General features: G+C 37.2%; 5 protein-coding genes across 7 annotated transcripts; 4 read left to right on the top strand and 1 right to left on the bottom strand.

The window, feature by feature from the left end:
- Positions 1 to 54,623: 54,623 nt before the first annotated feature.
- Positions 54,624 to 62,691, top strand: LOC127812139 (beta-glucuronosyltransferase GlcAT14A-like). Its single transcript, XM_052352470.1, has 4 exons — positions 54,624 to 56,027; positions 59,312 to 59,387; positions 59,461 to 59,576; positions 62,024 to 62,691. The coding sequence occupies exons 1-4, from the start codon at positions 55,430 to 55,432 to the stop codon at positions 62,539 to 62,541; spliced, it is 1,308 nt and encodes a 435-aa protein (XP_052208430.1). The 5' UTR covers positions 54,624 to 55,429; the 3' UTR covers positions 62,542 to 62,691.
- A 1,323-nt stretch (positions 62,692 to 64,014) lies between these two features.
- LOC127810857 (60S acidic ribosomal protein P2-like) lies at positions 64,015 to 66,216 on the top strand. 2 transcript variants are annotated; one of them, XM_052350428.1, is made up of 4 exons: positions 64,015 to 64,155; positions 64,289 to 64,386; positions 65,703 to 65,938; positions 66,045 to 66,216. In XM_052350428.1, the coding sequence occupies exons 1-4, from the start codon at positions 64,052 to 64,054 to the stop codon at positions 66,069 to 66,071; spliced, it is 465 nt and encodes a 154-aa protein (XP_052206388.1). In that variant the 5' UTR covers positions 64,015 to 64,051; the 3' UTR covers positions 66,072 to 66,216. The 2 variants fall into 2 exon arrangements, with proteins under 2 accessions (XP_052206388.1, XP_052206389.1); XM_052350429.1 differs by having other exon boundaries at positions 64,065 to 64,098.
- A 2,767-nt stretch (positions 66,217 to 68,983) lies between these two features.
- LOC127811997 (exocyst complex component SEC3A) lies at positions 68,984 to 159,785 on the bottom strand. Its single transcript, XM_052352233.1, has 25 exons — positions 159,494 to 159,785; positions 140,807 to 140,877; positions 140,491 to 140,571; positions 140,227 to 140,294; positions 140,016 to 140,118; positions 136,491 to 136,636; positions 134,364 to 134,481; positions 118,252 to 118,356; positions 117,081 to 117,182; positions 116,848 to 116,985; positions 115,421 to 115,549; positions 115,255 to 115,335; positions 115,074 to 115,148; positions 95,091 to 95,264; positions 94,843 to 94,984; positions 94,703 to 94,767; positions 94,004 to 94,174; positions 93,841 to 93,920; positions 76,052 to 76,133; positions 73,287 to 73,384; positions 72,931 to 73,039; positions 72,759 to 72,827; positions 71,271 to 71,336; positions 71,102 to 71,191; positions 68,984 to 69,276 (listed from the first exon to the last, which is right to left on the bottom strand). The coding sequence occupies exons 1-25, from the start codon at positions 159,669 to 159,671 to the stop codon at positions 69,166 to 69,168; spliced, it is 2,652 nt and encodes an 883-aa protein (XP_052208193.1). The 5' UTR covers positions 159,672 to 159,785; the 3' UTR covers positions 68,984 to 69,165.
- LOC127811998 (uncharacterized) lies at positions 120,022 to 121,958 on the top strand. Its single transcript, XM_052352234.1, has 2 exons — positions 120,022 to 120,990; positions 121,105 to 121,958. The coding sequence occupies exons 1-2, from the start codon at positions 120,033 to 120,035 to the stop codon at positions 121,956 to 121,958; spliced, it is 1,812 nt and encodes a 603-aa protein (XP_052208194.1). The 5' UTR covers positions 120,022 to 120,032.
- A 45,421-nt stretch (positions 159,786 to 205,206) lies between the features above and the next one.
- Positions 205,207 to 211,275, top strand: LOC127810979 (homeobox-leucine zipper protein HDG2-like). 2 transcript variants are annotated; one of them, XM_052350632.1, is made up of 12 exons: positions 205,207 to 205,962; positions 206,046 to 206,184; positions 206,584 to 206,813; positions 206,956 to 207,073; positions 207,321 to 207,509; positions 207,593 to 208,030; positions 208,121 to 208,222; positions 208,310 to 208,510; positions 208,820 to 209,000; positions 209,722 to 209,978; positions 210,092 to 210,190; positions 210,712 to 211,275. In XM_052350632.1, the coding sequence occupies exons 2-12, from the start codon at positions 206,074 to 206,076 to the stop codon at positions 211,102 to 211,104; spliced, it is 2,319 nt and encodes a 772-aa protein (XP_052206592.1). In that variant the 5' UTR covers positions 205,207 to 205,962; positions 206,046 to 206,073; the 3' UTR covers positions 211,105 to 211,275. The 2 variants fall into 2 exon arrangements, with proteins under 2 accessions (XP_052206592.1, XP_052206591.1); XM_052350631.1 differs by having other exon boundaries at positions 205,227 to 205,962; positions 209,719 to 209,978.
- The last annotated feature ends 37,127 nt before the right edge of the window (positions 211,276 to 248,402 follow it).

Below are 248,402 nucleotides of genomic sequence, written 5' to 3'. Positions count from 1 at the left end.
TTGGTTCATCACTTCTATTTATATTGCATCTAGCTAGTGGTTACTGTGTACTGTTAAATGCATTGCATTGAAAGCAATCAAAGGGTTCATGCATGGTTCATGAACTTACCCTATGCATATATACTCAAAAATTATTACATGCATTGTATTGAAAACAATCAAAGGGTTCATGCATGGTTCATGAACTTACCCTATGCATACTCAAAAATTACGAATCTTTTGATTGTATTTAATTAATTAATTAACTAATTTTGGGTGGAGTTACTACTGTGAACAATTTTTGCAATCTACATTATATCTATTTTCAAATTAGTTAAATCGATTCATTCTTAACTAATATGATTCTCAAGAGTGAGTGGTGGATTATATAATTATCATTTACCACTTCCCATCTATAGAAATACAACAACATATTTCTCGATCAGTTATTTCAAAAGAAAAAATGTTCAATATTGGGTCATTAAATAGCATGGCTTTTCAATGAATGCTCTAAACAAGAAAGTGGATGCACAAATATCAAGGGGATAATAATAGGTTAATTGAATTTGTTTAACAAGTTAACTTCACACCAAAATACACTAAAAAAAATTAGCGTTTTAGCGAGGGAAAATTCCGTCGCTAAATTTTTAGCAACGGATTTAGTGACGAGTACCTTTCCGTCGTTAAAAGGGGCGTCATTGAAATTTAGTGACGGAGTTAGCGACGGGTATTTTTTAGCGACGAAATCAGCGACGAGGGTTATATCCATGGCTAATCAGCGACAGAATTAGTGACAGGTTGACCCTGTGGCAAGATTTTAATTTTTTTTATTAAATTTTATTTTTTAGCGATAGGGTTGAGCCCGTCACTAAATTTTATTTTATTTTTTATTTTTAGCGATGAGTTTGTGCCAGTCGCTAAATTTTAATTTTTTTATTTTTTAACGACGGGGTTGAACCCCCACATGGCAACGTTGGGATATTATTCCCAACTATTATCTTTGTTCTTTATTAGATTCGAACCCCCAATCTCTCATGACCAAGTTCTGCGCGCGAGTTAGCCGATCTGAAAGTTTTCTTGTTTATTAATGTATATAAAATATATTTATAGTATTCTCTTCCAAATATTTCAGAATTATATTTATACACCAAAATTTCTCAAACTTATTTAATGATATTAATTTTAATATTAATGTTAGTAAAGGGAAATGAATATTAATTTTAATTTTAATTTTATTTTGTTATTAATTCAAATAAAACTTTATTAATTATTATATTAACAGTGAAAAATTATGATTTTATTTTGTAATATATTTAAAAATTATTAATTTAATTTTTACTAATATTAATGTTAGTAGTGAAAAATTATGTTTTTATTTATTTTTTTAATCTTTTATCTACGAGTTGACCCGTCGCTAAATTTGAATTATTTTATTTAATCTTTTTTATTTTTTAGAGATATTGGGTGTACCTGTCACTAAATTTTAATTTTTTTTATTTTTTAGCGACGGGATCCCCAGTTGCTAAATTTTAATTTATTTTTTTTTTTTAATTTTTTAGCGACGAGCGTACCCTATCGCTAAATTTTAATTTTTTTTTATTTTTTAGTGACGGGTGTACCGTCATTAAATTTAATTTTTATTTTATTTTTTAGTGACGGGGTTGACCTTGTTGCTAAATTTAAATTATTTTATTTAAATTTTTTCTTTTTCTAATGACGTGTTGTACCGTCGCAAAATTTTAATTCTTTATTTAATTATTTTTTATTTTTTAGCCACGGGCATACCCCGTCGCTAAATTTTAAATTTTTTATTTAATTTTTTAGCGATGGGTATACCCCGTCGCTAAATTTTAAATTTTTTTAATTGTTTTTTATTTAATTTTTTTAAAATTCTTTTTATCTAAATTTTAATTTTTTTTATTTTTTAGCTACGGGATTGGTTCAATTGCTAAATTTTTAATTTTTGTAATTCAATTTTGTTTTTATTTTTTTAGCGACGGTTGACCTATCGCTAAATTTTAATTTTTTTATTTAATATTTTTTATTTTTTAGTGACGGGATTGAGCCCGTCGCTAAATTTTAATTTTTTTATTTAATATTTTTATTTTTAGTGACGGGATTTTTGTCGCTAAATTTAGTGACGGAATTTTCATCGCTAATTCCATCGTTAAATTAAAAAAATATTTAAAAAAATTAGCGATGAAAATTTCGTTGCTATCCGTCTCTAATTAGCGACGGAATAATCCCGTCACTAAATTCCGTCGCTAAAATACATTTTTATAATTCCGTCACTAAATTACGTAGTTAAAATACATTTTTCTTGCAGTGATATGAGTGTGATTATATATACGCTAATATATATAACCAAAATATATATATTAGCATATATAAATTTATAAGCTAATAAGAATTTATGAATTTATGTTAACTTCACACCAAAATATGAATTTATGTTAATTGGGTCATTAAAAACTATGAGTTTGATTATATATATGCTAATATTAATGTATTGATAGTGTTGAGAAAACACTATTCTCAACACTAAATATAGAGGTCCTTGGTTTTTTTCAATTAACTTCACTAATACTCTTGGCTTTATTATGGTCCCTCTTGATGATAAAAGAGCTTTATCAAAACCAAAATATATTTATTGTATAATAGAACAATATTGTAATACTCAAAATCCATGAAACCAAAAAAGAAAAAAAAATCCATCCGAGATTTTTTTAGAAATTTTCTAAAAAACAAATGGGGGATTAGGTAAAAAAAACCTAGAACTTTGGGGCATAGGAAAATTTTTTGTAAAGTTTTAGGTCTTAATATCATTCCCATAAAGAATCTAAGGGTAATTGGAATTTTAGAAGTAAAAGGGGAATAAATGAAAATTTTGAAGAGATTGAGGACTAAAGAACAAGGGTCTCAGTGAAATGAAGTTTAGACTTTAAGGACAAAATTTAATTTGTTTAAAGTGTTAATTTTAAGGGTACAAAGAAGTTTTTTAGAGACAACAAAACCTTTTCAGAAGAATATTTTCGTAAGAGGTTTACCTAATCAATTTTTCTTGACATGGTTGACCATATCATTCTCATGGTCAATTATTTTCTATTCTTTGTGAATGGTATCTTTGATTTTTTATTCTTTTTGGTCTACCAATATTATTACATAGCTGATCAATTTTAGGCAGTATGTATCATATAGTGGGTGTTAGATTTATGCCTCACAAGTCAATTATATTTTATGTAATTGATCATATTTTACATTGGGATTCTTTATCTTCAATCAATTGTTATTGCAAGGCAATATGTTTTATTTGTCATTGATGGTTGTCGTCATTATTTATTGCAATCCATATTTAACAAAGTCCATAGATCAAATAGGCTTATGGAATATGGTTGTGTATAGAGATGACGATCATGAAACATATTCCTTATAAGTCTTGATCTTAAATGTTCCTAGTCATAGAGTTATTAGGAATGAACATTAATAACTCGGATAGACTAGCACATATGATGCATGCTTAATTAGGATAATGTCTTGTTTTATGGAAATTGGTGTGAGGACACTAGTGCGTATATGTGGGTGTTTATTATAAGAATAAGTACATTGAACTAACCAGCTACAGAATTCCTAATGGTTATTGCTTAATGTCGAATTGGAATTTTTGTGTTGTAATTGTGTAGATTGATCCTTAAACTTGAGAAATCATGGTAGTCTTATATTTGATTGGTTACGCCTTGGTGCTTTTTGGATTCTAATGGAGTCATTGACAAACTGTCATTGGGCTTGGCCTTATCACGTATGAAGGCTTGTGAATGTCAAAATATGATTCATCACTTATCGTCAAGATAAGAGGATGTCCTATGTATTCCGATGATTTCATGACTGAGGAAATCCTTGACAAAGGTGAGGTAAAAATCAAAAGGTGTTTTGATTTCACCTATCAAGTCATAAATCTGGAATGGATACATAATTATTGAATGCTAGGGTTTTGTCATAAAACCATACCCTAAATTCAGTCGGGATATAGATTGATGAAATGATTTTACTACACGATAATTGTAATTGAAAAGGTCCGCTTTTTTCTTTATTGGCTAGGTATTCATGGCATGTTGCTAGATGTTAACCATGATATGTAGGGTTTTAGAATTAATTTAATTAATTCTAAAATTATTAATTAAAGAGTTTAATTAAGAAACCCATGAGATGTGTTTAATTAATCCAATAAGTTGGGCCCTAATATAGCCCAATAGAGTTGGCCCTATATCTATGTCTAATGGTAGACTAAAGGGGTCACACACTTAGATCGAGTCCATTCCACAATTAAAAAAAAAAAAGAAGAGAGAGAGCCGGCCCAATGTGATTAAGGGTCGGGCCTAAAATGTTTAGGGTTTTCTTTGGCATGGTTAGGGTTCTTGAACTCTATTTATATGCTGCTTAAGAAAATTCATTTTTAGGGTTTTCTTTGGCATGGTTAGGGTTTTTGAACTCTATTTATAAGCTGAAAATGGGTGAAGAAAATTCGTTTTTCTCAAAAGGCATTTAGGGTTGCTAGCACGACCAACGATGTTATGGAAGGATCGATTGTGTGGACTTACTTGGAGGAGATCGTACTTGTGTCTCTGCGGATCGAAATCAGATAGAATCGAAGGCTGCACGGTTGTGGTTCCTAATAGTGGGTTGAGTCTATTTAGTTGACCATGTTTTTTAGATGGTTGACCAATTGTTGTAACAACTCGTTATTAGGTCTACGTCATTAATAATATTTTAATTTATTTTTAGTATATTATATACCTTAGCATTATTAAAAATTTGAGGGTGTAGATAATTTATGTGACCCATGAATCAAAAGTAATGAAAAAGAATATTATGTTTAAAAGTCTAAGTGATGGGAAATTAATTTAGGTGTAATTCTTAAAGTAAATTTATGAGATATTGTGGGTTAAGCATTTATTGTGTATATGTGTGTGTCAATTAGAAATGAAAGGCCCAATAAGTTGAGGTTAAAAATTAAGTAAAACAGGTTGAGGATCTAATAAAGTAGGTTTGGGCCAAGGTGGAAAAGCCCAAAGCAAAGGATAGTTAAAGTTTAAATAAACTAATTTTAAATGGACTGGACCTAAACCATGTTTGGATTGCATATTTAATTTTAAATAAAATAAGTTGGGCCAAGTTAAAAAATAAATCCTTTGAACCTTAAGTGAGTTGGTCCTAATTAAAATGAGTTAGATTAATGAGTTGGGTTTGAGCCTATTTGTAAAATGATATTGTAAATTTAAAAAAGAAATGAAATGAATTGTAAAATGACAATCAAGGGTTTAATGAATTTATTTGAGGAAGGAAAAAGTAAAGGGCAATTATGGAAAATGGAATGTGAAGAATAAAAAAAGGATAAATAAAAATTCAAATAATGGCAAAGACAAAAATAATGGGCGAGGGATTGAATATTAATGGATCTTGTTGAGGTTTTCATTTGTGGTTTGATTCACTCAAAAATCCTTCAAGAAATGGCATTTTATTGGTTAGATTATGTAACATTCCAAATTCTCCGGGTGTCAAATAGCTTAAGATTTCAGGAATATATTTTTTTCCACACACCACAACCATTGGTGTCAAAGTTCAGAATATAGTTCTGAATATATTTTTTTCAGAACTATTTCAAAGTGTCTCATGAACATGTCAACCTCTTCCAAAGAGAGTTTTCCCAATGGCACATTCTAGCACCTCCCGGGAGATCCTTGACCATGTCACCTTGACCCAACCTCGTAGAATTCATGCAAACACCGCATCCATTATTCCATAGGCTCACGTGGTCTCCACTATAAGAGTTTTCTCGATGACGCATGCATAGCACCTCTCAAGGGATATCCAAACTTTTGTCTTCGGGTAATAATAAATAGGTACAATAGTATGGCCACACGAATTTTATGAATGCAATAATTGAAAACCAACAAATATATTTCTAAGAAAACATTTCAAATATTTAACACGATTTCATGCAAGATAAATAGGAGTTTGAGTATTGAAGCTTTTCACAAAATAAGAGTATGAGTACCGGAGCCTTACCTTGAACTTAATTCGGTAATTTCTCGAAATTTGTGCCTAACCTTGATTCTCATGCTAGGCTTCTAGCAGTTCTCAAATCCGAGTCTCAACGTACCCTGGCCATTGTATAAATTCAATATTCAATCTTTTTTTTTTCTCCATTCCTTCTCCAAATGGTCTCTCTTATTTATAGGCCTTGAAACTTGGCCACCAAGTATGTTATATTATATTATAATATTTCTTAATTATTTCAAATCTTCAGAGATATTCTAATCATTTTAACATTTTCTCAAATCTTCCATAATCTTTTATAATCATTGTAAATCTTCTAAAATCTTCTCCAATCATTCTAATGGTTAGTTGGTTCAATTTGTTTCTCCAATGGTCTAGTTACGGTGATTTAAGAATTACACCTTGGCTCAAGCATTTCCAGTAGTTGCACTTAGACCCCATGTGATTTGGTCCCCGAGCCATCCTAAAATTTCTTTTACGCCCTTGGAGAAAGGGTTAATTATGCTAATACCCTAGGTTTTTTAGGTAAATTATACTTTTACCCAAACTTCAAAAACTGTGATTTTGCCCCTAGTTCAGAAACTGAACTTATCCCTCAAGACTTTCATAACCCTTTTAAATATCCTACTTCCTCAAATATTTGAATCTAAAATGTCGTGTATTACATCAAATTTAAAGATCTCGAGTATTACATCTTCCCTCCTTACAAAAATTTTGTCCTCAAAATTTGGCATGTACTCGTAATCATTGAAGGTTAAATAAATATTGTACTCTGAAATACAAGTTTTGGAAGAAAATATAATAATTTCCTATCCCATTTCCATTTTCTCGAACAGATAAGGATATTTTCTCTTAACTGTTTCCTCGAGTTCCCATGTTGCCTCATCATCTGAGTGCTTTCCCCACTGAACCTTCACTAATGAGATTTCTTTATTTCTCAAGACTTGAGTACGGTGATCCAAAATTCCTCCAGATGACTCTGGGTAAGTCAAATTGTCTTTCAACTCTATCGTCTTTACTCGAACTTTGAGACTTGGATCCAGTACATCTTTCTGGAGTTGAGATACATGGAAAATATTATGAATCCTGGACAAACTCGGTGAAAGCTCCAAATGATAAGTTGAATGTTTAATTGTCTTCACGATTGGATATTGTAATATCCCAAATTTTCTAAAGGGCTCAAGAGTAATTTTAACTTGGGCCATAAGTGAAATTATCAAAAGATTAGGGGCTTAAGTATAATTTCTTATAGTTAGCAATACCGAATTGACTGCAAGGGGTGCCCTGAAAATTAAATATCTAAGGAAATTGATATGGTACTGTCGATCATTCCGAAATAGGATTTATGATATTAAAAGAAATTGAAATTAAGACAGTTTTCAATATTGTTTCGATTCAAGCTGAAAAATCGAATCATCGTAGGAGACTTCAGGAAAGTCAACAAAACTCTGAGGGCCTTCGTTTTTTCATGAGGATCAACCCTGAATTGATTTTGAGATGAAACAAAGGTCCGGTGAGGGTGCATGGACGAAATTGTCCTTATCGAGTAAACTTTAAATTATTAATTTTAGATTTTCGGTATCGTAATGCAAATTAATTTAACATTTGAGGATGTAAATGCAACTAGAGAATTGGGTAAGTGAAATAAAGATGAATTTTGGGATTTAAATGTATATTTTTCTAATATTATCATGTAATATATAGTGTTATATATATATATATATGTGCGCATGGAAGCCATGCCCTACAAACTTGATGACCGAGTCTTCTGCAATTGGAGTATGAAGAGGGATGGCTGGCCATACCTTGCAAACGTTATGGTTGTAATGAAGTGCTTCATACACAATAGGTGATGGCCAAGGCAGGTTTAGGGTAGTGGGTTTTCTATAAATAGAGGGAGAGCTTGAGAGAAATAAAGAAGAGTGAAGCAAGTTTGGCGGTTGGTTGTAGCAGACAATGGCGGCCATGGAAGTAGCTGCGAGGATCAGCGATGCAACGGTGGTTGGACACGGTTGGAGGTGGCCTGGAATGGTCGAATTCGTCCATGGAAGAGGTAGCTTCAAGTTGCTATGCAAGCGACGGCCATGGCGGTAACGGCGGAGCTGAGAGGTCGGCGGAGGCCGCATAGGCGTGGGCTATTGTCGGCAGCAACCGAAGCGACGGCCGGCTACAGGCGAGCATGTGGTGGTGGGTGGCCATGGGAGTTTCTGGTCGTGCATTGGAGGAAGTAGGGGAGAAGAAGAAAAGAAGAAGAAGGGAGGAAGAAGAAGAGAAAAGAAGAAAAAAGAAAGAAGAAAAAGGGGAAAAAAAGGAAAAGAAAAGAAAAAAAAAGGAAAAATGTGTAGAAATTTCAAGAAATTTTTGAATATTCTAAAAATTAATTTGGGGTCAGAAGAGAATGCCTGAGGGCAAGAAATTGTCTGAGCCCGTGTTTCGAGATCAGGGCACGCATTTCGAGAAAGCCTGAGAGGCTAAGTTAAGGTGAGTAAAATTTCCTAGAAAATTTTAGAAAATTAGAAAAGTTATTTGATGAATTTTTATAGAGAAATATTTGAGAATATTTAGTTTGGATTTATTGAGAAAAAATAGGAGGAAAGTATGAGAAAATTAGGAAAAATAGAATATCGATATTCTTGAATAAAAATGATGGTCAGGGTACGTTGGGGGTTCCAAATTGAGTACATTAGAAGCCTGACATGAGAATCACGATATTCTGAGATACGTTTGAGGTAAATGGTACTACTCAACTAAATTTAGTTTTATGAAAAAGGCTTGATTTGTAAGTGGTTGAACCCAAAAACTCAATTTCATGCAAACATTTTGTTATTATGTTGTCATGTGTTGGTATGTTATGCATCACGTAGAGTGCATTTACATTTTCTGATGACGAAATATGCATATGTGCATAATGAGATTTTCGATCATACTTCACATGGGTTTGGGATTAGGGACTGACGTCGTTGGTTTGCTAAGAGTACACCCATACACATCGTCTGGCAGGTAGACTATAAAAATGACGAGCAACGATTAGGTGCGATCGACCCAAACATAAAGTAATGATGTTATGTGCATTAAATGATGTAACCTTACTTAGATGATTCAAATCTAACGTGAACTCTGTCCCTAGAATATTTAAAAGTTCCAGATGGAGATTGTAGCATAAATGAGGATGAAAATGGCATGTTTTATCACTTAGCGAAAGTGCATGATGTAATGTTTATGCGTTCATGTTGCTTAGGTATTTAAAGTTCTGCTACTTTGAATTTTAAATGTTTTGAAGAATGATGATGTATAACCTTTTTATTGGTTAATGTTAAAGTTAAGGTTTGATTCTAACATCCATATTTGATGTTTATGATGATTCTCTTTTGAGATAGATGAATGAAAATTTTGAGATAAATATGAAAAATGATATGGTTTAGCCGTAGTTTTGAATAGAAAAAAAAATTTATTATCCTATAATTGTCCTAAATTATAACACGCCAAGAAAGTGGGGTGTTACAAATATGACCCTATATATCTCGGCTTCAGTTTTCCTTTCCCATTTTCACGCGTCATCAAATGCTGGGGTGATACCTTGAGATACACTAGATTTCCTACTCCGAACTCTAAATTCCTTCTTCTTTGATCAAAATTTTAAAATTAATATTATAATAAAATTAAAAATAAATAAATATTATATATAATTAATATTATAATATAGTTAATAGTATATTAAATATTATATTATTTATATATTTATTATGAAGTGACATGAGTCATTGAACTAGGGTGGCTTTGCATATTCCTATATATAAGAATCAAAGTGGGATTTTGGAAGCGAATGATTTTGGGAGAAGGGGCTCGGCAGCACAAGGGAATTAATAAGGGGAGAAGGTAGCGACATAATAAACAGGAATTAAGGAGATTGAAGTGGAAGTCCACATCAATCAGCCATAGCAGCCCCTCGTGCACGCATAACAAGCCGCAAGGTTAGCCAACGAAAGCAGCAGCAAGAAACGGATGCAAGCGACAAATCTGTTGGATTCGCTCCGAATCAGATATAGTTTTAGATCTTGGCAGGAGGTTTCTTTCCTTCATTCTTCTCAATTTTTTTTTTTTGTTTTGTCTTTAATTTGTTTAGAATTTCTATCATGCAGCAACTCTTGGTTGATTTTGAGAATATTTTATTTATTATGAGTGGTTAAATTATTGTGTAGGGTTCCTAAAGGATTCTATGCATTGAGGCTTTATTAATTTACTCAATTTTTGATTGCGATTGTTATATTAACTATGTTTATTTTGCTCTAAAGTTAATGCTTATAATTGCTTGATTGCTAATTACATGATTTGAGATTTCCTATGAAGCTAGACATAGATAAATAAGGAATAGACTTTAGACAAAAAAATACGTGTTAATTAGGGAAGACATTCACTTAATTACAAGTGTAATTTTTTATTATATTTGTAATGAATATTTTCATATAATGAATACTTATGCTTAATATGTTCTCTAATTCTAATTCATATAGACCTATAATGAGTTAGGTTAGTTGAATAAACTTGCTAGACTTAGACATTGACTAAAAATAAATTAGAGTGCTCCATTGACATAGATCGTAATCTAATTAACCAAAAATTGAGGTAATTTGATAAATTAGATTTGCAAGGTGAATTTAGAAAACCCTAGGTCTTAACCAATTGATTTTTAATTCTTAGGTAATTGTTAGTTATATATTAATTATTTTTCTTAATTAATCAATTGTCCAAATATAGTTAATTGTGAATTATTTTAGTATTTAAAAGGTTAGTAACCAATCTCCATGGAACGATATTTTATTCATCACTTTACTTGTCTTAACCGCGTATACTTATGTGTTATCCATGGGTTATATAAAATCACCAACATGAACCCAACAAAGCCTACCATTGAATATGCATTGCTTTCAGTTCAATAACTCAACAATGTTAGTGAATCTCTATAGAAACATTTGAACTCTTAGCTTTAAGCCTAACTTTTCTCAAGCAGAAAGAAAAATTTGCTTCATGTTTGATTCATTTTCTTAATCTCATGGATGGTTTTGCTTTCAGTGAAAGCTAGCATTTTCAACATAGAAACAAGAAGGATTTGCTTCTTCAAGAACTTGAAAATTAACTCAAAGCACACCATCTTTTCCTTATATTTATGACAATGGAATCCGAAGTACAATTATATATGATAAAACTTCTTCCATAGCATATACCAAATCCATATAATTATATATGTTGCTAAAAGTACTGTCAATCCAAGCCTTTAATTTATGACCCGAAGATCTGCTATAAACTTCAGCCAACCCTAGAAATCATACAAACAAGGTATCATGTTAGATGCACTCTGCTTCATAAACATATAAATATATATACTGAGAAGATCTAGAGAGAGAGATTACTTGTTACAGTCATTTTCGGGGCTAAGGGTGAAGGGTGTGGTAAGCTGGCAGAGTTTAGGAAGTTGATTAGCTCTTTCAATGTTGATAGGTAATTCTTTGGCTACTTTTGTAAAATACTCACACAAAGCCTTCTTTTCTGATAGGGAAATAGGAGCGATGAACTTATCTAACTCTTTACCAGCGGAGCAACAGTCAGGGCTTGGGGTGGTGCCACCCCGGCCTTGCAAGAAATCCGAACACGGTACGAACATCAACACCATATCTTCAAAACTAATTGCACCAATTGGTGTTGGATTTGTTGTAATCACAACCAAGACCATCAGACTTGTCAGCATCCTTACCCAACAACCCATCTTGTACCTTATTCCTCGCTAATTCACGCACAAGCAAAGGAGAAAGCGAGGGAGACTGATAACACCTGGAAAAATTGGTGATGAACAATGGTTGGTTTATCACTCCTATTTATATTGCATCTAGCTAGTGGTAACTGTGTACTGTTACATGCATTGTATTGAAAGCAATCAAAGGGTTCATGCATGGTTCATGAACTTACCCAATGCATACTCAAAAACTATGAATCTTTTGATTGCATTTAATTAATTAATTAACTAATTTTGGTGGAGTTACTACTGCGAACAATTTTTGCAATCTACATTATATCTATTTTCAAATTAGTTAAATTGATTCATTTTTAACTAATTTGATTCTCAAGAGTGGTGGATTATATAATTATCACTTACCACTTCCCATCTATAGAAATACAGCAACATATTTCTTGCCTACTCGATTTGTTATTTCAAAAGAAAAAATGTTAATTGGGTCATTAAATAACATGGCTTTTCAATGAATGCTCTAAACAGGAAAGTGGATATGAAAAAAACACAAATATCAAAGGGATAATAATAGGTTAATTGAATTTGGTTAACAAGTTATGTACTGGTCAAGTTGACCCATTAAAAACTATGACTTTGATTATATATATGCCAATATTAATGTATTGATAGTGTCGAGAAAACACTAAATATAGAGGTCCTTGGTTTTTTTCAATTAACTTCACTAATACTCTTGGCCTAGATGATAAGAGGGCTTTATCAAAACCAAAATATATTTATTGTATAATAGAACAATATTGTAATACTCAAAATCCATGAAAAAAAAACCAAAATCCATCGGGGATTTTTTCAAAAATTTTCTAAAAAGAAATGGGGGATTAGGTAAAAAAACCTTGAACTTTGGGGCATAGGAGAAATTTTCGTAAAGGTTTAGGTCTTAATATCATTCCCAAAAAGAATCTAAGGGTAATTAGAATTTTAGAAGTAAAAGGGGAATAAATGAAATTTGAGGTTTTCATTTGGGGCTTGATTCACTCCAAAAATCTTTCAAGGAATGACATTTTATTGATTAGATTAGGTGATGTAAATTTTGTTGATTTGCATTACATTATGTTCATCTGTTTTCAAGGGTTGACCTTCCAGTCTTCAAGGGTTGACTTTCAGTGTTTTAAGGGTTGACTTTTTCATCTTCAAGGGTCAACTTTTCATCGCTTCAAAAGTCGACTTTCTTATTTTCAAGAGTCGACTTTCACCTCTTCAAGGGTCAACTTTCCAGCTTCAAAGAGTCAACTTTTAGTGTCTAGAACTAAATTTTTTGATCCAAATTTGTGAAAAAGTAATATATAAGTAAATCATAATGAGATAGATGTTGTAATTCGTATATTAATTACAACATTCTTTTGTTGATTGCATAATAAAAAATAAGGGTGAAACAAAGCAATGTGTCCATGGGTACAAAATGGGCAAGACTTGCGATTGTTGCGTGGTGTTATAAATTGTATCGAAATGCCTAAGTGTTGCATGATAGATATTTGAGCACATATTATTTTGCGTGGCGGTTATTTCTATGGGTGAGAAAATGATATCCCATGAGTGCCTGATGCGAGTTGAGGTGACCATAAGCTCGGTAGGTGTGCTTCAAATTTCAATTGCTTGTTGATTTATTTTCATGATGTATGTATACATGCATGGATGTGGTGACCTTGGGAGCCATGTGAAGCATGTTGAAAATTCATTACTATTAATGCATGTGTATGATCATGGAAATGAATACATGGCATGTATGATGATCCCAACATGGAAATGGTTGTGAATGGAAACTTATGAGCCATGTCCTACTTATACATTTTCATAGTCATTATTTACTCTATCTTGGTTATCTATGCCCTTGATCCTATATCTCCATATTTTTATATATACACACACACACACACACACACACTTGTTGAGCCTCATAGCTCACTTTGTTTACTCTTATGTCATTCTAGGTAAAGGTAAAGCAGTCATTGAGGGCCAGTTCAGTGGGGCTAGAGCCTGGGTTTAGAGTTGTATAGAGACATCCCAGACTAAAAGGTTTATGTTAGTAGTTTTAATGAGGGCTTAATGTAGGAGATTTTAGTTTGTTAATTGCATTAGTGCCTTTGTATACATTTTGTATAGGCCATGGTGCCAAGATGGTGAAAACTAATGATGATATAAAACTTTATTTTGGCTTTCGTTGATAATATCTAAAGATAGAAATTTGTTGTTGAATTATAGTGTTCTGTATCATCATTGTGATGAGCTCCTTTTGGATATCCTATACAAGCGAGAATATCCAGGAGTGGGCCCTTATAGTTTTAGTATCAGAGTAAAAGTTTGGGATGAGAGGAGTTTCTATACACATAGGAATGGGAAGTAGAGTTAGGAATGTGTTTAGTGGTCTAAATAAGGTTAAACTAAGATAGTGTTCTAAAAGTAATTTGATTGTTCAGGAAATGAGTAGACGTCAAGGAATACCGCCAACTCGTGCTCAAGGTAGAGGTCGGGCTATTCCTATTCCTACTCTTACACCACAACCTGCACTTGTTACTCCAGGGGAATCTATTACAAAATTACATCAGGAGGTTAGCAAGTTAAGGGGTACAGTGGGCACTATGCTAAGACATTTTGAGGCCTTCATGGAAAACCCGGGGAGACAGGGTCAAGCACCTTAGGGGGCAGGAAACGAACCAGGGTTGAATGAGAACAATAATAGGCATACTTCGAATCTAGTGATTTAGGAGATGGATCCTAGGGGAAAGACGGACATGCAGGAAGTCAGCTAGTGAGGAATTTTATGACTCTCAAGCCTCTAGAGTTTCATGGAGGGACAAATGTACTAGTAGTAGAGGATTGGATGATGTCCATAGAGAAGTACCTTCGAACTATAGGGTGCAACAATACTCAAAGGGTCCAACTGGCTACATTCCTATTATGAGGGGATACTGAGAGGTAGTGGGAAACCACAAGGAAGAGGTTCATGGATAGAGAGCCATCATTTGTAGAGTTCAAGGAAGTATTCAATGAAAACTACTTTCCCACCTTGATCCGTGACCAGAAGACCTATGAATTTATTGAGTTGATATAGGGGAACAAGTCTGTGGCATAGTATGAGGTAGAGTTTATTTCCCTGGCGAGGTTTGCTCCAGATTTAGTATATACAGAGGAGAAGAAGGCAGCAAAGTTTCAACAGGGATTATGTGTGGAGATCAAGTATCAGTTGGCCAATGCTCATCTCATAGATTATGCTACAATAGTGCAGAAGGCCTACATAATTGAAAATGAGAGGAATGAGTTGAGGGCAGCACAAGAAACTTCACGGGGAGCGAGTTCATCTCGTGGACAAGGCAGTGATAAGAAAAGGAAAGGGGCACCAAGTTCAGCAAGTAATACATCCGATATCCCACCAGGTAAGACTTGTGAGAGGAGGTACCGAGATTTGTGTTAAGCGCGTTATAACTGCGGGTAGATAGGGTACCTATGAGAAGGAGTGTCCATAGAATTCGAGCATGACAGGTAACAAGGAGGTGATTTATTATCGGTGTGGGTGGAAGGGCCACAAGGCCAATGTTTGTAATTAGCCACTATAGCAAGGAGGGCAGAGATCTGGGAGTTAGAGTTTTAGGCCTGACCAAAGGCTGACAGTACCTAGAGTTCAGGGGATGACTCCACCCTTGGCACAACCATAGAGACAACACACCACAGATGTTGACAGACCCCGCGTTCAGGGGTGAGTTTTTACTTTGATTGTAGTTGAGATTAAGAGGGGGAAGGACACAATACAAAGTATGATCTCCTTATATGATGTTGATGTACATGTTTTATTTAACATAGGATCCACACACTCTTTCGTTGCACCTCGAGTTGTATGTCATATTCTAATTTCGAGAACATTACTGCCATATTACTTGATTGTGTCTGTGCCGGGGAATGCAGAATTAGTAGGTAGTGAAGTTTATAGGGATTGCAAGATTAAAATGCATGATAAGGAGCTAAAGGGAAATTTGGTGGTATTAAACATAAAGAATTTTAATCTCATTTTGGGCATGGATTGGCTATTCCAACATTATGCCAAGGTAGATTGTCGACATAAGGAAATTCATTTTGAGTTGCCTTAGCAGCCGGTTATAATGTATCAAGGCATCAAGCCCATGAGCTCCACACCCATGATTTCTATAATGAAGGTGGAGAAGTTGGTGCGACATGGATGTGAGGCATATTTGGCCTTTGTGACGACCGGTCAGGAGAACAAGGCAAAATTGTCTGATATTCTAGTAGTTTGAGAATTTCTTGATATGTTTCCTGAAGAATTGCTAAGATTGCCACTGTCGAGGAAGATTTAATTTTCTATTAAGTTGGTGCCAGGTATGAAACCTATTTCCAAGGCCCCTTATATAATGGCTCCTAATGAATTAAAGGAACTGAAGGTGCAGTTACAAGAATTAATTGAGAAGGGATTCATTTGCTGAAGTGGCTCACCTTGGGGTGCTCTAGTATTGTTTGTGAGGAAGAATGATGGATCCATGAGGCTATGCATCGACTACTAGCAGTTAAATTAGGTGATGTTGAAAAACAAGTACCCTCTTCCACGTGTTGATGACTTTTTGGACCAACTCCGAGGAGCTTCAGTCTTTTCAAAGATTGACTTGAAATTGGGGTATCATAAAGTGAGGGTCAGAGAAGAAGATGTGCAAAAGACACCATTTTGCACCTGGTATGGCCATTATGAGTTTGTGGTCATGCCATTTGGGTTGACGAATACCCTAACAGTCTTCATGGATTTGATGAACAGAGTATTCAAGGAATACTTGGACTGTTTTGTTATAGTGTTCATTGATGATATTCTCATTTACTCACCGAGCTTGGAAGAACATGAGACCCATCTCAAGATAGCCTTGCAAAGGCTCAGGAAAAAACATTTGTATGTGAAATTCAATAAGTGTGATTTTTAGCAATGAAAGGTGGGTTTCTTGGGTATGTAGTGTCTGGCGGGGGTATTGCAATGGACCCTGAAAAGGTAAAGGCAATGGTTGATTTTCTAATACCAACTACAGTGACAGTTATTCAAAGTTTTTTGGGATTGACAAGCTATTATAGGAGGTTTATTGAGGGGTTCTCCCAATTATCTTCTCTTATAACCAAACTGACTTGAAAGGGAGTAAAGTTTGAATGGAATGAGGCATGTGAGAATTATTTTCAAGAGTTGAAGAACAGGCTGTTGACGACTCCGATGTTGGTTATTCCTAAGAGTGGGGAGAAATTCACTATCTTTAGTGATGCTTCACATTCTAGGTTAAGGTGTGTTCTGATGCAGAAGAGGCGAGTGAATGCCTATGCCTCAAGATAGTTGAAGAAACATGAGATGAACTACCCTACACATGACTTAGAATTGGTAGCAATAGTGTTTGCACTAAAGATTTGGAGGCATTACTTGTACAAGGAGAAGGTGAAGATATATGCATATCATAAGATTCTAAAGTATCTCTTCTCCCAAAAGGAGTTGAATATGAGGCAACACAAATGGATGGAGTTTTTCAAGAACTATGATTTAGAAATTTTATATCACCCAAGAAAGGTCAATGTGGTGGTCGATGCACTTAGTCATATGGGAGCTTCCATGGCAGCTATGATGGTCTAAGAGTGGATGCTATTGAGGCAGATGGGTGAGATATCTATCTCTGGTCCTGAGAAGAGTCCTATCGTATGGAATTTTGTCAAAAGCTCACAAGTCCTGTTACACTATCCATCCTGGCACGACAAAAATATATTAGAATCTATGATGAGAGTTTTGGTTGGATGGCTTGAAAAGAGATCTATTCAAGTATGTTTCGCAATGTGTGGTGTGTCAGCAAATTAAGGTAGAATATCAGAATCCAGTCGGTCTCCTATAGTTGTTACCTATCCCGAAATGAAAGTGGGATAATATATCCATGGACTTTGTGACAGGTTTGCCTAGGAGGGCGAAGGGGCACGACGCTATATGGGTGATAGTTGTCAGGTTGACTAAATCAGCCCACTTCTTGCTAATAAAGAAGACTTACCCTCTGAACCATCTGGCAAAGATGTACATTGAGGAGATCATGAGACTGCATGTCATTCCATCCAGTATTGTGTCAGATTGTGATCCTTGTTTCACTTCACATTTTTGGGAGGCTCTGCATGGTCATGGTAATTCAGACGATCACTTGTTATTGTTGGAATTCGCCTACAATGACAGTCATCATGCGAGTATTAGGATGCCACCTTATGAGGCATTGTATTACAGGATGTGTAGGTCACTTATTTGTTGGGAGAAGTTGGGAGATAGAGCATTGTTGGGACCCGAGGTCATTGAATAGATGATAGAAAAGATTCAAACCATTAAGGCCTGAATGAAGACAACCCAAGATAGGTAGAAGAGTTACTTTGACAGGAAGCGACGTGACTTGGAGTTTGATGTGGGCGTTCATGTATTCTAATGTCCCCAATTTCATAGTTAATATGTATATATTTTCCCAGGGGACGTGATGTTGACACGGCTACCAAAAACTCATGGCGACCTCTTCCTTGGAGACCCCGACTGAGAAATTAAAGGGGAAGCGTCAGAATAGTTGGCACCAGCCAGAGTCTTAATAAAGATACAACAGCTAACATATTTTTTTCTAATAACGAAACTCTTCTATTGCCTCATCAATCCATTTAATACATTATTAGACTACATCAAGATCAATTACATTAGGAAATATTGAACCAAACACAATATCCTATTACAATATTCACAACAAGAAGACACCACCAGGACCTTTTGGTTAGGACTGTTCTGTACACATCTAACCCTGCCTTGAGTATCACCTACCCCGTCCTTGCTTATACCCTGCTCTTACCTAGAATGACACAAACAAAACATGAGCCGTAAGGCTCGCAAGCATAATAATATGAAGGCGACAAGTTACGAATAGAACTTTCCCTATACCACATGCAATCCATGTCAACGCAACAACATACCATGCCATGATCCACGCGTGTCTTAGCTCTAAATGCATAAACATAAAGTAAACTGCACATAAAGGGTCCTTGGGGCCCACATAAGATACACACATGTGAAATGCTCCAAATGCATATGCTCACCTAGAGTACCCAAATTGGCTCTTAGACCAACAAGGTCATGCAAATGCTCATACATCCCATCACACACAAAGCATGTTCCACCAATGAATACAACCCAAACTCCATGCAGCACACACAAGATGATATGCACAAAGTCAAGGCGGGAACCTGGCAATACTAGCTCTTTTGGGCCGTCTCTCACTTATCGTGATAGCTGATAACTCGTGCCCATACATCCAGCCATCAACTACCGCGACCCACTATCGACAGTTAGTGGCTTTGTACCCCATACCCTTTAATACCCATGGCCAACACTTATATTCTTTAAACTTAGCATTTTATGAGCTTTCCCCAGACTCCTCATGCACCTCACCCATTAAGACTCTTAACATAACCATCCCTTTGTAAAGAGACATAATTCCTCGCGTATTCTAAACCTAGCAACAACGCATCATTCCTTAAGAATTTAAGGGAGGTTCAAAACCCTCATTTAGAGCACAAACGTAACTCTACCTAAATTTATGTTATGGACCAAAATAAATCAACTGGATCAGACTTATTTAATATCGAAAATGATAATGCAAGAAGAGCTTACAACCGAGATCAAATGAAGGAATAACTCAGGATCTGTAAGAGGGTTGGGAGCTTGCATAAAAGAATAAAGAAGTGGAAGCTTGCATAGGGAGTAGAAGCTTTCCTATTTAATGGCAAATTCAACTGTTTTTCTGTAGAAAATAGTTGTGACGTCCGACTCATAGTTTTGACAGGTTTGGGCATAAGCTCTGATGACGTTCGAAAATTCCAACAACGTTGTTCCTTGTTTTTGTCAAAAATTCCCTCTCTTTCTCTCTCTCTCCCTCTCCCCCGTTCTTTTTTCCAGTGTTTCCCTATCCAAAATCCCTACTTTCTTCTCTTATGAATGCCACAAATCCTTTTCCAAGAGCCTTATTTATAGAATTTCCCAACAAATCATAACATGCCATGTGTCATCATAATTATTTGGGACTCATCATGACTTCCATGTGTTCCCATCCAAATGGGGTCATGTGTCCTATATAATCATTTCTATCCATGTGTTCTTATCAAATGGTGCCAAGTGTCCCATATAATCATTTCTATCCATGTGTTCTTTGTAACGACCCGTTCCCACTTCCGGGCGCCACCGATGAATAATCACCCGGATTACTCACCCGACAAACCACAACTAAAGGGTTAGACTATGTTTCAACAGGAAATGCCCTAGGTGGGGAATAAGTTTCGTCATTTCCTTCACTCCACTCAAGGAATCGGTCTCAAACATAAACAAAAAACACAACGGACCGGGACCCGAAACCCGAGTGAGGTTCACCTTTCTTCAGCTCGTCTCATAGCAAGCCAAAGGTGACCCAGGCACAAAGCTAGCATAACACACTTCGCTGAGTATTAGGGATTTATGGGAACATACCTTGCTGATCTTTACCCGATCCGAACTTGGCTCCACCAACTAGGGTCATATACATCCAGCCTTCTCGTAATCACCTACCATACTATGATGAATTACAACAGCTAATAACATCTAGCGCTCAACAACACTTACATTCAATCACATGAGAATATACACATACCACCACAAGAATACATACAAAGATAATATAATTCACAGACTCAAGCAACAATGCTAGTCACCATATCAACCTCCTAATACCATCTTTGCTTCCATCTGGACATGCTTCATCTACAACATGGGTAACCCTCATGAGTCATAAAGACTCAGTAAAGGTGCAATGCATAAGTAAATGAATCACGAGAGAGCATGTAATGCAAAAAAACAATGCAAAATGGGTAGTCTTTCATACCCTCATAACTTACATAGGTTAAGACATTAACAAACCTTCTCATAACAATAGTCCTCCATATGGCCATAGGTACACTAGAACTCATATCATGCAATGTTAGCCACTAAATGCAACTCATAAAAAAATATTTACAAATGCAAGCAAGACCACCACACTTGGGGTCATCCCTTACCTAGTTCAAAGCCTTATCTCTGCCTCGACACGAACTCCAGCCTGAACCTCAAACTCTTCTAGGACCACTTCCTACTCGGTAGAACCTAGATGCCACACAAAAACCCCACTCCATCAAACATTACACTAGGGCCTACATTTTTTACCATTTACTGTAAAAATCACCAGTCATCTATTTCCAAACAACCCCCAACTGAGAGTCTAATCCAACCAACATTTCACATTACATCATCTCCACAACATCCCACCATATGCAAATAACTTAAAAATATGCAAATAGCTGCTGGTGGCCTCTGATTCTCTTACTGGCCTCTATTCTAGGGTGATTGAGTACACCGGTTAGCTGTGTGTCCTTTCTGTCCGCACCTGAAACAAGTCACCTCTGGTGCTGGAAGTGATGCTTGATTCCTCAGGTAATCTTTCTTTCTATGCCCTTCTTGTCCACACTTATAACATACGTTTTTCCTAGCTAGGCATGGTCCTCGTCCTTCCTCCCACACTGACCACATTGTGGATTATTCTCCGTCTTATTTCCTTGTTCAGCTACCCACTTCCTCTTCTTATTATTAGATGAGCCCTGGGTTGTATTGGCTCCCTTCTTAGCTTCTTGTGTTGCTCTCTATTCATTGCAGTCCTGCTCAATAGTATACGCCCGCTGGACCACCGTGGCATAGTTCACGCTTAGAGCTCCTCCAAAACCATGTCGGATGTCTGCACACAATCCTCTCTGGAACTTGGCGGCCTTCTTTGCTTCAGTGGACACCAACTCCCAAGCATATCGAGACAAGGCTATAAACTCCGCCTCATATTGGGCCACTGTATTAGTACCTTGCACCAACTCGATGAACTCGTAGACTTTCTGCTCCTTGATCCACGCTGGGCAATAAGCATCGTTGAACACTTGCTAAAACTTGACCCATGTGGGCTCTTGATCACCAAACCTCTGGCGGGCAGTCTCCCACCATCTCTCGGCGTTGCCTCTGAACATGAACGTGCTAAGTCGTACCCGTCGGTCGTCTGCACAACTAATAGATCGGAGATGCTTCTCTATCGATAGCATCCAATTCTCCGCTGCTGTTGCATTTGTACCTCCATGAAATGCTGGTGGTTGGAAGGTCATGAAATCCTTTAGTAATTGGCTCCCGGTATCTGTCTCTATAGTTGGAACTACTGGAGTAACTGGTGGATCGCCTCCACTGCCTCATATTTCTTTGGGTACTTGCAGTTGCCTCGCTTGATTTGAAACTAGGGTATCGACTACCCTCATCAATCCTGCCAACATGCCTTGCATCTCAGCCATACCCTATCGCAAGTCACTACTAGACTCCCTTGGTGAGCCTAGTGTGGGAACTGGAACCTCATCTGGCATAAAAGTAGCCTGACTACGAGTACGAGGTCGTCCTCTTTGATTACTCATCTTCTTGCATCACCACTTAGGGTTAGAATACTATAAATTAGGCTAATTTATCTAATTGACGGACACAAGTCCTAACTCTACCCAACATCCTATGTGTGTACTGGAGACTCATCAAAACACCGCTCTGATACCAATACTGTAACACCCCCTCTCCTAGAACTGCCCGAGAAGATGTGCTACGGGGAAAATAAAATAACTGATAAACTAAAATCTGATACCATAATGAATATCTCAATCAACTGTAATAAAACTCTGAGTCAACAAAAACTGGAAACCATAAACTACATCTAAGGGAAAATCCCTAAACTGGAAGATAAAATAAACCTAAACTAATAAAACACCAACTAATAAACTCCCAGACATCTTTGGTCTTGAGTGGCTCCACGTACACACACTATTGGACACTGCTGCTACGCCCCACATCTGGTACTCCCCCGCTAGGATCTGGAATGGTGAAGAGTACAAGGTGAGCTACAAAGCTCAGCAAGTAATAAGTTGGAAAGAATAACTGAAGCTGAATTGAAGAATATCGATACTGATAAAATACTTACTAAACTTGTACTGAGAGAGATAATAATCACTGGATAGCATTTATAAGATGTAATGCACATAAACTGTAAACTAAATGCAGGTATGCAAATTTGGCTAATAAGCCCACATAACTGTAACACATACCTGACTGATCTGAGTTCTGCAAACATAAAAACTATAAGCACATACTGTGTGCAATATGTCCTAGCTCCCTGGTCAACATCAAGCGAGCGACACACGAACTAAAAGTGAAACTGAAACTGGTAGGATCCTTGCGGATTAGCCTCCTAGCGTGCATAGTGCAATGCTCACATACATGCTAGCACACAATATGTAGTGCTCCATAGAAAGTCATGCTCAATGCTCATACCAAGATGTATGCACATAAACTCACAAAATAATGCTGATTGTGTCAAATTAAATACTAAACATGTAATCTGATCTAATATATTGGAATATAAAGATTTACTCGTGTTTTCCCTTGAATTGCAATATTTTCTTACATTTATTTAATTATTTAATGATTTATTTATTGCAACTTGAAGACTTCCCAGGGGGGTCACCCATCATGGAATTACCCCAACCCAAGCATGCTTAACTTTAGGGTTTTGAAGATAATGGAACCAAATAGGAGAAAAGATGGAATTTCGGTATGAGTGTTATACACCCTAGGCCCATTGGGATATGAATTTCACCCATCTGGATATGAGACACATGAATTGAATAGGATTGTAAGAGACATCCAGATGAGTAAGGACCCATCTGGATACACGACACATGAACTTGAATTGAGTTGTGAGAGACATCCGGATGAGCAAGGACCCATCTGAATACAAGACACATACATATTTGGACACATCCGAATACAACACAAAGTATCCAAATATCACTCACAGATAACCTAAGCACATCCGAATACGACTCAAAGCATCCAGATACTACTCACAATCACTTCTGGACACATCCGGATACAAAAATGAAGCATCTGGATATCATTAGACCATCCGGATATAAACAAAAACTATCCGGATGTCACTCACATAAAACTTTTTGACCCATCTGGATAGCCTCTAACCTATCCGAATGCTACTCACATGCTTTGAAAAATCTATCCAGATATGAGGGGAACTATCCGGATGTCTGTAACTTTTAAACCCAGAGACGAATGCTCACAGGGACTCTATTCTTGATTCAATCTTAACAAAACTACACCATTCCGAATAAAATCTTGGGAAAACAAATCCCAATTGACATGAAACAACTTTAGGAATGATTTAGTGATCATATTTAATGGAATCGTTGTAAGGAAAACATGCATGAACTGATATACACATATTGTATACGCATATATATATATATATAACGTATCTGAAATTGGAACGATACAACTTGATAAACAATCTGGAATAACTGAGGTAATGCTAATATACTCCTGTAAGAAAAGATTACAAAGAAAAGAAACTTGCCTTAATCTCTCTGATCGATTCAACCGATTGCAACAGAAGATCTAGACACTGCTGTAACTTGAGGACTCCACTGTTCTTGGCTTCTTTCTTCTTCACGGCGTGAAGAAACTAAGACTATGACTCTATATATATATACTCGCGAGAGAAACAGCCCTAAAGCCCACTTCTTCTGCTCCTAACGCAACTAGGAGCCTACAAATCCAAAGCGTTCTCACGCTTGGATGTCATAATCCCTTCATCATAATAACTCTAATTAATTAATTAAATTCTAAACACAAATTGCTAAATGACTCTCATGTCCTTGCATTTAATTTCCACAATAATAAATATAATTAAATGCTATTTAAATATTATTCTCACTATTAAAAATCTAAATTGCCACATTAAATAATTAAATAACAAATTCTCTTAATTAATTACTTCAATAATTAATTAACTAATTATAAATAAATATTAAGCCCTTTAACGAGTCGTTACAATTTCTCCCCTCCTTAAAAGAATTTGGTCATCTAAATTCGTAACTGGTTACTTAAACAATGAGGGGTAACGACGCCTCATCTCTTCTTCTAGCTCCCACGTCGCCTCTTCTAACGAGTGAAGCTACCATTGCACTTTCACAAGAGGAATTGATCGATTCCTCAAAGTCTTCTCTTTACGCTCTAAAATACTGGTAGGCATCTCTTCATAAGACACATCTTCTCTGACTTCAAGATTCTGAAAATCAATCACATGTTGAGGATTTGGCACATACTTTCTCAACATCGAAACGTGAAACACGTTATGAACATGGGACAGCTAAGGTGGCAAAGCTAACTCATATGCCAAAGTCCATATCCGTCTCAAAATCTCAAACGGACCAATGTAATGGGGACTAAGCTGTCCTGTTACGCCAAATCTTCGCACACCTTTAGTAGGCATGACTCTCAACCAAACATGGTCGCCTACCTCAAACTCGAGGTCTCGTCGTCGCTTGTCTACATAGCTTTTCTGTCTGTATTGGGCTGTCTTCATTCTTGCTTTGATCACTCGGATCTTTTCTGTTGTTTACTCAACAATTTCATGACCCAATAAAGCCCTATCTCCAATCTCTTCCCAACATATCAGTGATCGACATGGTTTCCCATACAAAGCCTCATACGGTGGCATTCCAATACTTGAATGAAAACTATTATTATAGGCAAATTCCACCAAAGGTAGATGCTTATCCTAACTACCTTGGAAATCTAAAACGCAAGCTCTCAACATGTCTTCAAGAGTCCTGATAGTCCTCTCTAACTGACCATCTATCTGCGGATGAAATGCCGTACTAAACTTCAACTGAGATCCCAATGCCTCATGCAAAGCTCCCTAAAAATGAGAAGTAAAACGAGGATCTCAATCTGATACAATGCTGGATGGAACACCGTGTAACTTCACGATTTCCTCAATATAAATTATAGAAAATCTATTCAGTGGATAGGTCTTCTTAATAGGCAGGAAATTGGCTGATTTAGTCAAACGATCAACAATCACCCATATAGCATTATAGCCTCTAGTAGTCCTGGGTAAACCCATCACAAAATCCATGACAATATTATCCCACTTCCACTCTGGAATAGGTAATGGAAGCAATAAACCTGTGGGTTTTTTATGTTCCGCTTTAACTTGTTGGGATATTGAACATTGTGAAATATATCTAGCTACATCTTTCTTCATACCACTCTACCAATACTGCTGCTTTAGGTCGTGCTACATCTTCGCTACACCTGGATGAATAGTATAACGACTCCTATGTGCTTCATTTAAAATCTGTTGCTTAAGATTTCCGTCATCGGCTATACAAATACATCCCTGAAATAAGAGTATACCATCACTCCGTAGAGTATATCCCAAGTGAGAAAATTTCTCGATATTTGCCAAAATTCGCGCCAACTTTTCATCTTTTGATTATTGGTCCTTGATTAAATCAAATAACTTGAGTTGCACCCTCATATAAGCCCAACTCATCACTGTACTATCCTCTGGGGCTGAAATAGATAGAGCACTTAATTGCTCTAATAACCTCCATTCCTGAACCATCATCGTAGCCATAGAAGCTCATTGTCGAATCAAAGCATCGGCTACAACATTAGCCTTTCCTGGATGGTATAGAATCTCACAGTTGAAGTCTTTAAATAACTCGACCCAATGTCTCTGCCTCATGTTCAATTCTTTCTGAGATAAGAGATAATGTAAGCTCTTATGATCTGTATAAATTTCAACTTTCTCACCATATAAATAGTGTCACCATATCTTCAATGCAAATACTACCGCTGCCAACTCCAAATCATGAGTAGGGTAATTCGCCTCGTGTTTCTTCAATTGTCTGGAAGCATAAGCATTAACTCGACCTTCTTGCATCAATACGCAACCCAAACCTGAATGGGATGCATCGTTGTAAATGGAGTACTTCTCTCCACTTTTTGGAATGGATAAAACTGGTGCAATAGTTAACTTTTGCTTCAATTCTTGGAAGGCACGTTCACACGCGTCATTCCATTCAAACTTTTCTCCTTTTTTTGTTAGCTTAGTCATAAGGGAAGATAAAAAAGCAAGTCCCTCAATGAATCACCTATAATAGCCTGCAAATCCTAGAAAACTACGTATCTCTGTCACTGTCATTGGCCTCGGCCAATCCATAACTGCTTTAGTCTTGTCTGGATCCACTAAAATACCGTCTCTAGAAACGACATGGCCTAGAAACCCAATCTGAGTAAGCCAAAACTCACACTTGCTGAACTTGGCGTATAGTTGCTCCTCTTTAAGCCTTTACAATACTAGAGTAAGATGCTCCGTATGCTCCTCCACATTAGGTGAGTAGACTAGAATATCATCGATGAAGACAATAATGAATCGATCTAGCACTACAAGAAAACAGTAAATTAGAGACGGATTTTTGAGACGGATTTTTCCGTCTCAAATAGAGACGGATTTTGAGACAGAAAATTTTTGAGACGGATTTAGAGACAGAAAAAATCCGTCTCTAATTTGAGAAGGATTTAGAGACGGAAAAAATTCTATCTCTATTTTGAGACGGATTTAGAGACAAAAATAAATCTGTCTCAAATTAAAGACGGATTTAGAGACGGAAAAAATCCGTCTCTGAAATGTGAGACAGATTTTGAGACGGATTTTTTTCCGTCTCTAATTAGAGATGAATTTTTTTGCATCTCTAAATCCGTCTTTAATTTGAGACGGAAAAAAATCCGTCTGAAAATCCGTCTCAAACTTCAGAGACGAATATTTTTCTGTCTCTAAATCCGTCTCTAATTAGCAATTAAATATAATTATTTAATTTAAAATCTATTGAAAGTTTATTTAAATATATAAATAATAAAAAAATATATTAAAAAATGTAAACTAAATATAAAATTTTATAAAACACACACTCCATTTTAATTAGTAATTAATATTAATAATATATACATTACATTTTAATTAGTAATACACTACATTTTAATATTATAAAACTCTATAAATAAAATATATACTAAACATACATTACATTTTAAATTTTGAGGACGTAAAATGGGAGAATCAAATATTAAAAAATAATTAAATTAAAATTTAATTAATCTAAAATTTAAGATGATTAATTAATTAAAAACACCTTTAAATCAATTAAAAAAATGTTAAATAAAAAAAATTATAGATATTCAATAATAAATATATAAATAATTTTCTAATATGAATCAACAAAAAAAATGATACTACCTATGTGACTCGTGTCACATTCAGTAGATGTTCAACTAACATTTATCCATATATCTATTATATTCATCTCATGAATATTGACATGTGACTTATTATTCTTTAATATAAATATTTCATACTAATTAAAAGTAGTAGTCCATGTGTCAGTTTATAATTAATTTATGATATTTTTCTTCTAAGAAATCTAAGAACTGTCTATTTATTTAAGGATGATAGGTTAAAGACATGTTCAATTGGACCCTATAGATTTCAACAATGCCAGTCACATTAAGATAGTGAATACATTTACTACAAGAATTTAGACTTATTCTGACAAACTAATTTGTCACAATAGGTATGAAAATTCTGACAACATACTTATTGTAACGAAATGACACTATAATAAAGCAACAGTTTAGAGACGGATTTTTGAGATGAAATTTTTTGAGACAAATTTAGAGACGGAAGATATGGGAGAAAATTGATCTCTAAATAATAATAATAATAATAATAATAATAATAATATCTATATTAAAAAAATAGATATATATATACACATATATCTATATTAAAAAAAAAAAAGAAGAGAAGTCAAGCGGACCGGGTCAGATCGCCTACCCTGCACCTGTACTGACGTAGAACTCGATTCATCAAATCTATGAAAACAGCTGGGGCCATTCGTCAACCCAAATGGCATCACCACAAACTCGTAGTGTCCATAGCTTGTCCTGAAAGCAATCTTTTGAATATCATCATCTCTAACTCGCACCTGATGGTATCCCGATCTCAAATCTATCTTTGAGAATACCTTAGCTCCTCGCAACTGATCTAACAAGTCATCCACTCGAGGTAAGGGATACTTATTCTTCATTGTCACCTGGTTCAATTGGTGATAGTCAATACATAATCTCAAAGATCCATCTTTCTTCCTCACGAACAATACTGGTGCGCCCCATGGGGATGAGCTGGGTCAGATAAAACCCTTCTCTATTAATTCTTCTAGCTGGGCCTTCAATTCCTTTAATTCATTAGGTGCCATTCGATATGGAGCCTTAGAAATAGGCTGCGTACCAGGCAATAACTCAATAGTAAACTCTGATCCTCTCCGAGAAGGTAATCCTGGTAACTCATCAGGGAATACATCTGGGAAATCACATACTACTGGTACCTCGGATAACTTCCTCTGGCTTCCCTCGTTAGTGGTTACAAAGGCTAGATAAGCCTCGCATCCATCACGCATCAGCTTCTCAACTTTCATAACTGAAATCATAGGAATCGTAGCCATAGGCTCGACTCCTTTGTATATAAGAACCGATTGTTGAGGTAATTCAAAGTCGATAATCTTTCACCGACAGTCGACTCTTGCATAATGTCGTGATAGCCAATCCATGCCAAGGATCAAATCAAAATCCTTAACATCGAGAATTACCAAATCTCCCAATAGCTTCTTATCATGGACCTCTATCTCACAATTCTCAAACATTTCTCTAGCTACCATAATCTTATCTCCTAGCGTAGACACAATCAAGTGATACGGTAAAGAAATCTGGGAATGGGGAACATAACATACTGTGCGCAGTGCAATAAAAGAATGTGTGGAATCAGTATCAAATAATGCACGCACATCATGACCATATAAGGATAAAATACCTTGGATAGTTCTGTCGCCCTACTCTACCTCAACTATGGTAAGGGCATAAACTCTACCCTGCACCTGTCTATTTGCAGGCTGTGGATGCTGAGCTACTGGTACTACGGGTATAGGCGCTCCTAGGCCTCTAGCTGCTGGTGGCCTCTGCTTCTCTTGTTGGCCTCTATTTTGAGCCGATTGAGTACACCGGTTAGTTGTGTGTCCTTTTTGTCCGCACATGAAACAAGTCACCTCTAGTGCTGGAAGTGCTGCTTGATTCCTCGGGCAATCTTTCTTTCTATGCCCTTCTTGTCCACACTTATAACATACGTTCTTCCCAGCTAGGCATGGTCCTCCGTCCTTCCTCCCACACTGACCACATTGTGGATTATTCTCCGTCTTATTTCCTTATCCAGCTACCCATTTCCTCTTCTTATTATTAGATGAGCCCTGAGTTGTATTGGCTCCCTTCTTAGCTTCTTGTGTTGCTCTCCATTCATTGCGGTCATGCTCAATAGCATACGCCCATTGGACCACCGTGGCATAGTTCACGCTCAGAGCTCCTCCAAAACCATGTCGGATGTCTGCACACAATCCTCTCTGGAACTTGGCGGCCTTTTTTGCTTCAGTGGACACCAACTCCTGAGCATATCGAGACAAGGCTATAAACTCTGCCTCATACTAGGCCACTGTATTAGTACCTTGCACCAACTCGATGAACTCGTAGACTTTCTGCTCCTTGATCCACGCTGGGCAATAAGCATCGTTGAACACTTGCTGAAACTCGACCCATGTGGGCTCTTGATCACCAAACCTCTGGCGGGCAGTCTCCCACCATCTCTCGGCGTTGCCTCTGAACATGAACGTGCTAAGTCGTACCCGTCGGTCGTCTGCACAACTAATAGATCGGAGATGCTTCTCTATCGATAGCATCCAATTCTCCGTTGCTGCTGCATCTGTACCTCCATGAAATGCTGGTGGTTGGAAGGCCATGAAATCCTTTAGTAATTGGCTCCCGGTATCTATCTCTATAGTTGGAACTGCTGGAGTAACTGGTGGATCGCCTCCACTGCCTCCTATTTCTTGGGGTACATGCAGTTGCCTCGCCTGATTTGAAACTAGGGTATCGACTACCCTCATCAATCCTGCCAACATGCCTCGCATCTCGGCCATACCCCATCGCAAGTCACTACTAGACTCCCCTGGTGAGTCTGGTGTGGGAACTGGAACCTCATATAGCGTAGAAGTAGCCTGACTGCGAGTATGAGGTCGTCCTATTTGATTACTCATCTTCTTGCATCACCACTTAAGGTTAGAATACTATAAATTAGGCTAATTTATCTAATTGACGGACACAAGTCCTAACTCTACCCAACATCCTATGTGTGTACTGGAGACTCCTCAAAACACTGCTCTGATACCAATATTGTAACACCCCCTCTCCTAGAACTGCCAGAGAAGAGGTGCTACGGGGAAAATAAAATAACTGATAAACTAAAATCTGATACCATAATGAATATCTCAATCAACTAGAATAAAACTCTGAGTCAACAAAAACTAGAAACCATAAACTACATTTAAGGGAAAATCCCTAAACTGAAAGATAAAATAAACCTAAACTAATAAAATACTAACTAATAAACTCCCAGACATCTTTGGTCTTGAGTGGCTCCACGTACACACACTATTGGACACTGCTGCTAGGTCCTACATCTGGTACTCCCCCGCTAGGATCTGGAATGGTGAAGAGTACAAGGTGAGCTACAAAGCTCAACAAGTAATAAGCTGGAAAGAATAACTGAAGCTGAATCGAGGAATATCGATATTGATAAAATACTTACTGAACTTGTACTGAGAGAGATAATAATCACTGGATAGCATTTACAAGATATAATGCACATAAACTGTAAACTAAATGCAAGTATGCAACTTTGGCTCATAAGCCCACATAAATGTAATACATACTTGACTGACCTGAGTCCTGCAAACATAAAAACTGTAAGCACATATTGTGGGCAATATGCCCCTAGCTCCCTAGTCGACATCAGGCGAGCGACACACAAACTAAAACTGAAATCAAAACTGGTGGGATCCCTGCGGACTAATCGCTTAGCACGCATAATGCAATGCTCACATACATGCTAGCACACAATATGTAGTGCTCCATAGAAAGTCATTCTCAATGCTCATACCAAGATGTATGCACATAAACTAACAAAATAATGCTGATCATGTCAAATTAAATACTAAACATGTAATTTGATCTAATATATTGGAATATAAAGATTTACTCATGTTTTCCCTTGAATTGTAATATTTTCTGACATTTATTTAATTATTTAATGATTTATTTATTGCAACTTGAAGACTTCCCAGGGGGTCACCCATCATGGAATTACCCCAGCCCAAGCATGCTTAACTTTGGGGTTTTAAAGATAATGGAACCAAATAGAGAAAATATGGAATTTCGGTGTGAGTGTTATACACCCTAGGCCCATTGGGATATGAATTTCACCCATATGTATGAGACACATGAAATGACTGGGATTGTGAGAGACATACGGATGAGTAAGGTGTTGGAATTTGAGCGAATACTTGTGTACGCACAAGTTAAACTTGATCAGATGGATCATGAGCTTAGCAGCAATGTGCTCATGAGATAGCTAGAGATAGCTCAACGTGAGTTTTGAATAGCTCACAGTAGTTTAAGCTAACTCACTCCAGCTCAACTCCAGCTCACCTAGCTCACTCTAGCTCAAGTCAACTCAAGGTAGTTGGACCCAGCTTGGGGCAATGACACTAGCTGAGTGATAGTGAGGTGGCAGTGACATGTCATCGGGTGATGATATGGCAGCTTACATGGACTACTAGCCAATTGACATGTGACTTAACCATGTGCTGACACATGGCAACACATAAATCTCTCTCTCTTCCTTATGGATGAAAGGTCACCATTATGGGTGGTTACACCAAGTTGGTTAAGGGTGGTTCCTTGGAAGGTTCCAAGCACCTTTTCTCCAAAGACAAGTCCTTTGGGAAGGGGTGACACTCAAATATAAATAGACCACCACCCATTTCATCCAAGACATGAATTTGAGAGCCTTTTATTTGTATATTACAAAGTAAAGGTAAGAGAAGAGGATTGCAAGATATTCTTCTAGAGAGAAGAATAAGAGACTAGCAAAGAAGACACATTGGGTTGTGAAAGTATTTTGGTTGCTGCTTCTTTAAGTTGGTAATCAAATTACCCTTGGTGTGGAGTTGTGTTTTACATCAAATCGATCCTAGCAAGAAAAGGTAGAGTTATCTATCTTGGAGTTTTCAAAGTAAGATTTCTATTCCGCTATTTGTTTTATAAGAAATCTTTCAGTGGTATCAAAGCCAAGGTTTTGTGCCTTTTGCTCTCTCTTCTATTTTTCTTTTATTTCATCTTATTTGGCCTTGACTAAAGCAATATTATGAATTCATATTCTTACTAAATTGTTTCAGTTTTATGATACATGTTATTTTTTTATGATGTATCATATATATTTGGTTCCTTTTAAGATGAAAATCCATGCTTAAAGAAAATGGACTCAAGAACGGGCTATGCTGATCTTTGTATCGGTAAGACCCGACTTGAGTGTATAGGCTGATTATCCTTGGTATTGATCTACAGTGATGACTGATTATCATACCTTGGATCTACAGCAAGGTATGATTGATCTTAGAGTCAATAGGCTGATTATCCTTGGTATTGATCTACAGTTACTACTGATTATCATACCTTGGATCTACAGCAAGTTATGATTGATCTTAGAGTCAATAGGCTGATTATCCTTGGTATTGATCTACAGTTACTACTGATTATCATATCTTGGATCTACGGCTTGAGTTAATAGGCTGATTATCCTCGGTATTGATCTACAGTTATAACTAATTATCATACCTTGGATCTACAGCAAATATAAAAAGAGAAGGCTGTATTGTCATTCACAGATTTTATTAAACGTGCTGATCATATGCATGCATACGAGATTTTGATTGTATGATAAAAACATACTTTTGGATTGAGTGTGTATGTTATTTGATTAGTTGTTTAGTATAATGCTTTGAATGAAAAGTTATGGACAAGTTGCTAATGGATGCATGTGCATGTGCATGTAGATGGCTAATGCTACTAAGGGCATAATCGCCGAGCTCAATAAAGATTTGAAGCTTGATGGTGACAATTATGCTATATGGCAACAAAAGGTTTAATTCATACTAATTGAGCAAGAAACCCTTGAAATGATCACCGAAACCATGATAGATCCCGGTGATAAGGCAACGCCCCAACAAAAGATGGATTATGTCAATTTCAAAAAGAAAGATACCATGGCGAAAATCACTTTGCTTAGTGCAATGATAGATGACATCATGGTGGATTTCGTTGTGCTCCAATCAGCCAAAGCCATATGGGACAAGGCTAAGGAAAAGTTTGGTAGCATCTCTCTGGAGAGGCAAAGAGCACTAATTCTCAAATTTGAGAATTATATGAAAAAGCCTAATCATACAATGGGAAGGCATCTACGAGAGATGTCCAAAATGATCACTGGATTAAAGGCTGTGGGACATACTCTAACTGATGAACAACAAGTGCAAGCTGTCATTCGTTCACTTCCCGATAGTGAGTGGCAATTGATAAAGATCAATTTACAACACAACACTAAAATTAAGACCTTTGAGGATATTGCCCGTCATTTGCTTTTGGAAGCAGAAGTGATGGATATTACTAACCTTAAAGCTTTTGTAGCTGAAGGTAATACTTCTAAAAAGAAGAAGTGGAGTAAAGGTTTCAAGAAAGGGAAAAGAATGAATGGAAAGTTGTCTGTAAAGAAGGGCAAAGACAAGAAGGGAAAAGATCCCAAGAAGGGAAAGGATCCCAAGAAAATCAAGTGTGCTTCTGTTAAGTTTCCAGATTTTCCAAGAAGATAGTTGACTATGTTGTTTAGTGCTGTCGATTATGTATAAGGATAGTCGACTATGCTTATTTAATCTGTCGACTATATATAGCCTCTGTCGACTATTGTGTAAGGATAGTCGACTATGCTATTTCATCTGTCGACTATGTTTGTACATGATATTCAAAATTTTCTTTGTAATTTTTGATCTGTCGACTATGTAAAAGGATCTGTCGACTATGAGAAGTTTTGGTTGAAAAATAGTCGACTATGCTTTCTCATCTGTCGACTATGCCTAGTTTTATTTGAAGAAATAGTCGACTAACCCATTTGATCTGTCGACTATGTGTTTCACAGAAACTTACAACGGCTAGTTTTTCAATCTCCAACGGCTAGTTTCTCATTCTCCAACGGTCACAAACAGCTACATTTCTCTTCAATCTCTTGGGAAGCTTATAAATACAAGTCATGGATGATCAAGAGAATGCTAATGGATGGAAAGGAAATGATTTAAACTTACATCGTATATACATTTGTATTTATATTGACTGTGCTTTAATTTTCTCTCTTCAAGGCTTTGATCTTCACTTGTAATTATTTACTTCAAGCCTTGTATCATTTTTGAGAGACATTGTAACTAAGAGATTCATCTCTTAGATCCTCTCTTTGTTATACTTCTTTTATTTCCTATCTTGTGTAGCTAGAGGGCCTACTTGGTTTAAGTAGGAGGTTGTATTTCCTAGCTTGTGTAGCTAGAGGGCCTACTTGTGAAAGTAGGAGGTTTTAGTGAATTGGTTTAAAATCCTTAGTGGGAGCTAAGGTAGTGGATTAGGCTTGGGTTAAGCCGAACCACTATAAATCCATGTGTTTCTTGTGCTTGTGCTTCTTGATTTATTTATCTTTCCAAGCATTTCATTTTTCCTCACTTGGTTCACATATTTTTCTTTGTAAACTTACATCTGTCATTTTATATGCTTCACGTTATTAAGTACAAAACCTCAATTTGTATCAAAAGGATTTTCATGTTCAAATAAAATTTTAAAATACCCAATTCACCCCCCTCTTGGTGTGTGCCATAGCACCTCCCGTTCTAACAATTGGTATCAGAGCTTAATTCCTTAATTCAAGGTCTAACAACCTGAGGAGAGATCCATGGCTCTTAAGGAAGGTTATCCTATTAATGTGGCACCTTATTTTGATGGCTCATTCTATGATTTTTGGAGAAAAAGAATTTGTGTATTCATGACATCTATTGATTGTTATCTGTGGTATATTGTGGAAAAGGGTTTTGTTTTAAAACCAAAGATGGAATGGGATGATTGTGATAAAATGAATTTTTCTTTAAATATCAGAGCTATGCATATTTTATAGCATGCCCTAAGTGATGATATTTATGTTAAAGTTTCTAAATGCTCCAATGCTAAAGATATTCTAAACACTCTTGATTCATTATATCTTTCTAACAAATGTTGTGATCAAGTTGATGAAAATTCACAAGTTGAAAATTCATTGAATCATCAACAAATAGAGGAGAAAGGAAGTTCTCGTGCCTTTAGTGAAGAAAGCTCAAACATGTGTTTCATGGTAAATGAAGAAGAGGAGGTAACCTCTACTTCTACTCTTGTTAATGATATTGATCATGAGTCTAGTTCTTCGTATGCTTTTAATGATAACAGTGAGAATGATTTTTCAAATGAAGAGTTATTGAATGCTTTGAATGATTTATATGAAAATTTTGAAAAGCTATGTTTGAAAAATAAAACTGTTCAAAAGAAATTAGATTTATTGTCAAAAGAATTGGAAGTTTTAAAATCTAAGAATGAATATTTGATTACTTCCAATAAAGAATTGTTAAAGGAAAATGTTTTGGAACAATTTGAATTGAAATCCTCGAACAGTGCATTAAATGAGAGATCCATTTTAAAAGAGGAGATTACAAATTCATGTGATCATGAACTAGGTGTTCAAAATTTCAATAGTCAAAGAGCTAATGTCAAAAGCTCACCTTCACAGACCTCTCATGATCTTAAATGTTTTTACTGTTGTAAGAAAGGCCACATTGCATTTTGTTGTCCTTTTAAAAGGAAATCATCCAGTGGTCCTAAAATGAAATGGATTCCTAAGGAAACCAAGCCTTTAAATGTTTCTCATGCAAATCCTCAAGAATCCAAGCATGTTTTGATACCTAAAAACTCTCATTTTAAGAGGAATGTGCATAAGGATAAGAAGCAAACAATTTTCATAAAGAGGAAACGTAAGTCCTTTGCTTCACATCCTAACTATTGGTATCATGTTTTTAACAAAGAATTTATAAGGAACTATCCCAAGGTTCTTAAACAAGTATGGGTTCCAAAGGGAACCTTTTATGCTAACAGTGGTGATCCCAAGGTGGTTTGGGCACCAAAGGCTTGTGGATAGTTATTTTTGCAGAGTTGTTTGACATTCAAATGAACTTTAAAGAGAAATTTTTATGGATAAGTCAAGCATGAAGGAAAAAGGGATGAAAAGAGATTCAACCCCAAAAGATGTATTGTCATCCAAGAGTAAGATTTTATTAAACAAAATCTTGGTGGTATGTTTCTATCCCTAACCTCCCTATGCTTATTAGTTTTTGGTGATAATGATTTATGAGTTTTCACTTTATGATATTGTTGAAAACTTGTATTTATTTCTAAAAATTAAGGGAGAAGTATAATGTGTTGATATATGCTTATGAGTAAATGAAAAATAAAGTTTATTGATATATGCTAGAAATGCTTTCTTGATAAATGTTCCTAACTAGCATAAGTAAATTATGTAATAAGAGATATAAGTATGCTTTAATGCTAATTCATGTGAAGTATCTCGTCACAAAGCAAATGAAATGAAGATCATAGAAAATAGGATAGAAATTGTGCATAGACTTATTCTCATCTAGTATAAGAGAAATGCCTAGTATCATTCATCTCCTATCTATTTATCTATGGTATAATGAACTAAGTCATGCAAATATGAATATGCTTCTATAATCTATCCAAACATGATCTTGTTGAGAAATTGCCTAAAGCTTAAATATGAAAAATATTTGAGGCATCCATGAAAGGCTAACAAATAAGTATATCATTTAAGCCTTCAAAACTTGGCTATGTCATAAAAGACTAGGTCATGTGAGCATGAATGTTGTTGTCTATCTATCCAATGTGATTTTCTTGAGAGATTGCCTAAGAACAAATATGAAAGAAACCACATTGTGGTGCATGAATGAAAGGCAAATAAATAAGTTTATGCTTAAAAATGAGGGTTCAACCCTTAGGCCTCTAAGTTTACTTCATTTAGATCTTTTTGGACCTATGAGTATCCATAGCCTAGATGGAAAACATTTTACTCTTGTCGGTTTAGATGACTACTCTTGATTCAATAGGTAATGTTTATTACTTAAAATAAGTCAAATGTTTAGTCAAATTTGAAATCTTCTAATAAATGAATATATATATATTTCAAAAATTTCATGTGATCATGGGGAGAATTTTGAAATGAACAATTCAAGCACTATTGTGAGGAAAATGGTAATGATCATAATTTTCTAAGTGCTAGAACAAAACAAGGTAGTTGAAAAGAAAAATAGATCTTTACAATAAATGGCTAAAATTGTGCTATGTGACAAAATTCCTTTTTAGTCTAAGCCATTAACACCTCATGCTATATGTTGAATAGGATTTCTATAAAGCCTATCTTAAAGAAAACCCTTATGAGTTATAAACCAAATATTCCATATTTTCATATTTTTGGTAGTACATGTTTTATCCTTAACAGTGGTAAAAACTCTTTAGGAAAGATTTGATGTTTAGAGTGATGAAAGAATTTTCTTAAGATATTCTACTCAAAGTAAAGCATATAGAGTATTTAATAATAAGACTCTAACAATAGAAGAATCTATTCTAGTTATAGTTAATTATGTGAGGGTTGAAGTTCCAAAACCCAAGGAAGGTGATGATAAAGAATTAGGATAAAAATCTGAAAAAATTCTCATTAGATCAAAAGAATCAAATCTATCAAATGATATTATGTTTAAATGCTTAAGGAAGAAAATGTAGCTCGTTAAAAGAGAAAATCATCATTTTCAAGAGAGAAAATATGTAGCTTGTCATTTCTCAAATAGAACTCAAAAATATTAAGGAAGCTCTAATGGATGAAAATTGGTTTATGGCTATGCAAGAAGGGCTAAATAAATTTGAAAGGAGTAGCGTATGCAATTGGTTCTAAGACCTAAAGATCACCCAACCATATGAACCAAATGATTAAAATCAAAATGGATAAAAGATGAATAGAGCTAGATTAGTAGCTTAAGGGTATAGTCAAGAAAAAGGAAAAGATCATGATGAAACCTAGGCTCCCGTAGCAAGTCTAGAATCCATAAGAATGTTGTTGGCATTAGCATGCCACAAATCCTTTAAGCTCATCAATAGAATGTCAAGAGTGTCTTTAAGTGGTTATAAATGAGGAAGTGTATGCAGAACAAACTTCCAATCTTAAGAATCCTCAATATGAGAATTATGTGCTCAAACTCTCCAAGGCACTATATTGTTGAAAACAAGCCCCTAAGTCATGACATGAAAGTCCTAGCAAGTTTATTCTAGTGGAAGAATCTAAAAGAGGTCAAATAGATATGTCATTACTCTAAGTCTCATAGCAAGGACATTTTATGAATCTACAAATAATCTATGTAGATACCATCTTATTCAAATCCTCAAATAAATCCCTATGGAATCAAAGTGTCAATATAATGCTAAGGGAAATTTGAAATGAGCATAATGGGAAAGTTAAAAACTCTTCTAAAGATTGCAACCTAAGCAAAAAGATAAAGGAATTTATATATCTCTTCAAAAATTCAACTTCTTAAGAAATCTAATTTTCTTCAAAAGCAAATTAGTAGCCACTCAAAAGAGTAGTACATCAAGCCTAGACAATTATGAGAAATGCCAAATGATGAAAATGAGCTATATAGAAATATGATTGGACCATTGCTATATTTTATAGCTAATAGGATGGACATTGTATTTAGTGGTTGCCTATATGCTAGATTTCAATCCAATCCTAAGAAATCCCATCTTGGAGGCAAAATAGCTAGAAATAACACTAGTGGCTCATGCAAATTTATAAGAAATTTCCTAGTGTCATTGTTTAAAAGGAAGTAAAATTCCATTCCATTCTCTTTTACTAAAGGTGAATATGTAGTTGCTCAAATCTTATGGGTGAAATATCAAGACTATGGCATAAAATCCCCAATATTCCAAATCAAATGTGCCAATGCTAGTGCTACAGTCCCTAACAAAAATTCTGGTTTTCATGCTCAATATATTGAAATCAAGCTTCATTTCATAAGGGATCATGCTCACAGAGAAAATATCATTTTGGAGTATGCAAAAGTTTGAACACTTTAGATTGTGTCTAAACTTGTTAGAAATCAAATTCTAGATAAATCCCTATCAATCTTTGAGTTCAAGTTTTTTTTAAGAAGTTTCGAAACATCATATCTTCTATTTCGAAACACAATTTCCAAAGAGTTTTATTTTGAAATATATTGTTCTAAGTTTTTGAAACATTTGATTTCAAAGATAGATCAACCTTTCATTTCTCTCAAATCCATCATTGGTTGAATCAAAGAACAACGCCGTCAGACTCTTAGATCTTTAAATGATATATTTTGATGGCATATGGTATTCATGTCTTGAATCATTTTCAATGATATTTTTTTGTATGAAATATCTTGCTTATTTTTATGACAAATGAATACTTGAGTAAGAATTTTTGCTTTATCTTTATTTTATTAAAGGATCATCTTGCTTCTTGAAGTAATCTATATGTAACGATCCTATGTGATTACAAGTATGGTTCTATTTATCAAAAGACAAATGTATGTTCTTAAAGGCTATCTTTAATGAAATCTTCCATAACTTGTTTAAAATCATACTTTTGGATGACCACTTATTTTTGAATATATGGAAAGTAAATTCATGTGGTTCATTCCTTAAATTTATGGCCATTTATATGTTTGTAAAAATCTTTTGAATTGAGACAATTACTATTTCTTTATATGAAAAATGTCTCTATGGCTAAAACCTCCCGTGTGAGTTTAAGGGGGAGTTTTTCAAAAAGAGTCTCTCTATTTGCTTGAAATGATATATTTTACTCTTATATTGATCATTTGATGTATATGCCTCTTTTATGATGAATGGCTATGCATTTGATCTAGCGCTTTGACTGTTTAAATGTGAGTGATTATATGGAAAGATATAGATCGGCTCTAATGTGATCATGAGTATGAATGATGTATGAAATTTGTTTTGGCATCTCATGAGAAAGGTTTATGTATATGGAATGTGCTCAAATGTTGATATTAATAATGTCATCTTAAGGGGGAGCTATCTCTATGAAATGTCAAATGTAAAGCAAGAAGAATAAATGACACAAAGGATTTATAATGGTTCGGCTTAACCCAAGCCTAATCCACTACCTTAGCTCCCACTAAGGATTTTAAACCAATTCACTAAAACCTCATACTTACACAAGTAGGCCCTCTAGCTACACAAGCTAGGAAATAAAACAAGTATAACAAATAGAGGATCTAAGAGATGAATCTCTTAGTTACAATGTCTCTCAAAAATGATATAAGGTTTGAAGTAAATAATTACAAGTGAAGATCAAAACCTTGAAGAGAGAAAATTAAAGCACAATCAATATAAATACAAATGTATATACGATGTAAGCTCAAATCATTTCCTTTCCATCCATTAGCATTCTCTTGATCATCCATGACTTGTATTTATAAGCTTCCCAAGAGATTGAAGAGAAATGTAGCCGTTTGTGACCGTTGGAGAATGAGAAACTAGCCGTTGGAGATTGAAAAACTAGCCGTTGTAAGTTTCTGTGAAACACATAGTCAACAGATCAAATGGGTTAGTTAACTATTTCTTCAAATAAAACTAGGCATAGTCGACAGATGAGAAAGCATAGTCGACTATTTTTCAATCAAAACTTCTCATAGTCGACAGATCCTTTTACATAGTCGACAGATCAAAAATTACAAAAAAAAAATTGAATATCATGTACAAACATAGTCGACAGATGAAATAGTATAGTCGACTATCCTTACACAATAGTCGATAGAGGCTATATATAGTCGACAGATTAAACAAGCATAGTCGACTATCCTTATGCATAGTCGACAGCACTAAACAACATAGTCGACTATCTTCTTGGAAAATCTGGAAACTTAACAGAAGCACACTTGATTAATACAAAACATCACCACATATTTACATTTATATTTTAATTTAAATGTAAATGTCCTCATTTTGTTTAATTTATATTTTACCTTCCATTTACTTTAATACATAAATGTAAATAAGAAAGTACCCCCCATTTGGATTCAATAAAAATATCTAAAAAATCAAAATCCGTAAGAATAAAAAAGTAGAATTTAGGTTTTAGTAGGAACTTAGGATTTTGCGATTTTACCACCTCTAAGATATACACTTTCTATTTCTTGAAAAATTCGTTAAAAATCATTTTATCACTAATAAATGTTAACTATACGCTGCTTGCCTCGTAGCGATCTTGCTTTACTTACACCCCGAGCGCAACCCTGAGGGATCGTTTTGTTGGAGCGTATACATCCAAAGTGAAGTTTGAAGTTGAGACTTAGAGAACTTAATGTGATGCATTGATTGATCTGATTGTAACTCCTGAGGTTACATGCTTACTGACAAATATTTAACAAGGGACACTCCACTATATGCTTAAATTCACATGTTCTCAATCATACACTTTTGCTTCACGTTTGAAATCTTAATTCTAATCATGAGTTTGTGAATAAAAATTGTCAAGCATTGAGTCTAATTGCTAAGGGATTAGCAATGCTTAAGTTGGGGAGTGTGATTGAAGGCTAAAAATGTTAAATTCTATCATTTTCTCACTAATTCAATGCACTAAAATTATCAATAATCTATGTCTTGTAGGGATACTCGGATTGCAAGTCCTTATGTTTGGATTTATAAAAGAAAATGATCGACATTCAGAAGTATGGCACTCAAAAGAATCATATTTGGATAACAAGGAACATACCATTCAAATGTCCAAGCACACATTCAGATGACCACCAAAGCCATTTGGATATGAAGCAAGTCATTTGGATATCAGAGATAAGATTCACGTGACACATCCGAATATCAAGCAACACATCTGGATATCTCAAGACCATTTCAGAGATTCTTGCACAAAAGAATGCGGTGGCACACGATGGTAATTTCTTCTCTTATGATGGCCATTTGAAGAAGAAGACCCTATATATATCTATCATCATCCACGACCTTGGGCGTTCAAATTAGGGCAAAAGAAAATTTCCTTTTTTGTATCTCATTTTTTGTTAGTTTTATTCTGCTTTATTCTTACATTCTATTCTTACAATCTATTAGTCTTCTGTTCTTCATTTTCTTCTCTTCATTCTGTTCTTATTTTCTTTCTAGTAGCTTAGAAGTAGTGTTTACAATACACTATTCCATTGTTCTCGTTGTATCTTTGTTCTCATTGCTTCATTGAATAGAGTTTGTGTTTATAGTTCACGATAATTTCTTTACTGTTTTAGCTACTGTATTGGTTTCAACTTCAACTAAAATTGTGCGTTCTCAATTATAGTATCTGTTCTTTCATTACTCTGTATTGATTTCATTTACGATCGGTGTTTAATTTTTGCTTCCTGTATTTACATGTTATGTTCAATTCTCTTTGTTGTTCTATTAATCTATTGAAGATGTATGGCTAATTCTAACTTGGGCAAAGCAAGGACAGTGTCTAATGCCACTGAATCCCAAGATAGCTGAACTTAATTTGAGTAATAGCAATTTGATTTCATTTGAGCAATGTGCCTATAGACATTGCTATTTCCAAGCAACGGTAAAAAATGTACACTTCTTAATCTTTAAAACAAATATTAAATTGCGTATATACACTTCTTAATCTTCCAAACAAGCTTAGGGTATTTACAGACATTGCTAAAATCACTGTAGCATGCTGTAGCAATGATCAAAAATCTAATTATTGGGCTAAGGGTTAACTTTTCAAAAGCCAAGGGTCGACCCTTGTTTAAACAAGGAAAGTTGACTTTCGTTAGCACTCATTTAACAATTTTTGTAACAGTAAAAAATATGATAGTTGGGGCATCAAGGGTCGACTTTTGGCATACTAAGAGTCGACTTTTGGTCCAGATATTGAAAAAAAAATTTATATAAATTTTTACTTTCTTGAAAAAATAATTTTAATCTAAACTACTAATTATGGTAATACATATACTATGCCAAAATATTTTATAAATTAGTTGAAAATAATTAGGTACAAAATATCATTTTTATTTGTAACGACCCGAATTTTTCAAACAAAGAGCAAGGCAGCTTCGATGGTTATTCTTGGGGGGGGGGGGGAAAGAAGACCTATGTGGGGTGGCTAGTTTGTAAGGCATGGTAGCTTATGTATGGTATGTCGAATATTAACAATAGTCGGATATGCGATGAATGGAAGAAAGCATATTCGGATTTGGGGATGGGATATTCGGATATGTGGCATGGTATTCGGATGCAAGGGTAGGTTATGGGGTGTATTCGGATATAGGAAGCCCTGTTCGGATATGGGGGGAAAGGAGATGACCATATATGGATATACTAGGGGGTAGTCAAATGTGTTCAAAGAGAAGTAGAGAAAGGCTTGTTTGGATAGCTTGAAGGACATCAGGATATGCTAAGATGCATATTTGGATATAAGGGCATGTATTTGGATATGTGAGACAAGAAAAAAGAGCCATATTTGGATATGGGGGATTCTATTCGGATGTGCCTAAGGGACATGGAAGATATTTCGATACCCCAAAGTCATATTCGGATATCACTCATAAAAGAAGGAATTTAGAGTTCGGATGGCCTAGAAGAAATCAGATACTAGCCACGTGTCCATTCTTCTGGTTTTCTTTCCTCTCACATCTTTAGCTTCATCTTTCTTTGGGACCAAGTAAAGCATTAATGAGGTGCTAGGAGATAAGGTAGATCCAGGTTATGTGGCTTAAAATGAGAATGGGTTAGTAAAACTAATGATGATGTATATTAATTAAAGGAGATGGTGAGGACATAGTCGTAAGGGGGTGGAAATTATAAATGGAAGTAGGAGGATTGGCCAGAGGTAGAGATCTGAAGAAAAAGCCTCGGTAGAGGCTGGAGCTAGAGAAGGGAAACCAGAGAAGATTTAAGGAAGAAGAAGATGCAGCCAACAACGAAAAATAAGGAGAAAAAAAGGAAGAGAATTGTTGCAAGCGAAGCTTAAGGCAAGCTCTTTACCCTTCTTCTCTATGTTTAAGAACTACAAGTTCCCTAAGTTTATTTTTCGTTTCTTGAATTTGTTGTAACTCCCTTTTGAGCATGAAAATAGGGTTTATTCCAAGATATTGTACCATCTTGCAAGGAAACAAGGTATGTCTTTTGAGGTTTGTTGGGTTGTGTTAAGAGTCCTAATGGGAAAAGTGCATGACGAGTCATGGGAAAGCTTATGAAATACTAAGTCTAAAGTATATAAGTTAATGTTAGCTGCGTGTGGTTAAGAGTGTGGGGTACAAAGTTACTGACTGTCGACCGTGGGTTGTGGTAGTCGATGGCTTGATGTATGGGAGCCAGTTATCAGGTGTTACAATAAGGTATAAACGGGCTAAGAAAGCTGGTACTTCCAGTCATCCACCTTTATTATTGTGCATATCATGGTATTGTTGTGACATATGAGGCTAGGTTACATTCATCAGGTGGACATATTTTGTGTACGATGGGGAGTGTACGCATTGGCATAACTCGGTTGGCCATTGAATGCTGACTTGGGTATGATAGGCGAACATATGCATTTAGAGCATTTTTCTTATGTGAGTTCCTATGTGGACGTAGCATGGCCTAATACTTGGTTTATGGGGGCCTTGTCATCATGATTATCCTGTATAAGCCATTGCATTTATTATGTGTTGCATTACATGGTGAGCAAGAGTGGCTTTGAGGGATATGAGAAAAATGCTTAAGACCGTGGGGATGAGGCCCACGGCTGCAACATGCTATGATGATATGTTATGATTATGGTAAGAAATGTTAAATGATATGATAAAGGGTATGTTTCAAGCTCAAGTGGGCTATATGCCTGACTCGTGGTGATGTTAAAGTAATGACTTGGTAGCCTATACTTGGCTACTAACAAGTTTGTATGTGAGACTTGGGCGCTAATGTGTGAATCTTATGTGGACCCCAAGGACCATATATGTGTAGTTTACTTTATGTTTATGCATATGAGGCTAATGTATGGTATGTGCTTACCTTCCTATGCTTGTTGAGTCTTGTGACTCACCCTTGTTGTTCACATCATTCTAGCTATGTGTGTGGCTGGGGCCAAGGGAGCTAGGAGGCCCAAGGGATCGGTGTCTAGGTGTATCTGTAAAGGGTCGTCCTGACCTTAAAGATACTGGATATGCTGGGATGGGGGCTCTAGTGACTTTACTCCTGGCTGAGGTCTTCTGTTTGAGTTAAGTCAATCCCTAAATTATGTAGGAGAAATTATGTTGTATTCGTTGTTAATGAAAATGAAAGAAAAGGAAAGCGGTCAATATCTTTATTTAAATTCTTTATTTTAGTCACAACCTTCTAAATCTTAGGGTGTGACATTATTAATCATCAAAACTTAATTAAAAATTAAATAGAGCAAGTTCACTCAACAAGAGTGTGGAGATATTGTTGTGGTTGCCTTAAAAATTTCCTAAGTCTTAAGTATCTACCACAATGAATCATAGTTCCTCAGACAGTTTCTAAGATGCTAGTGTCTTGGGCTCCTAATAGGTCCCTTGGGAACTGTCTGGCCTATTTATTTTACATAATCCCAGAGACACCCTTTAGGTCTATAGGATTAATGGTGACCTTGAAGCCCTCTTAGGGACAACCCTGAGATAGCCATTGGGCCTTTACCCTCAAGACTTCTCCAGGCCCTCAGGCCTCTTCGCATAAACTTCCTAGAAGAGTCTAAAGACTCAACTATGGGTCCTACCTATTTGTCTATAAATATTTGCTGCCTCCAAGGCAAATAAATCTTTTTTGGAACTTCTCGAAATCATTTAGACCTGACTGTTTCCCTCTCTAAAAACCCATATGAAACATCCTCTTCAGGACACCCGAAAGAGACCATATACATACATACATTGGACAGTCGTACATTTCTCATACCTCTCGGACTATTGTTTGACTTAAGCATCTGAGGGCTCTAGTGGGCAAGTCTCTAGCATGCCTTTCTGACGTCCTTTGTGCTCGTAGGCTAAGGAAAAGCTATGCTTCTAAAAGACTCCAATGGCTTACTTCCCTAAGACTCTTCGAGGCCCCCTATCTATCATCGCCTCAAAGACCCTAAACCCTTCTGGGCGCACAGTGCTAAAGGCCTAAAGACCCCCATCCAGGTCCTTAAAGATTCGGCCTCCCAGGACTCCGGCTTCAACTCGATCCAGATTCTGTTGACCTTGTCAATGACATCTCAGACCCTCAATTGTAGTGAATGACTTTGCTTCGACTGATCCCAAGACAAATAAATGTAATTGTTGTATTTTTTGCAACAACACTCTTCCATTACCCTTGAGTTCGATCTTTCATCAACCTTTAGAGTCCACCATTTCTTGGTTGTTCCAATAGATGGCTCAAATTAGGTTATCTTGTTAATGGAGTTAGTTAGGACTTAAGTTTTAATGTCTCATTTAGGTCAATAGTCGATGTCATACCTAGTTAGTTTCATGATTGACCTCAACATTCTATCTAAGAGTCTAAGCTTTCCTAAGATTTACCTCAAGGGATGGGTTGTGAGCACTATGATTGGGTGAGCTTAAAAGTAAGGCCTCAACTTTCAAGATAATGTGTAACGACCCACTCCCACTTGCGAGGTGCTACTTGTGAATAATTAACCAAATTATTCACCCGATACACCAACAACTGAAGGATCGGACTATGTTTTAACAGGAAACACCCTAGATGAGCACTAGGTTTCATCCTTCCCTTCGCTCCACTCAAGGAATCGGTCCCAAAACAAACGAGGAAACATAGCGGATCAGGACATGAAACTCGAATGAGCTTCACCTCTCTTCAGCTCGCCTTACAACAAACTAAAGGTGACCCAAGCACAAAGCTAGCACATCAACATCCACTGAGTACTGGGATTTATGGGAATATACATTTTCGATCCTTATCTGATCCGAGACTCGGTTCCACCACTAAAGCCATATGCACTAAGCAATCTCACAATCATCCATCACACTATGATAATTACAACAATTAGATACATCTAATGCTCAATAACACATACATTCACACACAAGAATATATATACATCTTAAATGCATAACATCCAACCCGGGCAACACCTTTAGTCACCACATTAGCCTCCTGACACCATCCCTGCTTGCATCTGGATTTGCATCATCTACAACATAAAGTAAAATCTCATAAGTTATAAAGATTCAGTAATGGTACAATGCATAAGTAAATGAAGCGTGAGAGAGCATGCAATGCAAATGGGTAGTCTTACATGCCCTCATAACCTCCATAGGTTAAGATATCGACAAACCCTTCCCACCATTAGTCCTCCATATGGCCATAGGTGCACTAGAACACATATCATGCAAATGTTTACCACTACATGCAACTCATAGAAGCATTTACAAATGCAAGCAAAACCCCCACCACTTGGGTTATCCCTTACCTAGCTCGAAGCATCTCCTACCATGAGCATGAACTCCACTTGAACTCTGAGCTCCTCTAGGATTACCTGCCTCACCGGTCAAATCTAGATGCAATCGTACAGATATCCACAATATTAAACATTACACCATGGCCTTCGTTTTTGCCATACACCGTAAAAATCCACCCACCACCAACTTCTAAACAACCCTGACCCAAGGTTTAATCCCACCAACTCTTCACATTTCATTATTCCAAAACATCTCACGTAATGCAATAGCTTAAAAAGAAATTTAATTAATTTACCTACCCCATATGGAGGAGAAATCCAGCCAATCGCCCACACTGGCGTTGCCTCATGGATCCTGCCTTGAGCTCAAAACCCTATTTTTGAGCTTCTGGCATAGTCCTCGAGCCCCAAATTAATTTTCAAAATTTTCTCCTATTTTTCTAAAATTTTCTAGCCATTTTTCCTCATTTTTTTTTCTCTTTTTCCATATTTTATTTTCTATTTTTTCTTTTATTTTTCTTCTTCTCCTTGCTTTGTCTTCTTCATCATGCCTGATCCCCTGTTCACACCCTGCACCAATGGCCGGCCACCGCCGCCTGGTTCTACCGGCAACCGCCACTCGCCCGAGGCCATCGCCGGCCGCACCCAACGGCCGCGCATGCATCCTCAGCTGCAACGCTGCAACAGCCATCGCCGACCGCTTCCCTCGTGCTACCGTGTGTTGCTTTTGCTCTGCTACCTCCAGCCGCCTCGCTGCTGTTGGGCTTCATCGTCGGCTATGGCAACTACTGCCATGGCCGATCGTCTTTCTCTCTCACATTGCTCTTTCTCTCGATCTCACTCTCAACCCAAGCTCTCTCCCGAGCCCTCATTTCTCCTCTCAGCCAAGCTCCTACGAGCTCTGTCTCTCTCTCTCTCTCTCAGATTAAAAAATAACCAAGGAAGGAAGCTTTATGGAAGCTTACAGCCATATATATATACATAATACACATTTAACCCTCAATTTTCTCATAATCTCATTTAGAAAATTTGGGTAATTTCATTTGAAGAATTATTAATTGCACTTGGACCCTCCAAGGCTTAAATTTAATTTCCCTTAAGCCACCAAAAATGTTAATTCTCCAAAATTAATAATTGACCTTTACTCAAAAATTTCGATTTTGTCCCTACAATTGCATGGGATCATTATTCCACCCGAAAACACCTTAGGGCTACCTTACTCACAAAACTGAACCACCCCTAGGGTCCTTTCAACTTCTCATAGGTCCCTACGACCATTCGATATTGGCATCTATTCGGGCTTATATAGAAATTATTCTGAAAATTATTTCTAGTCTAACTATTAGTAGCGTTATTAACCTCACCTCGAGACACTCACCAATCTCATGCCCTTTTCCCTGAAGATCCAAGTCTCGGGGCACTCCCTACCGTTGATTCGATAATTTTATTAATCAATTTCTCAAAATTGATTTTCGACCTTCCTGGACCATCGAGGTTCTTTCAGAATAACCGAAAATTATTTATTTTTCACACCCATGTAATACGGGATATTACATAATGTCACTAGGGCACACATCAACGTCTCTATCGAGGTGTACTATCTTGACCCATATGAGCTTCTTAATTACTTGCATAATAATTTGGCCTTTGTTTCTTCCTTCTAAATCAAGACTAAGCCAAATGCTTCCTCAATAATGGTATGATAGAGATAAAAAGACTTGTTGGGATTAGGCTTGGTTTAGACTAGGGGTGAGGCCAAGTACTATTTAAGCCTATTGAAGGCCTCTTAGCACTTCTTGGTCCATAAAACTCTTGAGTTTATGTGATAGGGCTTGAAAGAAAGGCAATCCATTTTCTACTGATTGGGAAAGGAATTGCTCAGAAGTTGCCATTTAACCCTTTAACTTTTGTATCTCTTTTAAGTTTCCTAGTGGGTTAATTTCAAGAATAGCCATAGCATTCTCCAAGTTTATCTCTATCCCTCAGTGGTGGATAATGAAGTCAAGGATTTTCCTAGTCATAACCCTAAAAGCACACTTTATCAAGTTCAGCTTTATGTTGAATTCTCTTAAGGTTTGGAATCATTCCTCTAGATTGTACAAGTGTTGCTTAACCTTTTGGCTCTTAACGAGCATGTCATCCATGTATGCTTGTATATTTCAGTCAAGTTACATCGTGGAGAGCTTGTTAACAAGTCTTTGTAAGTGGCCCTAACATTCTTAATCCCAAAGGGCATAACTCGATGATAGTAAATGGTCTTATCAATTATGAAGGTTGTCTTGTCCTAGTCATCGGGTTGAAGGGAATCTAATGGTAGTCTTGGAAAGGGTACAAGAAGCTCATTAGCTCATATGTAATCATGTTATTGGTAAGGTTATCGTTGCACGAGAAAGAGTAGTTGTCCTTCAAGTAAGCTTTGTTTAGGTTAGTGAAGTTGATACAAAGCCTTTACTTTTTTAACCATTTAGAGACTAGCATGACATTTGCCAACCAATTAAGGTAATTAGCCTCCCAAATATACCGAGACTCCAGGAGTTTGTTTACCTCTCTTTCATTATCCTTGACCTTGTTAGGTATGAATTTCCTATTTTATTGCTTTATTAGCTTATAGCCTAGGCTGATATGAGTTTGTGGGTCATCACTTCAGGATTTATGTTGTGCATCTTCTCAACAAACCAAGCAAAGATATCAACATAACTCTTGAGGAGTTAGATGACCTAACTTATGACTTGGTCGATTAGTTAAGAGTTAATCCATATAGTCCTACTTGACTAGTCTTCTTAGAGAGGGACTTTAACTAGCTCATCAATTGGTCTAGCTTTCTTCAGCTCATTAAGATTTTCTAGAAGATAGCTTATAGCACCTAGGGGTGTTGTTATGGTTGGCGCCTTAGGGCTACAAAGTGAACAAGGAAGCTCGCCTTTAGCTCCTCAATGTTATGGATGGAACAATCAAGCAATTTGGAATACTAATATTGAGCATTCCTGTCTAAAGTGGTTAAGAAGGTTTGGCATCACAATCCATCTAATGCCACTTGGATTAGCATATGAGAGGTGAAGAACCCTATATGGTCGGAAGGGTTTATGGTTCCATCATACAGCTTGATGGTTAGGATGTGAAATCTCTTGATGAGATTTAAGCTATAATAGCTCGACTAAGTGGCTGAGAAAAGCCCTTATCATGGGATTCCTTCCCTTTACTCTTCTCTATCCAAGCCATTTTCTTCTCAATATGTTAGAGATGCCTTTCTTGAGAAGTATCCTCTTCTCGTGTTTGGGAGGATGCTAAATCCTCATCCTCCAAGTGTCAATGATCAAGATCATCTCCAAGTATGTTAGTGTTCCTTCCTATGGAAAAGCTCATTCTTCAGGAGAGTTGTTGGTTATCCCTTTGGGAGTGACGAGGCTCTTCACTTTGTTATTCTCAAGAATGATAACAGTTGTCTCTCCATGAGTGACTAACTTAGCCTTTTAATTAGGCCACCAAATCCATTGGGGGAGGGTTGTTCTCTAAATTCAATGGGTTATTCAAGACAATGGGGATCTAAGCTTTAGCGTGACTTGGGTTTTCCTAATGTGCCTAGTTTGCATAAGAGGTATCCATCAAGGTGGCATGCTGTGTGAAGAAGCCAAACTGAGCAAGGGCTTATTAGATAAGCGGGCTTAAAAGATGAGCACATATGGATGAAGACTATAGAAGTTGGCCTCATGATGGGCACCAAATGGTGATGGTTGGAGTCAATCACTGCTAGGTTTGTCCTAAGCTAAGTGTGTTTGGTAGCTTTCCTTAACCCTAAGTTTGTCCAAAATCTACTAGCCTTATAGAAAGAGGGTAAGGCTAGGTCCCCTAGTACAACTTCTAACGATCAAGTTAATCTTAGTGTTAGAGGTAAAGTATACAAACGATATATAATAAATGACGTACCTGATTTTTGGAATTCACATCTTTATATAGTCATATTATAGAGTATTTAGAGGACCATGAACATGCTACATGGATGATTAAATTTGGATTAGGATCTTGTCATTTGGACTAGATCTTCCACCAGGGTCTGGTATACTCTTAGTTTAGATCTTAGTCTAGATTTGTAGTCTTAAGTACTCGTTTATCTTAGTTTAGATCCAAGTGCCTTGGGACATGTGTTGCTTTTAAAGAGCTTTAAGAAAACGGTATTTGTGTAACTTTGCCTAGAGTTAAGATATTCTACCATCAATAACTTTGCCTAGAGTTATGTTTTAAGGAGAAGTGTGATATTAGATGAAACAAGAAAGACAAAAGGATAAATGAAATAAGGTAAAACTTAATACGAAAGAATGAAAGGTGAATTGGTGTAATATACTTTTATTTTGTTTGAATAAAATAAAAGGGAACAAAATATAATAAAAACAAAAAAAATGTTTTCAAATATTTCACCTTCCCTTTGTACACCCACCCAAATTAGAGTATAAGAAAAAAGAGAAAAGACTACAAGGAGACCAAAGGGGATGTTCCATATAGAACTCTTCACATTTGGCCAAACACATATTTTTGCTTCTATGCTTTCATATTTTTTTTTTGCATGCTTATTTACATTTTTCGTTATTTTAATTACACTCATAGACTTGCATTTTTTACTCAATTTAACTCTTGTACTTTAACATTTTTTTTCATCTGATAACCTAAATTTTTCGTTGTTTCGATTACACGCACGTACTTGCATTTTTTAAATAATTTAATCTCTATACTTTAACGTGTAAAAAAAAAAAATTTGAAATGAGTCAATTTAATCTATTTTTTTATATGTCAAATGAAATGAGTCAATTTAACTCTATTTTTTATATAGACATAATCGAAATAATAAAAAATTTAAATTATCATATAAAAAATAAAAAATAAAAATTAAAAAAATAAAAATTAAATTAACTCAAAAATGAAGATACATGGATATAATTAAAAAAAATTAAATAATCACACAAAAAACATAAAGGTACACGGATAAAAATATTGACTTTGCCTTTCACATCCCGTCCACTCTTGTAGCCTTAGATGTGTTTAAGATTGACTCTCATTGAAAGGCCATTGAGGTACCAATGTTGCTCCCACTGTGATATTACTTTTTATCGTATAATCCTATAAAATAATTGTGAACGATTATTCTTCGTAGAAAAATTTTATTCAATCGATATGGAAATGGAAGACAAAATAAATATAGCTTTAATTTTCTTTTACTTAGAGGTTGTTTGGCTTACTTTTTTTTTACACACAATTTATAAGTCTTTCTATTTATAAGTTATATAAAGTTTAAAAATTATTTAACATTTAATTTGATAATATATTTGAATAATATACTTTAAGCTGTCATTTATATAATTATATGTTTAGTTTAAAAAAATTGATAAATTATTAGAACTTAATAAAAAGATTAAAATATACATGTTATTGAATAATATAAATAAAATTTATAAAAATACTAATTTTTAATAAAAAAATTATAAATTGATATCCAACTAATAAAATTGTTACAATTTAAATTATACACAATTATTAAAAAATATATTAATAGAATCTTTTAGGTTTAAATTTAGATTTAATTTATAAAAATATTAAATATATTAATACAATAGATATTAATATATATATATATTAAATATGTTATATATATAAAAATATATATATAGAGAAGGCGACGTCCAGAGATGGAAATTGTGATGATAAAGGTTGACAATAGAAGAAGCTGCGATGATGACAGATAAAAGGGAGGAGAGAATAATGTTTAAAGACAAAAACTTGGAAATAGTTGAATTTTTTAAGACAAAATTATAATTATATTGGTTATTGGAATAAGTTCAAAAACAACGTTTTGAGAAAAAGCTAGAAAGACAATTTATCCAAATGTTGTTAAAACAAGTTTAGTAATTTTTAAATTTTTAATAAATATGTAATTAAATAATAATAAATGATCTAAATGTTCAGACTGATTTTTAATAAACTAATTACTAAATAAAAAAGATTATTCTACTTTATCCCAATTAATTAACGTACGAAATGACTAAAAATATCAAGTGTCAAAAATATCTTCACTTTGATAATACCGCACATACATTTAAATAAAATTCGAATAGGTGAATTGGGCGGATCCGCCCAGCGATGAAATTCGCCACACAATGTGGGTAGACTTCATCTGTAAATTTTTTAGTAAAGTTTTTACAGGTGAAATTCGTCCGACAATTTTTCAGTAAATTCGTGCGCAAACCTTTTTGGAAAATTGTAGCAAGACTCAAATAAAAATAAAGGGTCAAGTGTTCAGACTGCTGAGCCAAACACTCAATTGAATGTTAATTTTCCAAATCGAGAAGGTTGAAGTTAATGTTCAAACAAACTCATCAAAATGGGTCCAAAGCATCGCCATCGGACCGTCCGTGCGGCTGAATCCACCGAAGATGGGAATTTCTTCATGTCCCCAAAGCGTATCAGCAAAGGCGTTTTCATGGGGAATCGTTTACTTCCATTTGTTTGTTCCTTCGTTGCTCCCAATTCAAGCAAATGCGAACGGTCGATTACCAACTCCAAACCCGCTCTATATATATGTGGTTTGCCCTAAAACCATAACGACATCGAAAGTTCCTCCTGTGAAGCTGCGAAAGGCTTCTTGAGTAAGCATTTCTATTCGTTGTTCAATTGAAGTTTCTGATTCACGCTTTCAATCACTGTCCAAGTTGCAGACTCGTGGCTATTTCCGCCCTTGAAATAAGTAACATTTTACTTGCTAAGGATTAGATCTGTGGCAATTTCAGAGAGGGAATTCCTGGAACCTGTTTGTTATAGGTGGGGAATCTTATTTTTTAGGTTAGAGTTTGGTCTAAGGTTACAGTCTTCACTGGCAGAAATCACAGTTTCTTGTACTTCTCCTTAATTAGGAGATTTCTTTGATTCTATTACTGTCCTGTGCATATATACGTGAAGTCTTTGATTTTGGTGTTGAAGCTTATTGCTTCTTTGAAAGTTTTGGTCCGGTTGTGTCCTCTTTCTAATCTGTGGTGTCTGTGATTCCGGAAGTTTTTGCTTGTGGGGTTCGTAGAAACTTTTCATATATCTGTTTGGTATATAAGAGACGAGGAGTATGAGAAAAATTGTGAATTCCCACTCAGGAAGGGGGTTTAGTGATAGAAGATGGGTGCTTCCTTTTTTCGCCAGTGTGCTTGTATCCATTACTCTACTTATGGCTGCTGTTTTTGGGTTATATTCATCTTCCTACCGTGGGAATCAACTGCAATTAGACATTGTTTCGTCTGTGGAGTGGGAGGAGTCTGGTGGGTATTTTGTAGAAACTGATTTCAAGAGATCATTTGACTCGAATTGGGAAAAGGAGGAGGCACCTCGATTAGCTTATCTTATTTCAGGCACAAAGGGTGACAGTCAAAGAATGTTGAGGACTTTGCAGGCTGTGTATCATCCAAGAAATCAATATATTCTACATATGGATCTTGAGGCTCCACCACGTGAAAGATTGGATTTGTCCATGGCGGTGAAGAATGATATGATTTTCCGCAAAGTGGAGAATGTGCGTGTAATGGCACAGTCGAATTTGGTGACGTATAAGGGCCCAACAATGATAGCTTGTACGCTACAGGCAATTGCTATTTTATTGAAGGAGAGCTTAAGCTGGGACTGGTTTATAAACCTCAGTGCTTCGGATTATCCTCTTATGACACAAGATGGTTAGTGCCGTGGTTTGCTTCTTATTTGCTTCCTAATCATGATTGTTATTTTTAAGGAACATTTGGCGATTGTGGTTTTATTTGTTAGTTTTCTCTAAATGGTCTTGAAAAAAAATCAACAGTGACAAGTTATCCCATTTGTTTTGCTATAACAAAACATGGCATGCTATTTTTCTGCTGAACACCTATTGTGTTAAAAAAATTATCAGGTTAATGATTCACAAGCTTTTATATTTTAGTACCTCCTCCCCCCCACACACACACAACTTTTGCTCATAGTTGCCACTGAGATGCACAGATGATATTGGAAATTGAAGAATTCAAACATCTTTGAGCCTATTGTTTTCTGTCTTTACTTGATCATGTTAGGAGATGAATATTTTTAAGTAGGTAAGGCTGCATAATATAGCATGTTTAATGATGTGGAGATACCAGTGTTATTAAAGGTGCACGCCTAGGCGCAAGCCTGGCGCCTAGAAACAAACCAGGCGTGCGAGATCTGCCCAGGCGCGCTTGGGCGCACCCAGGCCCTTAGGCGCAGCCTTGGGCTCATAGATGTTAAAGGTGCGCCTCATAGATGTCCACTGCCCACCGAAACCAGTTGCCATTCTTGGTTCCAGCCTCCCCTCTTCTCGGTTCCAACATGTATACATTATAACATATTTACATTTCTTTAGTCCATTTACTTTAATACATAAATATAAATAAGAAAGTACCCCCCATTTGGATTTAATAAAAATATCTAAAAAATCAAAATCTATAACAATAAGAAAATAGAATTTTGGTCTTAGTACAAACTTAGGATTTAGCGATTTTACCACCTCCAAAATACATATATACTATTTCTTGAAAAATTCATTAAAAATCATTTTAACAACAATGAATATTAGCTATCAAAATACCGGGAGATAGTTTTTCAAAATGAAAATATTTTCTTATATGTCTCCTTATAATGTGCTAATCTTCTAGACTTAGAAAAATAGTATTTTTCAAAATGAAAACATTTTCTTGATTGTGGACTTGTAGTGTTTATGTGTTTACTTAGAACTTTGCATGATGATTGGTACTTGTTTGAGTTCGAGTATTATCTCTTTATTTTTCTTTAGATGGTCTTTAGAGCGGTATTGTTGTTGACATGTTGTGAATCTTGTAGAAATCAAAAATTTAAAATGTCATCCAACACTATTGATCCTAATCTTGATAGTAGCTCTGCTGGTAGAAGAAAAGATCCAGATCCAGTATGGAAATATCATAGTTAGCATATGTTGAATTTTATATTTTTTTTTATAACATGCTTGTTAAAATATTATTAGAAGTTAGGACCTATTTTATACATTTTTCTTCAACTAGGACATATATATATATATATATTTTTATTAACTTGCGCCTAGTTCCACCAGACTCGCGCCTCACCTTGCGTTTTGCACCTCTGGCTCCAAGACCCTTGTGCGCCTTGAGCCTTTAATAACACTGGGAGATACAGTGTTAACTGTTTGGATGAGAAATCGGTCAAACTGAAATCTTAATCTCAAATAACCTACCTAGTTTTATTTATCAAGTAGAATAAAGTACTTAACAAAAAGGTAGAAATATGGGTCAGATGGCATGTGGCTTTATGGTTTTCAACAACTAGGATACGGTGTTGAACTGCTGGTGACAATTATAGTATGTGATTTGTAGTTTGATTATATTACCATATGATTGTGCAGAAAAGCATTTTATTGATGGTTATTACGAATGAATATTTTTTTATTGGCTAGCATCTTCTGAAATGGCACTGCTTGCATACTTCGTTGAACCTTCTTTAGTTTTCTTTTCCTTTTTGTTTTTGCCAGTAGCCCTGTCAATGGACCGGATCTGGTTCAGATCCAGAAGGTCCAGATCCATTTGATCAACTAGATCCGTATATAAATGGATCTGATTGATCTGGACTAGATCCAAATCCATTAGATAAGTATTTAGGACAAAATAAAATTTTATATTTTTAAATTTATTATTTAATTAAACATTTTTGAAATTATTTTATTCTCACATATATTTGTTAAAATATTTGTATGTACATATATACATATATTTATACATAAGCATACAATACATACATGGTTGGAATACATAATATAGTATTTGTGCATACGTGCATTATATGTATACATATATGAAATATATGTATGTATAATACGTGTACAAATGTAAATGTGTGTATATACATGTATGTATGTATTATATATATATACGTCCATATAGATATGCACATATATTTACATATGTACATAAATATAATGAGTGTACATATGTAAACATACACACACGAGGGCGGAACTACATGTATGTGAGGGTGCACAATTCCACCCCCCCCGGCCAATTTCTAAAATCGCCCTTGGCCCCTTAGCGTTGTGCATATAAATTATTATGACCTCTAATAATTGCCCCCCTTGAAATAAAAAAAATAAAAGGCAATTAAGTAATGCCAAAAAAATTTAGTATACAGACTTGAGATTTCTCCCGACCCAAGTTCCTGACTCCACCACTGTACACACACACATATATATACTATACATGTACATACATACATATGCATACACGTATATATGTAAATACACATAATGCATATATATGTATGCATGTATACATATAAGCATATGGGTATATGTATGTGTATGTATACATATTCGTATATATGTATATATGTATAAATATATACGAATATATATACAGTGATAATGCATTTTGGATATTATTAATAATATATGTGTATGTACATGTATATATACATGCAATTATGTATAGAAATATACGGATTATATTTGTGTACTTTTGTTTATATATGTATATATGTTTGTGTGCATATAAATATATGTATTTTCATATTCATGTATAAATAAATACATGTATGTACATGTGATTATATATAAAAATACAAAGGGAAGTTTAAAAAATGGATCTGGTCTAGGTCCACTAAGATCCAGATCCATGGGATCCAGTCCAATTATAAATGGATCTGGACTAGAACATTATTTGCTGGATCTGGTGTAATGGATCTGGAGCGGATCTAGTTCAAATCTAGTCCATTGACAGGCCTATTTGTTAGGTTGAACCTCTTTTAGTTATTTAGATGGAAAGTTAAAGACTTCCACAACAAAAAATGGGATTTCACTTAGCTTTTTCTATAGAATTAATTGATTTATACATTTCTCTAGACAATTCCTCAAGAAAGTTGTCATCTATCAGAGGATTTTGTTTTGTTGTTGCATGAAAAATATCTGACTTGTGTTCTTGCTGTGCAGATCTACTGCATGTTTTTTCTAATTTGTCCAGAAACCTGAACTTTATAGAACATACACAACTTCATGGTTGGAAACTGTAAGTAACATGTGTATACAAACATAGCATGGAGTTATTTTTCTCCATCTCATTTTAATTTTGGTTAATGCAGAAACCAGAGAGCAAAGTCAATCATAGTTGATCCAGCGCTTTACCTATCAAAAAAATCCAGTCTTGCATGGACAAGTCAGCGCCGGTCACTTCCTACATCCTTCAAGTTATTTACTGGTAAGTTAAACCAATCAGACAATAATGAGGTTGTGGAACACCATGTGGACTTCTTATTCAGTAATGAATTAAATAGATATGGTTGTTTCAGCTGTGTACTTTGAAATTTGAAACAAAATGAGACAGCTGATATGGGACAGAAAAGTAGATATTAGGAATTAGTATTGTTTACTTGGTGTTTAAAAAAATGTGCTTAAGCCTGCTTTATGCGCCAATGTGTGCAGCATGCTTAGGGGTTTTTTTGTGTGAAGTTCAGTGACTTTAGCTGAGCACGATTAAAGCGTGCTTTTACTTGAGCTTCGAAGCACTAAAAAGCGCACTTCAGAAAATACATATTTTTTTTTAATCAGACAATATTAATGGTTGGATTTGTTTAAATTTTTGCAATGGTGTGGTTGCTTGTATGGAATCTTTACCCTAAAAAAGCTGTTATCAGATCTTAAAAAGATATGAATAAAATTATATATACATTTTTTTTAAAAAAAGATTCAGCTGTATTTACCAGGCAACAAATATTGAAGGAACATGTAAATAGGTGTAAATTAGGGATTGAAGGATCAGAGATTGCTGTAAATTAGGGGTTGATTAATTGGGGATTGTTGGAAATTTAGGATGCTTTTTTTTTTGTTATGATTATATGAACTTTTAAACTGGTATAAAGTATAAAAGAACAATTCTACCTCACTTTTTGTTAAATTTGCAGCCCTCATTCTTATTTAGGTTTGTCTAATGATTTTTTTAGTAGTGTATATTTTTTATGTTGTATATTTTGTATGCTTTTAAGATTTTATACTTTTTATTTCATTTACGCACGCTTCACTCCGCTTAAGCTTTCGCTTTGTTTTGCAGTTTGTGCTTAAGCTCTGTAGTCCTTTTGCATTTAGCACTTTTGAAAACACTGATTTATTTTATTTCTTTCTTTTGTTTTGTTTATCTTTTAGATAATCCTTTAGTAGTAGGTTCCATTAGAATCCTAATTAAATTGGGATTAAGGAATCCTAATTAGGAAAGGTACACTCATCAGGAAAGAGAAAAGCAATTAACTAACTATGACCATACCCTTCGAGTACCACAGAAATGAAAAGAAAAACTTAAGCAACGATCAACCAGTTAAGCAGGAGCAATGAATAGGAAAACTAAAATATGGTAGGCAAAAGCAAAGAGGAAATTAAGTTACCAACTGCCCCTTAACTGTAGGTTATGGAGAGGTATACTACCACCAATTTCAGGAAAGAAGAACTAAAAAGAAAACTGCACTGTCATTGCTTCAGCATTACCGTAGTACTTGTAAAATAATGAAATGTTGGTCAGGTGTGAACCAAAAACCCTGATACAGAGCCACCAACAAGATCACTAAACTCAATCAATAACTTGAAAGCAATGTCAACAAGATGGATGTGCGGCCATATAAGAAAAGATAAAATTAGAAATGAAGTTATTCGTAATAAGATAGGAGTAGTGCCAATAGAGGAGAAGATGAGAGAAACTAGACTAAGATGGTTTGGTCATGTGAGAAGGAGACCAAGAGACGCTCTTGTGAGGAGAGTTGATGAAATGGAATAATTAATCAAAAAAAGAGGTAGAGGCAGACCTAAGAAGACTTTGAGGGAGACATTAAAGTTTGATATGAAGTGTATGGATCTCAATGAAGATATGACAAAAGATAGAAATACATGGAAGTCTAGAATTCATGTAGCCGACCCCACATAGTGGGATAAAGGCTGGATATGTTGTTGTTGTTGTTGTTGATTAGTTCTTATATTTAATTATACCCACACTTTGTACTCTTCTTGATATAATAGCTACTCAAATAGATTTCTTTTTGCTCGTTATTTTTCTTGCTTTTTCTTGACCCAAGTAAAGGTCACTTTTTCGGGTAATGGTTGGAACAACATAGAAACGTGAACTTGAAACTTATAGAAATTTAATGAATTTCACCCGGAGATTCATGCAGAACTTTGACAAAGTTAATGAATTTCACCTGGAGACCATAGTGGCACTATAAAATGGGAAATATTGCTTGGAAAAAGGATGCAATATAATTATGACACAATTTTTTAGAACTACAAAATTACGAGTATGTCTAGCTTGTTGACTGTAGCTTTGGAAGTCTGGATTTCAACTTAGGTTTTAAGGTATGAAAACTGAGTATCTTGACAGACTAGTCAAATTGGCTTGTTGATCCTCCACCTCCACTGCCCCTTCCCCAATCTGTCTCCCTCACTGTCTCTCGGGCAGGGAGGCATGAAGGGTACATGTGCCTGGTGTCAAATAGTACTAAATTTAACAAGTAGAAGTTGATTTCCATTCATGAACCATAATATGTTGCACAACTGCATTTAATTGATTGATCTTGTTTTATGTCATTTATGGATACCATCTAAAACTGGTATTCAACTAACTGAATTTGAACATTTCAATTCTGGCATGTCATGTTCCATATGCAGGTTCAGCATGGGTGATGCTAACTCGGACCTTTGTAGAGCACTGTATATGGGGATGGGATAATCTCCCACGAACAATCCTAATGTACTACTCAAATTTCATCTCCTCTCCTGAGGGTTATTTCCATACTGTCATATGCAACACAGACGAATTCCGCAGCACTGCAATCGGTCATGATCTCCACTACATTGCTTGGGATAGTCCTCCGAAGCAGCATCCTCGCTATTTGACCATCAAGGACTTCGATAAGATGGTCAACAGCAGCGCCCCATTTGCTCGAAAATTTGCAAAGGACGATCCCGTTTTAGACAGGATCGACAAAGAGCTTTTAGGCCGCACAAACCGATTCACGCATGGCGCGTGGTGTATCGGGAGCTCACACGACGGGGCCGACCCCTGCTCCTTGCTAGGCAATGATTCAGAATTTAGGCCCGGTCCTGGTGCAAAGAGGCTTCAACAACTAACTGATACGCTTTTATCCGAAGATTTCAGAAGCAGGCAGTGTTCAGATCAAAGGTGACACTACAATCAGTAGTTGCATTTGAATCTCTCTACTAAAAGCTGTACATTGATGTATCCATAGATCCCCTAACACCCTCTATATGTATGAATTTGCAACGTTCTTCTTTATAATTAGGTGAAGAAAAGCTTTCAGTGATTTGGCTGCTTTAAGGCTGGCTTTGGCCTACTTATTGTCCTTTATTGCCATCTGAGAATTGGACAATATAGCTAACTTTCTGGATTGGATGGACCTCTCTTCATTGATAATTAAAGGTCAAGAGTTGGGGAAACATCCGTTTTCTACACCCTGCCTGCCCTTGGGCTCCCAGTATTTCAACTTGGGGCTGCCCTATATATATGTGTAAATTAGGATTTAGGGTTTAGAATAAAATGGTCATTCAATTCTATTTCTATTCTCATTCTTATTCCCATTCTCATTACTTCCACACTATTAGTAATTCTAATTTAAAGAAAAATATAGTTGAATTTTCTTAATAAGATTACTATTATTTGTAGTCAGATTTAAAAAAAAATAAAAATACATATAGAGAAGTGTTATATAAAAATAATATCCAAAAAGTGAAAAAAATGGGTTAATTATTGATGATGGTTGGAGCCGATCATCATCAGTTTTATCTAAAGTCGAGTACATCCAAAATATGTCCTTACGTCTAAATTTGTCCAAAACTTGTTGGGTGAGGGATTCAATATCTTTTGGTAATTAAGTTAGTCTCAGTACAAATCATTATTTTAAAATCACTTTCATAAGTCTAAATTAAAGTAGTGTTTGAATCACATAAAGATTGTATCTTCAAAATTTTTTTTACTTAATATGATGTGAACAATGGTTCCAACCTTTATTTGTTATATTTATTATTTAAGTTCGATCTATACATTTTTTGTATTTAGCATTGTTATCTTAGAAATATTAGGTAAAGAAAAAAAAAACTAATTTTTCAAAATGGTGACATCCTAGGAAGTGCGTTTAAAGGGTCCCTATAAAATTATAATTTTTTTAACTAAATTAGTACAAAAAATTAATTTAAAACTCGTAATTAGATTAGTTTAAAATAATTACAAAATATATATCAATCTATATTTTAATATTTTTATAAGATTAAATAATAAATATATAGATGTATAAATCGATTAAAAAAAATTTGTGTAACACGCAGAGCTTGATTATTCGTCTTATATAAATTTGTTTTGCATAATCTTTATTTTTATGGTATTTTTAAAATTATTGATAATATTCAAATGATTTTTAAAAAAAGAGATATGAGATAATTTTCAAATACTATTTGCAAAGCATAATTTCGATTATTATATATAAATATATAATATATAACAAGAAATATATTCTGGACCCCCTCTTTTTAACTCTAATTGGGCCGACCCTTGAGTCCATGTCAAAGCCAGCTTTTGTTGAAATGGGCTATGGGATTGGGCCCTTCTTTGAAGAAGGGAGAAAGGTAATTTCGGAGCCCAAACCTAAAACCCTAAGGTATTGTATATAAATTCCACTCTCAATGTTGGCTCATCGCTTCGTCAAACCAGTGCCCATCGGAATCAATCGGTGCGCCTCTCTCTCTCTCTCTCGCTTCGTCACACCAGTGCCCATCGGAATCAATCGGTACGCTTCTGTGTGTGTGTGTGAATTGATTTAAATTACCTCTCTGTTTCTAAACGAATTCATAGAGTTTTTTGTTATTGTGGCTTTCAGATCTGAAGGAATTCATAGTGTGGTTTGTTTTTGTGGTTTTCAGCTTCAGAACGATGAAGATTATTGCTGCGTACTTGCTCGCCGTGTTGGGAGGCAACGCCAGCCCTTGCGCCGATGATTTGAGACACATTCTCGGTTCAGGTACCGTCTCGTCTAGTTACGTCCGTACCATAATCGTTTACCGTCTGTATACTGTTCTTAGCTTTAGTGTTAAAGATGATAATTAATCAGGAATGTTAGTATAATTTCGTGGTTTTGGTCTATATTTTCCGTTAAACATGTTTCGAGGGTGATTTGCGTCTCGTCTAGATTCGATCGCGGTGTGTTTGTTTCGTCTCTTGAAACTGTTTTAATATTGGTATTAAAAGGTGAAAGACACTCTCTCAGAACTTTTTACATATGTGTGTGTATTCTTGTTTTGATTATATTATTTTCTTGATATGATAAATTGTTTTCTGTCTTGTGGGGTGGGTTTATATTTTCTATTTGTTTTCGGTTATAATATTATATATATCTGTATATTCCTGGGCTTCGATCTATTTTATTGCATGAGCAGCTGTTGTTGAATTTCTAATTAGCAGAATTGCAGTAGTTAGGTTGTATTAATTGTGCGAGAAAAAACGAGCATATATTGTTTAGCCACAACACCGTCCCCCTACCTATGAACCAATTTGGATAACAGGTAATCCTTGGTGGTGGGGCAATGTTGCTTTTATAGATGGAGCAAAATGTCCTTAATTTTTTTTTATAAAAGGGGGGCAATTAATTTTTTTTTATAAAAGGGGGGCAATTAATTTTTTTTTATAAAAGGGGGGCAAACTTGTTCTGAAAACTGATTGTTATTATATGTTGGTATTAGAGTTGCGATTTGTCAATTGGGTGTCGGTGGATATTTTTTGGATTGGCTTTAGCATTGTGGTTGCTGACAATGTTGCACTCGATGTTGCTAGGTGTGTTGTAAGGTTTGCTAATAGAGTTAATGATTTGTGGTACTCATAGATTCTTGTAATGGAATTACAAACAGTTGAGTAATTTCTTGTGTTTCCCAGATCTTTAACTCAGGTACAGAAGCTTATTTAAATCTTGAATGTTTCTGTTTGTATCAAAGGGCTCAGGTAACTATGCAGATGGTTGGACATGGAGGTGTGATTATTATTAATACTACAGTTGTGTTCGTGTTCCTCTTTCACTCGTCTATTTTCCCCAACTATAGTTGCCTTTATCCATTTGAATCTAATGTAATGTTTCATTGACCATGGCTATCAATTTGGATAATGATTAAGAGTCTGATGCAGTTATCTGACCTCATCAGATCAGGGCGAGCCCTTTGGGGTTCTTTAACTGCGTGAATATTGATACCGATACAGGAATTTTTGGTTTTGTTTGGACAGTTGTAGATTAGCTAGCTGTCTGAATGAAAACATTTCATTTATTTTTGCTTTATTCTTTTGGGACAGTTGGCGCTGAGGCTGATGATGAGAAAATTGAATTCCTCTTGAAAGAAGTAGAGGGAAAAGACATCACTGAACTGATTGCTTGTGGAAGAGAAAAATTGGCCTCAGTTCCTGCTGGTGGTGGCGGTGGTGTTGCAGTGGCGGCTGTTGGTGGCGGCGGCGGCCGTGCTGCTGCTGCCGCTGCTGCTCCCGCAGAAGAGCCAAAGAAAGAGGAGAAAGTAGAAGAGGAATCAGATGGGGTAAGTTATTTGTTATCTTGACTTGTGGTAAACAAACACCCTTTCCCGTCAAAAGTAGACTTGGTTGGCTGACTTTGTGTGTTGGTTCTTCTCCTTTGTCTCGCAGGATATGGGCTTCAGTCTGTTCGATTAGAGAGGATTATTAGTGGTGCTGGCTGTGTGCTTTATGTTGCCAAGTTGTTGGCTCTTGGTTTTCTCTTGTCTTGAAATTTCTGTTGCTGACTGGCAATTTTTGTTTGGTGACATGGCAGTCATATTATGAGTAGACTTTTAAATTATCTCTAGCATTCAGAAATTTTTCGTAATTTTGTTATCCTTTTTTAATGTGTGATGCATTAAAGAGAGAAGAGATGACATTTTGGGTCTATTTATAGAGTTAATAGCTTCAAGAAGTTAATTGATATAATTTGGTTAACTCAAAGAGCAGCAGGAATGGTACTGTCCACGAAATCAAATTTATCTTTTACTTATACAAAATGATTATTTTTATGGAAAAATGTTAGAAAGCTCGACGGGTTTACTGACGGGTTTATCAAAAGAGGCAAAAAGACAATTTTGTCCCATGCCTTGCTCACTCCCTCCCCCTCCCATGAATTCCCTTACTGCTGTGCCCGTCTCTTCTACCATGGCTGTTGCCTCGCTTCTCTGTCATGTTTTGCTGTAGTTGCCTCGTTTTTGTTACCTCTCTACTATTGCTGTCTCGCGCTACTGTAGGGGAGGTGAGGTGAGGCGGTGATGGCTGAGAGGTGATCGAGGCGAGGCACGACAGAGAGGCGAGGCAGCGGCCATGGCAGGGGAGACGCGCAGAGAGGGGGGGTAGTGGCTCGTTTTACAAATTTGTAAAGTGGGTGGGGTAAAATTATTTTTTTGCCTATTTTTTGTGAGGCGCTCGATAGGCTTGACTAATTTTTATGACTCAAATGACATTACTAGTCTGACAATAGTAACTTGATGTTATTTACGAAGGCTCAACTTCAATAATAATTATATTTATTAAATCATCTCAAACGTAATTCCCAATGTCATACCCCTAACAAGGTGGATACCACACTTGATATGAATATTGATAGGTATAGAAATAAGGAAGATTATAGTGTAAGAGTTGATATAACGCGAGATGGCGAGATATAAAGTAAGGAATAAAGTTAGTGGGAGTGCACATCCTCCTGTCAACAATATCTAATCACTTTATTTATCTTTTTCTTGACCTTATTGTTTTTTTAATCTTCCAATTCACACTTCGCATTGAGAGTGAGGGTGAAATTAGAGGATTTGCTTTATGAGATTCTTTTTAACTTATGACAACCTGTACGTGGGAGATCTTGGGTAAATAATTTGTGACTATAGCTTTATAGGTAAGAGTAGGAATGTTCTCTTATGCACGGAAATGGAAATATTGAAATGGTACCATTTTAACATTTTCAAAACGTTTTTTTATCCTAAAGTATTAAAGAAAACACACACACACACAAAAAAAAAAAAGAAAAAAAAATTCCAAACCATTTATGTATTTTCAAAATGTTCCAAAATAGTTTCACAATATTAAAAAAATATTGAAAATAAGTTTTTAATTTAAAAATATATTTTTATCCCACAACCACTTTAAAGAGGGAAGTAATTCCATCTATATCATCCAATGACCATATTAAAAAGATAGAATTAACTTATGTTTATGTTACTATAAAATGTATGTTTTTGTTTGATTAAATAATTATTTTTTATATTAAAAATTATATATATAAAAAATCTTATTTTTTTATTTACACATTTTTTTATATTTTTATTTTTCTTTAAAAAATAATATTTTTTTATTTTTATTCTATACCGTATCTATTTTTCATTTGAATCATACTATTTGTACATCACTTTTATACATCTTAGACTACATAAAAAGGTATTATAATCAAAATACCCATCACCTCCATGCCTCACGCACCTCTATATTCCTCATCAGAGACTTTTTTATCATTGATACACTTTTGTGTAACTCAAGATGTATAAATAATATTTTTCTTTTCATTTATGTACAATTTAGGTAATATCTTCTTCATAAATAGTTTGTTCCTTTCAAATGGTACTTTTTAAAATAATATTATTTAAAACAAATTGTGCATTTTTTTTTACTGTCCTTTGATTGTAAAAATCAGAGAAAGGCAATGACTATGAAACCGAAGTAACAAGGCTATAATGGATGGTCGGCAATAATAATACCATTATTCATTCATTTAACAGGGGACTTGTCCCCAGCAAGGCTGGGATCCTGCGTTTCACTATCTCTAGACGTAATTCTGGGGTGAGCATGTAACCGAACTCACCAAAAATGTTAAAATCAAAATAACTGAACCTGTCTTAAAAATGAAAAAAATCAATTAAACAAACCGAAAAACTAGAAAACACCAAACAAATACAAAAAAAATTGAAATGATAAAAAAAATTAAAAATAAATGTTACTCAAATAAAAATAAATGTTAATCCAATACAAAAAATTACTCAATTAAAAATAAATTTTTATTCAATTAACCTTGTAAACAAATTTCAGTCTAAAAATATTACTCAGTTAAAAAGATCTATTAATTGAGTAAAAATAATATTAGGCAATTAAAAAAAAATTCTTAAATAAAAATGACATTTGGGTATTTTATTTTATTTTTTTTAATATAAAAACCGAACTTAACCGAAATTACTAAACTTAAAAATCGAACTAAATCAATCTTTAGCTAAAACTGAACTTAATCAGTAATTTCCATTGATTCAATTTGGTTATTTTAGTTAAATCAAAATTTTACTCATCCCTAGATGTACCAATGTCGTATCAACCCATAATCTAACCTAAACAAAAACGATAAATTATCATATTGGTTTTTGTCTAGCACTTGGCCGGTATGGTATGGTACGAAATTTATAACAATGCTCCTTAGGATGGTAGAAATGCTCAAACATTGCTGAAGAGAGCCAGCCACAAGGAACCAAGTTAAAAAAAAAAAAAAAAAAAAAAAAGCGCAAAGGTAAAGGTTGGAATGAGAAGAACCCGCATTATGCAGCAAATTTAAACTCAATAAAGGATGGACTACTTATGTATAAATTTATAGTCAACAAGCAACATGAAATGCCAGTCAACAAATAATCTTTTAACTGTAAATGCTAAACCTTGACATGCCCCAAACAATCAACAAAATATAAAGGGGCAAGGTGACTGAAAATTTATCTTACCCGCAAAGTAATTTTCTCTACATGGAGGCCAAAAGATCTCTCATTTCAGCTACAGATGGAATAGTTTCGGTGGGGTACACCTTGGCAACAAGTTGTCCAAAGCTATCATACTTGTCCAGAAATTCCTTCTGCCCACAATTACAATAGCCATTGTTAGATAGTTGCAAATAGGTAATCTTTATCTCTTCTTTTCAATTCTACTTTTGGTGTGCTACACAAGAACAATCACAAGGAAGCAGAAGCTCAAGCTACGTGATTATCATTTTCTTTGTCAAAACAACCAAAATGAAATGAAATAAATGACACTACATTTTAAATTTTGTGCCTTTGTTTCCCGGACCTTTTGCACCAATTGCAAAATGACCTACCACCATAAGTTGTTCACCTGATTGATGATGATGTTATTGTTGTGGTAAAATGTAAAAGTGGTTCTCCCCCCACCCCCTCTTCTCTTTTTCTTTCAATCCCAACTTAAAATAAATGAAAAATGTGTCCTTTTGAGAAGAAAATTCACCTCTCAGAAGAAAGGTCAAGGAGTAACTTCCATAATAGCTAAGGCAGAATCAAAGCTTTTTCTGTGCTACACCAAAGATAGAGATGACTGAGGACAGCTATAATTCATCTAGCCTGCCCCAACCAGTGACAAAAAGGCTTGTGACGGTGATCACCAACATTAGAGATGGCAATTTGATGGGAAAATCAGACCCTAACCTGCCCCAATCCTAAGAAAAAGGGTTATCATACATATACATTTGGTTTACAAATGGATTACTGGAGAGAAGTGAGTTACGGTTTTTAGGTCACTTCACCCCCAAAATAAAAAATATCATAAATATTCTCATCAACTGTGCCTTATCACAAAGTTATGGTCAGTGTCATGGTATTTATATGTCAACTGACTAATGAAAGTTACATTGACATTACAAATCTGTGCAAAAGAATAATGTGGCAAAATTTTACATTAGATGCCCTTCTTGACATAACCCTTTAGTGAGGGAATGATGACATAAAGTTCTAACACCATCTTCATATGGAAGAATTACATAGGATGGCAATGAATGAAAATAATTTGTATTATGATGCGATAACATAATATAAAAAGTTATGTTTCCCCAATTATCAAAATATACATACAAATATTGCTACTTGAATTATTTTAACATTGACTGTATAAATATATATTTAAGTTCTATGCCAATTCTAATTGTACCCGCATAGTTGAATAAAGGCTTGGTATGCTGTTGTATGCCAATTTTAATTGTCTTAACTCACTTCATGAGATTGGACAAGGTTACTTAACCAGTCATGAGAATTGGCTTTAGCAACTCAAAATTTCAGTATTCCTTTTCATTTCTCATCAAACTAATTGCATCTTGCTGCTAATGCTGTTTTGTTGATCTAAATAAGCTTTTCTGATAGCATGCCTTGCAGAATCTCTAGTACTTTCAAGTCTCTGATTCTTGATGCATATCAAGCAAAACACCCTTAATGCAATCATTTCTCATGTTACATGCAACTGGTGTATTTGACAGCTCCCCGTTCTGTGATATGCATATGGTAGGATGGAAATAGGAAGAGCTTTCAAAATTATGTCAGCATAAGATAATGCTTTAGCTAAACTCGTCCCAAACCCAATCTATTACCATCCCTAAGCAACATAAGATACATGACATTCCAAGTGAACCGTTAATCTGCTGATGGTTTCATATATGCATCATACTAAAACACTTCTGTTATTTCATAATTTAGGTTCAAGATATTGCTTTAGGCCAGGTTCAACATTTTCCCAAATTTCAGTCTCCTCCCACTTACTGCTGCTCTAAAATTAGGTTGATACAGAAAATGAACATCAGAATTTTTGCCACTTCCAGACCAATGTTTGTCACGATTAAGTTTTTTAAGTTAAAGCAAGCTACAAGAGTGTGAACAAGCAATCTAGAAGATGCTGTGTACCTTGCATTTATCCCACAAAGATGGCAACAGCTCTTCTGAGGTTAAGTTCTTCTGCAATTTCTTATACATTGCCGTGATAGACTTGTCAACCTGTACAATGCAAGATATGAAATATTGAACCATTTTTTGAAACAAAGGCAACAGATGGTGAAGCTTATAAACAACATACCCCAGATAAGCTGGACTTCACCACCTTCCGAAGATCCATTTTTGACAATCCAAGCTGGAATGGAATCTGAAATTTATTCAGATCTTATTATTATTTCTTTCGAGGAAAATATGGGTTCAGCAATAATTGAAACAAAAAGCAAGTGCATCTAACACCCAAGGCACGTATTGACAACCTTTCAGCCAGCACAATATTAGTCAGCATATCACTACTTTGCAGGCCCTAAATCCACTCAGCTTACCTATTTCTTTGGTCAATAGTCCATCAATATTCCCTGCTCATAACTGTTCATGCTCATCTTTAGCCTAAAGCCGAAGGAGCTATCAGCTTTGCTGAAGAAACCTCCAGCTTTTTCAACTTTTTTCTCCTTACACATATTGGCCATTCTAGCAACCACGTACATATGTACACCCTCTACAATATTCACTACCAGACTATCAACAGTTTGGCACAATTTTAACCTTCACATAACCTAGTTGAGTGGCCAATTTAGCCCATTTATTAATCCATCTTCAATTCCCCAAAATGGGTTCTAAGCATCATTTTATATTTTTCATATCACGGGCCGCATATTAAAATTGGGTCCAAAATTTCATTCACTTAGGCCACTAATTAAACTCTCAAAATTAGCTTCAGGCTAAATCCCAAATATGGGTCAACTGGCTCGAACAATTGACTTTCCAGTCGGTTGTCCACAGTCAGCTCAGCCGATGCCCATAGTCGGCTCTTCACTCAACAATTGACCTAACTTGCTCCTGTTTTCTAAAGTTGACTGCGCAGTTGACTCTAAGTCCGCTGTTAGCTCCTCTTCAGCCTAGTCAATGCCAAAGTTTGACTTTTTCACTCAACTGTTCACTGACTTCACCTTAATTCACCTCAATTATCTCCATACATGTGAAAACATTATACAACTTAACATTCACATACACCCACACACCACGATATGCTGAAAGCTGGACAAAATATACAGGTGGTTACAAACATTAAAAATGATGACAAGTACAGAGGGCATAAATGATTTCTGAAGGATCAATGTCCCTAAAACATGATATACTTGGTGCTCATGCCTCATTATAGGTGAAATGTTATTGGATAAACCCCTGAATGAGTATAGAAACATCAAATACATAATTTGTACTCTCCTCTCACAGATGTTAACCCAATCAAATAACTGAAAATCTCCAGGAAACTTTATTGTCCAGCATGTTACAACTGCTTCAAAGCATGCAGAAATGCACATATTATCACTTACAAATACATAAAAGAAAGAAAGAAAAGGAAGGGAGAGGGATTGGTATTCACTGTGGATATAGGAGGGGTGCAATTCCTACATACAACATTCACTCAAAACAAAATTGTATCAGAAGTCCAAGGATCTAAGGTGTGATGAAACACCATCTTTGCCAACAGTAATTCAGACTAGCTGTCAGCAATAAGAGGCATTCATGTTGAAAATTAAGGGATTATGCACGCACTCAAAACACTAACCTCTTCAGGGGTGAGTGTGTACATCAAATCCTCAATTCTTCGAGCAAACTGGAAAAGTCGTTCAAATTGCTGCAGACAAATTTAATTAAGATATTGGAACTTCAGAAGCATACTATTTTAAAGATATTATTCAAAAGCATATAAATGAAACAGCTGAAGGGAAATTACTTACGTAATATATGATCATGCTGATATGACGTGTGCAAGCCAGTTCATAATTTTCACTTGCCTGGTGATAAAATTTTGCCAAAGTGGGCACAACATTGGCTAGGTCATATAGACTGCATTTAGATGCTTCTCATCAGTTTGTTAAAGGTGATAATGCTCATCAAATACGGCCCACTCTAAAGAAACTGATAGAAAGATCAACTAAATTCTCATGTGCATATATGCAACATGATTTTTCATGGACAAACTTGGAAGACTCAGAAGAGAGTCCATTGGGCTAACACATGCAGCCTATTTGAATATGCTGCATAGTTATCTAAAAGAAAAATACAACACATACGCACACTCTTTCACAAATACCTATTCTGAAATGCAGCATAATTCTCTAAAAGCATAATATCGGAATATTTGGGGTCTTGTGCTGAAATTTTCTCCAAAGTCACAAACATTATGGTGACCTGTCAAACAAGCATTCAGATCAAGTAATCTGACAAAAGTGCAGAAAACTGTTAAAATAGGGTGGGGTGAAGGAAAGAAACACATTAGACACCTCATAATTTCGATTTACCAGAAGTTGTTAACTTGAATAGCATTTTCCATAGTTGTGAATACCATATCGGACAAGGTACCAGATTTGTTATTGCTATGGTACCAGTATCGGACAAAATCAGGTACTGTTTCGAATATATTGCTATATATAAATTAATACAATATGTTGTGTTTCCATATTGTACTTGTTGGTTTCACCATGTCAACTAAGTGATGGAATACAACTATATCAATTATCTTCATTCACCACCATCTCATGAAACTTCTCCATATGAAGATGGTGTTGAAACTTCATTTCATCATTACTCCGTCAGGGGATGTTATTCACTACCGGTCCCAAGCCCAGATAAAGGAGGAGGGTTGCGTTAGGTAACCGACAGCCAGCGTAAAACCTAGTTGGATCCAAATATAAATTTTAGACAAACTATCTGTTGGGGCGTAACCCACATAGAAGTCTATAATTCACGTAACCGACTCCACATAGTGGGATAAAGGTTGTATATGTTATTGTTGTTGTATATAAATTAATACAATGTATTTTAAAAAAATATGTATGAAAATAATAAAACTTTTCATACAAAATAGCATCATAGAAACATAAAATTATTTATTTTTATGAGAGATATCTTATTTTGCCACATAAACTTATTTGAGTCTAATCTTACAAAAAAAAAAAAAAAAAAAATTCGCAATACATTAGAATTCACAACAATTACTTATAAGATTAAGTTTATCATTAATGATATAATCAGGAATCACAATTAAAGGGAACAATCATTTATAGAAAACAAGGTTATCTCTCTCTCTCTCTCCATATATATATATATAAAAGGAACAAAAAATTAAAAGGAAAGAACAAAGTAATGAAATGGTCTTGGCCAATGTGCCAGGATTGGAGGACAACAGTCAACTCAGAATGGTATTCATAACTATGGTATTTGCTACTTGGAGAGTATGTAATTATTATGTTCCCGACCACCAGGTGGTGGGGGAGAACATAGGTAGATGAACAAAAACATTAAATATGGATCTGCTACCGAAAAGGTAAAAATAATATATAATGTCAATGTGACACAATGTTGGCTTCTTTAAATGAAATAATTGATAATTTTACTAGCATTACAGTGGTGAATAACATGGGCTTTTAATGCTTCCATTCAGGAAACTAACATCAACATGGAAGGATCTTGATCTGAAATAGATATGTATATCTTTTAAGTACATCTTCTTTTGATTTATAGTTTAGTTTTTATTATAATCTTAAGAGGTCAGAAGCTACTCAAAACAAGTTTCTAGCCACATATCTAGCAAGCCATCACCTTTGAAGTAAGTGAATTGAAGGTTTATGTAAACACAATTCAAAGGGTGTACTAAAAAGGCATATATCACTCGAGATCAAGGTCCACCCTTGTTGATGCAAAAATTCTTAAATGGCAGCATTAAAAGATGTATGTGGCCCATGATGTGTACCATCCTCAACCCGCTAAAAGTGAGCATCAATATTAGTGATTTCATTAAAAGTTAGCCCATATTTCTTCACACTCACACTATATATTATGTTTACCTGTGGGGATTTAATATATCATGGAAGCCTTTTCAAACAGCAAGTGAAGCTATGACTTGAATGGTTTTTGCCACATGGGTGCTTGCTAATACAATTCATGTATAAATTCTAAGCATCAGGTATAAACCAACTTATAGAATGAAATAATCGCATCTAGAACGTGCAGCAAAGGATAAGGCAGCATTTGGCTTTATAATCTGATGCATATCAAAATAGATTCCCTGGTTTTTCATAGAACTGGTGCACCGCCAACCTAAACTGCACGTGTAACAAATATAATTTCTAAATAACTGCTTCCAAATGCTATCAGAGATGAAAATCAACTTTTAAGTCCTGTACAGTCAAGGTCTGCGTTATTTCAATTGAAACGATCGTTCTGGTATGTGAACTGGAAGCAATACAGTATGCTGAATTGTTCTAAAATGCTGATAAGTTGAGGTAGACTTTGTACATATTGCTATTAGAATTGAATAGCCTTTTAAAACAATTTTCTTTTAAGAATTATATAAAATATAGAAAAATAAATAATCTATTTTTGTTCAAATTAATCATGTAAAGACATATTTCTTGAAACATGATGGAATTTTTTTACATATATAAACACATATATCAAAAAACCCTACTCTCCCTAAATTTATAAAAATTATTTTCCATTTTATCAGTATAAGAAAATAGTTAAGGATATTTAGATCACATTAGATTGCTAAATTCTCCATTTCAGAACAAAAGTGCAGCATGTTCCAAATGACTGCAACAATTTACAATTGTCTTAAGGTTCTGGCATTTTCTAGTTAAAATTGGGTATGAAGGATGGTGTGGCTCCACCATAGCAAAGTGAAACTAGATTGTTTGGCACTGTCTTACAAATTCCTACAAGATAAATGAAAGTTTTCACAATTTCACCACACTTCATGCACCACAGTGCCGTACTTCAACAATATAAAATCACATTGTAGGCTTTAGACCATTAAACATGAACCATAATATAACATTTGTGGATTAGAATACTCACAAATTTAGTGTATGCTTGATCAACCAAATCCCTTGATTGTCCTTGGATGTACTGTTCCATTCGAGTAGCAAGAGTTGCAAATCTGTATATAAGTGGGGGTATGTGATTCTTAACCAAGACTGGAACTACTGAACTTGGAAGAGCAAACACACATACAAAGAAGCAACATCAAAAGAAACTTAAAGTTTCTCCTACTTAAAACCCCTTATTTTCTCTTATTTTGTTGGTTCAAGAGGAGAGCAATAAAAGTTAACCAAGAAAGTGAGACGAAATTTTCTTTTACCCTTATTTTCTATTCTTCCATTTTTTTTTTTTTCTGGATAGAGTAGTGGTGACAGGTTTCATCATTCACGATCAAACAATTGCTTAATTCTCAGGGAACTGGCAGGGAACGAACTTTGCAAAAGCAGTTTATATGCAGAAAAAATAAATTAAATTTGCTCTTTCCCACAAAAGAGCTTGCTCAAATTATAAAAATACTAATCCGTTTGAGAAGCAAGAGTGAAAAAAGAAGATTTTATACAATAAGCTAAAGCTGTACCATGTATAAATAATCAAAGTAAACAAGCTAATCAAATACTAAAAGTACTAATAATGTTTAGAACCAAAAGAAGTTTTAGATAGTCGAAATCCAATGTAACAAGCACCTCTGTGAAACATTGCTAACAGGCAAGCCAAAAAAAAAAAAAATTGCCAATAAACAGAACAGCATCAGCTATCTATACGATACCTTTATTTATAGTTATGGAAAAAAAAGTTCCATAAAATAACTTTATTTATGGAAACTTTGTGCTTTCGACCATTATGAAGAGCTATCATAGAGATGTCTCTTCAGTATACAAGTTGTTACTAAATCAATCTCATTTTCCCAATTGATATTCACCGATCCTCCAAAATAACTATAAAATGCCCTAGTTAGACTGCCATTCTTCATTCGTTAGCATGTTCATGTATACAATTGCAAGTTGCAACACCAAGGACCAATTTTGCTTATGGATAATAGGAATATGTGAACTGAAAAATGGGAAAAAGGGAAAACAATGTCCTTAACCAAGAAAATGGATCACTGATAATTGTGAGAAAATGGATATCTTATTGGGAGAGCATCCTTACATCTATGCACTCTGATCCTATCCACGCTGTGCATGGTCTGGATTGAAATCAACTTATGTCTAATCTTTCAGGTACTTAAAAGAAATTTTGCAATAAGATTAGATATACTTGGAAGGTCAAGGGGATTGAAATAATGGAGGCTGATAAGATGATAGAAGAAAGAAATGTAAAAAAAAAAAAAAAAACCTAATTGTTCTAAGAGTTCAGAGTGTTTGACAGAGTAGATTTGGTTGCCAAGAGCTGCTTGAATAGGTTGAGAGACCCTGACAGAAAAATGTGAAACTGCACAGACCTTTTGAATGGGTTCCCAGGCATTCAAATGGACTCGTTAGATCCAGAGAATATTCATTCCAACATACAAAGGCTGTTTGACAGTCAAAAGGGAGATTGAACAGGTCAGACCAGGTAGCAAGCAATTTCAACGGCATACTACAAGGCATAAATACGAAATTCTAAAGATTTGTTTCTAAACTGATTTTTTCCACCATCAACTTACCCTCTTTTAGAGTTTCTATTTCTATAAATAGTACTATGCTCACTGTTATCACACCAAGCCTTAGACCCTATTTTATATCTAATATTTTTAATTGTTTTCAATTGAGACATGGTCCTTACTGTATCAGCACTTGGGTCAGATCTTGAGCCCATTCACCAAAAAATTTTGGCTAGATGACTATTCCCTCTATGGATGATGTCCTCAGCCCCTGCAGATGTCCTCATCCTTCAGTATCTTAGTTGAGTCTGCTTCCACTAATCATTCGGTATTAGCCTCTTAGACTAGCTGTCTAGGAGGCCGAGGAGGGGTTTGTGGGGGTAACCTCAGGGGTGGAGGACGTGGGTCCTGTCCACAGTGTACCTATTGTAATAGTCTTGGCCATACAGGAGACCGTTGCTACTCTACCCATGGAAAACCTCCTCACATTGCTAACATTGCTTGGGCTGGGTGAGGTTTTGGTTTCAGTGGATATGATTACAACTTATCAAGTGGGAAGTCCTCTCAATCGGTTTCCTTATCTGATGCTGATTATAAAGAGTTTTCAGTTTCAAGCAAGCAAACAGCCTCCATTTTGGGTCGCCCCTATTGCTCACACTGGTAGTAGTTCTGTTGCTTGTGTTTCTCAATCTACCTCTCTTGCATCATGAATTCTTGATTCTGGTGATTCTAATTTTATCTTTGGTAATAGCCCTCTTTTTACTAATATTGAATGTAATACCCAGTACTTATTATCAAAGGCATTTTTGGAAATGAAGGGTCAAAATTGAAATTTAGCAAAGTTTCAGGCCTACGTATAATATCCAAAACATGAACGAAAGGCAAGAGTCCACGTCAAAGCAAGCCAATGAAGGTAAAATTGCCCAAATAAGTGATATTTGAAAAAACCAAGAGAATCGCGAAGGTTTGAGGTCAAAAACACGCAATTAGGGGCATCTGGGCAAAAGTGCAGATTACGTAAACTGCCCAAGGGAGGTCGAATCGAAGAGTTTTTCAGAAATTCTTGAGGGAAATGAATAAGTTGGAACTTGAGGGTAGTAGAGGAATTAACGAAAAGTCTAGGGGCATCAAGGATATGGAGAAATGAGGTTGGAAAATAATCAATGGGCTATAGTGAAAAAATGGAAACTTCATGGTGTGAAACCGACTGCCGCACATGACCGCCGGCCAGCCGCCCTGGGACATCGGGAAGCTCGCCTAGAGACTCAAGGATAGCCTCCAGGTGGTGATGAGGCAAGTGATGGTCGCCATTGGCTGAGAATGGCTGCGAAATGACTAGTTTTAATGGTAGAGGTGACCGCCGATTTGGCCGAGATTTTCGAAGCTATTTTCTCATGATTTAAGGCTATTTGATAGGATTAAAGGCTAGATCTAGGGCTAAGGGGATAAGATCAATCGAGATTTGGTGGGTCTTGGCGTCGAAATCGGGTATAAATACGGGTTGAAGGCCGAGGGTTTTGAAATCAAATCGGGTGAAATTTCTCTCATTTTGGCAAGAATTGAGCAAAGAGGTTATAGGGCTTTTGTTCATTGAGTTGTGGGGACCATTTCTGGAGAATTTCGAGGGGTTTCGTGTGCGTTTGATAGGGTTTTAGAGCCTTGGCCAGAAAGTCGGGCTCGTCGGAGTCACGACCTGCAACTGCCATTTAAGGCGTGTTCCGACGACTACTTCGGCCGTTTGAAGGTTTCATCAAGGTCGCATCGACAAGTGCTTCAAGCTCCTGCAATTAGATCAGGCATTGGAGACCATCGTCGGCCGCCATTGTCGGAGAAGAAGGCAGGAGAAGACGAGCCGTGCGTGTGCACGCGCAAACACCACTCTCTTCCACACGCCAACGCGTGAGGCCCAAGAGGCGATTGGACTGTTAAGGAGAAGGATCGCACGATTTTCGAGGTACAACACGCTTTTCGAGGCGAAAATCGGCCTTTTCTGAATTAAGATGAGTGGTTCGATTCCAATCTTACCCTTGTTTGAAAAGTGTGTTGGTGTGTGTGTAGTGGGTTCAGGTGAGCAGTTTTACTCTTCCGAGCTTAGGTTATACGTGAATGAACCAGTTCAAGCGAGCAGTTATACCCTCCAGAACTTGGGATGCTATGCATAGACGTTTACTTATGTACTTATGGCATCATATGCATATTGAACATGTGGTATATTGCATCAACTGTTTTTAACTTGTAAAAGCATCGGTGCATGGCGTGTGGTTTTTTATATCATCGGGGTATTGATTTTCATGTCGTTGTTATGTCCGTGGGGGATGGGATGAGATTTTCTTGAGAATGGGGCAAGGTTAATCCTAGTGATCCGGTGGCACGGTAGGGCACTCGGGGATTAAGTATGTCGTGGTAAGGTCAACTCCAAAGATGTGTGGAATGGATTTTTCACGGGAGGTTGAGTATGCCAAGGAGATTTCTCAAGTTAGACGTGTTGCATGTCGTTGTGGTCTGTATATGCCATGCTCGTATGTCTTTTGATGCGGTCACCAATCAAGACCCGGCCCAAAGCCGACCCGACCATGCCGGAACAATATTTTAATACTTCTTAAGTTTAAGAATTCTACTTGGTTTAGGATTCTACTTTATGTTATTTTAATACTTCTTAAGTTTTTAGAATTCTACTTGATTTAGGATTCAATTTCATGTTTCTACTTGATTTAGGATTCTACTTCATGTTGGATTAGGATTTATTTCTATTAGGATTCTAGTTGGATTTTGTTTTCCAAATATTAGATGGATTTGGATTAGCCAAATACTATAAATATGCCTAAGATCTAGAGTTTGTAATCAAGTTTTTTTCAATCAAATTTCAGCAACCTATTTGGGTTTTCTTAGCAAAACAGTCTTGTTTTGCATCTTCTTGAAAGCCAAGCTTCGGCCATTGAAGTTTGCTCTTTCAAGGGTTTATTTTGGTGTGTTTTCTTCACACTCGCGCTACACGCTGCGTCAGGTGGTATCAGAGCGGTTAATCAACCAATCAGATGGCCAATCTTGAAGGTAACGGTAGCAACCAGCCTCGTTACGGTGATCAGGGGTTGTCCGCAGTTTGGAGAGCAATCGAAGAACAGCGGGAAGTAACTCGTACTATCCAGCAACGATTGGAGTAACATAGCAACCAATTGGGCATCTTACTATGAGTTGATGATGACAGCAACCTGAATAATAGGGTGAATCAAGCCGGAGCGGGAAGACCACCCATTAATCATGTCCTTGTTAATCCTAGAAGACCAATGATTGAAGATAGCGATGAAGAGGATGATTTTGGTCGAGCAATAGCTAACCCTGGTGGTAGAGGGGTTAGGAGGAATGCGCATCAACACAACCACTGGGGCAACGATGAGTATAAACTAAAAGTTGATATTCCCACCTTTAGTGGAGATCTTGATATTAAGGGGTTCCTGGATTGGATCACTGAGGTTGACCGTTTTTTCGAATACATGGAGATCCCAGATGAACGACAAGTAAAGTTAGTGGCTTACAAGTTGAAGGGCGGTGCATCTGTTTGGTGGGAGCGATTAAGAGAAACGAGATTGAGGGAAGGCCGACAGTCAGTTCAGACATGGAGACAAATGAAGCAACTGTTAAGAGGTAGGTTTTTGCCCCCTGATTATGAACAATATATGTTTGAAGTTTATCAAAGATGTGCATAGGGAATGAAGAGTGTGAATGAATATACCTCTGAGTTTTTACGATTAGCGGAGAGAAACCAATTGTCAGAAAGTGACAATCAACAAGCAGCTCGTTACTTGAATGGATTGAAGCCTACTATTCGTGATAAAATTGGGGTTCAGATGGTTCTGAGTATGCAAGAAGCAAGAAACTTAGCTTTAAAGGCTGAGTTAATGTTGAGTGAGAGATCTCGTAATGACAACTATCGTCGATATAGTGGGAATGAAAATAAACAACCAGCTTTTGATAAAGGCAAGTCGGTTCAAGGAGCGCAACCCTCCAATCCACCCCATACAGTCAACCCTAATAAGGCTACAACGAGGGGAAACATTCGAGTTACTACTTCTAATCTTCCAAAATCCCCTAATCCTTATGCAAAGCCTATTCTTTTAAAATGTTTCAAGTGCAATGAGGTTGGGCATCGATCTAGTGATTGTCCAAGGAGGAAAATAGTTAACATTGTAGAAAAGGAAGAGGAAGATGTTGCTGAAGAGGAAGTATATTGCGGGGCCTGATGGGGAGGATGATGAAGAAGATTATGGACATGGGCAATATACCTGTGTAGTGAGGAAGTTAATGCTATCTCAAAAGAATGAAGATACTACTCAACGGAATAAGCTTTTTTGCACGAGATGTACGGTGAAAGGAAAAATCTTTGAGTTGATTATTGATAGTGGAAGTCAGGAGAACATCATAGGAAGAGACGTGGTGGCAAAGATGCAGTTAACTCCTGAAAAACATCCAACCCCTTACATGATTGGATGGATCAAAGAAGTTGGTGGCATACATGTGGATGAACATTGCAGGGTGCCTTTCTCTATTGGTAAGTACTCCGACGAAGTCTATTGTGATATTGTTGATATGGATGCTTGCCATATTTTATTTGGGAGGCCTTGGCAATTTGATGTGGATGCTAAGCACTCGGGTAGGAAGAACACATATCAGCTTGAGAAAGAAGGTGTGCGTTATACTTTGTTACCCATAGTGGAAAAGAATCAAACCAAAGCTTCTAAAGTGGAGGGGCGGAATTTTCTTACCATTACACAAACACACTGAGTTTGTGAGGGAGTGTAAGGATACTCGAGAGGTTCACTTATTGGTTATGAAGGGAGAGAGTGTGAATGAGCTACTGAAGGTGAATCAAATTCCAATGGAGGTGCAGGGATTGTTGGAGGAATTTCATGATGTGGTTCCTGAGGAGTTGCCTAATGAGCTATCTCCTATGAGAGATATTCAACACCACATTGACTTGGTTCCTGGTGCTAGCTTGCCTAACCTACTACACTATAGGATGAGTCCTAGGGAGAATGAAATTTTGCGTGAGCAGGTAGAGGAATTGTTGAGAAAAGGGCACATTCAGACTAGCATGAGTCCATGTGCAGTGCCAGCATTATTGACACCAAAGAAAGATGGGAGTTGGAGGATGTGTGTTGACAGTAGAGCCATCAACAAAATTACTATTGGGTACAAATTTCCAATTCCTAGGCTCGACGACATGCTTGATCAACTTGATGGGGCTGTGATTTTTACCAAAATTGATCTTAGAAGTGGTTATCATCAAATCAGAATTCGACCTGGAGATGAGTGGAAGACAGCTTTCAAGACGAGAGATGGGTTATTTGAGTGGTTAGTCATGCCCTTTGGACTAACCAATGCACCAAGCACTTTCATGAGACTAATGAACCAAGTATTACGCCCTTTCATTGGTAAATTTGTTGTGGTGTATTTTGATGATATTTTGATATACAGTAAGTCTATTAATGAGCATGAGGGGCATATTCGAGAGGTGTTGAGTGTGTTAAGGGAAAACAAACTTTATGCTAATTTAAAGAAGTGTACTTTTATGAGTGAGAGCTTCTTGTTCTTGGGCTTTGTTATAAGTAAAGAAGGCGTAAAGGTAGATGAGGAAAAAGTGCGAGCTATTAGAGAGTGGCCAACTCCTAAAAATGTCAGTGATGTGCGAAGTTTCCATGGGTTAGCAACTTTCTATAGGCGGTTTATCAAACACTTTAGTAGTATTGTGGCTCCAATTACTGAGTGTTTAAAGAGAGGAAAATTCTATTGGGGTGAAGAACAAGAGCAAAGTTTCACCTTGATAAAAGATAAATTATGTACCGCTCCTGTCTTAGCTTTGCCAAGCTTTGACAAATTGTTTGAGGTTGAGTGTGATGCGAGTGGAGTGGGTATAGGTGCTGTGTTGTCCCAAGAGAAGAGACCAATTGCATTTTTCAGTGAGAAGTTGTGTGAAGCCAGAAGAAAGTGGTCTACTTATGATAAGGAGTTTTATGCAGTAGTGAGGGCTCTTAAGATATGGGAACATTACTTGATTGCCAAAGAATTTGTTCTTTACACGGATCACCAAGCTCTTAAGTACTTGAGTAGCCAAAGGCAATTGAGGAGTGATATGCATGCTAGATGGTCCGCTTTTATTGATAAATTCCATATAAAATTGTACATAAGTCGGGACAGCATAATTGAGTGGCAGACGCTTTGAGTAGGCGTGACCCTTAGTGTTGAGATTGTTGGGTTTGAGTGCTTGAAAGAATTATATGCGACAGACGAGGATTTCAAACATGTGTGGGAACAATGCATGTCTCAGCAACCATCAGGAGATTTCTATGTGCATGATGGGTTTCTCATGAAGGGAAATCAGTTGTGCATCCCTTGCACATCTCTTCGTGAGAAAATTATTCGGGATTTGCATGGTGGTGGCTTAGCGGGGCATCTTGGCAGAGACAAGACTATTGAAGCTGTTATGGGAAGGTATTATTGGCCAAGAGCAAGGAGAGATGTTTCTATTATTGTGGCGAGGTGTTATATATGTCAAACAGCTAAGGGGCACTCTTCTAACGCCGGTCTTTACATGCCATTGCCTGTTCCCAATGCTATTTGGGAATATTTGTCTATGGACTTCATGTTGGGTCTACCGCGAACCCAACGAGGTATGGATTCTGTTTTTGTAGTGGTTGACAAGTTTTCCAAGATGGCGCACTTTCTCCCATGCAAGAAGACGGCAGATGTAGTAGCTACAGCCAAACTGTTTTTCAAAGAGATTGTTAGACTATATGGAGTCCCTAAAACTATTACTTCGGATCGTGATACAAGGTTTTTGAGTCACTTCTGGATTACCTTGTGGAGAATGTTCGATTTATCTTTGAATTTCGATAACACAGCACATCCCCAGACTGATGGACAGACAGAGGTGGTGAATCGTACCTTAGGAAATCTGATTCGCAGTGTTTGCAAAGACAAGCCAAGACAATGGGACCTAGTCATAGCTCAAGCAGAATTTGCCTACAACAACGCCATGCATAGCTCAACAGGAAGATCACCATTCTCTATCGTATACATGAAAGTTCCTAATCATGCATTGGATTTGGTAAAATTATCAAAGGTACCAGGTTTTAGTGTTGCAGCTAGTGACTTAGCCGAACACGTTCAAGCAGTTCAGGAAGATGTCAAGCACAAGTTGCACGAGGAGAATAAGAAGTACAAGGCAGCAGCTGACAAGCATAGGAAGTATAAGGTATTTGCGGTTGGAGATGAAGTCATGATATTCTTGAAGAAGGAACGGATTCCTACAGGACAACAGAACAAGCTCAAGCCAAAGAAGTATGGTCCTTACAAGATTACAAAGAAGATCAATGATAATGCTTATGTTGTGGATTTGCCAAATCATATGGGTATTTCCAAAACATTCAATATTGCTGATCTTTTTTTGTATTTGCCGGACGTTGAGTTATCATACCCAGATCATAATTCGAGGACGAATTCTTCTCAAGTGGAGGTGAATGATGCGGTCACCAATCAAGACCCGGCCCAAAGCCGACCCGACCATGCCGAAACAATATTTTAATACTTCTTAAGTTTAAGAATTCTACTTGGTTTAGGATTCTACTTTATGTTATTTTAATACTTCTTAAGTTTTTAGAATTATACTTGATTTAGGATTCAATTTCATGTTTCTACTTGATTTAAGATTCTACTTCATGTTGGATTAAGATTTATTTCTATTAGGATTCTAGTTGGATTTTGTTTTCCAAATATTAGATGGATTTGGATTAGCCAAATACTATAAATATGCCTAGGATCTAGAGTTTGTAATCAAGTTTTTTTCAATCAAATTTCAGCAACCTATTTGGGTTTTCTTAGCAAAACAGTCTTGTTTTTGCGTCTTTTTGAAAGCCAAGCTTCGGCCATTGAAGTTTGCTCTTTCAAGGGTTTATTTTGGTGTGTTTTCTTCACACTCGCGCAACACGCTGCGTCATCTTTCATGCATTCAATAAACTGTTTCATGCCATCACTTAGATGTTTTATCATCTAATCTGGCTTATGTTCCTGAAACATTCAACGTTCCAGCCAGGGACTGCTGCGAGGGCAAAGACGGGGCCAGTTGAGGGCCAACGGTGTTTAGTATGATAGTCATTGTATCATTTTGAGGCGATAGTATTTATTTTGGTATATGTATGAATGGTTGTATGATGTCGTTATCATTTGGTAGTTTTGTAATACGTATTTCGATGTGGGAACACTTTGTATGAAACTTGTGGTTGGCCACGATATTTTGATGTTATTTAATCGGCTGCGTTATACTATGTCTTGTTTAGTTTAAGATTATTGATCTTGTTAGTTAAACAGGCAAAACTGAGATTTTCGGGATCTTATCTGCATGTGAAGATTGTTCTTGAAATCACCGCGGGTGCCGGTCATCGTATGTGTCAGGTGTGTTATCTGCATGTGAAGATTGTTTTTAATGCACCGCGCGTGATGGACCTGGAAAAAAAAAACAGATTTCCGGGAATTGCCTTATAGTGACGCGCCCGTGTAAGGCGGGGTGTTACATTGAAAGTTCAGAGTCTCTTTCTACCATTACTTTAGCAAATGCTTCCAAAACAATTGCTTAAGGTCTCTGCGATGCCAAACCTCTGCCCATGTTACATCTGTCCTATGTTCTCTAAATGCCTGGTTGTCCTCTGAATTTAACCTCTATTAGTCAACTAACTTGCACTCTTAATTGTTATATCATCTTTATTTCTCTTCTTACGAAGGGTCAGAGTATAGGAGAGAATTGGTACGGGGTGTCACGAGAGATCTACCACCTCATTCCACCCACATCATCAGTTCTTTGCACAGCCACAAATTCTCCTGCTCTGATTCCTAGCCACTTGGAACATCCTAATCTGTTTAAACTTCAGAAGATGATTCCTAGTCTTTGTGGGTTACGTTCTTTAGATTGCAATTCTTGTCCATTAGGAAACATGTTTGTACTTCTGTTCTGAGTAGAGCCAATAACAGGGTTGAGTCCCCTTTTCTGTTATTCATTCTGATCTATCAGGTCCAAGTGTTGTCAGTTTAACTTTGGGATTCTAGTATTTTGTTTCCTTCATTGATGATTATTCTTGTTGCACTTGGCTATTTTTAATGAAAGATGTTCAGAGTAGTTCTCTATCTTTAAATCTTTTTGTTACAAGATTCGTACACCATTTCATATTTTGCGAAGTGACAATGCTGGTGAATATTTTTCGCCTCCTTTTCTTCTTTTACATCATCCTAGGATATTTTGCAATAATCTTCACGATCTCATACTCCACAACAAAATGGGGTTATTGAATGTAAGAATAACCATTTTATTGAAACAGCAGATATTTTATTGCTTCATACTCATCTAACACTTCATTTATGGGGTGATGCTTTTCTTCCTGTTGCTTGATTAATCGTATGCCCTCCCCCATACTATAAAACAACATGCCTCATTCTATTTTATTTCCTCATGATACAGTTTACTCCCTTCCTGCTTGTATCTTTGGGTGTACTTGTTTTGTGCAGGTTCTATCTCTAGGATAGGATAAACTCTTTGCAGGTGCTGTCAAATGCATCTTTTTATGGTACTTGTGGTTAAAGGAAAGTGTGAAGTCACAATTCCTCTTATCTACATCACTATTTTACCTCAGTCAATGTCACATTCTTTGAGACCACACCGTTCTTCTCACACATAAGCCCCATTCATCTTTTCTTTCTGAGGTTTTACTTGTTCTCTGTTTTGATGTCTTTTTTGGTCCAGAATCTATTGGCTCCTCTGCATCTACCTCAGCTCCATCACTTCAGACCTATCACCATTGTCCTCGCTCCACTTTAGAGGATATACCTACTCCGGCAGTCACTATTGACTCTGCCTCCCCCTGCCTTTGGTCCTCCTATTGATGTTTCAAAGGTATACGTACAACTCGTAATCCTCATCCCATACATAATTTTTTAAGCTATAAATGTTTATCTTCTCCCTATTATGCCTTTGTGTTCTCACTATCTGTTGTGTCTATTCCCAAGACCACTAGTGAGGCTCTTTCTCATCTGACGTGGCGAGATGGCAGGAAGCTATGATTAGTGAAATGGCTGCTCTGGATTCTACTGGTACTTGGGATCTCATGCCCTTACCTCTTGGTATCATTGGTTGTTGCTTGGTTTATACTGTTAAAGTGGGCCTAGATTGCCAAGTTGACCATTTGAAAGCTCATCTGGTTGCCAAAGGCTGTGCTAAATTTTTTTTGCTCGGATTACGATGGTATGTTCTCTCTCGTTGCTAAAATTTGTTCTGTACAATTGTTCCTTTCTATTGCTGCCATTTGACATTGTCCTCTCGGTTAACTGGACATTACGAATGCTTTCTCCATGGTGATTTACAAGAGCAAGTGTACATGGAGCAACCACTAGGATTTGTTGCTCAGGGGAAGTCTGGATTAGTACGCAAGTCTGGATTAATACGGTCTGGAACAGTCTCCACATGCTTGGTTTGGAAGGTTTAGCCCTGTTACACAACAATTTGGCAAGACTCAATGTGAGATAGATCATTCTGTTTTCTATGGTCATACTTCACTCTATCACTGTATCTCTTTGATCGTATATGTAGATGCAATAGTCATTACTAGGATGATCAGAAAGGCACTAATCAGTTTAAACATATGTTCCCTCACTTTCCAACCATGGATTTTGGCAAATTGGGATACTTTCTAGGAATAGAAGTAGCTAAGTCATTGGATAGTGTTTGCTCTATACACACTTGAAAAAAAGGGATTTTGGGATCCAACCCTATTGATAATACTATGGATCCAAATGTCAAACTTCTACCATGAGAGTGAGTCATCATCACATTCTGGCAAGGTTCAGAATACGTTGTTGAGAGTTGTTTTGGGTGTGGCCAACCAAGACACCAACTTAGAGATTATTCCCAGGCTTGTCAGAGGATGAGAGCAAAGATAATCAGAAAACCAGAATCAACCTATGTTTACAGGTGCAACCAACCCAGACACAAAATAAGAGATTGCCTGATACTCAAGAGACAGGGCAAAGCCACTAAACCAGTGGCCAGATGCGTGGTATTTTTCATAAGCAAACAGGAAGCTAAGACAATCCTTGTGGCGATGCAAGGTATAATTAATATCTTTAGGCATGAGGTCCATGCATTAGTTTGATTCAGTTTGTTCATTTGTTGCACTCCATTTTATGTCACACCTCAACAGAGAACCAAAGTCTATGGAGGTGAGGCAAAGAATCTCCACCCCATTGGGTAGAACTTTTGGGACAAAATTGTACATCCAAGGTGTGTTATTTTCAATAAGAGACTTACACCTTGAGGTGGACCTCAGCTCATTGGAGATGGTGAATTTTGATGTCATACCAAGGATCAATTTCCCAATAGAATATGGAGCCATGATAGATTTTTGAAGACAGAAATTGATCTTCCAGCAAAGGGAGATCATGGCTAATAAGAAAGGGTGTTTCAAGTTGTTGGTTACAGTAGCAAGGGCATAGAAGTGGTTAGTAGCAAGTCACACAAGGTATCTAGCTCGCATGCTTAATGAAACTATAGAAGGGAAAGTAAATTCTGTCGGTAAATGAATATCATAATGTGTTCCTAGGAGAACTGCTTGATTAAGAGATCAAGTTCGCTAATGATCACAAACCAGAGACTACCCTGATTACTATTCCTCCTTATTAGATGGTTCATTTGACCTAATGCGTCACGTTAGAGAGCTCTGATATTATTTGTGGCCAAGAATGATGGAAATTTGAGAATGTGTATTGACTAAGAGAAATTCAATCAAGTATGATTAATACATTCCTCTGCTTCCTCATCCCATGAATTATTATATCAGTTGCAGAAGCACAAATTTTTTACAATTTATTAATATTTTTAATATTTATAATACTAATATTTTAGTATTATATTATTACATTATATTAACTCCGCTCGAGGATGTTATCCACTACCAATCCCAAGCTCGGATAAAGGAGGAAGGTTATATTAGGTAGCCAACAGCCAACGTAAAATCTAGTCGGATCCAAAATATGAACTCTAGACAAACTATGAAAAACCGTTGGAGCGTAACCCTTCATAGCGACGTGCTACACTGCTCGCATGTAGTGTCAAATGAGCTAGGGCTACTGTATCGGTGCCCGGATGTAGTGACAAATAAGCAAGGATCCTCACATTTGCTTGGACGGATGCGGGTAAAGAAACTAGTCCAAAATCAAAATCAAAAACAAAATCAAATTCAAAGTTAAAGCCAAAATCAAAATCATAGATTAAGGATTGGGTCATAGAACATAGGAACATTAATAGGAAAAGCAATGGAAATGGTAGATGTGATGATTTGGAGAAAAATTAATATTATATGCTTTCAAGAGATGAGATGGGTAAGGAAAAAAGAAAAAACTTTATCAGAAACTGGATATAAAATATGATATACAAGAAATGATTGAGCGAAAAATGGAATTGGGATTATTATGGATAAAAGTTTAGTAGATAAGGTAGTGGATGTAAAGAGAATATGGATATGATTATTATGGTGAAGGTTGGTTTAGGAAGAATAACTATGAATATTTTTAGTACATATGCACCACAAGCAGGGTTAGGTGAGGAGATAAAAGCAAAATTCTAGAAGGACCTAAATGAACTCATACAAAATGATACCAATAGGAGAAAGTGATTATAGGAGGTGAATTAAATGGTCATGTGGGTAGAGACGAAAGCGACTATAGAGAGGTACATGGAGGGTATGGATTTGGGGAAATTAATAATGAGAGTAAGTCTATTCTAGATTTTGCTATGGCATATGAGTTCATCATAACCAATACTAGGTTCAAAAAACGAAACGAACACTTAATCACATATAAAAATGTTACATCAAACACCCAAATAGATTACTTCCTCATGAGACAAGAAGCTCGATTATGTTGTAGGGATTGTAAGGTGATACCGGGGGAGTGTTTGACTACTCAATATAGACTTTTGGTACTTGACATCTAAGTAAGAAATTGGGGGAGAAAAAATCACATAAAACAAAATCCAAGAATTAGGTGGTGGGATTTAAAAAGGGAGAAACAATTAATCTTCAAAGAAAAATTAAGCGGTAGAAAGGAATGGAATTGAGAAGGACAATGTGGAGGCAAATGGCTACTACCCTGAGAAGCACGACAAAGATAGTGCTTGGAGAAACAAATGGTAGAGCCCCAAACCTTAAGAAGTCTTGGTGGTGGGATAAAGAGGTACAATTGAAAATTAGAAATAAGAAAACTTACTATAAGGTTGTATATCAGTGTAGCAATGAAGAAAACCTAAAAAATTATAAAAAAACAAAAAACATAGCAAAAAAAGCTGTTAGTGAAGCAAAGTCAAAAGCATATGAGAATTTATATAAATGACTTGATACAAAAGATGGAGAAAGAGATATATATAAATTAGCTAAAGCAAGAGAAAGAAAAACAAGAGATATAAATCAAGTGAAGCGCATAAAAGATGAAAATCAAAATGTATTAGTGAATGAGGGAGCGATTAAGGAGAGATGGAAGGAGTATTTCACAAAATTATTCAATGATGGTGGGGACACAAGAGTTAGGTTGGGACATCTTAATAACTCTGAAGGAAACGTGAGCTATACATTTTATCGACGCATAAGTTCAAAAGAAATAAGGCAAGTATTAAAAAAGATGAAAAATCATAAGGCGGTGGAACTAGATAATATACCAATAGAAGTATGGAAATGCATGGGAGAAGAGAGCACCTCTTAGCTAACGAAATTATTTAACGTGATCCTTAAATAAAAAAAGATGCAGGATGAGTGAAGAAAGAGTATTTTGGTTCTTATATACAAAAACAAAGGAGATGTTCAAAATTGTGAAAATTACAGAGCAATTAAGCTAATGAGCCATACCATGAAACTCTAGGAGAGAGTAATAAAGCAAATGCTCAAAAAAGAAACAAGTGTCTCAGAAAATCAGTTTGGTTTCATGTTTGGTAGGTCAACAATGGAAGCTATATACCTACTGAGGCGCCTAATGGAAAGGTATCAGGATCATCAGAAGGACCTGTATGTGGTGTTTATAGATCTAGAAAATGCCTATGATAGGATCCCTAGAGAAGTATTGTGGAGGGTTTTAGAGAAGAAAGGAGTCCGAATAGCCTATATACAAGCCCTTAAGGACATATATCACGGTGTAAAGACAAATGTCAAAACATGCGAAGGGGATACTGAACCGTTTAAAATTATAATGGGATTGCATCAAGGTTCTGCACTAAGTCCATACTTATTTGCTTTAGTAATAGATAGACTCACTAAACACATTCAAATAGAGGTGCCATGGTGTATGCTATTTGCAGATGACATAGTGCTGGTGGATGGAACAAAAGAGGGAGTGAACATTAAGCTTGAGTTGTGGAGAAACAATTTAGAATCTAAGGGATTTAAATTAAGTAGAAGGAAAACAAAATATATGAAATGTAAATTTAGTAAGAATGCAAGAGTGGATGTTATAATAAAATTGGAAGAACAAATCATACAAAGAAAATACCATTTTCGATATTTGGGATTAATGATTCAAAAAGATGGAGTAATTCACGAGGATGTCACGCATAAAATTAAGGTAAGTTGGCTAACATGGAGAAATGCATTAGGGGTGTTATGTGATGGAAAAATCCTATTAAAACTGAAAGAAAAATTATATAGGACAGCTATAAGACCAGTTTCGTTGTATGACTCAGAATGTTGGGCAATCAAATACCAGAATGAGCAAAAGACAAATGTAGCAGAGATGAGGATGCTAAGATGGATGTGCGACCATACAAGAAAAGATAAAATTAGAAATGAAATTATTCGTAATAAGGTCGGAGTAGTGCCAATCGAGGAGAAGATGAGAGAGACTAGACTAAGATGGTTTGGTCATGTGAGAAGAAGACCAAGAGACGATCAAGTGATGAGAATTGATGAAATGGAACAATTAGTCAAAAAAAAAGGTAGAGACAGACCCAAGAAGACTTTGGAAGAGACATCAAAGTTTGATATGAAGTGTATGGACTTAAATTTAGATATGACAAAAAATAGAAATACATGGAAGTCTAGAGTTCATGTAGCCAATCCCACATAGTGGGATAAAGGTTGGATATGTTGTTGTAATATTACATTATATTCAATTTTTCTATTAACTGATATTGATGATATATCCATATTATAACATTATTAGTAGTAAATTTTATAATTTATAGTTTTATTATTTATATAGATATTATTGTTAATAATTAATATTAAATTTTCTTCAGCTAGAATTTCATGTTTCCTATTTTGAGAAGAAGGGGAAAGCTCCTATTTTTGTGACGAAAACAGTGGAGAACATTCTAAAAATGTTTCTAACAGGGGGTATAAATTTGGAAAAAAAAAACTGAGCTTTCTGTTTTCCAATTTTTCCTTTTCTACAGAAATTTTTCGGAAAACAAGAATGGTTTTCTGCAACTGGACAACGCCTGGGGTTCTCAATTTTAGTTTCTCATAGACAAACTAAATCCCCCCTCCAATTTCTCAAAGAACCTTTCCAAATCAATCTCTAATTTGGTCATTTTGGCATCCTCTAGTTCTCAACCTTAATATGTCTCTGAACTTTAGAACCCAGCACACATGGACTATTATCCCCCTTCACTCACCTGCTCTCTTCTGGCAACATAGATACCAGAGGTCACATACTTTTGGCTGCCTAACCTTCCTGAAACTGTTAGATGCACTTTTTCCTCACCCTTGTTCTAATTCAATCATCTCTTCTTAATTTTTTTAAAAAGGTTATAAGCCTGCCGAATCAAAATAAAATCTTAGGGGCTGTTCTCTTTGCTGTTTTCAGTTTTCAATTTTTCAAAACAGAGAAAACACATTTACTTTCATATTTTCAAAAACGCATTTTTGAAAACAAGGACAAATTTTGTAAAGAAAACTCAAAATAACAAAAAGTTGTTTTGACTGTTTTCATCACAAATACGCTCAAAATTTCCAAAACGCGAAAAACGCTATAAACAAAAAAAACGCATTTTTAGCAATCTCAAAACAAACACTCAAAACACAAAACTGAAAATGAATTCAAAAATGAAAACTAAAACATGAAGAGAACAACCCCTTAGATTTTGTAGAATACATCAAATAGTCATTACTCAGTATATGTGCTATATCCTCAGAGCTTTATTCAGTTCTCAGAAAATCAAGCTCACCTTGGTATATATGACAAGACACCCACTTGGCGTGCATTTCGCTCATTTCTTTCAATCTGGTGACAAGCTTCATCAACAAACTGCAACATGCAACATTCTTCACATGATAATCACCTTAAACATGCAGAGTCTTGAAAATTCAGCCTAGAAGCATCTAACTCACACGACTGAACTGCAAAGAAATTCTAGATTCAAGATGATCAAGCAAGATGCGAACAAATCCTGCTGCATCAGCTTTTTGGCTTGAAATATAGCGTTCTGTAGTCCCATGCATAGAGATGCAGCGCAATGGATCAATCTTGTATGCCCAATCCACCACAGCATAGAAGTCTTCCTAAAGTTTTGTCAAAGGAAAAATGCAGACAGTTACAAGAATGTCTAAAGGTAAATTACTGCTAGCAAGCAGCATAACATGTCAAACAGGAAGCAACAGTAAAAATCTTATGAACTATCTAAGAAAAATAAAATATCCAAGGAAAATCCATCTTGAATGCAGTAACAGAGCTGCTCAAAATGAATTTCAAGAAAATGGATCCTCAACAAAAAGAGAATTCGGATTAACTCCAGACTAATGCCATTACAAAATAAGTTTTCTCCATCAGTGGGAAGAACCATGCATTAGATAACATAATGAACATGATCCACCTTTTAACTTACAGATAAGGAGCAAGTTGTGGACTGAGATAATCTCATACAACCATCCAAAATTTCAGATATGCAGTTCCATCATATTTATCTCAATTTGATGATTCAAATAACAGCTCCTTAAGGCATTTCCTCAATGCATAACGGAAGCCAGTTCAATATCCAATTTCTGATATTATCTAATGCACATAAGTAAATGATATACTGGATACATTACTTGTATTCCGTCAAGCAATTCCTGAAGCGATTCATTCAGTATTGCCAGATCTGCAGAACTTTTACCTACAAAATTTGATAATTAGGCTAGGCAAACTTAATAAGGTCAAATGCACTTTGTGCTCTGTAGAAAAGGCTTACCATTTTTGCCCTCATTTTCATCAATGTCCATAATCCCCAGATCATCATCATTGTAATCATCATCATTTGACCCACCTTTGATACCACCAGGAGGTACAAGTGCGGGAACTTCAAAACACATGAAATGTGCAAAAAAGGAACTCTGTAATATAATCATTAAAGCATAAGCTTAGAAGGAAAGAAAGAAATATCAGAGGATTATCACTTGGATTTCATAAAGATAGTATAAAAAAAACTGAGGCCACAACCTCATCCACAAGGAGGGGGATAAAGATAGTAAGCATTTTAGCATACGCCTCTGAAACCGTAGAAGTGTCAGCATTGTTCGCATTTTGGTTGGAACCAGTGGAACCTTCAAGCCACACAGTTGGATTTTTTGATGCTTTGGTACTAGCACGTAGCTCATTTGCAAATTCACGAGCCTGCGGATAATTAATAATTTTCATACACCATATTTTGAAATTAAACAACAAAAACGACCACAAACCTTAATTCCACTAGGTGCAACATCATGAATTCTAGACAAATGAGAAATACTGGAACTAAACAAATTCCTTAATTGTTAATACAATCACCATTAAAGAAAGCTGCACAGATTAATCAATCACACAGAGTTTTAACATATAGCAGAAACTCTTATCTCTAGGCTTGCCAAGTTATGCATAGCAGAAAATATCATAGAACATGTTGAACAGCCTGACAGCACTTTATCTTCTTTAGACTTGTTGTGCAATGATCAATATAAATAATATTGTCACTGAGCAAACAAACAATATCTTTGAAAAAAATTGAAGCTATAGAAGGCATGAAGGGGGAAGAGAGAGGAGAAGATTTAATTATGCAAATTGTTCATGTATGATCTAAATATTTGCATCATGAACAAAATGCTCAGAGCAGGACAGAGAAACACAACACACTAGATATAGGGGGAAGGGCAGTGAGAAATTTCAAGCTCTTCATTTCAGCTTCAAAAATTAAATACACCTTTAGAATAGAATGCAACATTTACCAGTGAAACCAGAGACCATACTGTTTGTGAACTATATGGTTTACAGACTCAATTATATGAAACACAAAGCAAGTTCTGTTCTGTTACAAGGTATTTGATCATGTGCCTATTATGTGAAAAATATCCCAACATAAAACCAAACATAAGAAGACTGGCAAAACCAGAATTCAATGGTATAGGTTAAATACTTATGCACATTCTCATACAAGAAGTTAAGAATAATAGTTTATAGTGCAGATATATACTTGTATCTAGAATTAGTTAGAAGTCTCTTCCATGTATATATACTCTCATAACTGAACAGAACAGCGATTTTTGGTTTGTCCCGACTCTCTCTCTCTCTATCAATTTCTTCACGGTATCAGACCTAAATTAGAGAGAAGCTTCAAATTCTGTCCAGATTCAGGTGTATGATTGACCCATTCCAGTAGAGAGTTAATTTGCTTTCAAGATTGATCAGTATTTCATTGGATTTGACCTAGTATCTTGGTGCAACTCATTTGGTGATTGAATTTTGCAAGTTAGGGTTTTCAATTTGCCTCTGTTGGAGATTGCGATTGTGCTGACACTGATGACTATCATGCCTAGGGTTTCACTTTTCCTATTACAATCACAACTGGGTTCTGGGTCAAGTTGGAGATTTCTTCTGGAATGGGGTTCACAATTGCTAGGGTTTGTGATTATCAAAGCTTGCGACTGCTAGGGCTTGCAATTGCTAGTATTTTTCCTCCAATTGGAGATTGTGGTTAATGGAGGGAATAGCGACTGCTGGTGTTTGCTTCAATTCATGCTTGCGATGGCTCCAGCTAGCTTCAGGTTGTGATTTTTTTCTAGCTGTGAGCTGTAATTTATTGTCTGGGGCTGATTGACTCTTGCACAATGATTTGGCTGCAGCTTAATTTTCTTCCAGCAATGACATCCAGTTCTGAGGTTGTTCATTCAGCTTCTACGGTCACTATTCAATCTCTTTTCTAGAACTCTAGTCAATGTAGTCATTACTACAGATAAATTAAGTAGTAAAAATTATTTGTCATGGTCTTCTTCCATTAAGATGTGGTTTAGAGGCTATGGCGTAAGTGATATACCTGAAGCTAATCACCCTATTGTGGCAATCTATTGAGGCAGATTTGGTTCCTTTTTTTCTTGTCTATGAAAATTGTGCAGAAGTTTGGTCTCATGCTCAGTGCTTGTATACTAATGATATAGTGCATTTATACACCATCATCAGCACCCTTTTAGTGTTCAAAAAGGTGATTTGGGCATGGCAACATACTTGGGGAAGGTTCAATCTGCAGTTACTGATTTTAGTGTCATGCTTCCCATCACAGCTAATGTTACTGAGCAGCGGAGACAATGATAGATTCAGGTGAATCTATTGTGGGTCTTGTTGGGAAGATTTGACAGTGACGGAGTTCTAAGTTAGTCAACTAACAAGGGTGTTAGTTGAGTATCAGATACAGACAGTTGAGTGACAAGGCAAGACAGTCGAGTAACATGGACGGTAGTGATTAAAGAGGAAATTAGTCGATTAACAAGGAAGTTAGTCGACTAATCAAGGAGAGAACAAGTAATGGTATAACTCGCCACTGAGTGATAACGCAAGCAGCCACACTTAGATAAGAGTTGGGAATTCGCCACACTTGAACAAGTGATGAGAAAAGGACCAAAATTGATAGATTATCAGAGTTGATCAAAAGAAACAATGGCCGAACATGTCTTCCCTTATATAGGAGAGAAGCCCAGGGTTACATTGACTGTTTTCTGGGAAATATAGCAAGCATCTTGGAAACTATAAATGCCTAGTGTTCAGTGGGTTATGGGAAACATAGATTAGTAAATTCTTGGTGGCATGGGAAAGATGAGAGGCTGATAATGAGAGTGTTGTGTTTGCCTCGAGTTTGTGCGATAGGAGATCAGTAAAATATTGGAGATGTATCGGCTGGAAGATTAGATCAATTAGGTTTCAAATAATAAGTATAATTTACTGTTACAACCCTCGGATAGAACTCACCCTCAAAAGCTAGTTGGTAAGGGGAGGATGCCCAAGAGGTTATAAACCCCACAACAAGAGTCTGAACTTTCAAAGTGGGACAAGTCTCATACCCTGCAGTGGACTATAACATATCACCATGCTCCGCAGCCCAGGGCCCACGATGCTAGGCTGTGCACTAGCCACTACTAGTCCTAGGCAAACACTGCAATGCCGGTGTTACCTCCATCGCTGCTCGCTTGCACTGGGAGCCATGGGGCCGACTCTGATACCACTGAAAATGCAGCATCATTCGGCTGCAATTGAGATCCCATTTGTCTCATGTGTGCCCTGCTTCCCATGGTTTCACGAGCAAAATTTTCCACTGAAAATGCAGGATTCTTCTGCTGCAATTGAGACTCTAATGACCTCATATATGCACTGTGCCCCATGGCTGCCTTTTCACCAACAACATACTTTGAAGACCAATGAGCTATATACATACTGCTCTTCTTCAAACAAGTTTACTCAAAATTGAAAGCCAAAATTAACCTTTGTTTCCCTTTGCTCACAGCCTCAAGCACCAACAACCAACGAGCTAGATAAGCAGGAAGAATCCACTACTCACACGGAATCCGCCGAATCTGCTTCAGCCTCCCCACTACAAGTAAGAGTCATCGAAATTCACAACTGAGAGTCACGAATCTTTTCTGTTCCGCAACCATTACCTTCCCTAATCTGCAATTAATTGCTGATCAGAAGTCTAGGACTAACAGGAATCCAAGCTAATCGTTGAAATTCACTGCAACGGACCACTACAGATCAGCTATCGCTCAAGATTTGCTCCACTTTGGATCAACGAACGTGGCTCATCTATCCTTGAATTCCACTGCCAAGATAGTCCGAATGTGCCGGAATTCACGTGTATTCCTTCCACTCCCCAGAATTTCGCCTGAATGACGACGTTTCTCCAATGGAATCGCCTGCTGCAATCGTTTCCAGCACTCGATCATAGCAAATCCAAGATCGCCCAAACTCTCTGTGTGACTGTTGTGATTCAACAACTGCCCCAACCTGCTTCCACTTCGTGCGAAACTTGCCGAAATTCGTGGCCGGACATCCACCTCTTGCTTCGCCTCCCAAGTATGTATTCAATTATGGCTTGCAACCGATCACTACTTAGTACCTACCCATCAATGCCAACCAAGATTCCAAGTGGAGTATTCACCCAATCACCGACTACTTCAAGCATATATCGTCGGAAATTGTTGCTTCTTCCCAAACCTACTGCTAAGGATTGTCGGAATTCCCTGTCGCTTCCGGCAACTCCTAATATGGAATCAGTTCCGAGATCCAATGGTCGTCTTCGATTTCAAAACTCAGATAGGAGCACTGTTGTTAGAATCGTGCGATTCGCATCGCGAATCGCACGATTCGGCTCGATTCCAAGAGAAATCGAATCGAATCTATAGGTAGAATCGAAAATTGCTTAGAATCGACCATGAATCGAAAGAATCGGTAGAATCGGACGAATCGAGTGAATCGAACGAATCACAAAACTGAAATAGAAATGAGGTGAAACGGCAGTACCTGAAACGTTAGGAGCTGGAAGCTGGAAAGTTGAAACAGAGAAGCAAAAACGCTGCATATGAGCATGAGATGAAACGACAGAAGCAAAGGCGAGACTCGAGAGCTGCGACCGCAAGACTTCAGGTTCTGTTCAAGGTGCGTTGCTTTCTTCTTCTTCAGTTCTTCTTTTTCTTTGCTTTATGCGAGACGCCGAGACCATACGAATCCTAAGAAGAAGACTACGTTCGCTTAAAACCAGTGCTTCTATTCTATGCCTATTCCTAGAGAAAATCCAGCTTGGGAGTCTTGACGAGTGTTGAAACCAGTGCTTCTGTTCTAGCCATTTCTCTCGTCAAATCATTTTTCATCCTTGAAAATGATATTATAATTTTTCATGTGCTCACGTGCCAACAAAGACATCAGAGATGTGGGCAGCTGGGCACATGAGCCTCAACCACTCGTGCTTATTTCTGAGCACTAGCTGTTTTTATTGACTTTGAGGTTTTCTTGTTTTGTTTTTTTTTTTATTTTTTTGTTGCTGTTGCACTGCAGTGCTGACTGCTGTGTCTTTTGCAGCTATTTTTGTTGACTTTGGGGGTTAAGAGAACCTATTTTGTAATTGTTAACTTAACTTGTTATTGTTTTATTTTTTTTATATATATTTTCCTACTATTAGCCTATTGCACTGCAGTGTCGACTGTTGTGCTGTGTCTTTTTTTCTGTTTCTGATTTTTTCTAATATGTTTTATTGTCTGGTCAAATTTGTTCTACTTTTTTTATTTTCTTTTATGATATTTGTATTGTTTTTTATTTCAAAATTTTGACTTTATATTTTTTTTCAATGCTAGAAGAATATTGCTTTCTTTCTTGTTGAATATGGCGTCAAGATCAAAAAAGGGATCTACAACAAAGAATAATGATCCTATCTGGGAATATTGCACTCGGATTAATGGAAATAGAATGAACTTAAAGTGCAATTATTGTGGACTTGAAAGATGGGGAGGGATAAATCGAATGAAACACCATTTTGCGGGTGATCATGATAATGTGGCTCCGTGTACACAATGTCCAAATAATGTGAGGGAACTTTGTATTCATATATTAGGAGAATTGGAAAGACAAAAGGTGAATGAAAAAGAATATTTCCAAGAAGAAGAGACAGAAGTTCAAATGATAGGAGGAAAAAGAAAAACTAGTATGGATGTCTTTGTCACTAAAGGGAAAGAAAAACAACAAACTTTAAATGCAATGGTTAAGAAAAGGGAGCCCGTTGTTCATAGCATTTGTAGATTTTTGTATGGACATGCATTGCCTTTTGTTTTGGTAAAAAGTCCTCTTTTTGCTTCAATGATGGAAGCGGTTGGTGAATATGGTAAGGGTTTAAAACTTCCTAGTTATCATGAGGCTAGGGTTACATTTTTGAAGAAGGAAGTTGACAATGTAAACTCAATGCTGGAGAAGTATAGAAAGGAGTGGAAAAGGACTGGTTGTACTTTGATGTCGGATGGGTGGACGGATAGGAAAAGTAGATCTCTTACAAACTTTTTGGTGAATAGTCCAAGTGGAACAGTTTTTCTTAAATCTATTGACACTTCAGATGTTATAAAAGATGCACAAAAGTTATTTGAGTTGCTTGATTCATTGGTGGAGGAAATTGGGGAGGAAAATGTTGTTCAAGTGGTGACTGATAGTGCTTCAGCCTATGTAGCTGCGGGTGACTTGTTGATGGAGAAAAGAAAAAAATTATTTTGGTCTCCTTGTGCAGCACATTGCATTGATTTGATCTTACATGATATAGGTGGGATGCCTATTTTCACAGATACAATAAAGAAGGCTAAAGAAGTTTGTGTATACATTTATAGACATGCTTGGGTCCTTAGCACGTTTAGGAAGTTCTCTAAGAAGAGAGAGTTGAAGAGGCCAGGAGTTACAAGGTTTGCTACATCATTTCTTACATTGAGGAGCTTTGAGGAAAATAAGATTCCTCTTAGGGCTATGTTTGCATCAGAAGAGTGGGCTAAAAGTCATTATGCTTCTAAGGTGGATGCAATTAAAGTGGGAGCAATTTTGTTATCCGATGACAAGTTTTGGAAATCGATCAAGTATTGCCTAAAGTGTGTAAGTCCACTTGTTAAAGTTTTAAGACTTGTTGATGGGGATGTGAAACCAGCAATGGGATACATATATGAAGCAATGGATAGGGCAAAGGAGAAAATTGCACAAAATTTCAACCATCAAAAGATAAAGTATGAGCGCATTTGGAACATTATTGATACAAGATGGGATTTGCAACTTCATAGGCCACTCCATGCAGCGGGATATTTTCTTAATCCCAAGTGAGTTTCTAAAATCATATTTCCTATAACTAACAAATTTTTGTATTGTATATGCTTTGTTGTTTCTTACTTGTATTGCATTTTTTTTAAGGTTTCAATATGATGAGTCTTTTAATGCGGATATAGAAGTTAAAGTTGGTTTATACAAGACAATAGAAAAGATCTATCCGGATATTGAAACAAGACTAAAAATTGATGAGCAATTAGAAAAGTTTAAAAAAGGTGGCGGATTGTTTGGCATGAGTATGGCTACTTTAACAAGAGACAAGAAGCAACCAGGTATTATTTTGATTTAATGTTTTAATTTTCAAATTTCAATTGTTAGCTCCTTTAAACTAATTAGACTAATTAATTTTTTATTTTTCTATCTTAGCTTTATGGTGGGAAAGCTATGGGGAAGAATGTAAAGAGTTACAAAACCTAGCCATACGAGTCTTGAGTCTCACATGTAGTGCTACAGGATGCGAAAGAAATTGGAGCACATTTGAGCATGTCCATTCAAAAAAGAGAAATCGTTTGGAACAACAAAGATTAAATGCTCTTGTCTTTGTGAAATATAACATTCAACTTGAATTAAGGCAAGCTAAGAGGGAGAAAAGAGGTGAAAATTATGATCCTATTTATTTGAGTGATATGGAGTCCGATGATGAATGGATCACCGAACAAGAAGATCCTTGTTTACCCCAAGATAATTCATGGATGGATGCTAATGAATGTTTTGAAGATGATGGAGGTATTCAACCAAGTAATAATAGAAGAGGTATATATCTATACTTTATAGTTTTCTACATTCTAAAACTAAGTTAATGTGTTTGTTTAAGTTTGGGTTGAATTCTAATATGCTATAACTTATATTGTATAATATAGGGCCAAGGAACTTGAAGCTAGACAGAAAAAGAAAAGGAAAAGTTGTTGAAGACAATGTGGAAGAAGAATTGGATTTAGAAATGATTGATGATGAGGAAGATGTAGAGGATGGAGAGCAAATGGATTTGGCTACGTTTGAAGATGATGAAGATGATGATGCTCTTCAACTTGAAGATGAAGATGATTGATAACTTGTGAAAATTATGGACAATGGCATTTATTGGTAGCCTAATGGCTAATAGTTGTTTTTTTCTAGTTTGTTATTTTGAAAGTGGTTTGATTTGATACAATTTGAATTTAAAGGCAACATGAATATATTTTTGGTATAATTTTAATATATTTTATTTATTTTCTATGGATATATATTATTTATATTTGAAATTAAAAATGTGTACTGAATCTTACGATTCGATTCGATTCTCGATTCACGATTCGTAAAATAAAGATTTCGATTCTCGATTCGAATCTCGATTCAACAACTATGGATAGGAGTTTCCAGAATTCCCAAACTACAATCACTCACCCAATCATCGTCCAAGGAGTGTCGGAATTCACCTAATTTCAGTGCCTCTAATCTGCAACTAAATTGCTGATCAAAATCGACTAACACGATGGATCAACCCTTCCAGACTTGCTCGCAATCACTCCGAATGCAAGGTCGTTCGGTCTACGTCCACTTCACGCCTTGGTCGATGGTCACAACTTCCTAAATCTTAACCGAGAATTAATTCTCAACCAAGATACCATCCAAGCGCGCTAGAATACTTGAACTCGCCTATTCCTTTAATCACTGGAATTGATTTCAGCAGCCTTCAAAATGAGTCAGAACCACAGCTAAGAACCATTGGCTCTAATACCACTGTTACAACCCTCGAGTATAACTCACCCTCAAAAGCTAGCTGTTAAGGGGAGGGTGCCCAAGAGGTTATAAATCCCACACCAGGAGCCTAAACTTCCAATGTGGAACAAGTCCCATACCCTGCAGTGGACCCTTCTTGAGAGAGTTCTTATCCCCAAGAACTTGCAGCAAATAGCCGTTGCTTCATCCAATTCCCACCTTTTCTAGCTAATTTATCTTCCTTTCTTTCTTTTTCCTTCTAGGCCTCTTCTTCTTCCTTGTTCTTAAGTGCCAAAGATCCATCCCAAACCTAAGTTACCCCAGAACTTCCATAGGTAAGCACATATCCCTAGCTTCCGTAATTTCATTTCCATCCAACCCACTGCCATATTTTACTGCAAAACTTCCAGCAACATCCTGAAAATGCAGCAATGGCAAATTGTCGACTTGCCTTCGATACTCAGTAGGAGAATTCCTCTCCAATTCCAGAAACTCCTTGCTCCTGTTATCCCTATCATCCAACTGGCTGCACCATTCAGCTCTAGTTTAGGATTTCCATGATTATCATTTGGAACATTCTTATCAAGAACTTCTTTTCCAAAGGGATCGGTGTGTTCCTTTAAAACTCCTTTGTCCAAACACCCTGGGCCAAGCCCTTAATGTCGCTGCCAGCATTGTCGTTACAGCATCTTCCTTATCAATTCCGCTGCCTATATCAGGGTACTCCTTTTTTGACTGCTCCATTTTAAGAAAGTCCTATTTGTTAAGACTCCCATGATAATCCTTGAAGAATTCAACAGGAAAGTTGTAATGATACTTCTTAGTAAGTATTATTGCAAACTCCTACAATTGTTCATGTAACATACATCCGAATTCCTTGCACGCTTCATGTATCCTGCTATTGGGTTTTTTTTCAATTCGGCTAGGCTCCTTATTCAACCTTTCCTTTGCTTGATTCTTCTGGATAAAATGATCATGATTCTTGTTGTTGCCAACTGAAAATGCAGCCTTCTCCAGCTGCCATCGAGGCTCTAATTGCCTCATGTGTGAACTGCCTCCCCTAGCTTCCTGAACAGGACTCCCCACTGAAGATGCAACATTCTTCTGCTGCAATTGAGTGTCCCACGGCCTCACGTGTATATTATCTATCTTGGCAAAACTTTCATGGGCAAAACCAGCCACATGCCAAGAAACTGGAACGCTGTCCGCCTTGCTTCGCCTCCCAAATTCACATGTCCAAACCGAGGGCTGTTCTATCGCTTGGAAATTAACCATGTTGGCCGGTAATAGTCTAAACGAATCAGAATTCACCTGATTAGCTTGCTGATGAAGTCTCCTTCTCGAACTCCAAACCTCAGTGCTACGACAACCATCTATCATCCCAGGCATCGGAATCAATTTTCCGAAAATCACCCGTCTCCTGGACTGCTTCAAGTTGCTTCGAAATTTAAGCAATTCTACCTAGATTGGTCCAGATCCAATTCAATGGCCGAAGATTTAATCAGCCTCCTACAAGTCGCCCCTCTCTGTGACGCCGTCCAGTTCACAATCGCCTGGCCTTGAATCCGCTTCAGCTTATGGCAAGTTAGTTGCAGCACCAGCAACACACTGGTCGGAAGCTTCACTATTTGTCCGCTCCAGTCACGATCGCTACCAATCACAAACTTCTTGCCAATGACAGTCCAACCCGTGATGCATCAAAGCTTCCTTCCCCTGGCTCTGCGCAATCTTCGACTGTAATTTGACAATAGCCACGACACCCACTTCCTCGCCCAAACCACGATCGCCAGAAACCCACTACACAATCGCGATCTCTCGGAACGCCTGCACCAGTCGCGACCTCTTGGTCGTCCGTATCAACCTCCAGTCGCTTGACCAAACCGCGTCACCCCTTCCCAGTCACGACCTCCTAGCCGTCTGCGTCAACCTCCGATGGACTCGAAATCGCCTCAGGACATTTGCACTCTTCGTCCGCTATAGTCACAAGCGCCTGTTGGTCCGCGTCACCTTCGACGGACTGTCGCCTCATGAATGAGCATCCGTTCGCGTCGCCTCTAGTGTGCTCGTCGGTTGACCCACCTCTGTTCGACTGCCCAAACCGTTAGCTCTGCTGCGATTAACAGAGGTTCTTGGCTCCACTATAAATCGGTGACGGGAATTACGGCTGACAAAAATCGGCCAACTCACTTACAAGAACGATTGAATTTACAACCAAGGAACAGTTGGCTCTGGTCGGAATCACCTTCCGATCCAGATGAGCAGCACACCGCTGAGCCCTAATCGAATTTGCCTTCAAATCGGAGCTGCAACAGAATCAGAGGTAAGGATGGTATTGCTCTGATACCATTTGTCATGAACCTTGGGGATGACCTAGGGTATGAGAGGAAGATCGAGAATATTAAGAGAAGAACTTGTGGGAGAAATTAGTTGGGAGGGAGAGAACAACAAGAGATAAGGGAGGAGATCACCGAGAGAGAGAGAGAGAGAGAGAAATAGAGTTTTCAATTCATTTTCCTCATGCCTACTTCCTATAGCCTCGGCAATATATATATAGCCTCATTTAGCTACCAAACAAAACTCTCTAACCACCTAAGCTACAAGACAAAAGGGAAAAGACAAAAGAAAAAAATATTCTAACAAACTATTGCAACCCTATTACAATGATGCCCTTCTATTGTTCCTTGGGTCATGACATTTACTTAGTTTTTTGGGGTCTAATTGTAATATTCCAATGATAGTTAGTTACATTGGGGTGTCCGCCCTTTCTATAAATAAAAAGGCGTGGGGGGCAGTCGAGAGGCGATCCAAGGAGAGACTTTTTATTCATCTGTGATCAAGTACTGATTTCATTCTTGAGAAAAGAAAGGTTGAGTGATTAGAATTTAGTCTTGTGCATTCTTGAGAGAATGAGAGGTTTGTACTTGGCGATATAGATGAGGGCTAGAAACTAATGTACTTATCTTATTTCATCTGAATAAAGATTGCTTTGTGGGTGTTGGACTGCTGGATGTAGGTTTGCCTAAGGGCATTCCGAACCAGGATAAATTTTGTTCCTATTGGTTTGATTTTCGCTTTCTGTCATTATATTTCATTCTATTACATCTAATTACTTAATTGTTTTCTAATTCCATGAGTGTGTAAGGATTCGTGTGGAAGTTCTCTTCTGTTTGGTCCTGGTTTGTAAGTGTTAATATCAACAGAGAAGAACTAGAATGAGTTGTTTTTCGAATTCTGCTCTTAATGAAGATGTTCCAGCTTCCACTGGAGGGTTACCACACTAGTGGGAGGAGGCATGCCTACTGGCCTTGGGGGCTGGTGACAACTTGGTTGGATGGCCCATTTTTGTTCAAGGCTAGATTCAGAAAAATAGTTTTGGAGATGGATCAAGTAATTGGGCCTTGATATATATCACACAGAGGGTAGGCTTTTTATGGCACTTACCTTATCTGGTCTTGGAGCTGATATGGAGGCCATTCAGACTCAGATCTGAGTAGCCCGACTACCCCTACTATGGAGGACAGTTTGCTCGCTTTCTTCATAGTATAGACTTTTACTTACTCTTCCATTGGAGAGAGACTCTCCTAGCTTCCCAGGCTCATGCTCCTTCATCTGATACTCAGTCTAGAGATCATTCTCAGCAAGGTGGAGGATGTGGTAGGGGTGGTAAACGACCTTACTGTCATCGTACTGGGCATTATAATGAGAATTGCTATACTCTTCTTGGTCGTCCTCCTAAGGCCAATGTTGCAGCATTTGAGAGTTCAGGAGAGCATTCAATGTCTGAGCCTCCTGTTATTCCAGAGAGACCAGCTACTCATGTTCTTTCTGATGAGGAAGTAGCTAGTTTTTCCAATTTCAGGCAGCTAGGTAGGCATCATCTTCTGTATCTTCCATGGGTAATCCTTTTGTACGTGTTTCACATTTGTCATGAAACAGAGGCCGACCAAGGCCAATTTTGCTACGGATTTAATTACTCTTATTGGTTCTCTTTATTGTTTAATTATAATTCTCCTTTTCAAGCTGGTAGTTAGTTAGAAGGAATATCCAGGTGTAAAGGTGCCTAGAATAGGACAAAATAGTTTGTTAAGAGAGTTATGATCTGCTGTGGCAGCACCCTAGAGCAAGCTATATAAGCTCGTACTACCCCTGTAAGAGATATCCATTATCTAACAAGAATTTAATCCGTACTCTCTCTCAACTTCTCTCTCTCTCCTTCTCTCGTTCTCTTCCAATCTCTCCCTTTCTTTTCACAGTTCTTGAGCTATCTCTTCTAATTCACATTGAATTAGAAGGATTGTTACTGTCACATTCCATAACTACTACCCAAACCGTAGGTGGTAGAAATCAATCAGTTGTTAGGCAATCCTTAGCGGCAACAAAATTAATTGAACTTTTAGGAGGCGATTCCAGAAATAACAAAGAGTTGACGGAGCGAGGATCCGACTTTGTTATTGATCTCCAACAGTGATTGGCGTTGGCGATTAGGTGAAGCAATTCTGGTAAATTACGACACCGAGCCAGTGGTCGCGAACCGTGGTCGGTGATTGGGTGAGAAGGAGTCGGGGGAAGCGATTGTTGAATCTGCAGCAATTGCGAGCAGAGCTGATTCTGAAGCAGCAGGTTGATTCGCTGCTATTTTTCTGAGTCACTGCAGTTGCGATTCAAAATTGAAGGCAGATCAGAGTGGCGCAGTTGAAGCAGATGGGCAATTCATAGCCGCAGTGAATCGAAGCTAATTCCACAAGAGATATAGGCGATTCCATTGGTGAATTCCGATGATCTGGCAGAATTCCGACGGTGGAAGGATACTCCTCTATTGTTAACTCCCAACAAAGATTTTTTGATTGAACAGTAAAGCCATTCCATAGGGCGACCTGTAGGGAGGCAACTTGCAGTGACTGTAACAGAGTAGTTGGTAAGAAATTTTAGTCGACTTTGAAGGTGTGCAGGCCAGGCAAGTCTGACAGAGATTCCAGCAAGTATAGGGAATTATTGCAGCAGGTAGATCAAGAGAATTGGTAGTCCTAGGCGACTCTGGAAGGCCAATCAAGTTGTTGTAACATGTGAATGATTCTCTGCCTAAATCAAGTTTGACTGGGTAGTGAGTTTATAGGCATCGGCAATGATCATTTTTCAATTCCCAACGGATAATAGCAACTGCTCGACCCTCAGTAGAATCAACCAAAGCTGATCCTCGACTGGCAATTCCACTAGCTATTTGAATTCTGATGGAAGATGACATCAAGATGAAGCCGAGAGAATCTCAATTGCAGCAGAAGAATGCTTTATTTTCAGTTGTAATGGAGCCTCAATGGCCGCCAAAGAAGGCTGCATTTTTAGTGGGGTGTCCTACTCATGAAGCTAGGGGAGGTCGTGCATACATGAAGCAGAATGCTTCATTTTCAATTGGAATAGAGCCTCTATGAAAGCCAAAGAAGGCTGCATTTTCAGTTGGCCAGAAGCAACAAACAGGGGAAAAGAAGTTTGAAAATGAGATCAACCAATGGGACAAGAGAACAAGCAGTGGGGTAGTGGGGTTACATGATACGAGTAAGGAATTTGGCCTTATGATACACGAGAAGCTGCAAGAGTTTGCAATGATACTTATTAAGAAGTATCATTACAACTTTCCGGTGAAATACTTCGATAATTATCACGAAAGTTTTAACAAGGAGGAATTTCTCAAAGTGGACTAGCCTAAGGAGAAGTCAAGCTTGTGGAAGGCCAAGTCACTGCCTGCTTCAGATTCTGGGCAGAAGAAGAAATATTCGGATTTAGGTAGCAATGACAAGAAGGATGACTGCAAAGTCGAGAGTAGTTTTGGCAGTGAATAGCATTACATAGAGGGAAGCTGTAACAATCCGGTGGTTGGGACAGCAGGTACTGATTCCTTTGGAAAAGAAATTCTTGGTGAAGATGGACTCGATGACAATCACGGAAGCCCAAAACAAGAAATGATTGATGCAATCAATCAGAGAGCAATAGAAGGAGGAGGCAACAAGGGATTTTTGGAATTGGAGATAAACATCTCTAAATCTTCAGAATCTGAAATTGGTTTAGTTGTTCTAAATAAGACACAGGCTCAATCAACATCGACAAACCGCAAGGGAATTTTGCTGCATTGGTTGAGAAGTTAAAAGTAAAACTACTACCTCAAGATGCAACTACCGAAAGGCTAAGAGAGGAAATGGGGGCAGCATTTGAGGAACTGACCGAGGAAGCTAAAGCCAATCCGTTTCCTCTAGTGATTAGAGCAGGGACGGAAGGATCGGATGGTGTTTCGAATCAGAATTCTATCAGAAATGGAATTGATGGTAGAGCTCCTAAGGATACTATGCCATTGCCTATGGTTTCGGATAATGCTGAGAATTCCTTAGCTAACGAGAGGGTGAAGACAGCACTAGCAAGAGGAAGTTTTGCAAATCTTAAATGGTGTCACCATGTTGCTGTCATTTCCTAAGATGTAAACCAGAATTCAAAAGGTGCAAACCAGTTTTTTATGTTGGAGGGAATAGAGGTAAACAAGACAAGTGTTTCAGATGATTTTTCTTCCAGCCAAGGGAAATCTCCTATGAGTTATGACCCTATTAGGCATTTCCCTCATCAACAACAGATTCAAAGTTGTGAGGAATCTTGGCAAATGGTTGTAACGAGAGGAAAGCTAAGGAAGATAGATGCAACAGTCAAAAGCTTGACCATGGAGAACAAAGTTGCTGCGGCTTTGTGCACTATTGCTACAGATGGCCAATTGGGATTTTTGCCTACTGTAATGACGGATGGAGCGATAACGGAAATTAATGTTATAGCAACTCCTAGACTCGACATTTCTACATTGCCGCATTTTAAGGCGTTTGCGGATATTGTTGCAAAAAGTGATGAAGAATTAAAGTACATGAGAACCACTGCAAATCTGTTATGCATACAGAATTTTTTCAAAACTTCTCCATCCAAGCTGTGGAAGAGAAGGAAAAAGGATATGGGAAGCTGTGGAGGTTTGGCATTTCTTGGGAACAAGAAATGTTTCAAGGTGGGGGGAATTGTCATGTCCCTAATAGTAGTATAGGGGCAATATTGTAATAAGCATATATTACTTGTTAGGCTTATAGTTGTATTGCACATGGGCGGATGATGGCTGGAGGCTATAAATAAGCCATTGTTGTAAGAGAGTGGGCATGCTTGAATTGATGAATTGAAATCTCTTATTTCCTTCTCTTGCATTCTCTCAATCTCCCTTTAATTTCTCTCTAATCTCTCTCTTTCTTTCCTTCTCTATATCGTTCTCCCTAACTTCCTCCCATCTCTTCCGATCTAACTCCCCAATTACCTCCTAAACCTGTTATGAACCCTAGGTTCATGACACTATCATCCCCAATCAGATAGGCAAACAGAAAGGGTGAATCAAAGCCTCAAAACCTACCTTCGATGAATGTGTTTGTTGCAACCCAAGAGTTGGCATAGGTGGTTAGTTCTAGCACAATGGTGGTATAATTCCAGCCACCATGCATCTATAATGATGTCCCCCTTTGAAGTTGTATTTGGGTTTAAACCCCCTATTTTACCAGCCACTAAAGGGTGTAGCTCAACTACAGCAGTTGAGGAGTATTTCCAGCAAAGGAGAGGGGTGTTACAGCAACTCAAGCACGAGTTGGTATCAGCCCAAAATTGGATGAAACAGCAGGCCAATAGGAGGAGTGATCAAGAATTTGAAGTGGGAGAAAATGTTTACCTACGGCTGAGGTACCCTCATCTAAAGTTCATTTCCCAAGGACCAGTCCCTAAACTCAGCCCTAAATACTTCGGCCCTTTTCCCATAAGGGCTGGGGTAGGCAAGGTGGCTTATCATTTGCAACTCCCCGTCGGGTCCAAAATCCATCCGGTCTTTCATGTTTCCTTACTTAAGAAGACGACTGGTCAGGAGCGAGTGAATCTGAGGTTACCCGTGCTACCCCAGGGAGAAGGAAGTCATGAAGGAGGCAGAGGCTATATTGGATAGAAGAGTCATTTACCACCAAGGAGCCCCTCTTATTCAAGTGTTGGTTAGATGGCAAGGAGGATCTGCGGGGGAGGACACCTGGGAATACCTTCCCCAGCTACTACAACAATTTCCCAGGACAACCAGCCTCTTAAACATTTCTTGAAGACAAGAAATTGCTGACGGGAGGGATATTATCACGAAACAGAGGCCAACCCAAGCCAATTTTGTTGCGGATTTAATTACTCTTATTGTTTCTCTTTATTGTTTAATTGTAATTCTCCTTTTCCAACTGGTAGTTAGTTAGAAGGAATATTCAGGTGTAAAGGTGGCTAGAATGGGATAAAATAGTTTGTTATGAGGGTTATGATCTGTTGTGAAAGCAGCTTAGAGCAAACTATATATGCTCAGACTACCCCTGTAAGAGATATCCATTATCTAACAAGAATTTAATCCATACTCTTTCTCAACTTCTCTCTCTCTCCTTCTCTCGTTCTCTTCCAACCTCTCCCTTTCTTTACAGAGTTCCTCAACTATCTCCTCTAATTCACATTGAATTAGAAGGATTGTTACTCTCACATTCCATAACTATGACAACATTCTTCTCTCAGTCCTTGCATTCTTGATTCAGCTGCATCAATACATATTTCTGGTAATAAGGATATGTTTCTCACTTTGATTCCTCTATTTCACTTTCTCTCATTATTGTGGCAAATGGTTCCAAAACCACTCCCACGAGATAGGTAAAGCTAGTCCACTTCCATCTCTTTGTCTTATTTCTATTTTATATATTCCTAGTTGTCCTTGTAATAGTCACCTTTCTCAATCCCTTAATTGTCGTGTTACTTTTAAGTATAATTCTATTACCGTGTAGGACCAGGGTACTGGGTGGATGATTAGCACCAGGCATGAGTTTGAGGATCTTTATCATCATGCTTTGCCATCCTCTTCAGCAACAGCTTGTGCTAGCAACATTGCCTTTTCATTTTCATTGTCAACTTGATCGTCCTCACTTGTCCTTACTAAAGAACTTCCTTCTTTTTCATCTCTAGATTCATTAGTGTGAGTATTGTTAGTTTGGGAAGCATATTTGTACGTCTTTTCCTAGTCATGTCATTAAATGAGCTAAAACTCCTTTTCCCCTTGTACATTCAAACATCTAGGGTCCTAGTAGAGGCAAATCCAAACAAGCCTTTTACTATTTTGTTACATTCATAGATGATTACTCTCGTTCTCCTTAGCTTTATTTAATGAAACATCGTACTGAATTGTTGCCTCTTTTCATTGCTTTTTGTAATGAAGTAACTACTCAATTTGATTGTTTTGTTTGTATTCTCTATACTGATAATGCTAAAGAATATTGCTCCACTGCTTTCCAAGCTTTCTTTTCTTCTTGTGGTATTGTTCATCAGGCATCTTGTCCTTATGCTCCATAACAAAACAGGGTGGCGGAATGTAAAAATCGCCACCTCATTGAGACTGCTCACTCTTCTACTACATATGCATGCTCCTATTTCATTTTGGGATGTTGTTATTCTTACCTCATGTTACTTGATCAATTGGATGTGTTCATCTATTGTCATTGGTCCCATTCCACATATTTTAGTTTTTCCTAGTGAACCTTTATATCCCGTTCCTTCTCATATCTTTGGTTCCACTTGTTTCATCTTCTCTCACCTGGTCAAGCTAAATTGTCCCCTTAGTCACATCCATTAAGTGTGTTTTCTCGAGTTATTCTCGTCTCCAAAAGGGATATGACCCCCTTGGTTGTGATGTTATGAGCTTTACAGGAGCAAAGCCAACAAAGCAGCCACTCATCCATGTGTATCAGAGGCGTCCTAAAACTAAAAAAGACTAGCTCCTTATTTAGTTTATCTCCTAAAACTAAAAAGGACTTGTTAGTTTCCTTATTTAGTTGATTCTTTCTTGTTTAGTTTATTTCCTAATAAGTAAGAACTTCCTAATTAGTTGTGTCAAGGTTACTATAAATACCCTCTAGCTTGTTAATGTTTTAGCAAGTAATAAGAATTATTTCCAGCACTTGTGCAAAAGATAGAGTGGTTCTCTCTAACGAGCCCCAAGTTTCACCATAGGTAGGAAGATAAGAAAAACTAACAAAGCATCTCCTTCTTGCAAAGAAATAGCTAATGACCTTATTAATCACCCTTGGACTCAATCGCTTAACAAAACCCAATCTAAATCTTATTTTTAAAATCAAAAATAGAAGCACATAAAAATATCCCTGTCATGGTGCCTAGTTTTTTTCTAAGTTTTCTTCTTGATGGATTGGAGGACTGAGGCTATTGTGGATGCCAAAATCTTGGATGAGTTGATTTCCACTCATTTGCAGCCTTAGGCACATCAGTTTTCTGGAAGGGTTGATCTTATCCATGGTCTGATGGGATTCTTCAAAGAAAGATGGTCCCTGCTCATGATGTTTTGCAACTTGCAACAAGATATGTATGTCTTAATGAAGTTTGGCTCATAATTCTAAGTCTTAAAGAAAGATGGACCCTGCTCTTAAACTTGGTGCATGAAGATTGTCTGGACGTTCTATCTGCTGCGTTTGTCAACTGTGTTTTGATCATCATAACATCTGGCTCTCTTTCTTTTTGATTGCAGTTTTATCAGCTTTATGGGGATATGTTGGTATATGGTGGTTTTTGTTTCTGAAGGCATTATGGTTTTGAATTTCCCTTTCTAGTTTGAGGTATCTACTGCTCTATTTGGGGGTTTTGATGGGATATGTTTGGTAGTAGATGTTAGTGGAACTTTAGGGGTTGTTCTCTTCGTGTTTCAGTTTTCAGTTTTGTGTTTTGAGATTGTTGAAACTTGAAAACACATTCTTTTTGCCCGTAGTGTTTTCAGCATTTTGAAAAATTTTAGCGTGTTTGTGATGAAAACATCCAAAATGACTTTTTGTTGTTTTGAGTTTCTTTTATAAATTTTTTCCTTATTTTTGAAAATGCGTTTTTGAAAATATGAAAGTAAATACGTTTTCACTGTTTTGAAAAACTAAAAACGGTCTGAAAACAACAAAGAGAACAGGGCCTTAGTGTTTTCCAGTCCCATGTTGGAGTTAGTTTTGGTGTCCTCGGTTTGTTCTGGTCTGTAATGGTCTTCTCTTTTTAATCTAACTTAATAAAATTAAACCTTCTTTCAAAAAAAATATATGACTACTCAAACTAATAGCTATCCCATCCTTTATTCTTTTATGGAGGAAAGAATATTCTTACTATATTGGATGGCATTCACAAGGCATCCCAACGTAAAGGCTACTTGCATTTATTAAGTTTAAAGCACTAACAAGCAAATAGGGCACCTTATAATGCGTATGGAACTGGTGCTATTTGACCCCTAACAAAAATGAATTATCATTTTCTTTTAAAACGATAGCTTGATCCTAAAGTAGACAAATACCAACCAAATTAATGCCTTACAACCAAGTACATGTTCATGCCAACAAGAACAAGAAATGCAGTGACTTTCCTTGGTCGAGGGTAGCAGGTAGTGGGAAGTTCATTTGACCAACATCTAAGCTTATAAGTCTAGAATAGATCAAGGAATTGGTTATACATAAGTAGTCAACCCAAGAGAAAATGGAGCATGCAGATGAGACAGAATGAGTGGTTAACTAAAAGAAAAGTTGATAAGAGATTATTTTCCCAAACCTCCCGCCTCAGGAGCAAATTAAGAGAGCTGCAGTAAGCTTTTCTTAATGGGCCCAAGCAGTTCTTGTCAAGGCTCTGTGAATGCAAAGAAAGGAGAGCATTCAGAAGAACAGAAAAATATATAACAATATAAGGAGTGAAGACAACTACTGATAGTTTGGTGGCTTCTATATAACTTGACCTTCAAGTGTTGCAAAAGGCGAGCGTATGTCCTGCATTTATACCGTAGATCAGCATGATCAGGCCTCTTTAACTGTCCTCGCTGTTTAATCCAACAAGACATCAAGATTCGTGTTCTGTACATTTGACAGTTTCCAAGAACAAAGCAACACCACTTGAAAGCGTACCTGAGAGAAGTAACTTTTGTCACTTATCATGAAATCCACCAAACTAGCAAAGTAGGTTTTCAAGAAGTCGGATGCTCTCCTAACAAAGGTGTTTTTTAGTTTCTGAAGTTCTGCTCGCTTCTCCTTAACCTGTAAAAATTTTAATATAATACCTTTAGAAAGAGATGATGTATCTAAACTTTTATTCACATTCTCTCAATAATGTGTCCACACTGACAAATTTGAAATCAACATCAAAATGAAGAAGAAATTCTCATGCTCACTTAAGAAAATATCAAAAGAAAAAAGAAGAAAAAGAGAAAAGGGCATAAATCAAGAATGCAGGGGATAAAGGTTCAAAAATAACAAAAAGTAATGTGTCTGCACATATGGGCTGGCTCCAAAATCTCTCCAAAATCTATTAACATAAACAGGTAGTTCAGCAACTGGCAGCTATTATAACTAGCTGGTCAACAAGCTCAACCAAGCAGGGCGACAAAAGAGAGAGCGAGATGCTATGTTCATGGGGAAGGAAGTAAAAAAGAAATAAGTCCTGAACAGGATAAAATAATGAGCAAATGAAGGAATACGTAGTATATACACTATCATGATTCAAAGCAACATAACATATTCAGCTTGTAAAAGCAAACATTGGGCTAAAAATAGAACATTCTGTTAGTTCCCTGTTCAAATATAAGAAATTTTACTTTGATATCAACACTTTCAAAATATTGTGTAACATCTACTTCCACAAATGTCTGAGTTACACAGTCTGGCTCTCGGAAAGATCTAGATTATCTAACCTGACTAGAGTAAGTCCAATTGGAAATCATCAAATAGATGATGGCCTGTGATAGTTTGGCAGGGCAACTAAATTGCCTCCAGGAGCACATCTTCCCATCTTATTTTCTTTCGAAAAATCTCTAGACTACATGGTTTTTCACAACAAAGTTTGCCCCATTCCAGGTCTACAATTCTTTGCTATATTATCAAGTTACTATATGTACCAATATTAGTCATATCCAGAAAACTACTATGATAGCAACCCACATATTCACAAGGATTACAATACCATTGTGGTATGTGGGTATACAGTATGTTATTTAGTATGTAACACACAGAAGAACTACATATAAAGGTACACATATAAGAAAGGCATGCCATAGCGCCTCAATAAAGACATGCTTTTGCCAGCCAGTAAAATACATATTTGTAACACAGGCTAGCCATTGCAGAACACTTACTGCATCTTTTAGCTTCAACAGTGATTGAATTAATGACATGGTAAATTAGAACCTTACACAAGTTATGCATCCAGTCTCCAAGCAAGATCTATTCATAGGACTTATGCACAAGCACATCCATATCAGATCCCACGTTTCTCTATGAATAACACTTTTAAACATATTGCAGAAAATCAACAGATAAAAAAAAAAGATAGGACATACAGCTTGCATGTTTGCATAGCTAGGATCCAGGTTAGGTACTTCAAGACCACGTAAAGCTCCAGTTAACCACTCACAAGCCTCGATGTTTTGAAGCATGCATGACTCATCAAATGACCCTCCTGTTAGGCAAGATGCATACTGCACCAAACAAGTGCCAAAGGAATAAAGCTTGAATAAGTTGACCAAACTAAACCCATCATTAAAATTGAACAATCAAAATGATAAAAAGACACCTCAGAAGGGACACGCAAGCTGTCAAGAAGTTTATCGAGTTCCTCAATTAATGCTTTATTATTTACAGATTGCATTTCCAGCTTGTTGTTGCGAGTTTCTATCTGCAGGTCACAACAATATGATTACAGGTCAGGAAAGAAGAAATAAAGTGTTTAAACAGCAAAATTTTACTGGCCTCAGTAACAGAAAGCATTTTAACCATAGACCACATGAAGAATGTGGAAACTAGGAGAATCACTCTTACGATTTACCATTTTTGGAGGATGCAGTTGAAATCTGGTTAACTTTGTTTCAGCATCATGCAAATAAAGTGGTTTCAGTAAACAAGAATGAGTGTGTTATCACAGGACTAAGGGCCCATTTGGCCGTGCAGGAAGAACCAAGAAAAAGTACCTTTTTTGGAATAAAAGTGATTCTGCGTGGTTTTTGTGGTGTTTTGTGAGAAATTAAAAAGTGTTTTTGGTATCATTTTATGCTATGAAGCAAAAACACAACTTTGGAGCTTCTGCTGTGAAGTGAAAGCAGAAGCTGAACATAGGAGGGGAAGCAGAAGCAGAAAATAAAATTATTTTTAGACAAAGATTACACCCAATAAACATTTAAAGCATTACATTTATCAAATATTTTTGACAATACTCTTCTTTCTAATAATTTATTGTTAAATCACTTTTTCTAATCACTGGTGAAACAAATATGCCACTAAAAGCATCACTCAGATGACAACATGCTAAACTGTTTTTCCTTGAAACTACTTGTTATAAAAAAAAATTTCACAGAAGTGATTTTCATGACAGCAGAAATTTCACAACATTGCCACATGGGTACTACCTCCATCAGAAAGATCTCTCTTTTTTTTTTTTTTTTTCTCGTGGCGGAGATTGTTTATGTGGATCAGAACAAAATATGCAGCAAGTACATCATAGTCAAACTTTTCAAAAGAATTAATTTTTTATTAGAGCTATAAAACATCAATCTCAGACATACAGAGATCAAAGCAGCTTAGATCAGATAACGTGTGGATACTGCACACATACATAGATATGTAGTGCATTGTCTTATGCAGGTGTATGCACTATATATGCATCATAAAAAATATGCAACCACACAACAAGGCCCGATAAGAACTTAAAATAAAATACTATTTTTACAAGATATTAGCAGAGGTCCTACCGACTCAATGTCCTCTCTCATGTGTCTAAGTTTTACATTGAAAATGCCCAACCATTCATCCATATCATCAACACAATTGGTGGCCACCTCAAGCCCCTGCAAGACCTGCATAAAACACAAACTAACAACTAAAATCCAAACTGAAGCTACCAACTTTAAAAAATAATAATAATAAAATAAGTTGAACAAACAATATAACAACATATCCAGCCTTTATCCCACTATGTGGGGTTGGCTATATGCATTCTAGACTTTCATGTATTTCTGTCTTTTCTCATATCTTCATTTAGATCCATACACTTCATATCAAACTTTAATGTCTCTCTCAAAGTCTTCTTGAATCTGCCTCTACCCATTTTTTTAACTAATTGTTCCATTTCATCAACTCTCCTCATAGAAGCGTCTCTTGGTCTTCTTCTCACATGACCAAACCATCTTAGTCTAGTCTCTTTCATCTTCTCCTCGATTGGCACAACTCCTACCTTATTACGAATAACCTCATTTCTAATTTTATCTTTTCTAGTATGCCCGCACATCCATCTTAGCATCCTCATCTTTGTTACGCTCGTCTTTTGCTTATGCTGGTATTTGACTGCCCAACATTTTGAGTCATACAACAAAATTGGTCTTATAGCTGTCCTATAGAATTTTTCTTTCAATTTTAGTGAGATTTTACCATCACATAACACCCCCAATTCATTTCTCCATTTTAGCCAACCTGCCTTAATTTTATGCGTGACCATAGTTATCAAAGGCGCGCCTAGGCGCGAGGCGCCTTAAGGCGCCAGTTTGGCGCCTCGCCTGGGCTGAGGCGAGGCAGTTTTGGCGAGGCCCTCGCCTTGCGCGCCTAGGCGCTGGGGCGTGAGGCGCGCCTAGGCGCGCCTCATGAAACTGAGGTCTTCTACTAAATCTTGCAGCCCAATCGCGCTTGCCTCTCCTCCCGACTGCATCCAGCCGTGCTTGCCTCTCCTCTCCAGCTCGCTGCTCGCTCGCCCGATCTTCCTCTTCCTCTCTAGCCCCAGTCGCGCCTGCCTCCTCTCTTCCTCTTCTCTCCAACTCGCCCTCCCCCTCGCCCGATCTTCTTCTTCCTCTCCTCTCCAGCTACGACCCCCTCCTCTCTTCGTCTCCAGCTCGCCCGATCTTCCTCTTCCTCTCTAGCCCCAACCGCGCCTGCCTCCTCTCTTCCTCTTCTCTCCAGCTCGCCCTCGCCCGATCTTCTTCTTCCTCTCCTCTCCAGCTGCGACCCCCTCCTCTCTTCCTCTCCAGCTCGCCCGATCTTCCTCTTCCTCTCTAACCCCAGCCGCGCCTGCCTCCTCTCTTCCTCTCCTCTCCAACTCGCTGCTTGCTCGATCTTCCTCTTCCTCTTCCTCTTCCTCTCTAGCCCCAGTCGCGCCTGCCTCCTCTCTTCCTCTCCTCTCCAGTCACGACCCCTTGATCTTCCTCTTCCTTTCCTCTCCAGTCTCCATCCGCGCCCTCTTCTTCTATTCTCCTCTACCGAGTATGCCCACGGTCTTCTCCTCTCTTCCTTGCCTCTCCTCATCTGCTCTTGAGCTCTTCAAGTTGAAGCTGCTAAGGGCCTAAGGCTGCCCACGTCTTCTTCTATATTCATAATTTCATATTGTAAGTTCTTTACTTGTATTTTATTTGTTTATTTCTTGCATTTTTGCCTAATTTATTTTGCTGGCAGCTGGTTGCTGAAATTTGCTTTAACTCTTTATAGTTTATTTCTATCATTAGGAGAATTTTGTGGAAATTGGAACTGTGTTGCAACAGCCCAATAAATGTCGTCAACCACTTCCAAAACGGACCCGGCATGGAATTATTTTGAAGCTGATCCTAATGATAGAAATACCACCACATATAAATTTTGTCGTAAAGTAACAAAATGTGGTATATTTCGGGCGAAACAACATCTTGTGGGCGGTTTTAGGAATACTAAATCTTGTCCAAAATGTCCTCTATCAGTAAAAGAAGAGATTGAAGAGTACATGCAAAAGAAGAAAAATAACAGGGATGAGCGAAATATAGCATCGTTAGATGATGATCTTCAATTTGGTGAAGTGTATGATGATGATGATGATGAGCCGCTGCCTCAAAGTAGAAAAAGACCCAATGTATCTACCGGAAGTGGAAGCGGTACTGGTAGTGTTGGTAGTGTTAAAGGGCCAACACAAAAGGGTCCACTTGATGTTTTTCTTAAAGACCCAGAAGTTAATGTGTTAAAAAGCAAGGGCAAAGGAAAGCAAACAAGATTGGGTGAGCATGATTTTGTAAAAAAAGAGTTAAGAGCTCGAGTTTGTAGAAGCTTTGCACGATGGATGTATGATGCAGGCATTCCATTCAATGCAGTGACATATGACAGTTTTAAAGTATTTATAGAAGCAGTTGGTCAGTATGGTCCGAGTGTGAAGCCGCCTAGTTACCATGAAGTCAGGGTTCCCCTTCTCAAACAAGAGGTGGAAGCCACTCGTGAAATGATGAAAGATCATGAAGAGGCGTGGGCCAAATATGGATGTTCCATTTTGTCAGATGGCTGGAAAGACAAGAGGGAAAGGACATTGATTAACTTTTTAGTCAATTCTCTTAAAGGAAGTATGTTCTTGGAGTCTGTTGATGGTTCTAGCTATTCAAAGACTGGGGAAAAGATGTTTCAATTATTAAGTAAATGTGTGGAAAAGATTGGAGTAAGAAATGTGGTGCAAGTGGTCACCGATAGTGTTTCAAACAATGTTTTAGCAGGTATGAAATTCATTTTTGTAATTTGTATTATGTTTATAAATAGAACAATTTGAATATTCATTAGATATTTATTATTTACTAATATCTTGTTAATTTCACTCTAAATAATAACAGGAAGATTTTTGGAGGCAAAATATCCTACGTTGTTTTGGACACCATGTGCAGCGCACTGCTTGGATTTAATGTTGGAAAATATTTTCAAGTTGCCTAATATGAAGAAGACATTTGAGAGAGCTGTTATGGTGAATAGCTATATCTATACTCGTTCGGGTCTAGTAAACATGCTTAGAAGGTTTACTGACAAGAAAGAGTTGTTGAGGCCTGCAAAAACACGATTTGCAACTGCCTTTATCACTTTGGGCAGGATGCATAGTCTGAAAAGCAACCTTAGAAAGATGTTTACCTCCGAGGAGTGGATGACAAGCAAGTGGGTAAAAGAAGCGGGGGCTAAAAAGGTTGTAGAAGTGATTTTGATGCCTTCATTTTGGAACAATGTTGTATTTGCTATAAAGGTGGCTAGTCCATTGGTGTGTGTATTGCGCTTAGTGAATGGTGAGAAGAAGCCTGCTATGGGATACATATATGAGGCCATGGATAGGGCCAAAGAAGCGATTGCTAACTCTTTTAATGGGGATGAAAAGAAGTATGCACCCATTTTTCAGATCATTGATAATCGATGGGATGTTCAGCTTCATCGGCCCTTGCACGCAGCTGGTTGGTACTTGAACCCAGAATATTTCTACAAAGCTGAACGTATAGATCCAGAGATCATGACTGGCTTATATGAATGCATTAGAAAGTTAAATCCAGATATAAAGGTTCAAGACCAAATTGATGCTGAGCTTTCGATGTATAGCAATGCAGATGGGTTCTTTGGAAACTATATGGCTATTAGAAAGAGAGCTGAGAAATCACCAGGTACACATATATATTATATATTACATTATATATATAATCATTCTAGATAATAGATTATAACTAACCCATGAATTTTATTGGACAGCTGAATGGTGGGCTTCGTATGGAATGTCAAACACCCACGTTGCAAAAATTTGCAATTAAAATTCTTAGCTTGACTTGTAGTTCATCTGGGTGTGAACGTAATTGGAGTGTGTTTGAAAATGTAAGTGCATTGTACATATAACACTTACAATTTTTATTAGTAGTTGGTTTGTTTCATGTAGCTTATTCTTAATATGTTTTTGCATAAATTGTTGCAGCTTCATACTAAACAGAGAAACAGGCTTGATCAACTTCGTTTAAACGACTTGGTGTTTGTGAAATACAATAAAGCATTGAGGCGTCGGTATCAAATGCGTGATACCATTGACCCTATCATATTGACCGACATTGATGAAAGCAATGAATGGTTGACTGGAAAACTTGATGAGGAGAATGATAAAGATGATGAAACTGTTTTTCCAGATGACGTTGGGGATGGGTTGACATGGAATAATGTTGCTGCGGCTGCAGGAGTTGGAGAGCCTAGTTATCAATTTAGAACTAAACAAACTCAATCACAATTGGGATCAACTTCGGCTTCGACTTCAAAGCGGCGAGTAACTCAGGAGATTGAAGAGGAGGAAAGTGAGGCAGGGACCGAAGATGATGAAGACTTGGAAGAGGGAGAAGAATTGAGAGATGAAAAAGAAGATGAAGGGGTGATTGAAGGGGATGATGAAGATATTGACCTTGATGTTGATAATCTCCTTGTTGATGATTGATTAAAAAACTTCTTTATATTGATTATGGACTTGTAGTATTTATGTGTTTGTTTAGAACTTTACATTATAATTGGTACTTGGTAAAGTTTGAGACTTTAAGTTTGAACTTTGATGATGTTTCTAGTTTAGAATTTGCATGAAAAATGAATTAACTTTGATGTTGTTAGTTTATAGAATTTGAAGATAATGAATCATGAATGATATGAATGTGTTATTATTGATAATTTGATAGTTGTTTATGATTTTACAAGATTTTGAGTTTTTTTCCTAAAAGGTGCGCCTTGCTTCGCAAAGGCGCGCCGCGCCGCGCCTCGCCTCGCCTCGTGCGCCTCGCGCCTCAGGCTCCAAGACCTTTTGCTCCTCGCTGCGCCTCGCGCCTTTTAGAACTATGTGCGTGACATCCTCGCGAATTTCTCAATCTTTTTGAATCACTGATCCCAAATATCGAAAATGGTCTTTTCTTTGTATGATTTGGTCTTCTAATTTTATTATATCATCCACTCTTGCATTCTTACTAAATTTGCATTCCATATATTTTGGTTTCCTTCTACTTAATTTAAATCCCTTAGATTCTAAATTGTTTCTCCACAACTCAAGCTTAGTGTTCACTCCCTCTTTTGTTTCATCCACCAACACCATGTCATCTGCAAATAGCATACACCATGGCACCACTGTCTGAATGTGTTTAGTGAGTTTATCTATTACTAAACCAAATAAGTATGGACTTAATGCAAAACCTTGATGCAATTCCATTGTAATTTTAAACGGTTCAGTATCCCCTCCGCATATTCTAATCCTTGCCTCCGCACCGTGATACATGTCCTTACGGGCTCGTATATAAGCCATACAGACTCCTTTATTCTCTAAAACCCTCCATAATACTTCTCTGGAAACCCTATCATAGGCCTTTTCTAGATCTATAAACATCATATGCAGGTCCTTCTAATGATTCCGAAACCTTTCCATTAGGAGCCTCAATATGTATATAGCTTCCATTGTTGACCTACCAAGCATGAAACCAAACTGATTTTTCGAAACGCCTGTTCTTTTCGAAGCCTCTGCTCTATTACTCTTTCTCAGAGTTTCATGGTCTGGCTCATTAACTTAATTCCTCTGTAATTTTCACAGTTTTGAACATCTCCTTTGTTCTTGTATATAGGAATCAAATTACTCTTCCTCCATTCATCTAGCATCTTTTTTATTTAAGGATCGCGTTAAATAATTTCGTTAGCCAGAAGATCCCTCTTCTCCCATGCATTTTCATGCTTCTATTGGTATATTATCCGGTCCCACCACTTTATAATTTTTCATCTTTTTTAATGCCTGTCTTACTTCTTTTGAACTTATGCATCAATAAAATGTATAACTCACATTCCCTTCGGAGTTATTAAGATGTCTCAACCTAGCTCTTGTGTCCTCACCATCATTGAAAAATTTTGTGAAATACTCCTTCCATCTCTCCTTAATCGCTCCCTCATTCACTAATACATTTTGGTTTTCATCTTTTATGCACTTCACTTGGTTTATATCCCTTATTTTTCTTTCTCTTGCTTTAGTTAATTTATATATCCCTTTCTTCATCTTTTGTATCAAGTCGTTTATATAGTTTCTCATATGCTTTTGACCTTACTTCACTAACAGATATTTTTGCTGCCTTTTTCGCTTCTTTATAATTTTTTAGATTTTCTTCATTGTTGCACTGATATACAACCTTATAGCAAGTTTTCTTATTTCTAATTTTCAATTGTACCTCTTCATTCCACCACCAAAACTCCTCAAGGTTTGGGGCTCTATCATTTGTCTCTCCAAGGACTACATTTGTCGTGCTTCTCAGGGTGGTAGCCATTTCTCTCCACATTTGGTTTGCCTATCCTTCTCCATTCCATTCCTTTCTATCTTTTAATTTTTCTTTGAAGATTAATTGTTTCTCCCTTTTTAAATCCCACCACCTAATTCTTGGATTTTGTTTTATGTGATTTTTTCTCTTCTAATTTCTTACTTGGATATCAAGTACCAAAAGTCTATGTTGAGTAGTCAAACACTCCCTCGGTATCACCTTACAATCCCTACAACATAACCGATCCTCTTGTCTCATGAGGAAGTAACCTATTTTGGTGTTTGATGTGACATTTTTATATGTGATTAAGTGTTCGTCCCATTTTTTAAACCTAGTATTGGTTATGATGAGCCCATATGCCATAGCAAAATTTAGAATAGACTTACCCTCATTATTAATTTTCCCGAATCCATACCCTCCATGTACCTTTCTATAGCTGTTTCCGTCTCTACCCACGTGATTATTTAAGTCACCTCCTATAATCACTTTCTCTCCTCTTGGTATCATTTGTATGAGTCCCCCTAGGTCTTTCTAGAATTTTGCTTTTTTATCTCATCATCTAACCCCGCTTGTGGTGCATATGTACTAAAGATATTTATAGTCATTCTTTCTAGACCAACCTTCACCATAATAATCCTATCCCCTATTCTCTTTACATCCACTAACTCATCTACTAAGCTTTTATCCATAATAATCCCCACTCCATTTTTCGCTCGATTATTTCCTGTGTACCATATTTTATATCCAGTTTCTGATAAAGTTTTTTTGTTTTTTTCCCTACCCATCTCGTCTCTTGAAGGCACATAATATTAATCTTTCTCCTAATCATCACATCTACCACTTCCATAGCTTCGCCTGTTACTGTTCCTATGCTCCATAACCCAATCCTTAATCTATGATTTTGGCTTTGACTTTGAATTTGTTTTTGTTTTTTATTTTGGTTTTGATTTTGGGCTAGCTTCTTTACCCGCATCCGTCCAAGCAAATGCAAGGACCCTTGCTCATTTGTCACTACATCCGGGCGCCGATGCAACGGACCTAGCTCACTTGACACTACATGTGGGCAGTGTAGCGCGTCGTTATTAAGGGTTACGCCCCAACGATTTTTCATAGTTTGTTTAGAGTTCATGTTTTGGATCCACCTAGGTTTTACGTTAGTTGTCGACTACCTAACACAACCCTTATTTACTTAGAGCTTTTTAAAATTTATCTGCTTCAGACACTAAACAAAATATTCCCTTTCTATCAATAGGCAGCTTATTCGACAAGTTTGCAACTAAAAATGGTTCGGGCAACAAGACTGCTAGTTCCAAGGTTTTCTCTATTACATATATACTATTGATTTTGATTTTTGCAATGCATGAATAATATTATTAAGCTGATTTTTCAACAGATTTGATGATTTTCTGAGGACCAAAATACATAAGAAACTATTTTAATATTTTTTATTAGCTATTTCATTGGGACATATGATGCGGTCACCAATCAAGACTCGGCCCAAGGCCGACCCAACCAAATCGAAATAGTATCACCGAAATAGTAGCACCAGAACAATATTTTAATACTTCATATGTTTTAGAATTCTACTTGATTTAGGATTCTAATTTATGTTTCTACTTGATTTAGGATTCTATTTCATATTTGATTAGGATTTATTTCTATTAGGATTCTAGTTGGATTTTGTTTACAAATATTAGATGAATTTGGATTAACCAAATACTATAAATATGCTTAGGATCTAGAGTTTGTAATCAAATTTTTCTCAATCAAATCTCAGCAACCTATTTGGGTTTTCTTAGCAAAATACTCTTGTTTTTGCGTCATCTTGAAAGCCAAGCTTTGGCCATTGAAGTTTGCTCTTTCAATGATTTATTTTGGTGTGTGTTTTCACACACGCGCTACATGCTGCGTCAGGTGGTATCAGAGCGATTCATCAACTAATCAGATGGCTAATTTTGAAGGTAACAATAGTAACCAGCCTCGTGACGGTGATCGAGGGGTGCCCGCGATTTGGAGAGCAATTGAAGAATAACGGGAAATAACTCGTACAATGGAGCAGCAATTGAAGCGAATTCGCAACCAATTGGGCATTTTACAACGAGTTAAGGATAATCGGAACCGGACTAATGGCGTGAATCAAGCCGGTTATGTTAAACTGGGAAGACCGGCCATTAATCCTGTCCTTATTAATCCTAGAAGACCAATGATGGATGATAGCGACGATGAGGATGATCTTGGTCATATGATAGCCAACCCTAGTGGTAAAGGGGTTAGGAGGAATGCACAACAACACAACCATTGAGGAAACAATGAGTATAAACTAAAGAATGATTTTTCATTGAGTTTGGAGCTTGATCTCGAACATTATGTTGTCCCAGCAACCTCAACGTTTGCAAACTCAAGTCTGATTTATGCTGCTAACATGACGGAAACTCCAAGGTTATTGACTCATATTGGGGTATTTTCTAGTCTCAAGGGCTCAGGCATTGCTTCGCAATCCAAGGATGGCAGTGTTTCTTCTAATCGGCTTGCAACTGTAAAGGAGATAGAGGCTATGGTAGCAGATCCTTCTACAGTTCATTCAAGCTCTGGCATGGTTGAATCAAAGGCAATAGGAATATATTCACCTTTGCGATTGCAAAAGCAAGATGGTCAAATGGGTCTCTTTGTGGATAGGGGTGTTGGATTTCCAAGGCTAGTTAACTCAGGTAGTACAATAGCTTTCAGTATTAATCTGAAATTAGATTCTGAAACTAAGAACAATGTAACTGTTGTTGCTATAGCTAATCAAGTGCTTAGACCAAAGGAGGATTCAAGTATCAATATTTTAAGTGATTGACAGATTGCTGGTAGTCATGGAATAAGCCTTTATTCGAAACAGTTGCAAAAGAATGCTTTTCTAGGCAAGAAAAATCTACAGATAAATTCGGAAGCTGTTAAGGAGTCAAAATCAAGAAAGCTGATGAAAAGAGAAGGACATGTGATAAGATCTACCAGATTAGAGAAGTGCTCAAGATGGAATGTTCAACGTCCTCAATCTAACAGTAATAATACAATGGAGGCAAAGAGCAACAAACATGGCGATAGTTGGACCCATGCCAATGAAGATAAGGCTAAGAGGGGGAGGAATGTCTTTGCTCATATTCCCTTAGCAGAAAAGTTCAAGCAATTCAAGAAGATACCAAGCAAAAGTTGCACAAATAAAAAATACAAGGCGACAATTGACAAGCATAGGAAGCACAAGGTATTTTAGGTTGGAGATGAAGTCATGATATTCTTGAAGAAGGAACGGATTCCAGTAGCAAAGCAGAACAAACTCAAGCTAAAGAAGAATGGTCCTTACAAGATTACAAAGAAGATCAATGATAATGCTTATGTTGTGGATTTGTCTAATCATATAGGTATTTCTAAACATTCAATGTGGCTAATCTCTCTTTGTACTTGCCTAACGTGGATTTGTCCTACCCGGATCAAAATTCGAGGTCGAATTTTTTCTCAAGTGGAGGTGAATGATGCGATCACCAATCAAGACCTGGCCCAAGGCCGACCCAACCAAATCGAAACAGTATCACCGAAATAGTAGCACCATAACAATATTTTAATACTTCATATGTTTTAGGATTCAACTTCATGTTTCTACTTGATTTAGAATTCTATTTCATGTTTGATTAGGATTTATTTCTATTAGGATTTTAGTTGAATTTTGTTTACAAATATTAGATGGATTTGGATTAGTCAAATACTATAAATATGCCTAGGATCTAGAGTTTGTAATCAAGTTTTTCTCAATCAAATCTCAGCAACTTATTTGGGTTTTCTTAGCAAAACAGTCTTGTTTTTGCGTCTTCTTGAAAACCAAGCTTCGGCCATTGAAGTTTACTCTTTCAAGGGTTTATTTTGGTGTGTGTTTTCACACGTGCTACACGCTATGTCAACATATTATTTACTTAGAAGGCATCACAAAAGAAATGTTTCTAGTGGATTTCAAATCAATTTTTTACATACGCAACACAAACCTCCCTTTGGTTTTGTGGAAATCAAGAAGGATCGAAAGCTGTTAGGCGAGATATTAGTCAGATTTTGAAATATGGATAATGGGATTAAAAGCAGTTGTGCAATGTCGAATAAGGATCAAAATTCTTAGAAGAAGATAAGTCTATTTATCTTATCTAGTTGTTAGTTGAATTCCTAAAATTTAGAGCTAGATAGTTTGTATTTTAAATAAGCCTAAGATATGTCGTAAAGTAGATAGACTTCTACCAATGATGGGAGTCTAATATATGGTTGTATATATTCTCCCTATGCTGTGAATGAATGATTATTCCATTCCTTTATTTAATTTCTTCATGGAATCAGAGCAGGAATTATTTCTTTCTGTTATCAAACCCTAAGCAGGCTATTGTTACAACGAGCAACCACCACTTACCTGCTTCTTTTCCCCTTTCTTCTACTCGATAGTTCCAAAATTCATCTACCATGGCCAGCAACGGTAGTAAGTCCACCCAAATTGTTCTCGTACCAAGCAACAATGCTGTAACCATTGATAACAATAGCGTGATTACCATTATGGGACACAAACTCAATGGTCAGAATTGTCTTCAATGATCACAATCAGTGTTGATGTTCATATGCGGCAAGGGCAAAGATGACTCCCTAACTGGAGCCATAGCCAAACCAGGAGAAGAGAAATCAGGGTACAGAGTTTGGAAGACAGAAAATAACATGGTGATGTCTTGGCTCATCAACTCAATAACCAACGAAATCAGTGAGAATTTTCTACTTTATAATTCCGCACAAGAGATTTGGGAGGCTGCTAAGAAAGCCTACTCACATGTTGAAAATACCTCAAAATTATTTGAAATTGAGAGCATGTTAGATGACCTTAGGCAAGGTGACTCACATGTTACTCATTATTTTAACTCCCTAAACAAATATTGGCTTCAATTGGATAAGTGTGATACTATCCAATGGAAGTGTACAGAGGATGCAGCTACATACAAACAGATTATAGAAAAGAAGAGGTTGTACAAATTTCTTATAGGTTTAAACAAGAACCTAGATGGAGTATGTGGAAGAATCCTTGGAACAAAGCCCTTGCCAAACCTTAGAGAGGCCTATGCTGAAGTCCAAAGGGAGGAGAGTCGTATGAAAGTCATGCTCAAGTCTACTAGTCCAACCCTGGAACAATCGGTCTTGGTCACCCGCAGTAGCCAGCAAACTCAATTTAAACAAAAAAAGAACCGGCCATGGTGTGAGCATCGCCGGAAGACTAGACACACTAAGGACACTTACTGGGAAATTCATGGAAAGCCTCCTTACTAGAAGCCAACCTATGAAAAAGGAGTAAAGGGGCACTAGCTTCAACAGAGGAAACTGCAACAACCTTAGCACCAAATCTATTCAGTAAAGAACAAATGGAATGGCTCCAAAATATGTTTGGAAAAACCCAGTTTTCTCAGCCCTCTAACTTGGCGTCTGGCTCTATAGCCCTTAAAGGTAAATCATCTCATGTTATAACTGCTGAAAGTGAGTTTTCTACTGCATGGGTTATTGATTCAAAGGCTTCTGACCACATGACTGGAGAGACTAAGTTATTAACTAATGTTCAACCTTGCAAGCAAGATTAGGTGGTAAGAATTGTCGATGATTCACTGTCAAAGGTGGCTGGAATTGGAACAATAGCAGTTTCAAAACATTTGACCCTAAATTCCATTCTCTTGGTTCCAAATTTAAATTGCAACTTAATATCAGTGAGCAAGTTATCTACTGGTTGTAATTGTGTGGTTAAATTCTCACAAAATTTGTGTGAATTTCAGGACCGGAGTTCGGGGAGGACAATTGGCAGTGCTGAAGCATGTTCGGGCCTCTACATCCTCAAAAGGACTTCTCCTTCTAGCAGTAAACTTGTTCAATCCAGCAACTGTGCTTCTTTTAAACCATTTGTTTATCTGTCTAATGGCCATTCCAATAATAGTGCTATCATGTTATGGCACTATAGATTAAGTCATCCTAATTTTGTTTACCTTCAGAAATTGTTTCCCTCATTGTTTAAGAATAAAGATCCTCATTTGTTATAATGTGAAATCTGTCAATTCTCTAAACATATAAGGAACACTTATCCTAGCCAAGTCTATACTCCATCTTGTCCTTTCTCCTTAATTCATAGTGATGTGTGGGGGCCTTCTAGGGTTAGAAATATTACTGGAGCTTGTTGGTTCATATCCTTTATTGATGACCATACTCGCTTAACATGGGTATTCCTTATGAAAGAAAAATCTGAAGCTGGTTCTATCTTTCAAACCTTTCATTCAATGGTACAAAGACAATTCAATGCCAAAATTCAGATCTTGCGAATGGATAATGGCAAAGAATACTTCAATTCTATTCCTGGTCATTATCTTTCCCAACAAGGCATTATACATCAAAGCACATGTGTTGATACACCCCAACAACATGGGGTTGCAGAACGGAAGAACCGACACTTACTGGAAGTTGCGAGATCCTTATTGTTCTCTACTAATGTTCCTACACATTTTTGGGGTGAGGCTATTCTAACGGCCACCTATCTAATCAATAGAATTCCCTCACGCATCCTAAAGCATCAAACTCCTAGTCAACTTCTTCTTACCTCCTTTCCTCACACTCGGATCCTTTCACATCTTCCTTTAAGAATTTTTGGTTGTTGTGCATTTGTTCATGTACATAATCATCTTAGAAGCAAGCTTGAGCCTCGGTCTCACAAATGCATCTTCTTAGGCTACTTTCCTCGTCAAAAAGGATATAAATGCTACTCTCCTGAGCTGAAAAAATTATTTACTTCCATGGATGTCACCTAAATTGAGAATCAGCCCTATTATCACAAAACTAATATTCAGGGGGAGAACACTCAAGATACTTCCTTAGAATATCAGTTTTGGGATTCTATTGACAACCAACAACTTGAGGAGACCAAGGAACTTGAGTCTAACACCTCTACCAGTTATCCTGCTTCCCTTGCCAAGGAATTTTCTGCTTCTACTCCTGCTCCTACTGTTCACAGAACTACAGGTTTATTCTAGAAGACAGTCCAAACCTAAGGAAAATGAGGCTCAAACATGCCCTGAGACTGTTCAAGAGACTGAACCAAAATCACCAATAGAAAGAGGAAGAAATACAGCTGGTGAGAATACTGGTACTGTGTCTATTGATGATGAGGATTTACATTGGCCTATTGCCTTGAGGAAGGGTGTGAGAACATGCACAAAACATCCTATACAAAATTATATCTCATACAAGGGTCTCTCACCAAAATTCAGTATGTTTGTTTCAAATGTGGACAAAATGCAGGCTCCTAATAATATTCAAGAGGCTCTTCAACACCCTAGATGGAAGGAGGTTGTTCTTGAGGAAATCAAGGCTTTGGAAAAGAATGGAACATGGGATATCACTTATTTGCCTCCTGGAAAAAATCTTGTGGGCTGCAAATGGGTTTTTACAATAAAATATAGGGAGGATGGAGAGATCAACAGATTCAAGGCCCAATTAGTGGCAAAGGGCTTCACCCAAGCTTATGATATTGACTACCAAGAAACATTTGCTCCTGTGGCAAAGTTAAATACCATAAGAGTTATATTATCCCTAGCAGCAAATTTGGATTGGCCTCCACACTAGTTAGATGTGAAGAATGTTTTCTTAGATGGAGATCTAGAAGAGGAAGTTTACATGGAGATTCCTCATGGATTTGAGACTAAACTTATAAAGAACAAGATTTGCAAGCTAAAGAGATCTCTCTATGGGCTTAAACAATCCCCAAGAGCCTAGTTTGAGAGGTTTACAAAGGCAGTCAAGAAGCATGGATATAATCAATGCCAAGATGACCATACTTTATTCATCAAACGGTCCTTGAAAGGTAAACTAACTATCCTTATTGTATATGTGGATGATATTATTGTCACAAGGGATGATATTATTGAAATCAAAAGCCTTAAAGAAGTACTTGCAAGGGAATTTGAGATCAACGACCTAGGAAGTCTAAGATACTTCTTAGGCATGGAAGTTGCAAGGTCCAAAGAGGGAATTTCAATCACACAAAGGAAGTATATCTTGGATCTCCTTAAGGAAACAGGAATGTTAGGTTACGAGACGCCTATGGAATCTACGGCAAAATTGGACAATGGCAAAGAGAGTAATCCAATTGACAAAGGAAGGTATCAAAGGTTAGTGGGAAAGCTTATATACCTATCACATACAAGGCCGGATATAGGTTTTTCTGTGAGTATTGTAAGTCAATTCATGAATGATCCCAAGGAAGAGCACATGGAAGCAATTTATCGCATCCTGAGGTACTTAAAATCAACTCTAGGCAAGAGATTAATGTTAAAAAAAAAAAAAGCAAATCGAGGGGTCAAAGTCTATACAGATGCTGATTGGGCAGGTTCAATTTTAGATAGAATGTCAACTTCAGGGTATTGTATATTTGTATGGGGAAATCTAATGACTTGGCGCAACAAGAAGCAATCGGTTGTATCTAGAAGCAATGCAGAGGCCGAATTTAGACCTATGGCCCATGGATTTTGTGAAGGAATATGGCTGAAAAGATTACTTCAAGAGCTGCAAATAAACATAACAGAACCAGTACTAGTATTGTGTGACAACCAATCGACTATCAGCATTGCTAAAAATCCGATTCATCATGACCGGACTAAACATGTGGAGATTGATAGACACTTTATCAAGGAAAAAATGGAAGGAGTATTCAAGCTAATCTATACCCCTACTAGTAACCAAGTGGTCGATGTACTCACTAAAGCTTTATCTAAAAGAATATTTGATGAATTGAGTTACAAACTTGGCTTGAATAACATCTTCAATCCAGCTTGAAGGGGGAGTGTGGAAATCAAGAAGGATCGGAAGCTGTTAGGCGAGATATTAGTCAGGTTTTGAAATAAGGATAATGGGATTAAAAGCAGCTGTGCAGTGTCGGATAAGGATCAAAATTCTTAGAAGAAGATAAGTCTATTTATCTTATCTAGTTGTTAGTTGAATTCCTAAAATTTAGAGCTAGATAGTTTGTATTTTAAATAAGCCTAAGATATGTTGTAAAGTAGATAGACTTCTACCAATGATGGGTGTCTAATATACGGCTGTATATATTCTCCCTATGTTGTGAATGAATGATTATTCCATTCCTTTATTCAATTTCTTCAGGTTTGTTACAGTTGTTTCAATAATAAAAAATATCCCTACATATGACAACAACACTGACACCAAGCCTCAATCCAACTATGTGGGGTCAGCTACATTGATTCCAACTTGTCAATCATCTGTATCCATAAACATATCATCATCAAGGCTATTATATCCCAAGTCATGCCTAAATATCTAGATATGACAATAAAAGAAACAAGTTTTTTCCTGCAAATAAAAGAAAAAAGTTGAATTGCTTCATATTGGATTTATACATGAATTGCTAACATAATTCTTGTTTGGGGAGAGAGAGGAAGAAGCAGAAGAAGAAGAAGAAGACAAAATCCAACAAACCATATAAATTACCTGCCAAGACTCTTAGTAATTTTGAAATGTGCAAATATAAAGAGATAATCCTAAATTCAAAGCAAATAGTGCAGCATGGTATGGAACAAAATTATGAGATAAAAGCATGATAGACACAAGAATAAACTGGAGGTGATGGGACCTGAGGGTCAGGGCGTGCGTTTGTTGGGGGAGGGAACGTTGATGTGGGGGTTGTTTGAATTAAATAAGGGCTAGATGTATAATACATTTAGTGCAAACTGTACCTTTACATTAGTAGAAATGTCTTAGTCAAGGGTTACCTCATCAATCAAAGGCTCACTTTCCAAAAGGGCATGCACATTTGCTGCTTCCAGAGCTTGAAGTTCCCGCTTCAGCCGCTCAGAAAAGGCCTCTGCTTCACCAATACCCATCACATATCTGCAAAAAATTCAGGCTCAAATCCCCACTGCTGGACTAAGATGGTCAAACAACTAAGAGAAGGATGAATACAAGGTAAATTTGGAATGCACCTCTGATATTTGAGCAAAACACCATAACATACAAGTCATAAAGAGGAATGGCAAAGTGCATGGCAAACTATAGCAAGTTAATGAGAAAAATCAGGTCTTTTCAATTACAAGAAGAATTGACCAACTTCCAGAACTGACTTCCACACTGGTAGGAAGATAAAATAATTAAAATAGATAAAAGTGGCACATTTTACTAGATGGAAATATATACACACAAATATATATGTACAATTGACCTTACCCAGAGCCTGCAATGTGGGAGCCTCATGCACTGTGTTCCCTTTTTCTTTTTACACATGTATACACAAAAGCTTGCAGGAGTTATTGGCACTTATTCAAACTGAAGAAGAATGGATAAAGTAGCAACTACGCATTAAAGAAGCGACTTAGTTGAAATAAAGAAAATAAGGACTTTTCATGATGTACAAAATTCCCATTTAGACTGAAAAGCGTTTGCAGATGTATTTATCAAAATGGAAAAAATAAAAGGTTTTTTGTGATAGAATAATTTAATTGATTAATTTTTCTTTTTTCCCGTAATATTTCACAAACTAGAATGAGATTTTATGAATGGAGGAAATGACTGGTTAATAGCATATATATGAAAAAAGGTGGCATAAAGTTATAACAACTATCAACATGGGAAACTTAAACTAATCACACCATAGAACTTAACCAGGGATTAACTAGACGATGGTTAAGACGAGAAAATTTTTTCAGAAAACAAACTAGAATCTGTGCCTAGAAGATCTAACATGGAGCTATTCTCCTACTTGTGTAATTGATAGAAATACATAGATAAAAGCATCAAGCACTTCATATAGTTTTATTGACTTTGAAAAGCATATGACAAGAATCTACAAGGAATCAAAGCGGGGAGTTAAAACAAAAGAAATCAGCTAAGCCTAACAAAGAATTATTTATCTATTTGTGAATACCATGAATATATGCTGTTACAGTATAAAGGTTTTCTGTCATCAATTTTTGTAACCTTCCTATACATACAAGTTAAACTTATTTGGCACTCCCAAGTAGATTTTTTGCTTGTTACAAGAGGAACAATAACAATCCAAGCCTCAATCTCATTAGGTGGGTCCGACTACATGAATTCCAACCATCTCTTTGTATGGTATATTTTTTGCAAGACCATTATATCTTTTGTAATGATCTCCCACCAAGTTTTCTTTGGTCTTCGTCTTAACTCGGTTGCTGCAAATTCCATCCACTCTCACCTCACAAGTGTGTCTATTGGCCTTCTTCTTACATGTCCAAACTATCTTAATCATGCCTCATGCATGTTGGAACCACTCCAACCATATTATGTATAATTTCATTTATAATTCTATTTTTTTCTTGTATGGTCGTGCATCTGTTGTAGCGTTCTCATTTTAGTAAAGCTAATATGTTTCGTGTGTTGAACTTAGATGACTAACATTTTGAGTCATACAACAAAAATAATCTTATTATAGCCATTCGATACAACCTTACTTTTAGATAAGTTTTATTTTTTTATAATTATTAATGAATAAATTGTGGATACTCTACAGTCTGGCAACACCTGTTATAATATGGAATAAAAAAGAAAGAAAAACTCAAAAATTGAGGAATTCCAAAGACCTCTAGATAGCTTCTAAAAAACAAACTTAACTTCTTGCTATCCTCCCCATTCAGCTAATCTTGCACTTGTCATAGTAGAAATCTTCTGTCATAGGTTTGCTTTGTTCATATTGAATACTGAGTTTGGCACTTTATGAAAATCTTCTGCATGTAAAACAATAAATATAGGAATGCCTATTATAGTTATATATTTATTTTCTTGATACTACTCCTTACTTATCATTTTAGCTATATAACTATATTAGCATACAAATTCACCATTGATCAAGGAGCAAAAGAAGGCTGGGGAAGACCACATACGTGCCTAATAGCGCTTCCATGTCCTCCTCCTCTGCTTGGGACACAAGTTCTCTTTCAACAGTCACTTTCATGTCTCCTTCTGCAGTAGTAGCTTCAACAGGCCCATCTTGAACATTCCCCTGTTTGGTGACTGTGGGAGTATTTTCCTACACAAAGTGCAGGTAAATAAAGAGCACAAACTGGAAATGGCAAATCCAACAAGTAAATCAAATGAAGCTCATTGGGTGGGTGGGTTTTTGGGGGTGTGCATGTGTTTTGGGTGGGTTGGGGAGGGGGGGGCACAATACCAGATAAGCCTACCATAACTTTTTGCACAAGAAGAAGAAAGAGAAGAAAAGAACTTAGCATATCCTTCAAAATGATAACTGAACTAGAACTTGACCAAACATATAAATGGTAGGGATCCCTTTAACTTAGGAATGCAGATTATGTCTGGGTCAAGTGCCAAATAAGCCATTGTACTTTGGCCCTAGGGCCAAATTGGACACTGTATTTTAAGAAGGGCCAAATAAGTCACTACTTTCAAACTTGAGGCCAAATTGGCCATTGTTCTTTAAAAAGTGCCAAATAAGTTATTGTACTTTCAAATTTAGGACCACATTAACCATTATTGTAAACGTTTTCTTAATGTTGGCCGGTGGCATTTAAATTCTATTAATAGCATTAACTCTATCCCTAATCAAAATAACTCGATACAATTAGAAATGCCCAAATAGAACCTGAAATTCATATTCAAAAAACCCAATCCACACAGTTGCAGTTTGTGCCTTTTTAAAGTACCATGGCCAATTTGACCCTAAATTTCAAAGTACAATGGCTTATTGGGACCCTTTTAAGTACAATGGCCAATTTGGCGCCAACGGCCAAAGTACAGTAGCTTACTTGGCATTTTACCCATTATATTTTAATAAAGAAATTTTAATTCAAAACAAAATGGTACTTGCTTCAATCACACAGCACAGATCGTTGTCCATAGGCTACTCAAAACAAATTAAATTGCCAGACTATCTTTGTTTTATTTTTTTTTTGGCCAAGTAAAATAGTAAAAAGAGGTAGCCTAGCCCATAGTTACCAGGAACACGATATGTTCCAGATCATGTTATGGGAGCAGGTACAGAATATGATAGCATGCTAATTTTGTGGTATGAAGAGGGTAGGCTTAATTGGTTCATTATTTCAGGTCATGATACATTTTATAGTTGTACTCAAGTCAAAATTACATAGATTGATACTTTGCAATTATACAAGTTGGTTTATTTTGTTTTGAATTCTTTTCTATATGCTTGTACAACTTATGGAATGAAGACTCCTATGCAAACAAAAGTTATGTTTGAAAATAATTCAAAATACAATAAAATATACAAGAAAGTGAGGTAAGCATGCTTGGATCCCTATTATTCGTGATTGGGATTGCGTTCCTTGTGATCCCAAGATACAAGAAAAATTGCAATTCGAAATGTGTGATCCATATCACAATTCCAAGGGGGTAGGAGGGAATCTGGTAACCAGCAACATTACTGAAAAAGGGATCCAATGGAATGCATACCATAGGTTCCAAATAAAGTAACAAGAAAACAAAAAACAATAAGGGTAATCCTAAAACAAGATACACACAAGAAGCAATAACTAAAGCTAAACCAACTGTCACGACCCCAAGGAACCCCAAGGCTATATTAGTAATACATGTCATGTGTTTTCCTTATTAGTTGCATTAGTTGCATTTTATGTTGTTGTTGTTAGCATCTTTAATTGTAAGCCTATAAATACGCTTGAGTAGTTAGAGAAGAAGCTTAATGAATGATTAGAATCTCAATTCCCTCACTCAATACTCTCCCACGGCTTTTCTCTCTCTCCCTCAATTTTGTTATGTTCTTCCTTTCCCTCTTCATGATCTATCTTCCTCAAACTCTTATCCAAATTCCTTCCTAGACCCTAGCTAAACCCTAGGGTCATGACACCAACCAGAGATCAACTACTCATCAAACTAGTAAGCATTAAAGAACAATCCTCCAACAACAAAAAATATGAAATCAAGCATCTAAGACATGGACAACACTATCCCAACAGATCAATAAGACTTCCATTTACTAACCCCAATGGCCAAGGACAAACTAGTCCAAACAACATGGATCAACGTCCATTAAAGTGAGCTATTCCAGATAGCTTCAAGGGTCCACAATGAGGTTGAAAATGACCATTTGAGGCCATTGCACTCTCTAAGAGAGGCCAATGCTATGTAAGTAGCAATGAAGGTTCTTTGGGCCAAATGACAGTGGCAAGTATAGAAGAAGAGAGAGGTGATGTACCTGTTAGATCAAAATACCATAAGGGACATCCGATTTAACAATTGAAGTTCTGATTTTAGTGGATACACATCTTGAGAAGCCAATATCTGGTCTGGGATGAGACTAACATATTGGATAAAAGCTTATTCTAGGTTCTCGTGGCCAAGCTATCAAATCTAAACCAAACAAAATAGAAGTGGCCTGATTATTAAATATGGGATGTGAAAGAAACTCTGAATGGGAGCCAAACTCGTGAGATAACAAAGGACTCTGCCCAAACAAATAGATCACAGGGTGGTATAGGAGGATCCATCATGACATGGCGAGACTTGTAGATTTGATAATCAGACAACCAGATTAACAGAGAATCAAGAGTGGAAGCGAGGGGGTCAATGGCGTTCAGGTACGGGGGTGGGGGAGGGGGGGGGGATAATGGTGAGATACATGGTGATGGTGGCCAGCATGAGGGGCAACAACAGTAAGGTACAAAGCAAGTGACGGCTGATAGAGGAAGCAGCAGCATGGGGGGTGATTGGCAGTGGAGAATTGACCATGGCAAAGAGAAAATGAAAACAAAGAAGAATCAATCAAAGCAAAGATTGGAAAGAGGGGTAAGTAAGAGCAATAGAGGAAGGAAAGGGAGGGGGAGCTGGCATGGTTAGTAATGGTGATCGGGGGAGATAGTTCCATGGAAGCAGCTATAGATTTAACTCACACCCTAAATGATGAAGAGGGCTTCTTCTAGTGAGAGAAAGAGACAAAGTGAGAAAGTATTTCTTTTGCAATAGTTAAAATGCTATTCACAATTAAAATCAAGGATACGCTAGATTTTGAATAGTATGAACCATTAATATATACTCAGTGCAAGGCAAGCCCTAGGCAGTCAAGTGAAAGCTGAGATTTAAAATCAGAAGGCAAACATTTGATTCAGATAATGACAAAAGCAAGATCCATAAATTAGTATGCCCTCTTGACACACTACATCTGCAGTAACATTTCATGGTGGCCTTTAAACTACAAGCATGAATGCTAAGATGATCAGTCTCCCAAGGAGCAAGCAAGTTTTGTTGATGAAAATCCAGAGAGTCACAACTAAAGCAAAAAATGAATTCATCTATCAGAAACTAACTCCTCTAAAGATGACAGCCTATGAAGAATGCAAGTTTGGTCAACTGCATGCATAATAAGAAAGAAGCATTATAAATTCCAATGCAAAAAAGTAAGTAGTTTTTATATGCACCTTAGCCCAAAGAGCCATCTCCACAACGTCTATACCAACAACTTTGGGAAGATGACCAAGAATGTCCTTGCAAATGTTTAAGATACAAAGTAGAAGACGGTTCCTACAAGAGTTGGAAAAAATTAATGAACAACTATTGGATTAAATGAATATAGAGCACAAAAATAACAGTGAGAAAAAAATCTGAAGTTGCAAGTTGCCTGCATTTTACCTGTCATTAATATTGCGCATAGTCCACTGAGGAGGTGCAACACTCTGGCTTCTAAGGTTATCAAATCCCTAAAGGAAGTTCAATCAAAAGGATTTCAAAAATAAGATGGGAGAGGTAACAAACCTACAGATCTTTAAGGAAGTAACTTATTTCAATTCACATAAAGTGCAAAAACACTCTGCTTGATGCATCACATCATATGACTGATTGATATGTAAATCCTCATGGAAGCAAGTTGTGGTTGTTTAAGTGAAGAAACATTACCAGCGTAAATGTACATCCACTGGGGTCATTACTCGCGACCTCCACCTTAGAAAGATGCTTCAGCTTGTATAATTTTGCAGCCTACAAGGAGGGACGAAAGTTGACATTATCAGCTATTGCATACTGATAATTAAGCAAAATTCATGTTAATATGTAGTTAGCATTAAATCAGGATTTAATTTTAACTACCAAGGTGGAAAGATTATCGAACTTCATAAAGCATTCCATAAATATGTGTAGCAAATGAAACATAGTCCAAGACAGGAAGGGCAACCAACAATCAACAGAAACGATAAGAACAATAATCAGGAATCACCTCGAGAACTCCCCCATTGGAGTACTTGAAGACACGAAGGAAAGCTTTGGTCCGCTGACCTTTGGATTTAGCTGGATGAACAACAGAATGCCGTGATGGAGCAGAAAACAATGGCCACAACAACAAAATAATGATAAAAATAACCATTGACTTAAACAGAATATTCCATACTCCTTTTACAATGGATTGCTATCCGAACAAAATATTAAAGTAAACAATCATAGAAACAAATGACCATCAAGTTACAAGACAAACAAGAATCGATGGTCATGATAAAGGGCATTGTCTTGGATGGAGGATTTCTTGTCCTAACAACAACAACAACAACATATCCAGCCTTTATCCCACTATGTGGGGTCGGCTACATGAATTCTAGACTTCCATGTATTTCTGTCTTTTGTCATATCCTCATTTAGATCCATATATTTCATATCAAATTTTAATGTCTCTCCCAAAGTCTTCTTGGGTCTACCTCTACCTCTTTTTGTGACTAATTGTTCTATTTCATCAACTCTCCTCACATGAGCGTCTCTTAGTCTCCTTCTCACATGACCAAACCATCTTAGTCTAGTCTCTCTCATCTTCTCCTCGATTGGCACTACTCCTACCTTATTACGAATAACTTCATTTCTAATTTTATCTTTTCTTGTATGTCCGCACATCCATCTTAACATCCTCATCTCCGCTACACTCGTCTTTTGCTCATGTTGGTATTTGACTGCCCAACATTCTGAGCCATACAGCAAGACTGGTCTTATAGCTGTCCTATAAAATTTTCCTTTCAATTTTAATGGGATTTTACCATCACATAACACCCCCGATGCATTTCTCCATTTTAGCCAACCTGCCTTAATTCTATGTGCGACATCCTCATGGATTTCTCCATCTTTTTGAATCACTGATCCCAAATATCGAAAATGGTCTTTTCTTTGTAAGATTTGGTCTTCTAATTTTATTATAACATCATCCACTCTTGCATTTTTACTAAATTTGCATTCCATATATTCTGTTTTCTTTCTACTTAATTTAAATCCCTTAGATTCTAAATTGTTTCTCCACAACTCAAGCTTAGTGTTCACTCCTTCTTTTGTTTCATCCACCAACACTATGTCGTCTGCAAATAGCATACACCATGGCACATCTGTCTGAATATCTTTAGTGAGTTCATCCATTAATAGGACAAATAAGTATGGACTTAGTGCAGAACCTTGATGCAGTCCTATTGTAGTTGTAAATGATTCAGTATCCCCTCCGCATGTTCTGACCCTTGTTTCTACACCATGATACATATCCTTAAGGGCTTGTATATAGGTTATTTTGACTCCTTTCTTCTCTAAAACCCTCCATAATACTTCTCTAGGGACTCTATCATAAGCCTTTTCTAGATCTATAAACACCATATGTAAGTCCTTCTGATGATCTCGATACCTTTCTATTAGACGCCTCAGTAAATATATAGCTTCCATTGTTGACCTACCAGGCATGAAACCAAACTGATTTTCTGACACATTTGTTTCCTTTCTGAGCCTCTGCTCTATTACTCTCTCCCAGAGTTTCATAGTATGACTCATTAACTTAATTCCTCTATAATTTTCACAGTTTTGAACATCTCCTTTGTTCTTGTATATAGGAACCAAAGTACTCTTCCTCCACTCATCTGGCATCTTTTTTGATTTAAAGATAGCGTTAAATAGTTGCGTTAGCCAGGAGATGCCCTCTTCTCCCATGCATTTCCATGCTTCTATTGGTATATTATCTGGTCTCACTGCCTTATGATTTTTCATCTTTTTTAATGCTTGCCTTATTTCATTTGAACTTATGCGTCGATAGAATGTGTAGCTCACATTCCCTTCGGAGTTACTAAGATGTCCCAACCTAACTCTTGTGTCATCACCATCATTGAATAATTTTGTGAAATACATCTTCCATCTCTCCTTAATCGCTCCCTCATTTAGGAGGATTTCTTGTCCTAACTGTAGAAAATACATTTAAAATTTCTAGCCTGATAGAAGTCACATAAAGTATGCTGAAAGGGGCCTTTGAGGAGTCCCATAATGAATCCTAACATTTTTCTTTTCTTTCTTGTCTTTGACTAGTTCAAAATGACCCTTAACATTCTCCTCATTATGCTCAAGCAATTGTCTAATTATCTATCCAGCAATAATTTCTATTAGTTAACGCAAAATGTTTGCAATGATCATGCAAAATCCTTTCTCAAGCATCATTAAAAAAAAAGGTCTCCTCCCAGGATTTGGTAGCTCAAAGACTTAGAAGGTTAATTTATAAGAGGATAACACAGAATGATTACAGTGATCAGGAAAAGCATTTTCCAAGCAGCATATAAAAAATCCTATGCTTTGGATCTCCAACAACTCATAAAGTTAATTTATAAGCTCAAACTTCCTTTGCTTGCCCAACAGAACAATGTCCCGAGACTGAATACTGAAGACTCTGAATACTCCTAGTAATATATGTCTCTGTTGATCCACTAGCATAAGTTGCAAATTATAAGCCCCTGCAATTGTTTTGATGAATAAAATATACTTATATAAGGCCCAAGGATGTGTTTTCAAAGTACAAAAGCAAGTAGAAATGCCTCAGGGCATGCCTGGACCAAACAATCATGGAGATTAGTCGACTGTTCTATAAATAATCAATGGATTTGGCTCCATGTTGTCCACAGTTTACCCATCAACAGCTGGATAGAACAGCAAAGGCATCTTGGTCACTGGTTTTAGAAGTCAATCATTAATGCTTTATGGGTTCCATTTCAGGGGGTAACCTAGAAGCCCATAAGCATCAATCAACTTATCACATTAACAGTTGTAGTATTTAAGGTCAATGAGAACAGCTGACCTATGAGTCAACTGTTGGACCTTACAACCGACCTTTTGTGTAAGCTCTCCACTCACCAAAACTAAGGCACCATGAGTCAACAAAGAGTTGACAGTCCAAAGGGGCAACCAACATAGATTGCATTTTATTTTTTCATACTGCAATCTTTTGATGCATAAGTTGACCCAGCAGTCGACTGCCCTCATGGACAACCCAACTATGGGCTGAATAGTGTACTGTTAGGCCCTAGAAGCTACTTTCCTATGATTGCAAGAATCATGCACATTTCCATTTCCCTCAATCTAGCCATCAAAGATAGATCTAAAGAAGCATTTTACATATAAGCCCTCCACAAGACAATAGAACTCTACAATTGCTGCAATCCATATTAAACAACTTCTGCACAATTTTTGGAGTCTCCAACAGAGCTAAGTTTTCAAATCCAACAAAGGCAGAAAACTTATAATTCTTCATACAAAGAGCTGTAATGAATTTAATTTCTTTTTATATTTGTGCTTCACTGTATACTTTGTCCCAAGTTGTACTGCTTTGTAATCAGTTTAAAACTTGAGTTATTTGTAAATGCAAGTAGTGAGTTGCTGATTGCGGTGTATTGGTTGCCTAGAGCCAGTAAACCTCAAGGGACTAAAATTTTCGAGGTGATCTTCAGGGAGAAAAGCCTTAATGATTGACTAATGGAATGGACTAATGGAGCACAAGGTCCATTTGAACATTGCATGGTAGACATACGCAGGAGAGGCATTGAACCACTATAAAATATTGTGTTTCTTGTGATTGCTTGTTGTACCTGTTTTACTTAATTCTGTATATAGCAATGTAAAGAACTCAAAAGAGGAAAAAAATTGATAAAAAATTTAGCAACTCAATTCAACCCGCACCCACTCTTAAAGTCAAACCACCATTAATATAGGAGACCACCAGTCTGATGTAGGATGACTAACGAAACAAATAGAAGAATTGGACCAAAAGAAGCAACACCTTAGGGACGAGAAAGGGAGGCACCACCATGAGGGGCAGAACCGTCATTAGTTTCCATTAGTTTCTGTTTTAATTGATTTAATTTTACAATTACAGTTGATATCTATTTTAGTCGTTTCTGTTTTAGGGTTTTTTCAATTACGTTTAGGGTTGTTAATGCTAGGAAGTATTTAAACACTTTTCTCTTATTTGAAAGACAGCTTTTCTTTTCAATAAACTTATGAGTTTACCCTAAGTTGCTGGTGGAATCCAGTTCTCTTTGTTTCCTTAAGGTTTTTCGCTTGAAACCTTTACTTCTAGCTGCGTCACAGTTTCTCATCTGATTGTGCTCAATTTTGGTCCTTTAACAATACAAAGCAAGGTATCTCTGCCTTCTTAATTTACACATAGTTCGTGAACACAGCTAGAAGTCCTCATAATTGTGTTATGTCTATTGTCTACTAATTCCCATTTCCATTGAATCAGTTCTGTTGTAATTGAATTCTAATTGGATAAAACATTTACCCATTCTCTAGCTTGTGTGATCACAAATTTTCCAGTAAGCATTAAATTCTTCACATGTCCTGCCTGGTCAATCTCCATATCGGTTACACAACCACTTCTACAGCTAAGTGACCCATCTAAAATTATCTTTTTAATGCATTGACCAAGTTTCTAATATATGGAAAGTGCCACCTGCTACTGGCTCTTCTTTGCCCACACTACAGAAAGCACATGTTGGATGAAATTATAAATTGGCTAAAAGAATCAAGACCTAATGCAAAACAATAAATATTCAAAGCTAATTCATCTAACTTTCCAATTTAAGGATAGAATGACACTAGATCAACTTTCCCATTCAAAGGACTTCACTTTTTGCGATTCCCCATCAATAATGTGATTATGAGAATAATAATAGAGAGAAGGACAGGGGACGGAAATCCATACTGCAAACACCCAGAACCCTAGCTTTGTCCATGTGACCACGGCCCAATTTGGCAGACTTGCCAAAGATTGCTGGCTTTTGGGGCGCAGATCGACATAAGCATATTCTGCTTGGTACATTCGATGGTCGCCTCGCATGCGTGCCTCAACTCTTCATCATCTGGCACTTGACTGTGCCATTGGGCATCCTCCCTCTCGATTCTTTGTTCAGGAGATCAACCAAAAGTGATTAGGAACAAGTTTATGCTAGGCAAGAAGAGGCTATGCAAAAGAAGAGCAAGCATTGGTCACCAGTAAAACCAATGGCAATGGTCATATATATAAAAGCTGGATTTTAGAGTTTGGGTCGAATTGTGCATGTACATGTCAATATTCTCAAAAATAAATTGAGGGAAAACATGTATCTAATTACAAAACGTTTTCATGGAATTCTCTATTGTGTAATTTGTGCATTTTTACTTTTTTATTATATAAGCTAATCTAGATTGATACATCATCTCTAGAACCTTGTTGATTGCAACTCTTTGAATCCATGATGAATTCTAAGTATCCACACATTGTTATGATTCGTACTTTTTTCTATATTTGGTTATTTTGAAAATTTCCTGATATAACATATTTGATATTTAATTCCACTTATGGATCAAGTAAATTCTGTCAATGGTATTACTCCTTATCATCATTGGTCCCATGTCTGAATAAAGGAGAATGGTTATATTAGATAGTGACATAATAGTGCATGGATTGCACACACTCAAGAAGTTGTCCTTCACCTAAGTTGGGATTGATGATGTTCCACCAGAGAGTTCCCTTACAATCACGGAGGACTTCCTCAAAAGTTTCGAGGATAGCTCCTCCAATTATTAAGTCAAATTATGATAATTCTAGTTGTGTTAAAATGGAAACAAAGGCATCAATGTGATGACAATAATTGCCTCTTCTAGCTAGGAATTGGTTCCTATTATACCTATGCTTTCATGGTTTCCCGTGCGCAAGGGTGGCCATACTTGGCCCTCTTAATCCTGGATTCTGTGTTGAAGAATATGATCTATTCAATCTTTAAGCTATGATTAGTAAGGATGATCACAGGTTAGGGCCTCTGTTACATCCCAGCCTCTTGGTCAATAGATGAGGCGTTGTGTGAAGAGGGTTTTTTGAGGCCATAATTCATTAGAAAGGTTACAGTGTGCTCAAGGGCACAAGCATGGCTTGGTGAGGGCCCAACTCTATGGTGTGCCAAGCCTTGGTCTTATGGCAACTCCAAATGTCTCTCACTTCCCATGCTCAATTATGTCAGTTTTCAGTTGCGGGAGTTGAAGTATGCTGATCTCCTTTAGTTGAGTGGTAGTTTCTCTACCCAATGTGACAAAATATGAAAGGCTTGTGTCGCCATGCTAGGCACAGTGGCCTTAGAAGTCATACGAGCACAACGATTCAACTAGGAAGCCAACGTTATATAAACCTGATGGTGCACGAAATTGCACCAATAAGAAATGGGGTCCAATCAAGCCCACAGATTATAGCAGGTGCAACCTAGGTTTGTAGTTGTCTCTATCAAGAAGGACCTCATGGTGGTAACTTACAAGAACCTGTAGCTAGAACTACACGGGGCTTTCTTTGAAAAAGTCCTCCATTGGAATTTATACATAGTGGAAACAAGTTGGATATCTTTTTTTTTTTTTTTTTTTTTTTGGGGGGGGGGGGCGGGGGGGAGAAAGTCAAACCAAACAAGGACAAGATAGACAAGTGCTTGAGATGATTTCTTACCTTGTCTGTTTGTAGTTGATTTTAAGGACCTATATCCTAGGACCCTAACACCCTTTTCAACTGGGTAAATCCCTTTTTTTCAATGGGCATTTAGGTTACCTCCAGGGGCTCTGCCCACTCATTGATTCGGTGGAGATATCATTTTCTCCTTTGGGGAAAGATCTTGGGTCCAATAATTCCCTTTTGCAAATTTCATTGTTGGACTTGTTGCGCTTTGAGCTAATAGTTTGCAAGGTCGACCCATTTGATTTCAATGCCAACCAAAACTTTGGAAGTGGGTGTTTCATAAAGGGGGTTCCCCATTGTCTTAGTCTAATTGTAGGGTTAGACTGACAATTTTTACCATAATATTTGTTGCCTTGAGTATGTGCTGTGTGTGAGAAAAAAGTAGTCTGGCTTTGTAATCTCAAAATTCTGTATAAGCCTGCGTGTATAGGGTCGTGAGAGAATTGTGAGTAGTGCATATAATCATCTATTGTGTTTTCAAGATAGTGGAGAAAGGCCAAAGGCAATCTAGACGTTGGTTCTTCATTAGAAGAACTGAACCAGGATAAAATCCCAACTTCTTATGTGTGTTTGTTCTGTTTATATTCTTTTCTATATTGTGTTTTTCTCTTTTGAGTGTGGAGTGTTTCCTACTGTTCTTGCGGATTGAGAGATCGATTGTGTGAGGCGGAAGACTGGGATTACAATCTAGTATCAAAGCAGGTGTTGTCACCTTTCAAGGAATCAAGAAACACACAAAAAAGGAATTGATAAAGGCAGTTGATCATGGCTTCTTCTTCATCCGTCTCAAGGCATGACATTGAGAAGTTTGATGGGCAAAATGACTTTACCCTCCGAAAGATGAAGATGAGTGCTCTCCTTAACAGTCTTGGCCTTGAGGAGGCACTCGAAGGAGAATCTAAAATGTCCAAAACCTACATGAAAGAACAAAAGAAGGATATCCTCAAGAAGGCCTACAACACGCTGATTTTAAGCTTTAATGATAAGGTTTTAAGGGAGGTGTCCAAAATAAAGACGGCAACGGAGATTTGGCTCAAGCTGGAGAGTCTCTACATGACAAAATCCCTTTCTAGCCGTCTCTACCTAAAGGCCAGGTTCTTTACTTTTAAAATGCATGATAATCAAAGACTTCAAGATCACATAGATGATTTTAATAAACTCTGTTTAGATCTTGAAAACATAGATGTAAAATACGATAATGAAGACAAGGTTTTAGTCTTGCTCCATTCTTTACCTAGGTCTTATGAGACTTTTGTTGATATCTTGAAACACGATAGAGACACCTTAACACTAGAAGATGTGATAGGTGTCCTAAATTCTAAGGATTTAAGGAGCAAGGTGGAGGGAAAATCCTCCACAGGGGATGTCCTGACTGTAAGATCTAGAAGCTTTAAGAGAGACCCTAGAGGTAGGGGAAAATCTAAATCGAAGTCCAGGACAAGAAAGAATCCTATAAGATGTTACCATTGTCATGAAGAAGGCCACATTAAGAGACACTGCCCCAAGAGAAAGAAGGACTTTCTCGATAAGGAAAATGTTGATGGGGGTGTAAATGTATGTGAATTTGGGTATGAGAGTGTTGATGCACTGGTGGTTTCAAAAAAAGCCGAGTCTAATGATTAGGTTATGGACTCTAGCTGCTCTTACCACATGACCCCTAAGAAGCACTGGCTGATTAATTATCAATAAATAAATGGGGGGAAAGGTCTTGCTAGGCAATGACCATGAGCGTAAAGTATTAGGGATTGGTGATGTAAGGCTGAAAATGCATGATGGGATCATATAGAACCCTCACTGTAGTGAGGCACGTTCCAGAACTCAAGAGAAACTTAATTTCTCTTGGTGAGTTGGATAGGAATGGCCTTAAATTTAAGGGCGAGGGTGCAGCATTGAAAATATCAAAGGGATCCCTAGCATGCATGAAAGCAGTGCTGCAGAATGGCATATACTACCTTGAGTGGTGAAGCTGCAATGGCAAGCAGCAATGTCCAAAAGCAAGCAAGGTTGTGGCATCTACGGATGTCACACATAAGTGAGCAAGGGCTCAAGGAACTTGCCAAGCAAGGTATTTTAGGGCATGGTCAAGTTACTGGACTAAGTAAATGTGAGTCCTGTATCTATGGCAAAGCTACCAAAGTAAAGTTTAGCAAGACAGCCATTCATTCATCTAAATCACCCCAAGATTATAATCACTCAGATTTGTGGGGGTCAACTCAAACCCTAACTCATGGTGGCTCTCGGTATTTCCTATCAATCATTGATGACTACTCTAGAATGTTATGGGTTTATGTCTTAAAAACAAAGGATCATACCTTTGAGGCCTTTAGGACATGGAAAAAGATGATTGAGAACCAAAAGGGCAGGTCTATCAAAACCATACGTGCAAGGATAGTGGGATTGTTAAACACTTGATTGCCCGGGTAACCCTAAACAAAATGGGTTGGCCGAAAAAATGAATAGGACCTTCTTGGAAATGGTAAGATGCATGCTCTTCCATGCAAATAGTCATTCTAGGGAGAGAGTTTCAACTGCAACCCATGTGATAAACAAGTCAGCATTAGCTGCCATTGAATTTCAAATCCGCTATGAAAGATGGGCAGGGCATAAGCCAAGTCTAAGTTACTTTAGGGTATTTGGATGCTTAGCCTATGCTCATGTGAAGCAAGGCAAGCTAGAACCTAGGGCCAAGAAATGCTTATTCATAGGATACCCCACAGGTTTAAAAGGCTACAAATTATGGAACCTTGAACTAGAAGGGCCGAGAACAATATGTCACGATCGTCCCTCAGCAGCAGAGCAGCAGCATATTTTAATTTTTGTCATTGCAGTGTAATTCCTTTGTTTTACTTTCTACTTGTGGGTTTATTGTAATTTCTAGTGCCGAGTTTGTTAGCCAAAGATTCTCCACGTGGGAGAGGTCGAATAGGACAAAACTTATGGTTACAGTCGTTGGGAAAAGGATTCCCGACGTCCGCTGCCTTGTTCTATATCAATAGTGAGGCTACCGTAAGAAGGCATCAATGAAGAATATCACATTCTGTTTTCCATCTATCTTCTAGCTCTTCTCTCTCCCTTTCTTTCTCTCTCTCTCTATTGCTCAACTTTCCCTTCCAAACTCTCTGTTCTCAACGCTAGCAATTCGCCTTAATACTTGTGTTAAGGAAGTTTCTCTAGTGTCATCTTCGGCCGTGACATTAATTGGTATCAGAGCAACCGATTCTCGGCCAATACTTGTAGTGTCGGTAACAATGGCAGATGGTACTCGCATGAAGGATCTGGAGACACAGCTTCAACAAGTGCAATCGACGATGGCGGATTTTCAGAACCGAACCGATCAACTGGAGCTGGGAGCTACCCGAAATCATGGGGCAATCATAGCTATGGACCGCAAGCTGGAAAGTTCCATGGAAGGATTGGAGCGAAGGTTGAACTCTTCAATCGCGAGAGTACGAGACGAACTGGGAGCTCAGATGCAGCAGTTCATGGTGATGTTTACCCATCAGAATTCGGTCAGGATGGCGCCGGACTTTCCCCCTAAGGAGAGAAATAAGCCCATTCTACAAGACCGTAGAATGGATCGAGGAATTGGAACATCCGAACTGGAGATAAACCTGGAAGAAGAGCTGGAGAGGATGCTGGGGAGAGACAAGGTGGAGCCTCCCAATCATCATCAACTAGGGTATCCAATGCCTCGAATGGAGATTCCGATGTTTGAGGGGGTCAATCCGCGTTGGTGGGTAAGAAAATGTGAAAGGCTGTTTGACTGGTACAATATATCGCAAGCGCAAAGGGTACCACTGGCCACTGCGTATTTCAATGAAGTAGTGGACGCATGGTTCCAAGGGTGCCTGAGTGTAAGGAGGGAATATACATGGGAGGAGTTCTCGGAGAAGTTGTGCGAGAGGTTCGGAGAAAAAAGCATGATGGATACTATAGAGGAATTCAACAAACTCAAGCAGGTGGGAAGTGTTGAATCCTATCTGCAAAGGTTTGAGGAGTTGAGGTCATTCATGATTCGCCACAACCCCCACCTCTCGGAAGCTTATTTCGTATCCAGCTTCATGAGCGGTCTTAGCGAGGAGTTGCGGCCAATGGTGAAGATGATGAGGCCAAGAACAGTGGAACAAGCTTCAGAGAGTGCCCGCTTGCAAGAGACCCTGGTAGAGGTGATGATGAAGAAACAGAGGCAACAACAGAGAGGGGTGGGACTGGGCACATCCAATATCGGAGGAAAGAGCTACAATAAGGAGTTGGTGAAGGGAAAACACGTGGGAGGATCAAACTCGGCTCCATATGGGGAACAACTGAGGGAGCAGAGGAGGCTAGCAGGCCTCTGTTTCCGTTGTGGAGACAAATATCACCCCGAACACCAGTGTAGAAGGCAAATCCTTCTACTAGATGGAGGCGAAGGAGAGGATCAAGGAGGGACCGGGGACTTAAACCTCGAGGAGGACGACAAGGAGGACAATGGAGAGATTTCCATTCATGCCTTGAAGGGGGTAGCTAATAATAAGATTATGAAGGTGGAAGGCCGATCAAATGGGTGTAGTTTGATGATTCTTATCGACAGTGGGAGTACCCACAGCTTCATCGATGAGAGCACAGCCAAGAGACTTGAATGCTCTCTCACGAGGACGCCACCCCTAAGTGTGACAGTGGCAAATGGGGATCGGGTGTTGAGCAAGTCAGCTTGTAATGGCTTCAGCTGGGAAATGCAGGGTGAAATTTTTTAGGCTGATCTAAGACTCTTACAACTTGGGGGCTGTGACGTTGTACTCGGTGTGGATTGGATGAAAGGGGTGAGTCCCATAAGCTTTGATTTTAACAAAATGGAGATCTCATTTGAGAAAGAAGGAAGGAGGATGACGCTAACAGGAGGGAAGGAAACAGGTAGCTGTAAAATGATCAGTGGGAAAAGGCTGCGGAAATTGTTCACAGGAAGGTGGAACCACCTGGCACACCTATTCTCCCTAGTGGCCATCGAAGAAAACAGAGGAGAACGGGAGGTGTACAGGAAGGTGTTATTGACAGTTAGCTCCCCTCGCCAACAATCTGACCAGGTATCATACTTAGACCTTCTTAATACCTTGCTGTTAGAATATGAGGATCTATTCCTAGAACCTTCTGCCCTTCCTCCTGCCCGAGCTCAAGACCATACCATCAACCTAACACCGAACCTGTTAATATTCGGTCTTATCGTTACCCCCCTGCCCAAAAGAATGAAATAGAAAGGATGGTCAAGGCCATGCCCCAACAAGCCATAATTCGTCCCAGCCAAAGCCCTTTTGCCTCTCCGATTTTATTAGTGAAAAAGAAGGATAGAACATGGCGGTTTTGTGTGGATTACCGCCAACTAAATGCCCTAACGGTCAAAGATAAGTTTCCAACTCCACTTGTTGAGGATCTTTTAAACAAATTACACAATGCTCAATACTTTTCTAAACTGGATCTTCGTTCGAGCTATCACCAAATCCGAATGAAACTAGAAGACATCCCTAAAACAGCCTTTAGAACCCACCATGGACATTTTGAATTCTTAGTGATGCCCTTCGGGCTTACTAACGCCCCTGCCACCTTTCAATCCCTCATGAACCGTATATTCGAGCCTCACCTCCGTAAGTTTATACTTGTATTCTTTGACAACATCCTCATCTATAGTCCTACCTTTGATCAGCACCTATCTCACCTAAAGACCACTTTTGATATCCTCAGATCTAACCAGCTTTTTATTAAGGAGTCTAAGTGTGCTTTTGGTCAAGAGCAAGTTGAATATTTAGGCCACATCATATCCAAGGGAGAGGTTAGCACAGATCCAAGGAAACTAGAGGCGATGGAGTCTTGGCCGAGGCCCAAGTCAGTGAAGGCCCTAAGGGGATTTCTAGGCCTTACAGGGTACTACCGGCGGTTTGTGGAGGGATATGGGGCCATCAGCAAGCCCCTGACGCAATTACTAAAGAAGGGAAGTTTTGAATGGGGACCATTGGCAGAAGAAGCATTCACTAAACTGAAAGGAGCCATGAGTAAGGTGCCGGCCTTGGGGCTACCAGACTTTAACAAACCATTCATATTAGAAACGGATGCAAGTGGCACTGGTGTTGGAGCAGTGTTAGCTCAGGAAGGGAGACCACTAGCTTTCTTGAGTAAGGCCCTAAGCCCCAAAAATTCGAGGCTCAGCATATATGAGAAAGAATTTATAGCTGTTTTGATGGCGGTCAACAAATGGCGGCATTATCTGGAAGCGGGCAGATTCATCATAAAAATCGACCATGAAAGCCTCAAGTTTCTACTACAACAGAAACTTCACACCCAGCTGCAAAAGAAAGGAATGTCTAAACTTATGGGGCTGGACTACACCATTCAGTATCGAAAAGGGAAGGAAAATATCGCGGCGGACGCACTGTCAAGGTGCCACGAAGAAGGAAGTGTCGCGGCAATCTCCCAGGTGGTGCCGGAATGGTACAATGAGGTAATTGATAGCTACCAAGGGGATGAAAAATTAAAGGGGATAATAGAAAAGCTGGTTGTGGGAACGCAGGAGGGGGAGGAATATACGTTAAGTGAAGGAGTGTTGAGGCATCACAGAAGGTTGGTGATTGGAAATAATATCGGGCTCAAGAACAAGATCATGCAATCCAAGCATGAGTCACCGCTAGGAGGGCATTCAGGCACGCAAAACACTTATGTACGGGTTAAGAGGGTATTCCATTGGCCAAGGATAAAGGCTGAGATTCGAAGATATGTACTCTCTTGTGATACCTGCAAGAGGTGCAAGACTGAGAACACTGCCTACCCGGGGTTACTACAACCGTTACCTGTCCCGGACCAAGCCTGGACTAACGTGTCAATGGATTTCGTGGAAGGCCTACCGAGGTCGGAGGGAAGAGACAACATAATGGTCGTGATGGACCGGTTGACTAAGTTTGCTCACTTCATAGGGCTAACTCATCCGTATACCGCTCAAGATGTAGCGAGGGCCTTCCTTGATCGGGTGGTAAAGCTGCATGAGACTCCCAAATACATTGTCTCAGATCGGGATCGGATCTTCACCAGTCTAATGTGGCAGGAACTCATGAAGGCATTGGGAACTAAGTTGAGCATGTCTACAGCCTACCACCCCCAATCAGATGGTCAGACCGAGAGGGTAAATCAAAGTTTAGAAACCTACTTGAGGTGTGTTTGCCTCTTACAACCCAAGGATTGGCATCGGTGGTTGTCCCTAGCCCAATGGTGGTATAACACCAACTATCATTCTTCTATCAAAATGTCACCATTTGAAGCTCTATTCGGGTACCCACCACCAACTTTACCAGCTATAGAGGGGGGATCCAGTGTAGCTACGGTAGAAGAACACCTTCAGCAGCGAAGGCAAGTCACCCAACAGCTTAAGCAGGAGTTGGCCTCAGCTAAGAACAGGATGAAGCAAGTAGCCGATCGCAAGAGAAGTGTAAGGGAGTTTACTAAGGGGGACAAGGTCTATTTGAGGCTGCGGTACCCCCATCTCAAGGCCATTACTAAGGGAAAGGTGACTAAACTTAGCCCCAAATATTTCGGTCCGTTCACCATAGAAGCCAAGATAGGACAGGTGGCATACTGCCTGAATTTACCGGAAGGAACTCAAATCCATCCAGTCTTTCATGTCTCTCTCCTCAAGAAATCCGTGGGAAGCCAGCCGGTGAGCAGGGCCCTCCCTACATTCCCTAAAGAAGCTGTCAGGGTAGTGGAACCAGAGGCTATAATCGAGAGGAGGGTGGTGTACAAACAAAGGGCTCCGCTCATCCAAGTGCTGGTCAAGTGGCGTGGCAGTACTTCAGATTGCAGCACCTGGGAATATTTACCCGATCTCCTAAGGCAATTTCCTCGATTGGCCAATCTCCTTAGCATTTCTTGAGGACAAGAAATCGGTTAAAGGGAAGGGAAGTTGTCACGGCCGTCCCTCAGCAGCAAAGCAACAGCATATTTTAATTTTTGTCATTGCAGTGTAATTCCTTTGTTTTACTTTCTACTTGTGGGTTTATTGTAATTTCTAGTACCAAGTTTGTTAGGCAAAGATTCTCCACGTGGGAGAGGTCGAATAGGACAAAACTTATGGTTATAACCGTTGGGAAAAGGATTCCCGACGTTCGCTGCCTTGTTCTATATCAGTAGTGAGGCTACTGTAAGAAGGCATCATGAAGAATATCACATTCTGTTTTCCATCTATCTTCTAGCTCTTCTCTCTCCCTTTCTTTCTCTCTCTCTCTATTGCTCAACTTTCCCTTCCAAACTCTCTGTTCTCAACGCTAGCAATTCGCCTTAATACTTGTGTTAAGGAAGTTTCTCTAGTGTCATCTTCGGCCGTGACACAATAGTCACAAGAGATGTGACATTTGATGAAGGTTCTACCATGAAAACAAGAAATAAGGAAACCCAACTAGACTTAGGGGAAAGTGCTAAGTCCATAGATGTAGAAATTAAAGGAGTAGTGTCTGAAAACACCAAAGAAGTATCTGAAAATGATCAAGATCTGGATGATCAGGTCCAGGAAGAGAATCAAGATCACAACTCAACTCAATATGAGGAAAGTGAAGAAGGTAGTGATGCAGACTCTGGCCTAGGAGATCAACCAGACACATCTAGATACAGTGTGGCTAGGGACAAAGAGCAAAGGAGCCGAAGGCCTCCCCAACGATATGGTTTCTTAGACTTGGTGGCATATGCACTAACAAGTGCATTAGAAAGTTCAGGAGATGAACCCTTCACCTATGAAGAGGCAGTGGCCTCCAAAGAATCAGGAAAGTGGATAGAAGCCATGAAATCAGAAATTGCATCCTTAAGGAAGAACCAAACTTGGGATCTGGTTGATAAGCCAAAAGGACAACGTATAGTGGGTTGTAAATGGCTTTACAAAATAAAGAAAGGTGTTGGAGATAACCCTAAACCTAGGTATAAGGCTAGGTTGGTTGCTAAGGGCTTTACCCAAGTACAAGGAATAGATTTCAATGAGGTTTTCTCACCTGTTGTGAGACATACCTTAATCAGAGTGTTGTTAGCCATCACTGCTCACTTAAACCTAAAATTAGAGCAAATGGATGTAACAACAGCTTTCCTTCATGGAGACTTGGATGAGAGAATTCTAATGGACCACCCTAAAGGCTTTGAATCTAGAGGAAAGGTGGAGAAGGTGTGTTTGCTTAAGAAATCCCTTTATTAGCTTAAGAAGTCTCCAAGACAAAGGTATAAAAAAATTGATACTATTATGATGAAACAAGGGTATCTTAGAAGTTTCTATGATTGTTGTGCTTACTTTAAACATATCTCACCTAACATCTCAATCCACTTGCTACTATATATTGATGACATGCTCATAGCAAGTCAATCAGAGCAGGAGATTCAACAACTAAAGCTAAGACTAAAATTTGAATTTGAGATGAAGGAACTAGGTGAAGCAAAGAAAATTCTAGAGATAGAAATCTCTACAAGCAAACAGCAAAGGAAAATTTACCCATCTCAAAAATCCTATCTAGAAAAGTTGATATCTAGGTTTGGAATGGCAAATGGGCAATGAATGTGCCATTTGCCTCTCATTTTAAGTTATCCTTGGATCGATCTCCCAAGGATGAAGAGAGTATGAAGGAAATGGAAAATATTCCATTCTCGAGTGCTATGGGAAGCTTAATGTATTGTATAATGTGCACTCAACCTAACTTAGATCATGCAATAAGTGTTGTAAGTCGGTTTATGGCAAACCCAAGTAAAACCCACTAGAATGTTGTAAAATGGGTATTTAGGTACCTAAAGGGCTCATGTAATACTGTTTTGTCTTATGGTGGAGTAAACATAGGAGAACCCGCTAGCATCATAGGGTTCTCGAATGCAAACTATGCTGCTGATTTAGACAAGAGGAGATCCTCAACCGGGTATGTATTTAAGTTGTGGAACTCAACAATCAATTGGAAATCAAGCCTCCAACATGTGGTGGCTCTATCTACAACTGAAACTGAATATATAGCTGTATCTTAAGCAATAAAAGAAGCTATGTGGCTTAAGGGTCTAGTTAGCGAGCTCCTAGGGTCAGATGTGAAAGCCACTTTGATGTGTGATAGTCAAAAAGCCATACATTTGTCAAAGAACCAGGCTCACCATGAAAGGACTAAGCAAATAGACGTTAGGCTCCACTTCATTAGGGAAATAATTAAAAAACAAGATGTTATACTAACTAAAGTTTCGGGTGAAGAGAATGCAACTGACACGTTCACAAAAGTTGTACCTATCACAAAACTAAAGCATTGCATGAAGATACCGCGGGTAATTCAAGATGCTGAGTAAAGAAGAGCATGGCAGTATGGGAAGGCGCAGGTAGTAGTCTTGAGGAAGCCTAATCTAATTCAAATGGGTGGAGAATCTATTAAATCATTTGTCTTAAATTAGTTAAAAGGCTCAAGAGGATATTGGTCAGGGATGTATTCGGTATTTCAAATGTTAGTTTCTAGAAGGTTGGTTAGTATTATATAACGGTCGGTTTGTTACATTGTAATGTCCACCCCTTATGTATTATAAATAGGGGGTCGGGGGGGTCTCATTTGAGACATTGATTTTTCTATCTTGAGCAGGAAGAGATTGAGTATGTGTTATGTGTTAGAAAAAGTAGTCTAGCTTTTTAATCTCAAAATTCTGTATAACCTGCGTGTATAGGGTTGTGAGAGAACTGTGAGCAGTGTATGTAATCATCTACTGTGTTTTCAAGATAGTGGAGAAAGGCCAAAGGCAGTCTAGACGTAGGTTCTTCATTAGAAGAACTAAACCAAGATAAAACCCCGGCTTCTTGAGTGTGTTTGTTTTGTTTCTATTATTTTCTATATTCTATGTTTTTCTCTTTCGTGTGTGGAGTGTTTCCTACTATTCTTGCTAATTGAGAGATCGATTGTGTGAGGCAGAAGGCTGGGATTACAACAACAAAACTCTACAGTTCCAACAATAAATACTACACTGTGCAAACTTTATACACAGTTTTCAAGTGGCTAAAAGGTCAATCTACCTCATTCACTAAAGAACAAAGTGTCTCCAACAGTGCTGAGTTTCCAAATCTGGCACGAGAGAAACCTTTAATTCTTCCCACAAAGAGTTGTAATGTATTTCATTTCTATTTTTATGTTTTGCTTCATTGTATATTTCATCCAAGTTTTAGACTGTTTTGTAATCTCTTTAAAATTTGATTTGTTTGTATAGGCAAGTATTGACTTGCCAATTGTGGGGCATTGGTCGCCTTGGGCTTGTGAAACAAAGGGATTTGTACAAGTTTTTGAGGTGATTTTAGGTGAGAAAAATCTTAGCAATTGACTAGTGGAAAGCGAGGTTGGGTAGAACCTTGTAGAGTAGACGTAGCCTAGAGAGGTGCCGAACTACTATAAAATCTTGTGTCTTTTGTGATTGCTTGTCATGACTGCTTTACTTATTATGTTCATAGCAATTTAAAGAACTCAAACAGACTAAAAATGGATAAAAATTGTATTGATTAATTCAAACGTCCCCACTCCACTCCCTTCTAAGGGACCAACAGTCTGTCATCTGAGCGTGCTCATGACATCACAATTTGTATCCTTTAACAGCACAGAGCTGGTACCTCCGTCTCATGGTTCAGGACCACAACTCCAAGTCTCCATCATCCTATTGTATTTGGGTCTATCAACTCCCATTTCTGTTGAATCAGCTCTGTTGTAATTGAATTCTAAATGGCTAAAATATTTACCCAATCTCTAACGTATGTAATCACAGATTTTCCAACGAGAATCAGTAAATTCTTCACGTCTTGCCTGGTCTATCTCCAAGTCGGTCACACAACCACTTCTATAGCTAAGCGACCCAACTAAAATAATCTTGATAATGCATTAACCAAGTTTCTGATATATGGAAAGCGACACCTGCAGCCGGCTCTTCTTTGCCTCCCAACAAAAGCGCAAGTTGAATGGAACTAAAATGAACTGTAAGATTCAAGAGCTAACGCAAAAGAACAAACATTGAACAACGAATTCATCCATATTTCCAATTCAAGAACAGAATTCGATGCCAGATCAACTTTCCAATTCGAAGGACTTCATTTTTTTATTTTTTTTTGTGCAATTAGTCATCAATAATGTAGTAATTGCAAGAATAATAACAGAGAGAGGGAGAAACCCGTACTGCAAACGCCGAGAACCCTAGCTTTGGCCATGTGACCGCGGCCCAATTTGGCGGATTTGCCGAAGATCCCGCGGCTCTTGGCGACGCGCATCGCCATAACGAGCTTCTGCTTGGTGCCCTCGATGGCCGCCTCGCACGCGCGCCTCAGCTCTTGGTCGTCGGCGCTTGACTTCGCCATTGGAACTCTTCTCCTCTCAAGCTCTACGTTGCAGAGAAAAATGGCGATCAGTAGACAGATCCGTGCCTAAAGAAGAGAGAGGCATCGGTCGCAGTTTGGGACGATTTGGGCACATAAGTCTCAACATTCTCCACAAAAAAAAAAAAAAAGTTTGATGGTAATTGTATAATAATTTACGCTTATTTAAATTTTTTTTCATATATTGTTAAAAATATATATATGTGTGTCTCTTCAAATGCACAACCTCTAGAATGGTGAACACTTGAAATATCAAGATAATAATAAAAGTGGGGTAATTGGGATTAGTTGTAAGAAAATGTCCCTTAAATTTGTATCTCATCAATCTCTATACCCTATTATGGTTGTGGGTCAACATTTTACATCATTAGTTTAAAGATTAGGCTAAAAACACATATGAATTGGACTTTCATCAATCATAGGGTATCAATCTCATCTTAACCATATCATTCATCCCTCTATTTTATAAGTCTATGCCATTAATTTAAGCATTAAGGTGGTTTCCTTTACAAATTTTTTAATAATCTTTAATAATAGTGAAAATAAATTTAACGATATAAATGAAAACAACAACAATAGTATTAATGGTAACAAAGATGACAATAGTAACAATAATGGTAGTAACGTCAGTAACAATGGTGGAAATAGTAATAATAATAAAAATAACTGTAATGGTGAGCAGTGAAAGAGAAATAACCACTACCATGAAAAATGATACTGAAGGTCAAAATTTGGTGCCAATAATTACAAGCTTGAAAACAAGCTCAGTAGATCTTAAAGCCAAGAGTGTAACTGAAGTCGAGGGGATAATGAGCTATGTGGCATGATCTAATCCCTCAATTGTCTAGTTCAAAAATGGGAAAGTTAAGTTAATCAGTTGACCTTTACTCTTTGTTCAACTTAGATTGTTAAAGAATACTTATTTTCAAGATTCAATTTCCATATCTAAATCATTATGAAGGAACAATGAATCTTAGCATCTCATGCTTTACCAAATTGCGATGTAGTCTAGGGGAGCCCCAAATGCATTGCTATGCTAAGGTTTCTCCTAAAATGGGAAAGCATCCAAAGGTTTGATTAATTAGGAATAAAGTTTGTGGCTTGGTTCTAGCAAAACCAAAAACCTAACAAGCCCAACTCATATTTGTTATGTCTAAAGCTAATTTTGAAGGAAACATTAGGAAAATACATAACTCAATTTCAAGTCAAAACGGGTAGTTTGATAGGTTAGATGAAGTAATGGCTATAGCAATGATTACCAACAGTCAAAGGTATGAGGTTCAAGTTCTCACTTTACAAGAATTGCCAAAGACATTGATTGAACTGTACACTAGAATTCAACGATATATTTACATTAAAAAAATACTAGATAACAAAAGAAGAAGGTCTAACACCTTTTTTTTGTGTTATTGTCAAAAAATCTAGGGATTTTTTTTTTTTTTTGAAATCATACCCAAGCCTTAAAAGTATAATTTATTTGCATAAAAATCCCCCTATTGCTCTTAACCTAACAATTTAAATAAAATTTTAGAAATTAAGTGATAAATATAAAGTATCTCACAAAACACAATCTATATCAAATTTGATTAACATGTAATAACTATAAATTAAACATTAAATTAAAATTATTATATGTCTAAATCTAGTTCAATTAAATGAAAAGGCTAACGAGAATTTGTAAGGAAATGTAAGATGCGAAAAAGCAAAATTAAAGAACTATCTTGACTCGAACATCTTCCCAGTTCCCTTCAATATGCTTGGATCACTTGTTGGCACATTTGAATATACCAAGTTAGATAATAAACCTAGTGACATTTAAAATAGTTTTTCATATATATAAACAAATACATAATATGCATAGACTTTTTTCACCTATTATGACAAACGAAGTGATAATTGTTGTTTTTTGTTTATCAAGTGAACTTACATTGTTTGGTTTGAAATAAAATGCCAATCACCCATTTGATAATAATATTCCCCTCGTTTATCTACTAAGTCATAAAAGGTAATGATATGGATACATATATATATATATATGTATGCGCATGTGTGTCATGATAAATTGGTTTTTGTGCAACAAGTAAAAATTTCAGCATCATATTACAATAGTGTAAGTTTAACATTCATAAATGTAATAATAAGTAAATTGCAGGGACTCATGAAATTTGAGCAAAAATATAGAGCATAAGTATAAATAACAAAATATGACAAGTTTAAGTGCAATAACCTAAAAGTTTTAAACTTTTTAAAAATTGCATGTGACCCTTCATTTTTCTCTATTCAATGTCTTGTCATCGACTAACCTTCTACCACTATTATAACGACTAGTTTTGATCCTTTTACATTGGAAATATAGTTGTTAAAATCGATATTTTAACTGAGATCATAAAAGGCTCCATAAAATCGTAAAATTTTTTGGATAATTAAAAATACTCTTTAATTTATGTAAATATATGTTTATAATAATATAATTTTTATTATAAATGAAATACATGTACTTATTTCAAAATTACTTCATCTATTAATTTCAAAAATACTAAATAATATGAAATTTGTAAATATTAAGTTCATAATTTATTGTCAATTTATCATTCATCCATCTATAATTAAAATTTCAAACAATAAATATTACCATTATCATCAACAAATATTGTTTTTAAATATAAATAAAAATACCAACTCATAAAAACAACAAACACAGAACTCAGCACACTCACTCATTCACTTAGTAATCTAAGCCTATTATCATTGACACTTGCACAGTACACAACGCACAACATACTCATTCACTCTATACACTAACTCACTCATTTAGCAATCTAAGTATATTATCATTGACACTTGACAGTACACAACACACTTACTTATTCACTCAGCATAGTAATCGGACGCAACACAAAGCTCAGCACAACACACACAACAATAGGACTTAGCAAAACATATAGTCACTCATGACTTATTCACAAACATTTGAGGTTTTGATTCTTTGAACTTTGAAGATGAACAAACGAAGAAGAAACATGTCGAAACAGAGTAGTGGAAGACAACAATTGAACACAATAAGCACCAACACCGATCAACCTTGTCGCAATAATCGTCGTCATTGATTAACCACGTCGTAGCAAGGGAGAACGCCGATCAACCACGTCACAGTAAGGGGGAATGTCGATTGTAGGGGTTAAGTAGGTAATTAGGGTTTGCAGAAGGACAAAAATGAGAGAAAACTTACCAAGCAACGTTACATATATATTTCCGTTTCTAACTCGGTCTAAGTTTATCGAGTTTATTGGTTTTAACTAGCGAGTTTGCTCCAATTCTATCAAAAATCGATACTACATGTAAATCGACCCATTTTATGCTCGATGTACTCATAAACTCATAAAATCGTACGAGTTGACTTGCGATTTTAACAACAGTGATTAGAAAAGTCTTTCCTGACATTGTATTCCATCATAGAACATCTCCAACCACATTTCTTCACCTAAAAATTGTCAAAAAAACATTATAGTAATCACATGTTGTTGTTTCATTAAAAATTGCTTTTCTAGCCATTAAAATTTTCCAAATATATCTTTTTCTTATTATTTTGCTCTTACTATGATGCCTAGAATGAAAAATGGGCAACTTTTTTATAATAGAAAAGTTTCTTACTCAATTCTTATATCTACTATGTAATGCCCCATTTTCCCAGAACGTGCATTACCTCGAGATTTCGGGAATATATATATTATTCAATGCAACATAAGCCCCTCGATATACATACCCTCATCATAATCATTTCCCGACAATCCCGATTGTACCTTCTTAGCATATCAATTTTTTTTAAAAATTAATAGACTAAGACAGGTAATATCAATTACATCAGTGGAAGCAAAATCGAAACCTCAATGATATATAACCGACAATTCCTTTTACAATAACCAAATCGATGTTTCACATGAAAATATCAAAATATTACATAACCTTTGAACATCGCAATCATAGACAAAAAAGACCTACGAAAACTACACATAGCCGCTATATCTCGATGACATTCTTCCTCTCGGTGCCACTGTTTTCACCTAGAACATTTGAATATTCTAGGGACATAGTCCAAATTAGATGCTGAATCATCTAAGTGAGAGTTCAAAAACATTTTCATGCAGATATGCAAAATCATGTATAAAACCAACAAATCCTGACATGCCCCAACCTAAGAGAAATCCACATAGCACTTAGCCCTAACCGGGGAAAATGCAATCTCTTTAAAGGCGATATGACCACACCGACCCATTGACAAACCAATCCTGCTTAAAAGGGGCAACCTCGACATATGAACCCGGGAATCACCCCATTGTCATTGTTAGGCATTACGTTCCTACTCAAAAGCATTTCAAAACCCAACGCAACCCTAGCCCCAAGAGTGTCACATCAGCATTATCCCCGGAATCAACGACACCTCGGTATTAATGCTATTGCTCAATAGAACCTGGGGTGGTGTCCACTCTCAGCCCCGCCACTTGAGCCAACAACCGGGGTGGTGTCCATTCTCAGCCCTACCACTTGAGTACCGTAGGGTGAAGTCCGTCTCAGCCCCGTCTCAAGTGGGTCACATAGCAATAATCCTCGGCACGCATCCAGAGTGCTGTCACTCGGGGGCCACGTCACAGGATTACAACCCACGTCCCATATGGACAAAACATGCCAATGCCGAAAATCATAACATGCATGACATAAAATCAACATCTCAATGTATGCAATTTACAGTACAAAATCTTATACAGGTGTAAATAATCATTTGTAAAATATCAGTAAACCTAGTCATGGGGGTGAACACTCACGATAATCCACTCACCTTTAGACGCAACTTGATTTCCTCAAAAAGTGCAATATGCCTCGATTTGCGTGCCCACCTCAAACTTCGCACGAGTCACTTCACCTCAAGTCGCAAGGTACCCTAATCATCCAATAACCATCAAAATATAATTTTCTCCTTAATTTTCTCACATTTTCTCATTTTTCTCCTATTTTTTATCACTAATAATCCAAAATAATTATATACACAACTATTTTCTCAAATAGTTTTACATAACTATACATAAAATATTTTTTCAAGAATTTTGAAAAAAAATCAGAAATTACCTACGTGGCACGCTCCCCCATGCGCCTAGGCGGGTCTCTGCGAGTGAAGATAGCGCATGCACTGCACGCGTATCGTCTTCTCCGGCTAGCAGCTCGCCGACCGGCGCCAGAATCCTTCCTCGATCACACCACCTGAAAGCCTTCTTCAAGTCGATCACAATGGCGTTCTTAGATGCTCGAAACAACCACCGGAGGTCCTCCAAATCCTGCAAAATTAGGCTCGGTCTGACCACCGCCCGCGACTTTCCAGCGACCCCCGAAACCTCTTCAAACCACCTTGAAAACTCACCAAACTTTCCAGAAACGCTTCTCTCGCCTCAAGGATCAAAAGCCCCTTATTGGATTCCCTCGATTTGCCCTCAAAACTGAGCAATTTGCTACTCCAAATTCGGCCAAAATTCTTGACTATTTATAGGCCAAATTCGACCCTACGTGGCCAATTTTTGGCCAAAACTTCTCTCACACGCCTCCTAGACCGTCCTTGACCATGCCCTGACGAGATTTGCTGCCCAAATCTCTAGATTTTCAGGCCAAAATCACGGCCAGATCTGCCATGCGCGTGTAGCTTTTTCAAAAATTGCAGTTTGGCCATCTTAAAATTTTCTTTTGCATTTTGGCCCTTATCCTCAAGCCCCTGATCTTCCCAACACCATTACCAAGACCCACAAGATTAGTACTTCTCATTTCTCCCTTGAAACTTCCAAAAAATTACCGTTTTGACCTCCCTTGGGCAAATTTAAAAAATTGCACTTAGACCCGATTGATTGTTTTGACCTTAAATCCACTCGATTCAACTCGAAATCACTTAAGGGTTGTTCTATGCATCAAATATTTGTTCTTGACACACTCCATTGACTTTTTGGATATCTCTTACGTCGATTCGGTTTTCTTAGCTCGGTCGGCAGCAGTACCGAAAACTGTTCCCGATCCAATTTCTTTCATCACCAAAAATCATAACTTATATTACTTGAAGATGCTATACCATTTTTCTTAATTATCTAGGGTCCGAGGTACTCCCTTCGGTCGATTCGGCGATTTATTTACTTTTAAACCCCATTTTCGGTATTTTAAATTCATCTAAATTATGCGATGATCTCACACAGATATGGGGTATTACATACTATGCATGTAAAACCAATTTTAATCAATTTCTTACATAAATTTCAAGTTGAATCTTCAATTTCTAGTGCCTATTTTATCCCTAGTTGATCTCAACCTTTTATGCATCTCAAATTCTAGATTTATCGCCTCTAAGTACAGATTCATAACATTCTTATGGCTAGAATTTATAGTCTCGCAATGTTATTTTTGTCATTTTACATGACTTATTTCCTTTATTATCAATTATAAAAAATGTTACTATTTTACCATTTTCTATGACATTTATAAGACTTGTTAAGTAGTTTGCTCCGATTCAAACCCATTGTCTATAATTCAAGTTTAAAGTCATATATCTGAACTGCTAGTCATTTTTCGAGCAATTATTTCTTCAATCTTCCATGCTCGATTAATTTTTATTCGATAGCCAATAAAAAATTCAATGTATTATTGTGTTCTCGATTGTAATGCCTTGAATTTTGGTGCATTATTTTCGAAAAATTTCAAGAAATATATATATTAGTTTTTTAAATAATAAATTACCAATACACTCCATAAATTTTCCAAAAATACCTTATACATCAACAAAACAACCAAATCGAGAATGTGGTAAAGATCAAACCTAATTAATACATTTGCAAAAAATAAAGCAATAACGACATTTATTTACAATGTCTCTGAACGCGTGTCCCATAAGATTTTGTTCAAGCATATAAAAGAAATGACCACTACCATGAGGAATGATACTGAAGGTCAAATTTTAGTGCCAATAATTAAAACATTGAAAACAAGCTCAGTAGATCTTAAAGCCAAGAGTGTAACTGAAGCCGAGGGGATAATGAGCTATGTGGCATGATCTAATCCCTCAATTGTCTAGTTCAAAAAAAGGAAAGTCAAGTTAATGAGTTGACCTTTACTCTTTGTTCAACTTAGATTGTTAAAGAATACTTATTTTCAAGATCCAATTTCCATATCTAAATCATTATGAAGAAACAATGAATCTTAACATCTCATGCTTTACCAAATTGTGACCTAGTTTAGGGGAGCCCCAAATGCATTGCTATGCTAAGGCTTCTCCTATAATGGGAAAGCATCCAAAGGTTTGATTAATTAGGAATAAAGTTTGTGGCTTGGTTCTAGCAAAACCAAAAACCTAATAAGCCCAACTCATATTTGTTATGTCTAAAGCTAATGTTGAAGAAAGGAAACATTACGGCAATACATAACTCAATTTCAAGTCAAAAATGGTAGTTTGATAGGTTGGATGAAGTAATGGCTATAGCAACGATCACCAACAGTCAAAGGTATGAGGTTCAAGTTCTCACTTTACAAGAATTGCCAAAGACATTGATTGAACTGTAAACTAGAATTCAACGATATATTTACATTAAAAAAATACTAGATAACAAAAAAAGAAGGTCTAACACGTTTTTTTTGTGTTATCGTCAAAAAATCTAGGGATTTTTTTTTTGAAATCATACCCAAGCCTTAAAAGTATAATTTATTTGCATAAAAATCCCCTTATTGCTCTTAACCTAACAATTTAAATAAAATTTTAGAAATTAAGTGATAAATATAAAGTATCTCACAAAACACAATCTATATCAAATTTGATTAACATGTAATAACTATAAATTAAACATTAAATTAAAATTATTATATGTCTAAATCTAGTTCAATTAAATGAAAAGGCTAACGAGAATTTGTAGGGAAATGTAAGATGCGAAAAAGCAAAATTAAAGAACTATCTTGACTCGAACATCTTCCCAGTTCCCTTCAATATGCTTGGATCACTTGTTGGCACATTTGAATATACCAAGTTAGATAATGAAACCTAGTGACATTTAAAATAGTTTTTCATATATATAAACAAATACATAATATGCATAGACTTTTTTCACCTATTATGACAAACGAAGTGATAATTGTTGTTTTTTGTTTATCAAGTGAACTTACATTGTTTGGTTTGAAATAAAATGCCAATCACCCATTTGATAATAATATTCCCCTCGTTTATCTACTAAGTCATAAAAGGTAATGATATGGATACATATATATATATATGTATGCGCATGTGTGTCATGATAAATTGGTTTTTGTGCAACAAGTAAAAATTTCAGCATCATATTACAATAGTGTAAGTTTAACATTCATAAATGTAATAATAAGTAAATTGCAGGGACTCATGAAATTTGAGCAAAAATATAGAGCATAAGTATAAATAACAAAATATGACAAGTTTAAGTGCAATAACCTAAAAGTTTTAAACTTTTTAAAAATTGCATGTGACCTTTCATTTTTCTCTATTCAATGTCTTGTCATCGACTAACCTTCTACCACTATTATAACCACTAGTTTTGATCCTTTTACATTGGAAACATAGTTGTTAAAATCGAGATTTTAAGTGAGATAGTAAGAGGGTCAATAAAATTGAATCGTAAAATCGTAAGATTTTTTGAATAATTAAAAATACTCTTTAATTTATATAAACATATGTTTATAATAACGTAATTCTTATTATAAATGAAATTGATGAGGGAATATTTACAGGGGCAATTTTACTGTACTACCCCTGGGAGGTTACCATTAACTCGGAGTCATGTGTGCCAGTAAAGACCAATATGCGATCGCCACGTGTCAAGACTTAGGAGCTCCGCTTATCTTTATAATCTTTATTATGATTTTGAACTGGAAAGAGATAAAGAAGAAGATTATGTCAACCAATGATATCTTTAAATATCCCAAGAATTATCTCTATTAGGGAAGATTATCTTTTCTCCCCATGGAAAGGGGATCAACCTCTCTTTTTGAAATATATCTTATCTCCTAAGGGAAAGGCCATGGGACATCTATAAATAGAGGGCAACCTCTACAGGTATGGGCATCTGACTCCTAAGGGATTCATATATTATTTTTCCATTACTATTATACTCCTCAAAAACCTTATGAACTGACTTGAGCGTCAGAGGGATCACGGGGAGCAAGTCCCCACCCTTTTTGCAGGTACTTGGTTCGAGACAGAAGAAGGTGATCGGCTCCGCATCATCAATTGGCGCCCACCGTGGGGCCCTCATTTTTTCTTTCTGTCTACCAAGCACAATCTCAAGCCGCATGAAGCCAAATCAAATCAATTGAGAAAGAAAGCATTACATATTTGCAATAATCGCATTAATGGTATGTTCTTTCGTTAATATTTATATATCTCCCTGTTTTGTTTTTCAATTATTATTTTATTTAAAAAAAAATAATTGAAAGAAAAGGGACAGAGAAATCTCTCTCTCTCTGTATATATATGCGTGTTGTATGAAGAAGCTTCGTGTTGAAGCTTGGCAGAAAGAGAGAAAAAATAAATAGGCATTATAAAGCTTTTCATGGAAGCTGGGAAAAAGATGCCACTGCTTGTTATATTACATGAATATGTACCTATATATATATACATATTATAGTATTATTATGAGAGTTTCTGGAGATTGGAGGAAGCTTTTGGGAGGTAGGAAAAGGGCTGAACCACATATATTATATTCTATATTATAAGAGCCAGGCGGAGAGATTTGGCCAAGAAAGGTAGAGACCCATTAAAAAGCGGCCATGAACGGACCCCTTGTAAATTTGGCAAGCTTGCGGCGCTTAGTCGAAATTGGTCAAAAGGAGCCTCTGCCCTTTCGCTTCTTATAGTCTTCCAAGGAGGGCTCTGTTTGTGCAAATCACAACCATTTACTCTTCATATTCAAATATAGCTACGCGGTTACATCAAGTAATAGCAATGAAGAATCAAAGATCGCAAATCGGCCCTATGCTCACCAAGTCTTTTTAAATTCACCATACTACGAATTGTCCGATCGAAGCCAACTCGGTCACTGATTATATTTCGGGTTGGATCGAAGTTCTAGACCCACCAAGTAAGATGACCCACAGATCTTCCACCTGTTGAGGATATCGACGCTGGGCAAGTTGTCGCATGTCGTATGGCATATTTAAGAGATTTTGGGGATTTCTATTTCTCCACACCGATTTCTTGGAGGTTATTCCTTTGTGGCGGTAACGGTGGATGATAGCTCAAATTGAAGAAGAAGCAGGGTACCCAAAGGGGGAAAATTGGAAATAGTGGCAGAATATAATAAAGAAAGGAGGCGGTGGAATTAAGCGATAATTGGAGGAGATTAATATTTATTTAATAGAACAAAGGGAAGGAAGTGGAGAATTGAGGACAAACGCATCCAGCTTCAAGCAGCAAGCACGCGTCAAGAATGGAGATTCTGCGTGAGGTAACCAAAGATTGACGTCTGAGATACCTATTTAGAGAGTTCCAGCTGTTCAGGATTTAAGCTCACCCTTTCAAAGTCAAATCCTTACACATCCATGGTTAGTTTCCGTACCCATCTGGGTAAATCAACAAATCATATTCCTTGAGATGTTACAATCTTCTGCAGAGAGACAAAATTAGACAAAAGGCATGGGGTCTTGCTATGATATCCCATTTACAGGGCCGAAGCAAATTTGAAATAGAGACTTTCTTCTTATTCCTTGTTTAAATTAATTTCCTTATGCTCTTTTAATTAATTCTGTTTGGGAGATCGCTGGTGTCATTTGACAAATGACTCGACCCAAATACACAAGGCGCATGTGGCAACCAAGCAGCAAGTGGCCAAGCAAGGCACTAAGGCGTGACCCACGCACGAAGCTAAAGCAGAGCTGGAGCAGAGAACCTCATCTTCTTCCTGGTTTAATTTTCTTATGTTATTATTGTTGATTTGGATTTCAATTTTGTCAAAAAAACTCACTCTAATTGGGGACGTAGGCGTTACGCCGAACCGCGAAAATAAAATACTCTCTTTAATTGCGGATGTAGGCGTTACGCCGAACCGCGAAAACAAAATATTGTTATTCTTTAATTGCGGACGTAGGCGTTACGTCGAATCACGGAAACAAAATATTTGTTATTCTTTGATTGCGGATGTAGGCGTTACGCCGAACCGCGAAAACAAAATATTGTTATTCTTTAATTGCGGACGTAGGCGTTACGTCGAATCGCAGAAACAAAATATTTGTTATTCTTTGATTGCGGATGTAGGCGTTAAGCCGAACCGCGAAAACAAAATATTGTTATTCTTTAATTGCGGACGTAGGCGTTACGTCGAACCGCGGAAACAAAATATTTGTTATTCTTTGATTGCGGATGTAGATGTTGCGCCGAACCGCGAAGACAAAATGTTATTATTTTTTAATTGCGGACGTAGGCATTTCACCGAACCGTGAAAATAAAATATGGATATTCTTTAAAATCCCCTCATCAACTACAATCCGAGCTAGCATGTGCACATGAAGACCGAGGGTCTGAAATGCCTCGACAACGTAAGAGTAAAGGATCAGATATGATCCCCGGGGGGCCTCGAACCCTCGAACACTCAAAAGCAAAGGATCAGATGTGATCCTCGGGGGGCCCCGAACCCCCGAACACTAAAAAACAAAGGATCAGAAGTGATCCTCGGGGGCCCCGAACCCCGGACAACTCAAGACAAAAGGGTCACATATGATCCTCGAACTCCTGACAACTCAAAATCAAAGGGGACCACCCCTAATAATTAAGGAACGACTTCGAGGCTTTGAACCTCGACCACCGAAGACCAAAGGGGACCACCCCTACTAATTAAGGCACAAGTTCGGGGGCTACGAACCTCCGCCAAATGAAGACCAAAGGGGACCATCCCTACTAATTAAGGCACCAGTTCGGAGGCTACGAACCTCCGCCAAATGAAGACCAAAGGGGACCACCCCTACTAATTAAGGCACCAGTTCGGGGGCTACGAACCTCTGCCAAATGAAGACCAAAGGGGACCAGCCCTACTAATTAAGGCACCAGTTTGGAGGCTACGAACCTCCGCCAAATGAAGACCAAAAGGCATCAGTTCGGAGGCTATGAACCTCCGCCAAACGAAGACCAAAGGGGACCATAGCCTCAACCAACACAGCTTCAGCCAACGGCCCCGAAGGCAAGGCGCGCAACCTCGACCAACACAGCTTCGGCCAAACGGCCCTGAAGATAAGGCAAGCGGCCTCGGCCCCCACAGCCTCAGCCAACGACCTCTGAAGACGAGGCACGCAGCCTCGGCCACCGGCCCCCAAAGATCAGGCACGCGGCCTCGGCCACTATAGCCTCGGCCAGTGGCCCCCAAAGACAAGGCACACAGCCTTGGTAGCGGCCTCGAAGATAAGGAAAATTCTCGAACGTCACTATCACCTCGAGTGACCTAATCACCCTTTGCATGGGAAGACTGAAAAGGCACCGGGAGACTTAAGAAGCGAATTCAGCATCCGAGACTGCTAACCCAAATTTTTAGCAGAATTTTTTTATAGAGGCTCAGAAAAACAGTGACAACTACTCCTTCAGCTGCCCAACCTCCTTACTCGATTAGCTCAAGGAGTGGGGGGCAAGTGATGAGGGAATATTTACAGGGGGCAATTTTACTGTACTACCCCTGGGAGGTTACCATTAACTCGGAGCCATGTGTGCCAGTAAAGACCAATATGCGATCGCCACGTGTCAAGACTTAGGAGCTCCGCTTATCTTTATAATCTTTATTATGATTTTGAACTAGAAAGAGATAAAGAAGAAGATTAAGTCAACCAATGATATCTTTAAATATCCCAAGAATTATCTCTATTAGGGAAGATTATCTTTTCTCCCCATGGAAAGGGGATCAACCTCTCTTTTTGAAATATATCTTATCTCCTAAGGGAAAGGCCATGAGACATCTATAAATAGAGGGCAACCTCTACAGGTATGGGCATCTGACTCCGAAGGGACTCATATATTATTTTTCTATTACTATTATACTCCTCAAAAACCCTATGAACTGACTTGAGCGTCGAAGGGATCACGGGGAGCAAGTCCCCACCCTTTTTGCAGGTACTTGGTTCGAGACAGAAGAAGGTGATCGGCTTCGCATCATCAGAAATACATGTACCTATTTCAAAATTACTTCATCTATTAATTTCAAAAATACTAAATAATATGAAATTTTTAAATATTAAGTCCATCATTTATCATTCATCCATCCATAATCAAAATTTCAAACAATAAATATTGCCATCATCACCAACAAATATTGTTCTTAAATATAAATAAAAATACCAACTCATAAAAACAACAAACACAGAGCTCAGCACACTCACTCTCACTTAGCAATCTAAGCCTATTATCATTGACACTTGCACAGTACACAACATACTCATTCGCTCTATACACTAACTCACTTACTTAGCAATCTAAGTATATTATCATTGACACTTGACAGTACACAACACACTTACTTATTCACTCAGCACATCAATCGAACGCAACACAAAGCTCAACACAACACACACAATAATAAGACTTAGCAAAACATATAGTCACTCATGACTTATTCGCATACATTTGAGGCTTTGATTCTTTGAACTTTGAAGGTGAACAAACGAAGAAGAAACATGTTGAAACAGAGTAGTGGCAGACAACAATCGAACACAATAAGCACCAACACCGATCAACCTTGTCGCAACAACCGTTGTCATTAATTAGCCACGTCGTAGCAAGGGAGAACACAGATTAACCACGTCATAGCAAAGGGGAATGTCGATTGTAGGGGTTAAGCAAGTAATTAGGGTTTGCAGAAGGACAAAAATGGGAGAAAAATTATTGAGCAACGTTACGTATATATTTCTGTTTCTAACCTAGAAATTAGGTGAAAAAGTAAACTCGATAAACTCAATCCAGGTTTACCGAGTTTATTGGTTTTAACTCGCGAGTTTGCTAAAATTCTATCAAAAATCGATACTACATGTAAATTGACTCGTTTTATGCTCAATGTACTCGTAAACTCATAAAATTGTACGAGTTGACTTGTGATTTTAACAACAATGATTGGAAAAGTCTTTCTCGACATTGTTTTCCATCATAGAACATCTCCAACCACCTTTCTTCACCTAAAAATTATCAAAAAAAAAATTAGAATAACCACATGTTGTTGTTGCTTCGTTAAAAATTGCTTTTTTAGCCATTAAAATTCTCCAAATCTATCTTTTTCTTATTATTTTTCTTTTACTAGGATGCCTAGAATGAAAACTGGGCAACTTTTTTATAGTAGAAAAGTTTCTTACTCGATTCTTATATCTACTACGCATGTTAAACCAAGATGGAGGCCAGTTGCCACCTCACCATCTCACCAAGATGCTGAAGCAGTGAGTGCTTTGTCCCATGAGCATGCAAGAGGTGGTGGGCGACGCCAACTATTAAATTCTTTACCCCATCCTCCGAGGCATGATAGTTGGGAATATCTAACGGGCTTGTTTCAACATAAAGTGGCAGCTAGCTCAAGCGCCTCTCAATCTGAAAATAGGGTGTGTGCACACGTGGATGAGGGCAACAAACAAGAGCTATGTTGTGGGGCCAACATGGATGATAGCCAAACTCAAAATTTATATGAGAACACAACTGGAAATGTGGCAGCCTCGGTGGACCTTTCTCATGATGGGCTTGCACATGGTGAAGGCATAAGAAATGGTGACATGCATGGGTCTCAAGCAAAGACAATTTGGTCAAAAAATAAAATGCCTCACAGTGAAGTGGATGGCAGAGAGAAGCTGGAGGTGGACCCTAACAAGATATCTTATGGGAGTAAGGAACATTCAGTGTCATGGGAGAACATTGTCAAGGGCGAGACTTCATGCGAGAAAATGAAGTTGGAATATATCCCTCCACGCATTCAGGAGAGCAGCATCCCTAGGATTAAGTTCTCAGAAGATGTCATTCAGGAGGGATCCCAGCATTGGAGGAGCACGATTGTCGGCTACTTCATCGAGAATCACCTTCTATTTCAGGTGGTTTGGTGCTTGGCTCGGAGACTATGGTAGTAACACGGTCTCATTGAGGTATTGTCTAACAACTCGGGCTTTTACTTCTTTCAATTTGATAATTATGAGAACATGCTTACAATATTTAATGCTGGCTTGCATCACTTTATGGGTTGTCCTATTTTTCTTCGACGTTGGGAGCCCAGTATGGCTTTATTAAAGGAATCATTTGATGTCATACCGGTGTGGGCCAAAATCTATGGGGTCCCTTTAGAGGGTTGGAGTAGTAAGGGATTCTCTACTGTTGTGAGCGCTTTGGGTAAGCCTCTACATGTGGACCATGTGATTGAGGGGAGGTCTAGACTGAGCTTTATTAGACTGTGTGTTGAGATTAAAGCATCATCGAGGTTCCCTAATCATATTGAGTTAGTCTAGGGAGTAGATAACCTAATTGGGGAACCCAACGTTTTGAGACTTCCGGTAGAATTTTAGGGGGTGCCCGTAGTTTGTCCACATTGTGTGGTGTTTGGTCATTCAGTGGCCAAATGCCCAAATAGGCTCAAGGAACCGGTCATAAATAGCCATACCAATGCCCATAAGTGCCACAAGGAAATTTAGGAAAATCATAAAATAGTGGCCAGAAAATCTGCACGATGGGTTAGGAGGGATCTGGTGCCCACACAGCCTAGGGAGGTCAGTAGCAAGCGATTGAGGATAGTCCCCGATCATAACTTGGAAGATCTTGTGAGTAGCAACAAGTTCTGTGTTCTGTCAAAGGAGGATCCATCTCCTCAGGAGCTTATGGTTAGAACATTTCAACTTGAGGAGTCTAGGGCTGGTAAAGGTGAGAGAGAGTCTGCTAGGGGATGCATTTCAAATAGGGAGGAAGAGGGATTAGTCAATTTGGAACAAATTGATACCCCAAGCTTTAGTGGACTTGAACATACAACCCCAAAGCCCAAGGAAAAAAGGGAAAGTAAGCAGAGGCAAGACCATAGGAAGATGGTCGTGAGGCCTGATGTGGGGGCCTGAGGAGTTCCCATGAGGATGTTTCATGATGTGGGCAGCATCATGGAATATTAGGGGCCTAAATCAGCCCCCAAAGCAATGGGAGGTTTGGTGGGTGTCGAATTCAACAAATAATAAATTCTTACTCTTAAAAATATAAATTGTGATAGTGATGAGCATGGTCGTATCCACAAGGATTGGTTAGATCTATTCCTTTGAAAAATTAAAATAAATAGAAGAAATGATTGGGGGGTTTTGAATTTTGGAATTTAAACAATTTAAAATAAAACAAATGCATGGATATGAATTAACGAAAAATCAGTTTAAGCAAGTATCCAGTCCAAGGTATAATCTTAGAATTGATTCGAGGAAATGATCATTGATACAAAAATAAAATCCTCCATTCTTTCACTAAATTGGTTATGGTTATTAACAAGCTCTAATAACCTATCCCTCCTTACTTTGATGATAATCAAGACAAGCTCATTGATTATTTCCCTTGTTAATAAACAACCCTAAACAAGCTCTTAAGGTTTAATTTATCAACAACGTTAATTACTATAAAGACAACCAATTCTAACCAACGAATACACAAGCTCCATTTAAGCTAGATTATATATCTCCATAACATAAGTTGAAAACCCATTTGTAATCAATTATGTTATTTGCCACTAATATTAGAACATCTAAACAATTACGGATTTATATTTCTAATTGGCGATATATTGCTCTGACAATCATACAATGGGTCATTTGTATTAATCAATCAAAACAATAATTTCAACAAACGTAGGAGATATATAAATAGATGAAGAATAGAAGAACAATGAAAATCAAATGGATCTCACAATTCCTACAGAATCAAAACTTCGATTTTCCTTGAACTGGAATAAAAGTTTAGCAACCCATCAAAAATAAAAGAAAAGAAAGAAAGAAAAGGATCTACCGCGTGCGCCACTGTTGTGCCCATAAATCTTCTGCTTCATTCTCCTTAATTGCGTTGCTTTGCTGCTTCTGTGTAACACCCCAATTCCCGAGAGGGCGTTATGTAACGTAAGATTCTGGGGATATATTTTTTTTTTCCAAATAAACGACAGAAACTCAACATAATCCGTTCCCCGAAGATCCCGTTACACCTTCTCAGTATATCAACTATGAACCATCAATAAACTAAGACAGGTTCACCAACACAAATGCAGAAGCTAGATCGAACCTTAACAGGTCATAACCGAAACCACTTTATTTATAATATAAAGTTGCACCAACATTTACATGACATTCTCAAAATAAACAACATAACTGAAAGGACATAATGTAAACTATCAGCTAGTCGCCATCACTCCTCGGCAATTCCCTTTCCTTTCGTACCGCTACCTTCACCTGGAACGTTTGAATATTCCAGGGACATAGTCCAAATTAGATGCTAAATCATCTAAGTGAGAGTTCAAAATCACATTTTTCATGAATGAATGCAAGACATGAAATAAACCAATACACCCAGTAAGCCCTAGCCCAAGAGAATCCCCAGCGCTTAACCCTACCACAGGAAAAGACCAATATCTCTAAAAGCTATGCCACCATACCGACTCGACGACACGAGGACACGACGCGATTCTAGCTTAAATGGGGCTGCCAACGCATCTCATCAGAATACGTTCCCACCTTAAGCATCCAGGAACCACCATACAATCCCAACTCCAAAATTTCACATGGACCACCTAGTCATCCTAGTGCAACTTCCCTAGCCAAACGGCCTGGCACGAAAATCAAGGCGGCTATCCTGACATGCTCACCAGCATCAGATACTCCTATTATTTCGTCACACCCTTAGAGAATTATGGATACACTATCCAGACAACATCCTAGGCTGACATCCCACATGAACAACACTGTATGGACCACCTAGTCGTCCTAGTGCAACTTCCCTGACCAAACGGTCTGGCACGAAAATCAAGGCGGCTATCCTGACATGCACACCAGCATCAGATACCCCTATTATTTTGTCACGCCCTTGGAGAATTATGGCTACACTATCTAGACAACATCCGAGGCTGACATTCCATACGTACACACAAAACTCAAGACAATGCCATATTTCACAATTCAATGCATCATATAAACAATATTTTATAAAATGTAATGCACCAGTTCAAAACGTTTAGGGATGAACCTTCCTCATAAAAACCAACTGTCACCGGTTACCATTTCAATGCACAAAACCATTTTGCATGAAATCACCACATGTTCAAATAGAACAAGCACAATAAATCAAGTTTTGGGGGCGAACACTCACAACTTAAAATCAAGTTTTCAGGTAGAACACTCACCTTGAACGAAACTCAGAACACTTCGAATCTTGTGCCAAATCTCAATTTTCGTGCAACTCCTCGAGTCTTTTAACCAAACCACCTCCTTACACGTCCTCACGTGCTGCCCAAGTGCTCTACGCGTGTGATGCTTCGCGTATGCTTAAAAAGCCTTCTATCCACTAAACCCGAAGCACTCTTGTCTAGCATGAACTTCTCACAATTTCGAATGAGAAACCTTTGATTATGAACCCCTATTTATAGGTTTTGGAAACTTAGCCACCAAGAAACATATATTCTGCAATCATTTCAAATCTTCCCAAATCTTTTCCAATCATTCCAAATCCTCTAAGATTTTCTGCAATCATTATAAATCATTCCAAATCTTCTAATATTTTTTGCAATCATTTCAAAATCTTCTAATATCTTTTGCAATCATTCTAAAATCTTCTAATATCTTTTGCAATCATTCCAAAATCTTCTAATATATTATATAATCATTACCAAATCTTCTAAGATATTCTGCAATCATTACCAAATCTTCCAAGATATTATATAATTATTACCAAATCTTCTAAGATATTCTGCAATCATTACCAAATTTTCTAAGATATTCTGCAATCATTGTTATCCGAATCAAATCTTATCCAAATCAATTCATATCCAATTAAATTTTATCTAAATCTTATTCTTAAAGTCATCATAAGCCTTCATCTTATCTTTAATGTCATCATGAGGGCTTCATCTTATCTCTAATGTTATCATGACACTTCATCCTTATCTCTAAAGTCATTTATGAGGCTTTTCCTAAATCTCTCAAATGCCCCTAATAAAAATGTTTCAATAATTACACTTTGGCCTAAACTTTTGGATAATTGCACTTAGACCCTTTTCAACATGGTCCCATGACTAATTTTTAATTGCATTTTAGTCCCTGAAGAATGGGTTAATTACGCTAATACCCCTGATTTTTAGGTAAATTACACTTTTACCCGAACCTCAAAAATTACAATTTTGCCCCTGGCTCAAAAACTGAACTTCTCTTTAAAGACCTTTATAATCCTTTGAAATATCCTAAAACATTCCCTTGAAAATTTTGAAAAAACATCATTTCGACCTCCCTCTGTCAATTTCGAAAAACTGTACTTAGGCCTGAATCTTCGTTTTGGCTACAAACCCTTTTGTTTCTTCCAAAAACTACCGAAGGGTTACTCTACATACCAAATATGAACTTTCTCGGGGTTCCATTGACTTCCCGATTGCCCTTACATTAATTCGGTATTTCAGCCTAAATCACAGTTGTCTTTTTAGCTGTACCGGGAACCGTTCCTGATCCAATTTCTTTCGGTGCCATAAATCATACCTCGTATTACTTGTCGATACTTTACCATTTTCCTTGCCTATCTAGGGTCCAGGGTACTCCCTCTGGTCGATTCGGAAATTAGTTAACTAAATTCTCAAATTGATTTTCAGTTCCTTGAACTTAACACTTTGCAACATGGGGTATTACATTCTGCCTCCCTCCCTTTTACGCTGCTTTCATTATTATATATATGCATATGTAGTGCCCTTCGTCTTCAACTCCATGGGCCTTGAATTATCCAATCACATTGCACATGTGTGGGCCTCCAATTGAAATATCATATTATTATAATATTCTTGCTTTCAGTTGCACCTTCAACGTCACAACTTCTTGGACTTCAATTTTAACTTCAATTGCACATGTGGGCCCTTGATTAAAGTATTATATTTAGCCTTCAATTCAACTCCAATTCCAACTCTAATTCCATGCATGGCTCACTGCTTCACTTTTTCTCCAATTATTCATTATCTTTCCTACAAAATTAATAAATAAAATTCATATAAACACATGTAGGAAAATCAAAATATGTGGAATTTATTTTTTTAATTTTTATTTATTTATTTATTTATTTTTATTTTATTATATTTTTAAATATAATTTATTAAACTTTGCCAATAATATCCAATACATCAAGAATCATCACAAATGAGTACTATAAGACATAAAACATGCTAAATTTGGCTAAATGTAAGGAAAATAAAATATAAAATTATGAGTTTATCAAGGTTAGATCTCTCATCTCCAAACATAAGCTATCCATAGTGGTGCTCTTATAGACTAGAGTTCAGGAAGCCCAAGTGCATGCCGTCTCATGACTTGTTATGCCTTCTTGGGAGTGGGTGTTTGATTATGCTAACTATCACAATGGGCGAATTTGGGTAGGGTATGATCCGGAGACTATTCACATCGAGTGTCTAGAGAAGTCCAATCAGTTCTTCCATTTTTGTGTCTCTAGTGATAGTCTTTCCACCCCTGTCTTCCTAACTAGTGTTTATACTAAGAATGAGGAAGTGGACCAGGTACGGTTATGGTATTCCCTTAGAAGAGTGGGTGTTGCCATCCCAAATAAGGCGTGGGTCCTCATGGGTGCCTTTAATGTTTGTCAGTATGTTTCAAAAATGCATGGTGGCAATCTTGGAGTCTTCCTAGGTATGCGTCGTTTCAATAATTTCCTATTGAAGATCCCGCTTTAGGACCTAGTCTATAGTGGCCCTACCCTAACCGGGAATAATAAGCATTCAGGTGATGAGAGTATTTTTCAGAAGCTTGACAGGGTTCTTGTGAATGATTATTGGTTAAGTAGATTCCAAACAGTAAGGCTATCTTCCTACAAGCAGGGCTATCAGATCATAGTCCAACGATTGTTAGCTTGTTCGAGCCTGTCTAGCCTAGGGTAGGCCCTTTTCATTTCCTTAACCACTTAGCAGACCATCTATTATTCCTTGACAAAGTGAGATCATTCTGGGGCATGGTGGTGCGCAGTTACCCAATGTATCGCCTGGTCTATAAGCTCAAGGTTTTTAAAGGGGCTATTAAGACCCTCAATCGAGCCTATAGACATGTTATTGAGAAAGTCACTGATCTTAGGGATAGGTTATACCAGGTTCAACAGAGCCTTATTGATAACCATCTGATTTTGATCTTAGGTAAAGAGAGTCTGAGCTAAGTGGAAATTTTTTGGCTGTGTTATCCTAAGAGTCAGATTTCCTCAAGGTGAGAGCTCGGGTGCGGTGGTCAGCATAGGGTGATTGCTGCTCTTGGTACTTCTTCCAGTCTATGGTGGCCTGTCGTAATCACGGGAAAATTCTAAGTTTACAGAGGAAAGATGGTTCCACGATAGAATCAAATAAGGAGGTAGTTGGACTCTACTCAACTATTACCAAAATCTGCTGGGGAGTAGTGCTCATGTGTAAGGTATCCATTTGAGTGATATCACCCCATATGTGGTCAATTAGGTGGTTGGTGATAGTTGGGAGGGCCTCACAGCTTCTGTGACTCCAGAAGAGATAAGGCTAGCCTTGTTCAGTATTTGAGATGATAAAGCTCCAGGGCTTAATGGTTTCACGGTCAAGTTCTTTAGGAAAGCCTAGGATGTGGTAGGATCTGATGTGGTAGAGGTCGTTAGGAATTTCTTTGGTACGTGGAGTTTATGGGGAGAGGTCAACGCTACTGTTATTAGCCTAGTCCCTAGGGTTCCCCATCCAGAGTCCCCGACTCAGTTTAGGCCGATCTCGTGCTGTAATGTTGTCTATAAAATCATTTCAAAGATCTTGGCTAATAAGCTGAAGATAGTGCTTCCAGACTTGGTCGATGAGTCCTAGACAACTTTTGTGCTAGGCCGATCGATAGGTGATAACGTCTTATTGGCCCAGGAGTTAGTGCATCAGTACCATCTTCATAAGGGTAAGTCGAGGTGTGCTATGAAAGTTGACCTGACATCAACGTATGATTCGATGGAATGGGATTTCCTGTTAGATGTCCTTCAATTGATGAACTTCCCGCCTAGGTTCTATGGCTGGATTCGTGAGTGTGTCACCACCCCTCGCTTCTCAATCAAGATTAACGGCCAGCTTCATGGGTTTTTTCGGGGGGGTAGAGGCCTCAGGCAGGGAGACCCTCTATCACCCTATCTGTTTGTGTTGGTCATGCAAGTGTTACAGGGTATTGTCAGCCGACACGTTTAGTCCCTAATTTAAAGTTTCATTGAAAGTGTGAGCAATCTAGGATGGTGATGCTCATGTTTGCTGATGACCTCTTATTATTCTCTCATGGAGACATTGCTTCCATTAGAATCCTCAAAGAGTGCTTACGAAATTTTGATTTGATGTCTGGTCTGCGCGCTAACCCAGCAAAGAGTGACTGCTTTGTGTCCTATCAGGATGAGGCCTTGAGAGAGAATTTGTTCCTTGCCTCAGGATTCCATAGAGGTCAGCTCCCCATGAGATACCTGGGTGTCCCCTTATTATCGACAAAGCTAGCTTATGGGGACTATAAGCCCATATTGGATAGAGTTACGAGTCGGGTGTGCTCATAGCACAGTCGGTCACTGTCGTTTTGGGGTAGGCTTTAGCTGGCTCATTCGGTCCTTACTACGATATACCTATATTGGGTGTCTGTCTTTTTGTTGCCCAAGTAGGTGATTAAGGAGTTAGAGTGCATCATCAGGAATTTCCTTTGGAGTGGGTCAGTTGAGGATTCCCACAAAGCTAAGGTCTCATGGCATGATGTGTGTTGTCGCAAAGAGTAGGGAGGTCTTGGATTAAAACCTCTTTATCCGTGGAATCAGGTAATGCTGACAAAGTTAATCTGGAGGCTCCTATCGAGTGAGAGGGAGTCCTTGTGGGTAAAATGGATCCACACATTTCGGATTAAGAACAAGTTCTTGTGGATGCTCCCAGTGCCGTATTCATGTCCTTGGTACTAGAGGAAACTCTAATCTGCCCGGTGGGTGGTCAGAGATAAGTTTGGGTGGAAGGTGGAGGACGACAGTCGTGTTTTTCTATGGTACGATAAGTGGCACCCCCTTGGGATCTTTGTAGATCTTTTCTCCTATCAGCTCTCCTGACAGCTTGATATCCCGATTATGGCCCGTGTCTCCGACATCATTGTTGATTGTAGGTGGGAGTGGCCGTCGGATTGGACATCTCCATCCCTGGAGCTTATCCAGCATCAGATGCCAGGCCCCCCTAGGGTTGGTTGCCATGATGTGCTGGTTTGGACCCCGGCTCAAGATGGTGCATTCTCTGTTAAGTTTGTCTTACAAGGGTTATTAGAGCAACGGGACCGGGTCCCTTGGTATTGGCTTGTGTGGTTTGGGTATGGAGTCCCTGTATGTTCATTTATTCTATGGTTAGCAATTAGGGAAAGATTATATACTCTTGACTGTGTTAACTTGTTTCTTTCATTTCCCAATAGATATTTTCTTTGCAGGGTAGATTCTGAGAGACACAACCATCTATTCTTTGATTGTTCTTACTCTAGGCAGGTGGTGTCCTTTTTTCAACGTTCAAAGAAGTTTGCATGGCCCTAGCGTCGATGGGAGATGGGGTTCCTATGGGTAGCGGCTCGGTGGAAAGGTAAAAATCCTTGGCATGTTGCTAATCTTTTAGTTTTGCACGCGATGGTCTATTTTTTGTGGTGTGAGCTCAACAACCTGTGTTGGCAAGATTCAGAGCGGTATGTGAACCAGCTCACCCATCAAATTCAGTGTGCCATGTAGGCACGGTTGGTCACCATCCATTTTCCCCATACTCTACAGAGCTTTGCGCTTCGACTTTTTGGCGGCTCCTTGCCAACCAGCACTCCTGGCTTAGGTCCATATATTGACGGTTCTGTCCCTGAGTGTGTGTCCCCATATGTGTCCCGGGACCACTTGATGACACTTACATGCACATCCTCTCAATCCTAGGTTTTCTCTCTGTACACATTGTCAGCTCGGTAGCTCTTCTATGGCTACCTTCAGGTTTGCTGTTTGTTCCTGTTCTTCTCGTTAATCAAGATGGCGTGATTTGGAATGCCTTTCACCTTGGAGTTGTTCTCACCTGGAGTTCATTATTTTCTATTCCATGTACCTCCGTTGTTTCCTACTATGTTGTTTTGATTCATTCGTGTGTGGATCTTGAGTTTCTATTTTCATTTATGTGATTTTGTATCCTAGGGTATGCCTTAGTTTGTATTCTGTACAAACGTTTTCATTCTATTTATACATATTTCTTTTACTTAAAATAAAAAAACTGAACAACTGAATACCTCTAAGATAAACAAAGATATGACATAAATCGTTTATAAATAGTAACTACATCTCGATGACCTCTTTTCCTTTAACACCGCTGTTTTCACTTGAAACGTTTGAATATTTCAGGGACATAGTCCAAATTAGATGTTGTAATGGCCTACCTCCCGAAGCCTTCATTAGCATAAAGGATTCGTGAAGAGGTCATTATAAGTATGGGTGCAGAAATATCCCAAACAAGGACAACCAACCTCGAGTCACAAGATCACATATGGGGACAACACAACTCAACAAAACACATAATTCTCTGTTTTCGTTGCCAACATATACAACCATCCAAGGCAAAAGATACACAAGAGTTAGGCTATCACTAATTACAACACATTAAGCTATGATCACAAAATATAGATACAAGTCCCCGAAGTACAAGAGTCCAACAGAACTGGACACACAAATTAAAAACTCCCAAGACTTGGTCTTTAGGTGAGCTCTGTACATGTCTAATCCTCAAATATCCGCCCTTGCTAGCCTCACCCTCAGCCTTAGCATTGCCTTTACTTGGAATGGGGTGAAGTAAGAGAATGAGCCACAAGGCCCAACAAACATAACAACGAGATATTAAAAGTATTAACAATAAGAATAAGACACAAAAGAAATATAACCCGATATAAGTAAGCCATAATGCCCATAAAAGGTACACCTACCAAAAGGTGAAACACTAGCCCAACCATACTATGCACACAAACTCAATAACAAGAGATGATACCTGCACACATCCCTATCCTGACACTATATATCCCATAATATCAGATGCTAGGGGCTAAACAACTCCACTCCCAAGGCAACGCCTGAGGCCAGTCAGCTCCACCCAAGGTTTATACACTTATCAATAGACATTTAGGGCCAAACAGCTCAACTACAGGTTAACACCCGAGGCCAACCAGCTCCACCCAAAGTCTATATACATCTCAACCAACACTTGGGGCCAAACAGCTCAACTCCAGGTTAACACCTAGGCCAGCCAGCTCCACCCAAGGTTAAATCCCCATCATAAGCCACTAGATCATTGGGTCTGGATAGCTCTATTCCAAGGGTGGTGCTTGGGACCACACATGACCCTTAAGGCCAATTGGCTCCACCCAATACCTAGGCTCACACATTTATACATACCATAACATGATAATGCATGAAACGCACCCCAAGTATGCATCTCAACCATCTCTCACATTAGTTATTCGCGAGACCCAAAACTCGAATCATGTAATGCCATAGAACGTGGATTGAACTCTCAATTCCATTAAGCATGACTTTAAACCCTATGGAGACCCTTAAAAACTTGTCCAAATGAAACCCATAATATATCAAATCGAATCTTATCAAGTCTAGTTTACAATGCAATAAATGGATCTTGATTCTGATATCGGGAAAAAAATTTATGGCCAAAATAGTATAGGGTGTGTAGTGTAGTCTATCGAGGGAGTCGACTTTTGACACCAGGACAGTCGAATTTTGAGGCGCAGTCTACTCTGACATCACCTTAGTTGACCTAACCGAGAACCCTTCATATAGAGTTGACTCTCCACAACCTTTAATCGACTCTTAAGTCCAGAAACCCCAATGGATGAGCAAAATCACCCCAAACCTTGAAAACCTCCACTCTAATGCAAAAATACATCTTTTCCAAGAATTTATAGGGTGGAACAAACCCTAATTAGAGCCTCAAAGGAGATAAACTAGATCAAATGAAGAGAGAGGAGATTTACATACTATTTTATATAATAACCCACAAAAGCTCTTATCCAAAAATTGAGGGAATATTCCCACATAAACCCACTCCTCAACAAGACCAAGGAATAGAGAAGAGAGGGAAGGAGTAAGAGTTTGCCTGAGCTTGCCTCTTGGAGCTTTTCTTCAAGGTCTTACTTAAGATAGTTTTCCCCCAAATACACTCGTTCCTACACCCCAAATTGAGAGTAATAGGTAAGAAAAGAAGAAGAGAAGCTAACCCAACTTGTTTAATCTTTCTTGGAGGCACAAAATCAAGAAAATAAGGGAAGAAAAGAGAACCCTAGCTCACCTTCCTCTTCTTGGCCAACCTCTTATTCCCCTTCTTCTCCTTTCCTTCTTAATTCATTCTCTCTTCATGCAAAGAAAATCAAGCCCTTCTTCTATTTATATACACATATTCTACTAATTACCCAAATGGGCTTTATACTTAATAAGAGAAATTCTTTATGCATAAGGGTAATTTAGACATTGATTAAGTACCGTAAGCCTCAAATAGTATTCCTTCACATACCTCGAAATACGATGGGTCTTACTTCACCAAGGTCAAATCCTTGACTTTTTCCATTCCCTTCTTGTTTGCCACAACCCCCAAGAATGTCATATAAATATTTTAAAATTATCACCAATACAAGTAAACATCCTAAATATCCTATTCCCACAATGACACCACCTGAACCCGCTATCGGGTCATTACAGATGTTGAATCATCTAAGTAAGGGTTTAAAAACCTTTTTATGAGTGTATGCATGACCATGAACCGACATATCCTGACATATCCCAACCCTAAGAGAATCCCATATCAGCTCTTAACCCAATCCCTGGGGAAAGAGCAATCTCTCTAAGGGCAACATAACTATATCAACGCATTGGGAAGACACGACCCTGGCTTAAGAGAGGCAACATCAACACATCTCTTTGACACCACGGGAACAATCGTTACCACTCCCTATCTCAGGAGGGTTAACATCAACCTAAGAACCTGGGTAACACACCACTATCCCGTCAGGGATTACCTTCCTACTCAAAAGCAATCCGATAACACTACCCATTTCCAATACACATGCCAATTCCATAACCATGACATGTAATGATGCATCACATAAAAATGACATTTAATGCACATATTTTAATGCACGAGTTTCAATGCACATAAATTAAATAAAACATTTTTGGGATGAATCATCATCATACAATCAACCAATCACTGATTAAACCATTCGTAAGAAATAATTTCAAGTTTTGGGTCAAACCACTCATAAACAAACCAAGTTTTAGGTAGGAACACTCACCTTAAATGAAATTCAAATACCTCAAAATTCATGCTCAATCTCGACTCTTGTGTCAGGCTTTTAAATACTAAATTCTGAGCTCCAATGTTCCCTTGTTTAATTTGAAAGAGAAAGTGGGTAAAATGCTCACACCAACGCCACCTCACTGGTCGTCACCTTATCATCCAAATTTACTTTTCTAGCCCCGAGCACGTTCCTCAAGTTTGAAATAAATTTCTAGAATTTTTTGAAAGCTTTCTACTATTTTCCCTCTTTTTCCTTCCTTTTCTTTCTTTTTTTTTCCTCTTCTTCTCTCTCCTCCTCCTCATTTTTCTCTTCTCTTCTCTTCCCTCCCTTCTCCTCCTTGTGCCCCCTTGCGTATTTATACTGCCTCAATCTTGGGCTCCGAGTATTATATATATTATATTATATTTATCACGTGCTTCCCTTCCACTTCAACTTAACTTGGGCACCACACACCTTCGTCAAATCCAATTTGAACTTTGCTTCCTTGGAAGATTCCAATGTGCATAGCCCACAGATTGCTTCACTGGTATTGCTCCCATATATATATATAGTATATTATATCAATGTAGTATATTAATATAAAAAAATTACCCACTAAAATTTCACTTAGCATTTTCTTAATTGCTACAACACCCTTAAACATTAAATTAATAATCTAAAATTAATAACTCAAAGTTACTTGATAAGCACGTTTTTTCCCAGGTGTCCTCACAAGACTATTGTTTCATCCTATAATCACTTCAGAGTTGATTCTTACATAAACCAGAGCCCCCTCAGGGTTTTGTTGGCTTTCTGGAAGTCTCTTACAATCGTTTAATTTTTTTTAGTCTGTATTTTAGCTGTACTAGAAACTGTCTATGTTCTGATTACTTTCAGCATCATAAATATTGTCTTGAGATGCTCATCCATGTCATACCCTTTTCTTTAGACATCTAAGTTTCGAGGTACTATAGTCCATTGATTCAGCTGTTTAAAACTATTAAACTGACCTCTAGTTCTTTGAACCACTCAAGAGTCACTTGTAAAATCTCATTATCTGAATCTTTTTCGTCTAAAAATTCCTAAAATTTTCAGAATTTATTGATTTTATTTTAGGGTATTACACTTTCAAATATACCATGTGACCCTTCCTAAATTCAAGATATAGTTTTCACTTGTTTGCACAAGACTTTTGACGACTTTGAGAAATTCGAATCCTTTGTTGAATAACTCTTATTTTCTCAGTCATTATTTGTACTAATCCAAGACCTAACATTTTTCGTTCCCCAACTTCAGTCCATCATATGGGAGATCAACACTTCTTACTAGATAATGCTTTAAAATGAGTTATTCTAATGCTACATTGATAGCTATTGCAAACTCTACTAGGGGTAAATGATCTTCCCAACTACAAGGGAAATCTAAGATATAAGATCATAACATATCTTCTAAGGTTTATATAGTGCACTTGGACTACCCATTCATTTGCAGATGATGAGCCATACTAAACTTTAGCTAAGTTCCCAAACATACTTATAGCTCTTCCAAAAGTTGCGGGTCTCTTTTTGAGACTATGCTTACTCATGATGTGTGAAGTTGGAATGTAACATCACGGTAATTTGAGAATAGATAATAATTATTAATTTCTATAATTGACAGGAATTATGGTTAATTAGAGTTTCGTGATTTGAATAACTTGGTGGAAGAAATAATTATTGTATTTGAGGTGCTTATTGAATGCTTATGGGTTTAAGGGAAATATTAATTTATTTTGTATTAAAGAGATGGGCAAGTAATTGTTAGAAAATGTGGGGTACAAGAGTTATTATTAAGTGGGGTGTGTGTGGTAACTTCTAGAAATTATGGGGTCTCGTGTAATTTTTGAAACTTGGTTGGGGGTTACTTTAAAGTTAATTTCATGCATACATATGTTGAGAGGGCTTGTAGGTAAGATGGCACACGCACACAAGGGGTATGGTAGGTTGCGGGTTCGAGCTGAGCTTGGTGCGCGTGTGGCTAGGAGGAAAAATGGTGATTTTTATCAGCAAAGCCCTCTCCAAAACGAATTGACGTCATTTCAGGGAGGCGTTGGGCAGCCCCTGGCATGCTGGGCCGCCTTCTTCAGCCTTTTTAAACCCCTGATTTTAGCCAACTTTAGGGTTGTTTCAAATAGAAAACAGTGAGAGGATTAAAGGGGAGAAGAAAGACGCACAGAAGTTGTAAATTCAAGAGAAATTCTATAAAAACTCTGATTAATTGAAGTTTAAATATCCAGGTAAGTGGGAAAAATGTATTAATAATTCCTTATGGTTAGAATTTAATTTTGGGTGCGATTTTACTAATTTTGCTAGAATTATACTATTTTGTAGTGTGTATTAATTTAACGACATGTGGGTAGAAAAATACAAAAATCCACTATTTAAAGGCAAACTCCTTACTCCATTTGCGAATCTCCTTTGATTTTTGGATTCCATTTCCTTCTTTAATTCGACTTGCGAGTATTATTTAATGAAATTATGGATTCCTTTGGTATTTAAATTAAAGACTTCTGGGGTTTTATTTGGTAAATGCTTACGGGGTTTTGTATCGCCCCTACTTCCTTAGGAATGATGCGGAACCAGTTTGGGACTAGATTCCTAGAGGGATGACAAGATTTGGTTATGATTATGGTTATCTGTAGATATGAGTCATGGTAGCGGGGTGTAGGAGCTGTCGACCAGTGAGGTGATGTGTTGACCATTTGGTGACACTAGAGCAAACCGTCGATGGGGCTGAGGACAACTATCAACTGGTTGTCCCTAGTCATGGATTGTCAACTAGTGCCTTGTCACTGTTGACCGGCTCTTCCATTATGTGACATATCGCATGGCATTGTAGTGCATGAGATTAGGGTTGTATTCATTGGGGGTCATGCTTGTATGTGTTGGGAGTGTGAGCATTGGCATGACATAGTTGACCTGTTGAGTGTTCACTTGTGTATATTAGGTGAGCATATGCATTTATAGCATTTGATTGTGTGAATTCCTACGTGGTCATAGCATGTCCTGATACTTGGCTTATGGGGGCCTTGACATCATGTTAATGCTACAAAAGACATTGCATTCCTTATTTGTTGCATTGCATGGTTATAGTATGATTGGATTGTGATATGGAGTTGTCCCTCAATAGTTATGAGTGAAGCTAGGCTCCGGGTAGCTATGACTTGGGAACTCTGGTATGTGGGTATGATGAGAGCCTCGAGCTCGTGTGGCATATGTTTTGAGAGCTTTGAGCTCATGTGGATTATGTTGTGAGGGCCTTGGGTTCACATGTCTTATGCTAGCTAGTTATGGTTGCGACAGGTTTGTATGCTGGGACTTGGGTGCCAGGTTATGCATTTCTTATGTAGGCCCCAAGAACTATTATGTGCATTGGTATATTTGTGTCATGCACAGGATATCTTCATGCATGGTATGGTGTGACATTATCATCTGTGGCATTGCATTGTGTGGGGCTTATTCTGGGTGTGAGATTTATTCCCAGACTTATCTTTATTCTTCTATTATGCTTGTTGAGCCTTATGGCTCAGATTGTCTTTACATCATTCTAGGTGTGGGAGCTGATGTCATGGTTGGATCATTTGGTGTGTTGGTCCTAGGTGGCCATGTGTATAGGGAAATCTCGGCTGAAAAGATCTTTGGGGTGTGAGTTGTGATCAGGGTTTAGATATTGTAATTGTTGTACATGTTGATTGATGCTTGCTATGTAAAGAAATGCCATTAAAATGTGTATTTTTAATTAATTTGCTTCCGTTGTTGTATAATTATGGGGTGAAATTCCAGCCCATGAATTTTAGTTATTAGTTGGTTGTAAATAGAAATTGAGAAAATTTTGGGTCGTCACGGTAGATCCCTTTAATGTATTTGATTTCTAGTATAACAACAGAGAATTACTCAAAGTATAACCAACTAATACAAAGACAGACTCGACTAACGTGCTTGGATTTAGAAGAGGTCTTAAGTCACTTATATGTTTGTACTCGATTAATTTACTTTGTACTTGACTAAGAGTAGATCTTACTTGATTATTATTGAACATTACTCAAGTAATTATATGCTGATATTGAATATTTTACTTTGATATATTCTATTTGACTACTTGATTAAAATAATTGAGTAATAAATCTACTGTCTCATTCTCTTGTGCTTTTATGGTATTGTTTTTAGTTCTTTGATATTTCTATTTGGTTTAAAAAGTTTTTGGGGTAAGCTTAATTCATCCCCATCTTAAGCTAACCTTTTCAATAGAGCCTCTATCGACAATTCTTGTAATTTGGTCTTTTTTATTGGTTGCTTAACTATTGTAGGTTACGTCATCTTTATAGTTAACCTAAACTCTTCACTAAGGCCACCATTGAAACTAAAAACAAAATAGGCTTCAAACAAGTATTAGAAATAGTTATCAAGGACTTAATTTCCTCAAATTTCGTTTGGTATTCCAACATTGATCCAACCTATTTCAACTTATTAAATTCATCAATAATGTCAGTCATGTTTTTATCCCCAACCTTCTCATAGAATTTCTCCACAAAATCTTTCCATACACACTCCACTATGAGCCTTGCCTATCCTCAATATCAGGCATTAGTAGTGTAGAAAATGTTAGCTTAAGAGGACGGATGCATTAATATTTTTCACCATTTTTAAAAACTTTAAAACAACAACAAAGTAAAAATACAACATACACAATATAGAGTGGTTTAGTTTTAAAAGCTTAATCCACTACCTCAGCTCTTTACTAAGGATTTTGGCAAACCAATTTTACCTTTATAGCTTTTGAGCAAGCTAAGCTATTAACCTTTACAAGATGGCTTTTTAAGACTTGGTTAAATCACAACCAATGCCTTTTATAGGTTTAGGCTTAATCTTTACAAAATTCGCAATAGAACATGAAAAGGATTCCTTAAGAGAAAAATAAAGATGTTACAAAAAGAACATAATTTTCTCTTGAAAGAGAGATATAGAATACAAAAATTTGCCCTCTCTTTTAAAATCTTAAATAGAATAGACTTTAAAAGCCCTTGAGTTCACAAGAAAAAGATGTAGAAGATCGGTGAGCTCTTGTGTTGAGATTTGTATGTTGTTGTACTGTAACCTTCTTTAGCATGCTTCACCTCATATTTATAACCTTTTTGTATTGAATGCTGCTGACTGGTCATTAAACAATTAAAATGTTTGTTTGTCTCACAACTACCATTTTTTGTCTCTACAATCCTCAAACAATCAATTAGAAATTCATAAATTATGCACATGATGTCTGAAGATCATTTAATGCACTGAAAAGTAAAGATAGACTACATTGAATGCGTTGTAACGACTATATTTACTCGGTTATATAAATTATGTAATCAATTACTCAAAAGACACACGGGGATCTCTCTTGCATGGGACCTTCAATGCCTAAGTTAGATACAGTCATGGTGCGGAAGAGGTTACGCAGATGCAGTGCGATGTGGTTGGTGCTTTCTGAATATTAGGGACTCTTCGGAGGAGGTGTACATGGAAGAGTCGGAAGGGGGTCTTCAAATCAGGGGGAAAGGTATGGAAGGTGAAGGGTTAGGGGGTATTTATATCTCTTGAAGGACTGGGACTTGTGGCACTCATGCACGGGGGCATATGGCACGACCTTTCAGGTGGGGGCATCCTACTATCACTAGGTTAGGCTTTAGGAGGACCAAGCCTTTAGGGGAGCTAACCCTCGAAGGGTCTTTAAAAGACTAGTTAGGCCTTTAGGGAAACAGTCCATGAAAGGTGTTCGGAAGACTACCTAAGCTTTTGGGGAAGCTGGTCCTCGAAGCATCTTCAGAAGGGTTCTTGGGTCTTCAAGGAATAAGGTCCCCGAAGACTCTTTTGGGAGATGAGACTCTCTTAGGCCTAAACGAACTTCTTTAGGGGAGTTCCCTCAGATGGCCTCTAGAGGGAATTTTGTTTAGGGTATGCTACAATAGTTTGTAAATTAGTGTTGAGAATAAATTTTTAGCAAATTAACCACTATTGTGACTGGTGGAATAGTTACATTTCTTTTAAGAATGCTAAATTGTGTTCTTGTTTTGTTTTGTTATGTTTTAAGAAACTTGATTCGAATGAGCTCACTAGAATTATGGGCTATAATTGGAAAAAAAAATTAGATAATAAAAGGCATCGGGATTAAATTAATTAAAATCCTCTCTTAAATTTAGTTAGATAGCTTTATTGGTTGTTTTGCTTAGCCATTGCCTTTAGAATTTGATTGCATGTTTAGTGTCAAAATTGCCAACTGAATGAACAACCATAAAAACTGTTGAGATTTTACTTGCTAGATGACAAATAACCACTAAAACGTTCCCAATAGAAATATGGTCTACGAATTTTGAAAAAGTTGGGATAACTCCTTGGTTCAAAGAAAATGTAAGCACCTTTAGCGGTAGTTGTCATATGCTATTAATACTCATTTTTTATAATTATATATATATATATCTTGTACAAAGTGACTTGGCGATCAATACATACTCGAAATCTAGTTTGATCGTAGAACAAGAGATAGACCTCCCAATCTCTCACAACCTTGTCTTTAATAAGAATAATTAATCCACTTGAAATTGCCATTCAATGTCCTGGACCACAACCAAGGTAAGAGAAACATTTGCGATTCCATAAAATCATAGACATTATCCTTCCTATTATAATTAATTATTTACTAACACCGCCTCATAGGGAAATCAACCTCTCAATTAGCCCATTACGAGTCTTTTGTCTACAAATGATTTCAAACCCATCAGCCCAACACTACTCCACTAAAACCCTAACTTGCCAAGTCAAGTGCTTTGATTCCAATTCGCCTTCAAAAGGTTGTGCACCCTACAAGCAAACCCTTCATAAAAGACTAGGAACTAAATATTTCCTTAGTTCCATATCAAACCCTAACTAGCCCCTGTTAATAACCCGTTTTGAAAATTCACTAGAATCAAAATTTAGCGAGATTGATCATTTCTCATCACCCAAATTTGTTTAGTTTAATTGCAATTTGAATGCCTTCATCTAATTAATAGGCATTAATTAATTAAAATCATTTCTTAAAATTAATTTGGTATATTTATCAGTTGTTTCGTTTAGCTACTTCTTTTAGAATTTGATTATTACAATTTAAATGCCAAATTTTCAACTGCTGGTAGTGAAAACTGCCACAAAGCACCTTTCCCTTGCTAATTATATGTTTAACTGCAAAATTACACATTGAGATAGTATTTGTTAACTAAGATATGAGTTGGAAAAAATTGGATATGGAAAGCATTCCAGATAAAAATGCTTTCTATTGTATTTGTTAAATTTATCTGGCAACCTTGGAAAAGAAGTCACGTGAATTTTTATTTTGAATTGTTCAGATAAATTTATCTCTTATCCCCTGTAAATAAATTTATCTTGGACCTTGTAGATAAGAAAAAATGTCCTATATGTCCCTCAATGCATTCCAAAAAATTTAACAAACAATCTGATAAAAATTTTAGAATGTTTATCAATTTTACTTTGACCATTTCATATCTTGGACAGGAAAGCATTCAAACCTTATCTTGATACAACCTTATCTTGCTTATTTTAACAAACTCTACTTAAACGAATAACCATAAAAATTGTCAAGATTTTACATTCTAGACGACAAACAACTGGTAAAACAACCCTGATCCAAATATGGGTTGCAAATATTGAATAGCTATGAGAACTCATGGGAAGGATTCTCCTATCAAACATGGCCACCTTTCAGAATAGTTGTTATGGCACTAATACTTTTTTTTTTTTATAATTATATATATCTTGTAGAAAGTGACTTGGCCATCAATACATACTTGAAATCTATTCTAATTGTAGAACAAGAGACAAACCTCCCAATCTCTCACTACTACTTCCACACGTTTTCAAATTGTTCATAAGGTAGTTGTTGTTTAATTCTTTATAACTTTTACCCCTTCAACCTTGTCTTCAAAAAGAACGACTAATCCACTTGACATTGCCATATAATATCATGGACCAAGGCTAAGGTAGATGCTTGAGAGAAACATTTGCAATTCTATGAAATCGTAGACATTATCCTCCTTAGTATAATTAAATATTCATTGACACCGCCTCATAAGGAAATCAAGCTCTCAATTAGCCCATTAGGAGTCCTTCATCTATTAACAATTTTAAACCCCATAGGCCTTACATTGCCCAACTAAAACCCCAACTTGCTCAAAACCCTAGCCCTTTTGTCCAAGTCAACTACTTTGATTTAGTATAAATGATGATATCTTCAGAGATTTTTCTCCCCTCACTCAATTTGTGTTCAAATGCTTGTGCACCCTACAAGAAACCCCTTAAAAAAAAAGCATGCTTGTGCACCCTACAAGAAACCCCTTCAAAAAAAAAGCTAGGAACTAAATATTTCCTTAGTTCAAGATTAAACCCTAACTAGCTCTTCATAATAACCCCTTTTAGAAATTCACTAGAATTTAGCGAGATTAAATCATTTCTCGTCACCCAAACCTCTTTAGCTAAATTGCAATTTGAATACCTTTAGCTAATTAATAGGCATTAATTAATTAAAATTATTTCTTAAAATTAATTAGATACTTTTGTCAGTTGTTTTGTCCATTTACGACTTTTAGAATTTTGTTATTACAATTTAAATGCCAAATTTTCAACTATTGCTTGTGAAAACTTCCAAAAAGCACATTTTCCTTGCTAATTATATGTTTAATTGCAAAATTGCCAACTAAACAAACAACCATAAAAATTGTCAAGATTTTACACGATAGATGAAAAAACAACCGGTAAAACAATCCTAATCCAAATATGGGTTGCAAATATCGAATAGCTAGGAGAACTCATGGGAAAGATTCTCTTATCAAACATGGCCACCTCTAGGGTAGTTGTCATTTGCCACTAAAATTGATTTTTCTTATAGTTACATACTATAAGGTGACTTGGTAATGATTAGTTCATACTTGAAATCTAGTTGGTTGTAGAACAAGAGACCTCCCATTCTTTCACTATTGCTTCTGCTCATTTTCAAAAACTGCTCACAAGGTAGTTGTTGTTTGATTCTCTATAACTTATGCCCCTTCAACCTTATCTCTAATAAGAACAATCAATTCACTTGAGACAAATTTTTTCTATTCTACAAAATCGTAGACATCATTATTCCTAGCACAATCAAATATTTATTGACATCAACCCATAGAAAAATCAACCTCTCAATTAGCATGTTACAAGTCTTTCTTTGTTAGCAACTCCAAGCCTTATAGGCCCAACCCCACCCTACTAAAACTCCAACTCACTCAAAGCCCTAATTCTTTTGTCTAAGTCAACTACTTCAATCTAGTATAAATGATGATACGTTCGAGTATTCCCCTCCCCTCACCTAATTCGCCATTCAAATACTTGCACACTTCGCAAGCAAACCCTTGAAGAAAACAAGGAACTAAATATTTCCCTAGTTCAATATCCAACCCTAACCCACCCCTCTTAATAGTCCCTTTCCAAAATTCATTAGAATCAAAATCCAATGAGATTGATCATTTCTCATCACCCAACCTCTTTGGTTTATTTGCAATTCAAATACCTCCAACCCGATGTTGAGAGAGAAAGGATTTCTTGGGACAACAATAACTTATGAGAAGCTTATATAATCTAGGTAGTGATAATAGTGCAATGATTATGATTCTAAGATTCATCACTTAGCTAAAATTTTCGTGTTAATATCTACTAATAGTTCATACAATCCAGGAGGCCAAGATGATTGAATTTCCAAAAAATCATCCTTAAGATAGTGTCTAGAATGTAATATATAGTATTGGTTAATACTTATATTCATCCTTAGAATTTATTCTCTTAGGTAATTAATTTTCTCTTTTTTTGTTTTGGTCAATTTTTTTCTATAAATAAGAAATATATAGAACAAAACACACCAAAAAAAAGGCTACAAAACAAGGTCAAGGCAAACCTCTCACCACCAAAAAACCAGGGGAAACGACACAACAATGATCACCCTCTGGGAAAATAGAAACATAAAAATAACAGAAAAGATAAAGATAAAAATAGAAAAAGCATTAAAAGAAGAGGAAAATGAAGAAAACTAAAATATGTACAAGAGGAATACAGGCCAAAAAAGGTACAAAATCCCATCAAGATATGACAAGGCAACAAAAAAACCTCTGGAATACCAAAGCCTGAGCATCGAACAACCCAAGTAAATTGGGGACCAGCAAAGCATAAGTGCCGGAGAAGCTGATACCAAGGATGAGACTCCATGGCCATGACCGTTTGTCTCCAAAGAAAAGACATCTCAATGTAGGGAAAAGGTCTAGTCTCTCGGAAGCTGCCAGACATGACGAAGAGCATAGCTCTGAAGGGACGACCTAAAGCGAATAGTCATCAGCGGGCTCACACTGCACATTGAATCAAGTGAGCCAACTGGGATGCTGATATTTCCAGATCACATAAACATCTATTATTATGCTCCCTCCAAATGAAATACACCAGGGCTTGAAGAATCAATTTGTTCGCCACCTGTCAGGAACTCTTCCCACTCTATCTAGCCGCTGCCCAAAGGACTCCAATATCCCATCTGTGCCAGGGCCAGCTGAATTTCTTCGATATACGGAAGAAGGACAACATTTCTCTAGAATAACTACACTGAAAGAATAGGTGATGATAACTCTCAGCATTTGCCTACAAAGAAAACATCTATTAGGAAAAGACAAGAACAGGTTAATACAGTCAAGAGTAAACAAATGTTCTCGAATTGCTAACCACAGAATAAATGAGAAAGTGGGGATACCAGCAGATGACCATACTAAATGGTACCATGAAACCTAGGGGCGCTGGGCTTGAATCGCTTGGAATGCATCCCTTACTGAGAAGAGCCCATTTGAGGCTAGAAGCCAACAAGGCTCATCATGGCAGTCAGGACGTGCCAGGCTGGGCAAGTGGTTCCAAAAAAGATCAGGGGATAAAGAAAGAAGAGTCTCCATCCGAGTCCAAGAACCATCCTCGATAAAGTTAGAAACCTTATCCAAAATAGGAATGCCTGATTGACGAGGAAACTAGAAAGAAAATCGATTAATAAGAACACCTAAAGGATGCCACTGATCATACCAAAAAAACATACTTCGCTGGTCCCCAATCCTCCACCCAAAAAAGGGTTTCAGAATTCCCCACAATAAGAGCAACTTCCTCCAATACCACGGGCAAGCATACGGAATCTTGACTAGCCAGAGGCATGCTCCTTTAAGTACTCTATAGGTGTGCACCCATGGTGATTCCTTATCCACAACCAGTAAATGCCACATAATCTTAGCTACCAAGGCTTGATTCCAAACATAGAGAAGCTTTAGGCCTAGGCCACCCTGCTTCTTTGGGCAGCAAATGTCATTCTAGGAAACTTTCACTTTATGGGGGTCCAACTCGTTACTACTCCACAGGAAGTTACGAATAAGCCGCTCGATCTCATGAATCACCTTCTTCGAGAGGATAAAGATCGAGGCCCAGTACACATAGATGGTAGAAAGAACCGATTGAGCTAATTGCAAGCGATCCCCAAATGAGAGGTCCCTGTTACGCCAAGAACAAATTCTATTCCTAACTCGATCAATAATGGTCTGACAATCCCCATAAGAGAGCTTAGAAGAGAGCAACGAAACTCCCAAATACTGCATAGGCAGGGTCCCTCTTCTAAACCCCGAGGCGTCGAAGATAGCCTCATGAAGGGAAACATCCTTGCATGAGACAAAGCAATCACTCTTCAACGAATTGGCCGTTAGGCCAGACAATGAAGAAAAGAGCTCTAAGCAAGACTTCAGGATGCTAGCCGAAGTAGGGTCGCCATGAGAGAACAAGAGCAAATCATTAGCGAACATGAGCATCACTACCCGAGGCTACTCGCATTTCCAATGGAATTGAAAGTTCGAGGACTACGAGTGATGCCTGACAATGCCTTGAAGGATTTGCATAACGAGAACAAAGAGGTATGGGGATAAAGGATCTCCCTACCTCAATCCCCTACTCCTAGGAAAGAAACCATTTAACTGGCCGTTCATCTTAATCGAATAGTAAGGAGTAGTGATACACTCCTGGATCCAACCGTAAAATTGGGGAGGGAAATTCATCAATTGAAGAACCATCATGAGAAAATCCCACTCCATTGTATCATAGGCCTTAGTGCTATATTGACTTTCATAGCACATCAGGGAGGTCCCTTATGAAGATGGTATTGGAAAACCAACTCCTAGGCAAGTAGAACATTATCCCCAATCGATTGCCCAGACACATCCGCCAATCCTGAGAGCACTGGCTTAATCCTATTAGCCAATATCTTTGTAATGACTTTATACAAGACATTACAATAAGAGATTGTCCCGAATTGGGATAGAGTTTTAGGGTGAGGCACTTTGGGAATAAGGCTAATAATGGTTGCATTAACCTGACCTAAAAGGCGACCAGACAAGAAAAAGCTTTGGACCGCCTTCACCACATCTGGGCCTACGATCTCCCAGGATGTTTTGAAAAACTTAGTCGTAAACCCATCAGGCCTAGGGGCTTTATCATCGCCTATATTGAAAAGAGCAAACTTAACCTCTTCAGTTGAAACCTCTGCAACAAGCCCAACCCATTAGTCCTGCTCCAAGCGCTTATCAATAAAGGGGGCCACATTGAGAGGGTTAAGAGAGGCATGATGAGATCTTTGTCCATAAAGGTTTTTGTAGTAAGTAACCAAGACGTCTGCCACCTCCTCTTTAGACTTTGTAACGGTGCCATCCTCTCTCAAGAGGTTCATAATGCAGAGGTTATTACGCCTAGCTAGCATAGATTGAAAGAAGAATCAGGAGAACCGGTCCCCCTCGGCCGACCATTTGATCCGAGCACAGAGGCGATAGTGATATGACTCTTGCTCAAGAGCCACTAAGTAGTCCTTATTCAACTCAAGCTCTTTTTGCTGAAGGATAAGGTCATAGGGGTCATCCTGCCTCATTTGTTGGATGCAATAATTTATTTCTAAGGGACACAACTAGTTCTGAAACATGGCCTTTAGACCTATTAAGGATCTTTATAGCATTCTTAATAACTCTAAGCTTCTGGACAACCCGAAACATGGGAACACCAAGGATCCAGTTATTCTAACTAGCTGCCACCCTATCCAAGAAGAGAGGGTGATCAACAAGATGGTTAAGGAATCTAAAAGGGCTCCCTTTATGTTGATACTCGACAGATAGAGACACCACAACAGGCCTATGGTCAGACATCCCGAGTTGAAGGAAGGAAGCCTTGCTTTTTGGATAATGGCCAAGTCATCCATCATTAACCAGGGCTCTATCCAGCTTACGAGAAATACAATCTTCACTAAATCTTTTATTACTCAAAGTTAACTTAGGGCCATTATATACAAGTTAACTTAGGGTTCTGTCACATGTCCATGTCCATGTCTTGTACTTGCAAAGAGGATATCACCGCTATTATTATGAACTATTTTTCTTCTTTGAAATTCTAAGTGTTACTCTATTTTCTTATATTTTTAGGGCTCAAGGTAAAATATGGAAGCTTTTGACAATAAGATCATGAGCAACGATAAATTGTTTATTTATTGTGTATTTTTTGTTTCAAATTTTTATGTTTTATTGTGATTAAGAATACTAAATTGTGTATTTTTTATGTTTCAAGAAACTTGATTGGAATGAGCTTACTCGGATTAAGGGTTATAATTGGAAAATTAATTAGATAATCTAAAGGTATTGGGATTAATTTAATTAAAAACATTTCTTAAAATTAATTAGATACCTTTATAAGCTATTTTTTTTTAGCCACTACTTTAAGAATTTGATTATTACAATTCAAATACCAAATTTTCAAATATTGCTTGTGAAAAATGCCACAAAACACCTTTTCTTTTCTGATTATATGTTTAATTGCAAAATTACTCCATCTCCCCCAAACTAACAACCGTAAAACTCGTCAAGATTTTACATGCTAAATGACAAATAACCACTAAAACAATCCTGACCAGATATGGGTTGCAAATATTGAATGACTGGGAGAACTCTTGGGAAAGGTTTTCCCATAAAATATGGCCACTTTTAGAGATCCCAAGGTTTTCCCATAAAATATGGCCACCTTTAGAGATAGTTGTTATCTTACTAATATTTATCTCTCCTGTAGTTATATATTGTAAGATGACACAACGTGTAGTGTGTGTAAAAAAAAAATATACCAAAATAAACCCTTGAAAGAACAAACTTCAATGACCGAAACTTGGTTTTTAAGAAGATGCAAAAACGAGAATGTTTTGCTAAAAAACCCCAAATATGTTGCTGAAATTTGTATTGAGAAAAACTTGATTACAAATTCTAGATTGTAGGCATATTTATAGTGTTTGGCTAATCCAAATCCATCTAATACTTGTAAATAAAATCCAACTAGAATCCTAATTGAAATAAATTCTAAGTAAAATTCAACTAGAATCCTAATAGAATTAAATTCTAATCAAACATGAAGTAGAATACTAAAACTTATGAAGTATTAAAATACTGTTCCAGCGTAGTTGGGTTAGCCTTGGGCTAGGTCTTGATCAGTGACCGCATTATTCACCTCCATTTGAGAAGAATTTGTCCTCGAATTATGATTCGGGTATAACAACTCAACATTTGGTAAATACAAAGAAAGATTAGCTACATTGAATGTTTTGGAAATACCCATATGATTAGGCAAATCCACAACATAAGTATTATCATTTATCTTCTTTGTAATCTTGTAAAGACCATACTTCTTTGGCTTGAGCTTCTTCTGCTTTTCTGCTAGAATTCGTTCCTTTTTTAAGAATATCATGACTTCATCTCCAACCTCAAATACCTTGTGCTTCCTATGCTTGTTAGCTATCACCTTGTACTTCTTATTTGTGCAACTTTTGCTTCACATCTTCCTAAATTGCTTGAACCTTTTTGCTAAGGGAACATGAGCATAGACATTCCTCCCCCTCTTAGCTCTATCTTTGTTGGCATGGGTTCAACCATCATCATGTTTGTTGCCTTCTGCCTCCATTGTATTATTATTGTTAGATTGAGGACGTTAAACATTTTATCTTGAGCGCTTCTCTAATTTGGTAGATCTTTTCACAAGTCATTCTCCTCTCATTAGCTTTCTTGATTTTGACTCCTCAATAGTTTCCGAATTCATTGATAAGTTTTTCTTGCTTAGAGAAGCATTCTTTGGCAACTGTTTTGAATAGAGGCTTATTCCATGACTACCAACAGTCTCTCTATCAGTTAAAATATGAATGCTTGAATGGTCCAAGCACTTGATTAGCTATAGCAGCAGTTGCTACAAAATTTTTAGTTTCAAAATTTAATTTCAGATTAATATCGAAAGCAGTTGCACTACCTGAGTTAACTAGCTTAAGAGATCCAACACCTCTATCCCCAAAAAAGACCCCTATGACCATCTTGCTTTTACAACCGCAAAGGTGAATATGTTCATATTGCCTTTGATTCAACCATGCCAGAGCCTGAATAAACTGTAGAAGGATTGACTACCATGGCCTCCATCTCCTTTACAATCGTAAGCCAATCAGAAGAAACACCACCATCCTTGGATTGTGAAGCAATCCCTGAGCCCTCGGGATTGGAAAATATCCCAATATGAGTTAACAACCTTGGAGTTTCTGTCATGTTAGCATCATAAACCAAATCTGAGTTTGCAAACGTTGAGGTTGTTGGGACAACATAATATTCAAGATCAAGCTCCAAACTCACCGAAAAACTATTCTTTAGTTTATACTCATCGTTTTCTCAATGGTTGTGTTGCTGCACATTCCTCCTAACCCCTCTACCACTAGAGTTGGCTATCATACGACCAAGATCATCCTCATCATTGCTATCATCCATCATTGGTCTTCTAGAATTAACGAGGACATGATTAATGGTTGGTTTCTTGGTTTAACGTAATCGGCTTGATTCACACCATTAGTCCAGTTTCGATTATCATTAACTCGTTGTAAAAAGTCCAATTGGTTGCGGATTTGCTCCAATTGTTGCTGCATTGTACGAGTTATTTCCCTTTGTTCTTTGATTACTCTCTAAATTGTAGGCTACCCCCAATAACCATGACGAGGTTGGTTGTTACCATTTTTTTCAAGATTGACCATCTGATTGGTTGGTTAACCTCTTTGATATCACCTGATGCAGCGTGTAGTGTGTGTGTAAAAACAAATACACCAAAATAAACCCTTGAAAGAACAAACTTCAATAGCCGAAGCTTTGACTTTCAAGAAGATGCAAAAACAAGATTTTTTTGCTAAAAAAACCCAAATAGGTTGCTGAAATTTGTATTGAGAAAAACTTGATTACAAGCTCTAGGTCCTAGGCATATTTATAGTGTTTAGCTAATGCAAATCCATCTAATACATGTAAATAAAATCCAACTAGAATCCTAATAAAAATAAATTCTAAGTAAAATTCAACTAGAATCCTAACAGAAATATAAATTCTAATCAAACATGAAATAGAATACTAAATCAAGTAGAATTCTAAATTTATGAAGTATTAAAATATAGTTTCAGCATGGTCGGGTCAGCCTTGGGTAGAGTCTTGATCAGTGACCGCATCATAAGGTGACTTGATAATTAGTTTATATTTGAAATCTAGTCGGTTAATGCAGAACAACAGACCTCTCAATCTCCTATAGTTATCCAAGTTAACTGCTTTGATTAAGTATAAATGATGATACCTTTAGGGATTCTCCTTCCATTTCCTATTTCACCTTTAAAGGTTTGCGCACCTTATAAGCAAAACCTAGAAAAAGGACTCGTAACTAAATATTTTTCTAGTTCAGTATCAAACCCTAACTAGGCTCTCTTAATAGTCCTTTTACGGAAATTCACTTGAATCGCAATCCAACAAGATTGATCATTTCTTATCACTTAAACCTCTTTGATTAGCTTGTGATATCCCAACCTAAATCGAAACCCCAAACAAACATGCATGAAGAGACGTCCAGAAAGAGAGGTAGGAGGTATTTTGGGACAATTGTAACTTACGAGATGCCACTTTCGCAAACTTTGTTCACTTATATAATCTAGATAGTCATAATAGCGCAATTATTATGACTCTAAAATTTGTCGCTTTGCTAAAATTTTAATATTAATGTATCGTAATAGCACAATTATTATGACCTCTAAGATTTGTCGCTCTTATAAAATTTTCATATTAATATATCATATTAGTGCAATTATTATGACTCCAAAATTTGTCGCTTTGCTAAAATTTTAATATTAATATGTCGTAATAGTGTAATTATTATGACCTAAAATTTGTCGCTTTGCTAAAATTTTAATATTAATATATCGGAATAGTTCAATTATTACGACTCCAAAATTTGTCGCTTTGCTAAAATTTTAATATTAATACATCATAATAGTGCAATTATTGTCACTTAAAGATTCGTTATTTCGCTAAAATTTTCATATTAATATATATACACACACGCACACTAATAATTCATACACACTAATAATTCATACAATCCAATAGGCCAAGCAAATTAGATTTCTATGGCTATTCCCTTTAAATTGAAAAAAAAAAAAAAGAAAGAACATCTTTAACATAGTTTCTAGAATGTAGTATTGTTTGAATATTGCAACTTTAAATTTTGGTAATCATGAACGTATGCATTCATGTATGGAATCTAAAATATTTATTTTCAAATTTGTAAAACCTTAGTAAATAACTCATAATATTTCTTACCTTAAAAGACCCAAAGGTTCATTCATTGCTCAATGAACCTTCAATGTATATGACAACATATATAGGCATTCTTCTTCTTCATTATTGAGTGCAGTGTGAACGCTATAACCCCCAAAATTGAAGGCAGTGAAGTGCTTTGGCAAGGAGTCTGATAGCCGCCAACCTTTGCACCACTATGCCCTCCAAATCTCTCTCTCTCTCTCTCTCTCTTCACATCAATTGCAGCCCCCCATTAAATGCCTCTACGCACCTCGCAATAACGCCATGCTGCCAGAATTTTGAATAATATTTTTTTTCCCTTTTTTTACTCTGCCCCATTTTCTTTCCTTTGCTGGCTATCTCTTCCTCTTTATAATCTCTTCTCCTCTCCTCTCAATCTCATCGCCTCAGCATTCTTTGTTTCTCAGTTTACTGTCACCAAGAGCTTCTCTTGACAGACCCTTCTCTTCTTCACTCGCTGGGTCCTTTATACAATTCCCTTCCCCTTATACATTCTTCCTTCCAGTTCTCATTCTTCTTACATTCTTCCTTCAAGTTCTTCTTCTTCTTCTTCTTCTTCTTCTTCTTCTTCTTCTTCTTCTCTGTATGTCTCAGTTTTGGTTTCTTTTTTGCAGGTAACTTGGAGAGAGAGAAAGAGAGAGAGGTAAGATCCTTGACAGGGTCAAAACAGTGAGGCTTGGCTGTATCTGGTTTCTGCCCATTTATATCAACTTATGTATCTATCAGTAATACTAGTTCTATTTTCGTTCAATTTTCCCGTGAAAGATACGGAATAGACAGACCTCACCATGGCCCATTTCTGCAATCAAATTGAAATTAATGCCAGTCAACTCTTTACCTAATCTTTTTTGTTTTCTAAAAAGACAAAAAAAAAAGAAAAAAAAGAAAAACCCAGTGGTAGTATTGTATTTATAGTTCTTGAGATTACTCCTGTGAGGAGTATGAGAAATTCGGTCCCTAGAAATGGTCCTAAAGGTGAGAAGTGAAGAAGATTATACGCGTGTGTGTATATATATGTTTATCAGGATTAATTGAACTGATCTCATCTTTCTCCTCAGATATATTAGGGTTTCTGAGGACTGAACCATGTCGAACGAAATCGTGATATATCAAGGAGAGACGCCGGCGGTGACCGGAAGCAACGACGGTGCAACGTCTGGAATTGGAGCCTCTGCCGGCGGGCTTACCCTTGGACAAGTTTACCCTCTAAACCTTTTTCATATAATATTACTAATTATGGTTTTCTCCTTTCTGATGACTTTCTACAACTCTGAAGCTTGAAAGGTTGTTGGGTGTATGACATTCATTCATTTCCCCCATCTCCCCCCACAAAAGACACACTCTCTCTCTCTCTCTCTCTCGTACATCATATGAAATAAATCTTTCTTTTTTCTTTCTTTCCGTCTGTGGAACATCCATCTCGATTTTCGGAGAGAGAGAGAGAGAGTCCTGGTCAACTGCTTTTTAATATTTTTTTTTTCTTGCTTTTGATTCTGCTGATAGTAGTTGGTTATTCGAGTGGTAATTTCGATTTCGATATGAGATAGAAAAGTTTAATTTTCGATCGGAATGTCATGATCCATAGAGATTTTGCAGCCTAGCATGATGGACGAACACTTGACGAATCCACTGCAAATCGTCCCAAGCACGGCGGAAAGCAACGCCTGGAAGATCGGAGAAGACGATCTATTCGACAGCAAGTCCGGCAGCGAGAACCACGACGACGGCTCCGGCGACGACGACCACCGTCCCGATGATGCCAATCAACGACCGAGAAAGAGGCAGTTTCACCGGCACACTCGGCAGCAGATACAGCAAATGGAAGAGTGAGTCGATAGAAAACAACTTTGAGACGACATTTATTCCACCTGACTTTGAAATTTCTTTCTTTCCATATAATGTTGATCCCAATGCCTCTTCCCACCTAATCGTTTTGTTCTTTTCTGTGATTTTGTGCTTTCGTCTTAGATTCTTCAAGGATTGTCAGCGCCCCGATGACAGGCAAAGGAAGGAACTCAGCCTCCTGTTGGGCTTGGAGCCGCTTCAGATTAAGTTTTGGTTTCAAAACAAGCGCACTCAAATCAAGGTAACTCTTTTGCCTTTTATTTTGCATTCACGAGAATAATCAGGCTGGAAAATCAGAGAAGACCAAACTATTTAGAAAAACGTAAATGATCAATCCTAAATACTAAACACTAAACACTAAACGTAAATGATAGAGCCACCAAAGTAAACAAGCACTCCATCTACCCCGAATAATTTATTTTTCTACCCTTCTTTGTGTTTCTTTTTTCGAATTGAAATTTTTGGTTTCTCTCTTGTGGTGCTAACAGATGCAACAAGAGCGCCGTGAGAACCAAGGTCTTCGAGCCGAGAACGAAAAGCTTCGGGCAGAAAACATGACGTACAGGGAAGTTATTGCCAATGCCTCTTGCACTTGCGGTGGCCCAAAATCTGCACCAGGGGAAATGTCACATGGTGAACACAATTTGAGGGTGGAGAATGCCAGATTAAAAGAAGAGGTAAACAATTGATACTGCTTCAACCACAAGTACTAATCACTTTGATTCGATCTCACTAGTTTTCTCTCCATTGGTACTCTTAGATTGACAGGATTACTACAATAGCGGCTAAGTACCTTGGCAAGCCTTCACTGAGCTATCCCGTGGTTTCACCTCCACCCATTCCTCTTTCACTCGGCCTTGGGAACTTTAACCCCCAGTTAGGCGCTGGACCCGAGCTATATGGAGTGGGAGACCTAGTTGGGTCAATTGCTGGACTGGGCGATAAGGCAGAGAAGCAAACAGTTGCTGAGCTCGCCGTGGCAGCCATGGAGGAGCTCACAAGATTGGCCAAAACTACCAATCCACTCTGGATTGCGAACATGGACACTGGCTGCTATATGCTCAACAAAGAAGAATACTTCGCAGCATTTCCAAGAGGAATCGGGCCAAGACCCTTGGGGTTCAGAACCGAGGCTTCGCGCGAAACAGCAGTCGTCAGAATGAACCACCTTAGCCTTGTCGAACTCTTCATGGACGTGGTAGGGATCAAACAAGTAACATCATTCTGATTAAAAGCCTCTATTTTGTGAATGATTTGCCTAATTCTTACTTGTTTTCTCTACTTTTAGAATCAATGGTCGACTGTGTTTTCGTGGATTGTGTCAAGAGCTACGGTTCTAGAAGTCCTATCAACTGGGGTAGCTGGAAACTACGATGGAGCCTTGCAAGTGGTAACTAACATCCAATTGGATCTTCATTTTCTTCTATCCTTCTGTCGAAGCGATTAATGTCGTAACAATAGAAGTTTGGTTTCTCAGATGACGGCTGAATTGCATGTGCTTTCGCCGCTTGTTCCCACCCGAGAGACTAATTTTGCAAGGTTTTGTAAGAAGCTTGGTGATGGAAGCTGGGCCGTGGTGGATGTTTCTTTGGATGGCTTGCGGCTTAATCCATCGTTGGGATGCCGAAGAAGGCCTTCGGGATGTTTAATAGATGAAATACCTGGTGGACGATCAATGGTGAGAACTAAAAAGCCGTTCTTTCCTATCATTGCATTTTATCATTAATTGCTGGTGTTACATGACTTAGCCGATGAGGTAGCAAGAACTTACCGCTTAAGGGACACAACTTATTAACTAAAAACGTGTAAGTTTTGTCACCTTTTGTGTTTAAGTGGCAAGTTCCTGCCATCTTGTCTCACAAATCTCATCTAGTGTGACTTAGACGCATGATAGCAATTAATATTGAAATATAACGACCGTAAGTGATAGTCTAACAGTACTATAACAAACTGAGGGCATCTCTTTTGTTGCCTTCAAATGCTGCAGGTTACATGGGTAGAACATGTTGAAGTTGATGACCGTGATGTACACAACGCCTACGAACATCTCCTCAACTCTGGGCTTGCATTTGGTGCAAGACGCTGGGTTTCCACTCTTGACAGGCAATGTGAGCGCTTTGCAAGTGCCATGGTTACAGACATTCCCCATTGTGGCATCACAAATTTTGGTGATTACACTTCTCCCTCTTTAATTCATAGCATAAAGAATATTTGATCAATTTTAACTGCCAAGAGGATTGAACCCCAAGGACTAGAGGAAAAAAAACCCGTCATGCATTGGGCACGAACCAAGTCCAACGGGTAAAGCGGGACGCACAAGAGGCTGGCCCACATCCAGATAATTGCTGACCAGATGGTCCCTCCTGTGGGTCTTGCTTTACCTATCGGGTTAGGTTTGTATCTAAAGGCGATGAGGTTTTATGCTTTGAACTTTTCGGTTCAATCCTCTCAACAAAAGAAACTTGATGCGTTTCTCGTGACCACTTATATCGCTTTAGTAGAGGAAATGCAGTAAATAAGTGGCCATGAGGAACCCAACCAGTCAGCAATTACATGGATGTAGCCTTGCCCTTCTGTGAGTCTCATTTTCTCTATTGTATTTGGTTTGTGCCTCAATGCGTCCTCTTAGCAAAAGAAACTTGATGTGTTCCTCTTGGCCACTTATGGCCTGAATAGGCTCCACCCTCTCGTGGGTCTCGCTTTCCTTACAAGTTCTGGCTCCTGTCTTAACGCGTTGTGGTTTCCTTGCTATGGACCTTTTCGGGTGCAATTCTCTTAGCGGAACAAATGCATCGTAGTACTACTTACTAATATTAATTCTAAAGATGATGGAATTAATCAATGCTAGCTTGCTTTTGTTGACATGTGTGTGTGTATAATCATCAGAAGGGAGGAGGAGCCTGATGAAGCTGGCAGAGAGAATGGTGATAAGCTTCTGTGGCGGCGCGAGCTCCTCAACGTCCCATTCATGGACAACCTTATCAGAAGGCGAAGCCGATGATGAAATTCGGGTCATAACACGAAAGAGCGTGGATGATCCAAGCCGCCCTTCTGGGATTGTGCTCTGTGCTGCCACTTCTTTCTGGCTTCCAGTTTCCCCCAAAACTGTCTTTGATTTCCTCCGTGATCACAACTCTCGCAATCAGGTAATTATTATGTAATTGTGATTAACTTAATTAATTAATAGATTGCTACTTGTATTTCTGCTTATAATTAATGTTAAACCAGTTGTCAATTAATTGATGTTTTGTAATGACAGTGGGACATCCTTGCCAACGGTGGCCTAATTGAAGAAATAACCCGTATACCTAATGGAAGGGATCCATGCAACTGCGTCTCATTACTTAAAGTTGCGGCGGTAAGTGCTCGGTTAGTACACTATGAGACTGCTCATTTACCCAAGTAATAATGGTACTGTTGCCGAAAATGGAAGCCAAATTGGGTAGGCCTCGGTGCAACAAGTCAACGATATTACCCTTGTTTTGGTTTTTGCGTGTCCGCAACAAACAACTGCAAAAATCAAAGCGAAGGCGGTATTGAGTTTTTGCACTGTGGTTTTAGAAACCAAAGGAAAGGTCCATACTGGGCTGCCTAATTCGTCAATTTCGGTATAATTAATATCATTATTCTTATTAAATGATCTATGTTTATTTAATGCGATAATGATAATCGAGTGAGCAAAATGATGGCTTTGTCCATGCATGAAAGTAGTACGAAAAATTCTCACTTGGTGAAATCAGTCATTATTCTATTCAACATGCATATTTTGTTTTCAAATATAGCCAATCTCACCTGCCAAGATGAAGAATTCTCCATTATTGCATCATTTCTTCAAATACTAACATTACCCTAATCGCCATTTGCGTCCGAATTGCTTAGACCGGGGGTGGAGAGGACGGCGAGAACGGTACTGTCGATAACAACAACGGCATGGTGATAGTACAAGAAACAAGCGCAGACCCAACAGGCTGCTTCTTGGTTTACGCACCAGTGGACAATGCAGCAATGGACATGGTTCTAGGCGGGGGAGACCCAAGCTATGTGGCTCTTCTCCCTTCAGGCTTCGCCATTCTAGCAGATGGCTTTGGATCATCACCTGCCAATATTATTACTGCTGAAGAGTCTGTGGGCTGTCTGTTAACTGTGGCTTTCCAGATTTTGGTGGATTCTGCTTCGAATGCAAAGCTTAGCCTTGAATCTGTGGCCACTGTGAATAACCTCATTGCTTCCACTGCGGAAAGGATTAAGGATTCAATGGTAGGCGAGAACTAATGCAATGCGAGTAATGATGTTCATTGGGGGGCCATTTTGGTTACATTTTTGTTTCTCTCGTGGTTTGAAATTTTAGTCACAGATATAGAAAGGGGATGGATGTTTGATTGACAATGTTTTGGAATGATTTTTGCAATTTTGAACATCCCCAAAATGGTGGGGTTTTGTTTTTGCTTGGTGCCCGAGGTGGTGTGTTTACTTTCAGTTTTCGTTTCCATCTTGGATTTTGTATTCCCTTCATCTACTTCATTGTTTGCCATTGGAGTAGCGGGTTATCTCTCTATCTCCTTCATCTCCTTCTTGAGATCCTGGGTTTGCCATGGGAGCTAGCCATCTCCATATCCTTCATTGTTTGCCAGGGGAGGGGCATGACTTCCATGAGAGTCACCGACAACGGAGCAGATGGTTAGAGGAGACGTCGACGCCGGGATCTTTAAGCTATACTTTGGTAGCCCCCATGGCCATGGGAGCTAGCTATCTCCTCTCTTGGTTTGCCTCGCCTAGCCTTCTGGTTCTTTGCCTCGGAGAGTAATCTTTCATGTGTTGTCTGTTGTCTAATCCCACGAGTTATTTCGTTTCTGATTTGACTTTTGCTGGACTGGGTACAACCCTGCTATCCATTGCATCTATTGCCATTACTTGGAACTAATCTTATGAGATTAATTAACAAAAAAATAAATAAAAATTAAGAAAACAAAAACTAAACACAAATAAAAAATAAAACTTTAAGAAACAATTAGGAGTTTATGTTATTTAGTTTCTTATTTTCTCATCATTATCACCATAATCCAAATAAAATCTTATCCTAGTTTTTTAAGAAAACATACATGAGATTTGCTTCAACTTTTACTTCCCATTGAACGTCTTGTTAAATTAGGCTTGCCAATTCGTCGACCAAGAGTTTGGCTGTACCAAACTCATGAGACTTAGATCCATTAATAATGGGCTTGGAGTAGACTCATTAGATCTATAGCCATTAGATCTTTAGTTTATTTATTTATTTTTTTCAAATGGGTTAACTTTGAACAAACCCATAGGCTACCCTTGCCACAAGTGGCTGAAGGGTATGCCTTTAATTTTCTTGAATACCAACCCTAACCCTAACATCTTTATCAAATCTCATGATAACACACACAAACAACCCCTCTCTCTCTCTCTCTCTATATATATATATATATATATATATGAACGTATAAATATATATATTCACACATAAATGTCCCTCTTTCTACAGCTCCTTTTGATATCGATCACTGTAATAGATAAGAAGATGAAGCTTTATTGTTTGGAACATCATTTCAAACGAACGAGTTCATTCTTGGAGTGTTTCCAACAAAAGTTCTATTTGTTGATGTAGTTTGCATCTTAATTTTTGGAGCAGTTATTTAAATGGGTCGGTTCTAATTTTTGGGTCGATCCCATACCATACGCATATCAGGTTTGGCCCCATGAGACTTGGCCAGTTTTTAAAAGGGTTTGGGCACTACAAAGAATTTGATTATTTTGAGGCATTTTACTTTTGTTTCTTCTTTTTTTTTTAAATGATATTTTTTGCCTTTAAATATCTTTTGAGGCAAAAAAGACAAACTACCTCTAGTACCATGCATACACTTTTATATGTGCCTAAGGTAACACATTTAGAGGCAAAAATCCTACCACTAGACCATTACAGCACTAGTGTTACTTTTTGTTATCAAATATATTATATAAAGTTACGAATGTATAATTTGTGGAAAACTATATGAGGATGAAATTTTTATTGAGGAAAACTTTGTAAAAATAATCAATACATTTTCTAAGGGTAGATAAATGTGTTGGTAAAGTTATGTGTCTAAAAACGAAAAGGGAAAAAAAATAATTTGTGGGGTTTTAGGTGTCTAGAACTCTCTTATTGTTGACTTTTTAAGAGCTAAAACCAATTCATTAGATTGATGAGCTCTCTCACCTTTATGGGTATATATTTAGGGTTTCGACTAAGGTAATGAATTATAAAACTTCTTGGGTAATTCCAAAGTTTGTTGTGCTTTTGTAAGTGGTTTAGGTTCGCCTCAACTTGGTTGGGGGTCATTTTATAAGGTTTTTCCTTTTGTTGTTGTTGTTATTGTTGTTTCAAAAGTAAGGTTCGATTGAGATGGGCGAGGACTGTAATTTGAAGGAAAACTTGGTATGGTTGTTGGGGTTTTTGGGGGTTCACAATGAAACAAGGTCAAAAGAAACCAGTGAAGATTATTTTTAGAGCCTCTACAGCTTTGAGAGTTGGATTGTTAGAATAAGAGGACCAGAATATGGTCGATCTCTAAAGAGAGCATGGCAAAAGACTATAAGAATATATATAGTAAGAGAGGTCAACTAGCACCTATTAAAGTTATAAGAGGTTAACTAACACATAATGAAACTACAACAGGTCTACAAGAACGTACTAAATCTAGGGGAATGAAAAGTTCTATATATAGCACCCACAAGATATAAGAGAAAAGTTCTATTACACCCAGAAATTAGGACTTGTTGTGGTATGAGAGATTGACTTGCACCTATGAAGTAAGGGGATTGTAAGGGTTCTCTAGCACCTTAAAAGTAGTGGGATTGTTTCCATAGAGAAACCCTATTACGATTTGAGGAGAGAATTATATAAGTCGGGTTGTGTTGAGCTAGCCTCTATAAATCAGTTTGCATCCTGCTTTCCCTTTCTTTTTGCCTATCAATTAATTTATATTTATGCTTACATTGCTATATCTATTTTGTATAAAGCAAAGCAAGCTCACACATGAGCATATTTTGCACATTAATTAGGTTAAAAGAGTTTAAAGTTAACACTTTTCATAAAGGCAATTACGAGCATATCATGAAAATTATTGGTGTCATTCCTAGCCATTGCAAGAATATCATCAAGCATGTCAAAGAAGAGAATGAAAATTTTGCCAACATATATATGAGTTAAACTCTATTTGCCTTCTTATGGATAAAATGACAGGATCAACAAGGTTGTACATGAAGAACGGAGTGAATATCTACCACTTTGGGAAAATTGTCTAAGGTAAAGAATCAATATTTTCATTGAGGCTCTTAATTAACATATGTGGATCAGATTTAGAGCCACTCTAATACAGATTGTCAAAGGCAAATTATCAATACTTTCATTAAGGCTCTTAATTGGCATAAATTAAATAGGTCAGATTCAATGTAACTTTAATAAAGACTGTCAGCGACTGCTTTACGCCTTTTGATTGTGTTATCTTTCATAGGATTTGGAACGACCTGATTATATGAATTCCCTAATTATAAATTATATTGTTGTGCCATAGCCAATTGGTGTCATTTGTGGGAATCAAATTAAAAAGCCTAAGAAAAATGATTTGCACAAGATCTCGGGCCACAGGTAACAAACATGATGAAGAGGGTCTTGATGTCGACAGTCCAAGACTTTGGGAAATTATTCCATTCGAGGCTTTTGGGGCTTCTAAGATAGCTCCTCAAAATGTCTCTCTTAACGAATATGAAGCCTTGAAATGAAGCCATGAAAAGAGCACCAAAGTTCTCTGGGAGATGGCCACCTTTCTTTAGAATGCTCACCTGAAGACTTTACTTCCCTCCTATTTGACAAAATTATGTATTACCACTATGTGAGAACACACCACATAAACAAACACTTCTTTAGGAGACTAAAAGGGGTTTGTGGGAGACTATCTGTTGAGGGCCTCATAGGAGGTCAACCATGGCTTCCCTTGGAGTTAAGGGTTTTTGGGAGAACTTCCCAAGAAACCTAACCCCTATCTAGGAGACATCATGCCAAGAAGGACTGTGGGAAATTGTTCGACCAGACCGTCAAGATCAACCTCGAGCGGTTCCAATCTAGAAAGAGGGGGGCCATCCCACATCTAGAGGAAAAATATCATGAAGTTATGGAAAATACCATAGTCGTAATAACAACTAGACCTCAACTAAATTAGTCTAATCTCACAGCTCGGGATGTCAATGACATGAACAGAATAGTTGAATAAGTCTTAGAGCAAAAAGAAGCTAGTAATTAATTGTTGAAGAAGACCTAAATAGAATAAAAACTCCTTTCACTACATAAATCATTTTGTGGCCATCAATGGAATATCTTGTGCTACTCTTCTTTGTAGTCTACTATGGTCACCTGGTTTAGGTTGCATGTGGTTTTAATGAGAGAAGCCCAAGGATTGAGTGTATATATGCTATTGTACATCCATTTTAGATGTATTTTAGTTATACTTTTCTTTGTGTGTTTTGATGTTAGTAGTGTTGTTACCCAGATGTAGATGATTTGGAGGTTGTTTGGTTGGTCCAAAAATTATCGTTTCAATGGACGGATTGCTTATCCTATCTTCCTCCTCTTCTAGATCCCTTGCTTGAGCTAGTAGTCAATTCACGACCCACTTGTGTGGACAAGTTTTGTATTTGTCGTGTTTTTTGGTGTCATCAATTAAACAAACATAAAAAAGATAAACTGAAAACAACAATCAGCAACAACAACAATTATTTCTCTATTATGATAAAGCATCTAAGAAGTATCTATAAATTAATCTTTCAGAAGCTCTATCTTTTAGTTCATTTTTTGTTTAACCTTGGGATCTTTTAGGGTCACATTTCCCATCTCCCATGATGCAATGTGCACTCAAAAGCTATCATATATTTCATACCTTCCAAAATAACCCAAAGGAAAAAAAAAAATGTGAACCTACAGATCGACCTGCCTTAATTATTTTCAAGTGGAGACGCGGGCTTCTGAGCCTCTGCCTTCTCCTTCCTATACATTCGAATGAACTAACATGGCTGTTCCTTGACGATTGACAACTGGGATCAATTCTTTGTTAGAATCTTGCCGTTAGCTTCTATTTTGCTGATCAATGTCAAAAGTGATTTCTAGAAATCAATGATGGGTTCTCCAACCGTCAAGTTTCGCTCAAGAGTCCATGGAAGGTTGAAGAGCTTTGCAGTGATGAACTTGAAGACCTTGTTCACGTTTATGTTGTAGGTTGCACTTGAAAAGAAAAGGCTTGCATTCATGGCCTTTGCGTAGGTTCTTGCCTGTCAACAACCATCCAACATGTTAATATTTGAGTTTTTGTGGCACAAATCTTACCATGATTAGGCTATGAGGATGCCCTAACGCATACTTTGGACTGGACCCACATCGTTTTGAATTGGGTATTACTTCTAACACACTGTTTGGCTAGTTTAATCTGTGCCATTCTCAACTTTTTTGCGTTTTCTTCCAAAATTTTGAAAGAAGAATAAACAAAAAAAAGCCTTTTGGTTGGGCATTTTGTTTCCAAAAAATAAATTTATTTTGAAAAAAAAAATGATAACACATAATAATTAATTTATATGCAGAAGAAAGTTATATTACAAAAACTTAGAAAATATCTATAGCTATATGAAAAAAAAAAAAAATAGCACAAATAGATTTATCAAACGATATTATGTGTTTTTGGCTTCAATTTTTGAAGATGGCATTAAAAATCAAGTGATAGCCTAAACATAAATACATATTTATAAAAACTTAAGTTGAAAACGGATAAAAAATTGATGACAAAATCGAATCAATCCTTAGAGATGGAATACTGTACTTGATTTGCAATTGTCCACTGCAAATCTATTGGCAGCTGCACAAATTCGTCGAACTTGGTCCCAATTAGCACCGGAATCGCAGTCTAAAACAATGAAAAAGGATTGAAATATGTTCAAAATTAAGTCACCATAATTGAATGAAAAAGTTAAATGTAAAAGGAAGATACGTGCCAAAACAAAAAATCCTTAACCAATGTTGATATATACCTGATTCCATTTTCTTGCTTCTTGATACCACTTGATGATTCTGCAATCTCAGACAGGAATATTACATGAGTTCTTTTGATTGGTCAAACCAAACACATCACCTTAATGTCGTAATCTCATGAGCTTATTACCTATTTAAAGTACATCGACTTGTTAGATCAAACATGAATAACATTGCCACTGAGTCTTTACAGGTGGTTGGAATTTGAATATGGGAAGTTCCATCTCCTATAAACACCATAAAAATCATAGTTCAGTCGTTACGTATATGCAGCATTAAAGAGAATAGAACAAATGATCATTTACCTTTAAGGTTCCATATGGTGTATGCAATCCGAGCTGCCCCTCCAACACATAGTGTCTTATCAATCTGATTTAGTCCTGCACCATCCAATCCTCCTCCTCTTCTCTCCATGCCGGCGTACTTGGCCTAATATGAAGAACAAAAAAAGAAAATCAGAATAACAGTATATATTGCAATTTGTTTGTTTGCTTCGCATGAAAGTAGAGAAGAATTCTTTCTTCTTTTTGCTAAGTGAGATTATGGACATTGATTATTAAGCCAATCCAGTTGACCGAACAGATGGTTAGAGGTGTTGAATAGTATAAAAGCAAATCGAGGTGGCCAATTCAATCAGTGGACCTAAAAATCATTATCTTAAGATTATACCACACAAGGGCCAATGCAAAGAATAATACGATTACTAACCAAAAAACTTGTTTTCCCAATATGGGAATCGCCCAGAAGACTAATCTTGAGGGTGACTATGTCGGAAGAGTCCATGGTATGATCAGAGGACGTCGACGAAGTTGCAGCCGATGGCTCAGACTGGGAATCTCCAGTGGTCGGAGATAGAGAAGACATGGCTGTGCAAGACAATTGTTGGTATCGGGACTTTTTGCCAAGGGTGGAAACGATGATTTTAATCCATACAAGGCGAAAGCAGCGACGGAGCGTTGATGTCTGCCGGAGGAACCGTCGTGGAATGTTGAGAGGGAACATCCTACAGCAGACGGTGGCAGTCATGGTGGTGGATGGCGGCCAGAAAGCAAACTACAGTATGGCCACGAAAATGGAAACTTGGGATCCCTTTGCTGTCATATTTGTGTGGGTGTTGGATATTTTTAGAATTCAGTAGGTTGCAATGACCACTTGCTAGGATGCTACCCGAATTATATGGATTGGTGACCCGTTTTTTGGGGCTCAATCTAAATTAACCATTCAAAGTTGTAGGGCTATAGTCATTGGTTAGGCAGTAAACTTGAACTTGTGGACAAAGAAGAGTTACACAAGATGGACCCATTAAAATTAAAAATAAAGAATATATCTTCTTCGTATGAACAAATAAATGATGACTTGATTAGTGACAAATACTACAAGTTTAGAGAAAGATTCATCATTTTTGCCACAATTTTATTCAAAAAATCTTTTTGAATATTTTAGCAAAACAAATTTTATAAGAAAAAACTATATTTAGATTTTAATATAAGATGCTTTGTCAGCAAACTTTAAGAATTTATTTTGTACGAAATTATAACACCCTCATCCTTTTTGGTGTAAAGAGTGGTAATAAGTGTCTTCTTTAAAGGAATTTGAGATGTATTAACGCATGATCGAGCATAAAATGGTTATATCATCTACTAGGGTTCAAAGGGGTGCACCAAAGGTTTTTAGTGGCATGGTATGCATATGAAAATGAGGAACCAAGGATTGAATCTCAAGGAGAATTTTAACTAATATATTTAAAGTCATCCTGGAAAATTATATCTAAAAGCAACTTTTCTAGCAAGACCTTCCCCTCATAGTGGGTACCGAACCCAACCACCACAATCACATCTTAGTGTAGTTTAACCACCATGCCCATATAATGTTGTATTGGGAATGCCCACCCTCAATGCGTTGTGTTCATGGTGTCTACTCTTATTTGAAGCTAAAGTTCCCTACTTTTGACTAGGTGCAATAGATAAGAAGAGACCAACAAGTTTTCAAGAATGCTATCTAGTTGGCCTTAAATAGAAAACCAGGACGACATCTTAGGTTATGCACATCCTAAGTGAACACGGACAATCATGTCTAACTCTAGTGGTAGATCTTGTCTTAGTCTAATTGTGCATCAACCACTCTTAGAAAGTCATTAAGAGCAGTGACGTTGTATAGAGAGACATTCATTACTAACTAATCAATCATCTATGAGACCATGTTGATGTTTTCACCTAATTAGCGCACCTTCTATCATGCTTGACAATGACTGTAAGATAGTTGTCCATAGGTTGGACATTAACTTGTAAGTCAGGCCTTTAGCCCATAAGATGCAAACTTTTTTCTTAAAAAAAAAAAAAAAAAAAAAAAGCAAGCCATTGGGGAAGAAGTGGACAAGATCCTAAAAGAAAGGTCCATATGGGCAATCTACTCTCCTTTTATCTTTGTGGTAAAAAATCCTAGTGGTGTACGAAAAATGTATGCAGACTTATTGTTGGTTTTGTAAATAATTGAGCTAAGAACAGATAGCAAAGAAGAAGGAAAAGATAGAGGAATTTCAGCTGAAACTTAAAAGCATGGAACGGAAGAAGATTTCCTCACTTATTGAGTTCAAAAGATTGTTTAAATACACAAGTCATCCTTATCTAACAATCTATTCAAATACTTCCTCAATTATAGGAGATAATTATCAAAATAAACTGCAACTAAGACTAATCAAATAATTCAAAAACATAGGCTAAAATTTAGGAGTTTTAAATTAATCCTTATTTGCTAAATTTTCTCTAACAAACCAGCTAAGAGATAGCTTTGAAAGCTATCTATTTGAACCTGTTTCAGCAGCTTATCAGCTGCCGAGGCATTCTTTCACAACACTCCTCCTTGCATCGGTTGCTGAACACACTCCCAATCTTGATCTTAGCTGTTCAAACTTAGCCTTAGGTAGAGCCTTGGTGAATAAATCAGCCAGCTGATCCTCTGTTTTGCAATATAATAGCTTGACTTCACCTTTCTACTGCACTTCTCTGAGAAAAAATAATTTAATGTTGAAGTGCTTAGTTTTGTTGTGAAATACCGGATTATTCGAGATAGCTATGGCTGCTTGATTGTCCACAAATAGATTTATACTTCCTTCTTGCTCTAGGTTTAAATCAATTAGCAATTTCTTTAGCCACAATGCTTGATTCACTGCTGCTGTAGCAGCAATGAACTCTGCTTCTGCCGTGGATTGAGCCACGATTTCTTGCTTTTTAGAGCTCCAAGAGAGTACCCCCGAGCCAATTGTAAAACAATAGCCTGAAGTACTCTTCATATCATCCAATGATCCACCCCAATCACTGTCAGAAAAACCATAAAGCCTGCATTCCTCTGTCTTATAAAACAGAACACCATAATCAAGCGTTCCTTTAATATACCTCAGCACTCTTTTTGCAACCTTATAGTGTTCTGAAGAAGCACAATGTAGAAATCTTGAAAGCATACTTACAGCTTGAAGAATGTCAGGTCTTGTAGCTGTAAGGTACATTAGACAGCCCACAAGACTCTTGTAAACGGCTTCATCAGCTCTTTCAGTCCCATCTTTTTTGCATAATCTGGCCTTTTGGTCCATAGGTGTACTCATAGGTTTGCAGTTCTCCATCTGAAATTTTTTGAGGATCTCCTTGGCATATTTCAGCTGATGAATGAAGATACCATGCTGGAATTGCTGGATTTCCATGCCAAGGAAATAAGACATCTCTCCTAAATCGGTCATCTCAAATACCCTCATCATCTCCAACTTGAACTGATCTATCTCATTGAGTTTGCTTCCAGTTACCAGGAGATCATCTACATAGAGTGAGACAATCAAGGAATTTGTAGTAGAGTGCTTAGTATAGAGAGTAGGTTCACTCAAACTTCTGTTAAATCCCAAACTTAGGAGATGCTCATCAATCCTTGCATTCCAGGCTCTTGGAGCCTGCTTCAATCCATATAAAGCTTTCTTAAGCAAGTACACCTTATTCTAATGTTCCTCAACAACAAATCCTTCCGGTTGCTCAATAAAAATCTCCTCCTTTAGATAGCCATTTAAGAAGGTTGATTTGACATCAAGCTGAAATATCTTCCATTTTTTTTGAGCTGCAATGGAAAACACCAACCTGATTGTATCTAAACGAGCCACTGGTGCATAAGTTTCAAAGTAGTCCATTCCAGCCACTTGTGCATAGCCTTTCACCACCAATCTAGCCTTGTACTTGTTGATTGAGCCATCAGGATTCAACTTTGTTCTAAACACCCATCTAACTCCAATAATCTTCCTATCATTTGGTCTGTCAACTAACTCCCAAGTGTTGTTTTTCTCAATCATGCTAAGATCCTCCTCCATTGCAATCATCCAGTGAGAATCTTTCTTGGCTTCATGAAAGCTTTCAGGCTCTAACAAGGTTAAATTGCAACGGTTATAAATATCTGACAGCATTCTTGTACCTTTAACAGGAAAATCATCAATGTTTTCATCTTCCATTGATGGTTGTTCACTTGATAGAGGTGTTGTAAAATTCTTTCCTTCTTCTTCATTCCAGTTCCAGTGTTGATGCTCTTTAAATTGCACATCTCTTGTCACCTCAATTTTGTTTGTTTGAGGATGGTACACCCTATATGCTTTGGAAACATTGCTATACCCAATGAGAATGCCTGGTTCAGCCCTCCTATCAAGCTTGTCCCTCTTAACCTGTTGAACATAAGAGAAACAAACACATCCAAACACTTTTAGGTTTTGCAAAAAAGGTTTATAACCATACCAGGCCTCAAAAGGTGTTCTCCTTTGCACAGCCTTAGTAGGAAGCCTATTCAGCAAAAACACTGAAGTGCTGGCTGCTTCAGCCCAAAATTTCTTTGGTAATCCTTTCTCATGCATCAAACACCGAGCCATATTCATGATTGTTCTATTCTTCCTCTCACTCACACCATTCTGTTGTGGAGAATAAGGTGTAGTGAGCTGATGTTCAATGCCAGCTGCTTCACAAAAATTATTGAACTGGTCTGAGGTATACTCAGTCCCATTATCAGATCTTAGCATCTGAATTTTACACCCACTTTGATTCTCTATCCATGTCTTAAATCTCCAGAAAATACCAGCTACCTCAGACTTGAATTTCATAAAATAAATCCAACTAAATCTAGTTAGATCATCTATGAAAACAATGTAATACTTGCTTCCATTTAGAGATACCTCTAGTTTTGGTCCACTAAGATCAGTGTGGATGAGTTGCAATCTCTATTTTGCTCTCCACGAGGCTGCCTTGAATGGAAGTCTTGTTTGCTTCCCATAGTGGCAAGCCTTACAAACTGTCAACTCTTTATCTAGCAGTGGCAGACCTTGCACTAAATTCTTTTTGCTCATTTGAAACACAGCTTCATGATGGTAGTGCCCCAACCTTTTATGCCACAATTCAGTAGCGCTGATTGTGGCTATTTGAGCCACTTGCACATCATTCACTAGATTTAAAGGAAAGCATTTACCTCTCATCTTTACTTTGAATAATTTCTGCCCCTTAGCATCAAGTATCAAGCACATCTTGTCTTCAAATAAAACCTTAAATCCTTTTTCAAGTAGCTGACCAACACTTAGTAGATTATGGCTCACATCAAGTACATAAAGAACATTTGAGATCATTTTTGTACCTGCACTAGTGTCTATGGCTATAGTGCCTTCTCCCTTGACTGCCATATAATCACCATTCTCAATTTTGACTTTAGTAGACTCAGATTTGTCAAGCACTTTGAACAACTCATGGTTGCTTGTCATATGATTTGAACAAGCACTATCAACCAACCAACTTTCATCCGAACTTTTTGTTGCAAAACCTGCTGCAACAAATAGCTGCTCCTCTTGTTGTTGGTCTGCTACCTTTGCTTCTACAACTTGTTGAGACTTATTCTTGCAAAACTTTGCAATATGCCCCAATTGTTTACACTTGTGGCACTGCACATCCGGCCGTTTCCAACATCTATATGGCGGATGACCCTTCTTTCCACATTGTTGGCATGGAGGATACTCTTTCTTCCCACTGCTACTTGCTTTCCCATTATCTGCATCAACTTCTTTCTTCCAGTGCTTCTTTCCTTTGTCACTTTGCTTTTGTTGAGACTTTACATACAATGCTCCCTCTATAGTTCCTTCCTGCCTCATAGATCTTCTTTGCTCTTGTGCTTGAAAAGCACTCAAGAGTTCTGCTAAGGTTAACTTTGACAGATCCTTTGTATTTTCTAAGGCTGAAATTGTTGTCTCAAACCTTTCAGGGACTGAAACCAGCAACTTTTGGACAAGCCTTGTGTCTGCAAATTCTCCTTCCAGTAATCTCACTTTGTTTGCAATCTCTAGAAGTCTATCAGAATACTCTTGAATGGCCTCTGATTCCTTCATTCGTTGCAGCTCAAAGTCTCTGATTAAATTCAGCATCTGCATCCCTTTGATCTTCTCATCTCCTTCATACTCCTTCTTGAGAAAATCCCAGATTTCTTTTGCTGTCTTCAGAGTCATGATTCTTGTGAAGACTGCTGGGGAAACAACAGAGAATAGGCTGTTAGAATAGGTAGGTTCTATGGCACACACCAAGAGGGGGGGTGAATTGGTTATTTAAAAACTTAAATGATAGAACTTAAAATAAAAAAAACTTTTTGATACAGATTGTGGTTTTAGAGTTTTAAAGCGAAAACAATAAAAATGACAGATGAACAAGGATAAATATGAGAACCGAGGAGGAATAATGAAATGCTTGGAAAGATAAATATATCAAAGAACACAAGCATAAGAAAACACAAGGATTTATAGTGGTTCGGCTTAACCAAGCCTAATCCACTACCTTAGCTCCTCACTAAGGATTTTTCAAACCATCCACTAAAACCCCCTACTTAAACCAAGTAGGTCCTCTAGTCCAAGACTAGGAATTACAACCTCTTGCTTATATAAGCAAGCCCTCTAGCACCTAGCTAGGAATTACAGCCACTTGCTTTAACGAGCAAGTCTTCTAGCACAAAGCTAGGAAAATAAGAGTGATACAAATGTAAACGAGATGCTAAGAGTAGGCACTCTTAGTTACAAGTTCTCTCACAATAAAACAAGGCTTGAATGAATTAATACAAGTTAAAATCAAAGCCTTGAAGAGAGAAAAAAAATTGAAGCACAATCACTGTAAATACAAACGAGTAACAGTAAGCTCAAATCAATTCATTCCCGTCCATTAGCCATCTCTTGATCTCCTTGATATGTATATATAAGCTTCCCACAAGATTGAAGAGTAATGAAGCCGTTTGTGACCGTTGGAGAATGAGAAACTAGCCGTTGGAGATTGAAAAACTAGCCGTTGTAAGTTTCTGTGAAACATATAGTCGACAGATCAAATAGGTTAGTCGACTATTTTATCAAATAAAACTAGCCATAGTCGACAGACAGAAAAGCATAGTCGACTATCTTATAACACAAAAATCCCATAGTCGACAGATACATATGCATAGTCGACTATTGCAAAAATGTGAAGAAAATTTTGAATTTACAGAACAAAAATAGTCGACAGATGAAATAGCATAGTCGACTATCCTTTCACAATAGTCGACAGACACAAAAATAGTCGACAGATGCAAGATATAGTCGACAGATTGAAGAAGCATAGTCGACTATCTTTATGCATAGTCGACAGATTGAAGCACACAATCGACAGATGAAGAAGATTTTCAACAGAATGAATTTTGAAAACATTACAACATATTTACATTTCTTTAGTTTAAGTAAATGTCCTCATTTTGTTTAATTTATATAGGCATGACTTTGCCTTTGATTTCCTCTGCTTTTTCTCCTTGTGATTCCTAAGTTGTGCAACTGTAGGATTGTCCGGTAATGGAGGAACTTCGTAATCTTCCTCAACCACCTCCCAGAGATCATTTGCATCTAGAAAAGCCTCCATCCTAACAGCCCAAATCTGATAGTTTGTTCCTTGAAACACCGGCGGTGCTATAGCAGTGAATGGTGCTTCAGATTGCATGATGATTAGGCTGAACAGGAAAAACTAATGAAAAACAGCTTGATAGTATCAAACTCTCTTTCAATCTCACAGGCTCCTCAAGAATATTAGCTCTGATACCAATTTGTTGGTTTTGTAAATAATTGAGCTAAGAACAGATAGCAGAACAGATAGCAAAGAAGAAGGAAAAGATAGAGGAATTTCAGTTGAAACTTAAAAGCATGGAACGGAAGAAGATTTCCTCACTTATTGAGTTCAAAAGATTGTTTAAATACACAAGTCATCCTTATCTAACAATCTATTCAAATACTTCCTCAACTATAGGAGATAATTATCAAAACAAACTGCAGCTAAGACTAATCAAATAATTCAAAAACATAGGCTAAAATTTAGGAGTTTTAAATTAATCCTTATCTGCTAAATTTTCTCTAACAAACCAGCTAAGAGATAGCTTTGAAAGCTATCTATTTGAATCTGTTTCAGCAGCTTATCAGCTGCCAAGGCATTCTTTCACAACACTTATTGATCACAAATAGATATCTTCAAAGTATGACTTTTCACTATCTAAAATAAACTAGTTGGTGGACACCACCTTAGGCAAAGAGTTAAACGAGTTTTATGGATCCTTACTTTAGGTATTATCATATTAAGATGTTGAGATAGGATGAGGAACACATGGTGTTTGTCATGGATATAGGCCTATACTATAATATTGTGATGGAATTTGACCTCAAGAATGCAAGAGTAACCTACTAATGGCTAGTGTATCATGTTTAAGGATCAACTTGAGAGAAGCATGAAAACCTGCATTAATAACCTCTTTACGCAGTGCCTCAAGGTTATAACCATATAACATACTTCAACAAGACCTTTGATAAGCTCATTAGTATCACAAAAGCTTAACCTAAAGAAGATTGCATTCATGGTGACATCAAGTAACTTCTTAGGTTACATGGTCATTCACTCACAAAATGAGATCAACTTGGAAAAGATACAGACAATTTTGGAGATGCACCCATAAAAATCAATGTGTGACATCTAAAAGATGATTGACCACGTGGCCACCCTTAATATATTATCTCCTAGTCCACCAACTAGTGTGTTTCTTCAACATACTACAAAAAGTCAAGGATTTCCAATAGGGAAAGAAAATGTCTATTCGCCTTTGAAGAGATATAGAAGCATCTCGCTTTCCTCTCTTTAACCGTTAAACCCTTTGTTAGGAACAAACTCCTTCTATACCTTGTTGTGGTAACAATGCTCTTAGATAGCATGGTGCTAGTCAAACAAAAAAAAAATGGCAACTAGTGGTTAGTTTGCTACATCAACAAAATGTTGGTAGAAGCATCGACTAAATACTTTATTCTAGAAAGGATGGCACTAGCAATGGTTACAACAACTAGAAATTTGAGACACTAATTTTAGGCCTACACCATTTCTTTTCTAATTAACCAATGGCTCAATAAAGTTTTCTAGAAATCTAACCTCCTATCTTCATATTTGCTAGTGTTTCATATACGAGCTTCGTCTCTCAATGAATTAATATTCATACTGTAGATAAAAAAAAAGAAACCTACCCTTGAAAGCTAATTGTTACTTAGGGTTTTCAACCTTAGGAAGTTTACCATTTAGTATAAGTCTGTAAAAGATTTCAAAATTGAGTACGAAGGATAATTAAAAACCAACAAAGTAGGAAAAGAGCAAATACATGAAGCAATGACTATACTTTATAGTAAATGAGGTTGATTAAAGCCTCTTTTGAATAATAACAAATGACTTATCATTCCCTCAACTTGAATACACAAATGACACTGAGGTTGAAACCCCACTGCGAATGAAAAAAGTTGATGTAGATGAATGATCAAATTACCACCTTGGTAGACCATGCCAAGGATACAATTACACTTTAATCCTTAGGATTCCACCACAAGGGAAAAAAAAAAAAGAAAAGAAAATAAGAGAAATCTTTATCTAAAGAAAATTTATTATTTTATTCAAATTGATAATAAAATACTACTAAATAGTATCCCCATTTATAGAAGGCAATCCTATACTAAAGAAGAAAATAATTATAATAAGAATCTAACTCCAAATTAGAATAAGAATAAAAAAATCCTAAACCAAAAAGGAAAAATAAAATATATTTTCAAACAATTAGGAATACTAAATTGTATTAAGCTCCCTTGGCGACTCATCCTTGAGTCTTTGCTCGTCTTCATCTCTATGGTTTGGTGACAAATCAACAACATTGAATGTACCAGACACACCATATTCTCCTAGAAGCTCAACTTTGTAGGCATTCTCAACAATTCGCTTTGACCACCTTGAACAGTCCATTAAGTCAAGGACTAAGCTTCTTGTAGCGACCTAGAGGAAATCTTTATTTCCTTATATGATGAATCCATAACAAATCTCTTTCCTTGAAAATGACGGGATGCTAAACTTGTTTGTTTGCTTTGATAACACTTATTTTGCTTCAAAATCTATTATCTGACTTATTCATGTAGTTTATTGATCTGTTTAGCCCTCTTGTTAGCATCAACACTAAATTGTGATTGGATTTTGGCCATAAACAATCTCAAAAGGACTTCCACGAGTAGTTTGACTTGGAGATTGATTGGTTTAGGAATCTTAAACTGTACGTATCAACATGTATCTTGTCTTCACAAGCCTCTACATAATATATAGATGAGAATAAACCCTATTTTACCTATCTACTAAAAAAAATAAAGGATGTTATAGGCGACACATATTAGGAATTATTGAGAAATCAGAGTTATTTATAAGGGAATCCTAAATATGATATATTTTAATTTGTAGATGGTCAAACCCCTCATATCTAAAAAGAATCCCAACCCTTTAAATTAGATAAGCTCTCTATGATATTCAATCACTATTATGTATTGTCTCAACCATAACTATTAGCTAACTTAGGCACTGAAAAGCCCTCCTAATACCAACCCAAGTTGATTTTTCATTGCGATTAGAGGTTAGAAGAAACATGCATCATCTTGACAACAAGCAAGAAATCTCCCCATTGTTCCACAATAAATTTCTTAAGGTGACAATTGGTATCATCAATGTTATATATGATTTGACTAATATTTTAAATTGGTCACAATAGAAAGCATTTGATATTGTTGAGAAACACTGGAATTTTATCTTGCAAAAAAAAAAACTCAAAATTTCCCTAAAATATTAGCAAGTATAATTTAAAAAGGTAAGATTAATATAGATTCTTTTTTACTTAATTATATATTTTTGGGTATACATTCAGATTGGAGTTTTTTTTTTTTTAATATCTTGTGTGTACTGTATTAAGCATACAAAGATAAACAAAACATGGGAAATGGAGGTTGATTGAGTAAAGAAACTAGAAATGCTATTTGGGCACTCAAGTTTGACATTCTATATTAATATTTTGTACATTTGAATTAATCACTTACACTAAACTAGTACCACAAGAGATTTGTGAGCTTTTTCAAAGACCATATAAATGTAGATGAAAGGAACAAAAATCTCTTGCTAACTCAATAGTTTTAGCAATATGTATACATTTTTCATTCGAAATGAAAACCATAACAATAACTTTGACCTTATGGAGAGATGCCAATGCCAGTTCGTCCTTTTCCTCGAGCTTTCTCATGCCTACTTCATGAACAACTCCCTTTTTGTTACGGCTAAGAGAGTGTCTTCTTTTCACTTTAAAATATGATTTTACTTGCTCTTGGAGACAATTTTCATTTCGACCCATTTCTTGTCACACTCTCACTTCATTTAAAGCATTTAAAAGAGCATTAAATGTTTTGCTGATGGACAACATAGAATAATGGACTCATTTATGAAATTTTGCTAAACAAAACTATTGATTGTTTCTAAGGACTAGTTTGAGCAATTGATTGAGAGTGTTGTGTATTTCATTAAAACTTCTATCTAATTGTGTTTAGGCCCGTTATTAACCCTTAATGGCACTTCCATTAACTCTTAATGGAACTTAGACCCCCATTAACTCCTTAACGACGAGCTTGTTAACTCTTAACAATAATTTAACCTATTTGTTAACTCTTAACAATATCTAATATCATTAACTCTTAATGATGATTAAGAACTCATTGCCAGCTAAATATCATTAATCTAGTCCTTTGCTTTTTGGGTGTGTGATCTTCTGGATTCACTACCAAATAGCAATCTGAAAATGCCAAACTCTTGGACATCGATCGAACTTTTTGACCTATTTTGAGAATCTCTCCTATAATGGCCTGCCTCCTATAGCCTCCGCTAACATATGAGATTCGTGAGAGGGTCATTAATAGAATGATACAAAAGCAACTTGAACCAAAACACCATTAACATACCACATAAGCTCTCATTTCAAACACCACAATGTAATAACTAAGCATATACATTCCACTGGGACAAAAGATACATCCTCTGAATATACATCAAGCCACTAACACAAAACATACATATACCCTGAAGGCATAAGAGCCTAGCTAGCTTTAGCAATTCAACCCAAACATTTCCAAGACCTTTCTTTAGGTGAACTCTGTACACATCTATTGAAACAAAATCAACCCCTACTAGACTCACCCTCAGTCTTATCTTTTCCTCTACCTAGAATGATGAAAAACAATAGTGAGTCACAAGATTTAACAAGTATATAGAAAGAATGGGAAATAGTTACGACTAAACTTCTCTTGAACATCATGCATATCATAATGTTTATTGAAACACACACTAATCCCGTATACATAAATGACACATAATCCATTCCATGTTGTAATACCCTGTTTCGGCATAAGGCTGCCATGTAATTTAAGAGAGATTAAAATATAAAAAATTAGCTTGATAATAAAAATAAGTCGTCGAATCGATTGCAAGGAGTACTTTGGAGCATATATGTTTAAAAAAAAGGTATGTCAGCAACGAGCATCTCGAAGTGAGATTTATGACACCGAAAGAAATCAAATCAGAGACAATTTTCAGTACAGCTATGATTCAGCCTGAAAAATTGAATGGTTGTAAGGGACTTTCGAAAAGTTAACGGAACCCTGAAAGGGCTCCGATTTTATGAAAGGAGCAACGCTGAAGTGGTATCGAGATGAAATAAAGGTTCTGTGAGAACACTGGGGAAAAAACATACTTATCGAGTAACTTGGAGTTATTAATTTTAGATTTTAAGTATTTTGATGATTATGAATTCGATATTTGAGGATCGTGCTAAGTCTAAAATGGGATTATGAAATTAATTAAGGTTAATTATGAGGGTAAAGCCTTAGTTAATTATGAGAAGTAATGAGATGAGGTGTTAGGAATGGAAAAAAGTTAGTACAAGTGATATGACATAAAGGTATGGTAAGGTGTTAGGAATGAGAAAAAGTAAAAGGTACGATGAGAAGTAATGAGGTGAGGTGTTGGGAATGAAAAAAATAAGTTAGTACAAGTGATGTGACATAAAGGTATGGTAAGCTAAGGTGTTAAGAATGGGAAAAAGGTGAGAGGTATGGTTGTGGATTTGAAAAGTTATTCTATTCTAACTTTGGATCACTTTGGAGTTTAATTCAAGACTATAAATAGGGCCATGGAGTTGTTCTCAAAACCATTCCATTTGAGATCCATTTGAGAGATTTGAGATGAGGGATTTGTAGTGCTTGAGAAAAAGGAGAACAATCTGCAAAAGGAAGAAGGAAGGTCGAAGAAAAATTGAGGTTGGGCACGAGAATCGAGGTGGTATGAGATACATTCAAGGTGAGAGTTCCTAACTAAAGTTTGATTTTATCGTAAAGAGTTTCTACTTCAAACTTGGTTTATTGTAACACCCCCTCTCCTAGAATTGCCGAGAAGAAGTGCTACGGGGAAAATAGATAAAATAAATAAAACTCTTTGATAAACTGAAATCTGAAGTAACTCAACTGATCAATAATAACTGAACATCCAAATCAAATTGAAGTAAAAACTCTAAGTCAAAATAAACTGGAAACATAATCCACTGTCTAAGGAAAATCTCTCAACTGAATATGAAAAATACTGCTAAACTGATAAGACACCAACAAATCCCATACATCTTTTATCTTGACCGGCACTACTAACCAACACTGCTAGGCCCCACATCTGGTACTCCCCGGCTAGGACATGGAATGGTGAAAAGTACAAGATGAGCTACAAAGCTCAGTAAGTAATACATATGAAAGAATAACTAAAGCTGAATTGAAGAATATCGATACTCATAAAATACTGACTGGTCTTGTACTGAGGAACTGATAAATACTGAATGATGCACAAATAAAACATCAATGTATGTAATCTGTAAACTAAATGCAAATAATCCAACTTTGGTTCATAGAACCACATAATTCATAATACATACCTGCTCAATCTGAAACCTGCAACCATAAAAGATGTAAACACATTATGTGGGCAATATGCCCCTAGCCTCCTAGTCATCACCAGGCGAGCAACTCATATCTAAGCTGTAATTGAACTGTAACTAATGGGATCCCCATGGACACTACAAGAAAAATGATATTTAGCGACAGAAAAATCCATCACTAAAACATCAAATTTCGTCGCTAAAAAATTTAGCGACGGGGATCTTCCCATCACTAAAAGTGGCGTCGCTAAATTTTAGCGACGAATTTTGTGACGGGTCAAATTAGTGACGGAATCAGCGATGAAAATTTCCGTTGCTGATTAAAAAAATTAAAAATTAAAAAAAAATTAAAAATTAAAAATTATTTTAGCGACGAAAAATTCCATCACTATTCAGGGACGGAACTTTCCGTCGCTAATACATAATAAAAAATTAAATATTAAAAAAAATTAAAATAAATTTGAATTAGCGACGAAAAAATTTTCGTCGCTAATTAGCGACGAAAACAGTTTTGTCACTAACTTTTATTTAAAAAAAATAATAATTAATTCCATGGGCGAACACGTGTGTGGGCCTCTACACGCCAAGCGGTGCCCCCTTAAGCTGCCATGTGTACGCTGGAATTTAATCCCCCAACGCAACCTCTTTTTCCCCCTCCTTAGTTTCGATCCCAGGTCCCTCGTGTGAGCGTGCGTGCGCTTGACCGTCCGGGCTGCAAGCCATGTCATTGTATAAACTGCACATATTAATTATAGACTAAATTTAGCTGCAACCGTTTTAATTTTATTTTAAATAATTTAAATTCATAAATTAATACTTAAAAAAATAAATATTGTAAATTTTTAAGTCAACTAATGTACCACTTAAATGTTGTAATTAATTAATCTCTTAAATATTTAAATTTTATTTGATTAAAAATTAGTTTAATACATTTTTGTTCTTATAAATTTTACAATATCATATCAATTTACATATTTTGGTTTGTAAATAAAATACATAAAATATGTATTTTGCCCATTCGCTAAAATATGTATTTAATACTAAATTAATATTATTTATTTTTAAATTTTTGTTCTTAAAAATTAGTTTAAAATTTTTAATTATTTAGCAACGAGGTACTCCCGTTGTGAATAAAATTTAATTTTTATTTATATATTTAATTTAATTTTAATTTTTTTATTATTTAACGACGAAATATTTCGTCGCTAAATAATATTAATTTAATTAAATAATAAATTAAAATTTAGCGACAGGGTAATCCTCGTCGCTAAAAAATAAAAATTAAAATAAATAAAAAAGGAAAATTTAGTGATTGTGCAAAGCCCGTCGCTAAAAAATAAAAATAAAATAAATAAAAATGTAAAATCTAGCGACATGATTACACCTGTTGCTAAAAAATAAAAAATATTAAATAAAAATACAAAATTTAGCGACGGGGCAACCCTCGTCGCTAAAAAATAAAAATATGATAAATAAAAAACACAAAATTTAGCGATGGGTGTGACCTTGTCGCTAAAACATAAAAAATAAAGAAATAAAAATCCAAAATTTAGTGACGAGGCAACCCCTGTCGCTAAAAAAATAAAAAATAAAATAAATAAAAATGCAAAATTTAGTGACGAGTCACCCCGTCGCTAAAAAATAAAAAATAAATTAAATATTTTTAATTATTTAGCGACAGAATATTCTGTCACTAAATTTAAAAAAAAATAAAAAATTTGGCGACGAAATATTCTGTCGCAAATTCGAATTTCTGTCTCTAATTAGTAACGAAATTTTTTCGTGGCTAAATCTGTCACTAAATTATGGATTTTTTGTAGTAGGGCAAGCTGCCTGACATGCATAATGCAATACTCATATACATGTTAGCATACGATATGAAGTGGTCCATATAAAGTCATGCTCAATGCTCATACCAAGATGTATGCACATAGTAACAAACATGCTATATAATAATGCTAAACATGATATGTGATCATCATCTATATATTGGAATACACTGATTTACGAGTTATGGGCGTGTTACATTTATTGTAAATGTCATAAGATTCCAATATTTGAGGATTTTTAATCTTTATTTAGCTAATAACTTGGATTAGGGTTCACTGGAAAACATATTTAAAATTTTAGAAAAACCCATCTAGATATGAGGGAAGAATATCCGGATAAGGAGAAATCATCCAGATATGAAGAAGGCTCGTCCGGATATGCTGGACCTATCTGGATGGATGAGGAAACCATTCGGATATCACTGGACACATCCAGATATGATACAAACCTATCCAAATATGAGGCTATTAAAATATAATCATTCGAATGCTACAAGAGGGTTCATTCGAATGAGATTCAATAATTGGGAGAGGTATCCAGATATGAATAAGGACATCTGGATATCAACATTGACCCATCTGGCTAGAAAGACATCCGAATATTACACACATTAAACATTGTATCCATCTGAATACGGAAGCAAAGCATCCGGATATCACTCACAGAACATAAAAGACACATCCAGATATGACTCAAGGTATCTGGATATCACTCACAAACATTGCTAGACACATCCAGATACGAAAACAAGGTATCCGAGTATCACTAAGTCGTCTAGATATAAATACGGGTTATCCGAATACAACTCACAAAGAACAACTAAGACATCCAGATATCTCCTAACCCATATGGATATCACTCACATACTTTTCTTAAATCTATCCGGATATGGGGGGACCTATCCAAATATCTGCAACTATTATTCCTAGAAATGAACGAACACAGACAAAATCTGAAACAAAACTTAACATATCTACACCATTCTGAATGAAATCTTATGAAAACAAATCCCAATTAATATGAACAACATTAAGGGTGATTCAAAAATCATATTTGAAAGAATCGTTGTAAGAAATCGTGCATGAACTGCCTTGAAACTCATTGTAAACGCATATATATATATATATACATTGTCTATAAATATTTGAAACTCAATCAAAGAGTTCTTGAAAATCTGAGAACAACTGATATGAACTCGTAATGGAAGGGATTACAGGGAAGATACTTGCCTCAATAAATCTTAATCGACTCACACGATCTCAACCAAAAATCTCCTATGCAAACTCACTACTACAACTCCTTCGCTCTCTGCTTCTTCTTCTCAAGTTCTCTGTTCTTCACGGCGTGAAGAAACTATGCATCTATGAGTATATATATATATATATAATGGAGAGGTAGCCCTAGAAGCCTATCTCTCCCTCTCCTATTATAACTTGGAGACTTTTCAATCCTACCCCTTCTCACGCATGGATTCTCAATCTATTAATATCACAAAAAACTCCAATTAAATAATTAAATTCTAAAGACAAATTTTTAAAGGACCATCATGTCCTTGCATTAATTTTCCCATAATTAAATTCCATTTAAATGCTAATTTCTCACTTAAAGATTCTTAAATTGCCACCTAGGCAAATTATTTTTAACCCAAAAATTAAATAAGCTTTAAATAATGCTAAATAAATTCTTGGCCCTCTGACGGGTCGTTACCTTTATTGTGAGTAGTTCTATTGAAAACTAGTTTGTTGCATATGAGAGTTTTTACTTCAAACTTGATTTTTGTGAGTGGTTCTACTATCAAAACTTGGCTTGTTTTATACAAATGGTTTTGATTTGTGAAAATTTTTACTTCAAACTTGGTTTATTGCCGGTGATTCGACCCTATACTTGATTTTGTTTCATACAATGGTTTTGGAATATGAATGGTTGACTTCATGTGGATGGTTCATCCAAAATGTTTATTTACGATTGCATTGAAATGTTATTTTATGTAATTCATCATTACATGTTGTGGTTATGGCATTGGCGTGTGTGTTGGACATGGGTAGTGTTCCGGGATGCTTTTGAGTGGGAACATAATCTCTAACCTGATTGTGGTGAGCCGGGTTCCTGCGTTGATTTTGACTTTCTTGTGTCGGGATTGGTAATGATTGTTTTAGAGATGTTAGAGAGATGTGTTGATATTACTCTCTTAAGCTAAGATTGTGTTATGCCAATGTGTCAATGTGATTGTATTGCCTATAGAGAAATTGCTCTTTTCTTGTGGCATGGGTTAAGCGCTGTGTGAGATTCTCTTGGGTTGGGACATGTTGGGATATGTCGGTTTGTTTCATGGCCTTGCATACATTCATGAAAATGTTTTTCAACCCTTACTTAGATTATTAAACATCTAATTTGGACTTTGTCACTGGAATATTCAAACGTTCCAGGTGAAAGCAGTGGTGCCAAGGGAAATGAGGTTCTCAAGATGTAGTCGTTATCTTACATATTAGATCTTTAGCATATCTTTTGATTATGTTTGAGGTGTTAATTGTTATCTTTGACAGATGAGACTCTATGTATTATGTTTTGAGGTTATGATGCAAAACAATGGTACAGTTTCAATGTTATAAATTAAGCGTTTGGTTATGTGAAATTCGAGGTTTTGATTCTGCTTCTGCTGATGTGATGATATTAGTAGTCTTAACTTATTCTTTTAAGTTAATATGTTGAGGTGGTAGATCGAGATTGTCGAGGTCTAATTTATGTTGAAAAACACAAATATCCTCGAAATCTCGAGTTAACGAATGCTTGGGAAAAATGGGGCATTACACATGTCATATGTCATATCACAACCTGTGACGCCCTGCTCCCACTTACGGGTGTCACTCATGAACAATCATCTAAACTACTCACATGCCCGGCCATTTGTGAAGGGTAGACTATGTTTCGACACGGAATGCCCTAGGTAAGAACTAGGTTTCGTCATTCCATTCCCTCAATCCTAGGATCGACTAGCAGACTTGGGATTTAACCATACCACACTTGCCTAATTAATTTCTATTAAATTTGCCCAATCATCATTTTATTATTTTAATTCTTCTTCTTTCTAAGAATTCCATCGGACTCCATATATTTCAAAATTCCAAACAACCCATTGGTCTTCCCAAAATTCGAGGAAAAATTCATAATTTTCATTTTCCAAAAATTTTGGCATTTATCTCCAAAAATGTCCGAAAATCCCTTTATTTTAAAAATTTCTCTAGGCCCAAAATAAATCAAGAAATGCCCCAAAATCCTCGATTTTTTTCAAAATAAAAAAAAAAAAAATTGGTCAGTGGGGCCTGCTGGTGCGCCCGAGGCCCCGCTGTGCGTTGGCCACGAGTAGTGTGAGCTGGTCGCGCATGTGGCGCGCACCCCATTGCCTGCGTGCCCTGCCTACCGCCCATGAGGGCCTGCTGCCTACTAAGGCTCTCTACGGGCCACCTAATGGCCCCAGCTGCTGCCACTGCCATTCTTTTATTTTTTTTTCTTCTTTCTTTGGGATTCCTAACCCAAATTTTTTCAAAAATTACATATAAAAAATAAGCACCAAAAATCTTCAACTTTTCCTCCATTTTCCAACACCCAAAATAACCATCAAACATACACCCATGGTCTTAAGCTTTAACAAGCCATTACCAACAAAATAATTTACAACACATGCTTAGGCTTCAACGGGCCATAAAACTAACAAGAATTTACCATGAGCTTTCCAACTTCAAGCTTGCAACACTTCCTTTCAATTGGCACATGAACAACCTACAAGGTGAGGGTGAAAACCTCATGTGCCATAAAGCTCAGTAAGGGTGCAATGCATGTAAATATGAGTATAAACAATATTATGTATGCTAAATGCATGCAAATGAGGCTAAGTTCTATCATCCTCACAACCCACCAAGGTTTGCGACATCAACCTACACCTCTCACAACAGTAGTCCTCCATATGGCCGTAAGTCCACTAGATTCACATCATACAAGTTTAACCACTACATACAAATGTTACATAAAAATTTTATCAAACATATTTACTAATTGCAAGGCCACCTCCATATGGGTCCATCCCTTACCTTAACACCATTTTGAAGTCTTCAAGAATCATTTTAGCTCCTTGCCCCTCTTTTCCCTAAGTGATTCTTGAATAATCAAGATCCTATATTCAACAAAAAGATTAAAAGCATGAAAAACTAGCCTTAAAATGGCTAATAGGCACACTTTCTTACCTTTCTTTCTTTCATTTTTCTTCTTCTCTTTCCTTTCTTCTTCAAGGCTCTTCAAATGGCAAAAATTTGAGACAAAGGCTCTCATTCCCTTTTTATATTTCTCTTGTCTTAATATCTCAAATTCAAGACTTCATCTTAGCCCTTGATTTCCCTTTGCTTTTGGAAAGGAAATCTCAACCATACAAGAAAGCACAATCCATGTGCTTTTGCCTTCTTTAATCTCATCCAATAGATTTCATTTACTTTTCAAGAGAAGATCTCAACCATTGAAACAAGCACAATCCAAGTGCTTTGCTAGGATTTAATCCTAGCCTTTAATTTAATTTGGAGATTAAATCTCCACCACTTATCCTCTTTCTCTTAAAATTTATAAACCCATTAGCAATCCATGCCAACTTAGAACCTTTAATTCCATCCCTTGGATCTCTTCCAAATTTTCAAGACCAAATCTCCACCCTTGAATCATCTTGGTCTTCTACTCCAAAATTAGCCATTTTCCTCATTTATTTAATTTGACTAATTTCACCCAATCACATGAGTGACCACTTGAGAGACATATATCATTTCTTTCCCATTTAATTTAATAGGACAATTTTTCATCATTAATGCTTGACCATTTTCCATTTCTTTTTGGATTTTCTTTTAATTTAACACAATCATGCCTCTCATTAAATGCAAGAATGACCATTTATCATTTCTTTTTGTATTTATTTACTTCTCTTTTATCTTGGACCACACATTGCCATATGTCACTCTAAGACACAATACTTGGCTTCCAAGATTTAATCTAAGCCATCAATGTGGCATCACTACATTAATTCACCAATTTAGGAAAAAATCAATTATTTCCTCACATAATTGAATATTCACTATTTTCCCTATTCTTCATAATTTAATTCCCTTATGGAATTCCACTCCAAATTACTAAAAAAGCCCTTTGTGAATTATTAATCCCATTTATCTCCACATAGATACAAAAATGAGAAATTAATTCACTTCCATACTTAATTCCACCTAGAAATTATTTTCAATTTACCAAATTACCCTTTATTAGACTTCACTATCCAAATTACCAAAATGCCCCTCTCATAAGGCACCATTATTTTCAATGATCTTTCACTTTTTGAAGGGCATTTTTGGAAGTTTCTCACTTTCTTTCTCATTCTCTTAACACCAATAACACGGGGTGTTACATAACCCGTGTTATACGATTATATATCATGATTCCCAGCCATAACATAAATGCATGAATGCACACATATAGTCCTTGGGGCCATGAAAGATGCACACACTAGTGCCCAAAACCCTATATACAAACCTGCTAGTAGCCAAATACTAGCTACCAAATCAATAATATGAGCATAAGGTCCTCATATCACATCTACCAATGTCATATCCACCACCCTCATCATCACGTGCCAAAGCACTCACAATCATGTCACGTCGAGCCCCTAGCTCGTATATCAAAATCTCATATCACATATCAATGGAAGATGCACTTACTTTCCATCATTACCCATAACCTCTCTATGCAATGCACACATAAGGAATGTAATGGCTTTTGCAACATTAACTTGATGGCAATGTAATGCCCCGAGAGCCCAGAGAAGTTACTATATATATCGAGGATAGTGTAAGGAAGGAAATAACACCAGTTGGATACCTTTTGGGCTGAATATAGGCAAAAAACTCCCGGGTTAAGTGTGCTTGAGCTGGGGAAGCTTAAGGATGGGTGACCCTTGGAAAGTTCGCGTCGGCCTATCAGGGTAAGTTGTTCCGATCTTTCCTATCGCTCAATGCGGGATGTTACAGGTGGTATCTGTAATACCCTGAGAGCTTAGGGTCAGGTCCAAGAAGGGACTCTAGAGAAGTTAGTATATATATCGAGGATAGGAAGGACTGAAACAACTTACCCTAATGGGGCTACACAAACTTCCCAGGGGTCACCCATCCTTGAGCTTCCCAAACTCAAGCACGCTTAACCTGGGAGTTCTTTGCCTACATTTGGCCCAAAAGGTATCCAACTGGTGTTGTTTCCTACCTTACTATCCTTGATATATATACTAACTTCTTTAGAGTCTCTTCTTGGACCTAACCCTAGGCTCTCGGGGTATTACAGTATTAAAGCCAACCCTTGGTGAAGGCGGTTCGATGAGGGTTGGGAGTGGCGCTAGGGCTCGAGGGCTTGTACAAGGAGCTACTTCTGGCAAGCTTCTAGGATGGCAGCCCCCAAAGGGGAGAAGATCTGGGACCAGTTGTAAGATCATATGACGAGGATGTCATGTGCTTAAGTGGGGAGAATGTAATATCTCGAGAGCCCAGAGAAGTTAGTATATATATCGACGATAGTGTAAGGAAGGAAATAACACCAGCTCGATACCTTTTGGACTGAATGTAGGCAAAGAATTCCCGGGTTAAGCATGCTTGAGCTAGGGAAGCTTAAGGATGGGTGACCCCTAGGAAGTTCGCATAGGCCCATTAGGGTCAGTTGTTTCGGTTCTTTTTATGGCTCAATGCAAGATGTTACAATCGCTCTATGAGGGATGTTATAGGCAAGACCCCCATAAACCAAGCATCAGGACATGCTACACCCACGTAGGAATTCACACAAGCGAATGCTCTAAATGCATATGCTCGTCTAACATACACAAGTCAATACTCAATAGGCCAACTGTGTTATGCCAATGCTCACACTCCCAACACATACAAGCATGACCCCCAATGAATGTAACCCACGTCCCAACATTATCATGCAAAGCAATATAGTAACATAATGAAATGCAATGCAATCACAAGTAGAGTTACACAGCTAACCCAATACCAACCATCTGAAACCTATCCCATTAGGGTACAACATTATTCCACAAAGAAGTATAGGGAGAACAAGCCCTACTTGGCTAGTGAATACAAAATGCATCAATAGTGCTTAAGAAAACTCTTTTAATCTCTCAAGGAGTTACATCTGGAAGTGTTATCATTTAGCCCATCATTGGCTCTCATCATACTCCAACCATGTCCTAAAATAAGTTATTTATCTCCCAAAAATCAGAGCAAGGCGGACCACCCAAAAGGGAAGAATTCGATATTATAGTCCAAGATTGGCAGGGCCGCTACGACCTCAAAACATAACCAAATGATCCAAGAAATATTCTAAAACAAATCTTATGAAGTCTAGATTTTGGAACATGAAGTAGATTTCAATTTTGATAACACCATAGGAAGTTATGTTCCAAAAACTGGAGCATTGTTGGATTGAAATAGAAATCCCCAATTTCAAATGGGTATGGCACAGGGCATTTACTAGCTCAATACTTATCCAAATAATCCAAATTTTATATCAAAAAGAATCTTATCGAGTCTAGTTTACAATACAAAAAGAGAATCTCAAATCGAAAAGCCAACTCTTGGAAGAAAAAGTCAACTTCTACATCAACTTAATCGACCCAATCGAGAGCTTGATATATAGAGTCTACTTTCACTCAAAATAGTCAACTCCTGAGACCTAGAAATGAAAACGGACGAACATAATGCACCAAAAATCAACCAAAACTTACATTGCTCAAATCCTAACCCAAAAATATGCCATTCCTTTGAAAAGATGAGGTGAATGAAGACCTCATTTGAACCATAGACCTGATTTACCAAAATTCCAAGAAAAATCACATGAAATACAAACAACTAGGTTGAAACTGACATACAATGCAATAAGGTTGGGTTTCAAGCATTAATACCCAAAAATAGATGATCTAAGGACATTGAGCCAAGGAAAAGGATCAAGATTTGCATGTAAAGAGTAAAGGAAATGAGATCTTGCATATTAGAAAAAGAATGGAGAAAGAGCATACACTTGAAAGAAATGAAGGGAAAAGAATTTGCACATAAATGGAGAAGAGAAGAGAACTTACCTTGAGTAGAGCCAAATAAGTTGCAACTCGGAGCCTAAAAACAAACCACCTCTTAGAGCTTTAACCTTGTTGAAAATGGAAGAAGAAGATGAAGAAAACAAAGAAGAAGAAGAGGAAAGGTTGTTGTCATGGGAGAAGAAGAAAGAGATGAACAAGGAGGAAGAAGAAAGATGAAGCAAGAAGCAAGCATGGGGAAGGAGTGAGCTGCATGTCCAACTCCAACCACCCCCTTTGCTATTTTGGACCCTTTTTCCCTTCACTTGCACACACAAGCCACTCATTTAAATTTCATTTATCTTTTCTTTATTCTTCGCAATATTTTATTTTCCACAATTGCCCTTTACTTTTTCTCTCCTCAAATACATTCATTAAACCCTTGATTGTCATTTTACAATTCATTCCATTTCATTTTAAGTTTAAAACATCATTTTGCAAATGGGCTCAAGTCCAACCCATTAATCCAACTCATATTAATTAGACCCAACTCACTCAAGGCCCCAAAGGATTTATTTTTCAACTTGGCCCAACCCATTCCATTTAAAATTAATTAAATACACAATCTACACATGGCTTAGGCCCAATCCATTAAAAATGGGTTTATTTAAACTTTATCTATCCTTTGTCTTGGGCATTTTCACATTGACCCAAACCTACTTCATTAAATTCTCAACCCATTTTATTTAATTTTTCAACCTCTACTCTTATTGGACCTTCCAACCCTTGGTCCAAACCCATGTGTTGGAATATTCAACACCTTAGAAACTATAACTTTTCACTCTAATTTACACATACACATGCTTTGAATATTTAACCCACACTAATCTCATAAATTTTGCCTTAAGAATTACACCTAAAAAAAATCCCAATCACTTTGGCTTTTCAACATAATACTCAATTCCATTAAATTTTTAACTCATGGATCAAATAAATTATCTCCAACATTCAATTTAATTAAAGCCAAAATATAATACCCATAATAAAATATTAATGACTACTTTAGACCCACTAACGGGTTGTTACATCTCCATCTTCTCAAAATACCCTAAAAAGTCTCAAATGACAAATAGCATTATATCGAGATAATCCTATAAGGCAATGAAGTCAAACTTCATATGATCTTATTTTGGTTAACGATTACTATGTAATACAATCATTTTGCTAACTAACATCCCGATCGAGTGAGAGCCATGGATTGATTAAGCTCACTAGACTCAATAACTATGCTAAGATCTATTTTGGTATGATTGTGATGACCCATCAGAAACTCCGTTTTGATCATTCATACTTTGTCCAAGGGTTTCACCAATCAACCACCAACAAAGATTGATAGAAAATAAGTACTAGGGCACACACCAAGAGAGGGTTGAATTGGTGATTTTAAAAAAGAAATGTTGATTTTCAATATTTTAAACAATGTAAAAGAGTGTTATAAGAAATAAGTGAGAGATGGAAGAGAGCTAAAAGGAAATTAAATGAAACAAGCACACAAGAACACAAGGATATATAGTGGTTCGGATTATCCAAGCCTAGTCCACTACCTTAACTCCTCACTAAGGATTTTGTTTTACTCAATCCACTAACACCCCTAATAATTAAACCAAGTAGGTCCTTTAGTCCAAAGACGAGGAAAGAATACAACCTTCTATCACCTAGATAGGCCCTCAAGTTCTACAAGCTTGGAACAATTGAATCAAATAGTAAAATGAGAGTTCTAAGAGCTTAACCTCTTAGTTACAAGTTATCTAAATGAAAATACAAGGCTAGATTATTGATAGATACAAGAGAAGCACAACCTTCACACTGGATACGAGAGAACACAAGAAAATTAAAGCTCTATCACTTATTGGACACTTGGTAGTTGAGTATTAAATTCTCTAAGATCTTTGAATGAGGCTTCAACCACCTATTTATAGTTGATAGAGAGATGACACAAGAATTAGACAGTTGGTGGTAGTTGGGAGCATTAAATGCATTCAAAAAACTAGCCGTTATGAGAACCTGCGAAACAAACTATTGATAGATAGAGAAGGTTAGTCAACTGATGCAGATAGGCTTAAATCAAACAATTTGGCAAGCAACTGTTGATAGTTTCATGAAAAACAAACATAGCATGCTCTCTATCTGTCGACAGTTGCCTAGAGGACTGTCGATGATCTCAAGCATTCTTCTTTAAAATTGTCGACCAATAGGCTAGAACACTCCTTAAGATAATTTCTATAAAGAACAAATGACTATTTCTTATAAATTCAATGTCCAAAACCATTAGTTTCAACAAATCACATATACTTCGGATTTTATCTTGATATTAATAAACTAAGAGAGTTAATCCCAAAAGCATTTATTAGATTTGTAACTATACATATATACTTTGATAATTTTGATAAATGATTTTGATACTTTTTGAATAGCTTGCTTGGAATGTTTTCATCATCAAAACCATAATCAATCACAAGAGTAAAAACATTAATCTATCAAAGATTGCATAGGGTGTTCATCTCACGTTTGAGGTTAATGGATCCTATCTGGTAATCACCTACCTCCATATTGTTAATGTTGTACAATCCCTTTCAGGGAAAGGTGTTGCGAAAATAGGTCTCTGGGGTACAAGTTTCCTAAATCGAAGTTTAATCTTTCTGAAGTCAATTGTAGCATCTCTCGGAAATAGATGTTTTGAAAGGCTGTCCTAACCTTTCAACACGTGTCACAACAAGATCTCGAGATTCGAGCCCCTATAAAAGTCAAGCTACAGTGATGAAAAAAGGACTTTTGGACCATCGATAAATCCAACCCTCATTTCCTTTTCGAAACACCCTTTTGTTCTTTCCACAAGACTTTTTTTAAGATACTTACTTGAGTGTCTGAGGGTCTTTGTGGGTAAACATCCTCATGAGCCTTCTAACCTCTCGTTTCGTGTTGCAACCCTCTTCGGAAGCCCAAACTCCTTTCTTCGATAGGATTTAAGTCCTTTTTAAGTCCATCAAGACACCTTCTTGAAAGAAATCCTAACTCCTTTTTAGAAGCCAAACTCATCCTCTCCGATGGGTGTGATAGATCCTGTCTAAGAGCCGATTCACATACTTGACCTACTTGACAATCCAAATCTTTTGGAAGCCCCTTTTCTGAGAGTTCCTTTTTCTTTTCAAAAGATCCTTTCAGTAGCCCATGTTTTTCCTTTTCGAGAGACCAGGCCATAACACAACCTTAAGATTTTGGGAGACAACCCTCTTAGGAACATTCCTCTAGGTAACCATCTTTTCGACGAAACTCTCTCGGAGATGATCCTTGTTAACCTTGTGCATAGGTTTTCCCTACATCATCGAAATTCTAATTATTGTATTTTTGGCAGCAATAATTAATGTTATGCCCTAATGCTAGATTTAAATGAATTTTAGCGTGTGTATATACATTTGATTTATGCTAATAAAGACAATTTTTTCATCATTCATTACTCTCCAGTTTGTTATATGAATGAGTCCTTGGATTTCTTGTGTGAGATTCTTATTCTTAAGGTGTTAAGAATATGTGACGAGATTATCTGGTAATGGGATTTCTTAAATGGTCCTAGTCCTTAGATTATTCAGATGGAGGCTCTAATTAATTGATTATGGACTAGCACATAGTTTACTACCATGATTAATATGAGATACTAATATTTAAGGGTGGTGAGTCATATTCCACATAACTTCTGATGCTAATAGTAAACTCGTGGGTGGTTGTTAGAGAACAACACACTAAACGTGACACCAATAACTGATCACATGGCATAGTGCATAATGATCTTGTCATCAAGTTGCGATTGTTTAATTGATGTTTTGACTTAAAGTGACACGTTTGTCTTGTGTATTGGTGTGCAATATTTGTTGATTGCTGAACCATCCAATCGCAAGGTAGGGAAGTTCATTTATGTGGTCTCATATTGTTGGTACATGGAGACAAGTGCTTACGGACATGATTTATCACCCTTACTAAGTTGGGGTGAATGTCTTATATGTGGTCTACTGTTAGTATGATGGGAAAGTTTTTAGTTGAGGCAGCATGATTAATTATGAAAGAGTTTCCTGAGGTGTCATCTAGTCACCCTGATGAGATCGAACACAGTTACTGGAGTTTGTGAGTTTATCGTACCATGACTTTTTCTTAGTCGAGATGTTAGGTGATGGAATGATTGTATTACACAATAATCATCAAGTGTAATAGGCTCACTTGAAGTTAGACTTCATTGCCTTCTATTTTATTTTGAGTTGTTGCTAGGCGCTACCCAAGGTCTTTAAGAACGTCTCGAGAACATGGAGAGATTCTTGAGATGAGTTGAAATGTTTAATCAGAGTCAAAAGGGTTTGACGTTATTTGATTGTTATTAGGCGATAAACGTAGAAAGTCACACACCATACAATGTAGCATTTGGTATCAGTACTATGCACCTGTTATGTTCTCAACATCATTAATAGTTAATGATAGGTTAGAATATGTCATTAAGAGTTAATGATGTGGTTTCTTAAATGTTAATAAACCGGCTGTAGTTAAATATGGGACCATGCAACATGCAGGTCGAAACTGTTGACTACTTCTATAAATGCTCAAGTGGTTTTTAGTAAAGGGAGAATTGATCGACAGTTAAACGATCAACTGTTTCTATTGCCTTAGCTCAACTTGGTGCCTTACATGTGTTGTCTTGGTGGCTATCCTTTGTGTAATACCCCATAATTGGCATGAGGTTGCCACGTAATTTAAGTGAGTTTAAAATATCAAAAATTGGCATGATAGTAAAAATAAGTCATTGAATCAACTACAGGGAGTACATTGGAGCTTATATTCTAAAGAAAAGGGTATCTTAGTGACGAGTGTCTCGAGGCAAGATTTATGGCTTCAAAAGAAATCGGATCAGAGACAATTTTTGGTACAACTATGACTCAGCTTGAGAAATTGAATGATCGTAAGGAACTTTCGGGAAATCAACAGAACCCTAAGTAGGTTCATATTTAGCATAAGGAGAAACCCTTAAATGGTTTCAGGAAGAAACAAAAGGATTTGCGGTCAAAACACGATCTTACACATATTCGGACTTGAGTATAATTTATAAATTTTGGCCAGGGGAGGTCGAAATGATGGTTTTTCTGAATCTTCGAGGGTGACATGAAGGGTTTAGAGCTTATGGGGCTTAGTGGAATAGTTGGAAAGCTCAAGGGATTCAAATAGGGGCTAAAATGAAATTTGGAAAATAATAGGGGGTTAAAATGAAATTTATCAAAAGACCAGTCATAGCCATCGTCGGCCACCACTACCACTGCCGGTCAACATATTTTCAGTATCGAGGGGATTGTTTTAGGTGTCAGAAGTGGGCCCCAGGTCACGGTGGTTCAATTAGGAGCAAGTTGGCCGAGAAATAGCCGGGTATGGTCGTGATTTGACGTTGGTATGGCTGAAAGGTTGCCAAAATATTAGGCAAGCTCGTTTGAGGCTAATCATGGTGATTTGAAGTAAGAGAAAGCCGTATTAGGGCATTTAAGGCTTTGATTTGATGAAGCATGAATCTTCTTGGCTCGATTTCGGGTATAAATAGGGGTTGAATGGTCGAGGATTTCATCAGAAATTAAACTTCAAATTGCTTGCTTTTGAGAGTGATTCGAAGGTTTTGGATAAAGGGCTTTTGCTCTTGGTTGGGTGAGGATCATTTTTGGAGGATTTCATGAGGTTTCATCAAGGTTTGATGGTGTTTCAAGCTTGGCCAAAAAGTCATGATTGGTGCCGAAACTGGACTATTTTTTGTCAAATCAAGGTATTCAAAGTGGTTGTTTTAGGCTAAGGGTAGTTCCAATAGGATCAACTTGAAGAGGGCTACCAGGTGGTGTGGTTAGGGAAGAATTTTGGTCTCTGACAGTGAGGGGCTCACTTAAAAAAGATGACCGACACATGTAGTGCACGCTGAGTCTTTATGCGCAAGCGTGTGGGTGGCGCATGAGGGCGTATGTGTGAGAGGTATTTTTTGGAATTTATTTTAATATTCTTAGAAAAAAAATTTATGAATTATGGTGGAGAAAATACTTGAGGAGATATTTATTTTGAAATTTTTGAGAAGAAAATAAGGAAAAATTATGAAAAAATTATGGAAAAAATAGATATTGATATTCTTTTGAATAAATATGATGTCTAGGGATCATTGAGGCTTAAGGTTGAGCATTAGTATGTTTACTTGAGGATTGGCACCAAAATCGAGGTTAACATGAGAATCGATATGGTCTAAGATACGTCTGAGGTAAGAGTTTCTACTTCAAACTTGGTTTATCATGAGAATTCCTAACCAAAACTTGATTTATTTGGGTGGTTCGACCATATACTTGATTTGTTTTATAGAAACGATTTAACCTACGATAGGTTGGTTTCATGTGGGAGGTTCGCCCCGAATTATTTTATATATGTGCATTGAATTTTGTGCGTTATAAATTCATGCATTGAAATGTTGATTTTATATGATGCATGTTATGTGTTGTCCATGTGGGATATGAGTTGTCAACCTGTGCTGTGGCACTTGATTGATAACAGTTGGGATATGTGCCAAGGATTAATGGTATGTGAACCACTTGGGAGAGGGCTGAGACGGACATCACCCTATGGTACTCAAGTGGCAGGGCTGAGAATGGACACCACCTCAGATCTTGGCTTAAGTGATGGGGCTGATAATGGACACCACCTCAGATCTTGGCTTAAGTGATGGGGCTGATAATGGACACCATCCCAAGTTCCTTTGAGAAATAACATTATTGTCGAGGTGAACGTTGATTTCGGGGATAGTGCTGATGTGATCCTCTTGTGGCCAGGGTTGTGTTGAGATTTGAGATGCTTTTGAGTGAAAACATAGTGCCTGACATGATAGTGGGGTGATTCCTGAGTTCATGCATTGATTTTCCCCTTTTAAATAGGATTGTGTTATGCCAGTGTGTCTTTGTGATTATGTTGCCTTTAGAGAGATTGTATTTTCTTCGATTAGGGTTAAGTGTTGTGTGGGATTCTCTTGGGCTGGGACATGTTAGGATTTGTCAGTTTTATTCATGGTTTTCATATATTCATGAAAATATTTTTAAACTCTTGTTTAGATGATTCATCATCTAATTTGAACTTTATCCCTGGAATATTCAAACATTTTAGGTGAAAGTAACGGCGCTAAAAGAAATGAGGTTTTTG

This window comes from Diospyros lotus, chromosome 10 (assembly GCF_014633365.1).
Source record: "Diospyros lotus cultivar Yz01 chromosome 10, ASM1463336v1, whole genome shotgun sequence".
Taxonomy (NCBI): domain Eukaryota; kingdom Viridiplantae; phylum Streptophyta; class Magnoliopsida; order Ericales; family Ebenaceae; genus Diospyros; species Diospyros lotus.
Note: the sequence above shows the minus strand (reverse complement) of the source record. Positions and strands in the feature narration are given on the sequence as shown.

Bases quoted from the DNA above. Each gene is read 5' to 3' on its own strand.
- LOC127812139 (XM_052352470.1), top strand. From the start codon at position 55,430: ATGAGAAAAATTGTGAATTCCCACTCAGGAAGGGGGTTTAGTGATAGA. The intron at 59,388-59,460 runs GTAAGTAACATG...TGGTTAATGCAG, and splicing joins CAACTTCATGGTTGGAAACT to AAACCAGAGAGCAAAGTCAA. The intron at 59,577-62,023 runs GTAAGTTAAACC...TTCCATATGCAG, and splicing joins ATCCTTCAAGTTATTTACTG to GTTCAGCATGGGTGATGCTA.
- LOC127810857 (XM_052350428.1), top strand. From the start codon at position 64,052: ATGTTGGCTCATCGCTTCGTCAAACCAGTGCCCATCGGAATCAATCGG. The intron at 64,156-64,288 runs GTACGCTTCTGT...TGTGGTTTTCAG, and splicing joins GTGCCCATCGGAATCAATCG to CTTCAGAACGATGAAGATTA. The intron at 64,387-65,702 runs GTACCGTCTCGT...CTTTTGGGACAG, and splicing joins GAGACACATTCTCGGTTCAG to TTGGCGCTGAGGCTGATGAT.
- LOC127811998 (XM_052352234.1), top strand. From the start codon at position 120,033: ATGTCGTCAACCACTTCCAAAACGGACCCGGCATGGAATTATTTTGAA. The intron at 120,991-121,104 runs GTATGAAATTCA...AAATAATAACAG, and splicing joins TTCAAACAATGTTTTAGCAG to GAAGATTTTTGGAGGCAAAA.
- LOC127811997 (XM_052352233.1), bottom strand. From the start codon at position 159,671: ATGGCGAAGTCAAGCGCCGACGACCAAGAGCTGAGGCGCGCGTGCGAG. The intron at 140,119-140,226 runs GTAAAATGCAGG...CAACTCTTGTAG, and splicing joins ATGCGCAATATTAATGACAG to GAACCGTCTTCTACTTTGTA. The intron at 134,482-136,490 runs GTATGTGGTCTT...AATTTTTTGCAG, and splicing joins ATGGAAGCGCTATTAGGCAC to ATATGTGATGGGTATTGGTG.
- LOC127810979 (XM_052350631.1), top strand. From the start codon at position 206,074: ATGTCGAACGAAATCGTGATATATCAAGGAGAGACGCCGGCGGTGACC. The intron at 207,074-207,320 runs GTAACTCTTTTG...TGGTGCTAACAG, and splicing joins ACAAGCGCACTCAAATCAAG to ATGCAACAAGAGCGCCGTGA. The intron at 209,979-210,091 runs GTAATTATTATG...TTGTAATGACAG, and splicing joins ATCACAACTCTCGCAATCAG to TGGGACATCCTTGCCAACGG.